We start from the raw sequence: 288,358 nt of genomic DNA, 5'->3' as shown, positions 1-288,358 counted from the left end.
ACCTTTTGTGGTTCAATAACTACTCACAAGTAGTTAAATATTACTTTGACCAAAGACAGGGACTACGGACATACTCTCAAGGTAACACACTTCTCTGAGAGTTGGTAGAGAGACTGTTACATCTCTGCTGGAATGAATATGTAGTTAACCCTTATGCGTAGGTAGCCATTAGTCAGCTTGTATGGATTAGACTGTGAGAGGTTCTGCCAGGGTGCCTTGTAGCTAAGGTGTTTGGAACCAACATTAGGAAATACCAGCACAGCACTAGGTTGTGCCTGCTGGCACTTTCCAGTTACACATTTTAGTTCATTTTAGTTAACTTTTTATTTTAGCAAACAAGATGAATTTCTATCAGTCTGATCAAAAGAAATTGGAGAGATGTGTACTTTCCTACAGTATCTGTATCAGAATTTATACAATAAAGCTTAGCTGAGACTGATTGTATTGACATTTTTTGATTATGGGTCAGTTTGCATGACACCTGCTTGCAACAAATGGGGTACACCTGTCTAAAAGGGGGAAATTATCTTTGCAAAGGAGTTAGCAGCACTCATTGAAAAAGATTTAAACTAGATTTGAAGGGGGAAAGAGATAAAACCAGGCTCCCTAGTGCTAAGCCTGGGGGTGGCACACCACTGTCAAAGGGATGGTATGATAGTGATAGCCTTCCATCTGCTGTCTCAGTGGAGTCAGAGAAAGGAGATCCATGTGACAGCAAAGATACAAAGGTTATTAATGTGTTAGAAACCATGGAAGCACCTGTGAACAGTCATGTAGGAATTAGGGCTTCTCCTCCATGAAAGCTGGTGGGATTAATAGCCCAATTGAGATGTATCTACACCAATACATGCAGCATGGGTAACAAGCTCAGGAGTAGTTGGAAGACACTGTACAGCTGGAAAACCATGATGTAATTGCAATCATGGAAATATGGTGGAATAACTCACATGACTGAAGTGCTGCAATGGATGGATATAAACTCTTCAGAAGGGATGGGCAAGGAAGGAGAGGTGATGGGGTAGCCCAGTGTGTTAGGGAGTGTTTTGACTGCCTGGAGCTTGATGATGTTGACAATAAGGTTGGCTGTTTATGGGTAAAAATCACAGAGAAGGCAAACAAGGCATTTGTCATCGTGGGATTCTGTTACAGACCACCCAACCAGGATGAAGAAGAAGACAGAGTATTCTACAAGCATCTGGGAATCTCACAACAGCTAACCCTTGCTCTCATGGGGGACTTCAGTTTTCCAAATGTTTACTGGAAATGCAACATAGCAGAGAAGCAACAGTGTAGGAGGTTCCTGGAGTATGTGGAGGCTAACTGCCTGACACAGTTGATGAGGGAGACAACTAGGGAAGGTGGCCTGCTGGACCTGTTTATAAACAGGGAAAAACTTGTGGGTGATGTAGTGTCTGGAGATCATCTTGAGCATAGCAGTCATGAGATGATGGTGGGTTTGATTCTTGGAGAAGTAGGGAGGGGGGTTAGCAGAGCTGCTATCTTGGACTCCCAGAGGGCAGACTTTGGCCTGTTTAGTGGCCTGGTTGACAGACTCCCTTGAGACTCTGGTCCTGAAGGGCAAAGAATCCAGGGAGGCTGGACATTCTTCAAGAAGGAAATCTTAAAGGCGCAGGAGCAGCCTGTCCCCATGTGCTGAAAGATGACCTGGTGAGGAAGAAGACTGGCCTGGCTGAGAAGAGAGCTTTGATTGGAACTCAGGAGAAAAAAGAGAGTTTATGACCTTTGGAAGAAAGGGCTGGGCAACTCAGGAGGACTACAAGGATGTCATGAGATTAGACAGGGAAAAAACTAGAAGGGCCAAAGCCCAGCCAGAACTTAATCTGGCTACTGAAGTAAAAGACTATGAAAAAAATGTTTCTATAAGTACATTAGCAACAAAAAAAGAGTTAAGGGGAATCTTCATCCTTCATCAGGTGTTGGGGGAGATATAATGACAAAGGTTGAGGAAAAGGCTGAGGTACTTAAAACCTTCTTTGCTTTGGTCTTTTATAGTAAGACAGTTGTTCTCAGGGTACACAGGCCGTACACAGGCCGCTGAGCTGGACAACAGGGGGAGCAGAATGAAGTCCCTATAATCCAAGAAGAAATTTTTATCAACCTACTAGCCCACTTAGACACACACAAGTCTATGAGGCTAGATGGGATCCATCTGAGGATACTGAGGGAGCAGGTGGAAGTACTCACCAAGCCACTCCATCATTTATCAACTGTCCTGGCTGACCAGGGAGGTTCCAGTAGACCCGGAGGTTAGCTAATGTGATGCCCATCCAAAGGAAGGGCGGGAAGGACAGGAAGGACGATCCTGGGAACTACAGGCCTGTCAGCCTAACCTTGGTGCCGGGGAAGATTATGGACCAGATCATCCTGAGTGCCATCACGTGATACACGCAGACAACCAAGGGATCAGGCCCAGATAGCATGGGATTATAAAAGGCAGGTTCTGCTTCACAAACCTGATCTCCTTCTGACAAGGTGAACTGCTTATTGAATGAGGGAAAGGCTGTGGATATTATCTACCTGGACTTTAGTAAAGCCTTTGACACCATCTCCCACAACATTCTCCTGGAAAAACTGGCTGCTCATGGGTGTACTCTTCTCTGGGTGAAAAAGCTGGATGGATGGCCAAGTCCAAAAAGTGGTGGGGAATTGGCTTACATCCAGCTGGTGAGGGGTCACCAGTGTTGTTCCCCATGGCTCAGTACTGGGGCCAATTCTGTTTAATACTTTTATGGACAACCTGTAAGAGGGGATTGAGTGCCCCTTCAGTAAGTTTGCAGCCAACACCAAACTGATCTGCTGGAGGGCAGAAAGACTCTGCAGAGATCTGGGCAGGCTGGAGCGATGGGCAGAGGCCAGCTGTATGAGGTTCAACAAGGAGAAGTGCCAGGTCCTGCACCTGGGCCACAACAATGGCATGCGACACTACGGCTTGGGGAAGAGCGGCTGGAAAGCTGCCTGGCAGAAAAAAAAAGTGTGTGTTTGTCAACAGCTGGCTGAACATGAGCCAACGATGTGTGCCCAGGTGGCCAAGAAGGCCAACAGCATCCTGGCTTGTATCAGAAACAGCGTGGCCAGCAGGACTAGGGAAGCAATTGTCCCCCTGTACTTGGTGCTGGTGAGGCCACATCTCGACTCCTGTGTTCAGCCTCGGGCCCTCACTGCAAGAAAGACATTGAGGTGCTGGAGCGTGTCCAGAGAAGGGCAGTGCAGCTGGTGAAGGGTCCAGAGCACAAGTCTTATGAGGAGCGGCTGAGGGAACGGGGGTTGTTTAGCCTGGAGAAAAGGAGGCTGAGGGGAGAAAGACCTTATCGCTCTCCACAGCTACCTGAAAGGAGGCAGCAGTGAGGAGAGTGTCTGTCTCTTCTCCCAAGTAACAAGAGACAGGATGAGAGGAAACGCCTCAAGTTGTGCCAGGGGAGGTTTAGTCTGGGGATTAGGAAACATTTCTTCACGGGAAGGCTTGTCAGGCAGTGGCACAGGCTGCCCAGGGAAATGGTGGAGTCACCATCCCCAGAGGTATTTCAAAAATGTGTAAGCGTGGTGCTTAGGGACATGATGTAGTGGTGGACTTGGCAGGGCTAGATTAACCGTTGGACTCAATGATCTTGTGTCTTTTCCAACCTGAACAGTTCTATGATTGTATGATAGTATGATTCTGTGATTCTAAGAGCTAATAACTCTGAAAGGAACCTCTAACTCCTACTCAAAGTGGAGATAATTCCAGAATCAGAGAAGCCTAGCTCTGAAAATCTCAAAAGTAGATTTGCATATTCTAGAATCAACCTGGGAAACCTGTTGCAGGGCTTAAAGAAACCCACAGTGAAAGTGTTTCTTCCATTGCAACTGAGTTATCTTCACTGTAGCTTGTGACCTCCCTGCCTGCTGCTTGCCCTTTCACTCTGTGCCCCTGAGATGAGTCTGCCTCTGCTTTCTCCATAATTTCCCACCAGATCATGGAAGGCTGCAATGAAGTTCCTTCTCCAGCTCCCCCTGCGTCACCTTGTGCATTACTTGGTGATGTCATTTTTGTAAATGCAGCCCCATATGCAGATAGCCTCTGTCACCACAAGAGCCCACTGCTGACTCGTGACAGAACAGGCACTCAGACGGATTACAGGAAGTTTTAAGAACTGACCTGAAAAATTAATAACAATGACATGACTTTACCATCTTCTAGAATTTAGCTGGAAAAGAATAGAGTAAAATCAGAGATACTCACCCGGTGACAGTGAGTATCTACATTATTTCTCTTGGAACTAAGACTTAATGATGCAACATCAAGTCCAATCTTCTTTCATGGTAGGCAGTTGTAATTTATAATTCAAGGAATACATTTATTCCGGATCCTTGTAAAAACTAGCTAGGGTTTGTGTTTCCAACGCTTACAGTAAAGAGTGGTTCCACTACACTGATTATTAGGAGAAACTACTCTAATTCTCAGAGTAGGCATATTCAGTTCAAGTTTATAACAATTTGTAATTGTGTCAGTATTGCCTTTTAACTTCAGTAGCTCTTTATCCTCCCCAGTAATAACAGTGCTGATGTATTTATGGTTGCATCCTATCTTAGGCTTTTGTTTCCTGGTTTCAAAAAGTGAAAATCACAGAGCAGAGCAGAACAAGACACCTTTTCTAAAATGCTGCAGAATTGCATTTACCAGTTTCATGGCTGTATATCACCTTAGTGTTTAATAGCTCCTCTAGTGTCTCTCACCGCCCGTACTGCTTCCAGCTACCTCACTCATTAAACACCTGACCTTAGCCCTTGCTCCTTTGAAATACTGAGAGATTTGATTTTGCTTCATGTATTCTGAATGAGAATGGTAACAATTTGGCCACTGATACTGTATATCATTTCACCGTCCTTTCCTCTGTCTCTCAGAAACTTCAAGTTACTTGAGTTCCTCCTCTCTTTTCTTTTTCTTTTGAGCTGTCAGCTGCATGTAAAATAGATTAAATAGATCTACGTGACAGATGAACAATCAAACAAAAGCGAGAAGATATAAATGTGTTTCTATTATTCCTATAAGGGAGATTATAGCTGGGAATCTTTCTGTTAGAGCTGTCATAAAGTATTTGAGTAAAATTCTCAGGAACACCTCTTGTATTGGAAGTTAATTGAGATGGAGGAGCAATTTCTTTCCCATAAAGTTATTGATCCAAATTTAAAGAGCAGTTTTTAACGTTTTAAACTCTTTGAACCATCACTATTTGTACAAAATCTAAAAGGGTGGCTATGAACATGAGAGCCAGAGCATCACTCAGTCTAAATATCACAGTATGGTGTAAAATCTGTGGAAGGTTGCACAGAGATGTTAAACATGGGTTACAGGAAACTCATGATGTGTGTACAGCATAGATGGATGAAAAAAATGCAACTTTCAAAAACTACGAAGATGAAGCAAATATCAGCAAAGGATTAAGTTAGGTATTCTTTACTAATAAATAATTATTAATCTTTCAAAAATATCCTTTTTTAAATGACCTGTACAAAAATCTATGAAAAAAGAGTAACCTCTAGGAAAACAGAAAAGAGTTTTCATTAAGATACAGAAAGCATACTTCTTATATTATTTTCTTTTGTTTTGCAGTGCCAAAAGGATATGTATTTTTTCCATTTTGCATAACATAAAAGAAAAATATATGCATGATCCTAATGAAGACAGTAGCAAGTTTAATGGGAGAATATCAGCATTACTACATAACAGAATCTTATGAATACATTTTTAAGTGACTTATCTATCACTTAATTCCAATATATAATCTATTTATACTGGTCTCAGAAATAGGCATTTTAAAGAAGTTTTATTTTAAATGATAGCAAAGTTATGTCTAAATATTAACAGACATCTGATGAAGTAACAAATGCAAAGGAGTGTTTTTTTAAAATTTGGTTTGTAGGTTTTAAAAATGTAGTTTGTAGAGGTTTTCTTAGTCATTTTTATGAAGTTTGGGTTTTCACAGTTTTAAAAATAGATTAGATCTACTAAGCATTACCAGGTAATTTGAGGACACATGTTAATTAATCTCATTCTACAATGTCTAGTCATGCTTGTTAGTAAGAGAAAAGAGGCTTTCTTTTTTTACATGCAAATTCCATGAGTCCTCTGAAATCCATTTGTAAATGAACATTTTTCATTCAGACAAAATGCTTAAGGCTAAATTAAATAATAGCAAGGATAAGGAGTATGACAAAGTCATGCACCCAATTAAAAATATAAATAGACCCAAACAGTGACCTATTGGATCTAAACATGTCTGTCATGTTTTCCTACATGTTTATTGCATCTTACTTATCTCAATGCACTTGCAGCAAACAAAACAACACTGATCAATTATGAAGAACAGAGACAACAGGTATTTTTGAAAAAGAGACTATAGCTTTTTTAACCAACTAAAGCACTGGACATTTAATCATGTATTTATATTTTCAAAATCCTGCAAAGTTTTACTAACAAACCTTCTCAACCTTCCATAAGTACATAAGTACATGGCTGGTGCTACATGTTTACAGAAGAAAGTCTCCTACCTCTGGAGGACTGCATCTCTCAAGCTGATGATTGGCTAGATGCAAACACCTTTAGGATTATATTTATTACATTTTTAATGTGAAGAAAACACATCCAACTAATATATGATACATAAGACACAGAGAATTACTATTCCGAAGACCACCCTATGCACCTTTTTTTAAAAAAAAGGTTGCCTGAGCTGCATTTTAATTTTTTTTCAGCAATTAAATCTCAATATTTGCTGAAGATACTCATCACTTGTTGGATTTTGTGATCAAGTCTTGCACCTTCTGCACAAGAAAGTCATGACATGAACATCAGTAGAGGTAGGACTAGACCTTTGTCTCTTCTACGAGATACTGCAAAAAAACCCACCCAAGCTCATAGTCCTACCACCGGGCAGCTTGTCTGGCTTCAAAGGTAGAAGCCAAAAATAAAACGTCAGTAAGTTTTAAAATTCAAAAGTAACAGATGTCTTTCCCCCACCCCACCATGTTTTCACTTCAAATTTCCTTCCTGCTCTTGAATCACACCTGCTTGTAGCAAGAAAACACAGACTGCTCATCCGCTTACTGATGTAAACCAATGAACGGTGGATTTTGTATAGTTTGTCTGATGCACAGAAATTGTAACCTACTAAAACCACCAGATGTACAAGAAGTGACTTCCGATCAAGCTGGTAAGATTTATAGCTTCCTTTCTCCAGATACTTGATTTACTCTATACTGATAGCTGATACAAAAATAATAGGTTCAGCTGATGCTGATTCGTGCCCTAATGTAGTGAAAAGGTAAGGTCTGAACCTAAACCCGTAACTGTCTAGGCTGTTTCTTTACCTTTTCATTGTATCACCTCAACTATTAGATCACATTATTTTTTTCTGAATCATAATGTAATCTAACCCCTCCTTCTCCTAAAATACATAATTTTAAGACCTAAAATTACATACAGAATTTTTAACATTGTAAAAATAAAACTGCTACTTTTGAAACAGTCTTCCTTTTTTTTTTTTTTTAATATGCTTTATGACCTTTCTGCTATATAGTATAATGTTCTATAGAAACTCAACACATGTCTTCCAGCTGAATGCACCAACCATCAAGATGCAGAGACTGAATGGTTTCTTGTGCTCTCCTTTTCTCTTCCTGTGAATTTCAAATTATCCTTTCTTCAGGATAGCATAATTTAAAGAGGAGTCAGTTGGTTAGTTGCAAGGCACACTTCCACCTGATCAAAGCTGTGGGTTTAGCCTCCCTCTGGTTGACACAGGTCTTTCCCTCTCCAGATAATTTCTCTATCCATTTGGTTATAGTGTTGAAAAGCAGGCAGTTTACTTTATTAGGATTTTAAAATAAAGCAGATTTTCTCTTTTCTTCAAATGAATGGTTCAAGGTTACAGGTTTAGCACACAGCAGTAGGCTGGGAGTCCCAGGCAGACAGAGGCACCTCCTAGTAGTTCTGGATCAAGTATCTCAGCTCCACTGAGATGAGGGATTTGAAAACACACGCTTTCTTCCATGTTTCCTGTTTCTCAGCATGGTGTCTTTTCCTGCTCAGTAGCTCCTTTCTGAAGTGCCTTACTTTCCTGGTCTCTGACATGAGAAACATCCCAAGGGCGAAGTAAGGAAGAAACTAAAAAGGAGGGTTTATTTTCAAAATTTCTCTTTAAGTTACAGCAATAATTTGTTACCTGTAGAAGTGCTTATGTCAAAGAGCATATGTCAAAACCTCTGTGTGATGAGCACAGTGGTGGAGCACTAATGGTGATGGAGGTGGAAACCTTTTTATTGGGGTTTATTATGACGAGTACATTGGTTGCAAACTTAATTAAAAACTGGATTAATCAGTTTATAGCCCCAGACCAATTTTGTGTAGTTTTACATTATGCTATCCATGCAATTTTCACAATTTTTAAGTGTAAGTAACATTTCTGTTTCCAGTTCCAGCTTGCAGGCTGACCTTGAAAAGTGTAAATTTATTTAGCTCTTTTTTTTAGATTTTTTCAAATTCAGATTTCAAATATTTTTAATTCTAGATTTAAATTAGATTTTAGCAGATATTTATAATAAATTCCATTGTAATAACATTCTTTTACATTGTCTTAAATTTTGTTACCTTCTGAAACATCATTGTTGCTTTTTGCCTAACCTTCAGTCACAGTGAGGACTTTAGTCCTAAGTTTCCATACGATCAACCAATTACAATTTTGTAAATTTTATGGAATATGTAGCAGGAGTCCTTAGGAGAAAATACCTAGAAATTTATCAGATGCTTCAGAACTCAAATGGCAACTAATATACTCATATTTTGAGAAGTATTTTTTTTTTTGAGACCGCTTTATAAAGGAAGACATTATTCACTGTTCATCACTGTATGTCTGGAGAAAAGGACATTGCAATCCATCACAGCTTGCCAAGAACGGAAAGTATATTTTAGACAGTAAAACAGCCACAATTCCAGCTAGAGAGGGACAGATAAGAAAAGCTTTTCACAGAAGTGATTTATACAGATTGTGTTCACCTTAGCTGAATGCTGAGGTCTGGGCAAAATTAGTCCTGCATTTGCTGCTGTGCATAATATTCTGCTTTGTCTACTTTGATTTTTCCATGAGTGCTTCTACATCCTTCAAGTGGATGATAGCCCCTAAAATACAACTGTTGCATGGGCATAAGTGATGGTGATCCAGGGGTTCCTGACTCCACAGTGGGAGACTGCATCTCAGGATAACATGCTTTCTTTTCTTCCTTAAGCATATATATTTTCAATAGCTAAAACTGAGAAGTTTCAGGGTAAGAGGTGTGGGCACTAGGAAGACTGGGGTCAGCCTTACCATATGGAAATTCATAAAGCAATGGTCATCTGTTTTCTAGGTTATTCACTACTTACTATTAACTTCTGCCAGCTCAGTTAATATATGCTGCTTGCAGAGGGTGATGATAGAGACAAAACATTTGTATTTGTGGCTCACAGTGATCTAAGTGGGTTACAACTCAAAGAAATTACATTAATTTTTCAGCTTTCTATGTCCAACCAACTGAAAAAAATGATGCTCTGGAACCCTTCAGTCCTAGTCTAGTCTGCAAACACCATATGCAGAGAGGAAGAAATAAATTCTAGTCCAAAGAATCCCTAGTCTGACTGTTTTCAATTTCCTGCTACTAGGATCTAAAGAAAAACAATTAACACTCATAGTAAATGAAAGGCATGCATACAATAACAAAGGAAATGGAAATTCCTAAAAAGTAAAACCACCTGTCACCCACATATCTTGCCTAACTATAAAAAACATGGAAAATAGGAATATTGTTATTTTCTTCTTTTGAGAAATAAATAATGCCGATCTTTTAGTAATTTTTTTTTTTAATCATTTCTAGGTAAAAAAAGGTTACCATTCCAGTGGTTATGGCAAATTGCACTACATAAGACTATAACCAACTAGTAGGCTTCTGCTTCTTTTGTTATGGCTTCAGGGAGCTGCAGAAGGACCAGTGTTGATCTTAGCATCATCCTTATTAAGTGTGCATTAAATGAGTTTAGCACACTTCATAATGTTGGGTGGAATATTTTTTGACAACATTTTTTCAGACCTGGCTACATGTTGTTCATATATTCTCTGTCAACTTTATTGTTGGGATATTTCCTAATTAACTTAAATATTCAACAAACAATAAGGAATTAAAATATACTGAATATATATCCATATAATAATATACACAGATGTATACATATATTAAAATATATAAATACTTCTCTTAATAGAGGACATAAATTCTGCTACTATTAAATTATGTATTAATAATGGTAATTAAATGAGTAAGGGAAAGGTGTTGGAAGAAGTTCTAATATATACATGTAGATTTTCTTGGCAAGCTTTGAGAAAATATTTTCATAAAGGGTTGTAATTATTTTGTGATATTTACATGCATAAGCCCTTCAGGAATTTGATCCTAGATTGCTTGACACCAACATGAGTATTATTATGGGCACAAACACTGAAATGAAGTTTTCTAAAAGAAACATCAGATAGGTGTGCATATCCACATTTCTCAACTTTCTTGACACTTCCTTGCAGTTTCTGTGAGCAGCAAAGTTACAGTAAATATTCATTATCACAGGCAAGTATACAGCAACTGATCACAAAAGATCAGAGGATATAAGAATAAAATACACTTTGTAGTAGCTTTATTCATGTTTTCTTTTTCTAGAACTAAAGAACAGCTGTTCCAATGAATGATCATCCTTTTTTTTTCCTTTTTGTTGTTACAGCTTTTGAATTTTTCTGGAATCAAAGACACAAATTATATAAAGTGGAATCAATAGCAAAGTTGAACTGGAGTTAGAAAACATTGTAAATATTTCAGTTCTGTGCATAAAAGAATTAACATTATGTACGTCCTCATCCCACTGAATGAAACTAATTGCATTATATTCTTCTTTTTCCTGCACTTCATGACCTTGAGTCTGCAAAATGAGGTGTCCCCTCTCTCCTTATTTCGCAAATGAATAAAAAAAGTCTTTTGTGCCTTCCAAGAAGTCTTCCAAGATCTTCACTTCCAGGTGGAGGGCGGGGTGGGGGTGGGGGTGGGGTGGGGATGGAAGATGTAAACCAAAATATGTTAAACAACTTTGGGGGGAAAAAAAAAAAGGCTGCCTCTGGATATACACACAAAATAGATGACTAGAGTTATGGATTTTGAAGCCAAAAGTACCATTAGAACCATTAGCCTGTCTTTCTGTAAATCACAGGCAATTAATATTTCACACACTTCTGTATTGATTCCAGTTAACTTGTATATTTATTTAAAGTAGAAGTTACTTTTGGTTGAAAAATTATTCATTTTCACACATTGCTTTAATGATTGTTCATCTGTTTTCTTAAAAGTGTGTGTCTAATTTTCTTTTTGTGCTGGGACCAAGTTTAGCTTACCTGAGACCTGCAGTTATGTAAGACTGACAAGGTTATTTTATCCTCTTGAAGGTAACTTCATTTTCTAATGCAGTATTTCTAAGGCAGAATTTAAACTATTTTTAGCTTTTTTTTTTTTTCTAAACCATGACAAAACTATTTTCTAGCACTTAGACTTCTTATCTCTGACAAACTGCATCTGAAATATTCCACTTTGTTTATTGGTTTTTATTGACAGTTCCATTCTAAGATCTGCAGGTTAACTGGCTCTTCATTAAATGTGCAGAATTTTAAGTTGTGCTATTATCACATACAGCCTTAAATATATTGTATCTACATAGTTATCTTTATTAACCTGAGCTCCTGTCTCTTTAGAGAATTGTTTCTTTGTCAAAAAAATAATGTTAATTGACATTAATTACATTCCTCACTTTTTTATTAGATGAATCCCCTACCAGCTTTGTCATTTATGTTGCCTATGATAATTTTCACTTAACTAGCCCTATGGCAAAACATCGTTCCAATCTTCTGGCATTTCCTCTACTTAAAAAAAAAAAAAAAAAAAGAAAAAAAAAAAAAGATCAACTCAGTGTTGTTTTCAATGCTACTAGAATGTATAACCTCATAACGTCAGGTTATCTGGGCCTAGTAATTTTGACATCTTAATCCCTATTAATGCAGTTTAGCATACTCCCTTATCACGGAAGGGTGGGAAGATACTTCTCCAGGAAACAGCTTCAATTTGATTAGTATTTTATTTTTTAATCATGAAACACAAATAATGACTTGAGAAATCAATGACAGCATCTTACCACAACAATGGAACAGCCTGCTCAATATTCTTGGCAACACACAGTATAATCCTAGTTGTCTAAAGCATGAAAAGACTTGATCTTTGCAAGCTCCCCCATTAGGAGTCTGAATGCTGCAAGTGTGGAGTGGTGACATTTATAGCTCTGCATAACTGGTCACTGATTAGTCCTGTATTTATGAATTCATACAGGAACAGGTGTTAGTAGATATAGTTTGTGTAACCTTATAAACATGCTGAAATAGTCTTCAGAGATTTGGGTAAATACGGAGAGACGCTATTATCACAAACTGAAGCCAAATAAAAACAAATGAAGATTTTTACTCTCAGAGAATCACAGAAGAATCTGGGGCAATACTCAGATGATTCTAAGCACATCACTTCAGAGGCCTGTAGGAGTTTTGTTCTATTGTGCAAGCCAGGGGCTTACCTAATTTGGGATCTCTTTACAGATCTAGTTCACATCAGGTAGCTCATGAAAAAAATTGTAAAAAACTAAGCTCTGTTTTTCAAACACATATACACTGAGAAAGATCATTTTAGAAGTATTCTCCATCTAGAAAAACTTTATACTGAGAATGTAAGCTTTTATACAGCTTTCACTATGTCCTCCACAGCCTCCCATCAACATGTGAACTCATACAAACCACATACTTTCAGACAATATCTGAGTTTTTTTACAATCATTTTTGCAAATACTGCATTTTTCTATGCCACTAATTGTACACAGCCTCTTTTAGTTACTGAATGATCCATGGACTGATTGGAAGAACCCATATATGCACATGTGCACACAGATATTTTCAACTCTATATAGTTGTTAAGCAAGTTTTTAGATATTCTTTAATCAGGAGTTTTAAATGTCTTATTCTGACTTCTAAGTTTTAGTGGTTTTCAAGGTACAGTCAAGGCTTGAGCGGGGTTTGAGATGAGGGCTGTGATCACCCAGTTGCAGAACTTAGAGCCATAACCTTTTGGTGGCAGCCTGAGTATGTATACTATCTGATTGCACTGTCTAATTATGAAATTGCAGGAGTTTGTGGATATTTAACTTGTGGTTAAGGGTGCTGGGGGAAAAGGCATATGGTTTCTAAGACCAGGATCTAGAGTTAAGTTTCTTCCTGAACATGTTCTGAGACAGAGAAATTTTAGGTCTCAAACAGAACTCTTGTTTTGAGTCTTTCTTGTATAGTCTATCTTGTATTGAGTCTCTGGGTGGCCGCTCATGCAAGCTTTTTCATTTAAAGTTTATAGCATCACTAGGCACCCTAGTGCTTACAAAATTCTCCCTATTTACTACCTGACTGCACAGTCTCAGAGCAACATGACCTTCATGTCTGCTTGATGACTGTACTGAAGTTTTTGGAAATGCTTTCAAAACTGTTCCTGAACATAGGTAATACACTTACATACACATCCTCAGCTTCTTACACTTTTTTGATGTTTATAGAACCATACATTTAGACATGATTTGTAGCTGCATGAAGTTGTGAGACAGTGACAAGCAAGGCTGTGTAGAGGAGTACATGCTTTCACCACAGATCACTTGAACTGAGAGAACAAAAATAGTGGGAAACAGTACACACACCACATATCGCACAATTTACTGACCGAGATCTATATTCACAGGACTGCCTGACAGGCAGATTCCATCTTGACATCAAGACAATCCCCATACAACTCTAGCTTAGTGGACCTGCAGCCTCTGAACTTGATTCATTATAGCACAGACCTTCAACATCAGGAAGCTCTGTGTAGTTACCTTATTTTACTCTGGAGAGGGCATAACATGCCTTGGAAGCCTTCTCCAACCACTTGGCCATGATGGACAATGCTCTTTACCCACTAAAGAGTCAGGCAGATGATGTATGGAAGGACTCATCCCCCAAAGACCATATCATGAATAACAGCCTGAAAAGTGAAAGGTATTACGAAATACACAGGGCTGAGATTCCTGACTATATTGTGTTTATGACAAGGTCATGTCTTATCTCAAGGAAAAGAACATTTGGACATCTCAAGCGAATTAAAAGAATACAAATCAAACAATTAAGACCTCAAATTCAAATGTTTTGAATGAGACATACACCAGTTTCAAAAGCATACAGTCTCTGGTACAAAAGGAGATGTACACTAATTTGGCTTCATCTACTATGATTTTCTGGTGTAAAGCTGCTATCTTTATTTTGAAAGTCCAGTCCTGAATTTTGTGACTGCTGTACGTGCATAGTTTACAGACAATGCTAGGACTGTGGCTGGAGTTGTCTTAATATCCAAGAGATGAGTTTTCAAAGCAAAACTCTCAGGCGCGGATTTTTGAAGCAGTTGAGGGATGAAAATGTTCCATCCTGCTGCTTGTGTGTTTACCTTTCTCCAAACAACTTCATATTCCTAGCTTGCTTTTTTTTTATTATTTTTTTTTAGTAAAAAACATTCACATGCTGTTCATAAGGTCTCTTGATGAACATTCTGACTGATTTTCCCATTTTCAGTGTATGTCACTGTGTAAGTTTACACATGAGCACAGTCTTCTGGCACAATGAAACTAATATTTGTATGTATTATCTACTAAACCAACAAAATCAGAAAAAAATAAAAAAAATAATACTGAATATCAGTAATTCCCTCTTAAGGAGACTGTGAGTAAAGAAACATTTCTACCTCAACATATCTCTGACTTCTTACTAAATAGAGCAGAGGGACTCAAAGAAAGTATTTTGTAGATGTGATCCTTGTACTCTGTAATGTTAAAGATTTCATTCTGGGTTTGGCCAAGTCATAGTTGTATTGTTTAAGGGAAACTTACTTTTTTTCATTCCACATTGTAAGTTTTGTACATTCCTTAAGTTGGAAGGAAAGGTGATAAGAGAAAACCCATTTTCACTTCTGTCTTAAAGAAGAAAAGCGGTACATAAATTCCAGTTCTTCTCTACCTAGTTGCCTTACTCTATTTTTTTCGTTTGGTTAGTTGATGGACAATTAATTCTCTAAGACAACAGACTTTTTAGAGCCAAATATCTGGCAACTTCAAGCAGTATTTTTACTGAAGTATTTAAACTCTTACTCAACTTGACAAGTTTGCCAGAATAAGGCCACAACCAACAGAAGCGAATCCATTAACAGTTAAAATTATTTATATCCATATTTCTGTGTGAAAGACAAATTGTGATTAACATGCTGAGCCTGGGAATACAGCCAATCAGCTAAGTGCATTTTTTTCAGATCTGAATGGGGATTAACTTTACTCACCAGGCAACACAGGGAAAAGTTTCTTTTTAGCAAGACAGCAAGACCCAAGGCCCATATTGGTTTTGACTGTGAAGGATTTCCAGGTCTCCTTCTTCCTTTGACTTCTCCAGGGAGAAATCTTGTTCATAACAGTTTAGAACCACAGAACGTTTAGAACCATTTACAGTGGTAGGTGCAAAGCTCGTTTTTAGTGTAGAAGTGGAGATTCTTATGTCAAATAAAACCTGTTCCTGGGCAAGGAACCTTAGATAATGCAGGCATGTATTCAGCTTTCTGGAAATAATGTTTTGGCTCCTGGCGCTAGGATGATTTTAAATTAAGTCAGATGGACAGGCAAATCTTCATCTCACTTAATTTCCTTGTCTTAAATCTGCCTGGGTTATCCAGAGTTTTCAAGACCCTGATGTGAAATTTGGATGGGAAAAATTTCAATGCCATGTGGCATTTGAGAAAAGTTTCTACTTGAATTAAAAAAAAATAAAAAAAAAAAAAAGGAAAAGAATAAAACATTCAACTAGCCAAGACTTTACTTTTAATTAGATAGAGAAAGCCCATCTATTGACCTGTATTTCAGGAAATAGAGATCATTTCAAAGGAGACAGCACAATGAAGGAACCTTCCTGAGAGATTGATACAAATGTTTGAGAGATGTGGACTGGGTCACAAAGATCATTCGTGAAATGAGTTCTCCACCACTACCTTATGAAAGTATCCTTAGCAATAAAAAGTCAAATTCAGGTCTTGCCTGTGCTTCATGCAGTCTGATCAGCTCCTGTCTGAATTGGAGATTGAACTGAGAGCTAGTGATGTTTCTGTGCTCCCTCATTGATACAAAGATAAATATGTAACCCTTTGCTCTCAGATTTCATTCTCTTACTGGACCCCTGGCTTCAACAGAGTTGAAGTTTTCTTTTGATTTCTGCACAATATCTCATATACCAACAGAACAGACTGTTAGGATAATGTTTTTCATCACCTTGTTACTCAAACCAACCATGAGATTAACTGCTATCCAATCACTATTTCTACATATTTAATGCAGTCTATTACAAATGAAAATGCTTTAAATATTAATACTAATTTAATTAATGGCACTGAAAGTAACAAATCCACATCTTTGCCATTGCTTCTTTCAACCCTGTGAAAGACAAAACTGTCGTGAAAAAAAGAGTGCTAGATTACTGTAGGACAGTGAAAACTAGTCTAAGTCAGAACTGTGCAATTTTTAAACGCAAAAAGTTACTGTAATGTCAATGAAAAACATGACCTTAGACCCATAGTAGAATCTGAGGTGTGTAGGGGTGTGATTTGTATTTCTTTTTTAATCTTTTGTGCTTTGTATTTGTCAAATAGTAAGATTAACATTAAATACTGAAATTAATTACTGTAGCTGTGCTGAAGACATTGGACTTTGGTTGATGTGCTCCAGGGAAGGATTTGACTTTTAAGTCCCAGTACCTTTCCACTCACGTTGAAAACAGAGATCCTTTATTCCTGTCATATGCTTTTGTGCATCATGCCACATCCAGAAAGATCTTTCCTTTCAGTAGCTGTCAGCACTTTCTGAAAGCTTGCCATTTTTTCTCTTAAAGGTTGCAAGGGAGAGAAAAAACCAACGCAATTTATAGGCTGCATCTTACTTTTTCTGACAAATTCCATATACTTACCCTACACTTAACGAGTGCCCACCCAAGCACTTCCAGTTTGCTAACACATGTTGGAAAGGTCAGATTTATCAATAAAAGATCCCATTTTATATTTCACAGAACAATCACATAATGTATCCCATTTCTCTTCTGGGAAGGCTAACTGAACATGGTAAATTTGGTGCTAGAAAAGTGATGACTTTGAAGATTTAAGTTTCTATTTATTTGGGACACAATATACTCGAGTGTTTATGCTCATGTACCCTGTCTGTACTTGGGGAGTAGTTCCAGGCAGGGAAAGATTTTGCCTGAGACAGGGTGGTGAACAGAAGCGAGATGGACTTTGTTTCCCTCCTAATCTGAAAGAACTGTGCTTGTTCAACTGTGTGATGGCTGCTAATTAGTACATCTACTGTAGTGTACCAAGACAGCATGGATTCTGGACTTAAAAGCACCATACTTTTGGACACATCATCTAATGAAAACTTCATTTAAAGATCTCGGTGCTTCACTGTGCATGTGTCTGATAAGATGGATATTTAGCTGATCTAGTTTTTCCATCATGAGCAATAAAGCTCATGGAATGCCTTTTTTTCAGGTACCTGACAAAGACATTAAGCATTCTTGCTTCATTGCTCACAAAGAAGTTACCAGCCACATTCAAATCCAAACAGTTTTCTTGAGATAGAATTTTTCAGAAAAGGCATTTATAATATGAAATGCTTTATGAGATATCTTTATGAAATGTTTTAAATACTCTTGCTCTACATCTTAATCTGCCTTTTGTTTAGTTAGGATTAAAATGCTAAAAGTAGATTTAAGTGGCTCTAACCCAGGCCCCTGAAGATTGTCAGTCCTTCTGGAGTCCTACATCAAATGTCTATACAATGCCTTTTCATATATGTAAGACAGTGTATAGTTGTATTGTCACATACTGTAGTTTTTAGGGGTGCCACAGGTTGCTTTTGCTGTGCAACCCTTCCTCATGTTCCTCACAGGCAGTTACTCATTGTCATACCACAAGGCCATGCTTTCACTTAAGTTTGCTGGGACTCACCTTTAGGTTCATAAGCCAAGTTCTGCTTAAATTCTAAAAGAGTCAATGAATATAATGAAATTAAATTCTAAGTAAAATTTTTCTCTTAAGATTGCACCTTAATACTTCTGTTTCTGACATAAAGAAGGTTTAAAGACTAGAAAGCTTGTCTGTTGTTGCGGCTTTGCTACTGACTCAACAGCTGGTACTAGCCCTCACAATGTAATTTCGATATATCAGGATCTAATTTAAATGTAAATAGTCAAATGAGAACTATCAATGAGGTCACTACTCAGGGTGATAAAAATGATAACTAAAATTAACATTTTGCTGATACAAGAAGAGAAAATCAGTGACATACATCAGATATCTGGAGATATGGCTAGGCATTTACATTAATTTTACTTTAATATTCTGTTTGAATTCAGACAACCTAAGCTATGAATGTGACTTTGGAATCTAAATGCCTCTGCCACCTAGCCTGTTATGTTGGATTCCTATATGTATAGAGTATAGCTACATTCTATATTTCTATCAGTGAGCACTGGAAAAGGAAGTGCAAGCACAGAGAAGTGTTTCTTGTCAAAACCCCAAAGCCAATATCTCAAACAGTTCCCTGGTAGCAGTACAGGTGTTAACTGGGGCACCTTTCCTCTGCTTCTCTGAGCAATTTTCTGTCTCTGTGTGATGCGTTGCATGAACATTTGTGCAGTTATAGAGTAAACAAGACTGAGGAGCTGATCCAGATGCAAAGTAACCATGAACATTCATCACTTAGCTTAAGCAGTACTGTTATTAAATACTGAACCACACTCAAAATAGTCCTCTTGCATAAGTCACATATTAGAAGGATGTGATCAAAACACATTATGTTATAGACATAAATTCCAGCAAGAGGAATACACATGCACATCCTTTGCAGGCCCAAATATTTAGCACTTTGTCCACTGACAAAGCTCATGCAGCAGAAGTAACATCCTGGCTCAAAGAGGCAGATGTTCCCTTTACTTTTTCCTTCAGATTTGATTTTTGATAACTTAAGCTTCTGAAGGAATGGGGATTCCCAGCTCTCACCCTGAGCTTTCCAGAGGCCTGGTTCACTTTCATATTACATGGATAATATTACATGGGGTAAGAAATACAAGGGCTAAGCCTGGATAAGAGCTTAATATTAATGGTTTGGACTTCAGTGTCTTCATGAAAGGATGTGTCTTGAAAAACTGTTCTGGAAACAGTAAGTATTCTTTGTTCTGAGAATATCTCATCATGCATTTGCAGCATCAGCTGGTTGAAGACTTGATCCAAGGACACAAGGACTTGCGGTTTCAGGGATATAATGATTTAAATGCTTGTGGGGAACAAAAGCACAATATGCTTTTCATTAAAGTCTTTGTAATGAGGATGGGCAAGCTGGTGGAACTAAGCAGACAGTTTCTAGTTGCCAAGTAAGTCACCCTGTGAGAGTGCCCTTGTGCTGCTTTGTATAGGTGGCTTACAAAGAGCATAACACAAAGGTGAGTGTCTGCAAACTTTTGTGGCATCTTTGGAGCATCAATCAGTCACATTTCCACTGCATAAGGAACTGCTGCCTTCTTACAGTATGTCTCCTATATCTAAATGTAACATCTGGGAAGGTTCTGCCAGTACCCATCCCAAGCAGGGGTTCTGGAGGATGGAGAGCATTTTTATCTCACTCTACCTCTTTAAACAAGGAGCCCCAAACTTGTCTCATGTCATTACTTGGAGCACAATGATAGAAGTGGGAAAAGCTGGTGAAGATACTTTGGGTAAGATGCTGTACCCTCAGCAAGTTGATGTTGCTTGGAAGCTAGGCAGAGGGGACCAGGGGACAGCTGCTTCTAGTCACATAAAACATAACTGATTTCTTGTTAGAAAAGTTTAGCATTGTTGTGATTCTTCTGACATCAGTGCCATGAAAGCTTCAAGCATTACCACACATAATTAATAGCAAACTTAGTATCTAAGATTACCATTCAGCTTCTTGAAGTGCTGTAACTGTTACCTAAGGGACTTAGAAAAGTAGACATTACTGAGTAAAACCAAATGATGAAAACTACCTACAAAAAGGACCAGATTTTCAGGATGACTCAACTACTCTTCTAGGATCAGTTTATGATACATACCTAAAGCACAAAGAAGATTTTATTCCTTAAGGGTGCATCACTTTTTTTCCTAATCTGCTATTGGCACCTTTGCAGTGTATTTTTATTTCATTTATATATATAATGCTAATTTTTCAAATTTTTTTCAAACTTACTGTGAAAATATCCTTTTACTTTTAAATTGCTTTCTTCATCCAATTGCTCACCTGTTACATCCAGAGGAGCAATTCAATGACTAGAAGACTGAAAAATTAGGAAGACTACAATAGAGAGCAGTCAGATTTTTAACTAAGCAAGTAACCTAACATTAGTGTTCCTGACACACTACTATAGTAACCATGCAGCCCTGGTAAACCAGAAATGCCCTTTTAAGGTATTCCTCAAATCCCAGGAAATCACTTGTAACTTATATAGCTCTCTCCCATGTCTTTTCCCTCACAGACTCCTGCCAGTAAGGAGCCATTGTGCTTTAGGCCCACTCAGATGGCTCCTATGGGACCAAAGTTAAGTTAATTATCAGTTCAGAGCAGACCTAGGTTGCTTTAATTTCCACTGAGGCAAGTGTAGATATTTAGAATCAGAGAACTGGGAGCTGCCTCACCAATCACTTATTTAGCTGAACAGAGCAGAGACCAGACGCTTCAGGCAAGTGCTGAAGTATATAGGGTAATTTTCTGAGCAAAAATCAAACAAACCCCTCCATTTTTATACATTCTGTTTATTATAGTTTGCTTTCTGCCAGCAGTGCCATACTTTCCAGTATTGTTCCAGCTGTCCTAGGAGAGTAAACTACTGACCAGGGGGCATGAAGAAAGCAAATCTCTTGTAAGAAAGAGACCAGATAATCTTAATATCTTCTCCCTCATGCTGCCAGATGCAGTTGTAAGTGACCATTTAACAACTATCTGACAAATAAGAAAAAAATACACTTCTAAAGGAGAAATGGTTTTGTTTATAAGCTGTAATAGACCTACATATTATACTGGCCAAGATGGTCTTGTTATGCTAACCAGCTGAAATAATTCATGGAATAATGTTAAAACAGAATTTAGGTGCAACTAGTCAATTACCTTTAAACATAATTGGCTTTATTGAAAAAATAAACAGCTATACCATCTGTAGTCATTTTTTAGATCACAGGAAATTTAGGGTGATGCTTTCATTGACAGGGAATAATAAAAATTAAATTATCCATCCTTAGTGTGTTTTTTACATATATATATATATATATATATATATATATATATATATATATCTACCATGTTTCTATGGTATTACAAAAATGCTATGATTTTTGTGTAATAATTGACTTTGATGTATTTTTGACATGCACACTGCATATACAGTATATGCGCAACAACACATCATACAAACAATATGATCAGAAAATAGATAATGCATCAAACTTGAGGTTTCTTTAGAATTCATGTGGCTTCTGTATTGCTGAAACACTTAGCAGCGTGACAATTCTAAGCTCCGATCCACAGGAAGGTTGGCCTAAGTGCTTGGAAATAAAAAGTATAGAAATGCACTCAGACCATAGCAGCACAATGTGGAGACTAAGATAAATGTTGAAAGCTTTCCCTTTTCAAATATCTTTTCTTTTTAAATTGCCATTACACTTTTGATAAAGCTAAAAGGGAATCAGAATTACTGGAAATAGTTATTTGAATGAACTTTAGCTATGAATGAATAGCACAAAGACTTCTTTTTTTCCCCTTTTGTAGGCCACAAAATGAAGGTGAGACTATGGCATTTTAAATTAACTTAAAATAATGATTCCAATTTTAATCTTGTTAGATGACATAATGATCCCAGTATAAGAAAACTGCAGCAAGGTTCTAAACCTAAATTTGGCATAAGGCTGTGTACCCATGGTCCCCAGAGGCTGTGCCACACTGAAACTACATGATACCCATTCTACAAAGGCTAAATACACCTCATTCTCACCACAATTGCACCGCTATTTGGATGTGTAAACATACTCTTAGTGCAGATAGGTTCTCTGTCAGAACGAGGGGAAAGCACTGCCATGGGCCTGAATATCTCACTGAACAGTCAAGGGACATAGTGGCTAGAGGGGGTACATGATGTCAGGATTGTGGGAGTAAGCCAGGGACTCTGAGCTATCACCACTCATGGCAAGGCATGAGCTGTAACAGAGCATAACAGAATGGAGATCAGGACATACTAACAGGGAACAACCTAATTCCCTGAGTGAGGTCACTTAGGCCACATAAGGATGGAGTTGTGCTTATTTTAATAGCAACCTTGAAAAAAAGGTTATACATCTTGATAACTGTGTTTGTATAAAGGCTACTTACATGTGTACACGTTTAACTCACATGTGCATAAACTCTAGAAAAGATACGTAAGGTAGAAAACTATTATTTTCAAGCCTTCCACAGGGTTTATGGGGCTGCTGTATGCATTAACAGTCATAAAAGCATGAAATGGTAAGTACCTAAAGCATTTCAAATAGAATATCCTTACCACTGTATGGAAAAAAAACCATGAAAAATCATCTAGTGACTTCACCGTCCCAAAAATGTCAGCTGACTGTCAAGAGACCAATGACTCAGATGACTCCCTAATATTGCTAAATGACCTGGCAAGGTTTTCTGAAATTCCAATTACCAGAAGTCATTCAAGCACTTTCTAGTACTAATCATATACTTTGCTACCTAGTAGATGGTACCTGAGCAGCAGGAAATTGGAGGAAACAGGTAACCCTATGCTAGATTCTAATAACTTAAAATCTGGTAAACAATCCAAGGAAAAAAGTGCTGTTTCCAGATGATTGCCCCTTAACCTCATGAATAAGGATAATTATCAAGCATCCTTATTGATACACAACAAATGAAAACACAGCTGGAAAACCATCACCTATTTGATGTCTGAATAACCCTGTGGTTTCAGATATTTCTCATCACCGTGATTTGAGCAGGTATAGCATTTTGCTTCCTCCTCAGTCATTAAAGCTTCATTCCAACATTTTAATGTTTAAATGGGTTTTTATCTTTCTGTCCATGAGACCCAGCCAGTTAATGGCTGAATAGTAATTCTATCACTGTGTAATAATGTAGCTTTAGAGTTTGTTTTGGCAAAGCTTGTGCTTCCAATCTGTTACTACCCTGGCCTCAAAGCAAAAGTCTCATTAAGAGAATTGTTTAAATGTTTTGTCTGACAGTTACTGTATGCAAGCTAGGAGCGGTCATCATTGACAAGTAACAAGTATGATAGCATAAATCTGATGAGACAGTGAGATTTATGGGGTGAATACACGTGGATAAAAGAGTGCAGGATGAGTCTAAATTCATTAGTTGCTGGGGGTCTGTGGGAAGAAGGAAGATCCTGGCTGGTAAATGGTGGAACCAGCCAGCAGCCAGCATCAACAATCCCTTTGGAGAGCTACAGACCTTTTCAGAACAGTTTATCAGTTTTTTAGCAGTGATCTCATGGCTGCTCAGTCATAATAGACACAAGGTAGATAATCTCACCAGGGAAGGTGGCCAGTCTAAGACTGAGCATCCTGGCACACCTTGTGCATCCCTGTATGGAGTAGCCTTGTCCTCATTGACTAATGAGAACAGTCCCTGACCTGTTCACCTTGTCTGCACTGACTAATGAAAACAGTCTCTGACCTGTTCACCTCACCAAGACTATTAAGCAAAATGGATAACTGGCGGCCAGAGCCTGAACCCTTTCCCTGGCTCTGTTCAGTCTGAAAACTGCTGCATCCTGCCTAATTATTTCACAAGTACACCTGTGCTGACACAACTAGGGTTTCAATGCACTCATCAGGAATTTACATCATCAGCTCTGGATGGAGTCTATGATCCCACAGTGCTACTTAAAGAGGTTATATAAAAGATAAGAGATATATCTGATATAAAAATACAAGAATGTCTTTAAGATGTTCTTAAAAAAAATGAGGACTTGAGTTCTGTGCTGTTCATGACCTCAGTGCCAAATAGCTCATACAAGAACTTCTCAAAGATGCCGTTTCCTTTATCAGGTTTTCCCAGCTTAGCAGAACTAAAAACATACTTAGCAAAGTACAGAATTTACAGTTGGATACCCATTGATAACTTCTCAAGTACAAGAGGTGGGACTACTTATTAAGAACCTATACTGTCCCACAGTGCAGCAAGGCTTTCTGAGGCAGTTGGCACATCATCTGTCCAGGAGCAGTTGGGCCATCAGCTCTGCTGATGGCATTACCTGAGGCTCAGCTGTTTCAAGCTGTGGAGCTGCTTCTGACTTCAACCTTGGCAAGCAAAACAGACAACTTGAGCCTTTCCCTGTTCTTCATCTATTATTGCACTAAGAGAAGATATTGCCCTTTTTTCCACTTGTCTCTATGTGGAAAGACTTTGGCTTTTGTCATCTCAGCGGGTTATGCCATTCTTTCCTATCACAGATGTACAGTGCCTTCTTTTAGGAAGCTCCAGGCAATAAATTAGAAGATTTGTTGGTTTTCTATCAGTCTCAGGACCTCAGTGGACCTCCTATTAGGTAGAAGCGGTGCTAGCAAGTCGTCTTATAAATTTCTGACAGAAAAGAGAAGACAAGAAAGTCAGGATACAGGGCCACACTCTGACACAGTAGCAGGGGCTACATTATTGTTTCCCACCAGGCTTTTGGATTACTTCGCATAGCTGGGACTTGCAATACGTGTTTACATCCAGCCTTACTATGAGCAGCTTAAAGTCATGCATATGGTTTGCTGTCCAATGTAAAAATTAAAGGGTTACCTTATGAAACTAGGTATAATAGCAACAATAAGATATTGAGTACTACCTAGTCAATGAAAATCAGGGAAATTATATAAAGGTCTTGAACAAATACTTTATTTTATTCCAATTGATCTAGTCTTGTGCATGAACTCATCACTGATTTTGTAGTAGGGTTAGGTTTTCTGAGGATTTCTTAACATCCCAGCATATTTAGGACCTGCATAAGCCATTTTCACAATCTTTCATATTTTTCTGCCCCCAAATAATCTTGGTGTGAGTTCATTAAACGTCTCCTTTTCACACTTTAGAAAGCACTGCACAGATGTGCAGATGTAAAATCCCAGGTAGGCCTGTCTCAAAGTGACAGTAAAGGCTATGATTACAGTGTCCAAATACTCTTAATTTTTGCTATGTTTTGTTCTTAATAGCAGATTGGGTGATCACAATCTGCTATCCAGGTTTAGTTTTTTCATTTTAAACTGATTGGCATGCTGTGATGGGATTCTGTGCAGACAGACCTGCCTTCATAATTTTTCCTAATGGAATACACCCCAAACCTCCCAAAACTTTTGAATCAATAAATCTAGAGATTTTTTCAGAACTCACTGTAGACTAAGTCCTTAAACAGAAAAGGTCAGGGTTAAATAGATCAAAATTAAAGGATTTGTTGCAAGGATGGCTCCCTACCTTCAACTGGTAGTTCAGAAAAATCAGTACAGTTCCCAATGGACCCCTTGAGATTTCTCCTTTCCATCTTGTCTGTCACTTGGTTATGCCACTGCTCTTTCTCTGGCTGGGAACTCCCCTAGCCTTTGACCAAATGTTGAGCTGTGTCCTGGGGGACTTCTTGCTCTCTGCCTGCCCTATCCAGCATTCAGAGAAAAAACTGAGAGCAAACGTAATCTTTTCCCCACCACACAAGCAAACCATTAGCTTTGTCTCACTTTGTCAGTGGCTCCAGAAAGTGCTTCAAGATCAAACAAATCTTTCCCAGGTTTGTACACAATCTGCAAATCATATCATAGCATCTGAAACAAATAAGCATTAAATTCATTGGAGGGTTTTCTTTCTTGGTTAAAGCTGTTTTAGGTGTGAAAATAGGTGTTTCTTGGTTAGCAAATATTGACCTTCTGTATGCAAACACATGAAAATTATTTATGCCAGTGTCCAAAGTCTAGTTCTCCATTTGAATATAGTGGGACTGTTTTAGCAAGTACTGTGGTAAATAAACCATTGTGCAGTAGTCCTTCTGGGCATCATTTTGTCTTGCATTTTACGCTACAGCGTGAACAACTCCTTGTACTGGTTTTGTCAATTTTGAGTTTGAACAGCACACAACTTTCTCCCCCAGGTCTCTTTTCTTTCTCATTTTATATTCTCTCTCATGTCCAAACTGAAGAAACAATATCTGTCCCTATAAACATCAGACTGGATGAAGCAAATTCCCTTGCTTGCCAGATTTAATTACTTTGTCAAAGGCAAAAGCTGGATCTTTCTGAATGCTCTGCCTCAAATCTTGGAGTAAAGTATTCCCTTGGTCAGGAACTCTCCTCAGTTTTCACATTCTTCTGGTACTCCTTCAAGAAGCATACATGTAGAATGGTTGGTTTGTTGGTTGGTTGGTTTCTTTTTCCCAGAGTAAGAAGGAAATGCAAGACTTGATTCATGTAGTTTTGTCAAAGTTCTGTATTCATATAACTGCTCAAAGGCCCATAAATTATAGCAGTTTATAAGGGGAGTTTTAGACTGATGATTGGAATCAAAGCTATCAGATTGCTCAACTATAGGGAAATTGGTTTGGGGAAACTTTCTTTTAACATTTTAGTCTGCTGTTATGTAACAGTCTCTGTGTTCCCTAAAGATGAATCAAGCTATAAAGATCCTTTTTGTGAGACAAAAGTTATGGTCAGTTTTAACTCCCTTAATTTATGATTGCCCCTTCGTTAAAGATTTCTGGGTACAAGGTCCAGAATTCATTACAGAAGTTATAAATGCTGACCTTGATCTACCCTTGCCTCTGGTGGTTCTCATATCTGTCTTCCTACCCAGGGGCATTAATGCTAATGTTGAAAAATGTATTAAAATATGCTTTCACAAAGTTTCTGGCTAATTGGCCAGATTTTTCTGAGATCAATAGCAAGCACACTGGGCTGAACTCTGAGTGCTTGACCTATGAATGATAAAAAAATCCCAGCAACCAAAATAGACAAGTTATTAAGATGTGATCCCAGAATCCTAGGGTATTTTTTGCAAGCAGTAATTTTCGCTGCCCAAAACTTGAAGCCACAAGCTTCAAGTCTCTCTTACTGTGTCCTGTGGCATCAGATTATTGTCTCCGGGATTACCTCATATTTTGTTCAAAGGTGGTTTTATTTGTTTATCAGGCTTTTTATGATGTCTCCTTCAACTCACAGAAGCCTCATACATGAAATGAATAAAGGCAAGTTGGATAGGAAATGTATCAATTTTGAATGTCTGCCAGTGCTTTCTCTCCTTTGTTCCACACTGTACACTTTCACACAGTTTTCTTTCTATTGGAAAAACATGGCTCTGAAAACAAAACAAAAAAAAAAAATTGATTTGTATATATTTTTTGCTTTGTGTTTATACTGAAAGTATCAGCTTTGGTGCAGTCTTTCAGCCCTCGATCTCAGACATCCTTACGTAAAGACTTACAGTAACATTCCACCCAGAAAAATCAAACCTGAAATTTTATCTTTGTTTGATGGGAATATCTAGAACAGGATTCATCTCAACTAACATGAAATATGAAAGATATAAAGACGCCTAAACGATGCAATTGGTTTAAGTTCCCTCCCTTATCAACATAGAAAAACACTCATGTCCAGGCAGTGATTCATCCTATCTATTTTAGGCACCTACTTTAATGAGACTCTGGAGATGCTTATTTTTCTTGGTTAAGAGTGATTTCTTAGTTCTGTTAAATAAAAGTTTGTTGAGCCGTCAGGAGTTACATTTATAATTGTCATGAAGTAGACTACATGAAGTTAGATAAACTTCTATGAAATTCTGCAAGATTTTAAAATGTATTTATTTGGATAACACTGGAATGAATGATGACTTGATCTGTTAAGAACAGGACACACAAAAACTTCCAGTGCTGAGGTTGTCTTCTGATTTCTAATTCCATACTTGATACTTGATGTCGTCCTTTATATGGAGCCTGAAACATTTCTTACACTTTATCATAATCATGTCATGGGAAATAATAATTCCTACATGTTGTGGTTTAATCCCAGTCAGCAACCAAGTATCATGCAGCCACTTGCTCACACCCTTCTCCCTCAATGCGGGATGGGGAGGATAATCAGAAAAAAGTTAAAACTCATGGGTTGAGATAGGAACAGTTTAATAACTGAAATAAAGTAAAATATGCTGCTGCTACTACTACTAGTAATAATAGCAACATACTAATTATAATATTAATTAACAATAATAATAACAGATAATAATAATAATGAAAAGGGAGACAACAAAAAGAGAAAGAAAACTCAAGCAAAAATGAAAAACAAAACACAGAACCCCCAAGTGATGCAAAATGCAAATGCTCACCAGCTGCTGACCAATGCCCAGCCAGTCCGCTAGCAGCAATGGCCCCTCAGTTTCATACCAATTCCTCCATTTTATATACTGAGCATGATGTCATACAGTATAGAATACCCCTTTGGCCAGCTGTGTCAGCTGTCCTGGCTGTGTCCCCTCCCAGCTTCTTCTGCCCCTCTGGTCTTCTTTCTGGCAAAGCATGAGAAGCAGAAAAGTCCTTAGTGTAAACACACTACTTAGAAACAACTAAAACCATCAATATGCTATCAGCATGGTTCTCACACCAAAGCCAAAACACAGCACTTCACCAGCTACTAGGAAGAAAATTAACTCTACCCCAGCTGAAACCAGGACATATGACAAGAAAATGACCCTTTAAAAAGATTTTTGTGATTTGAATGTATGTGTTTTTTTAAACTAGAAGTGCATTGAATCACAAAGCAGGCACTGAAAATACTTATTTGTTAACCTTTAAGAACCTGGGATGTTTGCAATATGAGAAGCCACATAAATGGGAATATAAATTACACTGCCTGGGTGGAAAAAAAACCAAACAAAACCCAAAACAATATAACAAGCTGATGTATCACTTCTGTTTCATTAGTTATTAGTATTAGCGGGGCACAAGACTGCCTATTCAACTGCTCCTGGGGATTGCATGCCAGGCAGGAGTGTAAAAACCTGTAGGAAGGGGTTTGGTGCTGGGAAAAGCTGAGCCGAACTTGACCCTGACTCAGCTGCAGTAACAGGTATACTTGCAAACTTATGGGGGGGTGGGGGGTGGGGGTGGGTGGTGGAACACCCACCAAACCAAACCAAACCAAACCAAACCAAACCAAACCAAACCAAACCAAACCAAACCAAGCCAAACCAAATCAAACCAAACCAAACCAAGCCAAACGAAACCAAACCAAACAAACCAAACCAAAACAGAACACAAAACATTCCAAATCCCACTTTCCCCTACTGATCCGGAGAGAACTGTGCAGTGTCAGGCGACCAAGGAACCCAAGGAGAGGTACTGACCTAGCATCAAGAGAAAAGGAACAGACAGCAGGCAGAGATTTGTTTTGATATAAAGCTTTTCAGCAGGAATACCCAGCTTTCTCCATTTAAAAAGTGGTCTTTCTTATAGTATAAATTTACTAGAAAAGTTTGACTTCAAGACACTCTAAGCAATTGGTGGTTTCGATGTGCTCATATAAAGGGAAAATTGTAGGCAAATAAATTAGGGACTCATCACAAAAAGCAAAACTTGCCCTAAAATCCTCAGCTATAGTCACATTAACTTAATTTGTTGTAACAAGATGCCTGATCCTTATATAAGAATTACTTTATAAATGGTAGTTCAAGATATTTTCAAGATATAGGTTCTGATCAGAGTGTTTGAGTCTTATCTGGGAAGAAACCCACTAAATATTCCTTAATGTTGTCATGGTGTGAGTATAACAAGCTATAGCCTGTTGTTACATTAAAAGGTCCTTCACAATATCCCAGGCATACACTTAATGCACATTTTCCAGTCCTGAAATCCTTACCAAGGGGCAGTCTTCTTCTTTTTTCTATATGTTCTTTCAGAAAAACCTAGGTTTGAGACAAAAATGGTGAAATCCCCTTAAATTATGTGTTACTTTGATCTCAGATAACCCTAAAGCTGCTGTGCACACAGCAATTCAGGTTTGTATACACGAATAAATTATCTTCTTTTTTTGCATATAAAAATAAACTCTCTTTGGTGCATTGAAGGCAGCAGTAATTTTTACTTCAGGTTATTTGCATGTACTTTCTGCTTTGGTATTAAGCCTGTGTTGAGCTAGAGTTCAGTTTGCTTTAATTGCTTTTTTTTATTCTGCTTAGTAATGTAGAAGAGACCTTGCTGGAAAAGGTAGAAGCAAAGGAAATGCCCTCTTTCTTTGGTGTTTTGCAAAGGATTATTATGTAGAAACTAGCTCTGCTCATATTATATGACGACTGGAAGACACCTTGGCAAAGGTTGCCTGTGCCAAAAATATACCCGGTAAAATTTGTAGTTGAAAACTGCTGGAACAAAATATCCTGACACTCCAAATTACCCATGAAGAAAAACAAACAAATGAACAATGGCATTTTATTTTAGTTTAGAAAGAAGAGTTTATACTGAGGAATAAAAGTCACTGGCTTTCCAAATGTATTCTCAGTGGCCAATTATAAAATCAAAGAAAAAAGGGGAAAAATGAACTGAGAAGGTCACCTGTTTTACCTCCAGGTTACATCAACTATACCTAACCAGTCCTGACAGATGTTCCTCTAGCTTGTCCTTAAAATCCTCCAGTGACAGAAATTCTACAGCCTTCCAAAACAGTCTCATACATATCAATTTATTATGATAAAATCTAAGTAGAAAACTGAAAAGTTTAATCAGTGATTACATTTAAGGCTCTAAAGGAAAACATGTATATAGTTTTGGAACTGCCTGGCTATCATCCAGGCTGGCTTGAGAGAATCACAAGGATGTATAAATCTAGTGCGCTCAAGGTCAAAGCCAGGACACAATGAGATACATCCATTTACTCAAAAGGATGATGAATCAAGTACTGAATGCAAATGCACTACAGAATTATAAATTACTGGCAAAGGTACAGCATTAAATCCATGCAGCACCTGGTTAAGCACATACACACACGCAGCTTCGTAAGTACAAGGTACCCTAGTTCTCATCTATTGAGTAGGACAAGACCTTCCATTTGACAAAGAAGGAAGAGACTGAACATAGCCCAGTAATGTGGAATAGCTGATAACAAAATCACACCACAGCTGACTTTGCAGTAATATTTGCATGATTCTATACCTGCACAAAGACAGTTTAACAGATTATATTCCTGATTATGCTTAAGATTTTGAGGAAAATACAGAAGAGGACCTTATTTTCTTTCTTTTTCTAATCAGGGTTTTCCCAGGGTCAACCCACAGACAATCACAAGGGAGTCTTACACTAAGAATCGTATAAAAAACCTAATGTTGAGCTTTTACAAAAATTAAAAAACAGCCAAACGATTAAGTGATATCAAAATTTCTCTGAACTAGATAACACATTAGCTATTGTATAACCGTACTGGAAATTCAATACATTACTGATAGTTTTCAGTTCCTCCAGATCTCCCAGTATAAGAAAGCTCTCTGATCTGTATATTGAATTGCATTGGAAATTAGAAGGTATTTTGTGTCATGAATGTCTACTCAGTCTTTTATATCATAAATTTCTGCATCTGACTGTACTAAATTCACTACAAACTATAGCCTCCAAAAAATATTGGCTAAAGGAAAAGATTGGCTCAAGGGCAAATAGAATAGCAATATTTGTCTTTCAGATATGCTATAAGTAAATATTGATGTGGGCATCAGATATTAACACAAAACTGTCTATTTACACTGACTATACGCAACACCCTGCCTGAGAAGGGAGTATAATTCTTGAAGAGTGAAAAAGTTTATAGAACATGACATACAAGACAAGATGGAAGATGCTGGAGTAGTTTGGGAAGAGAAGAAGTGATCAAACAAAGGTGAAAAAGAAACTAAAGGAATAAATATTCTACATTTCTTGGAAATAGAGCAGTATTTTTGAAATACGCCAAGGGAAGTTCAGGTTGGAAATTACAAAAGAGCAGGGAGAATTAGGTACTAAAGCATTGGAAATTGACTGCTTGGCAGACAGAGGATGGGGAAATGCCATCTCCAGATGTTTTTAAGATGGTGTTAAAATAAACCTCTTTGAGGACTGCTTTAGGAGCAGCTGATTCTGACTTGGAGTAGGGAAACAGACCAAGAAACCTGCAATTCTTTCCAGTGCTGTTTTACCAGCCCTGCAGCTCTTAGAAAATGGCAGGGGCTGAGCTGTGAGAAGGCATTGCTTTGTTAAATGATCCAAGAGGCCTTCCAGCTAGCACTCAGACAAAACTCTGCCTCTGCCTTCTTCCAGAGATACGTTTCTATTCCATTGCTTTGTGTTTTCTTGGATGCCTTTTTGTGATTTTTTTTCTGTGGTGATTTGCCACTTCTCCCTTCAGGCAACCAGACATACAATGGTGCGCAAATCAATCCCTTACTCTTTGTACTACTATTATTATTTTTTTTATCAGAGCTCTTAGGCTCAGAATGAAGGCTTGGGCATTCCTTACATTTGCATAGTCTGGTTTTTGATGTCTGCATATTCATAATTTCTTCAGTGGCTAGATACAGGGCAATTTATTCCTTTATTTAGTATGCAATGACTGTCACATCTTTCAAGAAGGTGATGAGATTGCTGACTTAACTTGTAACAACACTTACTCACATTGGGAGCTATTGCTCCAAAGAATGAGATGGAGGCAGGAGAGAGAAGGAGGGAAAAGATGTCTAAAACTCACTGAGGCAAATGAAAAAAAATATGAGACCATAAATACAAAGCCACATGATGGCAGCATTTTGCCCACACTTTTCTAACTACTACTGTGCACCAAGAAACTGGAGAAAATGCCAGAAACTGGACAGGAGTGATATTTTTGTTTAAATAAACCCCATTAAAATGTTCCTTTCATGTGTATTTTTTCATCCCTAGCTCCCCTAGAAAGAATGAGCACTCAGAAGAAAACAGATGCTGCCTTTGCTCAGGTATGTTTCAGAGGTATTAGCAAAAAGGAGAAAGAAGTGATAAATTACATAAATGAATTAATAAGGTGTGGTGAATTAAGCTGTATTTGAAGCTGAGCTTCTCAGTTTAGCTCAAAGACTGATTGTGGCTAAATATCTCCAAATAAATAAAAAAATGAACTCATTAAAATGACAAAGGCAAAATTCAACACAGGTTTTGAATCCACAGCATTACAAATTCCACTACAATTGCTCAAAAAAGATTTTTGCTACTCTTTCCAGAACTGAAATCAATGAGACATTATCCTGCTCTAAGTTATTATGATACTGCACGAGGCACTAGCATGGAAGTATGAGTAGATTGCTTCAGAAGTAGATAAAATCAACACAGTCAGTTCTTTTGTAATTGAGTGTCTACAGCAGACCAAAATCTGAATGAGAGCTTGAAGAATCACTGTTTCTAGAAGAAGCAGCAAGTTATTTCACACTCTTTTCAACAATGAGTAACCCTCTTTCGCCAGTCAGAAAGCTACAGTCTGTGCTCTCTGTTCAGCCCTGGAGATTGTGGTGGTAAAGAGGACATTTAACGAAGTACAGCATTCATGCTACAGTACATAATTTCCATGTTCAGTACAAACAGTATGGAATGTTTGCAAGAATATTTCTGCTTTAGGTGTGAAAAATAGAAATGGAAGTTTAATTTGGAAAATAATTTAAAGAAACAATTGTGTTCACATTCAGCATGTACATTTGACCCTGCTAGATATGTAAAAGCTAGGAGCAATACAGATTGAATAGTAATAAGATTCAGCATGTGGTTCTAGTTCACTGAAACTCCGTTTAGTATTCAAAGAGCTTAAAAGACTTCCAGAATACATAACACCAATGTTGCAATGACCTCTGCTCAAACAAAATGTAATGAATTTGGCTTTTCTGCCTACAGTTACTACAAATGTGTTTGGAGGGATGCCAGTAGCATAACCTTAAAGAGCATATTGCTACACAGAACAGATTTGTGGAAGTTCAAAATGTTTGTTTGCTCTAGTATAATTGACACAATTTATAATTTTTCAGTATAGGCAAATGAAACAGAAATAAAATTTTCTTCACTGCTTTAACCATCTAAAGCTAGTGGGCTTTTCCATTACCAATCTTTATTGTAGCTCCTCCATTTGTTGCTTTATAAACTTGTTTGTAGGCTTCCCTCAATGTAGGACCACAGTAAGTGTACCAATTAAGTTCTAGCTGAGTAAGAGAGAATGAAATTCTGAGCAAGACACTACAGGCAAGGCACTACTTCAACAAGTAAAAGAGGGATCTCTCAGAAAGTAGCTTATTATACAGGCTGCACAGGCTGTGTTAAACACAGTATAAATTCCTTCATAAAAAATGTATTTCGTGAAATGCATGAGCTAACATGCTTCAATGGATAATCTGTTTTGCGGTCTAGACGTAGTGTGGGGATGAGCCATTATATGTACTATGTGTTTGTAGTCCCAGTCAGTGAGAGTGATGTAGTTCATTCAATTCAAACTATCCACTTCAGTGCTTGTGCCCCTTCACAACAATGAGGAATTAGCTGAACTTCTCTGCAAGGGATTTCTTGTTTGCTTTTGTATTTTCAGTGCCGAGATTAACCCGGTGAATAGATTAGTCCATCTAACTGAGGTCAAGGCTAGTAAGTGTCAGACCAGGTGGAACAGTCCACTTTCAAAATACCAAGTACATGGAATACCCCAAGCACATTGGAGCACAACTAGCTAATCTTTCTTGAGAATTTACAGAACTGGTCATGGATAGAGGTATGGTATGAGGATAGAGATATGGGTAGAGGAGTTATTTACTTTTATAAACCTCTAATTATACCATTTCTTATTTTATGAGATCTGAGTGCTGGGTGCCTTTGCTTGTATATAATATGTTATTAGCAGCCTGCCAAAAATATTTCTGGAAATGGTCTTTTCCAAACTAAATGATTCTATGATTCTATGAAATTGAGTGGGGGTCAAGCATGCAGGTTCCCTACTCAGAGGGCAGAATGGTCCCACTGTAGTTACCAGAGAATAAGGTGAGGCAAAAACATACAATTATACTTTTAGGACTCTGAAATGACTGCAGGATAAACAAACTTGCTGCTGTTACTGCTGCTATAGTCTCAATGGTTACACTGAGCACTCTCCCAGAAAAGCAACTGTACAGCTGGTCATCTCTTGTCTCTGTGTAAGAGGGTTTCACTTCAAAGCAGAACACACCAGCTAGGGGACCCATATTCCCTGCATGGCACTTCAGGGAAGTGAAACACACCCATACTGCCTCCTTCCTGCAAGATACTTTGGACATTGACAGAGGAGGAGGGCACATTGTACTGTGACCTTCTAAAATTGAAGGTAATCACTAATCTGTATGCTTACTCAGTCTACGAATGTATTTGTGTTACCATGTGTTTAAGCAGTATGAATCTTTTGTTACATCTGTGCATTTAATTTCAATTAATTAGAAATAGTGCTAATGCTAGTGGGATTATGCATGGATTAAATATGTACTACAACCTCTAGTAAGAAGGCTTGATGTTTTTCAATGCCACGTTGCACCACCTAATGACTGAGCATTCCCTCTAGGGTGTATGTGACCAGCACAGGTTCATACATAAAAGGCCAAAGCACACAGCAGAATTTAAGAGAAATTATTTAGACTTAGAAATTAAAAAAAAAAAAAACCACAAAATTTTGTTTTTATATTTCCTAATAAGTACAATCTTCATTTTAGAGACAATATACCACAACTCATTCCCAGAAATGCTACTGAAAGATTAATGAATATACTTTAAAAAGCATAATAAACTAACAAATAAGTGCTCAGCAAGCAAAAAAGTAATGTTTCCCTACCTATGTAACTATTTTAGGGGAATTCTGCTGCTAATCATCTTAGCCTATTTCTAGTTCTGCAGTACTGCTGTTTGGGAGTCTCACAGCATTTGATACTTTATGCTGGTGTGTGCTGTCCCAGATGTGTCGTTCTATGTGCTAAAATATATTTGCAGTGTTGCAGTTTTTTCTGCTGACTCTAAGGACAATATCAAAAGCAGGTGCATGCAGAAGCTGGATTAAAAAATTATTAAGTACCCTATAACTTTTTTATCCTTTTTTTTTTTTTTTTTTGTAAATATACAAAAATTTTCAATACTTTCCAGGCTGCAGGGCTGAAAAATGCAAAGGCTCAAAATTGGAGTTGTTTTAATAAAATTCCATGGGGTCACTTGTTCAAACAATTTTTGTTAATCTCATGGATGAACCAGATGCTCAGGAAAAGACTATTTGGATGGCTGATTTAAGGGTTGGATTGTGTTGTGAAAGCTGCCACATGTTCTCTGGAGCTTTTTTATTAATGCCCATCACTGGAGGACATAGGGGAGGATGCATGTCTTGTAAATTCTTATAGAAAGATAGAAGTAATTACTAAGCCAAACCTAGTCCTCAATACTGTTACTATTTTAGTTCATCTGCTTTCCTGAGCCAGGTCATCTGATATGTAAAAAATTTGGTTTTAGCCCTAATCTCTTTAACGACTTGCACTGAAATTGTTCATGTTTCTGAGTGATTCCTGGATGAGAACATCAAGTTATTAACTTATTACATTTGTTTATATTTCAAGCACAAAAACCTGAGTGTGACTAAATCAGATGTTACAGGAACGCCTTCAGTGCTGCTGAGGATCAGCTGAACTGTTCATGTTTTTCATCACAGATAGTTTTTAAGACTAAAATGTATTTAGGAGCATGCAACCAAAAAGACACAAAGAACAGATTTATGATTTGCACAGGCTTTTAGACATCATTCTCTCACGAACTCCCTGGTTATTAAAAAATAGAAGGAATCTTTACTAGTTATAGCAGCCTGTGGTAACTTTCCCTTCCCCGCCCCTCCTCTTCCCCCGCAACATGCTTGGCTCATGTTCATCCTAATTCTCTTATATGATAAATTCCTAAAGCTTCTTGAAGCTGTTGGAAGGAAGAGATGTAATAAAAACAACAGAGGGGAGAGAAGGTCATTAAGACTTATAATAACAGTGCCACCAAATGGCTTCCACTACTGCTGAACAGTTGTAAACACATTCCCGATGAGGGGTTCATCAGGCTTCTTGCCTCTCCCCACGGCAAGGTGAAGATTAGCTTCACAGTAAGAAGCAGACTAATAGAGCAAATAGGGGAAAACACACAAATTTAGTCAACACAGTAGACAAACAGGGAAACAGTCATGATCCCATTAGCCTCCCCCCACATTGATTTACATAGTGAGCAAGATTTGTGTGCATACATTGGTCGTGCTTCCATGTAAAATCCCTCCTGTATCAATGTGCTCAGGATCTGTCTAGTATTGTGCTTTCTTTGAGACTTGTGTGTGCCTGGAGACAGCAGGTCCTGGGCACTGGCACACCGCACCCACTGCGCAGTGCTGTAGACGCCAGTTTCAGTCTGCATTGCCCTGCACTACAGGGTGCCTGTGCTTTGCAGTGGCAGCACACCAAACACAGAAAATACAAATTCTACTGCAATGAGCAGTTTTTCCCGTTCTGTGTTATTAAATCAAGGGATATGCACAAATGCTAAAACCTACCTCACTGGAACAGGTACAGAAGTAAACTACACTCAGTTAAGTGAAGATGCAACTTGAAGCCAAAAACATCATTATAAAAAGATGTATATTTTGAAATAGAGAACTTGGAAATAATTAGAAATATCGGGACAGATATAGGAAATTAAATTTTGTATAATTAAAGTATAAAAATAGGGGGTTTAAAATGTCTTTAAGGTTTGGAATCTGTTAACTGAATTCAACAGCTAAACTGACATAGGCAAAATATCACTAAAACCATGTAATAACTAAAAATAAATTATATTTTTAGACTCTGTTAAGACAAGAGCTTTCTTTTTATTATGTGTATTCCTAAAAAGGGGTAGATATTTCAGCAGGCAGAACATTCCTGCAGAAGAAATAAAATGTTTTGGTTATTTTAACTGCTTTGTACATGATTTGGTTTACAGACAAGGAGTTTGTTCATGAACAAAAAAAAGCCAGATCTTGCACATTGAATAAAACCTGTCTTATGATGGTTCTGTCAGAAACTGATAGATTGCAGTAGCCTACAGTTGTTTGTAAATAATACACCAAAAAATGCAGAACCTTTGAAATACATAGTTCATGCTTATTAAAGAACAGTCCTGAGAAGAAAAAAACTTACTAATGGCACAGATTCTCAAAAGCTGAACCGTAGGCATAGTTTCCCCATTTTCTGCTCTTTCTTAATTTCTTTCAGAAGAATGAGTTAACTATATGTAATACTGCACATTACCTCTACCACTAATCATTAATCCAAGTAACGAAAGATGAACTTTTCAGATCATTTTCAGGCATTTCACTTTTTATGGTGAAATTATGTTTTAAGGTACAATTGTATCTTGAGCCTCTTATCTGCTATGACAGTTGTGCAATTTTTACTGAGACAACTGTCACTGGATAACTAAATCCTGGTGAATATATTGAAATAAAGTTAAAAAAATAAGTTGTGGTGTTTTCTTGACTTGTAACTTTTCTGGAAACTACTGATTCTTTTGTTTTTTGGAGACTGTATATGAACCATCATGCGTTCAGCAATGGAATTAAAAACTAAGAGTCTTTTTTGTCTTCAAAATAAACATCCAAATTCTATTCTTAATCTTCATCTGACTCTAATGAACTGTAACTTGGTTTTATAAATGTACTTGAACCTACTGTTAGCCTGATGTTATAAAACAGTGAAAAATCTCTGTGTTCAGCCTGTGATGGTACTCTGGGAATCTAGATAGACAATATCTACTGTTCTCCTCATATCTACAAAGTCAGTCAGTTGATGAAAAAGTCAAATGATGAAATCATTGTAGCTTATCAGGTTGTTCACACATGACTTCCCCTTCATTAATCTCTGTTAATTACTTCTGGTAACTTTGTTGTCCGTCATGTGTTTGGCAACAGTTTCCAGATTATGGTGCTACATCACCCCTGCAGGTACCAAGGTGAGACCGAGGGGCCTGTAGTTCCCTGGATCCTCCTTTTTGCCCTTTTTGTGGGTAGGAGTGACATTTGTTTTCACTATTCCAATTAGTCTTGTTGTCATCATTAATTGTGAACAGGTTAATGACATGACTAGGGTGTTACTGTATAAGAAAATAAGGATAACTTTATTAATGTCCCAAGAACAACTCCCTCAATTAAAAGTAATTGGATGCTGTCCTGCTTCAGGTAGGTGTAGTTTTCACTTAATTAAAATTGTGTAAACAAAGGAATTATATTCCTAAAATTACATCTGAGGAAAGGAAATACAGACGTGTAGCTCCTTGACTTTCCATGTAGTCACTTCTTCAGTCAACTTAAAACTGTGTTAGGACCTACAGAAGTGTCTTAAGTTCATGTGAACTTAGAACAGACATCAACTGCTAGAGAGTTCAAGCTATGTAAGCTACCCTTGATCACATCAATTCTGCTGGTAGTAAATTACGAAAAATTCTGGAGAAAGAATTAAGGAAAGATCAAGGAAATTTGAAGGAAACTTCATTAAAAAAAAAAAAAGGGTGACTTTGTTGGTTACTTTTGTTTTCTGGTAAATACTTTCCAACTAAATTTGTTATTTTTTTTCTCTGATATAATGATTGAAGACTTTATAAGATGAGGAAATAGACATTTCAAGAAAATCTTGCAAAGCTTTATACATACACATTAGAAAGAATATATGCCCATTTTCTGTGGTTATGTCATGAAAAGCAGTTTTTATAAAGTAGATGTTTTTATCCAGGAAGAACTGGATAAAATGAGTCATAAATAGTATCAGTGAGAATGTGCCGTTTTATTCAAAGGACTTGTGTATATATACAACAATATGTTCTTTCTCTTACTGAACGAATTGTTCTATCAAGATGGTAGAAAAAATCTGAAGAAAAATAGCTTCAGATACCTGAAAGTAAAAAGTTGATATATGTTTATGCAGGAAGGGTAAGATTAGAACAAGTTTTTAAGAATCAACACCATTAAGCATTGTGTAAGCGCTAAGTTATACTCCAAACTTAGAAAATGTCCCTGAAAGATAAATATATACTGTTTGCATGCATAAGGGAACAAGATAAACAAAGTGTGTCAGATCACTATTTTGTCTTCAACAGAGCATGTCTGTAAAGAATGTAAGGTCTTGTTACTGACACTTAGCACAGCCCATGCACTACAGTCCCCAAAAACCCTGGGAAGTGGAGGCTGATAAACAGAGCACTGCAAGCTCATGAGATGGCCATACACTTGTTAGTTGCACTGTGCAAACGACCACCACTGGCTAACACACAGATTTCCCAGCCCCAAGTCATATACACTGTCAGTACAGGGGACATTCTTCCACTGCGTTCTGGATCCTGGCCAGCCCAGGATGCCAAGGCAGCATGGGTGCTTCTGCCTCCCCATGTGCTGATATCTATGCCTGCCCACAGGAAAGTCATTCGTTCAGATCTTCTGGGTGCTGGACTATTTTATGTAGCATCGCAGTCATCTCCTCACACCCCCAAAGCTGCCTCCAGCAAGGAAGGCCGCCCTTGCTCCAACCTCAGGTGTTTCACCACTGTTATGAAGCCCAAGCTAATAAGCCTAACTGAACTGTATGTTGGGACACATTATGAGTGAAATGTGTCTCACTGCTTGGGAATGCAGCATATTCTTAGATGCTCATCTGGAGCAAGCCTCCAAATCTGGTTCAGTAATGGGCATTGCCTATGTTTCAGCTAGAAATCTTGCTGTGTGAAGGGTCTTGCAGGAAGCACTGCTCTGTAGGTATGCTTTTATTTTAACAAACTTCAGCATTCCTTAATATAAAGAATCAGTTCACTGATTCAGCTTATGGCTTTTAATGGCTTAGCATCTGTCAGAAGATTGAAAAGCATGCTTTATATATGTTGGATTATGGTGAAAAGAAACGACCAAACCAGTCAAGGCAAGTAATTAAAGTTATGCTCCTTTGTCTCTCCTAGGGTTTACCTTAATTTGAGCAATAGTTAAGCAAGCATAATTGGAAGAAACACTTTCATCTACTAGTGTTTGACAAAATAACAACTAAAGAGAGACAAGCTATTTTTCTTTATATGAATTTGAAATATATACATGCTTTTATAGTTTCAGGGGTACAAAATATCAATAATGTGATAACATACAGCAGTCAACCTGTAACACTGGATATTTAATGCTATTAAAATCTGGAAAATTTTCCATGCAAAGTCCATTAATGCAGAACACACAAAACTTGACCAAAAAAAAAAAAAAAAGGCAGTGATGTAAAAATCCAGCAAATCATAAACAAGCAGCAAATTATCAGGAACTAGTAGAAAACAGAAGAAAACCCAGACAGTGAGGATTTAGCTTTTCCACCACTGAAATCTGTAAATTGTCTTGAATCAAAAGCAGCCAGCAATAGTTGGCTCAGATAATAAGAGTGCAGGTCTTATTCAAGCATGTAAGTTACATAGCCAAGGAGAACAACATCCTTGAATGCCTAATGAAGTAATAATTTACCTACAATGGAGTTAATTAAAGCCTTCAAATCAGAAAAATTGCCTAGTTTTTGACAACTGGCACTTTGGATCAAGTATTTGCATCATTGGGACATTAAAATGCATTTTTCCCACAGAAAATGGGACATGTGAAGTGGAAAACTAAGAAAGAAGCATTATTGAAGAGTTTGGCACCCACTAAGAGATAATGCTGCACATGTAGATGGACAATGGATGATTAGAGGCCATACAAAGAGTACAGGGATAAAATGTAATGAACTGGTAATGATTTATGCAGAAGAAAAAGAATGTGCTAAAATTAATTCTGACTTCTGAACTGTGTGACTGAATAAGATGCAGTTGGATTCCCTGGGAGACCATAAGTGCACAGGTCCCACACACAGAAACTGGGGGTATTCCCAGAAGCCCTGCTATTAAACCATGAGCCCATCAGCTTTTGAACCCTTTCTAGACTCTTCTTCGCCTACATACTTCCTCCATGAATGAATGAGTTCCTGGTGATAGGAAAGCCTGCACCTAATATGAATTGTGACTGAACAGCTAGGCTATGCATCTAATTCATACTAAAGCCCTGAGAGGTTTGAAGTGTGTTTGTGCACCCGGCATGCCAGAAAGCTCTGCACTTGCTTTGAACAGAAATTTTAATCCAGACAGTACACCTTCTTGGTGTACCTCGTTGGAAAACATCTTATCCAGCAGGCTGTGAGATATACTGGACCAGTTTCAACTGGAAGTTCAAGAAGATCTCTCCATGCAATACCCTGGTGATGGAGGTGCCCAGGCCATCTCTGTCACATCATTGCCCAGTTAGAGAGCGGGTATTTGAGTTGCAATCCTTTATATCTGAGATGATTTTTTTATTAATTTATCTGGAAAAAATCACCAGCTTTCAGCCAGAAATGAAGGACTGGCTTTGTTTAGGGACTAGATGAGTGTTCTCTACTCTGAATCCTGGATGGAGGAAAATGCTTCTCTTTGGCCTAGAAAGATGTGGTTCAGCATCGCTTCCTCTGAGGAGAGCTTTGGCACTCCTGCCTCACTTTTCTCCTTGAAATTTTGTTTCTGGGTCAGGCCTTCCACTGCTCAGTCACAACCCTCTTTGCAGGCACCTAACTTGTCACATGTATTGTACCATGGGGCTCCATCAAGGTGAATACTATGAAGGACAGCCTGAAAATTTGGTAGTCTACAGTGCTTGCTTCTTTCTCAGCTAATTAGCATCACTTTTTGAGCAACACTGACAAAACATGTCATCTACAGTGATTTACATTGCTGATGAAATGAATGCCAATGAATATCACATTTTCTCAGCCTGTCCAAGGCAAGGTATATAAGGATAACAGATATTAAAAAATGTTCATTAAATACTTCTAATAGGGACACAGAATCTGAATTTGACTAATTCAGCTACCGAAAATAGCTTTTCTTTACTTAAATTTTTATTTATTTGGGGTTTTAAATATGACTTCTAGACTGCTGGTAGGGGATAATTCCAAAAACATCAGAATCTTTTAAGTAGGAAACTATCTGGAGATCAGAAAAGACTACAAAGTTGTAGCTGTGTGTAACAATCACAAGCGACAGAAATCAAACATTTTTTCAAATGTCTGTAATTCTAACTGACATACAGAATGTTAATGGCTGAGTAAGGAAGAAAGGCAATGGAATTTTCAGCAGTTCCTCATGCAAAATTAATAGGCAACCTTGACGGGACATTAGAAATTAATGAAGAAAATTTTTACTTATACCTGTAGTTTCACATTTGCACATGACAAAGCTGCCCAATCTGTTTTCCTTGTTCAAGCTGGGTGAAATGGGGAAAAAAAGGCAGTAAATAAAAAGTCTCAATGCTGGGAATTAGGTTTATTATTCTCACTCTGACACTCAGAACTTTAAGCTGTTATTACTTCCCCAAAAAGAAACACTGAAAAATCATTTCAAATTTCTCACAAGCTATTTTTTCCCACATTCTGTCTTGCTGAAACCAAATTAGTTTTAAAGGGGTGAGACTCATACGATTTGTATATATGCCTAGAGATGACTATATATCACCAAACAAGCACAAAAGCTCCACTATTTACAGTAGGATGACACTGAAATTAGATGTCAGTTGCCCAAGCATTCATGTCATCAAAATGACAGCTGGAGTAAAGGAATTGCTGGTGCTGTTTAATTGCTTACCACACAAGAGGCTTGTAATAAAAAAAAATGAAGATCCTGTGCTCTTGGCAGTGCATGAAGGTATCACAAGAATATCCAGAATTTACATTTACCAATAGTTTGTTAGTTGTTGTTCTACTTTTGATTTAGCTGGTTGCATCTAATTTCATGGTTGAACTCCTGGTATAATTTATGAGCTTTATTAGTAGTGATCTGGTTATTAAGATCCATATGGTGAACTAAAAAAAAAACCAATAGCTTGTTGAAAGGGGACCGGATGCACAATCTGTTGAAACCAGTGGCAATTTGCCTTTGACTGTGAATCAAGCCCAAGGGAAGCAGCATCTCCGCTGCCAGGAATGCTGGTAACTCTACCTTCCTGCTGCCTCTGTCCAGTACTGTCCTGAAAGCAGTCCCTTGCCTGTTGCCTGCTACAGTTTTCCAATTTAGTATTAAAAATGGCTGTTCTATTTTATTGGTTGGTTTATAATTTCACCAACTTTGAAGAAACTACATTTTGTTTTACAATATTCATTAGCAATTCATTTTTGCACAAAAAACTCTCAGTGGGTCTCACAGGTCTACCTACTTCCAACACATTGGATTGTTTCTTGTCCTTCAATCAACATTCCTCCATTAAATCAATACTGCTCACAACAGCATTTTTTTTTTCTCATAAAACACATTGATATTGAAAAACAATGATATCAAACAGCCATTGTTACTGCAGTGAAAAATGAAACTCTACTGTAAAAAAAATGAGGTCTGAGTAATACATTATACAAACCAATATGTGTCAAAGTCACCACAGTCTCAATGAGAATCCCAGTGTAGACATATATACTTTATTGTTTTATCCTAAATACATAAATTCACCATACTGGAGTAAGATCATAAAGCCCACTTTACAGTAACGGTCAGATTTCAGTGTTCCTGGCTGGATTTTCAAAGAAATTTACTTAGCTACCCAAGAATGACATTTTTTCTTTCCTTGGGTTTTTTTTTTGTTTTGTTTTATTTTTTTTTTTAACAGACACCTCTGTTTTTGATGCACTTGATTACTTTTTTTTTTCTATCTTCATTAATTCAGAGCTCGTATGCTGGGCTTTTTAGAAAATGCTGCTAACAGGTACCAGTTCCATATCTACTCATTAATATGACAGTCATATACGATTAAATTTGATTCAGTAGTAATTACTTTGTAGCAGCACCATATATGTATTCAGATATGAATTACAGAAACAGAAACACTGATATGACTGCCTCCAATTCCTTTTCAGACACTTTCCTGGGACTCCAAACGTTACTGAGGCATGCTAATGGCAAAGACTTGGTTTAAGCTATCACAGAGTATTTTCATGTGAAGCTGTACGTAACCAAAATTAGAAAGTGCTTCTTTGGTTGAACTGGTGCATCATGTCCACATGCACACATACGAATGGACCAGATGATGGAAACAAGCAGGACTCTAGGCTGTGTGCCTCTGCAGTGCAAGCAGCAATATGGGAAAGAAACATGCAAATGTTGTCATCAGTGCACACTAGATGTGAACTGGTTCTGTCTCAGCAATGTCTTTGGGCTCATTTCTACTTGATGTTGAGAGATAATCTATTTTTCACAGAAGAGGATATTCCTTTGACTTCACCAAAGGGTGAGATTAAGTAAGCACAAGCTGCTGACACTGCAAATTTGCACCCTGACCCCACTGCAATGACCTGTAGCTGTGGCCATACCCATATTGCATTAATGTTATTGAGGTGGTCCTCCACCACAGGCTTGCACTGCTATGTGTGTGACAGAGCCTGAGGGCAGACTGGGTCCGTAAAACAGTGACTAATTTGCATCTGCAATGGCAACATGCGGTTTACTGACTCCTTTACCACAAGATTTCCATTAGCTGCACTTCTGGGAATGGTGTTCTGCTTTTCAAATGTGCCCTTGAGAACAGCTTCCAACTGAGACCTGAACATTGCTAGAAAAATGAAGAGTATGGCACTGCCTGAGGCACAGGAACAGACAAGAGAAACAGTCTGATCTTGGGTCATTTCCTAAAATGGGGGTATTTCTGAAGAAAAATCATGTGTTAACCATCTTTATCCTAGAAATTTCTGATAATAATGTAAATTAATTTTAGGAGCCCTCTACCAAGCCACAGTCACTCAGTGTCTCCAAATGTTAAGGGGGAATGGTGGCTGGAAGCTGTGTCTGGGTTTGGCTCCCTCAGGTGCCGGTCTGTCTTTCAAGGAATGGTGGAGCACCTTGCAGGCTCTCAAGTTGTCAGTACAGTCCTATAACCTATTTCCTACACTGCACCTTTAAAATCCATCAAGAAAAATGTATTACACTCTACAAAAAGGCATCAAAAGGGTCTGAACTCTGTAGCAGCCTGCGCTCCAGTATTAAGGCACTACCCCAACACAACCAGTTGCTTTTCAGATGGCCACAGTCTATCCTGTCTCTGTAGGAACAGCATCTCTCAGGTCTCCTTCCACCTTGGCAGCTGCCCAAACCCAGGGCAGCTCTCCCAGCACTCCCCTTCAGCTCCTCAGAAATGGATAAGCAGAAAAGCATTTTTAAGTCTCAACAGATCACAGGGAGAATGTAAACACACAGAGATGTAGTCCAAAGGTAAAAATGTTTCGCAGCTTGTAACTAAAAAGTGATGCTGTGAGTCAGAAAATGGCTGTTACTGGGACATTTTGCAATCAAAAATGGATAAAAAATACCCATTTAGTGAGGTACGGACAGAAATATTGTTTCTTCCATGGTTGCAATACTAAAGTGGCATCTGAAAGTGAAGACAAATTTAATATGTCTGCTTGAGATGAAATAGTCATTAAAGTATCAGCCCCCTTGAGCATAAAAGGATGGCATCGCAACTCCAGAGCCAGGAAAGTAAGCCTGAAGTACCTTTTCTGCACCAAGATCACAGACTGGCAGATTAGCTGAGGTTGGATGGCATCTCTGGAGATCTCCTAGTCCAACTTCCTTGCTCAGAGCAGGCTCATCTATGGCAGATAGCTCAGAGCTGTGGCCAGTCAGGTTTTGAATATCTCCAAGGATGGAAAGTCCGCACCCCTCTCTGGGCAACCAGATCCACTGTATGATCTGTCACAACAAAATAAATTCCTTCAATTTGTGTTTATCACCTCTTGTGTCCTGTCACTGGGCACCACTGAGAAGGGTGTGGCTTCTTCTTTACTTCCTCCCATCAACAGGCATTTACAAATTGATGATTTATCCTGAGCTTTCCCTTCCGCAGGATAAACAATCTAAGCTCTCGCAGTTTTTCCTGGTACCCCTGATACGCCAAGCCCTCAGTCACCTTAGTGGCTCTTTCCTGGACTCTGTGTCTACATGCTTCTTATACTAAGAACCCAGCACAAGACCCAGTACTCCAGATTTGTTTCACCAGTAGAGGGGATGGATCACCTCACTTGACCTGCTGGCAACAGTCCTAATGCAGCCCAGGATGTTATTGGCCTTCTTTGCCACAAAGGCCTGTTGATCATAGCCACGGAACTGTCTACCAGGACTCCCAGACCCTTCTCTGCAAAGCTGCTTTCTAGCTAGTTAGCCCCCAGAATTTATTCAGGCCAAGGGTTATTCCTTCTAGGTGCACCATTTTGCATATCCTCTTGTTGAACTTCATGAGTTTCCTGTTGGTCCATATCTCTAACCTGGTACAAGCCCTTTGAATAGTGGCACATTCAACTTGTATATCAGCCACTCCTTCCAATCTGGTATCTGCAAGCTTGCTGAGGGTGAAATCTGCCTCATCATCCACGTTGTTGATGAAGATGTAAAGCAGGATTAGTCCCACTATTGGAGGATGCTGTATCTCATGTTCAGGGAAGGGCAAAATATTAAATTAATAGAGCAAAATGGTAAACCTCTAGACTTTTATGAGGTCCTCTACTATGTAGACCTTCTTTATACACATCCATGCAGCTGGTTGGTGGGGACAAACAGAGTCTTTCAACACAAATGTTGATTTGTATGATCTGTTGTTCTCTGACTGACTTACTCTTTCAAGCCTTTGTACTTTTAGGTAGTATCCTAAACATTTATTAGACAGTCTAGAACTATTTAATTTCAAGACCAAAGAACAGGAACATTCATCCTAGTATGACTAAATGTAATATGTAACAGGATAAAAGACTGAAAAGGCTAAAGAGGCCACCCAATCCTTTTTCACCCCAAAGGTTGTATCTACACCAAGTAATTTGCTATGGTATGAGCAGATCCATAGGTTAAAACAGCTGGTGCTGAGTCCCAGAACTCAGTTTGCAAAGGCAACTGATCCCTTCTGCAACCAGAACTAACATGGGGGATGATGAGGGGATTTGCTTGAAAACCACGACTGCTATGAACCAAAATACTAATGTAGGCAGCAGCCTAAATGACAGACAGCAGAGACAGAAATGCTTGTACCCTTCCAGAGATGCAGTAAAAAATTAGTCTGACCAACCTATGAGGGAACAAATCTCTTTGTCCTTAACATCTTTACTTCATTTATCTTTAGGAATGAGAAGTAATTTCTGAGGGGTACCAGAGAAATGTGGATCTAGAAAAATAGGTAAAGAGTGGGTAATTGTATATATATGTGTACCTATATGTGTGTATATGTATGAATGCATAATTTTGGTCTTTTCTCCAAAGCTTATGAATTGCAGGTTGTGTAAATGCTTTTTCTTTCTGTACTGCAAAGAAACACATCTCGCTTTTTGTAGACTCAGATTAACATTCAGCGAATTAGTGGAGAGTTACCTTTGTCAGTTTAGTCAACACATGATAAGACCCATATTAAAACAGAGCACAGTGTTTGGAGGCCTGGCCTACCTCACCTGAATAACTTAGAACACAGCTATCAATATGTATTTAATATTGCTTTGTAAGTTATTGATTTTTTCTTAAAAATAGTCAAGAAAATATTGTCAAAGTAATAAATCATAAACTTTCATCATTTCATAATGTGTGCAATGTGTATACAACAATTCTGTAAACCAGGTTTCTATTAAAATCTCCTATTATTTATCCAGTGGTAATAAAGATCAAATTTACCTCATTGAAAAGTAAATACAAATCATATCAATGTATTGAATCTTTAAATCTTTAAAAGGCATTTTTACTTTTCACAAATTTTTCTTCCTTAGACTACTAAAATTATTTGAATTTAAAATATGATAGATACTTACAGCCTTATTAGCTGCAGATCTGCTACAGTAAGCAATTAAGGAATTTCTCTGTCATCTATCAATAATGTTGCATTTTCTTACACTGCAGCAATTCACATTTAAGTAAATTAGTGCCAAAGTAGCAACTGGTTGAATAAAGAGTCCCAGATAGTGTAAAAATACAACCAACCTTTTATCTGACCATAGATGGTGTATAACGAATAGCTAGCACTAGCACTCTCGAGTACTGCAAAATAGCCCACTGGCAATAATTCTCAGGATGTGCCGTGCTGGGGAGAGGCTGCAGCCCCGAAGGAAGTAGCCAGGTGGCAAGGTGAAAGCCAAAATGGCTTTTGGCTCTCCATCCATGCTTGCATGGGTTGCAGTGCAGCCAGGGAATGACTGGGCACTGGAGTCTCTGTCAGGCTTTGCCTTTATTACATTCAAATAAGAGTGACAGTGCCAAACTTAGGCTTTTAAAACTCATGCATCGGAGCTAAATAATAGTAAGATTCCGCCTGTAACACATTCCTTTTATTTGTTTACCTCGTATCCTGATCATATTTTCAGTTTGGCTATAGAGCAGTAACATTTAGATTGTTTTTCTTTTAGTAAAGATGACATACCAGTATGTTCATTAATATATCTTTGGGGTTGTTAAAAAAAAGTATGAAATATCAGAAGAGTCACAGGAATCTAGTGAGGCCTGGTTACATTGTCTCATAATAAGACAATGACAAAAAACACCACTGGGCGTTGTTGTTGTATAAAAATTTTCTAAGAACTTCCATTAACTATATGTTTCACACCCTTTTAGATTGTTTGAATCAAAAAGGGATCCATTTAGGTATAAAACCAAGGCATATTCAGTTGACACTAATTCTATAGGAAGATTCAAGACAGGAAAAGGTTTTGTCTGAGAATGGAAGTTTTTTGGGTTTTGGTGTGTTGTTTTGGGGTTTTTTTTGAGCAATTACTTAACAATTTTCTGAGCAGCTACTTATTCTCTTGTTGAAATAATACTTTTTACCTTGCTCTGCCAAAAAGTCTTGCAGAGTGTCACCTAAAATGGGAACTGTAAAACCAAGATTCCGAAGGGAACCAACATATGTCTGAATGCTAGTAATACTTTTGACATACCAGTTTAAAACTTTGAGTGATTCTTTTGTCTGCATGCTTGGTATGTAGCTAAAACTATGGCAGATGCACACAATGAACAGATGACACAGCAGAGCACTGGTGTGAAGCAACACAAGCAGCTGATAGGCAAGGAGATGTTTTCCCTGTGCTTTGCTCATGCACCTTCCTTTCATGTTGCTAGATCTCAAATATTGTTTATATATTCTCTGGTTAACAAGATATTCCCGTAAAAGGGCCCTGGGGTTTCAAGCAGCCAAGCTAATTTCATAGAAAATAAAATACTGCGTCCTAGTTCTTTTTGTCTATGTCTCTATGCTTTTTGCCTCAAGCTGATTTGAACTGGAGTCCAGTACCTAAATCTTGAGGGACACCTGGGCCCAAGGAGTTTGTTTTACTGTTTCAAGGAGGCCCATGTATTCTGAGAGAAACATTAAAACATATTCCTTCCAGTTAGCATTGCTCAATGAAATACAGGGCACGAGTTGTACCCAGCTGACATCAGACTGAATTTTCTAATATTAACTGTCTAGTTACATGAACCTCAGTTTGATTAGGGGTGTGCAGCCACATCCATGAAGATAATTCTGGCTGTGTTTAAGCAGATGAGCTCCAACAGGCACTAGAAATTTATTTCTTCACTGGTGTTCATAATGCACGCACATTCAGTGAGTTATTCTTCCTTGTAGTGAGTTATATTGGAGCCTGATAACTTCAAATTCAAGTGGTTCACAAAGTCTTTTATTTGCTCCTTGAATTAATTCTTTGTGAGAGACTCCAAATTTATTCTTATTTTGCATCTCTGGGGCTTATTATATCACCCTCACAATAGGTAGAACAATATTCAGAATTTACACCACTTAGACTAGACTTTGTTTTGCATAACAGCCTGAGTCCTGGGAAGGTATGTGATAGGGTTTAGAAAGAATTACAGTAAAAGCTGCATGTACTGTCTGAGGCAGAGTGAACTTGAGGCTCTTCTGAAAGCAAAGATACGGTTCGACTCCTGACTGGCAGTAATTTCTAGACCTGTTATTCTGTTCCCCATCTATAAACTGAGGATAACGGCAATTACTTGTCTCACAGATTATCCTGAGAACTGGTTAGAAATTGTTAATAGCTTTCTTATGTTTACAAGTTAGGAAAATACTAAATGTTAACTGGAGGTCAAAGAGGACATTTACAAAATGCAAACGAGTGGGGTTTTGATCATCAGATATGTGATGCTGTACAATGTCCTTTCAACAGGATGAATTAAAGAAAAAATTCCCCTAATTTGTAAAGAGATCCAGCAAAAAATAGATCTGATGGGTAAGGAAGATCCCTTTCAACTCCTTCTTAGTATGTAAAAAATGCAAGTATCTCATCAGCGCTCTTTCCCTCAAATTTCTACGGCTGTGTAATGCATACCTTACACTTCACTGTGCTATGCATTTTTTTTAAATTGTATTTCAAGACAGCTGACTGTATATCCCTGAAAAGAGCCCTGATTAATTTTAGTCTAATTAGCTAACAAAATACTTTCTCAATGTAAAGAAATTTCTTATAGAAACCACAGTGCACGGTGCATGGCTTTGGCACTGTTATAATCTCCCTAAAGCAGCAGTTACATATGTTGTGAAAAAGAAGTGACTTTAATTTGAATAAAAGAAAATTTCTACCATTTCCTGGAGTTTTCTTGGGTGAGGCAAACTGGAAATTATATCAGAATATATGTGTTTTAGTCATACAGTGTTCTTAATCAACTTCATTCTATTGTTTATTTTACAAAGAAAAGTAATTACTAAGGACTGAAAATAATTCAAGAGTTTCATTTTATCTCAGTCCTTTTTAGTTTTAGAAACGCCAAATCTAAATTCTGTCTGCCATATCACTAAAGGCAGTGCCCATACATGCTCCTGTAACAAGACTTCAACACTGAACTATTCTGTCACTGATATGCAATTAATTCATTACTTGACTTCTATTTTACCTAGAATGGAAACAACTATTATCAAAACCACTGTATTTTATATATCATTATTTTCCTTTCTTTACAAAGCTCTATACAAACATTACAACAAAGATTTCCAGGCCAAAGAAAAAATAAAGCTTGACTCTTTTTTAGAAACAGACTATGCAAACCTTCAGATCACAGATTAGCTCAGGAAATATTTTCTGCTGAAAAGTTAGTTAAGATAGTTGACTGTGAATTCAAATGAAGTCATTGAAGTTGCATATAACATTTATTTCTTGAGCTTGCACTACAGGACTCTGCTGACATAGCTGCATGGAGTCCCTAAGCTGCAGGATCCCTCCTGGACAAAAACTTCATCAGCAAAACTTTACTGTTAGGAGAGTTGCTCATTTCATTGATAGGATAAACACTTTGCAGACTCTATAGACTGAAACTGCATCTTTCCCACTTAAAGCACTTCTCTGGGGAACCACATTTATATTTCAGTCAACAGTCTTCGTCTCTACATCAGTATAATACACAGGACTTTCCTTCATCACATTGCATGTGATAGAAAATAGGGAAACAAATGTTGCAAGGCAGCTCTCACACTGCAGGACAAATTGTTTCCTGCACATCATCAGTTAATGCAATTGGCTTTTCTTGAACTTGGGTGCAGGCTTTGATTGTCTGCACATGGGCCAGCAGAGCTATTAAGATGTCTGTTTCAGCATCAGTGCCCTGGCAATGTATTTAAGGCTAAGCAGAATCAGTAAATCTGATGGCAATGAACAAAATTGTCAGATGGACTTTACAATTCAATTAATTACAAGGGCTTGCAAAATATCTTTACAGATGTAAAGTCTATCCTTAAATAAAGTAAATCATAATTAACTGTTATGAAAAAGAGAACTTAATAGCCAAAAGCACAGGTTTACAAAAAAATAAAGCAATTAAAAGCAATAAAAGAGGACATTATTACTAACTTATAAAATGGAGAAAGAAATTAATGTAAGAATGACTGGCCAAGGCAGCAAGGAAAAAGATATCTTAAATAAGACAGTGGCAAGTGGCAGACATATATCTGTTAGTGTTTTAATTTTCAGATTTTCTTAGATTTTTATTGCTCGGAATAAAGGAAGCTGACCACTGTAGATTATATGAAATGAAGAATTCCTACCTGGGGCCAGATAGTGTAGTGCAGCACTTTGCAATTTTTTATGTCCTGTGTTAAATATCGGTTCCACATGGTCCAAGATGTAACTAACCGGGGAAAATCATCATTCTGGGAAAAGTGGTTCCACTCTAAAAGTGTGACTATAAAAACTCAGCTGTTTAAGTCTTTACATTTTATGTGCCTCAATGGCTGTAAATCACATTTGTTCAAAGCACAAGTTGTATTTCTCTCTTCCAAAAACGTGGCCAGAAGGCTTCCCTTGGGATCAGAAACTTCTGCTGTGTTCCTTTTGGCTTATGCATCATCCTCAGAAAGACGATACATTTGAATCCATATTTCTGAGTAGGGTACGCGAGCCAAAAGGAAAGTATCAGAAGTTTCTTGTAATACTAGCTCCTTGTAGAAATCTTTAGATATGGTGAAATGACTCAGAGCTGACTCTGAATAGTAATGGAGCACCTCAACTGCCTATCTAGGTTTGCTGGAGGCTAGCGTTAAAATGGTCATATAGTTACCATGGTTATATGCTCAGTAACAGAGTATACAGCCTTGAATTTTGTGGCATGTACCTAAAAGTGATTAAAGCCTCCTTTGATGTAGAAAGTCTACCACCAAACCCGAGATAGATAACAAACTTGCAGCAGTATGAAGTATACCACTGCTTCATGTTAATATTTAATCTCCTAATTAAATAAGATACTACCAAGAGCAATCTGCAACTGCAGTGGGCAGCAGTTGCTTTCTGGGATTCTTCTTAGCTAGCTCAGATACTCTTAACTATCACATGCTTCTGGCTGCAGGCTCTGAGGACTGTAAGGAAATGTTTCAAAATGCCTTAAGTCTGTCCTCTGAAATGAGAAAACAATCTTAATTACTAAGACTACTTTGGCCTGTAGAAACCTTTACAATTCCACCCAGCCAGTAAAGACAGAGAGGCCTGTCTGCTGCTCAGATTTCAAACAGAAGGCACCTTTTATCCTCAGAAATGAAACAAATAGCCAGCTTTTTGAAACCTAATTGAAGTCACTGCCTAAATGAAGAGGCTGTAACCCAATCCAGGCATGTCCAGAAGAAGAAAAACACAACCAGCTGAAGACTTCTCTCCTCATATAACAGCATTTACAGGGATTGGGATTAGCTCTCCTTCTTAACTTTAATTTTTAAGTATTACTGGTCCATGAACAATCATTGCACACACATAAAATCCATTTGATTTGTAGTTGAACAAAATAGTTATTTCCCGTCAACAGAGTGAACATGTCACCAAAATCTCGGAATGAAGAACTTATCAACACCAATGTGATGTAGATAAAGCAGACACTTCTTTATTAACGGTCGGGTGCGTGAGTGAGTCCTCTCACAATCAACACACACCAAGTTTCAAAATCATGCACCTTATATAGGACTTGCTCACACATATTCATTAAATATTCATGCATAATCATAATATTTCTCAAAAATCATTAACATACCCTCCTCCCATATCCAATTCTGTGCAGTAAAGGTTGGAAAAGTCTAGAAATGGGTCTGGGGTATTATTCGGGTAGGTGGTACATGAGTCGGTGGTCGAGATACCCCTTGCCAGAATTACCTTTTACTAAAGTTCACGGTTTCTTGGCAGGTAACTACAAGTTGTTTCAGTCGACTCTCCCCAGTTCACATTAATTCTATATTCTCACACTTCAATACACTTTCTACATACAGAAGACTAGTCAAATACAAAGAAATCTGTAAAAACCCCACATTTTTTACCGAAGTTTTAAACAATGATTCTAGCCTATTCTTCTGGCCTTGGTACAGGACTGTACAAAGGATTTCATAGCAGCTTTTACTGTGCAACTACAAGTTTCATTAAAATATATTTCTTATCCCTCTATATTTCTATTAAAAATGATTTTATAAAATCAAATAAAGTCAATTAATTCTAACTAATTAGCAAATCTGTAACAAACATGCGCACCCTTGTTTCTGTATTACAGATGAGGAGGTTGGGTGATAATCCATGCAGAAGCATAAGAAAGATGCTTCTATCAGCTTTAATTTTGCCTGTTGCACTGTTGCCATAAATGAAGACTGAGTTTTGGCTGTATAACCACAAGTCTGCTGACAGTTTTTGTTCTGGTTTATAGCAGCAGACAGAAGGGAGTGTTTCAGCCTGCTGGCACCAAAGTGTTAAGTGTGAGAGATAGTAAAGATACTTGTCAACTGGGAGAACAGAAGAGGCTTGAGTGCATGCAGAAATAATAGTGCCTGAGGAAAGAACTGGCAATTTTACTTAAGCATTTTCCAGCAGGAAGGACACTGTATTACCTGAGGTATTTTATTGCCTTTTCCTTTTCTCCACTGCTTTGCATCCTTTTCTTTATCTTTTGTGCCAAGGGGGCAGGAGTGGTGGGCACAGATGGTGACATTGCAATAATACAATCATAGAATAATTTAGGTTGGAAGTGATCTCTGGGGTCTATTCAGTATAACACCCTGCTCATAAGAGGTCTAATTAGATCAGGTTGCTAAAGGCCATGCTCAACTGAGTCTTGAATACCTCCAAGGACGGAGATCCTAAAGCATCACTCAGCTCCTGTTCCAGTGTTTGTCTATGCTACCAGTAAAAAACATTTTTCCTTTCTATCTAACTGGAAATTCCTATGTTCCAACTTATGTTCATCACCTTTCAACCTATTGCTGTGCACCAGCAAGAAGAGTCTGACTTTACCTTATCTGTATCCTCCAAATGGACAGGTATTCACAGACAGCAATAAAACCTCCCCAAGCCCCTCCTCCCCTTCATCTTAAGGCTAAACAAGCCCAGGTTACTCAGCCTTTCCTTGTGCCTCACTTGCTCCAGTCCCCTGGGTATCTTGCTGATCCTTTGCTGGGCTTGCTCCAGCTGGTCAATGCTTTTCTTGCATTAGCAAGCCCAAGGCTGGATACAATACTCCTGACCCAGTCCTACAAGTGTTGAATTGAAGGGAAAGATCGTTTCCCTCAGCCTGCTGGATGATGCCTTGCTAATGCAGCCCAGCTTTCCAATTGCCGCCTTTGCTGCCACAGTGCAACCTTGGCTCAAATTCATCTTGTATTCCACAGGACCCCCAGGTGCCCCAGCTTTTCTGCAAAGTTGGTTCCTCTCATTACAGCCATTCCCCAGCTTCTAATACTGAATAGGGTTTTTCCACGCCCGATGCAAGACTTTGCACTTGCTTTTTTTGACCTACATGAGATCAATGTCAGCCCGTTTCTTCCAGCATATTAATTGCTCCCATCTGCCCCATCCTCCTCTGTCAATCGAGGGTGTTGGCAAGCTTGCTGAGAGTGCACTTTGTCCTACCATCGGTGTTAAGGAAGCCATTAAACAATATTGGCCTGAACAGTGATCCCAGAGGGATGTTGCTAGTTACTGCCAGCAGAACTGTGCACCAGCCTCACAACCCATGCAATGGGTATACACACCATTTAAACAGCCTTAAAAGGAACATAATCTCTGTAAATGTTTGTACTTCTCCTGGAGAAGAGAGTGAAAATTCAAGCTGGACTTTGGAAGACTAGAAAAAAGTCTGGTAGATGAACTACTAGATCAATAATCCTGTGCAGAACAGATGTACCAAAGCTGAAGGGCTGGTACTGCAGTGAGACTGTGGGAGAAGAACTGAAGAATTTTTGTTCATAGTACTTGGTAGAGTGTGAGATTTCTTAACTCTGGCCCTTAACGCTATTCACTAGCGCCCATGCCTAAACAGAATTTTAATCTTAGTTTATGATATAATCTAAATGGTTCTAGATCATATTTGCTGAAAAAATTATCTAAAATAAAATGTCTAAAGTATTATATTTAATATTTTCTTAACTGGTTAACAGTTTAAGATGGCTAAAACATTTATCTGCACCTAGAGTTTGAAATCAGTAGTTTTGACTCCCAGCATTCTTCTGTTGGCTGAAAAACTGTCCCACCAACCACTGAGAATGGTACTGTACCCACATAGCAATGGCTGGAGATCACAGGTGATTGCTGTAAGGCCCTGTCTTCAAAGTCCTAGTACCAATAAACTTTTAACCAATTCACATGATGTGTATTGGGATAACATGTTCCATCATAAAATGCAATTTTTATGAGTGTTCTTAGGTGTTAATGGTTAAATGACTCACACCTCTTTCCCTCCCAATGCTCATTTATTGTAGGCTGGTAATTACAGTCACCAAGTAGTATATTTATTTATCCTAGACTTGCTGTTACCATCTACAACGAGCTTGCCTTCCCCCAATTCTAGTGTTAAAATAAAACTTTATAATCAAACAGAATTGAGTCATATTCTGGATACTTTCTTCTAGGTGGATTTAAAAATAATGCATGCCTCTGTTTAGTATTTGCAGGACATGAAGCAAACAGATAACCTTTTCTGATTATAGTCTCTGGCTGCCAAAGACAGTTTTATCATAGTTTTGTGGGGTACTGTCATGATGTGTTGCCTTTCACCACCAGTGCAGTGATGTTATGGCTTCTAGGAGTGAACAAATGACTTACAGGATATTAAAAAAAAAAAAAAAAAAAAAAAAAAAAAGAAATGGGAGATAAGCCACAACAAATAAGGACAATAGGGGAATGTGTGGGAGGGTAAGATCTGGTCTAAGTTAGAACGAATCTTTGGAAGAAACATCTTTGGAAATCTTATATGCTAGTTATGCTGTGTTGTAGCCTTCAACAAGTCCTAATCAGTAGTAATTTTTGTGGTTTTCATCTAAGTTATTTGGACTGCCTCATAGTAAGTTTGCTTCAGCCTATTATGAAGTTTAATTATCAATGTTGACGAATCTTGTGCATACTTCCCAGTGTTCATAAAAGTAACTGTTAGACAGTGCAATGCTATTACAACAAGACAAAAAAAAATGCTACAGCATTTTTCAATATACAAAAAGTGCTAAAAGGGTGCACGGTATCAGTGACAAAAACTGCCCAGAATACCTACCAGTTTCGTGATTTTCCAGATGCTTTCTCTTAAACTCTTCTATCAGTCCCAGTTCTGATATTAACAGAAGCAATCAATAAAGTGGATCTATTGGCTTCCAGTTTGCAAAATAAATGAAATAAATAATCTGTAAGAAGTCCTGTATTTGTGACAGAAACAAGATAGATAGATTTATCTCCCAACTTGATTGCTATCCTCATGACAGATCTGCTTGGCAGCCTTAAATAGGACATGACATGTTGTCATCTTTCCTCTCCTCTCCCTCTCATGTCCTTCAGGAAATCCTAATACAAATGCCTTATTTCAAGGAAATTATTTTTTCCTGTCTGCCTCTGGCACTTCTCTTAGCCTTGCCTCTACTCGTTGTTACTTTTGCTCTTTTCTCTGCTTTTAGGCAATGACACCACCGTATTCCATTACTACTGAGAAGTGCCTTCAAACATCTGAGAAAAAAAGAAAAAAACCCAGAGAACACTCATAACTCAACACAATGTATTTTTATCACCTGTCACAGCTCAAATTACAAAAAAGCTGTTCTCAAAGAGAGAAAAATTTCTGCATGTTCCAGATATTCAGTATCTCTCTCTTGCACGGGACTATTATAGACATGATAAGAGAGCAAAAAGTGACCCAGAAGAGTACAGCAATAAACAATACGTGACCTCATTGACAATCGTGGACTTGAAATAGCCAGAGTAACTGGGGCCATGACATATGGTGCTCTACGCTCAGTGCTATCTTCTGTAATAGCACTGCCTACACCATGGAAGTTTGTCCCAGATACGTCAGGTTTTGCCAGCTATTAGCAATGCCAGCTCACTTTTTCTCAGTAAGCTATAATATAAATGGCAAAAGGCCAGTTAAAACCATGTCTTCTCTTTCACAGAACACTTGATCATCACAGACTCAAGCAAGAAAATAAAGCCTACAAAGTGTTCATTTTTTTCAGATGCCAAATCCGAGAGATGTCTTATTTCATTCAAATTAATTCGGCTCTCATAGAAACCAGAAACTCAGCTTTAATACTTACCTATAGAGGATCAAAACCTGAGGGACTTGTAAAGTCACAAATAGTTGTTTGGTTGGTTGTTTTTTGGTTTTTTTTTCTATTTGGATTTGTTATTCTGGGAGATTTAAATGTGTACAAATAAAACAGGAGATTGAAAGCTCAAAGACACAGTTTCTCACTTTCTGGCTCAGAGGTTATCTTTGATCTAATGCACACAGCAGATTACACAGTGTTTAGGGACACATACCGTCTTCAGTCACGTACACAGTGGTGAAGAATTCCACCATTTAAAAGCTTGTTTTCTGATGATGTCTGCCAGCTGACGTAAGATTATCATATGCTCTACAAAGGAAGTTTCTTTCTCTAAGTGCATTAGTTCAGGCAAGATTTTGACTAGGATTTCTGAATTGCGTCCATATCTTCTTTTCTTGGAAAGCAAACATGGACAAAAGCAAAAGCCTTGAGCTGTCCCATCTAGAATCTCATTTGTTTGGTGGGTCTAATGAACAACTTCTTGCTAGTAGAGAAACGAAAGGAGACCTCCAAACGATTCTCTTGAATTCACACAGCGTTCAATATTTCTGCCCACTTTATCTGTGATATAAAATCAAAGAGTTGAACAGTATAAAATTACTTGAGCTCTTCTGAGGGAGGCATTAGCATAATACCAGTTGGTAAAATGCACACAATGCACTTCAGTTTATAATTTTTTTTTTCACAAAAGGTATTTCTTAATATTTATTTTTATATCCACATGCAAGTATCAACTGAACAGAAATTAAGCTGAGATAGAGCACTGCCTCCAAATATTGGTACACACTTCTGTTGCCAAGATGACAGCACAGAATGAAGATAAATCATAGTGTATTGATTGGCAGATTAGAATAAAAGCAAAGTTTGCAATGACAATATAATCTACTTTATCACAGAACATTCAGATGTGAATTGATCTGTCCAGGTCATATTTAAGAATACTTACGGTTCTTTGTAAATCACTTCTAATATTGTTTTCAATCTTCTCTCCTTACCCAGATTTCCTGCTGCAGTGGACAATGACCTGGCATCAGTTATTGCTAACACTGCCTCTTGGCTGGACTAGAGGAACCAGTATAACTGGATGTAAATCCTCCAACACAGAAAAAACTAATTAATGTAAAACACTGCAGGCATCTCCTCAAAAATGTAGACTACACCTGTGGTGTAGCAAGCACAGTGAAGCAATTTTTTATGTTGACTTTGCAGAAAAATAAAAAATCTGATTCAAAAAGACCTGGTCTAGAACCCAAAGTGCCTAACTGTCCACAGTGAAGACTTACATCTGCAGTTATTGCTCTCTGGTACAAGAACTTTTCTTTCTTTTCAACCAGATCTCTCCATTTAAAACCTCTACACTGCAGTGACAAAACAGAACAGAGACTGCACACATCTTGCTCCCTGAAGGAAAGGTATAAATAAACCCATGAGCACTGGTCACTCAGTGTACCACCTTTCAGATTTTGTGATGTCAAGTGCAATAGAGAACCTATAAAGAGTAGAGTAGTCATTAAATAGAAGACAGATAAGATGCTTTGCTAATGCTGTAGGAACTGTTGCCTGTAAACCTTTCAGTAACTGGAGTCCAGGAGTAGCTGACATTGGAGATGCATTTTCAGGTTGGACCCTTCATGTGTTAAGACCCATGGTTCAGTATCAGAATCCCTGCAGATGCCTGCTCATGTGCCAGAGAAATGATTCAACTACCTGCTTCCCTTTCATGCACAGGCTAGTTTGGACTGGTTGTAGACACAACATTTGGTATCTTCTTTTTTGTTCTGCGGTTCTACTCGATCTAAATTTGTAAATGACCTTTCTGCAAGAACTAACTCAGCACTGTGTGCTGTGTTTAAAGCAGAGCATGCACGGAATCATACTGCGAATCTGATATGTAAAACTGGAAAGTGGTGAAAAATATGGTCTATTCTGCAAGCAACTGGAACAGTTTCAAGGATGGGGCAAAGTTTAGTTTCAATTCAAATATGTGCTTGAGTCTGTCAGTTCATAGGCCAAGGATCACCTGAGCCATGATGTACATCTTAAATAATATAAAGGAGTTGGTAAATGTGGTTTTCATTCTCACAAATATATCTTTTTCAACTGTGTGCACATACATGTACCAGTATTTTAAAATATATGTGGAAGTTACACAAGTATATTTAAAATCAATTAATTTAGTGGGATATTCTGCTTGTCTGCTATCATTGACTTTCTGTTGTTTCCATATCTTGACCTGAAAAATTCAGTGCTACCAAAAGTTAAGATACTGCATGTTAAGATATTGCGTATCTTCACAGAGGTGAGGGGAAGGTAACTACGGAGCAGAAATTACACCATCTGCCTGTATGACCCACTACACCAATCTAGAAGGTGATTCATATTGCTAAATATGCAAAGAAGCACCGGGTACTGACTTGGTAAAAATGTGTAGATTCAAGATTCACAATGTATGTCTCAGAGGGTATGTTCTAGGACAACTTTAATGCTCTTATTCTTCCCTGAAAAAAAAAAAACCAACCAAACAACAAACCCCAACCCCCCCAAAAAAAAACAAAACAGAGGGCAAAAGGCCAAATCCACTAAACAAATACATTTACACACCCAATTCTTACACCATATAGTGTTTGTAGCTCAAAGCCATGATTTCTAAAGAACCACTTTTCTGTTCCTATCTTATGACTTCTTTTGTGTGAACAAAGCACTTGGGAACAGCAGAAATTACTAACATTGTTGCATATTCCCAGAGCAGTTGAATTGCAGGTTTGTTTAAGAATTGAATATCTTATTTTAAAAAACCAACCAAACAAACATTTTTCTTCACTAAACAATGTCACCTATAGAGTAGTAAAGTACTCATATGGTTAGAAATACTGAAGTCAGTGTAAGAACTCATGAGTAAATTTTGAATATACAAAATATTAACCTTAACTACTAAAGACATGCATCAAGACATTAAAGTTTGCTGTTTAAAATAAAATTTACTTTGGTTCCAGTTCTGCTGCCACTTTTTAAATTAAAATTAAGTTAAGATAGGAAGTAAGATGAGGTAGATATAGATATTAGAAACTGGCAGATTTCAAAAAGATATACATTGGTGTGTAGGTATATATCAGTATCATATATAGTGATATATTGCTTAAAAATGACCCTTTTTTTCTTTTGGTTCTGTACACAAACATCTATGAAATAATAAGACTGGACCAAGCAGCAGAGTATAGTCTCTGCAGTGGTTGAATGTAGACAGAACTAAATTTTCCTGCTAAACAAAAATTTTCTAGTGCAATGCTGGTCGTTTTAAAAATCATTTCATTGACTAGAATTGGACTGGATCTATATCTTAGTAATGCAAAAAAAAAAAAGTTAAAAAATATTTAATAACGCGGAAAAGAATTCACAATACACTTCAGGGTACAATTTGTAAATACAACTACTCATGCTTGCTTAAAATCAGTTTATCAATCTAGGATTATAGTGATGCTACTGAAGTTAATAAAAAAAAAAGTGCTATTGGTTATTAGTTTGAATGGACTATGCTTTTTCATTTACAACAAGCTAAAGTGCAATTAATGAAAACTACATCCAAATGAATGTTCCCTTGAAATCTCATCTATTATACACAAATTCAGAGGTATGTCATCTAGGATTGGCACATATAGTAAAGAGAAAGTGAAAATATGATAGAATACAGTTTCCTTAAGTTACACTAACAACTGCTTGGGATTCTCTCCCAGGATACTTAAAATTTTATATATAAGTATACTTCAGTTTCAAATATTTGTACTCAAGAAATATTACAGGTTAGAGGTAATGGCTTAAATGAGAGTTTTGTGGGGAAAATGTTTTTAGGACAATTAATTCCTCTAATCTACAGAAGAAATACAGTTTAGCAATTGCTTGAGTAAATCAGTTAGTACCCTTGAATTTCTAAGCCCTCTTTTTCCTACAGTTCACTTAATTACTCAGGCAGTTTTTTCCCCACCTTCCCATACTTAGTGCATACCAATTCTGGGCTCAGAACAAAGAAAAGAGAAAATGAAACAGTTCTTTCATGTTAACGCAAAACTTGCTTAAAGATATTGAAACAAAAAAAAAATCATGGTTTTATTTTTTATATATTTTCTTCAATTTATTAATAATCTTTTATATATATTTATTTATGGCTTTGAGCAAAGACAAAAGAAAAAATCTAACTCATCCCTGATCATACAGTTATTGTAAGAATCAGATCTATAGTCTTCCCAGCAGCAGTAAGATCCAACCTTTTTCATTAATACATTTCGTCCTGTACAGATGCGAGATTTCATATTTATGGGCTTACTTATGTACAGAGAAAATAGGTCAGTTCTGAAACTAGCAATGGACCTTTATATTACAGGAATGTGAGTCATTTGTTTCTTAATCTAAGTATATATACATTCATACATACATATATATATACGTATATAATTTTATACCCTGTACCATATTTTTTAATTAACATACAAATCCTAGATATTGTCCACTCTATTACAAAGTCATTAAAAATTATTTATGGTTTCACTGAAAGACCACGTGAATTAATATTTCTTCATAGTGTTTAAAATAAAATAAAAATATATATAAAAATATTTTGCTACTAACCCCATTTCTCCTATTAAATGTAAACCTTAAGCAGTTTGAAAGATCAGTATATGATCTTAATTAACTGACAGAATTTGTTAGTATTAAAATAATGTAAGGGCTATTGTACTGATAAATAAATGGTCTTGCAGCGTATCCATAATGCAAACACTTTTGAACAATTACATCCCCATATATTACTCTGGGCCACTTAAATTAATGGCAGCAGCATGTTAATGGTTTAATTACATTGATTTTTACCGGTGAGTGGGAGTCAGCAAAAACTGGAATATTTTTAAAAATTTTTATTTGATGTACCACTTTAGTAAATGGCATAACAGGCAGCATGGGTTCAAGCTCTGTTAGCTTTAGAATATTTACTTGGCTCTCAAGTACATCTGGATTCACTGCATTATGTAGTTTGTGATGTTATTTAAATTTTCTATGCATCATTTAAACTCAGCATTAATGGGAAAAGAACTTCTTTGCACTCACTTCCTTAACGTGAGTCAGCTAGGTTTTAAGGAACAGAATATATGCTTGTATCATATCCATAATGCTGATTTTTCAATGAGTTAAATTATGACACATTTAATTTCCATCTCTATTTAATGTGACAAATCAGGCACAAATGATTATGAAAGAACATTTTTTTTTTTTTTGGTGAATAAGATAATGTGAAGGTTTGAGCAAACAAAACAAAACATTCACAAAACAGTATGCTTTAACCCTGCTTTCTGTCACCATTTCCTTTCTGTTTTGAAGACATAAAAATAATAAACCTCGTACCTATGGGCTATGTTTGACACTACATGCCTTAGGATATACTAACCATTTAATTACAATATACACAGAGCAAATCGTGCATTTCCAGACAGACTTGATGCTATATTATATTTATTTTTGTAAATTAACACCACAGTCAACTACAAAACTACAGTGAAGACACAGAAAGCACCTGAAAGCCTAAATCAAGCTGTGGTTTACAAATAATCCTTTAAATGAAAAACCTCACTTCTAGACTTAAACCAGAGATTCAAAGTCAGCATTATAGGAATTTTAAGGTAGACACAATTAATGAATGGTTATTATTTTCTAAGATACCATAAAGCCTTTTCCTACTGACTGAAACTATTTTTATTGTCTTTTTGTCTTTTTTTTCTTTTTTTTTTTTTCCCCAAAGCATGCATGGAATACTCTCAGATGCTATTGAGGGCAAGGAGAAGAAAAGTGATGGTATTGGTGAAGTACAAGCGGTTTGCAGGATCAAGCGTACAATTTTGCATAAAACATTGCATGTAAAAGTAACATTGTAGGTTTTAAGCCATTGCATTACAATTTAACAGTTGTGTTGCACTTAGCTTTAACAAATTTTAAAACTGTAAATTTTGAAGTGAAGAGCGGAACCTAAATTCCTAAACAAAGATCTTGCAATGGTACACCACACAGCAGCTATTTTTGTTTGGGTCTAAAAAGTTATTTACAATGGCAATATTTATAGTCTTTGTAAAAGTCTTTAGCAATGTAAAGATCAAAGTCCACCCAGATTTCTGAAATGACAGAAGGGCTGACATACCATGAGGTTACAACCTTATCCAGAGGAGTACTAGTGCCAGCCATTTGGCTGCAGGTGTTTCAATTTATTTCTTTTCCAATCTAATTCCCAACGCAAAGTGCGAACATATGAAATGCAATGGGAAATAACAACTGATTTCTTCACGAGAATTTAACGTGTATGCAGTAAATGAAATAGAAAAAAGTTTCAGAATATCACTAGATCAGTGCTATGTGTTAGACTGTTTGGTTTTTTTTAATGTACTTGTTTGAAGTTTGTTATTGTGTTGACAATTTCCCCATCAAAATAGCAAACCTTATAAACAGATAAAACTGTTAGACTGATTTTTAAGTCAACACGTTAAAAATAAGTATTACAGCTGAATTTAGACTTTAATGGTTGTGAGAAAGGAAGACATGAATTCAAACAAGTTTTTTAATTCCTTTATATATATATATATATATATACATATATATATATATATATATATAAATTTTACATTCTTTATGTAGGGCAAAGCTGTCTAGAGTGTTTTCTAATAGTAGACTGCTGGGGTACATTAGGAAACAGGCTAAAACAGTTCTGGGGGCGGTGCTCGGTTCGTTACAAGTCTGTTGCTCACAGTTACCAGGGATCATAAGTTTGACGCGAACCGCGGTTTGTCTCCCTCAGGCTCTGTGCTTAAGACTGTGGAAGAATCCCTTTGCAGGGGGGCTGGGGGTGGCGCAGCACCCCGGTTTGGGGGGATGGCTCCCGAGGACATTTGTCGGAAGAGCGAGACCCTCTGGGGGACAGTGGCCCGGCTAGCCGGCGGCACGCCTGGGGCAGGGGTGGGCTGTGGGAGGGAGGCGAGGGACTCCCCCACAGTGGGGTGAGGCCTGGCGATCAGTGTGGAGATCTCGTGGGGCAGGGAAGGCTGTGAGGCAGAGAGGGGCCGCACCTCTCGGGTCAGGTTGGTGTTGTGGAGGGCCTGGGTGCTCTTGTGGACCTCGTTCTTCTGCGCAGCCCCGGGGGGCTGCTGGGGTGCCTGCGGCTGCTGCTGCATGAGGGAGAGCTGTGAGGCAGTCGGTGAGGCGTACTGGAAAGTTCGGCCAGCCAGAGGGCTCTGTACAGGCGGGCTGCAGATGGCGGTGGTGTAGGAGCAGGGCGAGAGGATGACAGCCTGCTGGGGCGTCTGCGTGCTGGGCGAGGGGGAGTGCAGGTTTCCGTGGGACAGGCTGCTGGTGGTGTACACAGGAGGGGACTGCGTCCTGATGCGTGATGACGATGAGGCAGAGGTGCTGGAGTTCAGGGCGGGCATCTGCTGCAAGCTTACTGGGGCGATGGTCTGCACCATCTCCCTGTCATGCTTCACAATCTGCTTCAAAATCTCATTCTCCTGGTTGTTGAAAACCCCCGTGTTGAGGTCCTTCTGGAACTTCTGCAGGAGGATCGAGTTCTTCTTCCCTTCACAGAGAGGCAGAAGAGTTAGCGAGTCTGACATGCAGGGGCGGACACCCACTCTGACTTTGCATTTGAACACCCATCACCACGGACTATAGATCGTAAAAACCTCAGCAAACACCAGGCTGAGTGAGGGCTACGTCTTGGTGGCAAGCCCACTGCAGTAGGCTGTGCCAGGCCAGGCACCGCCACAGTGACTCATGCTGGCAGGCAGCTTCGATGGCTGACCTCCACGCACACCCAGGCTGCCCCTCCCACTGCACCAGCACAGTGGGCTTTCATAACACCAATGGCAAAAAAAAAAAAAAAAAAGAGAAAAAAAAAAAAAAAAAGACACCTGGATGTTCCGTGCCTCTTCACGTGTAATGTATTGCTATTACTACAATTATTTTGAAAATGTAACCATGGTAATACACGGAAGAACAGGGTAGAAAAAGCCATCAGTCTCTGCATGCATACTGTCTTTCTCCTTGCAAAACTATCCTATTTTCCACTAAACTGTGACATAAGTTATACATACACCTAGCATTTAGCATATCCCTGGGAACTAATTATTAGATACTAGTAACTAGTGACAACTAGCTTGCAAGAAATCATCATTTTAAACGTTTGTGAGCCAACACGAACTCGTGGGTAATGTGACACCTGCTTGCATAATAAAGACTGCTGTACACAGCGTCCTGGTGTCTGCTTGATGGCTCTTAGTGTCTGCAAGATGTAGACACTAGTTTGTGTCATCAGATGCACAGGAACATACTGCACTCAGTTGCTGCTTTTTTTGATAAAACACAGCACTTCAGACAGGATAGCTACTCCAAGAGCAGACTGGACTTTAACACTAATATGATTTAAGCACATATTACTTAGAGTCAGACTACATTTCCAGGGAGTCTTGAGAAACAAATTGTAAGTTTGAAAAATGTTGATATGATAAATCAATGCACTCAGTGCTTACAACCTGCAAAATACTAAAACAGGTCTGTAAAATATTAGAAACTTATATGCCTGTATTTCAGTTCTTTATTTTTGCTGTATTAAAGAAAACATGCTTTCTTCAAATCGTATCTTCAGCTTAGAATAGACAGCACAACGACACTGCCCTGCAATTTTTCCTGTATTCACTTTGAGGAAACTGCAGACATAACTGTATCGAGAAAGAGTGATGTGGGGAAATCCTCATACCAGAGTTTTCTTATGAAGTTGAGGAAACACCACCAAACAGGATAAATTATTTTTTATGCATAGCTGCATTTTAAAATTTGTGTCAATAATGATGATTACAGTGCAATTCTCCTCACCAAAGACCATATATTTTATTTAGTATGCCCTATCAGCAAAGTTCAGAATGTCTGGATGCACAACAGAAGACTTTGCACACCCTGTTTTGATAGTCTGCCATATCCTTCTGTTTTTCACTTTGATATCACTGGCCTGCTTTTCTGGCTGCAAGCAGATCTGAGTAATACCACTGTGCAGCCATCAATGCTAGCAGTTCCCATGTTGTGAGGAAAATGAGAGCCCTGCTGCAAAGGATTAATTCACTTCAACAAATACAGGTTTTGTGAGTGCTGAGAGGCTTCAGCTCTTCCCAGCATTATAGATGTCATCTGTAAACAATTTGTGTAAGAAAATGTCATCTACTGCTCATGTAAGAGCATAAACCCTATGAAGTGCTGATGGCAGCAAAAGAAATCCATAGTATTAATAAATAATACTAATGATAATGAAAGCATACAAAATAATCCTCAAAGGAGTATGAGAGCTTTCTAAAACTCAATGTTTTTTATTATTTAAAAGTGAGGTTGCAGAATTCCTTGTCTGGACACATCGTATTCACAGATCAACAGAACACTGTACTGTAACACAAACAATTTTAAGAAGGGTTTAATCTGGGCATTTTATCCTGAAACTCAAGGAAAAGGTAGAAAGGTTTTAAGAATTCCCAATATGGGAAAAAAAATAATACCTATCCTGTCAAGTCTATCAATTGCCACCGTTTCAAAGGCCCTTCTCATCATGGGGTACTCTTCCAGAACCTCATTGAAGTTGTCCACTGAGAGGGAATACAGGCGACAGTATGTATCTGCTCGTACACTGGCAGTTCGACGGCCCTTGGTCAAAAGACAAATCTCTGGAGAGAGAAAAATTCAGCACACACAGGAAAAAAAGGTTAGTGAACTATGTGAGACTTAAAAGCTAGGAAGTGACTCAGTGCTAACAAGGAATAATTTAGTACTCAGCAGCAATCTTTCTATGGCTGTTCACACAAGTTTGTAGGGACAATTCTGAGTGTGTTTAATTTTATTTCTGCTACTTTGAAAAAATAGCTAATGTCTTTTAAGAGCCTTGATTCTAGGTTTTCTCTATTCGGTCTGAACTCTGATTTTATCAAGCCTTATAAAAAAAATTATATCTTCAAGTTATAAGAAATGATCAAGCTGTCAAACACAGCTTGCTGACTCAATTAACCCAACTGATTCTACTGATTTTTTAAAATTATCCAGGTGACATAGAGGACTGATTCCTTTAAGCATTCAACAGATTTACTAAACTAATTTAATATGTGATACTATGATATTTGAATATAAATCTGTTCTAAGAAAAAAATGCTTCCAGCATGAAAATGCCTTCAGTTTCCCTGGGTTTTATGTCCTAAGTATTTTGGGAGAGTAAACTTACGATACTAGTAGAAAAAATACTAGTTATTTTTTCCTCATTGCGTTAAAAACTAGAACCCTTTTAACCACTGCTTACTCAATTTGATTAGTCTAGTAGCCTTTGTCTGCAAGTGCCTCCAACAGGAATTCATCACTTTGTCAGAGGAGACCAAATCCATATGCAGAGTTCCAAGAAACAGCCCCAAACTTGCAACTGTTGATTCCCAGACCCACAAGAAGAGCATTACTGGATAAAAGCCAAAGTCAATGTCTAAAGCTTGTAGCAACAAAACATATGGGGTACAATATTTATCTATTTTCATTAAAATGCAAAAATTAAAAAGTCAGTCACAAAAAGATGTGTCTCAGCAGTTGATCCCATTTTCAGGCTGGGGGAATAAGAACACACTTAGAAATACCAACAATGCTTGTGCTCAGGCAGGGTGAGAGTTTCCCTGCCTAGTTCTAGTAGTTAAGATCAGTGAGTTCATATTTGTTCATATTTAAATATTAGCTAGGAAACTGTCCCCTACCCCACTTGTGTGTCTATCACAAATGGTCAGTCTCAATCCCAATCAAACTATCATTCTCAAGTGTGGAAAACCAAATATGCTTCATTAACAATAATAAAGAATTCTGCAGGTTTTACTTCATTCAGATCTATCAAATTCTAGCATAGGGGGTTTGGGGTTTTTTTTGGTTTTTTGGAGGGTTTTTTTGTTTGTTTGTTTGTTTTTTTGTATGTCTTTAAGAAAAAATATTTTCTATTAATCTAGACTGTAAAGAAGCTTGATGGGTTTTTTTCCTCATACTTCTTGTTGAAGAATTTCTACAAGGCACCTAACCCTGAAGTCTTAGGAGCAAGATGCTTAAATAACAGTGGATAAATCAAAGTAAATTAATGTGGTACCAGTACTAGCACAAAATGTACTTAAACCTCAACAGCTTTGGGAAGAATTTATAAAAACTACTGGGTATTGTAAAAGTCTTGACTGAATGTACCTCACAAAACCTGATGCGCATGACATAATGACAGTTTACTGTAAAGAGCCAGCCAGGTCAAAAAGAAGTCAGTCCTTTCCTCTTCTACTCCTCATCTCACCCTGACCCCTTCTGCTTTGATTGAACCCACTGCATTTTAGTTACAAGAATGAGAAGGACATTTTGCCCAAAGGGAGCAGTTAAATGCAGTGAATGCCTGCTCCATTTCCTAAGATATTATTTAGGTCTCACATAGAGTAAAGTTTTACAACACACAGTTGAATTTAGAGATAACTTAACCAGCTGGGCAAACTGTGTGACTAATGGATACCTCTTGATTTTCATCTTTCTTCACTTAAAATTGCTGCAAACAATACTACAGATATAAGGAGGTGTCTTCAGCTACAGTCAACAAATAAAAGTACTTGGATTTAAAAAAAATATCACATGCTCAAAACAAAACAAACATTGATTATGGATCCCAAACATTCTGAAGAGTGTAAAAAAACCAGAGAAAGTACTGTTTTCATCATTATTAACCTAGACCAATGTATCTGAGATCACTTCAACAAGAATGATGGGAAGAAACCATAAGAGATGTTAGATTTTATCACAGAAAATGGGAATACGGAATTCACAGACATTGCTGCCATAAATATAATGATTTTTACCCTTCTTTCATCTTCTACTATTCTTGTCAAGTAAAGGGAATTGAAAGATCACTGAACATTATACATTTGATTCTGAAAACTCTGTCAGTCCACAACTTCTGGCTGAAGAACATCTGTTTGGATAGCTGTCAATAACCATAACAGTCCTCAAGTTATATAAGATAATACAGGATGGGCCAGAAAAGATATGGCAAATGTCTTAATGCCTAGAAACTGATCCACCATGGAGCCTGTCATGTAATGCATTTTCAGGAATGTTTCTTGAGTGGTTAGAGTTGTATTATAGTCACTGATAAATCATCTATATTGCTTTGTTATATGTATCAATAGCATCATTTGCACTCTGGCCACAAGGCTAATGTGCTCGTTAATTGTATGTGTTCTGCATTTAAGTTCATTTCACCTAATAGCTATTTGTTTGGAACAAACTCCCAAGCACAGTTAAGACATAATATATGAAATCTCATGTACTTGGACCAGAGAGGAAAAACACAGTATGACAAAATATGTTCCCATAAAAAACTTATATTCTTTTAAACAAATCTCTTTTTTTGGTGGTGGTGGTTTTTGGGGGTTTTTTTGTTTGTTTTTTTTTTTTTTTCCAAATAAACAACAGATTTTATGAAGAGAGCAAAGTAACAAAATATCTAGGATATATTTAAAATTAGTCTTACTGGCATCAAGTATACCAGGTGCCCTCAACAATTGTGCTTTCCTTGACATTCAGTTGATTTAAACAGACTGAAATACAAACAATAGCACAGGACTCTGCAGTAAAACACAAAGGGCAGAGACTATTTTCAAACAGCTTAGGCAAACAAAGTTCTGTGTTAGCATCAAAAGAAAGCAGCAGCAGCATATTACTCACTAATATTCCCATCTGCAGTTGGCATGGTGCATTGCCTTCATGCTAACACTTTCAGAGTATAAAATGCTTCTATTTTTCCTTTCCAAACAAAAGAATGTCTTCAATTCCAATTAATAATTATGTGTTAGCCCACAACAAACCTGTAATTCAACTCTTAAGGCAAGTTTTATTTTAATTTTTTAAACTTTTTGGACAAATGTTCCTTAGAACATTCTGAAACAAATGTCAATCACCGCACTAATGACAAATGACTCTTTGAAAGCACTAAAAAATGCTAAAAATATTGATTTGTTCTTACAGTCCATATTTAAGACAAATGTAGTTAATTTGTCTGTAAAAATCACAATATGTGTTCTGTTACCATCAGATCTTTCCCACAGAACCATGCAGCTCTCAAAAGAACACAGGAAAGGGCTCAAATACAACGCTTTTTGCTGTCAAGACATTGACTAAAAAAGCACAATAATAAACATTTAAAGCTATGCTTGTTCTGAAAGTTATGGTGATTTAAACTGATCAACAAAATGTCAGTTGCACACATACATGGGACATGGTTTAGCAGTAGACTTGGCAGTGTTAGGTTAACAGTTGGACTCAATGATCTCAAAGGTCTTTTCCAACCTAAAATATTCTGATTCTATGGCAGTATTCAGCAAGAGCATCAGGTTCAGTTTTTGGAACACCATGAATTTGTAATGAAACTTGCCTGTATCTGTGTCTTGTAAAACAAGGGACATGTAGATCATATTTTATTATTTCATTAGGAGATTCTACATACCTGAAAGACAGCACTAAGGAAGGCTGATTTGAGGAAAACCTGAATGAGTTAAGGTGAATGACACAACCCACAGGATGACCTTTGAAGAACTAGGATTAGTAGGCCTTTTGTAAGGCCACAGTTTTGTTTCCAACTGAAAATTATTTTTTTGTAGTAATGAATAAGTGAGTTAACTAGTATTATAACCATATAGTGCTCTCCGTATTAAAATCAAGTAAAAAATAATTATCAAGGTTTATGCATTTCTGAACTACAGCAGTACTGCTCTGTCCCCTTCCAAAGCTGTAACATGTTTCTCATCATCTGTGAGATTTAACATTATAGGATCTAACGAAGTGTCCTTCCAGCTGAGGATAGCTGACTATTGCTTCAGTTCCTCAGCAGGAAACTTGTTTAATCTCATAGCAGGCATATACATTGCTGTGCAAATGGGCAAGCAGCTTAGCAGACCATCTGGTTACTTTCAGCAGCAGAAAACAAATTGAAAAATCAAAGCAATTTGAAGGCTTGGGTGAGTCAGTCTGATGTATTTGAGAATGTATTTGGGAATGTTTTATGAGAATGGGACAGTTGATTAGAAGATTGTTTATTTTACAGAGAAAAATGACTTACTAAACTGTTATAGACAGAACTTGGATGTACAAAAGCTCTTTCCATCAACCCGTCTCGTAAGTCCTCAAAGCAAGTTTCCCAGAACGACCAGGTTGAAGTTATTCTTCTTTTCTAATGCAACTCTTCATAAACAGAAACTCTTTGGCATAGTGCAAAGATCAATAGTTCTTGATTTCCTTCAAGCTACTTCTCCACTGACCAGAAACTAGCTAATGGGCACTTCCTTGGTGTGTCAGTCACAGGAAGGGACCTTCAGTTTGGGGCACTCTGCTCCCAGTTTTACAGACACAGGTAATATGAGAGATGTTTTTTTCTTAAGGAAAGGACTATATAAACTTCAAGCAATGAGAAAAAAAAGAAAAAAAAAAGAAAAAAAAAAGAGCCAGCAAGCTTCTAGACATCCCATTCTTTCAGAAATGGAGCAATTTCCCAGCTCCACGTTAATTTAACCATCTCTGATAGGAAAACAGGGAGAAGCTGTTTCACATGATAAAAATGTGATTGCTTTAACACATACTTCTGCATTTCTGTATCCTTTTTCTTTATTAAAATCTGGAAAGCATCAAATACCTCTATCTATTTTTTATAACTTTTTAATGTATTCTTATTATCTTCTATGTTATCACTAGTGCACAAAATGGAAAACTCAAGGATATGCTCCTTTTTTGTTATAGATATTAAAATGATTAGCACCAAGTCTTATGATTAGTCAGAATGTAGCTTACACAAATTAAATGAGTTTCAGTAATCTATTTTCTAAAAAAAAGAATAAAAAAAAAATTAAATGCTTTGTCACATTGTCACATAGCCATGGAGATTTTATTTTGCAATTATTTTGCAAAACAGTACTTACATTCACTTTAGTCATGTCTGTGGAGGAAAAAATGAAAGGAAGTAATATGCCACGAATCCAGATCTACAGCGTGGATGGAAATGAAAAGGCTCAGGTAACATTTAGTTCTAAATTCAGTCCTATATTTAAGAAACCTTAAAATATAGTCACTGTTCAACAGGAACATTCCTGCAGCAAAGTAGAGAACTTCAAGTGGAAGGAAAATTAAGACCATTACTGCCTTTTACAGCCAGGTTCATAATCTGGAGTTTCCAAAAGAAAGCTGTGCAAAATCTACACCTTTTACCACTATTTACACTAAACATGGAATTGCAGACAGGATAGTTTTAGTTTGTCAGAGTGAGCAGTAGCAGACACTGTGTGATCTCTTCACTTTAAAAAATGCCAAAAATTGTCTGTAAAGTTGCTTTCAGATATCTGAGCTTAGCAATTGGAGAGAGGGTTCATCAAGGAGGCCTGGATACACTGTTGAGTAGTTACTATTTTGAAGAGGGACTGAAAATGACAAATAACAATTAAGTGTCCAAAACAATTTCCTTAATGCCTCAATTTCAGTCTCCTGTCACTTTTTAAACTATTTACCTAAACCTAACTTAAATTTATCTATCTGTGATAGCTGTTGCCTTTACATAGTCATCTTGGTTAAAAAAAAAACACAAAACCAAAACCAAAACAAAACATCAAAAAAACAAGTTAGGTTTTTTCACATTTTTATTGCCTGTTTGTAGTCATTTGAAAGTGCTGGCTCTGAAGATCCTGACACAGGAGCGTTCAGCATATTCATGGTTTAATTTATTTTATTTTGTTTAATTTAACAGAACAAATAAAAGAAAAAGAAAATGTGCCCTAACCAGCAAGGTTGAAATTGTCAATGTTTTAAACAGAAAAAAAGATTAGAAAAAGATGAATTACAGCTGTATTAATATAGAAATTAAAAATGCAAAAATGTTTGTCATTCAGTAAGCTAGAGACTTATGGACTTGTGGAATTATGTGGGAGAGGAGGGTAAAGAATGTCTGAAGAGAGATGTATGAGAGGAGGATGGAGAATGTCTGACCGTTATTGATGGGAGATAGAAGAGAAGAGGATAGAGAATGTTTGAAGAGAGGTGTATGAGAGGAAGATGGAGAATGTCTGATCTGACAGGAGATAAGAGAACAACTGGGTATTGTAAAGGAAAGTAAGAAAGATAAACATGGTTATCTAGTAGTCAAAAGGTGTTTGCATGCTTGTAGTGATATATAGTTATGTAACTGCATGAATGGTTTCTGCCCTGAGCCTGGTGGTACGTACAGCTGGAATTTGTGTCCAGGCTCAGAGATATAGATATGAGCTTCTCTGTACAATAAGGTGTCTCTGGTTGAACCACAGCTGGAGTCCGTGCCTTCATAGCCACAAAATTATGCTTATGGACTTGTAGAATTGTTCCCGCATTGCAAGTTAGGAGCACCGTTATTGTTTGCAAACATCTGTCCCTGCTTGCCAGCACTATTAACGGCTGAGACAATTTCTCTCTCATGAAGATGTCACTTAAGTATCATGTCATATATCTGAAGAGATTAAGAGAATGTAATGGGGACTGAAAACAATATTTGCTTCTATGTTTGAGGATAACATGATGCTATGGTGTAATAGCCAATAGAAATAACAGGGGTTTTAGTCTTCTTGAGGCACAAAATGCTTAGTAGGAAAAAGAAGTAGGTGATAAGGGATATTAGCACCCTCCACAAACAGTATTCTACTAGTCCTTTTCATCCAGAATGTTATCCCTGGGACACAGTCCTGACATTTGGAAAAAGGTTTGTCTCCAAAGCCACTCCAAGACAAGAAGGCACCTTCAAAATAGATGTTAGAAGCAGCTGGAGACAGGTATCCATGACAGGCATTTGATAAACATTTTCCTGATCTAAAACACAGGTGAAAGATGATTAGTTCTTTTGCTATATTCCTTTCCATTAATCTCTTCCCTAAAGCTCTCCCTCCCAAGCTTTCATTTGCTTAACCTTTGTATATAAACATCAGATGCTTGGTACAAGTGGTCTAATTAAAGAGCTTCTATACTAATTTTTTTTCCTAGCAGTATTTCTAATTAGTAGAAAGGTACATTTATTTCATTGGAGATAACACAAATTTCCTGGGTGAAAAAATATTATTTTGAAAATAATTGCCTAACTTTCACTGACCCAAATTTTGACAGGATTTATAGAGGAATACTTATTTTAAAAAATGTTTCCTATTTATTTTGGGTTTGTCAAGAAGTGTGAAAGTATCCTCCTTCCTTTACTTTTGCCCCAAATTTGTTTTTTATGCCACCTACCCATGAGAAACCTGCTGCTTGAAGCAACTCTTCTCAGTCCATTTCCTTGAATAAAGCTTGATATACTACTCCACAGCAGCTTGGAGAAAAGCAGTGTGATAGCATGCTACAGATTTGGATGTTTCGAGACACTCAGAACAGGCCTCATGATCTCCATGTGAAATTCATTAAAACAACTTGTCAGAGCCATTAAAAGATTATCTACTATGATACAAGTAAATGCTGATATAGAAAAAATATTTTCAGGCATATATTGATTTTCAAGGCATATTTGGATGCAATGGCTACTCCATTTTAGCCATTCCTTAATGACTATTGTAAGTTTTGACAGATACATAAATGTATGTTTTTAAGTCCTCATTGTCACAGTTTAACTCATATTTTCTGTAAAGTTATTGCCGATACACTGTTATGCATATTTCAATGTTATGTGCTTAATATAAGTTGACAGCATTTTATTTTTTTTTTTCAGAAAGGTTGTTAGTCATAATTACTTTTACAAAGACAGCCAAATATACATGGTTAGGATACAATGGCCTTTTTAAAAAGTGGCATGTTATCCGACCAAAGATATTTTATGTTCCAGCTTGACCTGTCTTTCCCCCCCCACCCCCCATCTGAAGATACTGAAAATAGCTGTGGCCAAGTTTTCATGACTACAGCAAACATAAGCCAGTAAAATTTCTTACATTATGCCTATTTTCTATTGTTAACTCAAATTCTTCTGAGGAAGTTCTGTTTGCTACACAGATGCTTAGGATCATTAAAATAGAAAGGCAAGTGCTTATTTTATGTTCAAAGCTATTTATATCAGAGCATCCATACTTTTTTATTCTACTTTAATGAAGTGTTCTTTGTACCAGGGAGACTAAGATATCTGTTTATTATCTTGTAAAATATCATAATTTGACTGATACAAATTTTATTTTCTTAAAATAAATAACAAATTAAAATTTTAAGATAACATGCCTAAGTACAGATTTAGCTTTCATACTGGTTGTGTTAAAGGCTAAAAATGATTTTGTGTAATTCATTTATGCCTTCTTTTGTTCAGATGGATGCCCATTCCCTGTTGAAAAAAGCCACTTAGTTCCTTATGTATTCAGTGTTAAGGTCTTGTCATCTTGACTTTGGCAAACAATAACAGTTACAAATTAAACTATCCAACTTAAATTTAAGTGTACTGTAAAAATATTGCACTTCATTTCTTTTCCATTAAATTATTAAACAAATGATCAGAAACTGACAGTTCTGAATTAAATATTTAAATTAAATATTTAATCTAAACTCAAATATTTAGTTTAAATTCTACTGTGTAAAATTGAAGGTACTGGCAAAATCACCTTCTGGTTTATCTTTGTGGGCCACCTCAGATTTCCAAGCTCTGCTGACATGATGTTTTTCTTGTGTCTAGTTATTTCATGTATAAAGCCTAAATTAAAAATTTATACTGTTCATGAATTCACAGAATTAGAATTCTAATTTAGTTTGAAGACTATTTTATTTGGATATTGAGAATTATCATTAACATTATAATTATTAATATTATTAAATGTATATTTACATTTGCTAATTAATAAAATTCCTGAAACTAAACCCACTTCTACCTTTTAGCATCACAGAGTAAGTTATTTTGCATTTTACCTTCTTAAAAATTCTCTTAGACTAATTTTAAAAATAATATTGTCTGAATAGCAAGAGCTCTTTATTGCATAGTGTTTTCTGTATCAAATATTGTCAAACAACACAATGCAGAACAAGAAATGATGCTGTATAATGGGAAATGTATCCTCAAAATGGCATACTAGTCTGTGTCAAAAGACATTTCATTTTTAGGACCTCTTGCAGACAATACTTTTACAAAAATGTTCTTTGAAAATACTGTTCACCTAAAAAGTATTTTACAAATGAGTTGGTATAGAGATCTGCTCCCTTAAAGCATTTAATTGTGTACTTGCCATTAAGAATGTGAATAATCACATTTCAGGGAGGCTACTTGTAATTAGTTTGTGAATTGGAGTATGAATCTGAGAGACTTAATTCACCACTACCTTGAATAAGGAGTAGCCATTTGCAGTATTTTTGCAAAATGCAAAACTGTGTGTCGTATCATATTGTCCAGCTGTAAAGCACTGAGCAGTCAGGCACTTTAACAGCATTTTCTCTATTTATAATTAGTGTTACACTGCAAATCTTTAAAAGTAGTTTATCAAAAGGAAGTACATAGAATGTACCCAGAAAAAAAAAAAAAGTGGCAAAATATAATCTAAAGTGACTCAACATTTCCCATGGTATTATTTTCCACTGCACTGGTCTAAAATATACTGACAGTCGGTGTTCTGAAAGGGGGAAAAGCTCCATAAATAATAGGTAGGTCAAAGAAGTTCTGTCTAATTGGCCTTCTACAGGCTGAAGCAAAAGACACAATTTATTAGAATTTCAAGTGTGGAAGCATAACTGTTAAAACAGTATTAAATAATTTAAGTGAAATAAATAATTTAAAAATCTAAAGTATTCCATGAACTATATGTTATAAAAAATAAACCAAAGAAAGAAAAGATGCCATAATATGTCTCTAAGATATATTCTAGGAAGATGGGGATGAGAATCTGATTTATATATGATTTTGCCAGATGAATTAAGGTATGCAGCACAGTGATATCTGCCTTTGAATAAGTAAAATAAACCAAGTAGTTGTCTCTTAGTACAAAGCGAGATGTAGACCATTACATTTTCATATTCATATTTACACACTACAACTCTCACATATGCATCATAAAAAGACTTAAAAAATCACATGCCCTTCTTTATGTTCAACATACCTGAAGCTCATAGAAAAATTATTTTTAAGCAATTTGAGTTTTAATTAGTCTACAAATTGGTATATTAAATGACTAAGGGGCATGATACTGTTGGGATTCTCAACAGGGGAAAAAAAGAGAAAAAAACTATAGATAGGGGGAACTGCAGTGGACACATCACAGATTAAGTACCATGAATTATTACACACTTACCTACTGGAACCAGGAAATTCTCTCCAACTGCAAACACAATGAAATGTCCATGGGGGGCCCAGACCTAATCCATAAAAATATACCTACACTTCCTAATCACTCAGTTTGGGTTTCCCTAGCAGTATCAGATTCCTTCAGCTTTAATACAGTATCTGTTCAAAACAGAAAAAAGGGGTTAAATTTCATGGAACATACGTCTAGGTTGCTGAGTGAAGGAAAGCCTGTGTAAACACAGGTGGGAAAACAGATGGAGAAAGGAAAAGATAGCACAGAGATAAGTCTTATCCTATGCCCTTTTAGATGGAGAGGAATTTTGCCAGAGACTATAGCACGAGTAGAATGAGACCACAGTGCACATGAAACTGCATATTCCTGAGGATATTCCCAGAAACCCTCATTTTAGTAAGTTTAGTAATATTGGTTGGGTAGTGCTGGATTTATTCCTTTCTTTTTCTCTTTGTAGGCACGTCAACCTCACTCTCTAACGCACCAGTTAAGCACAAACACAGTTCAGCACGTGCTTTGCTGGATCAGGACTAGATGCCCTCTGACTCCACAGGGCTGGCAGCTGGAGGGGAACAGGAGATCATGGAACCACTCCCACTCATTAACATGCTCTGCAGTAGCTTTGGGACAGCTTTAACTTTTATGTTTGTAGGGGTAACTATCTGAGGCAAGTTATAAAATGGCAAAAAGCTGCTTTTCTCCTTCATTCGCCAAGCAGGAGCTTGCAATCCGTCCTGAAGCGCATGTGAATGCCAGCAGACTGGGGCTGGGATTAGGGGTATGTGAGGAACTGGAGCATCACAAGGCATCAGGGAGGAAAAAGCCTTTCCAGAATGGAAGGAGAAATTGCAGAGCTTATTGTGATGAGGATAAAAAGGAGCCCTTAGAACCAGACCTGCAGCCAACTGAGTAAGAAGGAGGAACTTGTTGGAAAAGAAGTCTTTTACTAAATCAAACTTCTCTTTAATTTATTACAGTCCTGCATGTTTGTGTTGTAATTAATCATGAGACGTATTGAATCAACATATATAATATTATTATGGAGTGATTCTGATGACATTTACCCCAGCAAAAATCAGAATTCTCTCATAGCAGTGGTGTTATACCAGTTTACCTGAATATATATTGGTATAATATAAATTGGATTAGTATTAGACTCATTAGACATGTTATTTCTGCTCTCTAAAGCCTCAGTAAATGATGAACTATGCCTCTCTATAAGCAAAATACATGCTTGTGCTTCAGCTGTAAAGCCTTCAAAATCTTTGCATTTTACCAATTTTATGTGTCTAGTAAAGAATTAATACACAATCTGTTCAGTAACTCCTCCTATCACAAGAAGCCTTTGAGTAATTTCTAATACAATCACCTGGTACTCCAGATTTTGTACAATTGAAACGTGGCAATTTCCTCCCTACCATTTACTACTGGCAGTATAGCAACATATTAAAGAAAAGAAAGTGAAATATTCACTGAGACAGACAATAGAGCTGCAGAGCTTTCATTCTCCACTGCTGTGTACTTAACAAAGACTTTACATTTTCAGTATCGTAAACTGCAGATACTCAAAATCATGAACAAGATGACAAAAAATAAATAACTTAGCCTCCTTAACATCCTCAAAATACAATTGCTTACATTTTTCACCTGCCTCCTGATTCTTATTCTCCATCCCAAGAAGGCTGAATTGAAGTGTGTTCATCTCAAGCTTGCAGTTCACCTTAGCGGCAAACACACATGTAGTCAGGTTTTCCTTGGTGCTGTTCAAAAGGGATAGGTTTAAGTACCTTCTCACTCCTTTCCATCTTCTGAAGGCTTCTTCAGATGTTCTTTTGCCCCTTGCATTTACTTCCCTTTCCCATCAATCCCATGCCTGTGACATTCCCTTACACTTGCAGTTCCTCTGTCTTGTATTTCTTTGCACCACTCACAACCTGACTCCTACCCACACAGTCCTCTTTCTGTCAGCCTCCATCATGCTCCCCATATTCTTCTGCTCTCCCCTATGGTTTTGTCCTACGTGTTAACCTAGCCCTGACCATCCATTCTCTCCTGACTGTCTTCATTCACATTTTAGTCTCCCTACAGAAGCAGCTAGGGGGAGAAGGTTGTAATTTCCATCAAAAGCAACTTTGTTTCCTCTTATATGAAAACTGTGCAGTCTCAGTGGGAAAAGTCTCTCTTTTATTTGTAAACAGAAAAGACACATTTACTGCTTTGCTGAAAGTAGCAGCAATCCCATTCCTAATAATAGGGAACTGGGAGACATTTTAGAAAACAGAGGGAACAAGTGAAGGAAGACATAAAAAATTCCATAGGTGTTTAGGAAAAATGAGTATTTCTGTATTTCCTCAAAACCAGCAAGATACTGCTCTGGAGAATCCAATTAAAGCATGTATAGAGTATTAAAATCCTGAAATTCTCCACTAGTATCTGTGGCTTACATCATTTCACTGATGTAGAAATGACCATATAACTGCACAATATAGTGAAAATTAGCTTCATGTATTCTTCATTGCCCACTTCCTGTCCCTTTTATAAAACATCACAGAAGCACATCATGTGAGGACAGGTATTCTAAGGTTAGGCAACAAAAGGTTAACTGCTTTCTTTAAATACCAGTAATAAGCAAAGGAAAAGGGATTGTCCTGAATCTTTATGAAACCATGCTTCCCTAGTCCACATCTGTTCAAGACATAATTTATGGCACTATCATTAAAACATTTCCTCTGTGGTCATTACTGAAAGGTTTGAAAGAATTTAACCTCAAATCACACTTTTTTTCTGAACATATTTATCATCTGATAATTAGGGGATGGTGGGTTTTGGCATATTGACTGCAGATCTGAGGGAATGTTGACTAGACAGCATTTTTCACGCACTCCCTTACACATTTTATGTATTCCAAGTTGAAGGGGGTGTGTGGGCTAGGGTAGGGGGTACATGGCCTAGCGAAAAGGATAGTACCAGAAATTATTTTCAAACTCCTACTAGCATTTGGAATAAATACGTAGGATGATAACATTCTTCAATCAGCAGTCTGAAAAAAAAACTTATTGGGATGAAAATTAGCATTCTACACACTGCTGGGCTAAGTAATGCTCCTGCACAGTAAATTCAAGATTAGGTTTATGAGCATACATGAAGGTTAAGGGATAGGATGCTCTTCCCACAGCAGTACCAATGAACAAGCCACAAGACATCTGTGGTTACTGTTCTGTACTCATTCCTTCCCTTCAGAAAGGAGAAACCAGTGAGCACAGATGAGGAAAGAGGGAAACCGTAATCAAGCCCAGACCTATGGAGAGCTCTCTAAATTCACCACTATGCACCTCCTTCAAAAATCAACACAGAACATGAAGCAGAGGTGACGTGTGAGTCTGACTAATCTATTCTATTAATGGCTATCCATCCAGGCACATTCTTTTCGAAAAGTATTTGCAAGCAATTGCAAGGTTTATGTAGTTTAATGTGAGACTTACAACACCCAGATCCACAGGTAAGCCTGTTTTTTAATTAAGAACAAAATCAGATAAGAGAATTTAAATGCCCAACAGCATCTCAGTCTTCAAACCTTCAGATATTTCCTCTTTTTATTACTACAACTTTTGGTTTTCCAAGCTCTCACTCTCCCAACAGTCTTCATTCAAGACTCTCCCAACTGCTGGTGACTCTGGTTTTGTTCTTCTTAAATCTTGGGTTTCACATTAACCTCCAGTACCCCAACAGCTCCACAGTGTCCTAAGTTTTCTACTAATAAAATGTTGTCAATAACCAAATATTTTACATATTTTAAGTTTGATAAACATTTTCCAACTCTAAGGCAGGATGTTTGTGAAACCCTCCATGAATTCTGGAGGTGAGCCTGCCTTTCCAGGGACTCCTCCCAAATCTCACCAGAGCCAGAGACCCTGGGAAACTCATCTCAGGGACATACCTGACATCCAACAGTTAGGCTCTCTGAGCTGGGACTCGGAACTTCCAACTCATAAAACATTAAACAATTAAAAAAGGATCTGATTAGGTGTGGCACACCCCTCCCACTTGTGTGTCCTTCCCCTGCTTGTGAAAGCATGGTGTTGATACTGATTTACTGTGTCAGACCTGGGAGCTACACACTTGAAGTTATAAATTACAGCTTCTGAAATAGTATCTCCATCTCAGATTTTCCATGTTTCCATTAGGAAAAACAGAGGGGGTTTTAACCATTGGTTTTAGGATTTGAACACAGCTTTATTATTCCAGCTTGTTAGTTTATCACTGTGCAACATTTCTTGTGTCTGCTTTGGTCAGGAAGCTTTACTCAGATCCTGATACACATTTCAGGGAAAAAGTGTCTCTCCAGACAGATGAGAATATTAAATATTTTTTTTTCTCCTTTGACAAACCAAACCTTTCAATTCACAGTTACCTGATGTGCAGCTTGTTTACTCTCTTCTCAGCTGCGCTAAAATAAGTCTTTCTTCTCCAGGGTCTGAAACCCACTTCTGGGAATTCACAATGTTAAATTGTATTTTGTTAAAACAGATCTCAATCACACCACTTTGTATCTTAGGGCACTTCGTTTCTCAGGTTCCCTCTCCCTGTGCACTTGTCCTTTCTCCCCTCTCCCTCTCCCTCTCCCTCTCTCCTCCCCTCCCCGCCCCTCTCCTCTCCTCTCCTCTCCTCTCCTCTCCTCTCCTCTCCTCTCCTCTCCTCTCCTCTCCTCTCCTCTCCTCTCCTCTCCTCTCCTCTCCTCTCCTCTCCTCTCCTCTCCTCTCCTCTCCTCTCCTCTCCTCTCCTCTCCTCTCCTCTCCTCTCCTCTCCTCTCCTCTCCTCTCCTCTCCTCTCCTCTCCTCTCCTCTCCTCTCCTCTCCTCTCCTCTCCTCTCCTCTCCTCTCCTCTCCTCTCCTCTCCCCTCCCCTCCCCTCCCCTCCCCTCCCCTCCCCTCCCCTCCCCTCCCCTCCCCTCCCCTCCCCTCCCCTCCTCTCCTCTCCTCTCCCAGGCCACATCCCCAGCAGCTGTCAGGCCTTGGATGCATTTGTCCCCACTTTTGCACACCTTGTCTCATCCCAGCTGCAGTTTGGATGAGCAAAACTGCTTTGGTATGCAGTGTAATAAGTTCTTGTGGTGTCTGGTTATTGCAAATAGCTTATTTTTTCTCTGCATTCCCACTAAGAAGGGTAGTGGAGACACAGGATGAGCTAAGTAGTCATTTGCACCGCAACAGGCTGACAGTTATGTAAAATACTTTCATGCACAATCTCCTCTGATCCTCTGCTGGTTCAGAGGAGTATTATGGTCAGATTCTGCACGCAGACTCTTGCAAACTCATTTTCATAAACTGGGGCATTGCTAAGCATAGAGAAGACCAAGACCAAGGTTGCTCTGTTTCTTCAGCCTCAGCATTTATCTTTTCTTTCTTCTTAATCTCCTGTCTTCAGCATCTATGGTTTTAAGCCCATGGGATAAGCACAAGACCTCTTTACTGAAGTGTTTCTACAAATACTGGTACAAATCACCTTGCAGAGGCTACTGCAGAGCGACAAGGTCTGCTGACCAGATTAGTAGGAGTTACTTTGGTGTAGTATTCCACAATGGGATTAGTTAAATTACTCTATAGCCCAGACCAAACAGTGAGACCAATTCACTTTTCTGAGTTTCCCACTTCTGTATACCAGCTAAACGGCACTGATTAGGCTTTCAATTGAACGTTTTCTGAAAGGCTTTTGACCCAGTTCTGGGATGATTCATGGGATTCAACAGAATATGAATACAATGACCAACTAACTGTAACTGTCATGGACAGCAGTGGTACACACAAATGTTCAGTCAGCTTCTGGAAACCAGCCTTGCTACTACTCACAGAAGCAGACACTGATTCTATTGCACAGAGACAATTTACAGTCACAAGGAACAACGTTTTCATACCGATCAATTATTATATGCAAAACAAAGAGACGGCTTTCACCCGAACATAAATATGCAGATGCCTGCATCTAAATGGAAACCTATATTTCATTAGGATTACTGGATGAATTTAAGTTGGATCAAAATTAATGTCTGGTTTTTATTAATGTACATCTCTTAGAGAGGTATCTAGTCAGATAGGGAGTCAGTTTCTCATAGTATATACTGGAAGGATAAACATGTTTTCTGCTAAAATTCAGTGAAAAAGCACTAACAAGAGATTGAAATATTCATGAATACCAAAATATCCTATATAAATAATGGTCTTTCATCCATTGCCTAATTTTGTAATTCTTACAGTGATTTTTACCTTTTGAGAACTACTTTACATTTATAGCTCAAAAATTGTATCCCTTTTCAAAGAACATGAATCCTGTTTATTTCACCTTTAAAGAAGTATAAAATGACTATGTAAATTGTTATATTTTTATTTAAACATCCTCTGTTAAATAGCAGTGCCTTTAATTCAAAATAACTTCAAAATCCAGGAAGGTCATTCTGCATCTTTAATAGCTATCATCAGAATAGTAAGCAGACGCTGAATGTCTCACTCAGAAAGATTTTATGCATTCTTCACTGCAGTTGGAACTGTCTAGACTTTCAGTAGACTTAATCTGATGCCTCTATGTGTCTGATACCTGAACATACTTTGTTCTAGTGCATTCACTCCATGTTATCATTCATTTTTCCTACTCACCTCCAAAGTAAGAGCCATCTGTCAGCTTCAGCTCCTTGTTGGATTTGGTGATGACACCAGCAACACCATGCTGAATGAAATACATCTTTTTACCCACAGCCCCTTCTCGGATAATATAATCTCCAGGCTGGAACACCTCAAATCGCAATTTGCTTAGCATGGCAGTCACAAAATTTGGGTCTGCATTAGCAAAAAGAGGCATTGTAGCAACCAGCTTCCGACAGTTGAAGTTGACAATCTCCTAAATGGGAAGGAAACATAATGGTAAGAATGGTCAGCAAATATACAATATGACAGGCATTGGAAAAAAGACTTTCTACTTTCTTCACAAAGATCTTTATGCTCATATTGGACTTTTTTTGTGTTTCTGTCTGTGATTAATCTTTTAATTACATTTTCCTCTGTTTCTAGTGAAGTGATTGAAACAACAGTGCCATCTGATTTGTATTTCTGACATGAAAGGATGTCCTATTCTGGCAATTTTTCACACATTATTTGTTATTTCCCTAGGATTTTAAGGGGGAAAATATGACAGAAAGAAAAAAAATTAAATAGGAATTACACTTCCTGACAACAAGATTAGCTGTTGCAGCAACTGTATTAAGTGATAAAGTAAACAAGCACTGTGTTACACCAGTAACAACTTTTTGACCAGAGCAACTCCAGTGGTAATATAAATGCACATCACAGTTAGCTGCAGGGCTAGCTGAAACCAACAAGAAAATTTCCTTCCCAGAATTTAATTCATTTTATAAAAACAGAGGCATAAATTCCTGCCCTTCAAATAAATGCATATATAGTAGACCCTTATATACAGAAATCACTGCTATTTTCCTAAGACTGCTACAGACTTAAGGGTGTGTCCCACCAAGAATATTTCTATTTACAAAGCCAATCATTAGCACATCTACATGAAAGTATTAGTACCAAAAAACTATAAATGTCCTACTTGCTTTAAATAAAAAAAAAAAGAAGGAATTCTGAAAGAGTTTCAAGCTCAATCTTGCAAACCTTACCTTGTTTTAGGAAAATTAACATGGTCAGTTGTCATACAGTTTTAACAGTGTATTAAAGAGCTGAGACTAAATAGTATTACACATGGAGAGGGGCTCAGGCAGATAGTAAATATCTATTGAGTTACCAACCTGAACATGACACGAAGAGCATATATAATCATCTGTATATAAATGCACAAAGAGCAAATAAAAAGAAAAATACAATCAGCAGTCACCTAACTGCTTTGTAAAACTAAATATAATTTGTCAGTGGAGTATCCCTAGCATTTCTTACACTAATCCAAGGCTTTGTGATCGATGTAAAGGAGACATCCCACCTACCAGTGCTCTCACCCCCTTGACTGAGGCCCATTCAAGGGTCTTCCCGCTGGAAGATGCTTTTTCAACCTCCCATGCATCTGCTGTCTCATACATCTCATATATCCCATGCATCCAGATCTCTGAGTAGCAAGCTCAGATATACTTGTCCACAGTTCAGACAAATTCCTTCCTTCTCCCACCCTCACCATGTATTCTGCTTGCAGACATGATGGGGAAGTTCAGCTAATTCCATGGTATAAAAAACAAAATCATAGTGAGTTCTTCAAATCAGTCTCCTTGCTTCTGTGAAGGAGGAGGGAATTTCCCTTTTAAGAGAAGCCATTGGCTATGGAGGCAATTAAGAAACATGGGCAAGGTCAAAGAGCAAAGAAACAACTGCCCTTCCCCAAGAAATTATACTCTTTCAAAACAAAGACAGTAGAACTTGGAAAAATAATGTGAAACAAAATGTCTCACCAGGCACCTGGGAAGATGAAACCTCTCCAGCAATATCTTATTTTCCAATAAAGAAAGAAAAAACAGGTCAAAATTACTTCTAGTGTTACTCCTAGGATGGACTTACGATACCTTCTGACAATATTGCAGGAAAGTGTCATTATAGAATGGCCAGGTGAAAATAGAATAATGTCCCTAAGCAATAATGAACACTGATTCTTAACAAAGGGCAGTACAGTGATTCTCTTTAATCCTGGTCTCAATAGCATCACATCTATATACTTATAAAAACACTATATAAGCCTTTTTACCCTTTGGAAAGGGCCAATGAGATACCAATATATATATATAATTTTATATAATTATAATTTAATGAAGATTTAATACCAGAATTATTGGGTTAAAGATAAGAATGAATGAATAGTAAGATGCTACATCTTTGAAGTCAATCACTGAACTCAGTTGAATTCAGTGGGGATATGATTCCACCAAGAACAACTTATCTGAGAACTGTTTTAAGTAATGGAAGCAGAACAACAATCCTCTTTCAGCACAGCACTTTTCACTGCACTGCCTCACCCTCTCTGATTGCCATAACTTCCTCTTCTTATGAGTGTTTTGGTATGCCTCAAACACTGCATTATGTATGGACTACATGGCTAAGCATGAATGGGCCAGATTAACACAGGAAGAGACAGATCTGAGATCAAGAGCAGACTTCTTAATGGTTGTATGAAACTGGAAAGGTACAGGAATGCATGGCAGGAATGGAACCAAAAAAGATGTGAGGAAAAGAGCACCAAGATTTGTAATGACTAGGAAATTCCTACTTACAGAAAGGACGAGCAGTCTGCTGACTGCTATGACTCCCACCCAGTGCAGGCAAAGACATGGATGCTACCAGTGTGACACTATGGGATGATACTATCTACACACATGACATCAGAATCAGAGCTTTAAAAAAAACCCACAAACTAGTCTTGCTTGTAAAAAGCACATTAAAAAAATGATGCAAGATGTGTGCTGTTTGCCTGAAGCCAAAAATTATCTCAAGCAATATCACTGCAAGGTGTGAACTACCTGGTAGGTGTCATTGGGACTCAAGATCAGTGAATGCTGCTGAGTCATTAAATCAAGAGGAGTAATCCCAGGGTACCCCTTCAAGTATATTTTGTATGAAGGAATAAATATCATAAAGAGATTTCAGTTGACTGTCTTTCTGAAGGATGAGGAAAAGTCTGTTTTCTTCTTGTCTAAACACTCCATTTCTCAGTAAAGTTTCAGCCTCCACCTGCCTCCCAAGGGAAAGTTACTCTCTGCTCACAGTGCTCATAGTACGGTGACACTATGTGAGCAGTTCCAGACTGCATCCTGTATGAAACCACTTTACTGTGGTCTCGGCTAATGTGGGAAAGATGGCAATAACTGTTACTTGTCTTGCCTTGCTCAGGGACTTTTCACTAGACTAGCTGCTTGTTTTCCATTTCTGAAAGTGAATAGCTTGTCTTGCATGCCTAGGAGGCAGAGAAGGAAAATTAGTAAAGAAAGCAAAAATTGACTGGAAATTATATAGAAGCTGGTGGGGAAGCACAAAAAAGGCTGTGAGAGTGGGAAGTTCAACTCCAGTCATGATGAGGAAGAAAGTAAAACAGACTTAGGTGGAATACTATTAAGAAAGAGAGAATGGGAGGAAAACAAAAAGAAGGAACACAAAGACCTAGAAGAGAGGGGGAAAAGGCAGGAAGATTGACTTTAAAAAACAGATTGAGAAACTGAAGTTCCTGAAAAAGTGAGAGCACAGGAGCACAAAACCTGGAGAAAAGGTGTCTCAAGTGAAAGCTGAGAAGTAGAGCAGATGAAGTAAACAAAAGGGAAGCTAGATAAAAAACAGAGAAGTGATCAGTAATGTATCTTAATAGCATCATAGGACAGCATGTTATAGACAGAAGGGAGAACTCGGACCTGCATGACCCCTCTGTGCAGAGCCAGTCCAGCCCAACAAGAAAGGAATTCACATTCTCTTGGGAATCCCAAGAAACCATACCCTTGTCACAGGATTTTCACCCTTGGAACCTCATGTCCTCTTACAGCTCCATCTTCTGCCCACCTTTCTACATCAATATGTAATCTATATCTGGATATACCTGTGTAAACGCACATTACCTGCTCAGCCTAAGTTGCCTACTGAAGGTACCAACATAGCTACAAAACCACACTGCTGTGGAAATTTCAGCCATTATATCCTAATAATGGATTAATTTTGCTGATTATTTTCTGTGAAAGTTTATGATAAAGTACAAACCTTTCTTATTTAAGACGTTAAAAGGTTGAAAATTAATGAGGGAGAAAGAAATGTGTCATTTTTAAGGGCTTTTTCTTTAAAGTGTTCTTTTATATAAACATGAGATCATTCAGAGCAAGTAAAACACATTTCCCTAAGTCTTTATCACAGGCAGTGCTGAAATTTCATTCTTGTATATTACTTCAAATATCATCTTGGAGAGAAAGAAACAGTAAACATTATGAACCTGTTTTATGTAACTCAGAAAGCTCTAGAGGAAATAGTTCCATTTTTAAAAAGAAAGGTAACAAACAAACTGCCAAATTAAAAGTTGACATTTTTTGCAGATAAAAAAGAGTTAATTCTTTAGAGCCAGACTGGAGCCAGATTATGCTGCCCAATATGATATCTTAATTAAATGAAATAATAATTATTTTGTCTCACCTCTAAATGAAGAGAATACCAGTGAAGCCTGAGGAAAGGATTCTATAGGAGTCTATTGTATAGCTGAAATGGTTAAAAGCAAGAGTGATTCAGACCTATACAGAGCAAGCACTGATCTAGTTCAAATATTGGTCTCTGTTACACAAGTACTAAGTCAGAGGTGCAATGGTCTGCTTTATATGAGATTGGTTAGGTAATTACACTGGCTTATGGTCATTTATAGTGTACTGGTTTTATTACTCATCTTGGCGTTCCTGGCTTTTTTTCAAACTGATGTTAAAGCATCAGATATCATTTTGCGGAGGTTCAATATTTCTGGATGACTGCTCCAATGCATCTCAAGATGTCACAATTACAGAGGCAGCTGCAAGGCTGTCCTAGCTGTGCCCAGGGCATGGTGGTGGCCAACTTCTCTGATGGCATCTGTAAGAGTTTTCAGGACCTTTTCTCAAGGAGATTTTTAGATAGAAGCAGTGGTATTAGACTGATAGGAAAAAAGCTGGTGCTACAAAAAAAAGCAGACAAAATTCTTGAAATATCTGTATGCCTGAAAGGTTCTTTTCTTTTTCTCACTAAACTGACTGAGCTAATAAAAGGTATTACTTCCACCTGCAGACTATGTCCTTCTTACATGTAGGCCACCCGAGTCTGTTTATGACTACATCAAAAAGCAGCTTAGTTTCATTAGATCACTTCTACTTTCTACTGTAAAAATCTAGTGCATCACTTTGACAATGTGCATTGTTTTTAAATGAGTGTCCCTCCTTTACACTCTGCTTTCAAGCATGAGAAACTTAATCAGCCTTAATTTCCTGGCCACTGAAAGGAATAAAGCTCTTTATTGAGAAAGCTATTTTTCCTCTTAGAAATAACTCATAGAAGAAGAAGTACGGAGCAAGTGATTAAGACAGAACTGTAGGGAAAAGCAGCATATTTAGGGACTTGGGGCTGTATGAGCAGTCTAAATATATTTAAACCAGGTTTTAAGGAGAATATTATGTATGTGTTCATGATTTCCTGTAATTTTTTAAACAACTGGTCAATTACAGTCAACTTTGGCAGGACGGAGACATCTCACTGATATTAAGTTCTCACAGGTTTTATGACAGCAGGCAATCAGGAGGACTAGGATTAGTACCCTACTGAGAGAATGACTACATCATTAGCTCACAACTTGTTAAAAGCCAGAAAATCTACATGTGGCAACAGGATGCATTATTCTTCATTTCTGGTGCACCTGAAATTGTTCAAATTGCTTTGACACAATCTGTTTAGTCATCTATACAGAGTGTATGCCTAAAAAAAAAAAAAAAGCCAAACAACAAAACTGCTCAGAGGTTTTCATGTAAGTAATAACAATTATGCACATTTTTCTACTTGAATGGGATGTCTATGATTTCCCATATTTCAATTGCATTGATCAAATTTAGCATAGACACTCTGCTTAAGTTTTATTTACAAACAGGGTAATTCTTGGACACCATCATTTCTGTCTAGAGCTGCATTGAGAAACAATTCTTCTTTTCTTCAGGACTCTGATATTTTGCCATTCTCTTAACATAGCTAGATATTGCATATGTGTGTGTTTTACAAAACCTCACTGCCTAGCCCCTTCAGCTATGTATTTTAAAGCCCAAGAATGCTCTGTCTGAGGTAGCTTATGTGTTTGACTACAGACAAAGCACAGAACATGAAAAAACCTCTGATCTCTAAGGCAAAGATAATCTACATGCTTTCAGTTGCCTTGAAAACCAGTGGCCAGCCTGTGTATTTACATTTTCAAAGCCCTCTGGTCCCCAAGACCTCCAGCATACCAGGTTGCCCAGATGCACAAATTTTTCCAACCAGCTACGAGATAAGCTTAAGCAAGCAAAAGGAAGGCAGGCATAAAAAAGTTTTCCAGCCAAATGATGGATGAAATCCCCTGGTTGGATTCTATCAGGACTGAGTTGAAGCAGGTTTGGGTTTTATTTTTATTTTCCTGCCTAGCTCTGTTCAACTCAGTTCAAGGCAAGTCAGCCTTAAAGAGAGCTTATGGTAGCTAATATTGCTGTGTCCTAAGAGAAAGAAATCTTTTATGCATCTGAAAGCTAAAGGGATATAGATTTGACCAATTATATTTTCTTGGCTTCATTGATTAAGTGTTGGCTGGCCTTCTGCATACTTTTCTATCATTCTCTACTTGATTAGAATTTTCTATTCAACTCCTTATATGCATTTTTTATGCTTCAGAATTATTATTGCGTTAAATTCAAATGCAGACAGGATAATCCTTTTGAGGATAGATGGTTCAACCAAACTTCCAATAAAGTCAGTCTGATGAAGGAGATCCATCTTTTTCCCAGCTTGTTAATTGATTTAATGGAGCTTAAGGGAGAGCAGTTCTGTGCATCTCATGCTTCTCTTCTCTTCTCTTCTCTGGATATTCCATTATATTTAGAAGATTATAAAAGAGCAAAAGAATACAGAAAAGAAAGAAAAAAGACATTAACTATCCACCCTTTCATTCACCCAACTGTCCATTCATTCCTTAACTGGGCAATTTTAAAAAGGAATTTAGCTTTTATCTTCTTTAATGTTCTGAATATTCTGCGCCTCTTAAGTTTCGTTTCCAGCTGGGAAGAGGATGAGAGGCATCGAAATGAGAACAGCGATACAGGCAATGTTTTTAGGCAGTCTCTGATTGTGAGATACACACTATAATTTCAAAATCCTGAGAAGTCCTAATAATCCAGATAAGTACATAAAGTTTGGGCCAGTTGACCAATCTCCACTTCCTGCAGGTTTTACCTTCTGAACAGCGCTGCTGAACAATATTCCTGAATGCTTTTAGAAAACACACCAAGTTTATTATAGAAGGTGATATGGAATTAGTGCTGCACAAAACAGCAACTGCTGTAGCGACTGTTCACTTCCATGAACTGAATAAAAAACCTGCAATTTGAAAATGTATTTAAGAATCACTGTTTCAATTTTCTGTCCCTGAATAACCAAATATCTTCATTCCCATTTGTGTGTGTGCATCTGTTTGTGTGTTACATTCACTAATACTGTAGTATTTACTAAAATATCTTGGGTAGGAGACACTTAAGGCTGAAATCTTCATTTAGAAAGACATTTTAAATATTGAAGTTATCCCATTATGCCAATAAGACTACAGATTTAACACATGTATTGTCAAATTGTGGCAGAAAGGTGAATCCTGGGACATGTGAAGTTTATAAAATCCTACTGGTATCCATACCTTAACCTTTTGCTAATACATGGAAGCATGGCATGAATTTGTCATCAGGTTTGTTACACAAATAAATGAAGCACAATTCATGTTTTTCTAAAGTAGTGATTAAGAAACAGAAAAAAAGTTGGTTTTTGCTAATAATTACAAAACTGCCTAGTCTGCTTGCTCACAGGTTAGTATGTACTGCAGCATTGCTTTTCCACTGTCTTTGGAGCTTCCAGTCACCTCCTTTATCTGGTAATCTGATGATTCTGGAAACTGTATTCATTCTTGTGCATTTGTACTGAAACACTGGTGATACCACTTGCTAACACCAATCAGTCTGTGGTTGACCTTGTATGTGATCTGTATGGCAGCTACTATTTTTTTCTACTATATTATTAAAAATAAAAAAAGCTCAAATGCTACTTACAGCTTTTCTGAATGAAGTGTGTTTCTTACATTCACCAAAGTCAGTGAGATTGCATCTCACTGCCAGAAAAAAAAAAATGTTTTTGTTTCAGGGCGGTGCTGAAATGAGCGCTCCTGTTCTCAGAACAGTGCTTAATTCACCTGATTGCAAGGAAGAGTACTTGTGCATGACAGAAAGAAAAAAAGGAAGAGACAGTGGAGTTTCACAAAGGCAGCCTGAGTTATACTTACATTTGTGTGACTTATTAGGTAAAATTAATTGATTTGGGTCCTTTTTTGAGTAAAATATGTCAGCCAGAATGCAGAACAGCATGTGATGCCTGAACAATAGTTTCTCTCACTGAAGAAAGGGAAGGCCATGAAAAGAATATCATGTGGATGAAAGCAGAGAGGAAAAAATCTGTGTTTGAAGCTAGTAGGGGGATGTCTGGGGGTTAAAAAATGTACTGAAGCAAAGAACTAGCTGGCAGGGGGGAAAAAAAAACCCAAACACACCTTAGGAGAAATAAGCTAAGGCTTGGATAAAAATTTTTGTGTTGACTTACTTCTGACTTGTAGTTTGATCAAGATCAGAAACTCAAGCTAGGAATGGTTCCATGGAGATTTTATTGTGAGCTCTGCAACAGGCAATAAATTTCTTCTGCCATCCCACCCCACCCTCTTTGTTGCCTCCTTCCCACTCCCGTTCCCTGTGGGCTTCAACCCAAATGGCCAAAACAACTGAGTCAGTGAGGAGGTAGTTCTCAAGAGAATGTGCTTTACCTACACCCTGTGTGTACGTTTAGCTGACACAGTCACAACAACCAGGAAAACAGCTATTTACAAATCAGTGGTGATTTGTTCAGAGTTATTTTAAAGCTCTCCAAGAGCTCTGTATCAGAAATACTTTTATCTTGTTAACTGCTAGGTCAACACTTACTTCCTATTATGAATTACAAGCCTTCTGGTTCAAAGCCTCTCTCTATAAAATTATTAAGTAGCTTAAATTAAATCTTACTGATTATACTGGATAAATCCCAGTTAGCTAAGCTTGAAATATCCACACTGAAATTATATTTACAGTTTTTAAGTACATTTTAGTTTGCATCTAATTTGACTTGTAACTATTCAATGAAGGCCTACTCTATATTATGGTACGGGAGAAACAGTAAATTCCTAACTACCTAACACACAAAATCTAAACAATGCTGCACTATGTATAATATGCATCTTAGAGTGGAAAAAAAGATTTTTTGTAAACAATTACAAGTTTTATCTCTTATAAAAATGACTAGATTTCTTAGAAGAATGTGCAACAGGACCCTAAATGCCTCTGTATGTATGTACTAAAATATTTACAATGTCAGCTATAGATCTACACATCTATATATAGCAGAAGTATATAAAAGGATAGATAAGGAGGATGCACAATCCCTTTCTAATTCTGAATCAGCCTGTGTCACTGCTTTACTGTGTGAACTGGGACAAGCTAATTATGAGAGCATTTGAATTTGCCTTCTAAAGGAGGCTACTGAAAAGGGTGCTGCAGTGGGATCAGGTGCAAGGGCTCAATGATGTTATGTTGTGAGTAGCTACTTGCAACATGAGTGCAGGGAGCTTGTGACCCACATTCAGGCCGCTGTGCCAGAGTGCAAGCATGCAGAAGTAGAAAAATACTGAAAGTGCTGATTCTAGAGCCCAGTTTTACAGTGAAACATGAGGATAATGTTTTAAGGATGAGAAATGGAGAGCTGGCTCCAGAACAGATATCATCTGGTGGTGAAAACAAAGATGAAGTCTCTGGAAATAACTTTGTAGAGCAACAGCCAGACAGACCTGAAAATAGCATTTACTTGAGAATGCCATTTTGGCTAATATTGGTAGCTGCAGGGGAAAGACATGCATAAATGGCATGGAGGTGTAGAGTGGAAGAAATTCTGATTAGTGCAAGTAGGCATGGTGACAGCAAGAACAGCCCCGACAGCAGATCATGTGGAGGATGAAGAGAAGGCAAACTGGCAAACTGGCAGGTATAGACTAGTGAACATGGATTAGCAATAACAGCTAGAGTAAATGTATCAGGCAGACACACTTAACAATGGCATGGTATCAGAGTAACAAAGAGTCACATAACAACTAGGAACTAGATAATGCTCAAAGCTTGACAGATCAAGGATGCATAGGCCACCCACAGCATCTGTACTTTCTGAAAATCTTTTGTTCTAGGGAGCATGGAGTGGAAATGGCTGTGTAAATAATACATAAGAGGCCAGGGAAGATACCTGTAGCCTTCCATCATCTACATTTAGTAATTATGCTGTGCTTGCCCAATGCATTCAGTCACTAAGTAAGGCCTTAAATATTTGTGCTTATGCTTTCCCTCCAGGAACAGATATGCACTAAAAGCAAGGGGACCTGACGACACAAGGCACACAGGAACTGCCATTAGCATCTGTGCATGAGACCTGGCAGCCACAGGATGCAGGTGCATAGGCAGTGCCACGTTGCTTACATCAGTTAAATATTCCTTTTCACAACAATTTCAGTTCATCTGCTTGTCCAAAGTTTTAAATTTATTTAGCCATTAATAGGATTTAAGTATAATTATATTAATCCCTTCTGGAATTAAATATAGACTGAGATTCTTTTCCGTAAGAAATATGTTCCTATAATTTATTCAAAAAGATTTTCAAATTATCTTAATCTCTACGTTTACGAATAAATATATCTATATTGATTTTATATCATAGGAGAGCCCTTAAAACCCTTCTCATTATAGTTAATTTTAAGGTAATATATTGTAAACATAGACTGGTGGCATAGGAAGTATGTGTTGAGATATACAGTGAGAAACATAAAGTCCATACTGGAGTACATAATGGAATGCATGTACTTAGTATTGTGCAAAGATATCAACAGAGTATTCTCACACGTATATCCTGGATACATGTCGTTGCATGTGTATGCCTGAAAGCTTGTGTATATATGCATATATATGCTCTCCCACACATATATTGACATGTTTACATGGACATATCTATACATTCCCAAATGTACATATTTGTATACATAATGTAAAAAAATCAAAGTTTAACTAATTAATGTGTCCCATTAAGAGCATGTGCTTGTGAAGTTATAATCTACAAGCAAAAAGGTGAGAGGTAAGAAGATTCTGCTCCCAGTCCCAATTATATTCTTTGGAAATGAAATGTCCTCATGTTCTATATTTTGCAAGGACACATGATCTGTATCTATTTCCAGTGAACATCTCACATGGGGGCCTAAAAACAGGCCAGTCATGAACTTCAAATAATGTCTCAGGCAGGGTATTAACCTTTTTCTCACATTCTAAGTTTGTCCCATTGCTGTATCAACATTATGAAGAATATATATGGTGTTAAGAGAATGACAGAGCAAGCTACAGACACCTCCAGTTCTGCTTCTCTACATATGTCATTGCCTCTTATTTCCTTTCAAGGTACGTTATATATTACGCTGCCCACATATAACATTGACAGCATCTGTCTTCCTCTCAGTAGTAAATCTATTTTGTGCCAGATGCTAAAAAGCATGAACTGTTTAATTTTCAACCTCAACTGATGGGAGACTTTCTACACTTGGTGTAATGTGGATGATTACAAGATCTCTTATACTCATTAATACATAAGTGCTTATACAATGTGTGGCAATAAGTGGTACAATGATTGGCTAGATTTTTGTTTTGGGGACCGTGGATGTCTGTACTAGCCACTGTATTTCCCAGATAACCTGTCATGACTCCCATAGCATAATGGTTTCATGAGGTATATTTTTTCAAATTATTCTCAGTAGTTCTATTACTTTCTTACATTTTTAAAAGACACAGACCCATCTTCATTTCCTGATTTTCAATTTAGTAGAAGAAAAAATGCCTCAGTATGAAATAAACTTATTTTTAATACATGTAAGTGACTTTTATGAAATCACAGAGATAAAATATAGTTTTCAGTTGCACAGTTAACTAATGACTGTAATCCAGGCTAAAATGAAAACTGTTAATTACAAAGAATGTGGCTTTTCTTTAAAATATATATAAGCACACAGGTATTTATTTTATCCACAAAAATATTTAGCCTTCTAGTAAGGCACCATAAAACTTACAGCTGTATGTGCTTTAGGGCACATTGTTAGTATTCTCTTAACCAGCTACAGAGTTTTCACTTTTCACAAATGAAGGGAAAGAAAAATTCATTTATTCAGAAGGAAATTAACAAACAAAGACTCCACAGATCAAGCTGGGAGATTAAAATCCTCTTAGGGGAACTCCTTGCCAGTCAGTGCTCAATTCCTACCAAGGCTGGCTTAGTTAGGATCCAGTGCTACCGCTGAGTGGGACTGTGTAAGGTATCATGAAAGAGATGGAAACAACAGATAAAAACCATTGCCTTGAACTCATCCCAGGCACTACCAGGAAGTCTGCACCTGTACCCACAGTGTCAAACTCCACATTTTGCACCAGCTTTTAAATCCACTCATGTCTAACAATCTTGTATGGCAGTAATTTAGGCCCAAGGGGAGGAAGACTTTTTGTTAAGCACTAAAAATATCAGACACTAAGTTCCTTCAGTGTTAAACAGTTACCTTTAAATTAAACAAGTGTAATTCAACACCACCTGCATCTGCATCTATGCTAAATTTCATTATCTGTCCATTTATAAATAGTCTCAATTATTTTTTTTTTTCAGTTCTCCTTTCCATTTAATCTCTTACATACAGACTCTTCATCAAAAGAGATTACACTTTCAAAAGATTATTTTGCAACTAAGGAGCACAGCTCTTATTTTTCAGGTACTAAGACTTTAGAAAAACAGTATTTCACCTTTGGCTTACCTGCAAGACAATTTTTGGGGAAAAGATTGTAAGTATTTCCTTACTGTGTTTGCTAGGTAACAGCAGTCTAAAACTACAGATTAGACAGAATTTTGTGCAGTTTTCAAAATTATGTACAATTTTTTTGTAGAAGTGGCAGTAGGGAAAAAGCAAAACAATGATATAGCATTGCCATGATGTGCAGAGCTTAACTGTGATATCTCCAACAGCTTTAACAATATTTACCTTCTTAAATCACCAGTGTAACAACTGGAAATTGAGTTCATAAATGGGCATTCATAACAGATTTTGTGCTTTGTTGTTTTTGTTCTCATAGAGTCATAGAAAGGCTGGAAAAGACCTTTGAGATTAAGTCCAACCGTTAACACAGGATTGCCAAGTTCATCACTAAACCATGTCCCTAAGTGCCACATCTATGTGTTTTTTATACAACTCCAGGGATGCTGATTCCAACACCTCCCTGGGCAGCCTGTTTCAATGCTTGACCACACTTTCAGGGATAAAATTTTTCCTAATATCCAATCTAAACCACCTCTGGTGTAACTTGAGACCGTTTCCTCTTGTCCTGTTTCTAGCTACCTTGGAGAAAAGACCAAACCCCACCTGCCTAAAACCTCCTGTCACGTAGCTGTAGAGAGGAAGAAGATTCCCCCTGAGTCTCCGCTTCTCCAAACACCCCAGTTCCCGGAGCTGCTCATCAGAAGACTTGTGCTCCAGACCTTTCACCACCTTTGTTGCCCGTCTCTGGACATGCTCCAGCACCTCAATGTCCCCCTTTCAGTGAGGGGCCCAACCCGAACAAAGGATTCGAGGGGCGGCCTCACCAGTGTCCAGTGCAGGGGGACAGCACTGCCCTGGCCCTGCTGGCCACGCTGTTCCTGGTACAAGCCAGGGTGCTGTTGACCTTCTTGGCCACCTGGGCACACAGGGGGCTCATGCCCAGCCGGCTGCCGACCAGCCCCCCCAGGCCCTTTCCCCCCAGGCAGTTCCCAGCCCCCTGCCCCCAGCCCGCAGCGCTGCGGGGGCTGGTGTGACCCACGGGCAGGACTCGGTATTTCTCCTTGTTGAACCTCATACAACTGGCCTTGGCCCATCAGTCCAGCCTGTCTCCTTGTCTTTGGCTTTGAGATCACATCCTTTTAAAAGGCTGGAGTTGCCTTAATTTTTGTGTTGGAAATTCTCTGTACCCTTCTGTATGCTGTTACTACCATAATCATAACAGGCAACAGTGCATAAAAATAGGCACATGCATTTGCTTCTGCTTCAGGCAGGTCATGGGATATTTATCTCGTCTTGGTGGTTGTGGGTCACAAATCTAATATATTATTTGTGTTGACTTTCATGGACACTGGCATGTTTAAATGCTGCCCACTCAACACAGAAACTTTTGTATCACATGACTCCCACAGCAGTTTTAAGATTCCAGAAAAATATGCTTCAAAAGACCTTAGCTGGCTTCTGAATCTAGACTTTAAATTCAACAGTGAAAACTGAAGGAAAAGATGTTCCCTTTCACTAGCTCTAAGAATGAAATTTACATGAAAGGGACATGGGCATGCCCATACTGTGCATCCCTGTCTTGTTTGTACCACGTTTTCTACTAGGATCAGGGCTGTATCCTGTCTTCTGCTTTCCTCCTTCCCTTTCCCACACTTCTCTTCTTCAAGTGCCATGACTTTTTACTGCAGAAGCCCATGAGGGGAAAACGGAGAACTTTGGTAGGTACCAGATTTCTTTCCTGTAGCCATGACCTGAATCTCCTAATTTTGAATAAAATGAGTCATGCAATTTCCAATCCTGCATCATAAATTTTCATTTATTTATTTTTTCATTTATCTTGAATTATTCTTTAAAGGGTTCAAAGGAACATGTGTGAACTGCTATTTTAGCATAATGGATTTGCAGTCACAATTCAGGGATTAGGGCAAAAGATCATTTGGTTTTAGCTAAATAACCCAAAACTTTCCAAATCCTACTAGAGAGGACACTAACCAAGCCAAAGTAAGCACAGTGTCAAAAGAACAGGTTTACAGAAGGGGAACTAACTAATAAGTCATCTGAAATACTTTATTATTTTTAACCTCCTTAAAATCAGCAATGCCATCTATAATTGCAATAACATATTCAGACCTAGTAGGAATGAACATGCTGTGGTAAGCATTGTCTAATATGTAATAACCTTTCCTGGCTTTCAGCAGAAACTGCATAAAGGAAAAAAGAAAAAAAGTGCTTGACTCTTTCCATCCACTGCCCCTAGCACCACCTGGGTTTCAACTAGCTGAACAAATTCTTCAGTTCATTAAGAACTGAGACATGAAAGACACATGGAAGCATGATCTTGGACTGAATAAGGCAATGGTGTGAAATTCTCCTCTGCGGGAAAGCATTCATTGCATTGGCTGCTGTTCTCTCAGTGCACTGGACCTGGCCCTCATAAACCTTTCTGATTCTGCTCTTCAGATGCCTGAATAGCAGTTCAGACTGGAACTGCAGTTCCTGTGATAGCAGGCACAGAGTGGATTTACTTTTCTGTAAGGGAATTTGACATCTCTCACAGCATCTAGTTTCCATCTAAATAGTCTGGTACTTTTCTCAAACAACTTATCTTTCTATGAAAGACAACTTCTGCACGAAGATATGGGAATTTGATTTGGATGAGTATATTTGAAGAGCTCATGAAAGAACTGTCATGCCTGAAATATTTATTGAACAATTATGACAAAGGAATCTCGTAGGTGCAGTAACAAAACTTCGAAACCGTAACTACTGAGAACTGTTGGTGTATTATTATCTGTAATATTGAAAGCTGTTAGAACTTGGACTTGCCAAAGCATGTCTCAGCTGAGGATGGATTTGCTAACAAAGCATGTGAAACAGAAGGGACTGCGATCAAAGTTTCTTGAATATGTGTAACAGCAACAAAAGTTGTTGACAATTCAAAAGCTGTGCCTCAGCGGCAGCATGTACACTTGTGTATATGCATACATCCAGGAGCAACACACTCCCCACAGTTCAGGAAATCAACCTACATTGTCTTAGGTCCCCAGAAAACGGATCTGAGGATGCACACAGCTTGTTACCATGTCATACCAGCCAGAGAAAAACATCTTGAAACATAATAATCCAATCACCTGGTGATTGATCATTTCCAACATGTAGTATTGGTTACTATTTTTAATTTTAAAAACTTAACTATAATCCTTTCTAAGAGGTTTTCAGGGTTGTTTTTTTTTTTAAGCCTTGTATGCTTAGATTTAGGCACATCCTACACAGATCACTGAAAAATACAAATACTTCTGTTTTTCAGCATTTGTCAAATAAATAATGCTGTGGTATATAAGGATTTATTCTGCAACACCAACATGCTGCATAATTCATTTATGACTTCAGTACTCCAAAGTATGAACTAAAGTTACATCAAATCTGTGTCTATCTGAAAAAACTAATGCACTAAAGAGGCATTCACTCTCTCCATACAGCTGTATAATGACATACTTAAATGAGTTCCAGTATGACTACATTTATAACTCTGCCACATTTTTCCTAGTTTTCTTCTTTAAGCTTCATACCAAGGTTCACTGCATATAAAAATTAATAAAAATACAGTGGTTTATGATGGAAAAATTACCTCTCTGTCTATGAGCTACAGATATAAGTTGCTATGGAAGCAAAATATTTGGAATCTCCAATAATTAAATATTGACTCTGATACTTTATTTTTTTAATAAGCTCATTTGATTTTCTACCATTATTTTAATATTTGGTGGCCTGAATCCAAAAAACATAATGACTACACTATCAAAGAGGACTGAAGCATACTATGATCTAATCACACCATATTTTGGGCTCATACAATTAACTCTGGAGACGTATCATCCTTTGTGCATAGGATTATATTACAGTCTAAATGAGAATATAATGTTTTGTGATTTATGAAGATAAATAGAAGGGAAGAAATTACAAAAGTAAGTAAATTTTAATGGAGAAAAAGAGCAGGTTAACAACTGGGGGGAAAAATGGTGACGTTACCAAATCGATGATTTGAAAATTGATTTTGAAAAGACCAAATACTTTCTCTAAAAATATAATTAATTTTCTATATGTATCAAATTAATCTGGTTTTAGTCCTGTTTTGACATAGTTACAATTACTATTATCAATTATAAATCCATGGAAGCTTGGAGAGTACCTTTCTTACAAGAACTCTCACAAAATGCCACCCTGGATGTTACACTGAGCAGTGTGCAGGATCTTTTCCAGAATCTTACACCTGACTCATTAGGCTGTAATAGGTACCATAACTTACTTACATTTGCTGTCCTTATGGGAACAACAAAAGCCAAGCACTTCACACAGTTATGTTCAATTTTGGAAATAGCACCATGTAAAGATGAAGAAGCTTGTTAAAAAGAAACTAAAAGCAGCTTATTACAGGCTGATTGAAAATTATGAAAGGAAAGCAATGTTAAGTGATACACCTAGAGAAAAACATATAATAATGTATCCATTACCTCTTAAGAATTAGCTCCTACAGTTATGATTTTAAAACTCAGTAATTGACAGTGATTAAAAAAGCAAATTAATATTAGAAATTATTAGGAAAGGAATTATTCACATTATTATAACATCAGTATGCTGGCTGCAGAACTGGTGCTCTCATCTCTATAGTAGAGAAGGGAAAAATTGAGAATGGCGAAAAGGATTACCATGGGGATGAGCTATCTTCCATGCAAGGAAGAAGTAGAATAGGTCTCTTTACCTTCAAAAAAATACAGTTTACAGATATCATATAAGTCTAAAAAATCATAACTGGCATGCAAAGGGTGGGTAGGACTGACTGTGCTATCACTTTTTCTACAAGAATTAATGGCCACCAAACCCAAAAAAAGAGTGGGAGCTAGGTTCAATCCCAAACCGAGGTTGTTTCTCATGCAACAGGGTACAAGTCTGTGCTCCTTGCCAAGGGATGGTGTGGGTGCAGAGTACATGGATTCAAGAGGAGTGTAAATAAGTAATTGGAAGAGATATGTATTAAAGATTACCCAGTATACAAGTCATATCAGTCTCAGAGAATCCCTTGAACTAAAATATTGGTAGTCTAGGAAGGTCATTAAGGGAAATACCATACTTGCCCTGTTCTTATAGGTAGGCTTCCACCTACAGCCACTGCTGGCGAAGCTGGTAGCTTAGATAAATACCAGAGCTGAGTCACTTAAACATTTCTTACACTCTTTTCTTAGATGAAACTGCTTATGTACGTCTTTAAACTTTTGAAGTTCAGGTGTCCTTCTGGAATAGCTTTCCCTCAGTCGTGGGGTTTTTTGAGTTGCTTTTTTTTTTTTTTCTTTCTTGTTGTCTGTACCATCACCATTTCATGTCATGACAGCCATAAAGACAACTTTTAGGATTAGGGGCTTTCTGATGCCAAATGATGTTCAAGGATGTAGGTGACAAGAACTCCAAGTTAAAAGATAGGAACCTTAGAAACTTCACAAGTATCTATGTCTGCTGAAGAACCAGAGATGATATTTATATAAGGCAAACATGCTAATTGCTACCAATTGCTAATTACTACCTCAAGAAATGAGGTAGGTAGGTAGTTAATTGCAAATATTATTAAAGGTAGCATTTATTTCATACATCAACTGCTATTTGAAGATGTAGCCTGTTTTCTAAGCTAGTCAGCTAGATTTTTACCACTAGAGTGTATGGGGAGAGGTATGTGCAGAGAAAGCCTGACGATTAGCTCAGACTTTTTGCAGAGCTTGTATGGAGCTACAGATAGGTTTGACAAATCCAACCTTGCATGGCCTGGCAGAAGCAATTTAAAATCTTCTATATCTACTGAAATTTTAACTGCTAGAAGACCTCTGACTAACTGATTCTCAACAAGGCTGGACAGTTATTATCAGAGAAATGTAACTGTGAAAAAGGGGATATGCTTTCAAGTAAGAGTGAAATTTCTGAATTTAATGAAAAGAAACCTTTAATTCTTTATTTTCATCAGAGAGCACCTTCCCTTAAGAGCAGGGTGCAGCACACCGCATATGGCAATGCATAGTTATTACCGTTTGAGTGCGTAGAGCTGAGGATATCCAATTAACTACATTACCATGGGACTAATATACCCAAACTGTGCAACCAATTTAACTGGGGAGAAGATAAAGTTTTTAAGCCCCATTTTCTAATAAGTGTCTACCTTAGTTCCCAGTCATTGAAGGGAATCTCTTCATTAATGCAAGTTTACCCTTGAATGATACAGGTCAACTACCAGCTTAACACAGCTATGAAGCACCTAAAGAAAGCCTTGTAAAATTTGAAAATGTTCAGTATTCTTTTCTTCGTATTTTATGAAGCTGTAGTTAATTCCCCACAATAAACATGACTCTGTTGCTGTTACCCAATGTTAGCCACTCACACATGTGCACCAGACCTTTTCTTAGCTTTTCCTTATTTTCATCATACAATCAAGTATGAATGTTTCATACATAATTTTCAGAAGCTCAGTAAAATGAACATCCATCCTTTTTTACCAGAAGATCTTTTACCTCTACTATAAGCATATACAGCTTTATTAGGAGTATTGATCACATAAGAATTAATTTTACACCAGATTTTTATTGCTAATTCTATGTCCTTTAGGTATTTTTAATGATTGAATGATCGTATTTATAGCATGCATAATTACTTCTCTGCTAAAAAAGAGTGAGACAACTTTTTTTCCAACATGGGCCAAAAAAGGGTCATAATCAGTAAAGAGAGCCTAGCCATGGAAAATTTCAGTCCATACAATAAACTTGAACGGTTGAGAACAAGGAGAACTAGAAGACACTGCAACCTTTTTTATAACATTTTATAATATCCATGTTATAATTATGCAGTAGTTTGTGTGGTTTCTTTTGTTCTACTTACTGTGAGGAAATAATGATTTCCGTGCAAAGTCTTAACCAGAAGATACTTTGATCAAGGTAAGTATACCCTGTGGAGACTGAATGTTTAATTCTTACCCAATGCTAAACTCAAAGTACCACAAAATGCAGGATTCATTAAAAACTTAAGAAATGCAGTAAATACTTATTCTTGAATGATGCAGCTACACTACCTGTGTTGTCACCTCAACATTATAGCCTTGTGCAGATACTGGTACAGAAGATGGTATATCCTGTCCAATATGTGAACAATTGTGTTCTGCCTTTAAAAGGCTCTAGTTTATTATTCATTAGTAACATCAAAAAACCTCTACCTGCACTACCAAACCGCACATACTGAATTGGTAGCTAAAACAGAATTTCAAACTGTTAATTTCAGCAAGTAAAGAAGTGGTGTTTTTAAAGCACTGTGCGTAAGCTGCTGCCACAATTTGGACAGATTCATCGGCAAAAGTCTTCTGGCATTGCCACTGTCCAGTTCTTACTTCTTTTTTTTTCTTTATTTTTTTTTTATCTTCTTCTGAACAACTACTATGTTGCCATCAGAGCAGTGTGCAACCTGATTGTAGATGAGTAAATGTATTTTTCGTATATAATACAGGGAACAAAGAAGACATCCCAAGTGCAGCACGACCACAGCAAAAACAGAAGCCACCTTTTCTGTGAAATTCTATTCTTACTCCATGTTTTTAGTGGCTCATTAATTTTTGAAAGTTTCCATACTTCATCTCTCCTCAGAAGTGCTTTTTGGGTTTTATGCTTGACCAAATTTTCCATGCTGCTCTTAGGCGATAAGAAAAAAGGAAGGTAAGGTGACAGGACTAAGGCAGGGAGGAATGAAGGGAGGAAAAGACAGGTAATTAGAGTGCCATAACAGCAAACTGTTTGTTAATAAAAGAAGATTTTGCAATGGAAGTGTATTAGACTTGATTTATGGAGAAAAACTTTCCGTAAAAGTGGAAACAGATGAAACTGTTTCTGATGTCAGTGATTGATGCATCTGTACATGCTTCTGTTCTTTTAACAAAAAAAAGGTTCCATACTGGCCAAGATTCATGTTTTGACTGTCACTGTACTCTAGGGATAATTCCCATATTTTCCTGTCTTACATGATAGATTTTTACAGTACATTCTCATCCTAACATTTCAAAAGCTACCAAGGGAAGCCAAAGGGTAAACTGGCACAGGCAGTGCAAAAGCCAGAGATCTCCCTTTGCCCACCAAAACACTTAGAAATTCACAATATAACAAAAGGACTCAGGCTACATCTGTCTTAGGGAATCTAATGGGCCCAGGCACTGGAATTCTGTCATCTATAGTGTTAATTTTTTAGAACAATCACGGTTTGGCCTGATTTTGACTTGAACCATCTAGCAATGACCCAGCAATTTTGGGCAGCATTCACCATTCCCAGTCGGCACTTTGTGAGGAGGGAGGCCACTACTGGAGTTTCATAACATGGATGTGGCAAAACTGTGCCAGCTGCCCTCAGAGCCCATGAACAGGCAGGGCAGTTAGTTTCTTATAACTATTTTAACTATAGAACTTGATTGATCTTGGCAATGGATTGCCATGTTTCCCCTTCATAACAAAGAGAAATATTCAATGGTACAGACAATCCATCACAGACCTATCCTCTTCTTATGCCACAGAACTTATTAAAAAAAAATCCAAACAACCTTCATGTATATTTCTAAAACTACAGGTGTCATCCTGCGCTCTGTTTGGTAATATGTATACGTTATTTTTATATATATATATACACATGCAAATATACATTCAGCACCTCTCACCCCATGGCAGAAGATACTAAAAAGCTTTACTTGCTATCACTGAAAAAATGTACAGGTTTCATCACATATCAGATTGCTCCTCCTTTATTCTCGCTTTTTCTTGCTTCTTTTCTCTTTTCCCTGTTTATGCTTTCTTCTCCCTGAATTTTTCAACTTCGTTATTCTCTGAGGTTTTTTTCCTCCTTTCAGTAGAGGGTATCAGCCAACTGGTAACACAAACATCCTTGAGTAGGTCAGACATGAGCACTACCCAACAAAAGACAGTCAGATTTATATTCCCATTAAGCAGCTATTTCTGTTACAGCAAGATGAATGCTGCTTTCCCCCCACACAAGCACCTTGCCAAAGAATATTCCAGCTGTTTCCACACAACAAATGTAACATAGCGTTACATAACAACACAACACAGCACAGCACAGCACAGCACAACACAATATTATAAACCCCCTGAAATGGGAATACAGACTGGAGTTTTAAGAAAAGAGATTTTGTAGTGGCTTGTGTATCATACTCCAGCTTCCTCATCTCCAGTAGAGACCACCCTAACCAAGGATGCTACTTCACACAGTGAAAAACAGCAACTCTCTCTTCACTGGTGACTTCCAGTGGTTTCATCAGCACGGGTGCATGGTCAGCAGTCAGGGAGAGCAGAAAAAACCTTTCACCCAGGACCATTCTAGTACAGCCCCTCTCTTTTAAAGAATTGCAGAAACCCATGAGTTTCACTCAACAATTAAGAACAGGATTTTACTCTTTGACATCCTTGTGTGGCCATGATTCTGACAGACTGGTTCAGACTAGATGTAAATCTGCTTATGTCTTTGTGTCAAACTAATATTAAATTCATTATCCTGGTCATTCATTGACAAGGTCAAATGAGATGAAATGTTACAGAATAGAATCAGAAAGAGCATTTCAACACAGAAACAGCAAAGGCATGAAAAATTTCCATAGCATGAAAAACTCCTCAAATGCTTTAATCTTACCTCCCTGAGGGGATCGTTGAGCTCATTCAAAATGTTTTCTTCATCAAAGATCTTGCCTTGGTAGCGGTGCTCATAGTAATCATGGATTTTCTGGCGCATTTCAGCAGGTAACTTGTGGAATGACATGTACTGTTCCACTTGTTTGTACTGTCAAGACAATTAAAGGAAGAATCAGAAAAAACCCACTTTTTTACTACCTAAAGAAGGCACCAGCAAAATGAAAATTCATTCACGTAGCAAATTAAGCTTTACATATGTTATAAAGATCACATTTTATTTATGTCAGAGAACCTTCACAGAAATATTAATTTAGTATTACTTACGTGACATCACAACTATCAATTGCAGAAACTGCCTTTAGTCGTGATACATGCTGATATCCACATGAATATATAAGTTTTAGAAGCCAAACCTTCACACATGTCACGTGTTCCCTAAATTCCCAGCTATACATAAGTTGCGAAAGTACACCAACACCATTTTTAGCTCATTCCATGCAACAGACAGGGAAACTGTACACAGTGTTTCTCTATGTCTCTAGTGCTACATCCACAGAGAGTTTAAGGTCTGAAATTTCAGAAACTGGATATGTTGTATCAATATGTAACATTAATGTTGTGTATGCTTACAAAGTAGTTGAAGAACAAAGGTAAAAGCTGTGGAGATAATGAACTAGAAAGAATTCCTCAGGAGCAATGATGAAAAGAGAGAAGTGAACTGGGAAAATAGGTATGGTATCAGGAAATAGAAAGTGGGAGAAGAGAAATTCCATGACCCAGGAGACTCAGAGGACCTCACTTCATTTACCATGTGCATTTGGTTTCCTTGTTTCTACTAATCCTCTGTCATGTCTTCTGCTTTGTTTGCTTCTCTTCTTCAGAAGCCTTTTTGGGTAGGGTTTTCAGAAAAGAAAGTCTAGAACTAACATACTCGGAGTTCTACTGTACTACACTGCATGATATATCTGAGATCCACAAAATGGAGAAGATGCCCAAACTGCAAATGGACAACTAGTGCCTGAGCAAGACTTTTGCCCCTCAGACCCTCCATCCTTGTCTCTAAGGCAAGGATAAGGCACTAAGACACAGAGGATAAAACTCATCCCAGGCTTATAGGTGAGTTAAAACTTGGCAGAAATTTGGTTTACATATGTACAACATCTTAATTTAAATTTTTTTCATTAATTTTTTCATGCTTAATTAGGCGCTTTTAACTCTTTTCCACGAAAAAGCCAATGAAGTCTTAATTAGGATCAGAATTTCTGTAAAGCAATTAAATGAATTTATAATACACATTACACTCCCTACAAAATGCAGCACATATTCTTTAACTTATATAATTGAAGACTGCTCCATCCTCTGGAATTGAAATTAGGTTCTGCTTTGCAAAGTGGCAAAATATTAGATGAGACCACATGTACAATACACATTCCACAAATATGAGGTAATTTTGCACAGGACTATTCAAAAATGTACCATGAATATGTAGGCGTGATTTAACCTTTGTATAGCTATTTTGCATCTCCAAAGCAAGACCTCTTCACTCCCATCCTTCAGAAGTAAGATTTATATTTGCATGCTCATCATTTGTTTCTGATATGGAGAAATTTATCCATATATTGTAGGATTGAATCAGAGTTCTAGGTCACCAGAAGACAGATATGCTCTAGCATAAACAAAGTGTTGCTTCTAAAATTAGCCTACTAATCAGTTACAGCTAATCTAGGCACCCATTTACTTAGAGGGAAGGGACGCGAGACTACCCAGTGCTCTATATATCTCACCAAGGTGGTCACATAGTCCCAGCTGCTGTGCAGTGCTTCAGCTTCCCTGCAGCAAAGCCAAGGAGAAGATGCTGCACTGTGCAATGTCCTCTTCATGTCTGTGTCCAGCCCTTCACTGCTGTGGCTTCATGTAAAGATGTGTAGCAGGTGTGTGTCATAGCACACATAGGCAGGGAAAAGACTTTACTATGCTCCCTAGCGTAGGGGCTGCACCACTTTGCTCGATCTTACTTGCATACAAATATGCTTGAGCAACACAAATATAGAGTAATCCTTGGTAATAAAAAATATACTACATTCATTGAGATAGATAATGCTAGTGAGCTGCAAAGCACTTGTACACCAGAATGACCATGAAGAAGTGTATTCATGCTAAAAGCAATTTGCTTTGCCAGCAGTTTACACTGCTCCCTTTCATTAGTGCTATTACTAGGTGCTTTCTCCCACACAAGTGAGTTCTCTTATCTACCAGGGTTTATGCTTACACATAAGAAATTTTAGGGAAACAGAAAAAATAAAACTAGTAGGAATGTAGTGCTTATTACTGGTTTGTCTCAAAATGTTTCCAAATTAATAACACATAGAATAATAGGGACAGCTGCATATCAGCAACATTTTGTAAAAAAATTCAGCAAGGAAGTTAAAGTCTCCCACAATTCCCAGAAATATTTAACCATCTGAAATGTTGTCAAGGTCTCTTTCCATTTCATAATATCTGACTCTGTGAGTGGTCGCTATCCCGTTAATATACCCTGTAACAAAGCTTCTCCTAACCTTTCTCAGTGTGATTTTGACTCATATTCTGTATCATTTATGTTACTGCTCCCTTCTTGACATTCTGTCAGAACATTCATGTGAAGTACTTCCTCAAAACTTCTTATTATTGTTTCACCAGCTAATGTGTTTCACTAACTCAGTCAAAGTAATAATTGGGTTTTTTGTTTCTCAGAAAAGTGACTTCATTTTTCAACCTGCTATGTGTTACTGGGAATTTTGAGGGTTTCCCAGATTAGTTGTCACTGTGGTGTGTCACATGCCAGTGAAGAATATGAAGTATTCTTCATGTCACGTAAAGAATATTTTCTCTGTGGGTACCACAGATATCAATAAAGGCTGGAAACTGATAAATTTTTCACTTTTAAATAACCATACTGATTTTTGTTATTGGTTGTTGGTTGGTTTTGTTTTCTTTACTCATAAAAAAGAAGGCTAATAAAAAGAACTGAAATATTTTCTGGGAAAAGATTACATGTCAAAAAGGTTTAAAGATTCTCATTAGCACTGTGAATCCCTTGAATAAAAATGAAAATTGAATGGCTTCTTCCTCTGATTTTTCTAAGTGTCATTTTACATATGAAGTTGATCAAACTGTCAGTGAAGTTTTCTCAAAACTGTATTTTAACAATATTTAAAAGAGCTGTAACTGATCCTAAGTTATTCATCAGACCTGACACTTGAACCTGCATTTTCGTATGTGAGTGGAATAATTTATTTCTAATGACTGTTCTCGCCACACTGTATCCTGTGTCTTTTCCATTCTAGACTGAAAATTTTGGTTTGCTTTAGAGGTTTTATGTGGTTTTGTTTGGTTTGTTTGTCTTTTGTATTGGTTATTCAGAAAAGAGATGTCTTAATTCCACATTCACAAAAGCTCCTCTGGTGCTTTTCTTACATCTGTGTGAAATAACTTTCAGAGATAGCAAGTTCCCTCAAACCTGACTTTTCTTTTTTTTTTTTTTTAGCTTTCTTATGCCACATGAGTAGCATCAGACTACATTCAAAATATAAATTACTGTATTAAAACTTTCTTTTTTGGTTTCAAATTGCCTTTCCATCCTTGCTTCTGAATGACACCAAGGAGCACTTGATTTTCCAGGGAGGACTACTTAATAAAGGACTCCATGTGTGCACATCTAAAGGGATGTCAGAAGCCTCTAAAGGCAACAGCAAACTAAATCAAATTCCAGGGTTCTGAGGAGAGAAATAAGAGGAATACAGGCTATTCAGCAAAGCCTGCAATGGATGAAGACACAGCAAGACAAAGGAAAGCTAAGATAAACTTTTTAAAATGAGAACATCATTGTTTTGTCTAATGTTATTACTCCCAAGTATGAGTTTGTTTCCATAAAACCCTAAATACGTACCAATTAACCTCAATATGTTTTCTGGTAATCAAATGGTTTCAGACTGCTTAAAAAAAAAACTTCTTAATGCATAATGATGTAACTGACTGCAAATAATTAAAAAGATTGTCATCTTTTCCTGGATCAGCTGGCTTATACTCTGAAATATGGGCATCACAAGCCTTCTGATCCTACTTGATGGTATTTTAAATGCTTTTATTATCCATACAAATAGCTATTTTTGTGTCCCACTGTGCTTCTATATAATCTACACTGGTTTTGGCCTGTACAAAGATTATTTTATTTTTCCACTTTAATTTTTCTGTCTCTCAAAATCATCATAAGTTGTGTTATGTTTTCATAGAAGTAAACAGTATTTTTGAATGCTGATGCTGTTTTTCAAACCTGTTACAACTGTGTGTTCCTGGCCTTTTCAGAATCTCCCTGAATGGAAGAAATACTGTGCTGCTGACAATTCCTCACCTCTTTTTTAAGGTAAATATTGAATTGTTTATCCTAAAATGAGTATGTATACTAATGTGATTTATATATGGCATTACCATAATGTCAGTAATTTCTATCCTAGTGTGTTATATTCATTACTGATATGAAAATGCCTGTAAATGCTACACAAATAAAAAAAATTGCTGAAATAGGCAAGAGCTAAGTGAATTTCAAAGTAATATTTCACAGATTTTTACTGCAAAGCACCATCAAGTAATGACTTTTTCCTATTGTTTCAACCATAATCTTATTCATGGGCTCCTTATATGTAGCAAAATTTTCCTACTGTGCCCCTCCAGCAAAAGGTGAGTAGTATGACATGGATCATATGAGGTCCTTAGTAGAGTTGGTTAGGAAAACTGCAGTCATCCTTTGAAAAATAAGTATGGCAAAAGGCAAAGGAGAGGAGTCAGGTCTTTCTCATAATGATTTGTATCTGAATCAGGGAACTTATTTTAAAGTATCCCAATACAGGCAATATCCCAACGAAACCAGCTATATGGAAACCTGAACAGTGAACAAGATATTTTGGTACATGTGTTGAGCCTACCAGGTCCTTTCCTTATAGTGTTTCATAACTAGTAAGTTGCCCCTTTTAACTTAAAATTTTCTGATAGTCCTAATAATCTTTACAGGTCAACATTTAATCCTTGACCCAATAAAACATGCAAACATATGAAATACATTAATAATATCAGTTAAAAAACACGAAACCAATGACATTAACATACAGTACCTGAACCTGGTCACACCCAAATTACCTGAACACCTTTCAGCAAAAAATGCCAGTCAGATTTTTCCAAATTACCAACACTCAAGAACTTCAATAACTGACTAGTTTTTCAAAGAACCCTGGTCCCTGAACCTTCTTTTGAAATTCCATTTCAAATGATATGCCTTTTGCACTTTGGACAATGATTTTGTCCTTGGCAGTAGAGCCTCACTTCTAGGAAATTTCCTCCCAAAACCCTATAATAAATAGCAAATATTTTTATGTTCAGGTTCTCTTTTGTTTTATCACAAATGTAATCCTGACCCTTAAAGTACATTAATAAAGTATTTTATGTTAGAATCACATATAGATAGGCTAGGGAAAAAAAACCAAAAAAAAAAAAAAAAGAGGAAAGAGCACTTTACTGGATGTTTATATCCAGTCAAGAGCACAGCCTCACAAATACAAACTTTTCAATGAGGTGTGTCAAAAAAAAAAATATCCTATATACTAATGACAAACGTAAAAAGAAAACAGAGATCATTTGTAAAATTCTTCTGTAAATTGTGTCCCAGAATTTAGATACAATAAACTCCTCAGTATTCTTAAAATGGTTTGAAAATGCTTGCCTGCCATGTATAAAAGAAGAATCTGAGCAGTATTATAATTTGTAGGACATTTAACTCACTGAGAAGGAGCAGAAAGGTGAGAGGAAGCAATCTGATCAAGGTGAAGCCTTTCTAAGTAATGAAGAAATTTAAAAACTTTGGTTATCAGAATAAGAAAATGAATGCTACAGGGAGGCACTGACAACTCTTAGTTATCAAATGCCAGGTAAGGATTTTATAATTGTGTTTCAGATTCCTTATGGAAAAAAGTAGATGGGAACTCTGCATTGGAAGGGCAATACATGATGCTCTCGTTGAATCAAGGTAAGGGAAAGTAGTTAGTATGCCAACACATCATAGAATACCAACTGGAAAAATGCACTATAAAGTAACAGAACTGTCTGACGTATAAAATTCTAATAAGGCAATATAATTAGAAAATTTCTCCTCTGTCTAACTTTTTAATATTGACTAGACCCATGATTGAGGTGACTGTCAGTTATCTTACCTGGAAGAGCATATGACATTTCAAAAACCAGCTCATCTTAGGTTTTCAAGTAAGTGTTGAATAAAAAGGCACATCCCAAATATTTTCATATTACTCAAATAGCTTTTTCTTGGTAGAATGTTTCTATAAACACACAGTTTACAACGTAACAAAACAATTTTCCAGTATTTTCTAATCCCTGTGAAAGTTCAGTGGTTTTACACGTCCAAAGTTCAAATGTAATTCCTGCACTTTCCACAAAATATAAGCAGGCAGCATTGATTTCAAAATCCCTTTTCTCTGTGCTATTGTGCTGTAAAGCCTTCAAATGAGCTGAAGGAATCAAGTAGCTTTGCCTCTTCTCTTGTCCTTTACCTTGCTGGGAACATGATTTTATTTACTGTTTACAGATTATTTTTTTTTCTTTCCAGTGAAGAAAAGGGTGAAAAACCTTCTGAAGTGGTTTGTGGTGAGAGCGGGGTGGAGAGGGTGAGGGTGGGGATGGTGAGGGGAGAGGGAAACGTTTCAAACCTTCTGAACACTTAACGTTGTCTCAGTCTGACATGAATTTTCTTATTCATGGAATTTTAGGCACCTCACCTCTCCACAGGTGGTACCAGGCAGACCACCTTTCAGGAAAAGAGGGAAGATTCAACAGAGATCACAAGATAAAGAACAGGAGGGGTGGCATTTGCAATTTTTTTTTTAAAGCAAACACAGTTTAATACAGAAGTTATCCAAAACAAAATGTAAAATATTTTAAGCTAAAGCAAAATTATGCATTTTGGTTGTTTGGGTGGGGTTTTTTTTGTGGAAAATGGATATAATTTTCTTGGATTGTGGAAAGGTTAATGGCTTTGGTGGAAAATTTTGCTTTGTGGAAAGTGTGTTTTGTATTAAAAATATCCACATCCCGCTCAAGCAGCACTAACACATAGCTCTGGAGATAATGAGAGCTGTATGGACACAGACAGAACTGAACAATGAGCATGCATTTGGAAAGAATCGCAGCTGGGGAGGGGCTTTGCCATATTAACTACCTGAGTGGTTTTATTGCCTCTTTCTCAAAATTACTCAAATGCATAAGTGGACTTGGAAAACCGATAATAATGGAATTACACAAATTATTAAATATGCCAGAAACTTCAATTCCTAGTTAAAAATGAAACATATCAAAATAACATTCTGGTTTACAATTCACGAAATATCTGTAATGTCTACTATGCTTAAATGTGGTATTCAACAGAATGTTCACTTGTAACTCATATTACATTGACAAAGGAATTTAAAAAATGCAAACTGAAGTTTCATCTGAGCAAAAATTCACAGGCATTTCATTTTTAAGCAATATATTTCATTTGTTCAGATTCCATTCTGCAGCATCTGCAGGGTAACCCCATGTGCAATGAATAAGTGCTGAAAGAATATAAAGGGGAACAGTTTTTCTTCTTATGAAAAAAGAATAACATCACTTTTTAAAAATACTCTTTCAGCAAAATAAACTGTTGAAGTTAAAGAGATAAGATTTGCAAAATTCTGTGCAAAGACCACATAATGAAAATTCCTAACTTCCATTTAAAGATACTATTTTGAATGAAAACATTGTGTATTTTAAAGAAGCCACTTTTCTAAAACACTTTACTAGCTGTTTCAATTAAATTCCATATAATCTATTATGCAATGCTATGAAAATGGTATGTACAAATGGCATGTTGTGTCCACCCCCCAAAAAAAGAATGTGTAATTTTGTATGGCACATTTACTCCTTTTTTGTGATATCTATTTTTCTCTCATAGGAAATAAATTATTCAGCTTTTTTCACTCAATCACTTGAGAAATTGGATAATAGATTCTTTACAAGTTTTTAAAATTATCTCTTAAGCCAGTATTCCATAGTTCTAACTCACTAGCTGAGCTGAATGGTTGTATGTCTAAACACAACATTATATTTCTTCTGCTTGTGGAATGAATAATCTAATCTGTATAAATAAAAATCATGCCTGAAAAAAATCCCTGAGGCTTGATCCTCCCAGGAAGAATTTTAATAACATGAGACACAGAAAGCAACAGCAGGCTATACTTTTTTCCCTTGGCAAGAACTTCCAGCCTAACTTTGTCAGTGGGTTATTTGTTAAAATAATAATAAAAGACATTAAGTTACAGATTAATGGGAAAGGAATGAGAAGAATTGTATAGCTTATATTTATTAATGGCTATTTAACAGATTTTCGATTCAATTTTCTCTTGTCACATTTATTCTGAGAACCTGGTATTTTTCTCTTCTTTAACTCCTTAACATGTCACCAGCTGCAAGCATTACTCCTGACACACAGTGGTTTAAATGAGGTAAAACCAGAATTTCTGCTCACAATAGATGGGGAACCCCTATTTTTGGCCCAGTCATTGTTTGACTGTGAGAGTCTGGACAGGGCACATAGATTTGCAGGATGCTGTTACACATATCTTTCCCATCTCAGACTACAAATGGTGCTACAGAATGAATCTGTCAGCTGGGTGATAAAAGGTCTCCCAAGTTATTATCTCTTCTCTGCAGTCGTTGTCAGTCATAAAATCCATTCACCAACTGTTTCTTTGCCTTGATTCACAGTTAGAGAACCCAACAATAATATACTGGGTTTGCTGCTCTGTATGAGCCATGCTGATACCTCTAGCCTGGAGCTGCAGCTACCAGCTGCCAGAATACAGAGGAGAACATGATCGCTGGCCAGCTGTCTTCCACAGGAAGGCAACCCTACCTCCCTAACAAGGATTCCTCATTAATGCAAAGCCCTCATATTATGCAAAGACAGCACAGGCCTAAGCTCTTGCCTACTACCCTTGGCTAAACACCTGAATGGTTCTTAGATTACTGAAGGACAGAAAGGAAAGAAAGGTCAAAACCACCCTCCCAAGCTATAAAGAATTTGGGATAAATATTCCTAATGTGTTTAAGCTCAAGTTCTATTCAGTTTCACTGAACATTTAAAAGGATTATCTTCAGTAGCTGCCACTGCTATTTGCAGTGCTTGTTCTCTTCCATATGAAAACAGCTTTTTCTTCTATGTAAGAGTGGACTCACTGATTCTGTCCTAATATTAAAAATAATCTCTCTAGGCTCCTGCTTTATACTCAGTAGAGGGATGCAGCTGGTTTCCATGCACTTGGCCAAAGGCGACTCTCGTTCTTCACTGGGAATTCAGCCAGGGATCAAGAAACATTGCTGTATCCCTTGTAAGAGTTACTGTACATCTGGTATTTGTACAGTTCATCCTTTTAAAATCCTTCTCATCCTAGCCTTAACTGGGACTATTAGGAAAAGAAAGGTTTTGCATGTTGAAATACTTCCATCTTTCAAATGGGGACAAGACTCAAATCCCTGTCACCCTCTTTTATGTATTCCCTCAACCACACTGAAGAAAGGAACAACTTCCATTCCAAAAAACACCTCTTTTTTATGTGCAGTCCTCTGGCCTACGTCGGCAGGTTATTTCATGAGCCAGCTGAACTTTTGATATGACTGTTGAGGCACCGAAGGACAGTCTTTAACCGAGTATTTGGTCAAACTTGAAGTTAGCACTAACGTTAACATTTACTCATAGGATGATTATCCATAGCTGTATATACCAAAACTGAGTAAGCACAGGTGGTTCTGAAATGACCAGAGATCTGATTGTATTCCAAATAGACACCAAACAGTGAACTTGCAATCAACCATCTGGCTATCTTATTTCAGTAGTGGCAAAGTAATAAGCTCACCTGTTCATCCCACAGTCACTGAATGGCTGAATACACTATGAATCCAGAGACATTTCTACAATCTGCTTTCTACACTGCTACTCTGCTTAGCATACAGGTATTTTCACAGAAAGAAAAAAAGTCTATAATCAAACACAGATCAAAGTAAAAAGTAAGGTTCATGCTGAATGTTATAATATGTTCACTTTTATAGGTCTTTATCATCAGATGGACTTGAAGTGATTTGTTTAGCCTAAAAGCTATCATCTGTTTATCTATTTTTCACTAATTACCCCCCAAAGAGTATTGTTGCATGCAAGAATGCTTTAAGCTGTCATTTTACTTACATGCAGTAATTAAACATTTCCTTTCAATTGCCACATTATTGTTCTTTTCAATTAGTGTAATTAAGAAATTAATTAAGTTATAGTGAATTTTCTGAATAGGATTTGTTTTCTTAGTCTGTTATTCATCTTGCACAAATTTACTTTTTATTGTGTTAAAAGGGGAAGGAGAGAGAACGATCATGAAAACCATGCTCAGTTCTTCTCTTCATAGAGGTTATGACAGAATTCTGATTTAATTAAATGACTATCAAAGCCCCAAGGCTTGAAAAGTGTATCTTCATGCTACTATAGGTGAAACTGTATTGAGTCTATGGCAGGTTGATTTTTTTCTCTTAATGAGAAAAATACTGTATAGATGACAGTTTATTTAAAAATATCAGATATGCTGTAATGGTCTACTTAAAGTTTCCAGTTTCAAGGTGAAATTTAGTACCTATCCAATCATTTTGTACAATTTTCCTTATCGTTTGAATGCTTTGGATTCCATTTTTTTCCTTTCAATTTACCTGTGCCAGTAAAAGAGAATATACCTTAAAAGTGCCTGGAGTGAAGAGAAAGGAGGCAGAAGGAGTTATTCCCCACATGCACTCTGGGGGAAGCGGAGAGTGAGGAAGATCAGCTCATCTGTGCTCAGACACTTCTGCAGTTCATTTCTGAGCAGGAGCAGCAGTCTGCACAGCTCAAGGCCCTGTGGCAGGGACGATTGTCCCTAGGCATTGAATACATGCTGCAGCTACATTTGATACTGACTCTGAACACAGGGTGACAATTGTCAATTCCTTGTTTTCATTTGAATGAATATTTTTGAGAGATGCATTTTGGGAGTGCCTATCAGAAGCAGTGGTTTCCTGTGGCACGAGCTTCACCTCTCCCCATTGATCCTGCAATACAGAAACACAGCATAATGCTAATTTTGGTATGTGCTACAGTGCCTTTAGCTAAATGGGTATGCTTAGTTGTTAGCGTCTCACCCACAGGAAATCCAGTTATTTCAAGAAGCAATTTGAAGTAACAATTTAGAAACAATATTTAGAAAAGGAATATAGAAAAAGGTATAATTAGGTTGAATTCATGTAACTTTGTATCTATTGCTTAATAGCTGTAATGAAAATAAGTAATGTTATTAGCAGCATAGTTGTTACATCAGCTTGGTGTTGTGCCAACAGCTACGCTACTAGCAGCATCAGCACAAGCAAGACAGAAACACTGGCACAATACAACTGCTGATCCTGGAAAGTCTGGCTCTAATAAGACCTAATAAGACCAAAAATCTGTCTTGAGTTCAAAAAACAGTTCTTTTTGTATTAACTAGTTGAAATTGCCAATTCATCAAAAATAATTTCCTTTTAAATGGACTTGCATGTAATTAAGTTTATTGTGCATAGGAAGGTCTGTCCAAAACTACAGGGAGAGACAGAGTTTCTTCAGTAAACAAAGATGGTCCAGTTGCTCAGTTATAGGATGTATTACTTTTCTTGACCTCTGATCAGAGAACTGGCCTGCCCTCATTTCACAGCAGTGTCCTAATGATGAAGAAATGGTTCTTCTAGGCTGGGCATATCTCAGCGTCTTTTTTTGCTTTGCCTAATAAGCATGTATCAAGACAGAAAGTTCTCTTATTCTTCATAGGGGTAGAAACAGCAATGCAGATGATCACATTTCACCTTGTTTTTCCAATAAAGAATAACCTCTTACACAGAAGCAAGGTGGTGGGAAACACTGACAAAGTCTCATCCCACGCAGATGCTATCGTGGGGAATAAAAGTCAATTAATCAGCCTCCTTGCAGGCATTTCATGTGAAAACACCTGAGTCAGTGTCAGACAGCTGCAGTACAAAGACTTTTTTAAAGAACCATGGAAGCTTAGAGGAGACCAGAAAACCTCTGCTTTGAGCAGTTAACCTCATAAATACTATTATTACTTTATGATTTCTTGTTTAACATATACAGTCTGAAACCTTCTTTCATATTTTATTTGAGCATACACCTTGTTACTGCATGATGATCTCAAGGAGATCTAGATATTATAATTTATTTTTTAGATAATGTATAATTGTTTGTCAGACTGTTAAATCTGCAGCTTCACCTGAATCACTGAGGTTAACACACAACATCACACAATATTCACGAGCCTCAACCTTCTGCCACAAACTGCTCTTCTTCTTCATGTTCCCAGGTGCTGTGTTTCATTCATTCTTAGAAAATATCTGTAATCTTCTTATCTTCTCCTTACCTAATCTTTACCTAGTCTTGAAGTGTAAACACTTCAGAGACATCCTCAGGGAACTGAATTTATGGCAGCTGGAGGCTTCTCTGATAAATGACAGCCATGGCAGTAAAGAATACTCCAACCAGCCTTTTGTACTACCTTGAAAAGCATTATAGACCTGATGGTTTTGGAGGAATACCTTTGAGTGACAGGATCTATCCTCTTCTATTCCAGAATTGTGGAACTTACTAGGTACAGAAAAAAATTACTAAGTTTTAACAAGACTTGAAGTTAATCCTTTAATTACAATAAAAATGAGGAATAAGAGAGCTAGAAAGCCTGTCAAGGATAGAAAAGCTAATGAAGCACATTCTGCAAAGAACAAATTTTAAGACAATTTCTGACTTTCTTAAAACAGACTAACAATTTTTGTGATATTACTGGTTGTGAAGGAATAGTTTAATTCATCAACCATTCAATCATCCAAATGCACCAAATCTTACATAAAGGGTAAGTCTTATTTATTATTCTCCAATAAGACAGACAAAAAGATGTTAGTAATAGTGGATTACTTCCCACATCTCTATGGAGATTTAACTCTCAAGCAAATGATGATACTGTATTTCCTTGCTGATCACTTCTGCAGAAACACTCAGGGAAAGTGTTTTATTCAATATAGCCAGGTTCATCTAAAGGTGAAGTCATAAAGCTTTAAATGCTACAGTAATAATGGAAGTTCTGTCAAATAATGCCCTTACTTTCTTTTTTTCCTTCTTCCATAATGAGAAGGAGAAATATAGAAAACAGAGAGAGCTTTGGAGAAGCAGACAAAACATCTAAAAAAGGTTATGAAAAAATATGAAAGTAGTAAAAGGCAAGCAAATAAAAAATTCTACAAACAATCCTAAATGAGAGACCTAAGGCTTACTTATACTTCCTTTGACTTAACAGAAATCAGATGTACAAAATACATATCTATTTCTTCCCATCTTAAGTATTTTTAGGAGCAATCTGCTCAGCATCTGAAATCTTAGCAAAATTTACCTTCGTTTTAGAGGACAATAAAGAGCCTTTGTTTCCACTGCAAGAGAAGCAATTTGCACTAGTACCACTGGCTGTGGGTTTGATAGACTCCAACAGCTATTGTTTCACATGTGCAACTGATAATCTAAGTCCACTTTTATTCTGAACTAGTACTGCAAACATCATTACAGGCACTGACAGTGGCATCCCATTGAAAGGCTTCAGTGCAGGACCCCTGGTGAAGCCAACCTGACACCTGTGCAGCCCTGTTGAGAAGGGTCTTTCCAGGTGGGCAATGCAAAGTGTTCAGTTTTGTTTAAAAGAGATTTTGTTTTGTTTTGAGAAGGGCTTTTTTTTTTTTTTTTTTTTAATAAGCATGCAATAAATACATAAAAGTTCACCAGGGCCCTTTTCAGTCTCCTAGAGACATCAAAAGGCAAATTTTGTGCAATGACCATGAAACTGTATGGCAACCTTCCCAAGAAGACAGTAGTGCATGCCCTATAGAGAAAGCAACACAGGCTATGTGAAAAACACAGATAACAAGCTGCTAAGGCAAGGAAATGCTTTTTGTTTGTATTTTGTTTCTCAACTGACTGTGAAAACAGAGCTAGAAAAATTTTTAATTGTCTTCACAACAAATATATTTTAAAGCTGCATAGACAGCGAAATACCATTTTGAGTAGTCGTAATCAAATCTAGCACATGAGCATTATGATGCCAAATGCTTCAGTTAAAGCTTCAGTATTATGTAATAACCTTGCTATAAATGCTGCCTGTGGTAACCTAATGATCTTAAGGGCTAAAGCAGCAGCCGTGTCAAGTATAAGGTGGCATTTCCTTCTGGTTTTCACATCTGATACTGTCATTTTCTCAAACTGATAGTCAACACAGAAGCCCTCTCTGCCACCCAGGGAAAGTATAAGTTACATGCTATGTAAGTTATGAAGTTAAACTCTGTTTTGAGCAATTCTGTGCCTTTAGCCCTGGTATGACATAGAAACCCAGGCCAACCCACTGAGGAACTGTCTTCAGCCACTGCAGATAAGAGACAGCTCATTTTCTTTGCCTGCCACGGGATTGTTCCTTACTCTGTTCACAACTGTACTGCAGATTTAAATGTCATATGCAATGGGGCATACACCTAATATTAATGGATATGCCACAGTACAATGCTTTCATTATCCACTTTTTTCTCCTTTTCCCTGCTTTGTCACATTGTTCTATGTAATTACACTGCTGCACCCTCCCTCAGGAAGCTCTCACTTCATTGGCATAAGTGGCACAGCATCCTTCAGAAAATGAAAGCTTTCTTTTCCTGCCATGGCAAGAGTGGTGGAAGGTTTAGATGGTCTTCTCTAAATCCAACAAAACAGATGGTTTCTGAGAAGGGTTTTGAGGAAAAAGAGAACAAATATTCTCTGTCAGACGCAGATACTGCCTTGGACACAGGCATAGGGATAGGGGGGAAGACTGGTAGACTGAGAAGCTGTGAAAGAAAATAAAGCTGAGGTAAAAACAAGAGAGTTAAGTTTTATAGCAGTCCCAAATAATTTCTGGGGTTGGCACTGTTTGGCAAGGTTACGTTGTTGTTTGCTACCTTCCCCAAATCACGCACTCCTACAGAGTAAGAGCCAGCTTCTAAAGTATTTTGCAAACAGGAATTTAAAACACAATCTTTCAGCAGCAAAGACTTATGTTTTAATTTACTGAGTTACATATACCAGTGGTTTTATCGTGCCATTGCTTTTTAGTCACTCACTGATTTTTACAGTTTTGCTTTAAAATCAATGGCCCAATATAGTCCACTAGCATTTTTAATCTCTTTTCCCCTTTCTATAGTAGTTCATTTACTTCCTTTCAGTATTTTTTAATAGAGAAACTGTTTGAACACTAAATACTGTTTGACTTGCAGGTGCACCTGATAGAGCAGGGATTATTAACTGATCTGGTCTCTGCCCATGAAACCCAAAGTCATGCAACCAGCTGACCAGGTGATGTGAGATTGTGTCCAGGTAATTATTACCACTGATTATTTTCACTTTGAGTCTCTTCTGTTACTTTATTTGCACTGTCCACTTACAAAAGCTACTCATGCTCCAAGTAAGTGGGGGAAATGCATGTGGAAATAAAAGGCTCGACTGTATCCCTTTGGCCCAAAATCAGAGGGCATGATAAATTGCTTCCAAATTTCTTCCAGACAAGGTCATGTACTGTGCAATGGCAGGCTCTTCTCAGCAGATTAATTCAAGGGCCATCAACAAATCCCTCATTATGAGGTCTTATGCCGATCCCAGTTCTTCTATAAAATAAGACAACAGTCTCTCCACCTGATGCAGCCCCAGTTCTTTCCTCTCCTTCATGCCTCCCTGCTTCAAACTTCACATATCCTTTGGCTCCTGCTACTTCCAGCTGCTTTTTTCCTCATAGGCACTGCATAGGAAAAAGTCACAGATGCCTTTCCACTACCTCTGTTACCCTGATCAGTCATCTTTTGGGGGTCTCCATCTCAATTTTCTCTTATGTTAGCCTTTTGAGCTGCCTCTGATGGTGTTCCAGGCCATGTCCATCCTCTGATGCTGCCTGATGCTGCCCAAACAAGGACTGAAAAACTTCTGAGGCTGTGCAGCAGTGAAGCAGCAACAAAGAGATCTAAACTCTTCTGCCAGGTGATTGCCTGCTCCTTTCACTTGCTTACCTTCTCAGCAATGTCAGGGAAAACAGAAAGTCCTATGCCAAAAAAAAAAAATAATAAACAAATATAGGCAGGTGTCTTAATCAGGGGAATTAACTCATTAACTCCATTAAACTCTGGTTATCAGCTCCTATCAAATGTCTAATAATAAACATCCAAAGACTTGCCTTCACTTATCTTTTTAAAATCGCTCAGTGTTTTCTTAAAAACTTCATAAAATTATTTTTACGTTTACATTACATTCTGCAGTGAAAAAATATGTTCGGCCAGCTCTGCCTGAATATAAAGAGGCATCAAGCACTACCCATAATAAAAGACAACTGATGAGCAAATAATTTTTCTGGAAGGAGATCATATGAAAATGACATTTCCCTAAACTCAAACTGTACAATGTGAACCTATAGCATTGTGCATTTTCATGAAAAGATCTGCTTTCATTATACTTTTAGCAAATATTTAGTGTTTAGAAACATGTTCTAAAGGTTTTGAATATTTTTTTGAGTTTATTGCAGAAATCTTCTGGAAAAGGCAAATCTAGTGCATTTTATAAAAACACGTGGAGATTAAAATATTTTACTTCTATATTCATTACTGAGTCTTTACCAGAGTTTTCTTGAATTAGTGTTACAATATATTTGTGAGGTTAGTAACCACCTGTACAAAACGGTTAATTTAGCATACAATAGAATACGAAGGACTGTTTAAAACATTTTTTCCAGAGAAAAGGTTTCAGTTCTACTGTTATCCTCTGCATTCCAAAGCATTTATAAATATTGCATGTCTTAGCTATTGAAATTATTATGTTTTCAAAGCAGACATGCTTTAATTACTCACGCTTCAAGAAACAGGGTGAGGTCAGGAGATAATTATTATTTAAAAGTCAAGATAAAAATAATTAATCCTTCTTTCTTCCCTTCCTCCCTAACAAGGCAAAGGAAAAAAAAGAATTTGCACAGCAATGATTACTTTCTCACTTACAATATTATATTAGATAATATTGAGTGCCATTTCCTTCTACACATACAGGACACAAGCATAGTCATTCTAGTGTAGCTGGGATAATTACTACCAGTTATATCTATGGGGTGTGAATCACACAGTTTTCTCTTGTTAAACAAGATTTTTTCTTGTTTAACTCTCTTTAAACAAGAGTTTTCTCTTGCTAAAAAGTAACTTGTGTTCTATTTGAACAAAGACTTTGAAAAACAAAAATTAATTATTTGTTGTTTCCCTTTTTTTTTTTTAAATATCTATTTAACGTGTAACCCTTTGATAATTATGTGAAAAGACAGCAGATTGTGTGAAAAAAATTGGCTTTGGTATAACTTCATGCCTTCACAGCTAATTTTAAAAAGACATCATGAACATGGCTGAAATTGTAATGAGCTTGCTCTACAATTTCATATAGAAAACTGTTAGAAACCTAATCCATAATGCAAGACAGCAGCACATTTTGTAAGTAAATTACCCACAACACAGCAATAAATCAAAGTATCTGTCATTTTAGAAGCAGTGGGAGTCTATTACAGTTTGGCACAGGTATGATGCAGCTGGGTGGATAGCAGCTGTCTTGCACAGTACCTGCTACTGGGAGAAACCAATTGCCTTTTTAGAAATGCAAGGCAAAAATAACGAGCCCAAGTACCCCAGTAAGACTGACCATAATGAGAAGCTGCAGTACAGTAACGAAGTAGCAGGACAAAAGAGGACAGCAGTCAAGTGAGAATGTTCTGACTGATTCATATTCCTCTCCTAAAGTCTTACCCTAAACCCCAGTGTACTATTCAGTTTCACTTGAAAAGAAACATGTTTATTTTGTTATTGCTGTATTATTAAAAGTGAATAACTTCTGATTTTTGATTAAGAGGAGAGGGGGAACAGTAACTGTATTTACTTGTTGCAGTAGCATCTGTTCTTTCCCATTTCAAAACTTGGGAAGATGAAGGTCAAATTAAACATCACAATTATGTGCAGCAAAAAATCAGGTAATTATAATAAATTCAAACTGATAAAGATGACCCTACATAAAGAGAAAGCAAGTAATGCCAGTAAAGGCCCTAACCTGACAAAAAATTATTTTCTTGTTCAATGGATAAATCTGTCTGTGCAAACCATACTGGCTCTTGTGGCTGTATTTACATACTAATTTATATGTCAGAGGGTTGAGTTCATGATAGTCTTAATTACACATCAAAATATTTTTTTTAAATGCACACAAACAACAGAATTAATACATCTACAAGTTCTTTGATGTGCATTTTCTTTTAAATCACAGTATGCACCCTTTTAAACAGAGTATTGGAAAGTTTTTTTCTAAGTGCAGCCATGTGCTTTTTCTGTTTCAGAATGTTTTATAATTCTGCTATACCAAATATCTTTTAATAACTTGCACTATTCTAAGAAATCTCGGTGCTTTCTACAAAGATCAATGTGGCTTACAGAAGACAGGAATAGCACATCTACCCATTTAGCAGCTTGTCACCTGATATTTGCCAAAACAGCATAAAATGATGATTCAGAAATAATCCGAAAGCCAAGCCTTACAGATTTACAGAGAAACTATAAGACACTCTGGACTTCCAAATAAAATCACAAAACCAAGAATTAAACCTACCAAAAACAATCTACAGATACCGTCTAAGGGCAAAGACTTTCAGTTATGCCTAAATATTTAGAGAATAATGAATTTTCTACTTTGCAATGCTACAATGACTATAATGCTTTTGGCACAGTCAATACCCAGTCTTGAAGGTCCAAGACCATACAAAACTTTTAGCAGCTCTTATACCTGATCATTTGTAATACACTTCAATTTTTTTTTTTATTATTTGAAATACTGAGCTGTGGCAAAGCTAAATAGGATATATACCTCTGCAGGCTGATGAAATTTTTATAAAATCTTGCAAAACTACAGACTGATAGTCAGTGACAAGATTTTGCTTTATTTTCCTTTTCTTTTTCCCTTGCAAGTGGATATAGCTACAGAATAAGGCAAACCATCCCTCATTCTCCAAAAGAAGTCATTCCTTTGGTGTGTCATGTATAAGGCAGCACAACTGCACAGAAAAGAAAAGATTTATCTGCCAAGTGGCTCACCTTCTCCAGCAATCTGAACATGACATGACCTATTGCTAAAATTATGCCGTATAAATGAAAGTGGACTATTAAGTAAAGAGAAGGAGTTGAGATCAGTCACAGAAAAGCTTTGTGTTACTCTGTCTTCAGGCTTTTCAACACCCACTAGCAGCATCAGAAAAGCAGGAGATCCATTTAAAAAAAAAATGTGAACACCATGAAAAGATACTGAATTTAGAAATCAGCATTTCATGAGAAACTTTGCTGCTCAGATCAGACCAGATCCAGAAATTACATGCTATTCCAGTATTCCAAGTTCAGCTGGGTGTGTAAAATACAAGTTCTGCAATTTGTATTTTTAATATCTGTCCAGTTTAAGAATAAAAGCCAGAATAAATAAGATTTTCAAAGATTCTTGTGAATGTTACATGTAATATGTAGTCAATGGAAAATGTTTCATTTTCTTTCATCTGACTGTATTCCAGCAAGGGCTAGCTGACAAAAAATTGTATTTATATTTACATGTATATGGATATTTATATTTAGTTTAATACAAAAAATACCAAAAGCTGGCACAAGCCTAGTTAAACAGTGATGTGGTCCTGAGTTTGCCGTAGCTCTTCCTTTCCTACACATTTGCATCATGACCAGAATAGCTATTTCCTAGAATCCTGCAGAAATATGCAAATCCCTAAATACTGATGAGATACTTACAAATATTTACTACTTTCCAGAAAAGTCCCCTAGGCATCAAAGCAGTACTAACAAGCATGCCGATAACTTTGTATCCACCTTCAGTTTAACCATGAAGTGCTTGAAACCTAGGCAAACTTAGGAGAGCTCTCTCCTATTCTTCTTAAGAAAAATGCAGAGGTTGAATTAAATATATTTTATGACTCTCTACTACTTGCGATGGGTAAAATCACTTTGATATTTTTTTCTATTTTTGAAACCTTGTGTAGTTGGTTGAGTTGCTTACCAACAGAGAAAAAGCAAAGTATCCAAATGATAACATAATGAAGACGTATCTAATAGGTGTCATTTTAACAAACCGATTCAAAAATCTTTATGCTATGAGACAACCTGTATGCTGCTACAAATCTTGCCTCTATTAGCTTGTTGTGACTTTGTTTCTGGATATTTTATGCCCACAACAGATGGGAACAGAAAAAATACTAACCTGTCTTCAATTGAGATGAATCAATGACATCCACAGCATTAGGTGAACATCTTCCTATTACAAACTGCCAGCATATAAAGGAATAAATATTTAACTAATGGTCTTTACCTCCTTGTCAAGTGACTGTTCATTTGGTTGCTTTGTTTCACACTAGTTTGTTAACAAGTTCTGCATAGACATTTCTGGTTCTTTCAAATAAATATTGCCTTTGCAAAAGCAAATGTCTTTGCAATGTCGTGACTTCCTAAATATTAGAAAATGTCGAAGGCGTTATTACTTAAAATATTACTTTAATTTACTACTTTATTCATCTTTGACTTATACCAAAGATGGGAAGGAGAGTGCCAAGATGCTATTGATCTGTTGATTTTTTCTGTCCTTTCGTAAGGGGGAGTGTCTGTCAAGTTTTTTTACTGAAAAGGGAATATTGATCGAGTTTACCTGGCTTGGACACATCTTTCTCCTTTTTCAGGTATTGGCCCTTCAGTCTTTGCTACCAAGATCTGATATATGTATGTTCAATCTGTATGTATTCAATCTGAGAGCTATTATTTCTCTGAGAACAATTCAGTCACTGCAGCAGAAAAACATCTGAACTTCCTCAAAGTGACCAGAATGTAGCAATATGTCCTTTTTCTGTACCATTTCTTGATGTGTGATTTTATTGTCTACCGTCTACATTTTATATCTTATAATTGCTGTTAATTTCCTCTGATAAGTTATGTCTTTGGCCCGTAACAGTAAACACACGAGGCTATATTTGCTTTCTTACCATACTTTGATTTCTCTCAGCATGCAATGCTTTGCACAGGTCAAACTTTTAGCTGGTGCATTAGATAGTGTTTGACATATTTGGCTTAATGAAAGCTCTCTCTTGTCTTCCTGTGTTTATTTCCTCCATTTTGAATTATGCCTGTTCCAGTTTTGTATATACTGAGCTTTGGGAGGATCTGAATGAGGAAGATACTGTGACTTCAGCAAATATGTCATTTCTAGCTGCTTTCAATGTAAGAAGGACCAGAACTCTTTCCATTAGTTGCATTCCACAGATATATGCATGAAATACCGTTGTAACTACAGCAGGAAAAAAAACCAGTTGAAAGTAAAAGAGGGATAAGATTTTTGCATGGTGCTAATCAGAGGAGAACCAAAAAACAACCACTTTCTTCATGTCCATTATCATTCTATGTTGCCTAGCAATTCATGTTAATTACACTATTTTCTGTACTCTTACAAAGAAAACAACGGAGCCAAAAAATGCATAATCCTATATATATAAGACTAAAAATGTAGTTGAGCCTAGCATTTAAGCCCAACAAATCAAAACAAGTCACAATCTCCTGATTTTTCAATTTTTTTTAATTCCAGGAGAACAAACAAAAAGCAATGCACTAGGCAAAAATAGATATTGCAGTATATACATTAAAACGCTGAAACCTGTGGTTTGAGATTCAATTTTCCTTTTTCTCAAGTCTCAGTTAAGTGAAATATAAGCTATTTTTATCTGCAATAATCTAGAAAATATGCTGACAAAATGTGTAGCACAAACTAGTCTTTGAAATATCCATTTATCTAATTTGCAGAGTAATGAAAAATATACAGTATTCATTAGCATTATATAGAATGGCTTATAATTATTAGGCTATAATCAAATACTTATTTCAAATTATATGATTAAACTATGATAAAGCAATGAGCAAGACTATACAAAAAATTCAGTACAGTTTTTATAGCTAATGATATACATAAGATTTCGGGGTCTCAGAAACCAGAAGAAAAAAAATATTTAATTAAGACATACTTTAGCTCTAGTTCATAATAACGGGCACACAAATGGCTGCCAGAAAAAGAGAAACATTTTTCTAAAGCATAGAAACATGCAATTTCTAGCTTATTTCTTTCATTCCTGATTGTCTCTGATGTCGGGAAACAGATAAGAACCAAAACCAAAAAGAAGAATGAAAATGTTGAGCACTGCAGGAACTGAAAAATGCCAGACATTTCTATGCTAATGTTTAATAAAGTGTGTGCATAAAAAACAGAGGGGAAAACAAACAAACAAACAAAAAAAAAAACCCAACACTTTGCTGTTATGTGAAAACATGAGAAATGCAATACCACTTGACTGCTGCTGGGTATTACTTTACACCAAAATCACCATGAAACTGGCTTTACTCAACACAGTTTAAAATATATTAATATCTTTACACATGTATTATATTTCTGATGCTCAAAACATTCTAATATGCTGCAGCCAGCAAGGTTTGAGGATAATGATTAAGATGATTCAGGTGGATGGTGACTTTTCTGCTGATTTCATACACCTGTGTATGTTGAGCCTAACCTCTAATGAAACTGCAGTTACACTAGTTTTAGGGTATCCTTCTCCATGGTTAAAGATGTTTCTGCCCCACAGCTCCCTACTAATGTCCCATTTTGATACAATTATTTCCCTTTCAGGTGGCAGAACGGACCCAGCAAGCCAGTTAGTCTGGGTTACACAACCTACCAGGATTAGCCCCATGACTTTATACAGAGATGGATTAGGGGGTTTCACATAGTCACTGTCAGAGCTCAGATTTTTAGAGGTTTTAATGCTCACTCATCCTCTCCTTCTAAACCTCTCATTCTCACTTATGTTTCTTGATAACACTGTGTGGGCTTTCTTGATTGCAAATTTCTGTTTTAAACAACTGTGAGATTAATGCGTCAGCCACTGGCTAATTTTTGTGTTATTGGATTTATAGCTCATCCCTTACTGCTCCCTGTCTCTGATATATTGACCCCATGGTCTTGTTGCAACTCAGGCTTAACAAAACTGAATGTAAACTCTTTTTCTCCCACACACTCTCATTTCCTCCCTCATTGTCTACTTGTAAAGGAAAAGCTCCAATCCTTCCTACTCAAATCTTTTCTGGACTTTTTTCTTGCTCAACAAACTCAGGCCAGTCCTCTTCATCTACAGTAGATGCCAGGGTCATCCTCTCCTCTGCTTACTCTCTGCCAGGTTTCTCCCCCAGGGCTTGTGTTACCTCATACTAGGATTTCTGCCCAGTTTGCCTTCCTGGACTTTCTTATGGACATATGCCAAATACTGTTGCTCTGGCTGTTTCTGTTTTGCTGACATGAACTGATTTCACTACTTTGCTCAGCCGACCTGTCTCCTGGCATGTCCCCTCTGGTTGCCCATTTACTATAATAACCTATTTTGGCTTCTTTTAAGCACCTCAGTAACTCTGCACATCCTTACTGTCCCTTGCTGGTGTTCATTCTGATCCTTTTTCCTTATGCCACCATACATAACCTCATCTCTTGGTTTTGTGGCTTCACCCAAAATTGCCTCCAACTTGTATTACACAACTGACAGTGTTAATTAGCACTCATTCCAGAAAGTTATCACCCTGTACACATGTATTTCTTTTTAATTCAAATAATACCTACAAGGGATCCAACAGCCTTTTTCTTTCTGTTTTATAAAGGACTCTTTCTTCCACAAAACTCTTTTCTTCTACCCTTTGGTCACCATTCTTTTTGTCCTTTGAAAGGACCTAACAAGTCATGGATCAGCATGTAAACAGTTCCATTATAAAGCAAACAAAGACTTCTTCTGAGCACTTCTCTGAGGTAGTTAAGAAAAAAAAAAAAAAAACCAAACAAAAAACCCCAAAACAGCCCAAACTAATTGATTTGGTCTGGTCCTCATTTAAAGGCCATTCTTTTGACACGTTTCAGGTTATCTCTAAACTGCAATCCAAAGGAATGATGGGAAATTGTACAGACATGCCTAGGCTACTGAGATCAAGGCCCTTGTTGAAGCTACCTAGATCAAGTACCTACAGAATGTAGCACAGGGGTACAAAGCACGGTCTGAATGAGGGGATGAAGTTTTCATAGAAGAGTTTAAAGTATATTTCACAACCAAGATTTCATTCAATGCATGTGACATGAAGAACCATCAGCTCCTTAAGGAAAGTGGGTTCATGCAGGAATACGTTGAGCTCATGGAGCATGATTCAGATGCTGCTAGCTTATATCATGTAAGCTCATACAGCCTTTTGCACGGTTAAAACATCTGTTTTAAAAGTTAAGGAGTTACATTAAAATGAGTTACCTTCTCTTGATATTGTCGCCGTGATGAATCCAGAGACTGAATGAGGGCAGTGGCATGACCAACAAACATCGCATAACAAGTTGCCCCCACAATCATACTCAACATGGTTATCCAGAGGTCAGACATGCTGACGGGGGCGCGGGCTCCATAACCAATGCAGAGCATATGGCTCATGGCTTTGAAGAGTGCGTATGAGTACTGCTTTCCCCAGGAATCGTTCTGCAAGAAAAAAGACAAGTGACTGAGCCAGCAAGCAACTGAAGGGAAAAAATGTATTCGTACCTGTGTAATGGGATCATTACTGGCTCTGACAGAGCACTCTGGTAACTCTGTGCATAAGGAGATATTCCTTCTAAATTGATTGTTAGATAAAGCATCGGAGATTCTGCCCGATAATACTTAGCACAGTGAGATGAAATAAAATTGACTATTTTTAATACATGATTGTATTCTTAAACATGAGTGTTAACCTAATTACAAGGAGACTAAAGGTCAATTTTATTTCACAGTCCATGGCAGATGGATTAGAAAGAGCTGACCAAGCAGACTTATCAAGAGCAAGAAAGTAATATTTTAACAGGCATGAACATACTTCTATGGCCTGATTTCTTTCTTTTCAGCATTGTCCATAGTGATACACAACCACATTTCATTTTATCAGCTGTTTCACTTTCTAAGGACAGGGGGGAAGAGTGTTCTTTTTAATGTCTGCTTATCCTGTTTTTTTCTTGTAATATATGGTTCATACCAGAAGCATCTCAACTCAAAAGTCTGTTATGGCCACGGTCTATGAAACACAGCTCAAAAGAAAAGGTGAATACCATGGTCCTGCATTTCTAACTTGTAGCTATCCCTTCACATTCTCTCTAGGAGATTAGAAGGACCGGACAGCTCACTAACAAGCTTTTAGAATTGCAAAGGTGGTGTCAGCATCCTCCCTTTAGCTTTACATAGTGACAGTCAAAGGGGCTGTTCCCAGAGAAAAGCAGACATTTTAAGACATTCCAACAAGCTCTGGGACTCCTTGTCAGATTTTTCTATTTTCCTTGCCAAAGGAATGAGACCAGAACAGGAAAACAAATTGTGCTTGGAGGCACACAGCATACATGGGAAAACACAGTATTTACCACAAAGAACTGAGAACAATTTCAGAAATGAGGGAATGAAGACAGAACTGGGATGACATTAGTAAGATTAGGCAGCTATCCAGTATAGTGTCTAATAAACAGGATCAAAAATAATAAACGTTAACATAAACAAATCTTGAAACCAGCAGTAGCATTTATATATAAAATTTACATATGAAATATCAATATTTTTGTCTCTTTTCCACCCATATAAGGATTGCTCAAATGCTCTTTTTTCTCAAATAGCTTCAGGCTTGCTTTGTTGCCATTTAAATACCAAGGTTACTAACTACTCTTGTGCTTTTCATCTATTAAAATGCTTTTTCCAGAACCCTTATTAGCTAAAGTAACTGGTAATTCATCCAATTCTTGGATTGCAGATGACAAAGTTACTATTTATTCATTAATATAATAATTTAGACATTGATTTTTCCTCTATATTTAAACTTGTTTCATTTTATAAGTTAAAGCTTTTCAGATTTGTGTGCTGTTTCTGTCTTCACAAGTGAAAATTTTGTGTTGTAAATACTGCTAAGGAACAAGTTTTCAATGTTTTTACTTAAAAAGATAATTAGACTGCTGGGAATTAGGTTGGTTTCACTGTTGTAATGAGGAAATACACTTCCTTTTGTTTTGGGGCTTTAAAATAACTCAAAAACTGAAAGAACTAAAGAAGTTTCCCTGAAAAATCTCTGGTTCAGAATTCAAATACTCAGCCCCAGTACAGAAACTCCTCGATGATTGGGTCAGTGCAGTTATTTTAATGCAAGTTCCCTGTCTCTCAGGAAAGCAACTTACAGCAATCAGTTTTGAAAGACATTCCTTCCAACTAGTATCAATCTCCTTTGGGTAGAAATAATTTATAAGGGAATTTTTAGAAACCCACACTAAATTCTTTAGCAGTTGCAGCTTTATATAGGCTGTATTAGGCAAACAGTAAATCGCTTGCTTAAAAAATATATCTGTTTTTTACAGCTACAAGTAGCACTATTAAAGCCACAGTATTCAAGGGATTGCAATATCAAAACATCAGTTCTTGCAGGGCTCCATACCATGGATCTTACTCCTAAACTGTATTTTTTAGCACAACTATTAAAAATATTAAAGAAAAATATATTGCCTATGGATTATTTTTTTTTATCATAGCCTTGGTATGATGAATCTCAATTAAAATTCTTTCAGTAAAATGGTATTTTTACATCAAAGTCTTTGAGTCAATCCAAATGCTGGTTGATTTTATTTCCTGACTGAGATAATTTCCAAGTCTGTGAATTACAGTGTTAAGTAAAATACCATTGTCTATAAGAAAGAACAAGAAAATGGAAGTGAGGAGAAGCAAGAAGAAAGATACAGGGAGGTCTTTCTACTAAGTATGTAATAGGGTGAGTGAAAAATAAATTAAATACTGCTTGAGAAGTAGTACCATGATGGAATAAGTGAGCTGTAATGACAATAAAGAAATAACTCAAAATGTACAACAAAGTAAACAAATGTATGTTTAACCACGTATCTACATTTATATGTAAGCCAAAGTAGGATTCAACACCTCAGTCAGAACTGCATCTGAATCCAAACTGGAGGTCAAGGCCATCTCAAATGGCCTTTTTGTTACACAAATTGCATAAGATACTACCACATAGCTTGTGGCAGACCTTGTTACAGGCTAGACACATTTCAGACATTTGTGAAGGGATGGTCCTGAGCAGCAGCACCTCAGATGGGTAGAAGGGGTTTAGCAGAATGAGAAAAAGACCTGGTGAAGAAGCCTGACAAAACATTTTAATTCAAATTGGATTTGCCTGAGAATTTTGTTGCTGAAAATACTTGCCAATGCTTTTTGATTTGTTTCTTCTCCTTAATAATCAACCAGGTTTCATACCATCAGTTGCAAACATTGGTCTTTGCAGTTTCTATGGGGATTTTTTGTAAGATGATACTGAGCAAATACCATTATGAAGGGTACAAATTTCAGTACAGTTACTGGTTTTGTTCAATGATATATCCCATATATAAACACCTTAGAAATAACATTGGTTCTAATGTCAAATCCTTTAAATCATATATGCTACTACCAATGTTGCTATATAAAAGAATAATAATTATTATTATTTAATGATTTTTCTACTTGTGTTGTATAACCTAAGGTTTGACAGAAGCAACTCTAACTTTGTTTCAATGTGACAGATAGAAAATTTCCACAACTCCATTCCGACGTGCTGCTCTTCACTGTACAAGTGAGGAGTGGCCATTGTCCTGCTAGTAGCCTACAGAGATTTTTCTTTAATGTGAAGCTTTATTGCACTTGCATCATAAAAAGATTTTTATATAACACATTCACAGATAATATCCCTGAGATAAAAAGCCTTATTCTATGAAGTAAAGAATCCTGTGTTTACATAGTCAGCTTTTCTTTTAACACAATTTTAAAATATTAATACTTCTATAAATACATTTTGAATTTTTCACTAAACAGTCATATCCTGTTTTTAATATATAGATTTTTAAAAAACTTAAAAACACAAACCAATATGAGCTGCAAAAATCTCCTACCAATCAGTAAAAAAGGGCATTTAATTTCTTATTTGACAGTGGGTTGACCAATGTTTCCAGATTAGCAGTAATCGGTTTAAAACATTTTAAATGAATTTGGAAACACTATTAAAGACTGTAATTGTGAGAAATACTGAAGCTGTTTATCCAAGGATTGATTACATAATCCATCTTGATGACATTAGGAAATCCTCACATTTGTGGAAGGAATGATACACTGATCACTTGCAGTTAGTTCTGTAAGTATATACATTAACTTAGTAGTTATTCTAAAGAATACATTAATCACAAAGCACTTCTGATTTTTAAAAGTCTCTTTCCAAGCCTCTAACTACACCACAGGATGGTCTCATCATTTCACAAACCTGCTACAAATATCTTTTTGTAATATTAGCTTTTCAGCTCATAAGAAATAAATCACAGAAAAGTCACAGGGCACCTTCTAAGAGACCACAATAAAAGGCAAATTATTTTTCTCAGTGGATTAAGAAAGGGTTTCTATTGAACTATGGATTTACTATGGAATCTATGGAGGTTTTCACCAGGAGTTTTTGTAGTCATCAGACAAATCAATTCCACCCCCATATTCCACTCATTTCCTCAGGCACAGCTTATCTTCCCTCAGCCATACCCTTGCATTGAGATATAAATTGATTTAGAAATCTCTAACAAGCAGACCATTGCACAGACAGTAGTGGTTTCCACATTTTTGACTCAGTTCCTTTTTCCTTTCACATCAGTCGCTGTATGTGTCACATAAATGGTCCTCTCCGTTTATAAGGGCATGCTTTACAATCACAGAGCTTGACTTAGGAATTGAGATGATTTCTACAAGGATCTTCAACTCACTCTCATGATTCTCCATTTCAAAGAAAAGAGTGGGAAAGTAGCCTGTCCCTACCCCAAACAGCTTGCCTTGTAATCACTCACACACATCCATTCATGCTCACCACTGCCTATGGGTTCTTCTGAAAGTTGTCAATATCTGAAGGAGGTAAGATGGATGCAAACCTTGACAGGATATAGATGGTTTGTGTCTATCCTAGCAAATTAAAAAGTATCAGAAAGCCTTCCCAAGTTCTGGAACTTGGTTCACATGGGTATACTGTTACAAACGCCCCTGGTGTGGCACTGGCTGCGTAGCACTCTCCCAAGTAATAGCAGGTCTGCTTTGGAGCAGGTGTGGGTGAGGAACCATTACTTCTAGGCAGCTGGCATGAGCTTGTCCTGTGCTGAAACCCAAACAAGATTAATACTATGGATACAGTAGGCAGCTCCCATCTTACTCCTAACTAGGTGCCCATTAAAAGTGGGCACCTTTAATTTATGAGCATGGAGGAAGCTAGACAGTCCATAAGTAAGCCCTCTGGTTTTAGCATTGTCACAGGAAGTTATTGCATTAAAAAAATGTAAAGTTCAGGATGGGGCTTCAAAGGCTGAAGAAAGCACAAAGAAGCATCCTTGCTCGCATGGCAGCACATACTGTAATGCAGTAGTGGCCCCAAGGAAACATCTGGCTAAAATCTGGAGGACATGCTGGCCAAAGGTACTGTAAAAAATACAGTCTTTTCCAATGGAATTCAATTAAACTGCATTTGTGTCTTATATAGCCATACTATGAGTTATTTGCATATAATTGCAAGCCATTATTTCCAATAGTTTCTTAAAGACTTCTTAAATTTAAGAATTATTTAAAATACTATTTAAGAAATGAGAAAGGCATGCTAAGAAAAGTCTATACCTGTGTGTTAATGACATTTCTAACTGGTATGTCTCTCAGAACTAGAAAAAAAAATGTGTTTCTTATCAAATATTGCACCGAGTTGTGACTATTTTTTTATACATCTGTTTTTAAACTTAATAGGTGGCATCATCTTTAGTAACAACTACTACCACTGGAGAGCATTTCTTCTCTTCTTTGAAATCAATTTCATTATAGAAATATATATATAAAAATATTTTTTAAAAAAATTATATCACTGAAAGTGCAGATGTTACCATGCCATTCCTTACTGAACTTTGTTCTTTGAGATCCTTTTACTGAAATTTATCAAATAATATAAGTCTGATGAAGACATTCAGCTTTTTGTTCTCCTCTCTCACAGCACACACAGTTTCATGAAGTTCAAATCACACTGGTTTTTGATCCTAAAATAAACTTAAGTACCATTGTTTACAAGGGACTGACTGGAACAGATACACATTGCCTGCCAAAGGGAAAGCACGTTGTAATCACAATAAGTATCGTGTGGTCACAATAACTGTGTACAACAAGTTCATCTACAGGTTTTTAGTAAACGTAATTTCACTGGACAAACAATGCATTCCAGAGAAAACCACTTTCTTACAAAAGAAGAAAAAAAAAATTAAAACAATGCCCTGTGTAATAAAAAATTACATAAACCCTGCAAGAAAGCATTTTTAATGAAAAACTGAAGGTCATGAAATAGCACTGCTCAGGAGAGGTAAAAAATCAGAGTGCATTAAAGATACCCTATCTTTTTTCTTCTCTTTTCAGTTGGTGAAATGAGCTGGGTATGATGCAAAACAGTGTAACAAGCCTCAAGCATTGAAACAAACCATTTATGAAATGCTTTTATAATGCAATCACTAAGAAAAGCTTTGAATTTTCAACAGTAGCTATCCGATAGTCAAGAACAGGCAGATGATAATATGGGCTTAATATAGTACAGTTCTGGGAGGTGGCTGAAGGAGTGAAGTGACATAAACCTGATTCTTGACTCCAGAGCGTACTGCTTTACTGCAAACTGTTATGACAAATCTCCACCATCATAGACAATATTTGCAACCAATTTAGAAAAGGGAACTCAACAGAAGGAACTGCATCTCTCTATTCTGTGAACAATTCAGTCTAGACAGCAAATTACATGAAGCATCTGACATAAAATCCCACATAAAATGACAAACGGAAAGTATATGGTTTTGGCACTGGACGTTTAGCTTTCTGAGTGCTATCAACATTCTCTTTGAATCAAAGTGATTTTGAAGCTATATAAAAAAACAGAAGGGGAAAAACTAACTTAGCAAGTGGCAGAAAAGGCTATTATTAGGAAAAGGCTAGGGAAACAATACATAACTTGAAAGGTACATAGACACGCACTAAATCATAGTATCGCAATAGTTTCTCACTAAGAACATCTCAAAACGTTCAAAGCCTGATTTTCCAAGACATATTTTCATCCTTGTTCTATATACTTACACACTCTACCAAAATATTTTTTAAGTATTTGTTTCAATATGTACTTAGGAAAAACAAAATAAATTATGGATCACAGTAGATTATAGCATTTTAATATAATCCACTCATGAAGACAAATGCGTGTACATAGGGTCTGAGTATGTTTTAATCTGCTTTAAAATGAATAAAGGGGAAACAATGCTACTTTCACACAGATAATAATTGTAAGAATTGGGACTAGGATTCAGGAGTTCCAGTGCTTTAAAAAAGAGCATCCTGGTAAGGTGATGCTTAGTGCTACACAGGCAAATTCAAATATATTTCTTATTAGTCTAAAGATATTATTTTTACTGTGTTTTATTTTCTCTTCAAGTAGTGTAGTTTTAAAGGCAGAGGTTCAGTGCTGGTGTTAAGCATTCTTCACTTAGCTGGTAATGAAGGCAAGTTTTTTGATCTAATTCCTAACCTGATGCCTTTGAGACTTCAGGCTACATCTGGTTTGTTTACAGTTCTTCAAGAAATTAACTTACTAAATACTTAAGCCCTCAGGAGGCTGGTCTGCTTTTTTGGTAAATCCCAGTCCTTCACCAAATACTATACCCTACAAAAAGTTGTGCATTATTTTATTAGGCAGTGACAGCAGGTAAAAAAAAAAGTTTTGCAGGTGAAATTCTGTTCTGGTTGTACAAACAGAACAAACCTCTGTGTCAAAGCAAGTAGGCTGGATCTAGGTCAGAGGCTTTTCTTTTTCTGATAACTCATCTGAATTTTGCTGATGACTTTTTCTTAAATCCAGATGGCCTAAAACTGCAGGTACTTACCAGAATCTGCAAGACTTTCAAGGTAATAAAATAACATTAAGAAAAAAAAAGATTCAGCAGCCTAAATGCTGCCCACAAAATGATGTCTAGGCATTAAGAAAAAATAAATAATCATTTCCTTCCTCTACCAGAGGAACATTAACCTAAATCATAGAAGAATACCCTAACTTTTGGGGTACCAAGTTCATGTTTTGAGGGGAAAGAAGGGGAACATGGGGCTTTTCTCTTTGAGCACCCTTGAGGGAGCTGGCAGACCACCCAAGCGACCCTGTAGCATTCAGCTAAGAGGCGAGGAGCACCCAGGTCCCAGTCCCAGCTCTAAACACAGGGACAACCCTGTACAACCAGCAGCCCATGCCCACTCAGTCACTCTGGGCCCTCTCTGGTAAAGTCACCCCAGCATGGGGTGCAGCGCCAAGGACAGCCTGCAAGGCCAGCTCGAGACCATGACAGTACAGCAAAGTTACAACACTGTGACACCGTGCCCATGCCTCTGGCCCAATAGCAAAATTCACATGCACTCAAAAAGTGATTGGACAAACTACTGGAAGAAACACACAGCGATGGTTATTAAGCACATGGATACCAGCTCTGGATCCAGAAGTCCCTCAGCTGCAAATTTCTGAAAGTTTATAAGATATGCTAAAGCAACCCTTACTCCATGCTTGCTGTGGTTTGATCTGCCCTGGGCACCTGCTCTTCGCCACCCTTGGAAAAGGCTAGACACAGAATGGGGCAGGCCTCACACAGCCACTTCATCACTTCTGTGGTCCCACCTGAATGAACTCCCAACAGCCAAGACACTAACCTGGATGTGGCCGTACACTCAATTTGTCTTTAGTTTATTCTTCTCTTTTCTCTACCCGCTTTTCTATCAGTCCAAAAAATCTCTTGTATTCCTCACCTGAAAGTGACATGCACTAAAGCCATTGACACATAATTCACATTTCATTTTCAGTCTTCCATATAGACTGTTTTATTGCATTATTTTTACCTGATTAGTGATCATGTGGGATATAACCTCTCTTACTGTCATGTGTACTTTTAAAATAGATTATTTTTTGCTTACTAGAGAAAAAGCAGTTCAAAGATATTCATTCCTTGTTCTAAACTATCTACCTCCACTCAGATTTGTATTATCTAAAGAAGAGATGGAAAATCATACTTTGGATAAAGAAATTTGGAAACAGCTGTGACCAAGTCATAAATAGGCTTCATTGTTATATACTTTGTCCCCACAGATCAGTGAATACAGAAAAGGATTAAGTCACAAATTATCTACTTTTCATGGGTCTAACTTTTCTTGAACCACCTTGCCTTCTCACAGCTTCACAGTAAGTATTTATGAGACACAAATTCCATCGACACAGCAATGATAATACCATTTAACTGTACAGAAATGCTTGGAAAACATATGGGATACCTTCATAGCTGCAACATAAAACATAAGAAAGCCTCTCGCTGCAATTAAAAATTAAACTGCATGCTTTGATCCACAAAATTATCCTGCAGAGCAACTATAACATCCACCTGCTGAGTAGTTTAAAGGAATTCTGGTTTCTGGTTCTAGATACCAAGGATGAAAATGCTCTTACTGAAATAGGTAAGCCTGAAGCAGATGGCCCAGACAAGAGGACAAACCCTGGGGAAGAGGCCAGTCATGGGAGGTCTAGGATGGGCATCTGAGGGAGAGAGGAACAGGAAGAAGACCACGATCCTGAACAAGAGAGGATGGGAATAGTAACTGCACATTGCATTTTGTATTGTTTGCACATGAGTGTCTACGATGACCAGTGGTCCAAATTTTCCTAGGTTTTGTTTGCAAGAATGGGCGATAAGGGAGGAAGGCATAATAAAATTTCACATCATCTGACTTCAGGTACTTCATTTTGATGGCTAAGTAAGTTGGTGTGTCTCCTTAGGCTCCCTACAAGGAAGATTAGTGCAGGTGCTGTGTATCACCTCCAGGGGAGAGTTTCTCTCTTCATCAGATGCAGCAGGATCCTATTTAGCTACAGCTGCCTCCATTAGCTTCCTGAGGTCCCCTGCTGATGGTGTCTCTGTTTTCATGGATGGACACTCCTCCCCATTTCTTCCTTGCTCCAATGCAGTGGAGAAAACGAATTTCTAAGAACAGTCTCTTTTCTTAAGCTATAGTTTTATTTTATGAGCCATGGGTTTACTCTTGCAATTGAATTTGACCTTCAGATCAGGAAATGGGTTTGCCGTTGCAAAGGTTGAGAGAAGTCAGTGGGGCTCTGTAAGAGATGCTGAACTAGGTGCTGGCTAGGTAAATAGAGTTCCACTACAGTGGCTTTTATGTAAGCATACTACAGTGAGATGGTATCATAAACCACAGGTAGGAGAATAGAGACACGGAAAAAGATACCTAATGAGAACAGAGAAATGCTTAGAATGCAAACTTCGTAATTACTGACTTATATGGATGATGTTATACAGCAGAGAGCACGCAATGACAGTAAGAGTTCTTGGATTCAGGGCATATATTTGAATAGAAGGATGCTAAATTGCAAGCATCTTAAAGGACACAGATTCTAATGAAAATAGCATATAGTTACCCCAAAAACTTGTTATCTATCTTGCAAATGGTTGGAAATCTTCCTCAACTGGAAGCTTCGTATTTACTGGACACTTGCTAAATGACAAAACTGATCTTAAAAATCTGATAATCCACTGCATATCTATTATATGTTAAGTACAATCAAAAGAATAGTCTTTTTTTACTATTAGCTGGTCCATTGAAACAAAGTCATCAAACCCAGTCAAGGCAAACTAGTACCATGTCAGCGTTTGATTATGTGAATAAATATAGCCACCCACAGCATTACGTAAAGCATAAAGTAAGTACGAATAGTGATAAACAACAATCGTTTATTTTTATTGCAACCATGTTTTGCATCCTCCAAGCACACAGGAACAGATAAGTTTTAGCTGTCTTACAAACAAAAAAATTATCATAATTCCCACCAAAAAGTTAGAGACCAAAGTTCCCACCACTGAAATTAGGTTTAAAGTGGTCTTGAATCAAATCTAATTTCATGGGTATTTTGTCCTTCTGATGTTTTCATTCAAAATCCCACAATTCTTGCTTATATTTATATATATATAAGCATTTTTTAGAATCAAACCTGTGAAAAGGAACAAAATGGGCAAAAATTCATCAGAGGACATATCAAAGCAGCTTTCATTCTTCAAAACAGAAAAATGACATATTTTTCATAATGAAATTGAGAGTCATTACTGGCTAGAAACACAGGTTATATTTAGGCATTTAGGTGATTTTTTAATTAATACCATATATATATAGTTGTTAACTCAGATTATGCCTTCAGTGTCACCACCGTAAGTGAATAATTTAAGAGTTATTTTTTCTGTCTTAAAAATTATTATTCATGAGTAGATTTTGAAGAATATCTTCTGGATAGTCTGTGTATAAAGATCTATATATTATTGGTATAACCAAGCAGTGAGCACTTTCTTATATCAAGTCCGAATGATTTTAAAAGCAAAACAATAAAACCAACAAGTTTTGTTAACCCTAAAAAACCTTTATCTTTTATTCATTTGTAGACATGCCAACTTCATGTTTCCTCAGATCATGTTGAGATGGATGACTGCACTGGCTCATACTGTTTTTTGAAAAAAGAGACATCTGCTCCAGATGTTACAGATGTTACATTTCTATGTAAACTACCTCATTCCTTCTTTCTCTTCCCTGCCTTGGTTTTGGGTTTTTTTTGTGCATGTATTTTGCCTTCACAATTCACCTCAGCTGGTTTAGAGTTAATACATTTATCAACCTGCAAAACACACTTGGTTAGGAGCCGTGCAGTTATACCATTATTTCTGAGGGCGTGTGGCATTTCTTGGTTGCACTTCCTGTCAGCATTTATACGTTATGCTTTCTATAAACAGCTGCTTTGTAAAGATACTGCAGAAGCCTAAGGGAACATCATCCTTGCATATTCATACAACTCACAAATAAACACATTTATTTTAGCATGTTTTTTATAATGCATGAGTTTTATAATTTTTTAATATTTTTATATATAATATATAAATATAAAAATAATTTTTATTTATACTTATATATATATTTATAATACTCTGTTTAGGCACAAGAGTATGTAACAGCAGGAAGGTCTTGCTGCAAGAGTAAAGCCATGAGAAACAGTGTTAGAGAATAAGGAAGTAAAGGCACATTTTAGATACTCTATATTGTATTTGCATTTAACATACAGAGATGAAGGTAAAGGACAGGCAGCCTTTAGGTGAGTTATGGGTTATGACAGCTTATAAAGAGACATCTACATAGGTCAAAAAATTCCAGAGCCAAATCTGCCCTCATCTACTGGAAACACAGCATGCCTACCCACTGCCCTTCAGTGTAACTTTCCAGGTCGAGCTCTTGCATTTAAAAAAAAACCCTGAGTTAAATTTGTATTTGCTCCCACCAAAGTTTTTTTCTATGCTTCATAAACTATTTCTGAACATCTGAAAGTTATTCAAAATAAATAGAAAACTCCCTCAAATATTTTTCTGTCAGTGTTGTTTCAACAACATTTAACTTAGTTTAGGTTTGGCATAACTTTTCTAGTGGTATTTACCATAATTTTCAAAGTTTTTTTTACTATTAGAGATTAGCGTAGGAATATTGCATATTATTGCAAAGAGTGACAAATGATTGTTGCTATACCTTTATCCCTGACCACCGTTTAGTTACTCTCTGTAAAACTGAACTAACAGTCTAGGTAGATTCTGCTTGAAAATATCACTTCTAAGCAGAATGATGTTCAAAAAGTCATGTAAATCCCTCCCTATCTGTATCAATGCAGATAATCTGCTTTTTGATTATATGAACTATTGCCAAAGTGCTAGGCTACCCTCAGATGCAAGCTAGCTCCATCCTCTTCCAAACATAAAAGCTCAAATACAGTGACTACATTCTAATGAACTGTTGACTGAAAAAAAAAAAAAAAAAAAAAAAAAAAAGAAAAGGACAAAAATATTTTATGGAAATCCAAAAGAAACTACATTATCATATTTTATTACAGATTAAGCCACCTTGGGAGGACTAAAATGATACATGAGATGGACTGGGAAAAGTACAAGTCATCTGGGAACTATTTTCTTGTTTCATTCAAAATGCCAATTGGTGATTTTCAAAGAGATTGTTTCAAAGCAGACCTCTCATTGTATTAGCAGTAGTGCAAAATACAGGTAAAATTGTGTTATTGAACTAGACCTGAGAGTGTACATCTCTCTCTGATCCAATCCTATTCATATGCGATTGTCATGAACCCCAGCCATTCAAAACAAAGAGGAAAAAATATATTAAGGTAATGTCAATAATGTTTTTTTGACATTTAGGGAAAACTATTTTTGTTTTTACAGGTATATTAAATTGATTAGTAAATGATTTATAGCAGGTTTCTTTCTGCTAAGATTGTGATTCTTCCCACACGGGGGGAAAAAAAAAAAAATAAACCAAACCAAAACAAAACCCCACCACAAATTAGTAACAGTGATGTATGGATCAGAGTCTCACCACAGGCCTTTCTTCTTGTATTATCAATAGAATCTTCTAAACAGTAAATGAAACAGACACAGAAATACAGATAGCAGAAAGAAAACAAAATTTAAGAGGCATTTAATATTTAAAGTAATTGATACAAGAAAGTGCTCACTGCTTGCTCATACAAGTAATATGCAAGCATCGGTATACAGACCATCTAGAAGATATTCTTCAAAGTTTACTCATGAATAATAATATTAAATAAGATGCTGCACATTTTAGATATTGTAAAATTTGTGGAATATTACCCTATTTCTCCTACATCCTTTCCATCATTTCTATTAAATCACATTATTTTCTGGAAGTTTTATACCTCTATTTGAATTATTTCAGTTTGAGTCTGCTTAAATGAGTGTATGTGCAGAAAGTAGTGACAGCAGAAAAGAGAAGGGAGTAATGTTAAAGAAATTTATCTTGGTTTTTTAAAACAGGGAAAATATATGTAGCATAAATCTGAATATGTTGTGAATATCCCTGGCTTATATGTAAAACCAGTTCAGACATTAGGGAAAATCAGTAGAATAAAACAAATGAAAGAAAATGATAATGCCAAATATTTCCTGCTTTTCTTGTATTTTGGTAACCAGAACTTGATGCAAACCAAGACTTCCAGTTCAACAGGGACTTACTCTTGTTTAGCTTTAGCTTCACTCTGAATTAAAGTGAAAATATGAACTATTAAGATTTTCATGGATTGAGAAGTTCATAAATAATCACATTTAAAAACACTGTTGCAATACCCTCTTGCCTCCCTATGGGATTTTGGGAATCCATATTATGGATCCTGTAGACTACTGTTGCAGGTCTGGTGGACACAGGTCAGTGGAAACAAAAATATCTCGAGTATCTATGAAAGTGCCTCGGTTCAGAATTACATAGCTCACAACGAAGTATCTTTCTTTGATTTTTTCTACTGTGAAATGTAAGCATTCTAAATGCACAATTTCAGGTGGATATTTTTTACATCTAACTGCACTGCAACAGAGACTTCTCTCCAGACATGGTTTGGGATGAGTCAGGTGCTGAATAGCCACGTGTATAAATATCAAATTTGATATGTCAGAACCCCTCAGCTAAAAGCAGTAAAATCAGTGTTCTTGAGAAAACCTGATTGTGATACAACTGATAATGATCCCTTAGCAATAATATGCAGTTTGTGCAAAGCAACTTTATATAGTCTTAGAGCAAACACAACATGAATTAGACTGTGCATATTAATACAGGTTTGCAATTATAAAGAGAAAGATTTGCTGAAGAACAGCTGTATATGAATGGTATTCTTCTGGATCTATTTACATCTGGATTCATTCTGGGAAACCTGTCCTCACATAAAATTTCCAAGGGTTCTGTTTTTGGATATTCCAGTCACAGCAGAAAAGGTCACCCATGCAGAGCTGCTTCAGAATAACTGTTCCACGTTGATATCCCAGTTCAACCTGGAATACCAACACATGCAGATAAACCTTACTGTCAGATTTATAGAGGCAGAGCAAAGTAGACTGATCCAGCTCCCCCGGAACAAAGGGAACACCCTCTTCTACAACAGAGAAGCTGCGTTTGGCCATGAGGTGCTTACAGCTCCTCCTGAATATTCATTTTCAGGCAAATGAAGGATACAAACTTCTAAAATATGACAGTTCCAACTTACATTTGTGCTTTAGTTCACATTTTTTAATTAAAGAAATGCTTGAAGGCATGCTTTGTGATGTCTATTATTTTTCCCCAGAATGTCTATCAAACACGACATTAGACTTAACCATATTATGTTTAGTTTCTTGTATTCTTTCAAGTTTAAGGCTTACAAAAAATACTTAGTACAATTCCCAGAAATCCTTTCAAAATACTGCAGTATAAGCATTTATGAGTTGGGTTGGTTTTTGAGGGGGAAACATGGAAATTAAATTTTGGTGATAATCAGGCAATTCCCACCTTGCATCCACATTTTGGTAACTTCCTACTAGCTCTTATGATAACAAAGAAAAAGTGTGGCAATGTTAGTATTTACTAAGTACATCAATTTGCTTTTGCATGCTTCCTTTAATTGTTTCATTACTCTTACCCCATATAAGGAAGACCAGCTTTCTATCTGAAAGAGACAGAAGCATGCAAGGCAGCCAACTAATTCATTACAGAAGTCATCCTCTTTACCACCTATTATCACACCAGTAACAAAGCGCTACAATCAACACTTACAGACACGTGTCCTAATTTAGATCCTTTCTCTGTAGACCTGAGCACCAATATCTGCTAAAACAACTATCACCATCAGCATTAAATAATTGTATCAATACTACAACACTGAGTTTAAAGTATTTTAGTGAGTGTAAAGGCAGCAGGGCTTATGATAATAGTTAAGTTCATAACACTAAACAATTTCCAGAGTTGGTGCAGTTGTGGGATTACAACTGGGAATAGCTTCTTTGAAACGTTGTTTTCACCTTTGTCTCAGTTGTCATCCAGATATTCATGGATAATGTATTTATACTAATGTTAAACTTTTTTGAAGTTCTAAACCTCCCTGTAAATGATTTTGCACCTTTATTTTTCAGCTTTGAAGGTTCTAATACTCAATTAGTTCATGGTATTAGCACAATGAGCTCAAAATCATAACCCAGGAACACATCAATGGTGGTAAGTCAAGAAGAAGAATGCATTTGTCATAATTCTAGGTTAGGTAACCAGTGAGGTCTGCCTTTCACAGGATCTAAAACTGTTTATGCTGTATGTCAGATTTTTAAAAAGAAGACAAAAACCACTACTTTGCACCAGTGTTTCATGGCTTGAAAAAGAAAAATACAATCTCAACCAGAAAACAAAAAAACAGTAAGAAAATAGTATGGAACAAATGGATACACTTTCTAGGACAAGAGCAAGCAGCCATGATGGACATAACTTTTAAAGCACACTGTATAGATGCTGGGCTTGATCAGAGGAACTTCCTTAGTATTTAGAATCAGTTTCCTGTTGGCAGAAATCAATACACAGAAAAAAATATAAATAATGACATTTTCAAAAAATATGAGGCACAGGAAATCTAATAACTGTTTTTACTTAGGAACATTAGAAATCTACTGTGAAATACACATTTCAAAAGTACAGGAGACATCAGCAAAATTATATAAAATACTATATCAAAGACAAGAAAGTAGGAAGGCAAAGTTATCGTTACTTCCTTTTTTATCCTTGCAAAAGCAGATGACCTGCTAACCTGTCAGAGAACAGAAAAAAGTGTGAGCCAAAATCTATGGGGTCTTCCTAAAGCCTCAGCAATTGTTGTAGAAATGAGAACTTGACTTGTTTTCTTTTTCATTGACCATGACAAGCTAAGTTAAATCAACAGTGTCCTCAGCTACCCCATTTCTCTGCTCCTTGCTAGCTTGGCATAAAACTTCGGTATTGCAGTTAACACATGCCCTCAGTCTGCATTAAACTACCTTGTCATTTAGCACTGCACATCTACAAAAATTTCCTCTACAGTTTCCTACAGTGTCAAATCACATGAACTAATGTATTCGCCTGAACTAATATACTTTTAGGCTTAACACTTGATCCCAACCCAGTGAAACAGGTCATTCCTTCATCATCTTGATGCAGGGAGAAATGGACAGACGCAGTGACCAGGTCAGTGAATTGTGCAATACAGAGCAATAACTGAATTCAGAACAGCTGCACACACTAGAATGGATATTATTATTTGCTGTAGATTCCCAAAATATGGGTACCTTAGTCCTAAGGATGTTAGTTACATATTCTTGTTATTAGTATGATCATATTTTCAAATCGTGTTGTAAATACAGCACATCTTAGTTGGGCAATTCCCCTGATTTTGGTCATAGTCCATCTCTGACAGCTCATTTCAATCTTTTATCTCTTCATAGAAGCATTCTATAACTACATAGACATACATAAATATAAATACATGAGTATAAAATACATTACAGTAGTAGAATACCTCATGAGATCCTCAGTGTCTCTAGTAATCAGATGATTCCCGTATGTTCCATATTTTCTAAGCACCCAATTTAAGACTGTGGGATTTGATTTCCATAAGCATTTATTGCTCAGCACTGCAAATGAAGTCAGAGGAATCTAATGCTTTAAATGTGGCTCTACAGTATCTTGCCATATAATAAGAAGGTACTCAAAAACACTTGTGAAGCTCTAAATGATGATTATCACATAATGATTAAATGCAAATGATCCCTAATGGCCGGCTCTAGGGAAGAAGGTGCTAAGCAGATGCATTATCAAAAAGCAGAAAATCCAATGCTAAATGATACATCAAATGACTAAAATGTATTCTTTGAGCTCCTTTAAGTAAAGCAGAGATCTTATTAAAAAAAAAAAAGTGATTGTGTAATTGAAAATGGTGTTCATTACTAAGAAATGTTGAGAATTAAAGTTCTGTGTGATATTACTAAATAGGTTTTGTGCATATTATACATATGTTAGCATAGTTCTTAGACCGTTAAAAATCCTCCCATCTTCTGCATTTCTAAATTTCTAAATATCAGGTATTCATTGAAGTCATTTGTTTTACAAGGAGAGAACTTTCAGGCTCTACAGCAGAACTTCCCAAATTCTTTTCCTAGCAATGCTGATGCTGCCAGACATGAAGATCTGAAGTCTAACATCTGATTTCCTTTGCCACTGAGGAAACGATACAACATGACAGGGAGTTAATATAATGCAAAATTCCACTTCACCAAATCCAAACCATAAAATCCCCCAAGAACTGCAAACAATCCATCCACAAGGGCAGTAAGGAAAAGCCAAAACAAAGAAACCAGAGTACCTGAAGGGCTCTTGCTGAGCAAATGTCGGTTGACTGCCATGAGAAATACCAGCAAAGCAAGCCCTCTCCAAAAGCTTTAAATTCCCTTTTGACTTCTAAAACGCTCACCCTTCTAGTTAAATTCTGTACTCCTCTGCTACATTTTGATCCCACTAATGGAACATTATATGAGAATAATCTGGAAATACCAAGCATATATGCTCCTTAAAGGACTATATGTTTTCTTAAACATACATCAATTATTGCAAATATAGACAGGAAAATATAGGTTGGAGAGCCTCAGATACTGTTACTTCAAGGACTAACATGCCTTTGAGTCTTCGCCATAGGTGATACAAAAAGCTAGAGCAAACTTCCAATACAACAAAAACTAATCATCTACTGCAAAGGGTATTTCATTGCAGGCAGTCGTGCTTAGATGGCCATATGGCATCAGTGGCAAAAATGTCATCTCTCATCATTACTTGACTCAAAACTCTGTCCCATATAAGACCTGGCTATAACTGTTCATCAGCTGGGACTTACATGCTGTGTTTTTGTAATTCACTGCACGTGAAAGCAAATGCAAAATGCAGAATCTCAGTTTGCACAGACTGACTGTAGGAGAGGAGCACTGTGCTTTTCTGTTCTTGTGCCTCCCCTGGTTTCAGCTGCAAGTTTTGCTCCTAATTTTTATAAGAACTATTGGCTCAAACACTGAGGTATGATAAAGATGTTTGGTCTATGAGTCATTATGGAAGCACAGTCTGAAGCAATATAGATCAGAAAGCTGAGGATAAATCATCAAGGAGCTGTGGATAACAGCCTTTCTGAGCCAAGGAGTAATTAGGCAGACTCATTAGGAAAGTCTGTGAAACTTGTTCATAAAAGACTTTTTTGAGGAATGAAACTCAGAATCCTAGTGTTAAAAAGAACCACCCTAGGAATGGCATCAGAGAGCCATATACCCTTGCAGAAGTAATTGACTGAACTTTGTAATGGATTGCTTGGAACATGACTAAAAGTGAGCAGGGAAAAAACTGCTGCTTACTTTTATATTGTATTTACTGGTTTTCTTATTTTTAAAGAGAAGTGCCTCAATATTCTGGAACAGCACAAGATCTTGCCTGTCAACAGAAACTCAGCATTAATAAAGTTGGTTCAATCAAATGGCAGTAAAGATACTGGGCAAGTGTGATCACATTTAGAAAACTTAAAGGAAGATGCCATCTCTGGTTTTCATTTCATGGGAATATGAAGGCCAATGTTCAGAACCGGTCAAGAAGGCCGGTCTGAGATTACAGACACAATATGGGTTCATCATCATTATTAGTATTATTATTGAAGATAGGCTCCAAATGTCATCTGAACACTTCTGTTGAACTACTTAGGCTGTAGGTTGGTGCAGTATTAACCAGTGGTGTTCTCACTCCTTTCCACAGAGAAGGCTTTCTATTTCATTTCATAGTCTACTTCATGATGCACTATGACATTTTAATCATCCTTTCAAAGATGAAGATCCAACCAATTTGTTTTGCTTTAATTGCATTCAGTTGCATTGTTTAGAGAGACAGTAAGCAAAAATGCAGCTTGGTTTAATTATCCTATTCCTTTGTGACATTAAATTTAAGCTGTTACTTTTCTTAACTGTATTTATAATTTAAAATTATGATCATGCCTGTGGAATTTGATTACTTTCACATATCAGCTTGACAGAAGAAACAGCTTTCACTAGAAAGCTTTTAGAAGTTCTTGTACTCTGCAACCTGACGCAACTAATGTACAAGGCAGAAGGGAACTATGGGCTGCAAGGGTACGCTGGGCTGTCAGTTGAGGAGACAGCATGTCATCCTCATGGCATCCTAATTCCTTTAGCATCAGGTTATCTGCAAATGCTTTGGCTTGCAACTGCCTTGCATATTGGAAAACTAACTTTTTGTCGTTGAGCATACATTGGCTTAAGTAAGTCTTCAAGCAAATGATCACAATGAATAAGTGTTAAAATTCTGCTTCAGAGAAAAATTGGTGTATTAGCCTGAGGTTAGTCCTTGTAACAATGTCATTTTGAGGTTTGTACATTAGAGCCACCATCCGCAACACGGGAAATGCTCATACAACACGCACACACACACACACCCCTTACTCAAAAAAAGACTGAAATTCAGGAGGGACAATTTTGCCTTTGGGTAGATGTATTTCAGAATTATTTGACTCAAATCTGAACAAAACTCCAAATGTATGGAGGTGCAAGGACTTATCTTTACCTACTAATTTACTAAAGTCACTAACTAAAATCTGAGTAGAAGGGAATACTTTGACGGAGAGGTGCATGAGCTGGGGCTAGGGCAAGATCTCTTCCTGACAATACTGGCCTTTGGCTATGGCCATCACTATCAGTTCACAGACAAAGAACTCAAGGGCAGAAGAAATAAGATTCTTATCTGACCTTCTGTCTCAACAGCATTTGAGTCCAAATCCTAGTATTAGGTACAGTCATTTCAGTAACAAATGTTTTAAAATTCAGAGTAGATTAAATTGTTGCATGGTACAGTATACCAGGGGAGTAAGGCACCCCTCTTCCCAAAGCTCTTGCAATATCATGAACATGAAGCCCCCACAGATTCCAAAGTCAGCTGTTGGTTAGACTTTGAATACACCAGCAAAGTATATAACCATCATCACCATCATGCTTCTATTCCTTCCATCATTTCAGAGGACTGATACTCCATGACAGCTTCTCTGTCTGTATTCAGTGCTAAAGAATTAAAATTCAATTTCAGAGCCTGAAAAGCAATCAGGAAATGTCTTGTAACATCAGGATGGGGGCAGAAAATGATCTAGCTGTTTCCCCCAGCAGTAGCCTGAGATACCCTCCTGATTCCAGGCTGGCAGTCCACAAACCTTTCTCTTGCCATAGGACTAAAATACTGCCTATCTGCCGATGCTGTGAACATAATCTTGCTCAGTTTTGATATCTCCCTACAGTCTTGATTAAACAGTAACAGATTCAGTTGCTAGAAAAAAGAAAAAAAGAAAAAAAAAATGGTGCAACTTTTGGAAAGGATCTTTCCAAGCCTATGTGGCCATTAAGGATAAAGTACTGTTTCCATAAGAAAACCTCACTGTGGGCAGGCAGAAAGAAAAGAAGGGTGTCCCTGAGCATGTTCACAGCCTTCTAGATTAGATGTAGCTCTTCTTATGAAAGAGAGAATTTCCTAGTTCAGTGCTCTTTAAAAGTGAAATACTTCAATTAAGTGTAATCCAAGGTTTCCTTTCACTTGTTAGCATGGTTTTCATTCAGATCTTTAACATGGTGGTAGCAAAATACCCTTTGTAAATGTAAATGGAAGATGTTACAAAGCAGAACCCAGAATGCAGCAGAATGCAAAGATGTGCCAGTCAGCATCCTGGTGACCTACTTTTTATTGTAGCAATCCCATTTTTGAAGAGATGTCACTATTTTTTTAGGAAAGCTGCACAATGAGGTGTCAGCAAACATGCTGCTTGTCATTAAAGTTGTTGCTTGATGACTGCAAATACTTGTCTGTATGACTGACAACCTCAGTCAATGAGCTTCCACAGTAATGTGTATTATCATGTTCTTAAAGGAATAAATAGTTATGTTTCTACAATAGAAATATGTGGGACTTAGCAAGATGCTAATCTGCAGTAAAGGTGCTGTCTTATGGATACTAAAATGGCAAAAACTGGAGAGACACATGTTTTCAGATGCCCAATGACAGGGTTACCTTAAAACTGAAAGTATTTTCTGGCTCGTTTACTGCCAATGAGTCAATATCACTGTATCAGTGATGAGGCTACAAAACAAACTAAGTCATTAGCAAGCCGGCCAACAAAACATAAAAGTAACCTTGAATAAATTGCAGGGCAGTGTATTAATTTGCATGTATTTTTACTCTTAATTCTGAAGCTAACTGTTTAGAAAAATAATGTTTAGAAAGCACAATGAAAAATGAACAATACTTACAACCATACCGTTTAGGGACACCCAGCAATCTGGTGGGAAATCCTGGAGTAATGGTACTAAAAACTGCAGGCAGCCATCCCAGTGGCACAGCAGCAGCATCATTCCAATCAGATTAAAGATTCTCACCACAGCACTGGCCAGATCGTACGTCATGTGGAAAATCTGTGGGAACAAATTACAGGTGATGTACAAGATGCAAATAATTTAATTCTCATTCGGCAGTTTAAAGGGGAAGAAGTATCATCCTGAACTTCTAAAAAAGCTGAGATTTCTCAGCAAGGACCATTAATTTGGGCACATTAATTTGGGCTGTGCTGACACACCTGACACTTTGCTGCATACCAGTGCTATATAAGCTACTGAAAAAAAGCATATTTTGGATACAAATTCACCAACTGAAAAGTTTTCTTAAAGCCTAAAACTCCTTTCAGTTGAAGAAATTCTCAGAAATTAAAAAAGCTTATAAAGGTAGTGATAACTTTACTTGTCTGTGATCTTAGTGTCTAAACACTCAGAAAGCTGTGGGAGATGCAAATTCAATGACCTGTTCAGAAAAGATTTACCTTTGCATTTCTTACCTCCTTAAAAGCACAAAAATCTGCATGAAGAAGCAATATAAGTAGATTTACATATTTCTGGACTGCTACACTATCCAATTTGCATGTACCAGTTCACCAAGCAAAATGACAAAAAAGTAGTTCATCACTCTTAATCATTACCAGTTTTCTTAAAATACTGAGAATCCTGTGGCTACTACACATGTAGTAGTTAAGGTTATATCAAATTAATATAATCATTTGGATTTCAATATATTCCCCTTTTGTTAGACGAATAATCATAGAATCATGGAATCATTTAGGTTGGAAATGACCTTTGAGATCATCGAGTCCAACTGTTAAGCCAGGAGCACCAAGTCCAATACTTAAACCCATGTCCCTATGCACTGCATCAATGCATTTTTTAAACACCTCCAGGGATGCTGACTCCACCACCTCCCTGGGCAGCCTCTTCTAATGTTTGACAACCCTTTCAGTGAATAAATTTTTCCTAATATCTAATCTAAATCTCCCCTGGCACAACTTGAGGCCATTTCCTCTTGTCCTGCTGCTTGTTATGTGGAAGAAGAGCCCTGCCCCCAAATTCTTGTCCGGCAGTTGTAGAGAGCGGTAAGATCCCCCTGAGCCTCCTCCTCTCCAGGCCAAACACCCCTGGTTCCCTCAGCCGCTCCTCATAAGACCTGTGCTCCAGACCCTTCACCAGCTGCACTGCCCTTCTCTGGACACGCTCCAGCACCTCTGCGTCCCTCTTAAAGTGAGTGGCCCAAAACTGTATCTGAAAAGTGTCTTACAGCAGATTATACAGATATGCTTAGAAACAGCACAGACATTTTCAGGTTTGTCGTGGGCTAATTTGTAGCATGGACAGCAGCAGTCAGCTTCCAAATAGTCTGGGGTAAAACACTGTATTTAGCATTTTTCTCCTATAGTGGTTTTAAAGAACTTCCAAACTACTAATACAGGCATATCCTTTAGTTACTACTCAACTCCGTGAACTCAAGACAAATATGTTATGTTCTAATATGCATAATTATCTCTCAGCAGGAGTTCCATTTAGAAAATTAAGAATGTCCAGTTGGTATTTCATGGAATTTTAAGTAGAAAATATTTAATTTTACAGACAGACATAGAAATCAGAGGCTTTAGCGCTGAAACCATCAGATTGCTAGAGGTATACAGGCATATTGGCACATCACATTTTGCATTTGTAAATATAAGAATTCATGTATGACAGAGACAATGTTTGTATCCTAATGTTTAAACACCTAAACTAAAAGCAAAGATTAAGTACCCATACTGTAAATGAGTGCAAGTGCAAATATAGAGAGCATGTTATAGTACCTTTCAACATCATTTTCTGTTAGTGGGAGTTCATCCTTGTTTGAAAATGATGGTGTATGTTTTGAGTTCCAAAATGCAAAGCCTGCACAGTGGTAACATACCTTAGACATTAACTTCATGTTCAAAAATTTTTTTCAGTCTAGGGCATTTTAAGAGAATATATTCCAAATCCCAGTTTGAGAAGACATTGGAAACAGATGTTTGTAACATTATTCAAAATGTCATGTCTTATACAAATATCATATAGCTCCTGTCAAAATTGAAAACATGACATTGATATTTAGGAGATACTGTAAATGGAAACAAACAGAAAAGTGTTACCATTACACATTTGTCTTGTTAAGAAATGTATTTACACTCAGCTATTTCAATAGCTACAGTTTTAGCAGCATGATATGAACTGAGACAATAGATGTCTGAACTGAAATCTGGAAAAAATAGTAAGGACAACTACTCTTTTGGAACACTATCACTTATTCAGATTACACCTTCTCTACATGGTTATTATACCACAACTGCAAAGTGCAGATATATTCCTGATCACATGAAAAGTTGCAGAAGTTCTGTCAGAGAAAGCAGGATTTGCCCCAGAATATTTGTTTGAAAAAGTGCAGCATGTCAGACAGAAACAACACATATTTTACACAGAGATCACAACTTCCCCAGGAATCTTCTATTGCTCCAGAAAAGCAAGTTATCATACCTCTACACTATGGCTGGACAAAAATCAAAGTTCCCACCCACATTGTTTTCATACTGCCTCCAGCTTCCCATTAGGCTTTACCATAAGACCAGATGTGAAGAATAATTAATGTATTGGATCCTGTGTGTTTTTTAAAAAATGGGTCGCAAACATCAGAGCCAAACCGAGCACAAACGTCTTCATTTCTACAGGGAATGTTTCTGAAATCATGCACCTAGGTGTATGTGATAAACAGGGGAAGATCTGGTTCTCTAAAACCCGCCAGAGTTCAAAAAGCAGCACTTGCGCATACCCAAGGCTCCTGAATCTTTATCTTGCCTCTGTAATTACAGGCTTAGGCACCACAACAGACTGTGCATCTATCCTGTGATCGCAGCTGCATAAAAGTGATGATCTACAGTTTTTTCACTTGCATGGAGCCCACTTTTGGGCATCAGTTCACACTGCAGAGATAGTCTGCAAAGCTTGTATCTTGATATAGAGTTTCCAAGATTTATTTTTTTTGTGCTGGTACATTTTAATTTAACATTTTAAAGTTGTACAGTAGGGTAATGTGCACTGGGGGAAAAAAAAAAGAGGGGAGGGAGGGAAAGAAAAAGAAAAAGCAGGTGGATAGATTTGCCAAGGTATTTACTTCAGGATTTCCAAGCTCTGCCTGGCTTTTACGGATGTATCACTCCCTGCCTACCCCATAAGACTGCAATAGCTCAGTAAGCCTTCCCAAATGAGCCAGTAGAACCAGGACACAGAAAGAGATATTACAAAGGGAGACTAAAATTCAAACCAAATATCTGGAGCAATGAGTTCAGACTAAAGGGCCTTGCTGAACTGAAGAGGTCTGCCACTGGGTTTGGGCTCTGCAAGAACTATTCTATCTTGCCACAGTGGCATGACTGTGTAATGTATGTTTTTATTCAAAGCCTTTTCATTAGTAGTGTACCTCTGCAGAAACATTCATTTGCTGCAAGAACAATAACATACTAAAAATTTTATGTGAAACCAAATCCAGCAAAGGAAATTACTGCAACAGTCTTTATACAACACTGGAACCTTCCATCATTTCTGAAACTTTTCACTCTAGAAATAGCTCCTGTGAAGCTTAGCGTTCAGGGTCAGTATTATTAAATGCATGAACATACTCTGGATATTATCTGGATTGCTTAACATGGGAATATTCTATCAGCATTTCAACTATAATATATTTTTATTGCTCATCTTTTGTTTATATAGTCTATTTGTGTAGCCTGTTCTAATAAATGTGATCACTCTGTATTAAATAAAATAACTTCATAAGAAAAATCTTAAGCAAAAGTTTAAAAAACCTTTAAAACATCTCTGCATATTCTCTCTCCAGCAGAGAAAAACTGAGTTACTTTTTCCTAAAAGTAACGTCTTATGGAAATGTGTGCTTGGTTGAAAAAAAATATTTAAATACCCAAAGCATGCATTGTAAGTGAACAGTAATATTGAGTCATGGTAATGTATTGACATAATTTCATTTGGATGGGGGTGCATGTGTTGTTTTTTAAAACAATAATAGCCACACTATTTTGTGGATTTAAGTCATATATTGCATGTTTAATATTTCATCTTATTCAGAAACTGATTGTGATTCATTTAAATAAGAGTAGTGAGAGAAGTCCTATTTTTATGACATTTTCTTTTTGTAATCACAAAGCACAGTTCCTGTATTAATGAAATAAACCTTATTAAAACTCCTGGGAGATGTTTGAAGTGTAGTTTGTTAAGGAGGAACCAGAGGACAGAAAGCTAATGCTACTCATTTTAGCAGATGGTGGCTGGCTCATCAGCTGGTCCTCTAGTGGGATAGAAAGAAATCTAGGAAGACCACAAATTGATTTACCCTGATTTTGCAGTACAGATGTGTGGTTAAATCTCTCTGTTTGAATAGATGTCCTATCAAGATAATATTCATAACAAAAAAAACCTCAAACACATGCAACTAAAGTTAGGCTCCTAAACCCCATTACTCAGGTAGTTAAATATAAATAGCCTGATTATCATTGAACACTCACCACTCACAAATGCCATTCAAATAAGCAGGAATTGCAGCTATAAAACACTTCTGAAAATCTGGCCACTTTATATAATATAGACTTCTAATTTCATACCTAAATATTCAGCTTAACCAGCACTAGGTGCAAATTTTCGACAACACATTTCAAAAAAATACTGGAGTGACATGAGATTACTGCAACTCAGAAAAAGTTAAAGTTCCCTTGAGAACTAGTTCTTTCCATATTTTTATTTCACATAATAGGAAAGATTTAATAGATAGCTCTCCTTTTTGCTTACTACTTAGTTTCATTCCAATTATGCATGATACTTTTTATTATTATCATGTTTGGTGGGGTGGGGTTGCTATAATACTGTAATTTTTCATAGTTTCCCTAAACTACAAAATCATGATTAATAATAAATTTAATTTATGAACTTCTGAGAACTCATTTCTTCCCATATTATTTTCGTATTTTTTCTCAATACCCTGGAAACCTTAAACATTTGCCTAGAGTTGGCAATGCCTCTGACAGTGGCTGAAACATAACCACAGATTAACAGTTCTAATATTTTGGCAAAACATTGGTCACAGAGGAGTGAGAAATTGTTCAAGAAATCCAGAGTTCACATGTTTTATTTCAGTTTTTATTCACACTTTATTGATGACTTTTTATTCCCACATGTGAAACAGGAAGCAGACTATTCCTTCCTCACATTTACAGTGGAGCATATACTTTGAATTGGTCCTCCTAACTCTGATTTCTGAGCCTGAGACAGAAAAACTGACTCTTATCAACCCACTTGCTTAAAAGTGTTTAAGGGCTGTCATATTAAGTTAATGGTACACATTTAGTTTAACTAAAGGAACACAAAATATGTTGAACTGCTGTCATGGAACGCACAGGTTACCTCTTCTGCCTTCTGATAATTGGCATGTAATATTTTTAGTGTGGTTTTTAGTTCAGTTTGATTTTTAGGTTCAGTTTATTATCAAAATTGATGCATTTAAATTATCCGAATTCTGATTAAAAAAAAGAAAGACAAAGTAAGTCTTAGGACTTCCTAGAAAATTTATTCAAATCTCACAATACTGAGTTCATCCAGACACCTCTTCCACCCCTCAGAAATACTAAAGTCTAGCTTGGGTTTAATCTTCAAATTAGGATTTACCTCATGCCTTGAGCAATAGGAAATGACACTCATATTAAGTGAGCTGTGTGGAGCCTGGAATATTAAATAGCCACAGCAGAGAGACAGAAAGAGCTGCACACATGCATGGAGGCTCTGGAAAGAATGCTGAAAGCTGTATGTACCAAGGGCAGTGCTGGAACCTCAGGATAGACTGCAGGGCAAAATAAGAGTTAGAAAAATGATGGGGTTTTTGGTTTGATCTCTGGGTTAGTCCAGTATTATTAGGTTTATCCCTCAGAGCACCAACTAGACTGAGATTATAAACCACAGGATCCAAATTTTCCTACCTGAGCTAAATGATCACTTCTAAGCTACTGGTTGTAACAAAGCTCACCAGGAAATAAAAGAATACAAGGGAGAGTACAACGCCTCTTTTTAAGTATCCATCTCTCAATCCGCTTTAAACAATGAAAGGCAATCATCACTTTTTATTTAGCCATTTCATATTCCACCAATTGATTTCAAAAGACGTTCTTTGTAAATACCACTTGGCATACTACGGGTCTGATCCAACTCCTATCAAAGCCAGTTTCTTTGGGAGTTGCAGGTTGCTACATTCCACACTGGAAACACATTTGTGTAAGCAGATGTAAACATGCACTGATTGAAATGCCTGGCCATGCCCTCAGAGTAACATTTCATACTCAGTGACTCCTGATGTGTGTGTGCCTAATTTTATGACATATAATTCATAATTGATAATTCAGTAGTAGAAAATATATACAACACTATTTAATCTATATTTATTTGTGACCTTAAGCTGATGACAAACACAAAGATCTGCTTCTGCTTTAGTTCACCCTGAAGGGAAAACACCAGTGATTTAATAAACAGAACAAACTATTTTTAATCAAACATATCTGGAAAAAAGCCTATTTTATGTGACCTTTAAAAATTGTTATTTTCTAGATGGAGCCAATCTGACATTGGATTTTATAACAGAAGTTCCATTTATTCCAATTCAAGGCATGTACAAATGGAAGCCAGTTTCTGTACAGGGAGCAAAAAGTACAGCACAACAACATATAAATGTGACAGTGTGCCATATCCAGGTTAAACCTGAAAGCATTAATAAAACTGCTTTGCTGAAGAAAGACTTAGGCAAGTCTTGGAAAGGTCACATATAACCAGGAAGCAAAATCTATTTATAAATACAAATTCTGCAATATATATTTTCTACTGTGAATTGGCCAATGCCATACTATTATATTACCTCTCAGACAGAGGGCATGACTTCACTGCTAAAACGTGTGGGTTTATTATCCTGTTATATGTGTGTGACCTGTCTTTACATCCAAATAGAGAGGAACAGTCACTTTAGTTCTACAACGAAGAAAACAGGCCAGGAATGACAAAACTCAGGATCCTGAAATAAAAGATACAGTGCTAATTTTTGCTGTGTTTTTACAGAGTGGAGTTCTCTCTCATTCATCACTTATATTGATGACAGAAAGAATTTATGTCCATTAACTGAAGCAAAGTAAAAATAAACAAAACCCAGTTCACAGCTATCAGAAAGACACAAACATGCAATATTAACAGCCTGCCTCTGGGACAAAATTTAGTTGAAGCTCTTCTCAAGTCATAGTACTAAACTGAGAGTGATCATATGGCAAAAAATACTTGAACTACACACATAAGCACAGAGATTGAGAGTTTTGTCATCCGGAAGTATAGCTCTGTTCCTTTTTCAGCATTATTTCAAGCAACATCACCTGACCTTCAGCTCAAGCTTCTTGACGGGCCAAGTATCTCAAGTGATAGCATCACTGAACTCAAGCTGGAGACCTCTGTGAACGGAGCTGAGCTAGAGAGAGCATTTCATTTATTATAATTTATATTTTTTTTATATCCTACAAAGGAGGCAGCTTGGAGATACAGTTAGTACCTAAATGGCCTGAAATATTATTTATGATTTTATTATTTTTTTTACTAGCTGAGCAAGAGTTTCTCATATTCATGTGCTGATGTACTTTGGCAGCAACAAGAGAAAAAAAACAAGTTATTCATCATCACTCATCTGCCCACAGAAAGGCCAAGGCAGGGATTCCCACAGTGCTGAAAGGGGCAGCAGGGCAAGCAATGTGAATCCTAAAAAATTATCACTGACTACAACATATAAAATATAAGGGCATGAAGTTAACAGCTGGATTTGATGATCTCAAAGGCCTTTTTCAATCTAGATGATTCTATGGTTCTGTCATTCTATATGTTTCTAAGTCAGGTACCTAATAGCAGCTTTAGGAATCAGTATCAGCTTCTGAAGCCTATGTTCCCCAGTTGTAATTACTTACACAAGCAGTTTTCATCCTTAATGAATGTGAAATAAAATGATAAATACCATATATGTGTTTATAAAGCAATCTACTATAAATTGTGCCAAAAATGCTGAGACAATTTAGGGAGAACCTTAGGAATTACCAAAGTTTTCAGAAAAAGTGCCATGACTAATAAAATTGGTTTACGACATTATTGATCACTCAGGTCTCACAAACCCTGTGAACCCTTTTGATTTCCATTTTTAAAGCACAACTCTGGAGATAATTACAGTCTACCCCCAGCAGGCTAGGTCTTTTCCTCTGAGCCACACATTTTAAAGAGAGGAACAGGGCACTGCCCTGCCTGAACCTGCCATCAAAACCAGCAGGACACAATTCAGATTCCCATACTCCCAAATCCAACAGTAAGATTCAATAAAAATGGATAAACACAAAGTGAATACACTGCAGGCAGTATTTATAAATACATAGAAAGACACGGCATTTCCCAGAACAACATATCTTTATAAACAACATTGTAAAAATGGCACACAGGTAACCAACCTCTTTCAACCTCAGTATTTTCCTAAGCTTCATTCGTTGTTGTTTATTTTTTTAAAAGGTAGTTGTGTTTTAACTTCCTAACTCTGAATATGAAATGAAATCAGATACTTTCTGATAGTAGGAAAAGCACCAGAAGATTAGATGTACACAGAAACTTCAAAGTTTGCGTGTTTAAAAAAATTGTATCTGAAACTATTGTTTCTATAAAACAATTCTCTCTATGTTTTTTCTTTTCACTAAATCTGTATGTCATGACACGCTGCAAGTACTTCAAGGAGCTTCCCTTGTCTCAGCCAGAACCAGGCTTGGGAAGGCAATGAAAGTGTGTGAATAAAAGGAAAATAAAGTTTTCTTTTACATCATCCTAACCCCGCCCCGCCCCCCCCAAAAAGTAAAACCCAAACAGCTTGAGATTTAAGGGGATGGTTCATTAACATTATTCAATTACCAGTTCTTTTTACAGGATGCCTACCCCCAAAGTCATGCTGCCACATATCTGAACTTCAAAATAATTATAATTTTGAATTTCAAAATATAATTTTGAATTATATATAATAATAAGTCCTAATTATAATACAGTGACATAATGGTCTAATAGCAAAGCACTGAAATAATGCGGAATATTTCACCTGAGGAGTTTAAGTTGGTGTCTTACTGAAGCTGTTGAGGATATTCTTCCAAACATGGAAATAATGGGCAAGGAATTTAAAATTAAAGTTGCTATGTTAAATTTCCTGTGGACTGGGAGATGTGAATCAATGTGGTCCTGAGACCACATTGATTCACAAGGCTTTCTTTTAATAGCAAGTAATAACTTCATTTTAAAAAGCCCCAAAATGCTGGGTTTTGAGGCAATTGTTACACTTTAATGCTTATATATTTGAGTTAAGATTAAATAAGTGGTGAATAAAATATGTAAAATTCCATAGTATATTAGAATCTAAATTTGCTTTCTATAGTAATCAAAAAGAAGAGTTCATAGGCCAATCCTTATCAAAAAAAAAAAAAAAAAAAGAGACTATCAATAGAAGTCAAGGTGGTTGATTAGTGCATAGTACTATGCAAAAGTCAGAAGTCTTTATCAGCTGGATCCTTAAAGCCCAAAATGCACAAAATCCACTTATTCCTTTGAAAATCTTGGTATAGCAAATATGATCACATCACTCATATATCATAATCACACACACACATAAAAATCAAATAATTTCTAGAAGTATATATGTAAATAAATTATTGTGCTAATTGCTTATCAATCATTTGAGGCCTAAGTGAATGCTTCACAATATGGACATATTATTTTAAAAATTACAAGGCTAATTGAACTGCATTATAGAAAACCTTTTTTCTGAGAAGTGCAAACAAAGCTTACAGTTAAAAATCTTACTGTCACTCAAAATTACATAGGGGATCTTTTTTGGGGTTTTAAAAGTTAAATACCAAAAAAGAACTGATACCTGTCTAGGTAGGAAGAACACACCAGAATCATAGTCTTAATAATTTGCCTCAAAATTGCGAGCAGAAATTAAAAATTCAGTTGCCTGATAAAAACTTCATGTAGTCTGAAAAATATTACCAGTTTAAAGAAATTATTACGGAAATTTGCACATAGCACTCTCTTTTATAAAATATTGTGTTTACTTGGTTTAGTACAAAAAACTGTCTTGAGCAGACATTTCATATGCTGAATTATTCTATTTTTGCAACCAAGTTCAACATTTGGTAAATACATGGCTATCATTATTATGAAAAGCGAGTTCATGCATGCACACAGTTCTGAATACTCAAAAGCTCTCATAAGGATAGCCTATGAAAAAGTGAGAGATTGAAAACAAAAAACCTACAGAAAAGACATACAAGTTGTATCAGAAAAGAGGAACTACAGGAAGAAGCATTCTTTTACAGTCCTATTTGGGTTCTTGGATTTTTGCCTATTTCCAAAATATTATTTAAAATAACACTTGCTTCTGATGAGTAAAATTTTTCCGGAATAAATGCATGATCAACTTAGATTTTGTGTTTTAGTGCTATAACGATGACATGCTGATAAGGGGATATTGTGCCTGGACTGATTTTTTCACTTTTTTTTTTTTTAAATAAATTATCTAATTAATTAATTCTGTTTTTTTAACATAGTTAATTCTGTTTTAGCATTTTATTCACTACATTAAATCACTCCCACAGTGCTGAAAGGGGCAGCAGAGCAAGCAATGTGAATCCTAAAAAAATATCACAAAATAAAATACACAAAATATCAAAGGTATTTTGAAAAAGAAAACTGTTAGTACACAGCAAGCCTAATATGTAAAACCATTGTACCTCTCATGGTACTTACTATTACATAGTCTCTCCAGGAAGAGTTTACATTTAGTAATTTTTTAATATTTTTTTTTAGTATCTCGATAAACACAATGTCTAGCTGTAGTTCACCATATGAATAATGCAACAAGACTGTTTACTTTATAAATGACACAACATGTCAGCCTATGAATTTGAAACGTGCACAAAAATGTCATACATTATTATTTACTAAATTATTATTTACTAAAACTAATCAACAACAAATCATGAACTACACAAAGAAGTGATAAGTCTAGTCAGAAGGCTCCACTGAAAAATAACAATACCATGTAATTTCTTTTTACTCTAAATTAAGGTTCCTATACCCCCACCCCCTATTTCTTGACTTTCTTTTCTATCATTCTTGCACTGTTTCTGGGACTCCAGTAGAACTGCAGGATATGCACCAAGACCCTGGCCACCCCAACATGACTCCCTTTCCCTCGCCTTGCACCCTCCTGCACGTTCATTTTGTCACCGCTTTCTGCGCTGCTTAACGGCTGAGCACAGTGGTGCCCCTGCGTGCTCTTCTCCCAGCCCATTTGCAGGGCAAGCTGCCCCACACCAGCCTTGCCCAGTGCCTCTGCTGTCACAGCACGCTGTCTCCCTGGGAAGGCTGCCCCTAGCTCAGCAGTCACCACGTCAGATTTATTCCTGTTGAGGGCGTAATGCGAGGACTCAGCCTTTCCAGACACAGATATGTGTTATCTCCCTTTACTTCCTTGTCTGTCTTAGCAGTGGCTTTCTATTGTTTTCTAGTGGATATGCTCAACATGCCTTGTTTTCAAATTGTCCTTTGGCTATAAATCGTTTAAACTTTGCTGCAGAATATTTTTCCCCATTTTCCAAGTACAAAATACTCACTAGGTTGCACTTTGCAAAGGCTGGCTCTGTTTCCCTATTGCAGCTCTTGCCGAAGCAATACCATGTAAATTTTTTAACAAAAAGAGTATCCATACTTTCTCTTTGTGTATTATAAGCAATACCAAATTGGTGTTGAGATTTTGACACACTTGCATTTTTAAAGGCAAGCTTTTCTGTTACCAAACATCTGGAGGACAAGGATTTACTTTCAGTAAGTAGACCAGAATTTCCCTCTGGTTTCTGTGCTTTCTCTTATTCTTGCTCCCCAGAGCATCCCTGCAGTCCATTTTCAGTCCATCCATTCCAAATGTTCTAATTTGTCTATACCGTGTGCCTGTGCAGTATTTTCTTTTGATTTCCTTCTTTTTTTCATACACTCCCACAGAGAAGATGAACATTACATCCAAAAAACATCCAGAAAAGGTTCTCCAATTTAGAGCAAGTAACTCTATCCATCCTTTCTCAGAGTGTTTGTATCCAATGGTGGCCATCAAAAGACTAACATTTCAACTACTGCACTGAGACAATATTTCCAAATCCAAGCCAATATTACTGTGATTTAGGTGACCCACAAAGCTTGAGATTAATTTTACAGTATGCTTTGGCAGCAACAGCCAAGCACTAGGTGCTTCAGGTGTCTCAGAAGGCCTGGTCTGCACATGGTAGAGCTAATAACTCAGGAAGAGAACGATAAAAAATGCAGAGGTGGCAGGAGAGAGGAGGTCAATTGTAACCAGTATATGCAAAAAACAACTCAGTATGTGTGAAATGGGCTCAGTAAGACTGCACAGTGTTCAGGTAGTACCACCAGGAGCACTGAGTGACAGTGTCTCATACATGGTCAGCAAGATCCATGCTGAAGCGCGTTCCTGAACAACAAAGGTGGTGAGTGCTGGGAGGAGCACTGGACCACCACCATTGGGACTGCAGGCTGGCCCTTCCCCACTAACCTCTTATGACGTCGTCTACTATGGTAACAGTGCCAGGACATTAGGGTTTTGTCATTTTTTCCATTTGACAGCTTTGCCCGTGTGTCATGATTGGGGCAGGTAAACTGAGCCCTTTACACAGAGCTGAGGTGTCTTGAAACATTTCTGTGGGGAAGGTGATGGGCCCTCTTATTTCTAATGAGGTGGTGAAAATATGAACGTAAAATACAAGGAGCTCCCAGGCAAACTCATCCTGCAAGCCAGATACTGTTTTATCTCTGAATACTTTTCCAGCTGCATGTGTTCCAGCTGTTGTGTGCCTGTGGGGTGTGTGTGGCGGGGTGTGTGTGTGTGTGGCAACACTCAAGGAAGGGAAAAGGGCAGGAGAGAAGGAAGGAGAAGCCATGGTTTTACAGAGCTGTGAAAACTATTTGTCTGCCCCAGTCCTTGCCCTGCAGTCCGGCTGTAAGCAATGAAAACAGGCTGCGGGCAGTTTTCTAAAAGACTGCTGAATGTGGAGCAGCACTTACTCAATTCTCTACGAGGCAGTATTCCCTGAAGTACAATTTTGAAATTACTCTGGACAATTTATCACCTGCCCAAATGACCCTGTGACTTGGCTAGTCCATCTGCCTCGAACGTGCTCTAATATTCCCAGCCCCAGAAGCAGCAATAAACAACTGCCATTTTTTATAAATCAACCTGCCAAATATAGTTTTTTCTTCCCTGTCTGATAGCCAGAACAAATAATAGTAATTCCTGGGTCACCCACATGTTTTCCAGACATTAAAATGCCATGATTTTCATCATTAAATAGAAGAAGAGAAAAAAAAAAACAAACACAACCCACAAGCACGATCATTCTGCGAAATCCTTTACAGTTTGACCGGCAACCATCTGACTTCTATTTCTGGAATAAACACATTAAAAATAAATAAAGTGGTTGTCTTACTGTTTCAACATGCCTCGTGTTACATATTCAGACTGTGCTTTCTGCACAAGACCACACTTACTCTGTGCACTTATGCGTCTTTACAATACTAACTGCAGGATGGCTTATTGTTGAGAAGCAGCAGACACAGACACCACAGCTCGTCCCTGGCTCCCCACCAGCTGTCTGGACAAAGAGCGTCTGCACAGCAGACAGAGGATGCCTCTGGGGTTGCTACACCCTTTCTTGTGCACCCAGCACAAGGAGGTCACATATATTTCCCACATACAGTTTTCCACATGCAATGCTCATTCCCTTTACTCCCCTAAGATTATGAAGTAAGGATGCTCAGTGTCTTTACATGAGGAGAAACAGTGATAAATATTATTTATATTGTAAAAATCTAAATAATCTAAAATAAAAATCTAAAATAATTAATTACGCTCTTTTTTTCAAGAACCAAGTTCATTGCATCATGGCAACAATGAAGTGAATGTTAGCTCTGAAAGTGAAAACAAAACAACTAATCAAGTTTATCATTATTTTTTAAAAATGGAAAAGATTTTGTAATCACAGACTAAATCGTCTTTAAATCACAGTCAGGTATCTCCAACATCTTCCTTTCAAACTTTTCAGTTTTCCTCTCAATTGATTTGTCTTCCCTTTGCACTTCAGTAATTACTGATTCTTCCTTTCTGAAGGAGCACAATTATAAAACAATTATCTGCTTTCTCAGTATTTCCCTTTCAGCAACAAGCAGAACATTATTCTATTAGTGTACTGTTAGATCTTTCCTCTTCATTCAAGTACAACTGTTAAAATGGAAAAAGCATGAACAATTTGTTTTGTGATGCTGGATATAATGTACTAACATATATGTGATAACATCTGTGTAAGCGTGTGTATATTTATGCATACATAAATATATGTACAGATGACATATGACACTGTTGTATGTGTAAGTATCACCGGGGTTTTGTTATGTGCCTGGAGCTCTTATGCAGTCAAACCCCGTCTTCTAACCTTAGGCACACACTCCTCAACAGTGTTTCACCACCAAATGCACTGTTTCTGGTTATAAACACAGCACCAAACAACACCACTCTCAACACACAATTCTTTTCCACCTGGCCCGTTTCTTCTTTACTTTCATAAAGCTCTTTACTTAGAGAATATACAGAGCTCCTTTGGAGGATACCTACAGGTATCCTAGGGAAATCCTTGTCTTGCAGAAGTAGGAGTTTGGTATTGCCTTCTCTGGTTTGAGAACTTCACTTAATTTTCCCTGTCCTTTTGTGGCTGAATTAAATTCAATGGCAGTTACTGTGTCCCAGCTGTAAGAAGAGAAAAGATTTGGGAGGCCTGAATCCAACAGACAGCCAAGAGGGAGAGATAACTGTGTGGTAAAGATAGCAGAAACAGGAAAGCCTTGGTTCATATGGAATTTAGTTAATTTCAAATATTATTCCCTGGTTTATTGCACACTTTGGTTTTATGTCTGAAACAGCAAAAGGATCCATTAACAGTTCCTTACATATCTTATACATCAAAATAAATGTTAGTTCAAGTTTTATTTGTGTGTCTGTACTCCTGGCATTGAGAACATACATGTCTCTGCTACCAGCAAACAGCAACATTATGCCAGTCTGTATTTCATGTTCTGGCATTTATCTGTAGCAGTAAAATTAATCATGATGATGAACATACCCTTTTCTGAAAAGAGAGCTAGAGACAAATTAGTAGATTTTGCATCTTTTGTAGTTTACACAGGATTCACATGGAGATTGGATCTATCTAACCAACTGAAAACTACTGTCATGTGGCTATTTACTACTTTTCTATCTTTGCCTGATGACCTAAGAGAAAATACATGGATACACTTTTATATGGGCTGTGAACTTGAACACTATTTAGTAGGAAACTGAGAGGAAAAGGACATCACTGTCTGTTAAATTTGTGTATAGAAATACAGTTAAACAACAGCCCAAATCACCAAGCACTGAAAACCAGCATAAAGAGCATGCACAACCCCATTACAAGGTTTCCTTGCTATTCCTGTTAATTTTATTCTTACTTATTGAACACCAACTTTAAAAAAAGTACAAAAAATTCCCTACTAAGCAACTTGCAACATCACCTAGACCTGGCTAATTAAGGATTCAGAAAAATAACCTTGCAGATTAATGCATAAAATGAACACCCAGGATGTCTGAATATTTTGCTCTTGTCCAACACATAGCCTATTTCATTTTAATCCAGTAGGCTTTTGGGTGCCTCCCCCCAACCCCCATCACTTCAGCTTTCAGCCTTATTTTTCCATTACAGCATTTGGTGTGACAAAGGTGCCACAAACACCATTTTGAAACACTGCATTAATAGTAGAAGTGTCTTCTGATGATTATTAACCATTTTAGAACACAGTTAAAGATTTTTGTGGTTTTCATCTTTGCTTACTTCAGTTCTTCTGCACCACCAGATGTCGCAGAAACAATTATGCCCAAGCCAACAGGACTGAAGCCACCTTCCCCAGTGCTACTCCAGCAATGGTCCAGGTGTCACCACTAGCAATGACTACTAAGAAATGCTATCACAGATTCCTCTTGGATATCACTAGCAGCTCAGCTGTCATCCTTTACCTTTTGAAACTGAAGCTTATTAACACTGTTGATACTTGTGATCACACTGAAATGCCTACACATAAATATACATAGACTTATACCTGGATATATAGCATACCAACTGGAGCACAACAGTAACAGTAATTCATATGGCAGACGCTTCTGTATAAAAAGCCAACAAAAAGAACCAGAGAAGACTTCTCTCACCTGTTTCTTCTCTAATAGCACAAACACAGACCAGCCCTAAGACTTCTGCCTTTCTCACTAAATGAGTCAGCTGGGCACCCTCAATGGAAAAATCCTCCTGCTGGAGCAGGAAACCTGCGTGATGGATACTGCCCTCTGCAAGAATCTTTTTGTTCCACTGAATTTAAAAGACACCTGGGAAGACTCACATTCTTGTTTTAGCACCTAAAAACCCTTACAGAGGTTTTTCTCTGTTATGTTACTGCAATAGTTGGGTTTACTGCCCTCTCTAAGGGCCAGCAAGATCTTTGTTCCTTCCAGAAAGAAACCTGAGAGAGTGCTGCACAGATGTGCAAGGGCATTTTTCCCTGGTTTGGGGGGATGGAGAGGGTAGGAAACAAAAAACGTAGCTCCTCTGCTCTCTTGACAGACTCTTTTGGCACCTAGACCCCATGGAGCAAGGATGTGAACGATGAGCCAGCCTGGGTACTCACACAGAGATGCCCTGGTGCTGCACTGCCCTGTGTTTGCACTGCGTGAAAAGCTGATGCAGGCTCGTGGAGGTCATCTATCCCCACACAAACCTATGGGGTAGTCTTGCCCAGATTTTGTATTCTAGGGTAGTTCCTCAACAAAAGTAATCAACAGGTGAAAAAGAAGAACATAATAACATACTGCAAACCTAACTGGTCACCAGGAAGGATTAATCCACACATGGAAAGAAATATATAAGCAAATAAAACCCAAACTAGGATAATTTATTCTAGGTTAATAGTCTATTGGTTTGCCAGTTTCCTATTAATTTCAATATAGTATGATTAACCTTGTCTTACGTAATGCCTGTTACCTACCTTTAAAAAGTCTACTCTTTAAATTCTGCTGAATGTGTTAACTCACTATCTTAAGAAGCATGGCTGTCACCTGATGTAGGAGAAACCCCATTATTTCTTCATAATGGTTTTGATTCATTATACCTAAATTTTATTGTAAAAGCCTTTACTGTTAACAAGTCAACCACTCAGACCCAGTCCACTCCTGTTTGTCCCTTCTCTCACTGTTGGCATGGCTTTACTAGGGAAGTTTTAAAACATGTTACAATCTAAATAAAAAATGCAAACATATTTTAGTGAAATATTTATACTTTTTAAAAGAAAAATTGTATTCAAGTACTTCCTTGTATAAATTTTTCACAACAAAATTCAAAAAAAACTCTGGTATAATATCAGACAATCCTCACACAAGAATGTTATAAAAAAACTCGTTAGACACCTTTATTAGAGAAAATATGGAATCTATTATATAACTGACATTTTAGAGACCATCATTAGATGTTATGATATTGTTTTTATTTACATATATAGTATTTGTTTATTTTTGAACAAATAAAGCATGTAGTGCCATCTAGGGGTATTCATAAACTTATGAATTTGAATTTTTGACAGCTCAAATATTCTGAATTATGGTGGGTTTTTTTTCATAACTGCATTCCTAGGAATAAAAATATGTATTTAAGGAGGTCTATGTGATTTAGGTTTGCTACCCTGACAGTAGAGCATATGCTAATTTCAGAAACACTGTGAAACTAAGTTTTTTCTCTCTTTCAGCCAGTATCTCTAAATTAACTGGCTCTCACAGAAAATTACAAAATAAGTAATCTGTATAGTAGAAGGAAATAAATAATTGGGGAAAAAAACCCTTCTTCTCCTGCCACAAAACTCCAACCTTACCAAAACAGTGGAAAACTAAGAATCACATTAACTGGCTATATTGGATGTGTGAAATTCCATTTCACATGCCTGAGTTTGCATTTTATTTCCTCCAGTGCATCAAAAGATGGACCAGATGGGAGGATTCCTCAGCAGTGGCGTGAAGCTGAAGGGGAAGTCAGGCACAGCATCTACTTACTCACTTCAGTTTTTATTTCTTGGAACATTTTGGTTTTCCCCTTGCTTGTTAGCTTTTTTTAATGAGGGATATACTGTTATTATTCTAGAAAGACTGTAGATAGAAAAGTGGATTAACCTACTATAGACCAGTTTCAGACATACTTAATTGATCAAAAATGCACTACTAGCAAAAGGAGCCTTGAATGTACCATACTTATTACAGATAAGGATTGCTTCATCTTTTCAAGCAGATTTTGTACAGAAAATTCTACAGCAAATATAATATATGCACAAGACTAATCCTTGCTATTGTTTTTCACAGAAAAGTCAGAATGACCAAACTGACCACACTCATGAAAACTCTTAACTTGGTCTGCCTTAGCAATGGAAATGCCTCGCCACCTTCTGTGAATACCCAGTCCACAACAGTACCCTAGCTCTCCACCAAGCCAGAACTTTGTAAATTAACTTGTTCAGTAACAAAATAGGCATTTGCAGCGTGAGCTTTTTCTGCCTAACCCAGTAGAGCACTTAGCAAGTAACATTTTAAGCACATAACCAGGTGTCTTGAATCAGTGGGGAAAAAAAAAAAACAAACAACCAAGCAAACAGGTCTGTCCACCTTTTTAATGTATTAATTAATAACAATGCAGTTATTGGTGTCTCTTGACCCTGCCTCTTACGTCAGACACCAAACAGAGCAGTGCCACTGCTGGTCCAATCTGGCACTGCCCCTATGAAATACTCTATCACTTTCATAGATACCACAGGAGCCAGAAAGTCTAGTTTTAATATTCTGAATTAATTTATCATCGACTTTCAGTCTGCCTGATTTTTCCATCATATCGGATCATCGTGTCATAGTAAGCATTCAGTTTTACTGGATATAGCCTAAAAAAACCCCCACACTTAAGTGCAGAAGTGAGAGAGCCTATTCAGTACAAATTAAAACAAACAAAAAAAAAAAACACAAAAAAAACCAAAGCCAGACAAATTTAACACACAATCTCTGTTTCACATAGCATGGTTATTTTCATGGTTTCCTCCTCTCTATCGAGTACACCCACTCATCTCCACACTCGAGTAATTCAAAGATGTTACCAGAACGTCTGCGAGGTTTGAAGAATCTGTGAAATTGTATAGATTATTTAGAAAGCACTGTTCAGAAACACTGTATTGTAAAGGATTTTTCAAAAAAAGTTGTTCCACATTTCCCTTAGAAATCTACAAGAACTAGAAACATAAGCACAACAGAGAGGATTTATTTCTTAAAGAACCGATGTCAGTGCAAATGTGGACTGTGGAATCTTCATATTGTCTTATTAAGCATTCAGATCATACAACAACATTAGCACAATAAAATTCTATTAATTATGACAGTTTTTAAAAGGTTAAAAAAAAAAAAAAGGGGGGGGGGGGGTCTACTCAACTGATAGTCCCTGGCCATATCGGGTTTTTCATAGGCTATGGGAGATGAATCCTGAAAAATGCTGGGTGCATTCCCTGGTCCCAATCCAGGAAAGCACTTAGCAAGTAGTTTATTCTAAACATATTAGCAGTTGTCTTGACTCAACAGGAAAAAACCCAAAGCCAACCAAATAGGGGTCTGTCAGTCATTTTAGCTTTGTGTAGTTGGGTTGGCATCACTGGAAAGTTATCTTGTCACCTGTCAAAGCATAGATCCATTCTGATTTTAGCTCACTCTGTTACATTCTAGTGGAGGACACCCTGCTTCAAATCATCTACCAGACCCAAGAGCCTCCTCAATTACATTATTTCTTTTCCCTGAAGTTGGTACTTCTGCATCTAGATTTTGCAAACCTTATTACACCCTTCTGTAAGGGTCGTTGCATATAACTCACCAAAGTAATAGCATTTCCATAGCTGCAATTCATTCCAGTCTAATGTAATTTTCTAGTGGAATGGTTTAATCGTCTGTTTGGAAATAACCCCTCCCTACTGCATTGTCTTAGGCTACTTTTGCCCTGCATGGAAAGAGAACAGTTATGGACAATTAAAAATAGTCTAAGTGATAAAGGAAAAACTACACCTGAAATTATGCTCAATAACTAAAAGTCTGTTGAGCTGACCCTCTGAGTAACAGAAAGGCCTAAAAATACAAAACAAGTGCCTCTGATACACTCCTTACTGACTCTCTTGTTCTTACAAAAAGTGTTTAGAGGTTGTTGGGTGTTTTCCCTTACTAGACCATCTAGGCTAGTCTATCTCCACCACATTCCCAACCTGTCAAATTTTTGTTTTCCCAGAAAGTTATACAACGGTCCCAGTTAAATCCCATGTTCTGTGGTAGTGGTAGTGTGGTAGTAGACTGTTTGCCCCTTCTGCTCTGTACAGGCAACATGCATGCAGAATAATGGTTTCTGAAGGGGTGCTTTTAGCCACCTCTCCTTCCCTTTTGACTATTATTTTTACTATTATTTGAGACATTTTATGCACTGATATGTTTAGTAAGACCATATGGCACTGTTCACACCAGAAATTCAAACTGGAATTTCTCTTTCTGCATAAAAACAGAAAGCAAGGAAAAACAAACCACCCAACCCTTGCTATATGCTTTGTGGGCTTTCTTATATATGAACACTTATCTCTCTCAAGTGGATCCATACTCAGACCAAACTGAGAACTAACAGAAGGAAATGCAAATTAGCACATGAATCTTATAAATCATCAGGAACTAAACAACAAATGCCTATAAATAACTGTGGGGAGCCTAGTAAAAACATCAGTAAACATCAGTACAGTAAGACAGGATGGGTTAATACATGTGAGGAGTCAAAATAAGACCCTCCAAATAAGATTTTGAAGGATTTTTGGTAGTAGTTAGGGGTATTTAGCAATATCAGTCCACTTTCTGATTGGGAAAGGGAGTATTGGAGGACAGAAATAAACACAGGTTTTCTGAGTTCTTCCTGCAGAGCACATGAGAGTTAGTGAGCGAGTTGTCCTGCCTGAGCACCAGCCAGCATCCCAGATCTGGATTCACTGCTTTGGAGGTACCTAGTAATCTGCTGAGACATAACGGCAGAACAAGACCCTTGATGTTTCATATGTGACTAAAGGCCTATTTTGCTATTTCATGAAGCCAGCTTTAACAATTTTAGGAATGTCTGTCCAAGATGACAGCTCTAGCACCAAGTTTCAGCCAAATGTTGCTTTTCTACATCTCATCTAGAGATCCAGGCTGTCCTTGACCAGCCACAACACAGAATAAGGACTTTGTACACTCTTGGCAAGGTACAAAGATTCCCATCCTTTTGCACAGTCCCAGGCTCCTGAAGCCAGCTCCCCTTTTCCCACCACCGGTTCATCCATGAGCAGATGGAGAGGACTGCACACCAGCACTTCACCTCCATGCTACTGTGCAGAAGACCCTTGCACATCTGAAATACACAGTGAACTGCAATTCTTGGTTTCATTTTCAAAGCCGGGGCAAATGCATTAGCATCAGTTATAGTTCAAATAAAGTATTTAACACAGCTTTGACACTTGAACTTGGACACAAAGGTCACCTGAGGGTTTTAATGGACCAGTCTTGCACACACTTAAGTGAACATGCAGAGATGAACTTACCTTGTGCAGACTTTGGCAGGTTTTCACATGAAAGTACAAAACAGCTAAATGCATATAGAATTTATATAGTGGAAGATGGTATCGAATCCATCCTCCTATCAAGGTCTAAGAAAATTAACAAAGTACAAATCTCAGAATAAATGGGAAAGGAAAAATAATTTACTTCTTTTGGTTTTGAGCTCATTACTGCCACTGTTAAATTGGCCTGTCAATGCTTATGAAACGTTCCTCACTGATTCATACTGCCTATGTCCAAAAATTACTCAGAAATCTAATCCGTACGTTTCCTGTGCTTCGCCTGGATGACTGCAATGCTTTCTCAGCAGGTCTACCAGTAAAGCCGATTAGTAGACTCCAAGCAATTCAAAACCCAGCTGCAAGACACATAGCTAAAAAGAAAAGGGTATTTCTCAACTGTGACCCCAGCATAAATCTTTCAAACAGACTTTTAGTTTGCACTTGGAAACGTATCAGTTTTACACAGAATGCAATAAGACTCTAAATTACCTTACTAAGTTGGTTGTCACATACTTCATTCACCCCTCAATTTCCCTTTGGTAATATGGAAAAAAAAAGATATCAGCAGCCTGTTTCACTGAAACACGATGCTATTGAAATATGTATTCTCACAGAACCCCACGGTGGTACACTAATCAGAATAAATTCCTGATCCAGAAGGTTTACCCTCTGACAGGACAAATAATATCTTTAGAGCGGAGAACAGAGACAAATATAGGACTTTTCTTATCATGCAAGGAAATAGGCAACAGCAAGAGAATCCTTCAAATTATCCTCAGCCAACTCATGCAGGCAGTAGTGCTGTTCACTGCTCTCTTGCGAGCAAACAAAACCAAGGGGAGGAGAGAAGAGCAAGCTGGGGGAGGCAGCAGAGAGACCTACAGGAAATGTTAGGTCACTCCTGCTCACAGTGTATGCTCAGCTACAGGAGCACAACACACACCCTGAAAGACTGCAGAGCTCATAACGGAGGGTGTGCATGCCTGTGTCTTCCCACACAATGTACTACAACTGCGAGACACTAGCAAATGGTTTTCAGGCAGGGAAAAGCACAAAATGACCTTTAGACCTATTTCTTACCTTTCCTAACTGTGGTGCTATAAAATAGCTTAATGGCTTTTAAGCAAATTCATGTCTGACAGCACAGCAAACTGATTTGAGACGGGATTGGAATAAAACATGCCTTCACATCTGCTGATACTTCTTAGACTTTTTATATTTTTCACATTAGAAGTTGTAGTTACAGGGTAAAGCTCATTCTAGGATAGGAGAAGATGCCTTCCAATCTACAGCAATTAAGACTGCAGGAAAATGGAATCTAGATTTTTAAAAGATTTGTAAAATATACTAAATTTTGCTAATGTTTATATGGCATTCAAAACCAATATACCATTAATTTCACTTGAACAACCATTGCCTGACATTTTATGTTCTGCTGTTCTCTAAATCTCCTCCAGAACTTGAAAATGACACTTTTTATGATGTCTCATTATTCTGAACTCACAGTCAGCTCAAGGTACTGAAATGGTTACATCACTATCATCTTTCTGTGATAGAGAGATAATTTTTCTTGACTGAAGAAAAAAGACTAAAACTTGACTGTAAGTTATTCATGCCTGATGTTAAGGTATTAACTAATGGAGTCCAATTTCTCAGGAACAACCATATGAATAATATTGCAATCATTCATCTTAAGTATTATTTACTAAAATCCAGTTTTGAATATATTTACATTATCATTAATTAAGTATTCCAAGGTGTTTTTTTTCCATGTGGCTATTTGGCATTTTTCAGTTCAATAACACAACCTCCTGCTTCCTCTGTTCAGTCATCAGAGCAGAGGATAAGAGGATTCCTCTTGACACCCCATTCATTGCCATCCTTGGGAAAGCTGCAGAGGACACAATGACAATGAGGACACATGCAGGCACATTTCATTTGGATTTGAGTATTTGTAGAAAACTTAACTGTGAGAGTAAAGTGAGAGAAAGGAAGCAGCATCCTCACAGCTTAGTGACTGTTAGGGTAAGTGAACAGGGTAAGGAAAGCCGCTTCACTCTTGCAATTTCCCAGTGTCTTCTCTTCCCAACAGACCAACACAGAAAGCAGGTAAAGATTCTCCCACTACCGTTGGGAATGCCAAATAATTTTTTAGAGAGCAGTGGCAGTGTTATGAAAGAATAAATCTTCCACTATAGCTAACTAGCTACTAATTTCTTTAAACTACACGTCTAACATTTTGTGCCTTCAGAGACGCGTGCCTGTGTCTGCATGCAGGTCTAACTGCCAGGAACTGGAGTGGGAGCACAGGTACACGGTACTGGCAATAGGAGAACCAGCGTGTATGTATAGCACATGAGTGTGTAAGTCAGTGTAAAATTGCTAGCAAACACCAAGGTGGAACAGCTGGTAAGCAGAATAAGAGGCCAGGGAGCCAAGTATCGTCAAATCATAGAATCATTCAGGTTGGAAAAGACCCTTAAGAATGGGGCTGTAAGTCTAGGCTGGATACTGGGGAGACCAAAGGGTCTGTGAGTTGGGTCCTGGAGGTGCCAGGGGTCCAAGCCTGGACAGCATATGAGGTCTGGGTTTTGGCTAGTGCTAAGGTGGATCAGGTACTGGGCAAACGTATGCCTGTGTATGTGTGTTTGTGTACAAGGTAACCAGAAGACAGAAATCGAAGGGCAGCTACTGGGCAGACTGAGTTTCTAAACCCAGTTCTTGGAGGGAACCATTGTGGGTGCATGCATGTGTTTTGTCTGTGTGTGGGTGTGTAGGGCTGTGGGACCCAGGGTTTGCATGTCTAGGTGTCAGTGAGTGGGGAGACCAAGGACCCAGGGGCAGCTACTGGGCATACTGAGTGTCTGAGCCCAGCTGCTGGTGGGATCCACATTGTGTATGTGTATACTTTTGCAATGTATGTTTTGTAAGAGATGGGAATGGGCTGTTTGCGTGAATACAATGGTTTTGCCTGTTTGGCTGGCTGTATGTGTATGTATCTGTATATCTACTGTGTGCATGTGTAACCTACTGGGAATACATATTCAGTCTTGCTACTGGCTGGACCTGGGCATATGGAGCTGCAATAGCCTTGACTTTTTTGGGCTACCAGATTTGGCATCTTCTAAGAAACACCACTGACAGAAATACAGACTCTCAAAACAGTATTCGGCACTACTCCAATTGAGCTTATTTTGTCTGTTGCTGTAGCTGTGCAAGAATATATGATGATACAAGCTGATGCAGCTGGGAAGGTGACAACCTTTTGGACACGCAGTTCTGTCATTATGTATTTTTGTAATTCCTAAAAGAACAATATTATCTGTGCAAAGAAACTTATTCTCCAGGTAATACATACCATAAATGTGTAAAGCTGACAATGTGACACAGAAACTAATTGCGTTTGGAGGCCACTATCACAGCTGAAGACAACAGCAGCAATAAAGAGGCTTAGGAAGGCTTAGGAAGGCTAAGAACAGAGAACAGATTTTCTGAAAGCCAGAGGAACAAAGTATCTGTGTGGTCTGGAAGGATTTTATGGAATGACAATAAATCCCCATTAAATATCTCTAAATCTAAAAATGGTTACCCATGTCCTAAGATTAATCTACACTGCTAAGGCCTCTCAACTGTGCAGATACTCCCCTTTCAGTTAACCACACAAAAAAAGGATTTGGGATGCCAGTACTTTAACTTTGCTTTTACATGACTAACATCCCAAGGTGTATCACAGCAGATAAGTGAGATTAAAGTACCGATGTCTCTATCCCGATTCCAGTTTTTGTTATGCCAGTGGGTCTCCTGCTTGACCTTAGTGCATAAAAGATAAATCCGAACAGATAAGTAAAATCACCAACCAAAGGATCTTATTATGGAAGCGGTGCGGCTGACAGTTCTTGAATCAATTGCATTTCTAAGCTCCACCTGGCCTCTCCAAAGGCAATTGCTCCATTTTCCAGGCTGCCTGCTGTCACCTTCCCGAGGTAGCATCCCCCAGGCTGCTCCCTCCAAGTGGAGCTTAAGCAGCAACATCCTGCCACCCACCCAGATCTGCTTAGTGGGTCTGTACCGAGATCAGCACCTCTTGTCACAGAAGGGACAAGGTTACTTACTGCTCTGGATAAGCAAGGGAGCATTTGCTCCGAACAAGATCTGGGGAGGAGGACGGGAATATATGTCTCACACCAGTTTAGATACCTACTCCGTTTATTGCATAACGACACATCACCTTACAGGAAGGGGCCTCAGGTAGTGGGAATAACAAAGTCTTCAGAGATGCTGAGGTCTTTGAATACAGTCTAGGTAGGTTATGTGAAATTTATTGCCTAATTTTTTCATTATTCATAATTTAAATTAAGTATCCCTTTTGGCTTTACTTTCTCCAGAAAGTATTCTGTATTTTACCCATTAAAACATGCAACCCATTAAAAATATCTAAAATAGTGTCTGAATATTCCCAGTCCCCTAAGTATACTGAAGGACAACAAACCATGTCTCTACTTCTAAACTATAGAATTTCATTTACTTCATTAATACATATAATTCATAAATACATACCAGTCAAAGAAGAGATGCCATAGTTAAAATGCATTTACTTTATTGAACATGACACAACTGCTGACAACATATTTGTCATCTTAAACCATGGTGATCCTCATTGCTGTCTTTTAGACCCTACTGCAAAGGGCTGCTTAAATTGAGAAGAAGTTTTGTTTCAAATCTGAGTGCACTTCAGAGGAAATAATTAAATGATCCAACAAGTTACAATTAAGCCCATAGTAACCTCACCTACAGATAGGGTCAGCTTTAAATAAGTAGTACTGATTCTACCCAGAAAGAATTTGCTATTCAGTTTCAAAATTGGCTTCATGCCAAAAAGGGGCAAAGAAAAATTACTTCTGCCTTTGAAGGAACATTCTCTGTCCTTGTTCAAAACTTCATCCACTTGTAACATTTTTTCTCAAAACATCAACTCTAGAACTGTGTGATAATCAAATTACACTTTAGCTTGGTCTCTTAAGGGAAAAAAAAGAAGCATTTTTTTCTGTGAATCTCATAGTGCCCCTTTGTCACTGCACTTTTAAACGAAATCCAGCAGGAGGGAACAAAAGGGCAGGCTTTAGTACACCCCTTTTCTACAACTTTCAGGAAAACAGCTAGCTGGAAAGAGAAAAGCATTCACCTTTTCTCTCCTGTTTCTCTTCCTTATCCAAGAGGAAGGCCACAAGTCAGCTTAAACATTATTAGATCCTAGCAAATCCATAAAGGCGAAGTCCTCGCCCCAAAAGACATTCAGAGGTTACACCTTATTACATGTAGGAGGATCCACATGGAACAAAGCCAGAGGAAAAGCGGTTGATAAATACTACCATTTCCCAATCTACAACCTGAAAAATACAAGTCAGTCACTCTCATGATTGGCCTGAAAAGCTCAGAAATGAAGCTTCTGGGAGCTCATAAAACTGAAGAAAAAAAAAAAAAAAACAACACACAGTTGGTTTCTTTTTGTAATCTTATGACCACAACATGAAAAATAATTGTTTCTAATGCTTATGCTTGTACTCAGTTTCTTGAATCAGTTATACACGCCTTCATCCAGTTGTGTAACCATGAGTAAAATCTATCCTGAAGGCTCTGAATGCTTTCCTTGGGAGGATGCTAATGGCATGGCAGAAATTAGTTCCTCAGAATTCTGTGAGCATTACTAAAGCCTCTAACCATATTATCTGGCAAAGCTTTAGTTGTGATAACAGATCATAATTCTTTTCTCTTTTGCAGCATATTAAATGAAAAATGTAAGAATGTTATACATTCTGTAAAAAATGGTGGAAAATTGAACTATTTTTAAATAAAATAGTTGCTTTTAATAAAAGTTGCTTTTATGACATTATGGGAAGTGGGTGGGTCAGCAAGTGAGTGAGTGTACACCAATGCATTTCACCATTTTTTTTTTAGTTTGGAAATAAGAAAGATAAAAAAATAGATCTGTACAGAGGGATTGTTCTGGCATCAGGGTTTTTTTTTGTGGCTGTATCTTCCATCTAAGATTTATTTTCTTACAAACATAATAAACATAAATTATGCTCAGAAGTAGCCATTCACTTTGCTTTGTCTTCTCAATACAAAACAGAAGAAATATATGAGAGGAAATTTTACCCCAGTGGAAACTTGCTTTTAGTGATTTTAAAAAAATATTTTTATAGTCACAGGGTATCAACTACACGGGAATATTCCTGGGTGCTCTGGCAAGTCTCTTCATTACAGTTGTTTCTTCATTACCCTTCTTACCCTTTCTTGCAGCAGGGACCCAGATATCAAAAGCAGGAAGATGGTATATGATCTTAAAGCCAAGCTCTTCAAAATTGGGTGCCATATTTAGGCAACTATATATAAATGGCCTGGTTTTCAAAAGAATTGAGCACTCATCAGTTCCCATTGATTTCAATAGGACCTAGAACTGATCACACCTCTGCAAATCAGGCCATTTCTATTTAGGCACGGGCTTGTGAATATACCAGAACCACTTTGAGCACTTGTGTTTAAAAGCAATAGCCAAAAGTTCTGCTACAGAGTTTTTAGATAAAGATTGTAATCTGCAAATGAACTCATAGCAGCATGAGTTTAAACAGAGACACCTGAGCTGTGACATGTGACACCTATTGCCCAAAGGGAGCTGGTGAGACTTTTGCTGCCAAGAAAAACTTCTCCAGAGCTCTTTAAAATATGGAATTTTTCTATTTGTAAATAAAGCGGATCTGAATAATCTCATATATTCATGTTCTTCCTAACTAAAATAACCCAGTTCTCAGTTGCATTTCACTAGCTGCCTGCTGTGACACTAAAAATTTTATTAGTTATGTAACAACATGTTCTTTGTAGCTGCAAAATAAGAGAAGAGTGACAGGGACCAGGACAACAAAGTCCCCATCATGATTCAGCTTTAGCTGTTTAATAACAGCAGGTTGCAAATGCACTTTGCTGAACTGCAAGGAATTTGCCCCTTTATTCAACAAAACTAGACAGTTTCAAGAAAAAAAATAAAAGTATAAGTTGCATGGACAAGAGGCATGAAATTCATTTTTAAACATCGTAATCGTTGGGAATTAAGAGACCACACAAAAATTTTATGTGCATGGGACAGAGGAAGAACATCATTGTTTCACAGAAAATGACAAGTTTTTCTTTAGAAACCACAAAGATTATATACTGTGATGCAAACTGCTCTCCTTAAAGTTTCTGTTTCTTAAAGGGTACCGGTTTACAGACCTTAATAAATGCACAATGGCAAAGATTTCCACAGTAGCATTGACTCAAGCCAGTGAATTCATACAGTGCTGAGCTGTGTTATGCAAATACAGACGTTTGCATTTGGAAGTAACACAGGTTGGTGGGATGCTGCACCCAACCTCATACCATACATTCCTGTAAGGATTATTTGTTAAGTTACATAAAAGCTGCACAACTTCAAGGAGCACAGCCACTTAAGGACTTAAGGGTAGGGAGAGGCGGGGTGGGGGTGGCGGGGAGTGGGGAAGTCCAGATAATAGTTTGCCAGGCTGCTCCCAAGGACTGCAGGCATGAAACCCATCAAGCCAAGTCAACTCTACCACAGCTTTTGACTGAGGGAGGTGGCTGCCTAGGGGACATGGGATACTTGATGGAATGCAGGGGAAAAGCTAGCTCAGGCACCTCTGTGTCACTGTTCTCAGCAAATCTAATTCTAGCATGGCTCTGTGCTATTTGATAGCCTTGCAATCAGGATAGGTAAGACAGGTATGAAAATAGCTGCCCAGCAAGGAGCTCACAGCAAGAACTTTCATGTTTAAGTTTGTACATGCAAACTTTCTCAGCACAGAAATTACCGACTCCCTTTAGTTCCTAAAGAACCGCTCCTAAACCACAGCAACAGGGGCACTGCAGCACTCTGCATATGCCTTTGCTCTTCAGGAGCTTTGATGAGTATCCCTCATCACTCCTCTCCCTCCTTCAGGGAGATGCTGGTACCAAAATTGTTTCTTTCTCCCTGACCATAAGTCATGAATATTGTGGGGCCTTCTTTTTTTCACAGTATATATTTATATGTTGAAGCAAGTTTGTTGTAACATTTGTTTTCCCTATCACAAGCTCACTCAATGCCTTTGCAATAAACAAGACTTGTAAACTAAGAAAAAGGAAAAGGTTCAGGAGTGAAGCCATTTTGTTTTAAGCTGGTAACTAGCATGGACACTGCTGCTCTTGTATGGAGGTGTTTTGGGATGAATGTCACTTAGGTGACAGTGACAGAAACAGCAGCAGAAAAAAGCTGTGTTGTGACCTTGTAACCCTGATTTGGCGGTTTGCATTAAGAACTCAGAAAAGTATTATACCTCAAAGACACATTAAAGGAATGGTTAAAAGTTGGATGCAACTGCATTGTGAATGAATGAATGGGGGAGAAAACCAGGCATCTGTGGCAGCAAATAAATCTGCTCCTCTTCACTGGATTCATGCTGTAATGGTCAGCTCCATAAAGGGCAAGGGACCTTCTGCAACCTCAGATCCTACTGCTCCTTGAAACACTCTGATTTCTTATTCTGAGTTCAAGTGTGCCAGGGATACTTTCCCCCTGCTGTAAGGAAAGAAGTATTACTGAGATGCAGGACATGCTTTATGTAAGCACAAAAAGCTGAAGTGTAAAAAATTTAAACAGCAAGAGTGTGGGGAAGCTGTAGCCTGGTTCCACTTTGAGGCTAGACTGAAATACAAACTGCTGAGACAGCTTGCTGACTTGCACTCAAGCAGAACTAAGTGTCCACGCACATACAGAAATCTCTCCAGAAGAATACAAAACATATATAGCCTTCCATTATGCCAGGAAAAAAAGTGCATTAACAGACGGGGGGGGGGGGGGGGGGGGGGGGCGGGGGGGGGGGGCAGTTGTGCTTTTTCCCTTTTTGTGCACAATGTATAACTTGTGTAAATTTCATTCATAATTTTTCCATACTGATAATTACAAATATTCCCTTGTTAGACTAATTGGCAGCAGTTTCACATACTACTAGAAAACGGCTGTGGCATCATGTTTCTATTCTGAGGTTTGCTTGTACTTTTGACTCACACAAATTGCTTCCATTGTGATTGTTCTACTTATAAATAATTTCTGTGTTATTGTATACATATACACAAAGAAACTCATGATCACACTGTACTAAACTCCCAAATGTGAGGCAAAATAATAATAATAAAATGAGAAACTGATCCTAGAGTCCTGAAATAAATGTGGTTCATAAATAATGGGATAAGACAAAAATTACAGATGATTCAACTATCTACAAATAAGGTTGATATCACAAAAATACCCATCTACAATATCTAACTTGATTTCTTTAGACCTTCTTATCAGTTCCCAGCTATTTGACTTGACATTTCTTATCATTAATATACATGTATCACTGATTTCATATCTCCTTTTGACTCAGCTGTTTTCTGCCCAGGGTCAGAAAAAAATATGGCAGAAAGACATACTAGAGACCCATGTACTTTTTTATTCACTTTTTATTTAAGTAAAAACACTATCAACCAAAGACTTCCCAACAGCTCAAGGAGTCTTCCCATACTTTCCTGTCCTGGGTTGTACTTACTGTTCACAGTAAGTGGTGTTCTTTTTAAAGAACTCAGATGTTGCTGTTGTTTTGGGGTTTTTTTTCAAGAGAACTGGTAGGCATTGCCATAAAATGAGTTGGGGAAAAGATTGGTTTAGAAAGAATAATAAAAAGTCTATTTTGGTTTTGAGCTTAGATCTTTTCCCTGATCTGCTTTACACAGTGACCTGACAAACGCCCACACTCATGCAACCAAAGGGGTAAATTCAGGTAAAAGAGGTCAAGGCAGGCACTTCAAACTAGATTTTCTAACAAAGCATATTCTCTGATCTACACTGTCAGCTACAACTTTTGAGAAAGAGCTCTTCCATAATGCAGAGGTGTAGCCTGTGCTCTTTGTCCCCGGGTCTGTTGTGTTTCTTACTGCTGGATTAAAATGACTGATCAGTATTGTTTCAAGATCAAGTTTTATTAAGTAAAAGTTTTACATTTTTATTCATGTTGCTAATCAACATGCACTGGACAATGAGCAGATTCTTGTAATAGCCTGATAATTTTCTGAGTTATATTGGTTTTTTCAGTGTGTTTTCAATACATTTAACTCTATAACCCTTGGTTTCTTTAGCCCTTCTTATCAGTTGTCAGCTACCTGCCTTGACATATTTATTCAATGCCTTCTCGTTTTCCTTTTATTTTCATACCTATTAGAAATATACATGTATCACTGATTTCATATCTCCTTTTGACCTGGATAGTTTCTGACCAATCCAGATATGAATAAATGTGGATCCATGGTTTTCTAGGCATTCAAGAGGATGTCCTTCAACAGTTTTTTGGTGTTTTCTTAAGAGCCTAACTTAAACACATAGTTCTGCTCAGTAGAGTGACTGATTGTTTTTGAAGACTATTCTCATACAGGCCTAAATTCTGATCATCTCATTTGAATATGGAAAATACAGCTAAATGATAACCACTGCAATCTGCACAGTGACTGTTTTTCAGCTTCCATAATTCACTGTTCAAAACAATGTCCAGTATTGGGTTTGGCCTGGTTTTTTTACACAGGACTTTGTGGTCTGAGACAGTTATTCTGACTTCTGAGAAGCTTTTCTTGGGTTATGTATTAATCAGAGAATCACTGAGGTGGGATGGCACTTCTGGAGATCACCTAGTTCAACCCCTGGCTTGAAGTAGGGTCACCTACAGCAGGTTGCTCAGGACTGTGTCCAGTCGGGTTTTTAATATCTTCAATGACGAGATGTCATTGCCTCTCTGGGCAACCTGTATAGTGATTACAGATTAACATCATTGACTAATTACAGACTAATATATTCTATTTACTCTGGAGTAACATGCTCTATTTGGATTATTTAGTTACTGCAGTATGAATCTCTGCAGCACTCACCTGTGCATGGAGCCTTCCTTTTCTATTGCTAAGACTGAGATAGAAGAAATTTATTTTCTGATAGATTTTAATTTGGTATCTTGAAGAGAGTAGTGTAAGGCAGATCTTTAGGAACAAAAATCCAACCAAAAAAAATTTAACAGTTTGAAGCCTAAGAGGATGTGGAACTTCAGTCCAGCCAACACCAACCCACATGAGGTGGGTCTGATAAATCCAAATGAAAATTTGGCTGAGAACACAAAGTCAAGCTGCTTTTCCTCTGAGTTTATAAACGGCTATCAGAACCACAGTTCTGAAAAATAACTCAACCCTACCTACTCAGTTTAACGATAATGCTTGGTACGTAAACTGGAATTGCAATTGCCTGTAAAAATCAAGTTCTAGACTTCGGTGTTGAAATTGTTTCATCAGGGTGTTCAAGTTTAAGGCTTTGTACCCTCAACCATCCAGAACAGGCAGTAGTGAAGTATGTCTTTCCTACAAGGCTTCAGAAACCACTGTTGGTTTTTTTTCCATTAGAACAAGAAACTAAAACCTCCTTCCTTAAAAGTGTAACTAGGCCTCCTAACTCTTCTTCGTTAAAAGAATATTAATATTATTTGTATTCTCAAAATGAGGAAACATTAGGTCTGATTGCTAAAGAACAGTCCTATTTCTCTGATGACATATTTCTCTCCCATAATATACACTATTGACAATTATATTTTCTTTTGGTACCATTCAGTAACTCAAAGACGATTAGGAAAGCTGGCTACTACAGATTTAAGCTGTAACAAAAGTCTCTTCAGGCTTTCTCTGAAAAGCTTGTGAACAGATGTTTGTCTTTCAGATTTCAAATGGAAAACAAATCATAAAGCAGCCAATATTTAATGTGGAGACTTGCTAAATTTATCTTTTCCCCAAGCTTTTTCCCAAATTTGACACTATTAAAAGGACAGCATTTAAAACCATAAAGCAGGTGACGTTGCTAGAAGGGAAAACCAATTACCAAATCAAATAAGAAGACACTCATTATGAGTTTAATTCCCTTTCTTTGACATTTTTCCTAAATGTAGTTTGTCTTTCTTGAGGCTCACAGTCTTAGCAGTCTTCCTATGCAAAAGAAAACTTGCTTGCTGAGGAAAATATGTTTGCAACTCTCCCAACTCTGCATCAGTGACACTGGATTCTATAAATAACCTCCACAAATCTATCACATTCTCAGCCTGAAAAGTCAAATTATTAAACCTGACACCACCATTATATCCAGCTGTGGCACAATACCTCTCTTCTGTCTGAGATCTGCTACTTTACCTTGCAGGCAACACAATGCTGCAGCTGTGGATGGCTGGTGTTCCCTATGAGATACTTAAAGGAATACTCTTAAGCTAGATTCAACAGCTATAACAGATTGTATATGAGTATCCTGGGCTTCACAAACCCTAGATCTCCAGCACAATAGGCTTTGTTTTAAGAAAAGGATGATTTTTTTTTCAAATAAAGTTTAAATTTGATTATATTATTAATGCTAACATGCTACTTCATCAGTTTACTGCTCTTCAGTAGATGAAGATGCATTGTAAAACAAGAGAAGACTCGTGAAGCTTATAAAGCTTGTCTAGGGCCTGCTTCTGCAGACCTTCTCCTGAGGAACCTTCGCATTGCAATGAGTCACAAAGTCATTGTGAGTTGACTGGTTCCTGACCTTTTAAACCTCATATCCTAACCGCAAATCCTGGAAGTGTCTTATTTTTAGTGTCTAAATTTCTATAGAGATCAGGAAAACCTTGGAAAAGACTGGTCCCAGAGGCTCAAAATCTAAACAGAACCATTTTTTCTCCAGTACAATATCATGATCTCTGAGGGACATAACTTCTGAATTTTGAACTCCTGGCAATACTTCTGTATGTTAAGCCGTGCAGTCATTCTGGCTTCCATGAGGTATTTTCATGGGATATAGATGGATTTGTAAACTAAGCCCCCCATGACAAGTATATAAGACAGAAAAAGTGAAATATAGACCAGTTATTACTGCCCCAAATATTCTCCGTTTCAGGCAAGGTAACCAGCTGTAAAATTTTGTTGCTGTTTCTAAAATCAGAATGCTGCTTTGCTCACATTAAGGTAGCCAGCTGTCCTGTGTGCTTTAGGGCCAGTTTATCTGCAGTAATTTTTTAAATATATATTTTACTTCTGTTCACCAGTTTATAAATTTAGCTATGTTACCAGTCTTTATTGTCCTACATTCTTCTGTGCTGCACACTTCAAATATGGTGTTGCTTACTTTATTTCTTACTTTCCCTCCATGAAGAATGTATAACAGTGCTAAGCAGAAGCAGAAATTAATAAGGACTTCTTCTAAAATGGAATATTATTTTCTCTTTAAGTCTACTTCAAAGAAATGGAAAAGGAATACTCTATTTTTATTTTATGTCTGCAAAAGAACAGACTACTATACATGACATCAAACCAGTAATAAAAATAGTCTGCATCAGTAAATTATCTTTCCACTTTACTTCCACATACGGCTATGTCCTGAGCATCAGAAAGCATCAGAAAGTACTTTGTACCAAGTGCTCCATTGAACACTGTTAGTTTTTCAAGCAGCCAAAAAAAATCAGCAAATTCTCCCCTGTTCCAGTCTTTCCAAAGTGCACAAAATACTTGCAGTTACAATTACTCAGCCCTCTCAAATTTGTCTTCCATGGATCCTAAAGCTGTAGGCATTACTACAGTTTACCAAGAAGATGGCCCATCACTTCAGGCATTGCCCTAAAAGTCCATTATATTATGACTCAGTTACCGATTCCTCTCTGTATCGGCTCTTAAATTTTTCACAGAACTTTCCTTTTTCCTTGAGCCCTCACTCATCAAGCTCATTTGTGTCTCTGCAGATGTCTATTAGCTCTAGTAAGAATAATGAACACGGCCTCATGTTTCACAACAGAGCTATATATTTAGAGACCACTTGCAACATTACCATAAACAGGGGTCTCCAAATCACAACCCATGCTGCATTATTTGGATTCATGACAGATTTCAGAAGAGGAATGCTGCCCACAGGATTTCCCTTCTCCAGTCTCAAGGCAGAAGTTATTTAGCGGTATGGGAGGAAATCTGTATTCTCACCCCACAAACACCATGCTCTTCAGGAAAGGAACAGAGGATCAAGGTGGTTTTTTTCACTGCTCTTATGCTACCCAGACAGAAGCAGAAGCAGAAAGCATCCATCTTGTCACATGCCTCTGTTCATAACTATGATGTGCAATCTTTATATTTTGAGACCAGAATTCAATGCTAACAGCTCTCCATAGCATTGCTCTTATTGATTTGCATTTTAACAGTCTACAACTGTCAGCAGAAAGGACAAAGCACAGGTATAGAAAACCCATCTACTTTCTTGGCATCATCATTAAAGTAGCTAAGCTGGTCCAAGTATTTGTAAACAAACATATTTCTCTATATACACAAGATATATAAAGCACAGTTCCATTATTTACCACTTCAGAGTCTGATTTTAGGAGGGATTTATTCATCAGCATGTACTGACAAATTCCTCTGCATTTCCATATTATTCAGCAAAATACATATTCATATATATATATATATATTTAGCCATATTGTTACCAATATGTACAGAAAAAATAGTGGTTTCAAATACATAGGCCTGCACTGAAGGAACAGTGATTTGCTTTCTAAACTGACCTTGACTTACTGCCTGTCTTTCTGTGAACAAAGCAGAGAAAAAAAGATGTTTATATAATTATGCTGGCATTACACACACAGAAGTAATTGTTTGTCCTGTTCTGTAGCATAAAAAAAGAAACTACAGACTTCTTAAGTAGTCAGATCCTCTTGCAGTGAACAGATGCTTTGGACTGAAATTAAAGTTTAAAACTTCCATCCTCCTTTAATCTTTCATGGTTTTATTATCTGTGTTGGTCAGTTTCTCCAGGAGACTTGGGCTGACCTAGAATCCCAAGTTGATAAAGCTTTACTACAATGTATAGATCAGCACACAGCTTAGCCAGAGATAGAACCTGACATTTGGCCCCTGTGTCAGCAAAAAGGTTTGGGTTTTTTTTTTCAGTTTTACTGACTGCATCTCTTCTGTTACTCACTGTTGTACAGACACTGGGCTAAAATTATAATCTTCACTTCTTTTCTTCTCTGTGCTTTATCCCTTCCTACAGAAGTTGCCTACGGTATCTCACATTGGCAAGGAGCAGCACAGTCAGGCCACATATCCTTTAGGCGACAAAATCTAGTTAACAGCCAATTGTCTGAATTTTTATTTTATGAGTAGTGCTTTCAGCAACATTTAAGATGCTGCTTAGTGTACAGAAACATTTTAGTCTCTCTCCTCTATTTTTCATTTTTAATTTGTAGACTGCAAAGTCAGTAGTGTTAGACAGTCTTCCCCACTATTTGTCAACCAGTGGCATATCTCTTAGACTGGCATGGTTATGCACTGCTGTTATGATGACAAAATTTATCAACAGTAATACAAAACACTGGAAAAGTTGTCATTGATACGCAAGTTCACAATCTCAGAAACTCAAGATATTAACATAGAACAGAGCCCAGAGATGTGATCTTACGTTGCTCTTACTACCCTTTTTAATACTTCTTTTTAATAACCATTTTGTACATTCAGTTTTGGCACAAACTTGTTTCATTCTCACTTTTCAACTTCTGTCAGTGACAGTCCCATTTGGCTAACTTCTCTGTACTATACTTCGTTTGTTTCAAAGTTACCCAAATTTACTCTTGGAGTGATGCAGAGTACTTTGCATGTTTTAAACTTTTGGTTTGAAACATTCTACATTTTTGTACAATGTTTCAAACCAAGGAGTGGTACATTTTTGGAGATTCTACCTTTCAAAAAAAGGAGTGGTACATTTTTGGAGATTTAACCAGTGTGGTTCAGTCCAGAGTAAAGTGGTGAGAAAATTCCTAGTCTCGAGGTATTTGTATTTGAAAAACACAAAAAAGTTTAAACCACTGAAAAATTGTTTGTTTGAGGCTGGCTAAAGACAGCATACAAGAAATCAGAATTCAATAGCTGGGGATATACATATTAAACAATATGCAACTTAAAAAAACCCAAACAAATAAGCAAACAAAAATAAACAAACAAGAAGACAAACACAAACCCCTTCCCCTAAATTCTCAGCCAAAAGATACCTATCATGATAGCTCATCAGCACAGCTACAGCATTTTCTAAAAGATTTTGAATCTGTATTGGAATGCATTCCAACAATAATTGAAATTATGTATAATTCTGTCGTGGAACATTTTTTATCATTGAAATACTGAATCATTTTATCTTCACCACTATACTCAAGTCATGACAATGGCACACTAGTAATTATTGACACCTACAAATCCTCTTTAAACGTTATTAATTCCATATCAATTACATTTTGGAAATGCTCCTCAGCTACCTTCCTGTAAATCATGAAACCAATAGCTTATTGCCACATATACACTGCACTCAGAACAAATTCTAGCTATGACAATCTCAAAGCTTGAGAAACTTGAATGCTAACTTCAGACTTGATTTAAATTGGTCAGCTGGGTGAAAAAAATCCACCTTAACTCCTGTTGTTCCAAATCTTCATGTTTTTAGGGAGTCTAAAGTAAGGATTTGAAGCTGACTAACAAGGATTATTCCATTTTCTTTCTTCAAGGCATACATAATTTCTAATTCTTGCATAATTCATCTTTGGATAAGCAAACCATGAAAGAATGAGAATGACAAGAACTGCATGACACCATGCCACTGCTCTTCTAATGCAGAGCAGGACAAAGCGCTGGTTTTGCTTTTCCTCTTCTGATATGAATCACAAGATGGCTCCTACACTTTTCTACTGTCTAGTAGAGACAGTACTCTAGAAGAGAAAGTTAGTGACTATAGATGATTCATGCACGAAAAAAATGAGCAGATATGTAAGGTGATGACACCGTTTCTCAGTCTGAAAATATTTTAGATACTTCAGCATTTTTTGTATGCTGACTTCTTATCTTTGAGCTTCTGAGGAATATAGGCTATAAACTTTCCTTACTCTCGCTTAAGCACGTTTTCACTCTGCAAATCTGTTGTCAAATGGTGCTTATTTCACTTGCATTTTCAATCTTGAATTATATTCTGACCTCACTGAAATCATTAGCAAAGTTGCTAGCAACATCTGTAGAGCTGTGATTTTATTCTTCATGTTTAGTTGTCAGTGCTAAATTGTTAAGTTTGTTTGCATGTTAAGCTCCATTAAATCCACTAGGAGACATACGTTTCATTTGTGGAAGAGTTTGGGACAATTTCTTACCTTCAGCACTAAGCTGCCGCTCTTATTTTCTCTATTAGAAATGAAAAGCATGGACCTGAAAGAAGACAAATGCATACTCAAGCGGTACCTGTCCCAGTCTGACAGGATCAATGGGCCTTAGACCTGGCAGTTGTAACTATGCAACATATTCCCCTGTCAAAATTTCTTTGTATTAACTAATTTTGACAGCTATCATAAAGTAAATCCAAACAAATACTTGGCATTAGGAAGGAGTGTAAATATATTTTTAAAGATCATTAACAGAATTGCTAGACTACAGTGTTTGATGTCAAACTAGCATTTGATGCAAGCACTGACTGTTGAAGATATTTCCATAAATATTCCTTAAAATGAAAATGCATATGTCAGTTGAGAATTGTTTTTTTCAACTAATAATTAGTTATAAAAATCTTTATACAGTTGCATGCTTAGAAACTGGATTTATGTTGACATTGTGTAAGGGAATGTAAAAGTAATTAACGCTAGGTCACTTTATAGCTTCAGGGGCTTGAGAGGGGATGGAATACTGGTCCAGGAGAAAACACGCTCTATCATGGCTCTATCAAAGCCATTAGCAGAAAACCTACTGAGTCCAGCAGGACCAGAATTTCACCACAAGAACACAGATTTAAAACTGAGGTGAGAAGTGTAACAAGGGCATTCAAGTGAGGAGGAAAACAGTGGCATTCTTTGGTTTAGGATGTAAATATCTCACACTAAAAAAAAAACCCAACAAATAAGCCAAGTGATTCACACAGCTTGAACTTCAGGTACCTGATGATATTCTGTCAGCACAGGGTAAGAAATGGTCAGGAATTCATTAATCCCACTACGAAGCCTTTATAAAGTAGAGCTTTTTAAACAGAATGAGTTTCAAACAAACAGTTGTTACTAGAAAATGTTATTTTTACTTTATGTGCATGCGTATGCCTAAATCCAGAACTACTGGACAAAAAAAGCCCAAATCTAAAACAATCACCGCAATTTACACAAAGACAAATAAATATTTTAAATTAAAAGAAAACCCAAAAATTTATTATCAGATTACAGTGATATGCTTTGTATGTGTCATAAAACGACAGTCTGCAAGACTGAGTGACCATCTCAAAATGAATCAAAATCGATTGATCTTTTTTTGTTCTCATAAAATCAGTATATGTATGGTACGCTGCACAAAGAATAAGGAAAACTGATGTGCATTCTCAAAATCCTGAAAAGTACTAAGGGCACAAAAGCCAGCCTGCTTTTAAAATGAGACACATGGGACATGTTATTTAATCTAAGGCAAGAAACACAAGAGAAGAAATAAAGGATGATCTGGTGTTGAATAAACTTGGGACAGATGGAAGGTTCACTTAAAGCTGCTATTAGGCTGTCTTGAAAAATCAAAGGACAATGGAGAAACTTGTATGGGTTTGGGAGGACTAGAGGACTTTTAAAACTACCTTTATAACTACTTTTGTTTTTTCTCCTACGTAAAAGAAACTGTTAAATACCTCCTACAATACGGCCCTGAGTAATTTTTCTGTCAGTATGCTTTCCTGCCTGGCCCAGATATTGATCAAAAAGCAGTCCAGTTTGTCCCTTGAAGACACTACTGACATTACAAGGGATGGAAATAGCATATCAAAAGGCAGCTGAATATTAGATAGTGGAGTTCCCTGTGCAGATGGAGTGACCACATCAAGTAAGATATAATGCATAGTAAAAACTTCCTTCTTTTAGGGGTGATCCTATCACAAAATTAGCTTATGTAGTATCAGACTCTGTCCTAGTTGTGAAGTCTCATTTTCCAGCAATACCTGAGGGTCAGTCTAAATGCAGGCTGGGGATGAGTTGCATTTTTTCCGATCAGGATTCTCATACAAAGCTAAATTTCATTAAAGCTTATATCAGTTCAATTTCCAATCCAAGTTATATTACATTTTCTTTCATCTCAACTAATTATGAAATACTATCACTGCTGCAATACTGTTCATTTCCACTGACACTTTTGAATGATCTCTGGTTTATGCTAGACTGCTTGCTAAAATATCTTCAGTTATGTCTTCCAGATTTGCATCTTTGGCGTTGAAAGAGTTTTGAATTACAAAGCAGTCATTTGAACCCTTTCCATCATACTATTAAAATAAAAAATCTAAACCCCCAAAAAACCCAACAACTTATTTTTGTTTTAAGAATATGGAAGAACTGTAGAATTTCTTCAAAGAGCTGAAAGCTGCAGGGGGATTTGTATCATTTCATCTGCAAACTGCTCTCCTCAGTCTTCCGGTAGAACTACATTTCAATACAATTATGTATAATACTTTGTCCAATGTATACATACAATACCATAACTATCCTAATTCTTGTGATTTTGAACAAGTATTCTGTTGTAACTGAGACCAGTGGGGACTTTCTGAGACCATTTTCTGTTTTGGGTTCAGCAAGTCATTTATTCTGTCTGCTCCTGCTTTCACTCTCTCAGATGCAGTGATTGACACTTTAATGTTATATGCAATAGTAGTCATCTTCAAGTTTAATCTTCATTGCAAGGCAGTATATAAAAACAAATACATTAACTGACTGCAACAAGTCTAAAGGAGTTATGTTCTATTGCAATCTTACCTCCATTCTATTGCATTTAGATAAGCAGTACAGGTTAAAAAGTAATAACCTTGAATATTTTCTTCTCATTTTGAAATGATTTTGTATGCGATGGCAGAAAGGAGGAAAATTACCTTTGGTTTTAAGACATTAGTTTCTAAAACCAAAATATATTTAGTGATTTCTATTTTAAACAGCATGTTACAATCCAGCTAGAAAAACTGACCGAAAATAAAAGAAAACTCTGTTAGGCAAGTAATTAGGTGAAGGGGTTTCACCTCTTCTGTGCCATGCACATGCATATGCATACTCTGTCAAATTATTGAGAAATGACATTATATTAAAAAAAAGCTCTTGTATCACCATTGTAAATATGAATATATGAAAAAAAATAATTTCTCAACACATTTAAAAATTGTCACTGATGAGGTCAACCCTATCAGATCACCTAGCACATAAAGTTTTCACAAATCAGAGGACGGTTGTGGGTTTTTTTTAATGGACTTCTACAAAACAGTAACCAGACCTCAAGTTCAGGTGGGGGGAAGCATTCCCAGTATTCAAGGACATTTTGTAGTTGCGGAATTTTTAAGTTTTTATATTTTTCCCTTGACAGCTGAAAAAAATGAAGACATAACTACAGGATGCTTCTATTTAAAAGAAGGCTCTACTAGTGGAAAAAGTAGCATTTAAACTACAAAGAACCAGGCATTGGCATATGGCTGATATGCATTTAAGAGCACAGCTGTGCTTGCTGATCAAAGAAACTGAAGTTGTGTGCTCCTTTATATGATCGAAGTCTGTTGCACCAGTCAGAGGGAACAGTACCAGAAAGAATGACTGAGGACAAGGTTTTCCAGGTTGCTAGGGAGAAGCTGTCTCTGTGCAGACAAGGGTGGCAGTTCAGATGCTGAATAGCAAAAAAACATCTATCTTGCAACAAGATCAACTGCAGAAAAATTAATACCAATGACAAATTACTATTTTTAGCAGCTCCTGTGAATATTTGTGCCAAGGAAGCTCTAACAGTGCAGAGCAGAAGATAAAAATGGAAGAAAGATTACAGAGGGCAGCCTAGCAAGGATGCAACTAACAAATTAGTTCACATTTTATAACAAATAGTGTTTTAAGTCAGCTCTACTTTCACGTATTTCAGCATCTGTATCGGATCAGCAAGGATCAGCTACTCTTTCAATCCCATCTTATTTATGATGTATTTTCAAAAGAGGATGCTTTTTAAAGCTTTTTATAAGAAGAGCTTAAAATAATACTGTACACCGGAAAAAAGTAAGTAATTACCAATGGGCTTTGAGGTATCTGGGGGCAATATGGGAACGGAAGCTGGTAAAAGGTATTATCCCGACCAGAATCATCTCTACTTTACAAAGATATTTGATCTGCCAATTAGCACAAATGTTAGATCCTGTGGAAATACCAAGGCAGAGATAAAAAGGCACTTTAACAGTTATTCTACTGTTTGCTAATTATTTCCTAATAACTTTTCCTATCCCTAGTTCAGAACCATTTTGCTTATCACTTTTACCCTTCATTTCAAATCATGTTTATATACTGCATCTAGAAGTTTTTAAGTACTCAAATATCCTAAATACGTACCTTTTTATACTGCCTAACCAAAGAACTGAGCAATCAAAGGATAAATTTTGCAGCACCACTGAGGATTTCAATAGCACAATATGTTGCTGTTACTCATGGCTGGAAAACAGTGTACAAGCAGCAAGAAAATTGAAATTTTAGTGCTTTGCAATTCTGGATCAGCTCCAACTGCAAGAGTGATACTCAGAGGATGGAGAACTTCTTCATAGCATTTTGACATACGCTCACTCCTAATATAAGTGTTCACAAAATGAAAAGTTAATTAACTTGAATTACTTTATTTAAAAGAGAAATAGTGATGGAAGGGATTAATTGATTCTTGGGGAGGAAAAAGACCAACCCAAATCAGCCCCATCTATGTATATGAAGACACAGCTCTTAAATACTTTGGTAATGAGGATGATATAAAAATCCAGATGCAGTCTCAGACAACTTAACAAATTTTTTGTAATTAAAACTTACAGTTTTCCTGTACTATCCAGCAGAGAGCGACAGGCACAGAAATTGTGATGGTCATTATTTTCAGATTTGAATTGCAAAAGCTAACCACCTAACAAAAAATAAATCAAATGTAGCATTAGGCAGAATTGATACCTCCTCCATACTTCATGCCCAAGTCATCAATAGGTCATGAGAATACTGTTTGGAGAAGTGATACCCATAAACATTAATCTCTTCAGACCTCAAGTTACATCTTCTTGATCCCAGGTGAGATCTCCAACCACCAGGCGATTGCTCAAAAATACTGGCACTGCAGTCTCCTCTGGCCTCAGATTAAAAGAACATAGTGAGTCCTATTCTTATTTTGAAGGAAACAGCTTCCATCCTGAACTCTGGAAGAATACTAAAATCCTTTTACTACATTCATTAGGAAATTTCAAACCAACAGCATTCATTGTTAAAATACAGTATTAACAAAAATACAATTTCTTTTAACATTTTACATTCACAATACAGGCACTTACTATTTACAGTACACAGATTTTGGACACACATTGTCTGCTAATTGTTGCTGTATGGAAATATAGCTTGCTTTCTAATTTACATCTATTTTTCATCAGAATATGCCATTCAGTCCACTAATTTGATTCATGTCTTATGTCTTCTCTGTGGTTTCACATACCAAGGAGGGATTATTCCATACCCCAATTAGTCTAATTTATTCAAATTTGTTTATTCTGTAACTGATCTAGACAGAAAATGTTTAAGTACAAACAAAGCAGCAGGTGCCCTACTGTCAGACTAACCAATAATCTTCTGCTCTGACTAACCTTCACTCAACAATACAGTTTGCTTCTGGGTCCATTAAAATCAACCATCCAGCTTTTGTTAACTTCAATGTGCACTGCAGTTAAGAGGTATTTTACACACAATTTTACTTGAAATGCAAATTTAGAAGTCATAAAATCATAATAAAAATAAGAAAAATGCTTAATATTCTTTATACTGTATGTGTGCTATTTTCTTTCTTGAATAAATTACTTTGGTTATTTTGTTTTGAGAGTTCAGGTAAAGAACATAGTCTAGTGAAGTTCATCAGCAGTAAGTCTGAATCATGGAATCATAGCACGGTTTGGGTTGGCAGGGACCTTAAAGATCATCTACTTCCAACCCCCTGCCATGGGCCCCTAGGGACACCTTCCACCAGCCCAGGTTGCTCAAAGCCCCATCCAGCCTGGCCTTGAACACTGCCAGGGATGGGGCATCCACAGCTTCTCTGGGCAGCTTGTGCCAGTGTCTCACCACCTTCACTGCATAGAATTTTTTCCTAATATATAATTTAAATCTACCCTTTATTTATGCAAATCTTTAATTAATTACTTTTTTTAAATGCACCAATACATAGATTAATATTTTAAGATAAGTATTTGAAATTTAAATGGTGATTAGGCATTACTAAGATTGTGAAACTATGCTTTGGCATCTTAATGGCAGTATCATAACACAGCCAGGAGCTTCAGGCATTAGTTCACATGCACAGCATCCCTCCTTCCCTTAAGCAACATTTTACATTGAAGAAAGCTGAATGTGTAAAAATGGTGTGTAGAAAAGTGAAATGCAAGTTACAAGAGTCATGAAGGACAAAAAATGCCCCTAATTCATTGATGTTTTCTTCAAGCTTAATAAAATCTGAAAGGACATATAGATCCATGACTGTTATGACAATATGAGAGCCCATCTGGGAACACCCCTGAAAATTCAAAGGGAAATTTTGAGCTCATATAAATTAATTTCTAAGCTGTACAAGCTGGCTCTTCGTGGATGACTTCCTGTCTCTGCTACCGCTCAAATGCAGAGGGAAGTAATGGGGAGAAAGGCATCCTGAATTAGAAATCTCTGAAGTAACTACTCATAAGAGGCAAGGGAACTACTTGCGGATTGCCTTGCCATTCCCTCTGCTCTTTCTTTCCTAGAACAGCAGATGAGGGAAGAGGAATTTTATAGGTCTGAAAAATCCTGCTGAAGGCAGATATTTCTATTTGATACTTCGTTTGGCACTGGTCCTCCACCAAACATACAATGCCTGTACCTAAGTAAGGCTGGGCACTCTTGTTTAACAACAGCATGGATTTTACGAGAAGTGCTATCTCATCCTGATACTCAAAGCTAAAGTTCACATGTTGAGAAGGCAGTTGTTCTTCTTTCCAGAAGCAAATACAACATTCTGCTCACCTGTTTTTTACGTCAGTTACTTGTGGCAGCAACATAGAAAAGCCCTAAAATTATTCTCCAAGCTTAGCTCAGGTAGGCTAACACATTGTCTTTTCTCATAGCATCAAAACTGAATGAATAACTGTCAAGTAATTATTCTTCATGAACACTGAGACCATCATCATCCTCCATTTCCCAGCACATTTGTTCTATATATTTATGTGTTTTTTATGACATAGACAGAGCTTTTCAGACTCAGGAAACCTTCTTATTAGGGAGGAAAATACTGAATTGATTTTAGTGATTCTACTATATGCAGTCATCTATTACAGTATGAAAAGCTGATTCTATAATTGCAGTCCCATCTCAAAACTCCAGTGCTTAGATGTTTCCCTCCACTGTCAACTTAAAGTGTTATTTCAGATTTTGAAATATATTTAAATATATTTAATTTAAAATGGTCAAAGTAGTGTCAGAAGACTTCATGAACTTTTTATATGATAACTGAAAAAAAGGGAATCCATTTTAGAAAAACGTGCAATGGCTGTTTTTCTAAAGAAACTAAAACTCTGAAATGGTGAAATAAAATAAAAAATAAAAATCATGAAAGAATGCAGCTGAACATTAACAGAGAGAAAGTAAACATAGTGTCTCTGAAACAAATAATGCTTATATGCACTCAAAACATTACACTGTGAAGAACTGCAATGAAATAACACTCAAAAACATTTTTTTAAATCATAGTATTTGTATCAATCCATTATTAGAACAATATTATCTTGACTGCAGTTTATTTTCCATTCTTATATTCTCCAGTTTACATCTGGACCCAGTAATTTATATTTGTTATCATAATTAAGTTAAAATTCTATCTTGTTTAGTTAAAGTGGTGGAAAATGGCCTTAAAGAACAAACGCTGTTTAGAGTGTAATGAAATAGCTTTAACAGGTCTGTATTTTGCTGTAGAAAACCTAAATTCAGCAGATTGTTACTTTGCTGAAGCCCTGTGTCACCATACTTAAGAAATGCAGAGCCACAGGCTGATCAAATGAGGCATTGAAGGCATTGATGGCATAAGGGTCCCTTACAGTATCTTGCTATAGAAAGGACATGGAGTGGATGGGCACTTAGACGTACTCGATGAATGCAAGGTAATTCTTAACTGCTATGACTTGAGTAAGGTAACACAGTGGAGAAATATAGAACAGGGAATGAGACAAAAGGCAGAAAAACTGTTAATATGGGTGAAAACTGCACATCTATTTCAACAGTGGAAATTAACAACAAACATGCAATATGGAATTATTTTAGAAAAGCATCAGTTCAAAATGCACTGAATGAGCACAAATTAAAAAGCAAAGAAAAACACAGACTGGTTTCTTTTTTTGTGCCACCAACCTTTATAAAGAACTTGTCACATCAAATATCAAGATTTGTGGCAGCTGAAATTCAAGAAATACATTGCTCAGTGGTCATAAAATATGAATAGGTAATATAATGCAGTCTAACCAGTTCTGCTTTTAGTCAAAAACAATGCTGTGGCATCACTACAGTAACAAAGTCCCACTTGTATGAAAGGTTGAATTCAGGGAGTTCATACCAGTGCTAAATTACTGTTGTGGAAATATCTTAGGTATCACTTTACAATGGTTCTCTTTTGCCACAACTTAAAATGAAACATAATGAAGGTATCCAAACACTGGAAATGTGCAAAAGTGACATATCATCTACCATACACTCTTTTCTTTGCTACACATGTTCTCGTCTCAAGTTACTAGTTATTTATAGTTGTATATCCTTTATCGCAACATGAATCTGACATATATAAATTTTTTATCATTGAAAGGGGGAAAAAATCTTATCTTTAATTCACTTTACTGCATATTAATAACTTTCATCCAAGTTTCAAGCTTCCTTTCTGTCATGATGTTAACACCTTCAAATAGAAGCATGAAGTCTGGAAAGAGAAAATGCACCCAGGTGCTAAAGACCTTTTGTTTCCCAATGGATGTTTATTGACTTGATGTATTTTGAGAAGGTTTTGTAGCCTACTGTGAAATAAAATCAACAATGTCACAACTATCATTTCTATGAATGGACACTACTCCATAACATAACAGAACTGAACTTAACAGAACTAAAATTTGTAAGCTATGTCAGACTACTGAACTCAACGTTTCTACAATGAACTCTCTACAAGAAGTGGGAAAAGCATGCAAAAAAAAGTTTATTATTCACTGGACATGAACCTGTACATGAACTCAGACCTTGTATGATCCTCTCAGAAATAGGAAGTCTGAAGAAAATGTATTATTGTTAAAGTGATTCATTTTTGAATACAAGGAATACAATGGGACTAGTAAAGGTCTGGTCTGGCCAGAAACAATGACCAAGAATATTAGATTTAATGAAATATATTAAGATTTGAAAAAATACTTTCATTTAATATTGAAAGAAAAATTATACCCTGTGTAGAAAAAAAAATGAAACCAAAATGAACATGGAATGGAAAATAAAACCAGAGAGAGTAGCTGAGGCTGGAATATTAACAGCCCAGTATCAGGCTACTCAATTGGCATATGAAAGATCGGTTTTGAACTGAAGCTTGCAAACCAAAATAAGTTTTCATCATCTTTCTTTTACAGTTATATTTAAGTATACTTTACTTTTACTATACTGTTCTTCATTGTCTCATGTTTCTGCATATTGAGGAAATGTTTAATTACCCTAGTATTGCCCTTCTTGTATCTGTTGTGTGATGACAAATAATTGAGTCCACACAGCTCAAGAAACCTACACGCAAGTAGATACTGTGATGTGAGTTAGCCATTTCGAGCTGCATCCATCTTCAATACTGACTTCAGCAAATTATTTAAATAATTTTTCTTTAAAAGTACAGCTAACCACGACAGATACCAGAAGAAGGTAACACATGCTTAAACGTATTTCTCAGAAGCCATTTCTGAGTATGATAATGCTTTTTAAGTTAACTCAGGAAGAAAAGACCAATACAAAGCTGTACAGGAGACATTTCAGATACGCTGCACTCAGCTTAAAAATGAAATGTGATCTATATACTTCTTTAAAAGAGAATGCAAAAAAAGAATGTGAACATAAAGGAGTTTATGAATGGTTAATTCCTGAAGAAGTCCAGCATATTTTTGAAGGAGTGGGGGAGAAGAGATTTATGATGTGTGGGCAGTGTTGTGACATAAATAGGTATTTTAAAGAATCCAAAAATATAAGAGAAAGTCCTCTGGAATCCAGAATGGAAACCTACACAAAACAACACAGTTGTGGCAACCAATGCAGTATGAAAACATGATGCTTATCTTCACAGGAAAAGAGGCAAGAAACAGAATAAATAATATTGCTTGGTGAATTTGCAAGCAGGGACAAGAAGTCCAAATTACATCATCTGCTATAATGTCTCCTGTTGCATTAGTGAAGATAAATTGCTATCAGCCTGACAGCACAAAACATTTTTTTTCTTTTAAATGGGACAAAGATGCATAAGCAAATACCTTGCCGCGACAGATTTAACTGGATATTAAGAGAGTAAATAAGTGAAACTGTGGGAATGTATTAATGGCATATAAATGAAAAATAAAATAGAAAAATAAAACAGAAAAATAAAACAACTAAAATCACACCAGTTGGAAGGTATCTTTAGAAGCCATTTGGTCCAAGTCGTTGCTCAAAGAAGGTCACCTTCCATCAAGTTGCTCAGGTCCATGTCCAGTGAATTTCTGAATGCCTCCAGGGATGGAGATGTCACAAGTTCCCTGGGCCCCTGTTCCGGTATTTCACCAGTCTTATGGTAATAAATCAGATACATCAAGCATGTCACCTCTGAGAAGTACCTCCATTCTGTTGTGGATCTTCTTGCTATGAGTCTCTCTACAGTGTAAATATTAGTATTTTGTTACCTTGGGAATCAGATACAGGAGATCAAAGCACCTAGATATCCTTCTTTGTTTTAATGTCAGGATATCATGCTTTGTGTAAGCATCTGTTTTGTACCTTTGAAAGCAATGTCTTTTTCCTCCATGGAGGAATCTGTAAGGTTTATGTAATCCTGCACTTAAAGCAATGTTTATGGTTTGTGGCTGGACTTGATGATCTTAAGGGTCTCTTCCAACCTAAATGACTCAATCCAAGTTTGTTATCATAATATGTGTCCACTAAATCTCCTCTTATTTGACACCTCTGAGAAAGGTCTAGCTCCATCCTACCAAAGACCACCTAAAGTCAGGCAGTTGTATACAGTAATAAGTTCCCTCAAATGCTTAAATAAGCCCTGGTCTTGTCAACTGCTTCTTTTACATCTTGTGTTCCAGATCCTCAAGCACCTTGACGGCCATCCTCTGCCGTTGCTCCAGCTATGTCAATGTCTGTCTGGGACTGGGGAGCCTAAAACTGGATGCAGCACCCCAGATTCATTTTTACAGCTGTCAAAGAGAGGAGAAGGACTGCTTCCCTCCATGTTCTAGTTGTGCCCCTGCTCCTAGAGTGCCAGATGCTGCTGGCTTTCACTACTGCCACCCCCAGGGTGGCTCCTGGGCAGCTTGCAGTCCCTCAAGGTCATTTCTGCAGAACTGCTACCCAGGCAGGCAGTGCCCAGCATCAACTTTTCCTAGCAATACCAGAGAAAAATTAGATACCATTGCACTAACCTGTGTCTTGTAAATGGCAAGACTGAACAGCTGAGGGAGACATTTAAGTACATCTCAAAATGCATAAAGACTCTGCCAACAGAGAAGCACCACATTTCAAAATTAACAGATTCAGCAGTTGAAAGATAAGAACTGTATCAACACTGGCAACTAAAAAGATTAGAGGTGAAACCATAGCTTATGAACAGACCCAACTGAAAAGGAAGGTATTTTTGGAAAGAAGTGAAGCAAAGTTCAATAAATGGGAAGAGCAAATATTTACTCTTACAAGCTGACAAAGCAAGAGCCAAGAGTAAAACAGAGCAAACATTTGTGCTCAATTAACCCCCTTTGTAGAGAACACTCTTCTTGAAGCTATGATTGCCAGTGGAGGTCCTCAGCTGTGAGTTGGGAGAAAAACCTGACCAGCAAGAGACTCAGCAGAATGGCTGAGGGCTTATAGCTTTCCAGGTTTGTTTGGTGCAATGAACACTTCGAGGGAGTACATCCTTTATTCCTGGCATTCTTTACTTTTACATTTGTAAAACACTTGCATGTTAACTATTCAGAATGTACCAGCTGTTATGAGACCCAGCAGGCAAATGACCCTCTGGAGCTTGCTGTGTGTCTCCAAGATCATGTTCAGAGGCAAACTGCCAGACAGCTAGAGAGGAATGGTTTGCCATACATTTACAGTGACTCCTTGAATTGGACTGGGGACAAAATTTGTCTTAATTTTAAGTTTGAACTAGAAGTAGAAAAGCCTTCCTCTTGCCCATGCCCAAGAAACACTCCAGTCACATCCTCCCTTTACTCAGATAAAAAGTTCTAGAAATATTTTTGAGCCAAAGGATGGCAAAATGACTTCCAAATATGCCTGAAGTAATGTTTACTTTTTGCATTTCATTTCTCCATGGTAATGTAGACAGAACAGAGTCTACTACATGTAAGGTCAAAAGCCTTAAATATTTTCCTGTCAAGCCTGAGTCTAATATCAATTCATTGCCAAAAAGGAATCAGCTGTAATCACCATCTGGAATGTGCTTTAAGTTTAACTGTGACATCCTTAGCACATTGCTGAGAAACATATGAGCTCATATGTAGGATCTTTCTCATGTTTGTTATTACTGTATTTTAAGTCATGTAGCCAAAACTGAAATAATTTCAATTAAATTCTTGCATCATTTCCATTTGAATTAAATTCTTGAAGTCATTTGCAAATGAAGGCATTCATTTGACAGATTCAGAGTAAGGATGATTAAAATCTTCATTCATCTTTTTCAATATATTTGCATATGAAAAATAAAATATGAAAAAAGTCTCTAGCCATATGATTTAGGAAGGAAGAGTTACCATTTTTTATTTATCTATTCCTTTTGAGTCTATTTTCCACTTAAATCTGAGGTAAGGAAAGAGACTGTGTATACCCTGGGTGACTTTCAGTTTCATGATGACACGTTTTATCAGGTGCTTCCAAGACCAAAAACCCCCAGAATATCACACTAAGTATTAGCAATTTTAGCAATTAATATTCATGCATTTCAAAAAGTACCTAGCTGCCTTGCTGTGCTGACAGCTTATTAAAAGTTCTTTTAGCTTATCAATATTATATTTCAAATATATCAAAATTATATTTCACCTCTATAAAATCTACAGCAGCTCCTCAAGCTTAGAATGTCATATTATTCTTCATCTTAAAAAAATCACCAAACAACCCTCCAAAACTGAATTAATAAACATGAATTTAATATATTCTTTTTTCTTTTGAAAAAATGCCTATCATTCCATCATATGCAACCTCATGCTGAGCTCTTCTTTTACTTTTCACTGGGTTATTTCCCACTCAGCTCGGTTTTGCAGGCACTGTTTCAACAGAAGAGTGGCACTCACACTCAGACAAGCAGCAGTGTGGTCACATTAGCAAGTTTCAACTTCAGTTTTCATCAGAAGTTCACTTAGCCTTGATGTAGATGCACATTAATGAGACGCTAAAGCTGGAAAATCTCTGCAGCCACTAAGCAACTTTCTAAGGAACTGGAGAGTTTGCTGAGCATACTTTAACCTCTCTCTGACTAGTACCTCTGCATTAAAATACAGTAGGGTCAAAAAATCACAGGAAAATGCTTCAGTCTAGTTATTGAAATACTTGTTACAGAGCCACATTCCAAATAAAACACATTTGTATGCAGAAGAATATTTATTCTTTTGATGTGCATCTAGAACATTGCTTCAAATCATTTGCTTTGGGGAAAGGTGACACTGGAACAATTATAAAAGCAGCAAGAGAGCTTTAAGTATTTTCAATCTTAGAAAAAGGGGAAATGAATGAAGGGATAGAGTAAATGGGTAGAGAAAAGCAAGTAATTTTAAATATTTTGCAGTTGTATGTCAACATACTAAAACAAGACTTCAGCTAGTTTGTCAGTATGATGATGTCGAAAAAGTTTTGACCAGGAAGCCATTTGAAAACGTCAATATATGTCATGGTATTTTTGAGTCAGAAAAGCTGTACAGAGCTATACTATTATGTTAAATAACAAAGCAGAAATGTCACATGTGCAATATCACAACTTAAACAACTGCACAATGTTCTCCTTTTGCTAATTGGTCTGAGACTGAATTCTGATGCTTAGGTATATGCACCTTATTGTTTCATAATGGAAGCCAATAAAAAGTACAGGAAAAAATGTTCCAAATTCAGTCCTGGTGTAAACAGACTGACGCAGATTCCTTGATTTCATTTTATTTCAATTCACTTGCCTCCAAATGAAATCAGTCCAACATTCTTAAAAGAAATGATAATGAGATCATTAGTCTTTACCCAGCAGATGTTGATAATTCAACAGTGACTATTTTTCAGAACAGTATGTTTAAGTTTCAGAAGCTCCCTCTTTCCAGGAAGGTTAATTACTCTAATGTGTTTATCTAGTTCTCTTAACAGTAATACCCCATGTCACATGGCAATATCACTTTAAAAATAGGGCAGATTAAACAAATCTCTTTACTTGGCCTGTAAAAATACTGGTTATGGTTTAAAGTGCACATTTGTAAGTATGCCATTAATGGTTTGTCTCCTAAAACATTAAGACATATGTAACTACAGTATTATGTTCTTCATAAATCCTGAGGCAATGTTAAAAGATAAACAAGGACTTAATCTAACTGCTATTGGCTAAATCTAAATGTGCACTGAACAGATAAGATCAAAATTAAGCAACACTGAAGATCTGCTTATGCAAAGCAATATGTACTTGCTAAATTCTAGTGCAGATTATTTCTGCAGTTTATGTGTTTAACGTCTTTCAATAGGAAAAAAGCATACTGGTATGAAAACCAAGATGACGATTTACACCATGCTTTTAACATTTAGCTCTGTTCTGCAAAGTGCTATATAGTCAACAATACACAAGTTTTTGCATGATCAAACTCAAACCTAAGTAACCCAATACTTAACATGCATGCCCAGCTTTTGCTTCAGTGCCTTGAAGATGAATGGAACTAATACATGTACTTAATTTTAAATACAGTCCTGAGTCAGGAGGGGGCTGCCCACCCCACCAACCCCTTCTAGTGAGAAATGCTCAGTCCTCAAGAAAGGCCACTGCCTCTGCTGGGATTGAGCTCATCCCCATACTCATGAACAGCCTGGGAAAGGGGTTAGGAATGCTTGCTGGTAATAATTAGTTAGAGTAATGAGGGAAAGGACCAGTTGAGAAGAACTGCAGAAAGACATTATAGAAATGAGCAGTAATATGACATAAAATTTTCTATTTCACCATAAAGTCACACACACACAGAGTTAAAAAAAAAAACCAAACCTTTAACTTCATATCCAAGTATCCAAGATGAGAAGCACTGAGCTAACTATTATATCAGGAGCAAGGTCTTGGGTGATGATAGTCTCCTTAAAAAGACAGCTTAATGCTCAGTTCAGGTCAAAAATGTAATTCATACATTGGAAGTTACTGAGAAAGAAATAGAGACCAAAATAAAGATTACCGTGCTGTGGCATAACCTACCGTTTTCTTGCATCTCTAACTGGTATTTTTGCCTAAATTGGAGACAGAGTACCCAGCACTCAGCAAGAGTTACTTTCTAACATCTGTTGTCTGCTATTATTCATAATCAGAAGTCAGACTTGCTAAACAAAACACTGCATTACTAATAAAAAAATAGTATCTCAATGAAAAATTGCTTTGAAACAGAGTATCTTTACCTTGAAAATTCAGTGATTACACTACTCACATTTCCATTTCAAATAGCAACTGCATTAGTTTTCTTACAGAAATAACTAAATTAAAGCAAATGATCTTGTGAAAACCAGACAGCAGTTACACTTTAAAACAAACAAAAAAAAAAAAGACCTGTAGATGAACAGTATGAAAAGGGTCAAATGGCAAATTCTCAATCATTTTACTATGATAATTTTGTAGAAGGCTGAAGGTTTCTCAGTAGCCATCCACATTTCATCAGATGAGTTTTATCCCATGTGTCCATACAGCTTTGATCTTGGCTTGAATCTCTAAGCGCTAAGAGGTACAGGAAAAAAACAATAACAATTATTAACCTTGGAGGTTACAGTGGTATCTCAGTGAGTGAGCTATTGGAATGCAGATCAAGTTTTTAATAGCAGTTATTAATTACATTGAGGTAGTCCCTGCAAATCTGAGCTGAAAACCAGTACACAGCTATGCTGTTTTTTTACAGACAGCACAAGAAAACAGTCTCTGCTCCATAGAATGCAAGATCCAAAACTTAGATAAGGCAGGATAAATAGCCAAACTAGACTTGCTGGATCAAAGGTGAGCCAGAATGGTAAGTCAGCAATAAAACACAAAGTTTAGAAGAGCCGAGAACTTGGGTTTCCACTTGCATAAGCTAATTAGAAATAAAAGAAAAACTGTCAGGGAAATGGAGTCAAAAAAGGACAAAAGACAGGAATTACCCTGTTCCTTAAAATCTGGGCACCCACCAGTAGTGCCAGTAGTCTTTGATGCACTTTTTTTTTTTCCCCAACTGCCTCATGACATCCTTGCAATATCCTTCTCAGCACCACAGCCTGCATGCTTTCAGGGTATGATGCTTCAGCAAGAGCATAGCATCCCTCTAAGTATCCTCCTAAAAGAATGCCTTGGGAAGGAGGCATCAGAGTAGGAATATTGGAAGCAGTTTTTAAGGGTTTTTTATTCATGATTTCAAAAACTGAAGTGGTTCTGAAAAGGATAGTGAAGTGACTACATCAACGTGGTGTCAAAGGGATTAAAAAGTACAAATGAATGGCTGTAGGAATAACATTATGTCTATAAGTAGGTGAATATTAACGAATAATTTCAGGGAACATTAACATTGCTTTTCCATCAAATACATTTCACTTCTATTCACAGCCATCTCTTTACATTCCTGTATTGATTTGCCAAAGCAGGGCATTTTATACTCGTACTAGAGAACACCAGAAAACAGAATTGTTATTTATAGCTGGGAATACTTGTACCAGAAATATGACTGATTTTTCTTCTGGCCAGGGAACACAAGAGCACGTGACCCATTTGTTCAGTCAAAATCAGCTGAAATTTGAAGACCAGATTCACTTTCCATTCCAGCAGATGAATAATTGCTTTCAGAAATAATCCAGCAAACAGTTTCTACTCAATAAATCTGGAAAAATGCCACATAAATACTGAACAGGGGAAATTAGTTCTGACTGCTTAATATTAATCTAGAGGAAAAATTGACTAATCTCTGTGTCACAATCATTAAGCAGATATGCTTACACTGTAACAAGACTGTTCTTCAAATAGCAGCAGGTCCTATCTTGTCTACTAGATGTGATTTTCTGTAATTCCAAATTTGCACTGTAGTGTAACTAAGCACAGTCAGGCATTAAATAAGGAAACTAGCACTTCTGGAATCATTTATAGATGAGAAAATTAGCATTTCTAGAATTGGCTACATTTACTTGAGGAGCAAGTAAACGTAGCAATAAAGCAATAATGAACTGATAAATTATTCCCTATGACAAAAGAGTTTTTAATAAAATGTATCTGAGGTAGCAACAGACTATGATATAACAAGACAACGGTAGGGATGAAAAGGAATTTATAGGTCTGTAACCTGGAAGCCTACACTGCTGCTACTAAGGTACTGTGAAAGCCGCAGGTATGGCTGGAAGACAAGTTCTGGCTTGTCTCAGGCAGAAGAAAGCAGATGGACACCCCACAAGCCTCATTCTACATCTTGCACAGCTTTTTTCTATGAGACATATAAGCATATTCCTTTTCTTTTTTAATTATAAACTCGGCATTGCTTAGGAAATTAACTATGGCTGCTTTCAAAATCATAAAAATTTCTTTCTCAGAACAAAATAGTGGACATTTTAGAGTCAAGTATTTTGTTCATAAACTTTGCAAGTAATAAGTATAAAAGAAACATCAATAGTATAAGTTCACATGTGATTTGAAATATTAATAAAAGCAAAGTCAGCACACACACTAAAAAGAATGGGAGAGTTCAGCAAAAATCTGAGATAAAATTTATGCATTTATGCATTCCAAATTGAGCCTATATTATCTGAATAGTTACAAAAATAAAAGCAGCTCAATTTTGTAAATTCCAATGTGCCATAGAATACGTATGTGTTAGAAAGACCAATCTAACAAAATTCTTTTGCCTACAGAATGATACCCCCCTCTCTCCTAAGAAAACCTCAATAGTTCCTGGCTTGAAAATAAGTGAACAGTTGTAGTCATTCTCCTTATGTTTCTTTTGTTGTTAGCCTAGAAAAACAAGTCTACAATTTTGTGACATGCTGGTGGAGCAGAATATTAGTGGAAAAAAATAGCTGACACAGAGTAAATTACTGGCACTGTTCCTTCATAGCTGTTGCCGGAACCTGACCTTGTGTTTCTTATTCCTTATTAAATATGTGCATGCCATTAGTACATAATTTCTCTATTTCCACTGAGGCAGTAAGCCTTATCTGTGCCATTCCAATGGCTCTACAAGTAAAATTACCAGGAAGCATATATTTCAGCTGCTGGCACACTGGGATATGTTTTCTGTTAATTGTTCTGTACTGCTTTATAATTATACTTGGTTTATTTAGTTTTGCTTGTAATTAGTAATTTTTATTAGACCCAATACATTCAGTCTAGCTTGCAATACTGTATATAAATAGAAATATCATAAGTATCTTAGAGGAAGCATTTGGATGTATTGAAAAACTCCTTTACAGTGACCTAAATAGGCCAATAGGATACCCTCCATCTGCCTCTCTAGAAGCTAACAACCTTGGGCAGACTCCTGCTGCACCTGAAACAATGTGACTTAGAACATCAAATACAGTATTTCAGGTAGCACTATAGTGCAATTAATGAACAAATATAGAACACCATTTGATGCAAGATTTCTTAACAACTTGTCAATGGATTGTATAAGATGCGAATGTCATTGTCCTACTTAGCTGAGACAAGGGCATAATTGCATTATCTGTTATAATACTGAACTGAAGCAAGGCTTTGTTCCCTGCTCTTGCAGTTTAACTGTACTGCTTGTGATATTAGCTTTTTTTCATCTTGCAGTCTTGTGATACTGTATTTAAATCCATTATTAGACTAGAATATCACCATTTGGGGGCTTAGAATTTGTTTAACAATTTGAATCAGACATTACGAAAATTATATACTATTCTCTCCAATGTCTCTTAATGAGCTAATGTAACTTTTTTAGCTACTTCTATGAAAATACTGATGAGTATGTTCAGTTTATTCCTCACCATTTCACTTGCTCCTCCACAAGATCAAAACACCAGATTTTATGTCATTTATTGGAAAACTGATGAATGATGAAACTCCCAACTTGAGTAATGGATGAGAGAGAAATTGGCCTTATACGTTAAATATCTAACAATACCAAATTGCTTACTGTGGAGAAATCAGGACATTTTCCCCCAAAGCTTTCATGTTGCTATCTTCATGATCAGCTTCCATTTTAATAATTAGAAAATATCAATTTTTAATACTGCATTTCAAGATTAGTTTAGCAGCTTAATAAGGAACACAATGTTAAATAAATATTGAACTACTAAAAAAATATATCTTACAGCCAGTAACTGGTACATTTTGGAAAAACTCTTTACAGATGCAGTCAAATAGGCTTACCCTCTCTCACTGCCTCTTGTCTGTTGTAAGCCAAAGTTCATATGCTTCCACCCCGTCCCAAAGCCTCACAGCAAAGAGAGATGTCACATTAGTGGAACTTGTGCAAAATGTAGCCAAAAGGTGAGCCAACGGTAGCTTCTACCTTCCACTGCAATGGACATCCCAGTGAACATGAATGAGGGAGTAAAGAAAGAAAAATGGGGGGAAAAAACAGCATGGCATAACAACATAAAATACTTATTCCTGCTATAATAATGAAACAATAAAATACAAAACAGTAAAAGCACGATGATTCAAAACCGATCTCATATTAACAGCAAAAAGAGAATAAGAGAGAACATGAAAGCACAGGCTGAGGTCACCATTTTCGTTATGCCCCTGGAAGCATGGGCTGGAAGTATTCCAAGAGGTCACACTGTCTGCAGGTAGGATTACCTCCACCTACAGCATTTACCTGACCTGGATAGACCCAGGACAGGATCCTGTGGAATCCTCTGGTTATGTATGTACATCTCTGAAGTACTATTTGTTTCCTGAGGGGTTTTTTTTTCCAAGCAATGTATGTTTTTCCAATGCAACCACACTGCTCACACAATAGTGTGACCTCCTGTTCCATGCAGATTATGTGTATGCAAATGCAATTAAATGCAATTTAAAGGACGATCTAAAAGAATACCTAAATTATAATATGTAATGCCAAACAGAATACAGGGAAGTAGAAACTGACTGAATTTAAAGCACGGTGAGATAGTAAGTCCATCATTTAACCTTAACTAAACATATAATTTTCCAACTTTACACCATTTTCAGTATTATTTGCAATCAAGTCAAAATGAACAACAGGGCAGAGAACACGATCTAGCATGCTTCAGAAATACCACACAATCATGTGATGGCAGGGTTGTTGTCACTTTACATGAAGTAAAATTCAATGTGGTTATGGACATCATATAAAACCTAAACTGCTGTATAAATCTATGACGGATAGTCCCCCTGAAGCTGCTGCCTATTTCTTTAGGTTCTTTGAAGGTGATAATAAAATGTCAAGATATGTAAGGTTTTGCGATACTACATACAGCTTAATGCTGACTTTCAACACGAAACAGTTTGAGTATCTTAAATAAAAGCTATCTATTTCTTCTAATTCTTTGAAAGCCACATTGGTAGATCTTCTCAAAGAAGCTTAATACAAACCATCAAGAGTTGGCATCTCACCAAATTAATAAGGGACTATTAGTGGAACTAGTTTTTATAACAACATGATTAGCTTTTATATCAAAGTTTAGTAAATTGACTGCTTCATGATGATAGAACGGGACCCGTTTTCAGGCTGAAAGAGCTGCCTCTGACCCATGGATGCCTGAACCACCACGGTACAGACTGTATTGAATGGCAGAATCCTACACTACTCTGGCCTCTGTGTTTTATATTATTTACCCAGCCACATCTGGGTCAAGGTCAATGCAGGCATTTGAACACACAGCTTTTAGGATGGTTTTCAATCCTCTTCTGAACAAACTCTTTGGCCCAGTTAATGGCAAAATACCAGGTATTACGATTTCTCCCTAAATATAATTTCCATGGTAATTTTTGTTCTTTCTGTATTATTAGCTTTTTACTGTTGCAAAGAGAAGTTATATGGACCTTAAGATGAGAAAAGTATTAAATAATGTATGCTGTAATTGAAAAGTAAATCCAGTCAAGCATCAAAAGTGTTCCAGGCAGTGTAATGGTTTTATATGTTCCTGAAAATGAGTTGTATTTCAGCAGACACATGGTCACCAATATTAGTCTGAATAAAAATCCGTTATAGGTTTATGTGACTCAGTAGTAGATCTGATAAAAAAATTTAAAACTATTTCATACTGGGAAACACATTTCTTTGGAAATAAGAAAATACCATTTCTTCCAATATTTTCAGGAGAAGAATCAAGGAGGAAGTTAAGGAGTTGACCATGTTGAAATACCCTGTCTCTCAATTAAAACTAAAATTGTAACAACTGTATATGTAATGACGCTAATGAAAAATAAAGGTGAAATCAAATGTTTTGATTTTGTCAAGCTAAAATATTCTAGCTTAAGTGAAGAATATTCTTGATTTTTCCTATTAGTAAACTTGACAATACCATATTTTGTTCTTTAGTGAAGGAAAGATGTCAAAATCATAAACTCCTTCACAAAACAGAATTGCTGAACAAGAGATCGTCATGCAACTGTAGCTGCTCTCTCTTAAAGTCACATCCTGAAATAAAAAATTGTGGTCCTACATTCACTGATGTTTCTTTATCATTACCCTCTAAATAAAAAAACCAAACATGGCTTTGAAAAGTGGAAGTAAGTAACTTCATTCAGAGTGTACTGAACTAAAAAATAATCACAAATCCACATTGGGAAATCAATCAATATTAAAGAGTCATAATTAAATTGTTCCTATATTGTCTTTCCTTATGGTTAAATTGCACTCTAGTTCTACATGAACACACACACACAACATATGTGTAAGCCTCTTACCTGTAGATAAATAAAGACAAAAAAAATTCCACTATTTTTTTTCCAAGTTAACAACATTACCTTTGAGCTCATAAATTATACAAATGAGCACTGAGATAGCAAAATAACATTTCCTCCTATTCGGGGCTGCGGGTCGGGGGGGAAGTAGGGAGGAAGGCAATAAATGGGAAGTTGAGCAGTGGGGAGATGAAGTGAAACAGAACAGTCAAAGCTGCTGAGCTGCTGTAAAGGTAGTGGTTCTGTGTCCTGTTATTTTTATGACAAAAGACATATTTCCCAGTAACAGCAGTTCAAGCAAGTCTATTCTTTTTTTCTAGCTGAAGGCTTAAGAAAGCAGATGGACTCTTTCCTGACTTTGTTCAAAGTTACAAATATACTTATACTCTATTTCTTTTTTTTTTACCAGCAATCAAACAGTATCAAGCTTAACGGGACTGAGAACATTACTGAAAATACAATGACTAAATTTATCTGGACATCAATTTGTTTAGATATGAAGGGTTAAAATAAGCAAACATTCCATTACAACATATACCAAAAAGCCTGGTAACTTTACAGAATTCACTAATAGAGAGGAACAGAATTATTACAGTGCATTGGCACCGACCATTTTCTCAGCAATGAGCAGCTGGTTTTTAGCACTGCTAACATTATCTTTTCATGAGCTGCCATCACTGACACTTTAAAAGCAACTGCATCTACCCCTCCTGTCACAGGTGGTTATAAACACTCTACAGTAACGTGACAACTGGCAAGGCTTAGGAAGGAAAATGGAGAAAAGTTAATTGTCGATGTAAATAAGATGGAAACACTACTGCAGAAAAATTATTAAACATACTAGTTTCAATCTGATACTGAAATTTTGGAATAAGATGCAGACATAACATCTGCTTATCTTTGGGAATGAGCAAGAAAGGATCTCCTCATCTCAGAAGCCTCTACAACTTCAAACAAAACACAGTCTATGTGCGCTGTAACAGGTCCAAGACATTTTTACAATGTAAAAAAAAACAAACAGGAAGGCATTTCTCACTGCTCAGGCTGGAGGCCAGAGTGCTTATCTGAGATAAGGAATAGATGAGTTATTTCCTAAGTAGTAACAGATCAAAAAGGGAGTAGATAGTGATCTGATAATTGGGACCACTCACTAGGGAGTACATAAGCATAGCCAGGCAGGGACTTTATCTGATTCTCCTGCACTATAAATGACTTATCTCATTTACTGAACATTACTCTTTTGGGCTTCTCTCTCTCTCTTCCCTCTTCCTGCTTGGATGAAAAATATTTAGATCTAAGGTTTTATCCTCGCTAAAGAGCTGTCATCAGTAGCATCACACTTTCTTTTTTTTTTTTTTTTTTTTTTTGGCAAACATGAATTGCCATCCTCTGTTGAAAGCTCATATTTGCAGAAAATGGCAGCTCTAATTACCCTAGAGCCTTAACTCATCACTACCAAAATTAAGTCAAGACTGGCATACCACTTGGGTATGTTACAACACCAGGTCAGACATTGCTACTGCTGTTACTGGAATTTTCTGCAGTATGTAAAAATAGCAAAACAAGAAAAGAAAATCCTTACTAATGGATAAGGAATATTTAATAGTCTAACATTGGAATTTTCCTTTCATTGATTACAGTAACCTCGCTACTGCCTTCTCCCAAAGGATATAAAAAAGGTAGACAAAATAACGTCCAGGCCTAAACTATATACTTGTTACATAATTCCAAGTTATATACTTGGAATATGTCATTCATAACAAACTAAAAATATTATTAATTTAACTACTTTCCAAGAATCAGAAGCTCACTGGCCTTACAGCTACCCAACACAATTGCATTTTTCATTATTTTTGTATCACTCATGGAATTGAAAATAAAAATTCCTATCATGAAGCATCTTCAAGGAAGTCCTAGAGTTCAGCCACTTTAGTAGGAGTTGTTACAGCAGATAGACCCCCTGGGAGTTTTCCAGTATCCTCTCCCGCCCTATGCATTATTCACGGGATTCTTTCATAATTGTGTCTTGAGCATAGAGAATCACTGAATTTAAGACATTATGAAGAAAAAAAGAACTCAGACTCAACAAAACTTTACTTTTGCTGGAAAACTCTCAAACAGCTCTTTTTTAAATAGTACATGGCAGGTGATATGTTCCTCAGAGATACAGGTTATTAAAAGCACATGAAGCCTACCTTCTCTTTAGACTATGCTATATTCAAATTCAAGCCTTCAAAGTGTCTTCAAAGTTTAAGCCCTGAAAAGCTGTCTGTCAAATGCTCCAAAATGCAAACTGTAGAACAACAATGCTCCCCAGCAGAACTGAATATTTCACAACATCAATAAAATTGCATTTCTTTCAAAGGTCTTTAACAAATAATAAGAAACCATACTAAAATAAGATAATTAATGGTACATACTAGTTCTGGAGAAAAAAAAAAAACAATCAATGAAATCAGTTCTGCATAGCTTGGGAAATAAGAAACAATATTGAATTGACTGGCATTAGACAGTGCTCACAGAAATAATAGAAAGGAATAAGTGATCTGCAAGGCATAGAGCAGTTCCCTATCACCTACACTCAAATGCAACAGGGTATAAATATACTTGCCTAAGAACTGCAGCAGCTTTAAATACATAGTAGATGCAGGGTACATTTAACACGGGGCTTCGCATGGGCACAAGGGAGAAAGACCAGCAAAGCATCAAAAAGGGCTTGTTTCCAGAAGCCTATTGAAGTTATTAAAGACCTGCTCCCTGTTAGGTATAGAGATTGTTTAACCCCATTGATCTTACAGGAATAAACATCATAAAAGTATACAGCTGTGTGAATACTGATGGATCAAGGATCTGTGATAGTTAATTTGCACTACAAAGAACATTTTAGTGATCCTTTTTGGCAACTGCTGAGTCTCACAACCTCTTATCGATGGCATACCTAAAAGACATAGAACAAAGTGAATTTGCAATAATTGGTTGAAGGATTGGTGCTATAGCACCAGGGAAATCACTGACAACAATTAAAAGTAAGCATTAGTATATATTAAATATCATTATGGATTGTTGTCAACTATGTCAAGGTTATAAGCCAATTTGCATTCCACAAGAATTCCAGACTCCACTGGTTCCCAATTTTAAAAGTGCTGACTGTCTAGGAATTGGCTAAGACAAGACGATATAACCTTGTACCTTACAATGCCTTTTATATGACAAGGACACCATAGTAAACAAGCAACTGTGAAGGAAGGGGAACCTTCAGTTGCATACTGATTTTAGGAATCTCAGATTTGGAAGATAACTTCAAGATAATTCATACTTTACTCCTTCAAGGAATGAAGGAAAGATGTGGCAAATCAGGAAGCCTTAACAGATGTCATCTTTGGGAAAAGAAAAACCTTAAAAGTTGCTGACAGTGTATGGTACAGGCAAAATCACCCAAGGTCACAGAAGTGCAAAATCACAATGCAATAGAAACTGCATTTGAAACTGAAAGAAACTGTAAAGAGTGAAAGAAACTATCCCAACAGATAGAAGAGCAGCCTTTACTGTTGCTGGTGCACTTAGCGTGATGAAAAAAGGCAGAGTACAATATTTTTACATGCTAGCAAAAACACTACTATGTATTACTAAGCTGTTATTTAGGGTAGAAATATATACTGAATAATGGTATAAAATAAAAGACACCATGTCAGGCATTGCTCTGAAGGTATGCAGATTTTTACCTTAAGCCTTTTTAATATAATACTCCATTTTTCTGAGCCATTGTGGCTTACTGTTTCATCTTATACTGAATAGTTATCAGGGCAGCAGATCTATGTCAATGTTAGACCACTTTTTATCATTTTTCAATTACCAACAGTTTCTCTCATCACACTTTCAACCAGGAGGTAGATTAAGTCACCAAGCTCCTACAGAGACATGCTTTTTTGTATTGTCATAAAACTTCACACTGAGCCCTTAAGAATAAAAGGCTTATTAAAATGTTTTTCACTAGGAGAAAAAAAATCTTTTTTCTAAAATAGACACAGTAAGCAGAAAACTGATTGGGCCAAATAATTTTGGAATGTCTCTATCCATTTAAGAGTTATTATAATTGATTTTATTCTACCTACATAGTAGTGTTCATCAACTAACATGAGTGAGCTGATGAACTCTTCTCCCCACAGCCAAGAAACCTATGATAATTCTTTCAAAGTGCATAACACAGAATACATAACTCTGTTTTTCAAGTACAAATACTTGATCTGCCATGGAACACATTGTGAAAAGGTAGAATCTTATTTAATCACTCTTTGCCTGATACTTTAGAAATAATCTGAGAACATCATCTAAAGTAACTGAATGCTAGCAATATCCCTGCATAGTTCTGGCGGTCTTGAGAACTGAAAGAGACTATGCCAATTACAGGCTTTAATCTTAAACTGAAGAGCAATTTAAAAAGAAAAATTCAAAAATCATAGGATCATAACATCATTTAGGTTTGGAGAAGACATTTAAGCTCATCAAGTCCAACCGTTAACCCAGGACAGCCAAGACCAATACTAAACCATGCCTCTAAGTACCACATCTATACATTTTTTAAACACTTCCAGGGATGGTGATCTAACAAACATTAGATTTTTTCCTCTTTTTTTTATGTTCCACATTTAAAAGAGCTTTTCAGCAGACGTGATAGAGTCATAGAATCATTTTGGTTTCCCTTCAGATCTAGTGCAAAGTTCTCTCTAACTCCTGACCTAGAGTCTATTTTCCCTCTTGCAAACGAATGAGACAGGTCAGCAAGGTAAGTCTTGAGGATGCTCCAGTTTCTACACAGTAAAATGGAAAATTCTCCAGTGTTCACCAGTTCCACTAAATTCAGTTGATGAACAGACTGGATCACTGTATTCAAAACATTACATGGTAAAATTAAACAAGCTTCACCTTTTCATTCTCTCCAGTCATACATCTTATTTCTTCTGTACACATGTAAATTCTTGATGCTGTCACTGGGTAGGAGCTTGAGAGTAGTGCTAATAACCAAGGCTAAGACGACCTCTATTTTGAAGTGTTTGCTCTCCAATGCTTAATGTGTGTCTGGGCTCACTGCCCAATTTTTTGAGAGAGATGGACACTTCTGATGGTGCTGCTAAGAGTCATAACAAGGAGCACAGATCTGCTGACAGCTAGTCGATGGGAAATGTCAGGGCTGAGACGTTGCCCTTTCTGTGTGTGTGTTGTGAGACAGTCATTCCACAAAACCTGCATATACCCCTGCTGCCTGTTGGTATGAGTGCTCTCACAGCCACGTGCTCCATTAGGCACTCAGTCCAGCACAAGGAATCGTGTCAGGTCAGGTAGGGCAGTGTACCAGTGCAGACATTGTCCCATGCCAAGCGTGCCTGAAACCCTTTCAGACCAAGGAGGGAAGCAATTCCTGATCTCCTGCTTCCTTTCTTCAAAACATTTGTGGACAGACAATATGGGTTTGTTTCCTTTTATAAAATAAAGCACTGCTACTACAGGGCAAAATTTTTAACACAGAATAAACCTGTATATTTTAACAGAGAATATTCTGTAGCTATCATCTGGGATGGCTTACAAAAATACTCTGTTTAACCCAGCAAATATGACAAGTTTAGAAAACTGGTTTTCTCTCTTTTGTTTCCAACTGCAAGAAAAGAAACTGAAGCATATGTCTTCTTGGTATGCTTATTTGCACTCCTCTAAGAAAAAACTGGCACTAAAACCTCTCATGTTTTGCATCTTCAGCTATGGAAACAGACCAGGGACTCAGAGCTACAAATTCAGTAACAAGCTCTGACCTGCCACTGCCACTGCCACTGCCTGTGGGCACCAAGCACAGAGCACCTGCTTTCTGTCTTACTTAGATACTTACATGACATAAAGAAAGAGGTGGGGGACTGAAAAGATGTTGGAGGACAAATGTCTGGGGGCGTATTTCTCAGTGTGAAAAAACAGCTGGAAGTCACTCGAGTACATTTGTAGGTCAACTTAAAAATAAACTAGTTTGATAAACTATCCGTGTAAAACATCAGAAATTTGAAAATACTATGAAATATTTAACAGATTTATATCTCTGTATTCCTAAATCAGATTTCCAAGCATTAACCATTCAGTGAAAAGAACATCAGGCCCCAAAATAGTATCTACCTACTCTGCCAGCCAACTGGAATACTGAACATGCAAAATATTACATGCATGCAAAGAGAGGGGGGGAATCGTGCAAATACTGCATTTGCAACACTTCAGTCCCAACTATAGCAATCACAACAGTCCAGCTCCGCTGCTGCCTACCCCAACAGGGTCTGTGTGTATCTGACCCTACTTAAGTCCTCTAGGTAGCTAGAAACCTGCTTCTATACCTTCCCCAAGCTGTCTGAAGCATCCCAGACAAAGAAAGATTCATAGACACCCAAGAATTAGAACAGAGCAATTGACCTCACTTGACAACCAACAAGAATTTTCCTTTCTAATCTACTAACGAATTCAATTATTACATGATCATTATTTAACTGCAAACCTGGTGATGCCAGTCAAAACTGGAGTCCCAAAACATAAAGACAGATTAAAGGATGATGGCTGTTAAGGAAAGTGGAATAAAAACAAAACTATGGGTAGCTTAAGTCTAGTGAGTCTTCAACAAGTCTTGACAGAAAATACCAGATACCATAATTTCCAGTGTAAGTTCCCTCAGTGTTCTAAACTGACCATAGTTAAGTTTTCAGTGAAGATCAGCCATTTCTTCCATAATAACAAATATGAAAATATTATTATATTATATAAACACAAAAAATTAATAAAAGCACGAATTAGCAGATTAAGTAAAAGTTATAACAAATATACCTTCTCTCTTATGAATTCAGAGAAACATTTTCTTGTGAGGTGCCACCAGACTTGTTTCTTTTTCATTGGAGTGATTCTGCTGAGTATTTGCAATGACAAGAACACAGTGAGGAGAGAAACAAACTGAGTTTTCAGCTTCCAGCCACAAACTGGACTTCAGAGTAGTGGGTGCGATTCAAACCGGACTGTGTTACCAACAGCCATACGGCTTGTATAATTTTCACATAGCTTAAAGTAAAAGATGGAAGTCAAGGAAAATATCACAGACAAATTTTTTGATACTGGTTTTCTAGACAGCCACAGCTAAGAAGAAGCACCAGTTATAAAGAAAAAAGTAATTATTTGGTAATATATGGGCATGAGGTTGCTTGCCCCTTCTATTGCCAGATTTTTTTTTCCCTCCTCTCCTCTTCCATAGGTTTATTATGCTTAATAATTAACATAGTATCACAATTTTTTAGTATATTTAGCACTAGAACATAGAGCTAGAGGTGCACTGCTGCTCCAAAAAGCTTACTGTCAAAAAATAAAAAAAAAAAGAGAACTAAAGGAAAATGAGGCTCCTCAAGCATGTATAATAATCCTTAAATCCAAGCTTTAAATATCCCAAGCTATACCTCTTTCCTGACCTAGCAAAAACGTACAGTTTTTTATTGGTGGGGAATTATTTTGCCCTGCTCAGATGGCAGTCCCCTATTGGGCTAAATTTTGTAATCCTGAATGAGGTAGTCATTGCTTCTAAAGAGCATCATTATATTCTTCACCTCAGAGAAAAACTTTTAAAGAAGGTAGAAGGAAACCCATGGGAGCATGGTCATGATTCATGTGAGACTAAATTTCAAAATTGTTTAAATGAGGGAAGAAACAATATTCTGTACTCATAACTAACAAAGAACTAAATAATTTAAATTTACACTCTTCCTTTTGCATTTCAGTGCACAATTCATAAACCAAAGATTTAACTGACGAATTTTTTTTCATTGTTTGTTCAAAGATACAAGAAATAAACTGATTCCCTAGATGAAGCATCTTAAAATAGCTGAGGTGTCAAACAAATAGACAAGTTCACCTAATTCTATAACAAATAATGCCCAAAATTTATGCTAGTGTAATGTAATGATTTTCAATTCTTAGCTTTAAGTTGTTCAACACAGACACATGTGGTTTTAAAATTATGATGTAGGTGAAGAATCATGTCTTCAGCTAGTTTACAGAACATGTTCACTTTACACAAAGGCTCTATATACATCTAAAAAGGAGGAGAAGGAGTTTCCCAAAGGCAAAATCCAGTTGTCAAAATTACTTTTTGATTCTAAAGAGTACTAGTAATTGGCTGAAGCAGACACCATAGGAACTGCTGTGTCACAAGGACAGCATCCAGCATAGCTGCTGTCAGATGCTACCACTTCTAAACACCCTACTGAGGTAAAAAAAAAAAAAAAAAAAAAATGCTTCTACCTCAAATATAAACTAACTTAACTGTTAAGCAAGAGTTGACAATAGCTAGTGAGTCAATCAATGATGTCAAAAACCAGATAAACAGTATACGTAAAAATTTTGGTGTTGATTAATTTTATTTTCTCTAGCTTCCATGGGAATAACAGTAAGTAGGTTAAATGAAAAAGATGATAGCATGTAAAGTTCTACTGGTATTTGTTTTATAATTTTTTTAACATAAGCTACCTTTATGGATTTGCTTTGACAAAAATGTTACAGTGTTGACAGCAGTTCTATACAATTGACACTCATTTCCAATGCCTGGCAGTTACTATGCCAATTAAGAGTCCCAATAAACAGACTGATTTTTTTTAAAATTATTTTTAGAAGATCAATAAACATAAATATTTGTGATATGCAAACTTTAACAAAAATATAAATAAAAATCCACATAGAACTAAGCTGTGTATTGTTACCAAAATTGTCACATAATAAAAAGGACAAAGAGAAAAACACATTTATGGTAAGGTTGGTTTTGCCATGGCAAACTAAATAAGTGATGGGAAAAAAGAGGTTCATATGAATGATGCTGAAGAAAAAACAGTGTTTCACCTAGTTCATCAGAAAATCTCTGCAAGAAAAAGGCAAGTAACTTGTTTGGATTTAATATCTTAAAGCTTCTTGGAAATTAAAACAATGCGGCAGTTCCAGAATTACGCCTTGCCTACTAAAATTACATTTTAGTTGGTTGTTGGGTTGGTTGTTGTTTTTTTTTTTTTTCATTTCCTTGTTAAAACTTATCTGACATTAAATCTTCCCAGCTGGAACACAGTTCTCATGTGGGATGCCCGGTCATTTTTGTGACAGATGAAGACGTAATTCATGTCTTTCGTTGAGGGATGAATTGATCATCCTGAAGAGAACTACCACACCTTTTTCAATCATGTGCTTTGGAAATCCCACAGGAAGGTACTCTTAAAAAACAGGTTCATTTTAAGTTACACACAGCAAGTTCATTCTCTAGGTTCAGGTTTTGGCCGTAAATCTTGTATGCCATTATCTTAAAAGTATGAACAGAAGCATCAACTCAGCAGCAAAACTTACAGTTTTTAGTGGAGATAAAAGATAGTTTGTCATGAGCCTTTGAATATTGCCAGTCACTTAAGGTAAACTGAGCATACAATGCAAGGAGAATTAATCTGGAGAGATAAAAATTGTATATAGGACCATTTCCTTTGGTTTCTATTCAGTGGTATAGAGATGTTGTTAGGAACCTTCACACTTGGAGATATATTCGCATAAATATGTGCGTGTATATTTCTTTGAATTAGCATTATTTTCTCACTTTTTTTTTTTTTTTTATGTCAATCACATCTTTCCTCTCCTCTACAGGCAGCCCAGCTTTACAAGGTGCATGGCTCTGACAAAGATTATGGCAGTTGCATCATAAAAAGCCATGCAGCCACTTTGTTTTCTTACAGGTGGCTTCTCCCATGCATATTTTGGGACAATATACATGTCCTATAGAAGTCTCTACTGTCACAGCTCCTCACCTACGAATGCCCACTTGGATGCAAAGCAGATCTCCAATGTTGCATAGCATTTTGTCAACAAAACCATGACAACAAATACATTGAATGGCAGCAGTTCCTGCCAGATCAATAAATGGCAACATTTACTGGAAAGGTGGTGCAACTACAAGGCACCCTAACAAGGTAAGCAGATAAATGGTTAAGCTTATTGCTATTGGTTCTGGAAGCAGAGAGGATGGGAAAAAAGAGCAGTTTTAAGAAGATGGTAAGTAACTAAAAGGAAGATACTGTGAGCCTAGACACATGGAAAGGCTATAGCAAAGTCTTTGTTGAGAGAGTCTGTGTTGAGAGAGGTGAAAATAGTGAGAAATAAAAGCATGTTCCAGTGCAATACGGCGAGGAGAGCCTAATAGTTCAATCACAGCCTTCATTTCTGCTTGGAGTCAAGGAGCACAGCTCTGACAGTCTCTGAATTAGGTTATTTTCCTGTTCTTTCCAGGTCACAACTATATTTAAATCACACATTACACATGTGGGATAATGTCATGGTTATTTGGAATAAACTCATATAATAATAAAATAAATTACATTCAGGTTAGAAATAACTCATTAAATATAAATTGCAGCTGAAAAAGCCATTTCCACACTGCATCTCAGTTCCTCAGCCCTCTCTAAAAAGGTATATACAATTGCATCTTTTTCCCTAAGTGGTTAATTCAGACCATTTTATCCTTACAAAGCACAACCTTGTTCCTAATTAACTATTAAACCACTATTCCATTGTCTTCAATGGGAGCCATAACAGAAACCTACTTAAACAAGCAGTGTCCCAGGTATTTTATTGTATTAGAAGGTAGTCAAATTTTATCAAAATCAGAACATGATCCTCAACCCTTTGACATGCAGTGAATTCTGTATCATTTCAGTCCTGGTCTTGTTCAATGAAATGCCCAGGTAAGCTAAGGAACATGGCAGACTGAGAGAATGAATAAAGGCAAAAAACAATACACAGATGGTCTACCTAGCACAGCTCAGCACAAGTTCTTCAGATATCTCCCTTTTCTACCTCTCTGACCTTTCTGACACAACCAAGGCAATACTCTCCCACAAAATCCTATAAAATTAACCATTACACTGGTCTCCAAATAAAAGAATGAGAGAATAGAGTGCTGGCATTGTTTGGGTTTTTTTTTTATTTATTTAAAAAGCTGTTCAGAGCAACCGACAACTTTCTCTTTAAAGTAGAACAGAATTACCTCAACTTGAAATCTAATTAATCATCTTTCCGCCCTTTAATACCTGATTACTTAATTAAAAAAACTAAATGTCCATTGTAGCCAAATGTTAAGAAAAGGTTAAAAACGTTCATACCTAGCTTCTACTCATACAATTTTCTGATTTATTTTTCCTGTGTAACTTGCTCCTCAGCTCTCAATTAGTAATGACGCCGGTTAAGAAAATCTTGCTGCTTTCTTTAATAAATAAATTAATTAATTAACAATGTGTTAAATATTATTACAATGAATTATAAGTCTTCCATTTCAACTGATAACTGGGCATATTTTACCATGTAGGCTGGCAAACCACCTTCAAATCTGTCTTCTAAAAATTTATTTTAGAAGTCTACTTGAGACATCATAAAATGGCAAGAATGTAAACCTAACAATCGCTAAAGATTGCTTACCCTAGCAGCTACACAAAAAGAATACCAAGACAAATTAAAATCTGTGCACAAATCTAAGGTATTTATTCTAATTATTTCTTTACACACAAAGATCCATCAGTATTATGAAAACAAACACAGAGGGGAAGGATCTTACAAGGCATTAGTGACAAGCTGAGAATACCTTTTGGCTATATTACTCTTGCTGAGTAATTTGGAAGTGTAAACAGCCATTCTGAACTGGTCACTATTAATACAAAGCTGAAAATGCTGAGATACAAGAATGGATTGTTTAGCCTGTAAAGAACAAACCCTAAGTTTGTCATTCCTGTTAAAATACATTGGGGAAAAAGTGAAAATCCAAATCCTATTCACAGCTTCCCTGTTTCATCACTGCAAGAACCAAAGACAGCTCGTAACACGTGTGCTCACCATGGGAAAGACTGTGCAGTACCGCAGTGCCCAAATGGTGAACCACAATCCAAACCAGGGGCTGCTCAAACAGCTCTTTGGCTGTCACCACATTCTCTGATGGCTCTGCAGCCCCAGGGAGGGAGCAGGGTGACATGCTGAGCTGATCAGGCAGCAGCTCTGTCTAACAAGGGGACTGAACATCACCACCCTCACTGCTTGCCTGCATGGGGTGTATCCATCAGGCTATTACCCTGTGAAAGCTAAGCAGGCTTTCTGCTTGTGTTAAAAGCTTAGGATGGAAGAACAAGAGGCTTTTTTCCAAATCTGCAGCCAGAAGTAATGCGTGCAAGCTCTAGCAAGTGCAAAGCAATGAATTATCTCCAGAATAGCTCAAAAAATAATGAACAGCAAATAAAACTTTTTAAAAAATCTTCTAATGAAACTGTGTTACATTTCAGTGTTGAAGTCAGGCTGAAGCCGTTCTGATCATTTTCAAAACTGACTGACTGGCATCACCTAGGCATGCAACTGCAGGGATGAACCCACCTTTTCTTGGGTCTACTGCCAAGACCCCCAGCAAGAGGCCCATTACACAGAAGCCAGATTAAACTCCTATGAAGAATAAAACATTATCTTCCAATATTTGAGTTCAGGAAAATTTATCTCAAGGTATGTTTTATGTGGTTTATCTCCCAGGGAAAAAATCATTGCTACACAATCACTCTTTTGGTGTAGGCACACAAGAAAGGCAGCTCAGTTTAAACAGTCTTAAAAAGGGGGTAAAAAGATGAAGCAAGAAACTTTACACTTGTAACACTTCCTATTTACTCTGTAGGTGGATGGATTATTCTTTCCGTGAAAGTGATTACATGCAGCCCATAAAGTGGGAAATTAGAAAACTGAATACTTGCTTTTTTTTTTAATAATAAGAATGTCTTGCTTCTACTTAATAACTGCCTGCTCTACAAATGTGCTGTTCTTTTTCAGCAGTTAGTGTTCTCTTATTAGGAGACCATGGATCATAATGTCTTCTAATTGTTTCTATCAGTTATGTGCATTTTCCTACTGTTGTACAGAATTTAAAAGAACGAAGATTAAAAACTTGAGGGTATGCTCCATTATCTATGTCAGTGATATTTCATGGATGTATGCTTTAGCTGCAATGAAAGATACCTTTCTCAAATAAATCATTTGCATTGAAATAAATGAAAAAGCACTGGCACAAGCAAGCACAATTTACCCATCTAATGTTAAAACATGGATGGTTCCATGTAAACAAGAAGGTTTACGTGAAATTAGATAAATTATAATTCCTCATTTGGAACACTACAGTTTGGTAAAGATTGTGTCAGGTTCTCTGTTTAGCAAAACACAGACAATAGGCTTGTAAGTTACCTGACAGAGAAGAAAAAATTAACAGCACTGCAGTTTACCTATCTATATATTATGAGACTGATTTTTGCTATTATAAAAACGTTTTGATTCACATGTTCTTTCATATTCTATAATGCTTTATTTTGGAATTTAGGTATTATTTAGGTACTTTATCTATTGTTTCAGTTCTAGCCATGTAAGCAAATTATATTAATAAACTAGAACTACACTATCAAGACAGAATACTGACAGCCTCAACAGTACCAAAGAAACCGTCTCTACACTTTGGGTCCTAGCTCTACAGGATCAGAGCCTGCAGATAAAATACATTGCACTCAACTGCTGTCATAGAGACATACTATCCGTTAGCCAACATCCCAACTGAATTAGGGAGGAATACCAGCACTCCAAGTCCTACCCAGTAAAGAACTGACAGCCAGCACAACTCCCAGGTGCAAAAGGAACACATCTCTGGGGAACTGGGCTGAGCATCTCTCTGCTTTGCTGAAACTAGAGAGTTCACCTCCTACTATAGCTATGTTGAGCAAAGAGCACTCTTAGCTTCTGTAATTCAAACCGCAAGCAGACAGCATGGGGGTTTTTCCCTTTAGATTACATAAGAGGTGGAGCTGGTCAGCAAATGTCAAGCACACCTGACAACAGCTTCATCTGGTAGGGGAGACTGCAGAACAAGGAGGAAGCCACAGATACTCACAGGTATCTGAGATACAGCCCAGCACAAAATGGAAGTCAGCTGTGTAAGATGTACATATGCCAACAAGTATCTGCACACTAAACAACAATGAATAATTCATCACTGTTTGCGTATTTACTTAGTCCTGTTAGGGAACATTGGGGGTGGGGGGTGGGGGGGTGGGGGGGGCGGGCATGGAAGAGACAAACAGCTTGGTCTTTTGATATTTTTCGTTGATCCACAACCCGACCGCAGGCACAGGCTTTATATGGGAGGACACAAGTTCACTAATTTATACATACAAGGCATTTCCCAAGCATGACTTTCCAAAAGAATGCAAAACTTGCTTTTCTTTTTCCCTCCTATAAAAATTGGCAGGAAATCGGGATTTTTTCTGCCTCCATCCTCTTAATGGTAGAAAGGTAGAAGACATCAATACAGAGGTTTTGTTGCAGCATTCAAAGATTCTGTGGCAGTAACAGAAGGTACACTCTCCTACATCTTCTTTCCCCCAAAGTTATTTAACAAATTTCCTCCACTCACTCTCTATGAGCTCGACAACTCGTATTTGATTGATGTACCTGTAATAGGCAATAAAAAAGTGTGTCCTAGTTAAAGCTAATTTACTTCAAAATTGCCATGCAACCTGTACTGATATGGTCATTTGCAGTACCTCGCTAATGGATACAACTTTATAGGGCCGAGAAAATATATTTGAAATTATCTCCTTGGAGGACAGGAATTAAAACTGGATGATAAGAAAGAAAAAAATATTAAGCCACCTCCCATTTCCATGAGACCATTAATTAAAAAGTAAGTTAAACCATGTAACACCCTCATTAACTGGAAAACCCTATGCCTTGTAGACATAGTCCTGTTAAAATAAAATAAAATTATTAATCCAATCAGTATGGATATGTGTTTTCATCCAACACTACCAAGTACCCACCTAACTCATCATCTCCCCCTTCTCACACAATTCCCCATTCAGTGATCAAAAGGAGACAACTTCTCACCTGGCTGTAGAGGAAAGAAAAAGTGGTTTGGTTTTCTGTAGGGGACAAAAGTCACCTCTATGCTTACCATAGAAACAGCAGGCTACTGATGTAAGAGTTGTCTTCTGTTGTCTGGATAACACATGCTCTTTTACAACTTTTTTATTGAGTCAACAATAATGACTCAACATCACATAGACATAATATGTATTCCTGTACTGTCGGCAGCAAGCAGCACAAGGAGAGGACACCTAGTGGCGATCTGTGATAATTAGGGTTGGTAGCGTGAAAGCAACATGAACTTGCTAATGCAGGACATGATTTGGCAAAGCTTAGACACTTTAATTTTTCAGCACTTCAGTAAGACTTAGCTTTCAAGCAAGCTTGTATTTATGAGCTTTTATCGATCGGCATTACTGTGATTGTTAGAAATGACACAGTAAAAAGTAGAATGTCTGTGTGGTATGCTCAGAAATATGTTTCATTAAATGCCTGAGCTTTAGCAACAGCTAAAATGGGTATCAACACTTACGTAGGTGCCTGAACCTTGAAAAGGCTTGGCAAGTTGAAAACTACATTTCAGTACAAGTCAAACCAAAATAAGACATGGCTACAATTCAAAATTAGCACATATTTTACTAGATGATTTTTTGCAAACATAGCCTTTATTGCACAACTTGCAATAAGCATTCAGTCACTTTATAAATTGGTTCTAATTCCACATATTCAGGCATCTCAGAACAAGTAAGACTTAGGGTACAGTTTCAGAAGTACCACTTCTGTTTCCTTATACATCTACTAGGTCCTTTCTTGTGATTAGAACAGCTGTAAGCAAAGTTATTAGTCTGGTTTTTAAGCAGCTTTTGAAAAATACTGTTATTTGAAAGAATCAGTAAATTTATATCAGAGAAAAATGTAGAGCAAAGTGGCATATCATTTGACACATAACAATGTATCTTTCCCTAATTGTTCATAGCTTTCCATTTTAATTGTAGTTATCTATGAGCCCATTTAACTAAGAATAACTTATTAGTTACTTACTAGTTGCACGCAAACCTATGTAAAACATTCAGGGGTCAGCAGCTTAGGCAGTCCCATAAAATAAGCTTAAGCAAATAAGTTAGGTCCAGTATGTCCTGTTTGGTATTTTTAGGAACCTAAGCTAAAAAAAATTAAAATAAAATCCAAAACAAACCCACTGTCAGAAATTACCGTGAAAGTATAATTTCTACAATCATCAATTTAAATAAAAAAACTATTTGTCAACATCTGATTTGTAAATGACTGTAATATTTGATAGTATAAATAAAAAGCAGTTTTACAAAAGTGTAAATTTGAAAATTCAGTAGATTAACTCCTGCCCCTTTGTTTCCTCCCATTTCCACTGTGTCATTCATTTGGATAAGCTATTAATATCAGACTGATATATGAAATTATCAACCAAATTTCATCTATATTGCACCACAGGCTATAGCACTGTTCTGCCATACCAGTTAAGCAGAAAGTGTCTGCAATGCATGTATTTATTTCACTCTGTATTACTCTTTGTGGCTGTTAGCAGCTTGATCTTGATGTAAATTATTTAAATGTTGTGGAAATAAAGAACTGTGTTTCACCAGTATGATACAAAAATATTTTAAATTTTTGCCTACTCATCTTAAAGTTCAGGATACTGAGCAACTGCAATCCAGGTATGTGATAGGAAAAAAGGAAAAGCTCAAACAATTTCAACCTGTCTTTTCTGTTAAAGGACGTATAAATACTGCAATGGGGTAACAACAGTATTATACAACCTGGTTTGTTCATCAATCAGTTTTCCATGAAGTATCCTCTTAACAGGTTATGAAGAATGAATTTTCTGTCTGTCCTATCAATATGTTTGACATAGTGCTCATTATTCTAGACTCAAATACACAGTATTTCAGATTTGTCAGCACCACATTTAAAACCAACATGTCAGCCAATAGGCAAAAATTATTAAATTATTTTAAGCACACACAAACAGGCTCCAGTTCTGTGTCGTAAAAATTATTTAACAGTTACTCCCTGCTGTCCATGTACAAACACACACAATACAGAAAAGATTAGTATCAGCAGCAAAGGTCTCACTGACTACCCCTATGGGGTCATCCCACTATTGTTTCCTAGTTCAGCAAAGTTAAACCTTACCCAGTTGGGGGGGTTTTGTTTGTTTGTTTAAAACATTACAGTGCTATAACACACAATTTCTCCAAAGTAGTGTTGGATCACTGTGTAGCACAGTTTCACAAGCTACATCCAAAGTGGTAATCAACTACTGTGATAACACAAGCCAAATAAAAAAATCCATGACCACCTTCATTTCTCAAATCTGTAAAATTCTAAACAAATAAAAAAGAACATTTTTTTTCTTGCAAATATTTCATTTTGGGACTTATCAGAACCTGATTTAGTCTACATATTTATCACTGTTCCTGCATGTTCTCACAGTCATCAGAAATCTTTAAAAAGCTGCCAATGAACTTCTTGCTGCTTTATGGCAGGCTAAAAAATCGCAACAACAAAAAAAACCCACCTTCAGACCCACTTTCACCTTACCAAGAACATGCAGGGAGCACTACAATGTGTTATCAAACACATAGATTCCATTTATTTTCCAATACTTGTCAAATAAAGTATTATACAAAAAATATTTCACAAATGTTACTAGTGGAATCAATGGTGAAGTTGCAATCAGCCAGCCATTAGCTAAAAATTAAATGGACCAAACACCAGCTATTGCTGGTTTGGACCACATCCTCAGGTCACTTCTAGTCCCATTTAGTGGACTACTCAACTATTTCTGATTTAGAATACCTGATTTATCTTTGACAACAGATGGAAAGGGCAGGGGGGCAAAAAGGTATTAATTTCTCTGCTTAGTAGGCCTTTATAGTGGCAAGCTATTAACTCAGGCTGCCAGAAAATAATGTCATTGAACACATTTCAGAAGGTTGTCTGTATAAAACACAGAGGAGACAAAAGCACAGCTTTATGGTAGAACTGCAAAATAGCTTAATCATTTGCCTTAGTTAAATTGCATATAAAATCACAGTGCTCTATTTCTGTGTCAAAAACATAGTTACACTGCATTAGAGGGAGGTAAACAGAAGTACAATCTACAACATACAATAATAAAATTAATGTCCTATTTCAGGAGCTTTTTTGAGAAACAACTATAAATTTATTAGACTTTTGATACTTACTATCATGCAACATCATGCCACTTTTAAATACAACCTGACTTTACTTGTGAGATGGCTTTGCATTTAGGTTTCTGTTAAACCAGAAAGTGAATATAATACTGGAGATAACCAGCAGAAAAAGCATAAGAAATGGTACCAAATCATCCTTTAATATTCATTTAGTTAAATAAATCTTTATTAAAATAGCTAAATAAATATATGCAAATCTATTTTAATAGTGCTTCTACAAAAATGTTTTACAAAATAATTATCATTATACTTGCTGCAAGAAAGGTTTAGAAAGCAGCAATTATTTTTCTCACATTTTTAGTATCTCCTTTTAAAATACATTATCATATTTAGAACTACAGGAATGGGGACAGGCAAGAAATGAAATGACTGAATCATGGTGCTACGTGCCAAAGTATTAAACACTTCCTAACCATGAGCATGCCAAACTATGGAAAGTTGTAATTTCCTGGAAATGCCATCATGCCAAATTGACGTCTGGAAATAGTGGAGTTGACAGTTTAGATGGAAATGACTCAAAATTTGAACTACCCATTTTTTATAAAGATCAGTATTTGATATATTCAGCCCACATACAGTCTTCAAACAATGAGCATTCTAAGAAATCTACTGAATTACAAAGAGTTTCAATTTCTCCTGAAATAGAAAAATATGAACATGTATTTCAAGTTCTTTGTGATGACAAGAGTATTAACTTCATAAATTTAAGTGCTAGTCACTAAAGTGATATGTAGATTTAGGTTGTTGCTAAAATTTCTAATATTCTCAACAGGAGCCCATCCATGCTTATTGTACTGATAGCCCCAAACAAATTTCTGGTCTTTGTTGTTAGTAGAGAGAAGATGGTTATTTTGTGCCTTTTTTTTTTCCCTAAAAAAAAAAAAAAAAAAAAAAAAAAGTCTCTTCTACTACCACGTGTATCTAATTATACTAATTAGTGAGTAAAAACTCTTTATTGCTTTCTGGTTCTTGTGTAGCTCTTCAGAGAGACCTGTCTAGCTCTTTGTAGGAATAAGTTCTCAGCCAATTATGTTATAACCACGTAAATCTTACCTCTTCCCACTGGTGTATGTATCTAATCAGTCTTGAAAGGCGTAATAAACGTAACAGGCTGAGGATTTTTGTAAATCTCACAATACGAAGTGCTCTTGCTGTCTTGTAAACCTCTGAATCCATTCCTTTTTCTACAATGAGAAAGATATAATCCACTGGTATTGACGAGATGAAGTCAACTACAAACCAGCTTTTTAAGTAATTCATCTTAATGATTTTAGGGTCCAGTATTATTTCAGAGCTGTCTTCATTTACAGTCCCCGTTCTAAAATTCATGATCAAGTCCAATAGAAAAACAGTGTCTGATGCCACATTGAAAATAATCCATGGTGTTGTTGTTTGCTCTGTGAAGAATGTGATTCCAACTGGTATAATGACAAGATTTCCAACCATCATTATGAGCATGATTAAGTCCCAGTAAAACCTAAAAAGAAAGGAAGAAACAAAATGGTTGATGTATATGGTAAAACACACTTAGAAAAATGGCCTCTATCATGCCATCAACTTCACCTCAAGATACTGAAAACATTTTGTTAATGCTACAAAAACTCTCATTGCTTTAAGTCATTCAATATATTCATGGTCAGTAGAGCAGACAAGGTAATTAATACATTTTATTATGTACCTTCCTTCTCAAGAATGCATATCTAGGATAAAGACAGTACTATGGCTTATCACTCCATGGCATACCTGAAAGGTGTGCGTGTGCAGCACTGAGTATACTTACTCAGACTCCTGTCAAAACCTGTTAGTGAGTTTAGATAATGAAAAGGGGTGTCTGGTGCCAGTCAGGAGTGCTTTAGCAATGCGGTATTTTTTAAGGCTTATACCTAAATGAAAACCCAAATAACTAAACAGATAACATATCAAATATAAGTACCTCTTTGCAAAGGTACTCATACCATTACAGTGCTGGAATAAAATTACAGGAAAAGAAAAAAAAGTACTAAAGCAACCAATAGAAACAAAAGCTAGGTAACACCAAAACCTTCACCCACTTTTACAACCTGAATTGAACTTTCATGCATTTTTACAACCTCTTAGTCTATCTTTCTTCAGAGCTAGCTAAGAAGTCTGGACAATAATAGCTGCAACTTGCATAGTATAAAATGAGTATTGCGTTTCACCATTTTGCTCTGGAAGTATCTAAAGGCTCCTCTCTAACACTGTTAGAATGCTGCTAAGAGTGCTTGATACAGATGGTAGAGAGACAGACTCATAACTTTAGTATCAATTACAGAAATGGTGAGTAAATCCACCTGTTACATAGACTATACATCTATCCTGATGGAAGATTTCCAGGAGATGGGAGTATATACCTTGCAGATTTTAAGAAAACTATGATAACACCTAAATGTTAAATCATCAAAGAAAGTTATTCTTGGTCAATAGAAGAACAGAAACTGAATTTGAGAAAGCCTGAATCCAACACCTGACCTCTAGTTCTGCTTGAGAACATGATCTGTTCAACTACACTTGATTTAGAGAGGCACAGAAACAAGTCACAAACAGTTCCCCCACAGACTCTTTAGACTGCCTTGAAGACTAGAAACAGCAATAGCTCCACAACTCTCTCCCTGCTCCAGCCCTCCATTGCAGTGGGGCCCTGCACGGTAGACACATGATGGATGTGCCACCAGTACATCACTCCAGCACTGACCTCCAGGCCACTTCCATCATACTAGCACCGGCCTCCTGGCAAGTAACAAACACCTTCATCTTGGTAAAGGTACATGGCCATCAACAATAACAATAGTTTAACTGACCACAAAACATTTCAGAACCACGAGTTCAGTTTTTGCTAGACTTGCATAGAGCATATGGATTACAATAGATTTCAGAGATTGCTTCTTGTATTCGCCAAATGATCCAGGTTTATGAATTCCCTTTGTTTCAGGTTTATCCATGAAAATACTTCTGAGACTACAAATTGCTGAACTGAGAATATAAATAATTAACTGTAACTAAAACACACTAAAGAAAGAATAGCATAGGATTGAATGGCACGAGAATTCCCCTTTAAAATTCTTTATTCCAAGATAAACCTGCAGAGATGAGGTTTGACTATAATTTGAGAGATTACATGGCAAAGCACCTTTAACTGGTACTCAGAAATTACATGAAATAGACTTTACAAGTAATTCCCTGTGTACTACAATATGATTTGTCTTACACATTTTCAATCTTACAATAAATGTGAATACCAAGTGCTATAAATATACAGATTTATCCAGGCTGTATGTATTTTTGCTCAGCACATGATGGGTTTCACCATTTCTGTACCATATCTAGAAAAAATTTCCTGATTTCTCTTATCTTTTAAATTTCATGTAATTGGTGTCTTGCTGTGCTATTCTTTTCAATAATCTACAAATCCCATACAGAAGGAACAGTGATTCATATATCACTGCTACTATGATCTACAGGTACAATTACCACAAACACTTCTACAGTGCCATCAACCAAAATATTTCACAAAACTGTTCTGGGAAAATAAATGTCTCCAAGGAATCCTGAAAATGAGTGGAAAAAACCTAGAAAGTAACCCGTAACCCTGAGAGGCATACTTGCATCTGTGGCTCACTCCTAAGCAAAGCATTGCTGGATTTCAGATTGACCTTTTCATTTCACCAGCACAGGGAGCAGTTATGCAACGAAGGCTAACCAAAGTCACACAACCAGCCACCCAGCCAACATAAAATGTAATACAGAAACATGTGTTTTTATCCCACAGTAATCTGCGGTTTAAAAGATTGTTACGTACTGTGATTATGCAAAACACACTGGAGTTCCTAATGTTGAATGTCAGTAAAAGTGGTAGTATTAGGGCTTCAGCAATAAAATAAGATTGAACGCAAATGACTATGAGATTGTACCAGTTTTGTATTTTGATTTTAGCCCACAACATAGTAAGCTGATCAGTTAGTAAGAAAAACTCCTATAATTATGATCTATTTTTAATTTAGAAATTAATCAAACATTTATTTTAGGAAAACGTTTGCAAATGCCAATATGTTGGCCATGTTACACGATATTTTTCTTTCAGGTGAGAAAAACTAGATGCAACTCCCTGTATTGCCCTTCTGTGACCTCTGCAGAGAAAGTAATACAATGCGTTCCTTGCCTACTGGTTCAGAACATCCTACTATTCATGTAACCAAGAGTGAGCTGAAAAGCTTCACAAGACGGTGCAAGGACCTGCTATTGAGACACAGAGCTAGCCCTTTATTTCAGAGTATTTCTAGCTTTTCTTTTTTTTTTTCTTTTTTTTTTTTTTGTGCTACTCTCCCCAACAGCGATGATGGTTATAAATTTAAAACTTACAATCTCAGAGTTCCAGATCTAGGTAAGGTATTATAAAATGTTGACAAAAGGCAAGAAAGAGATAGGCCTATGACACAATTTTTGAGAATAAAGGAAAAGAAATAAGAGCCTGGGGCTAATGAGATCTTTCAGAGCTCGTAATAAGAAACAAAAACTGACCTTAGCCCCATAGCAAACATCTGTAGAGCTTACTGTTCCCCTGAAGCTAACTCAGTACAGCTACTACTAGTTGCCATTAACTAAAGGTACAGAGGTCAGCACTGCGCTGCACTGAACTATTCCTGAAACTTTTGAAATGCTTCTAAATCACTCAGAGGTTTAATATCTCTAGGTGAAAAAAGTCTTCAAGTATTAAAAAAAATATTAAAAAACAGGTTTAAGGCATATTTTTCTAAATTGAAAAGAAATATTTTATAAAGAAATAAAAAAAAAATCATTCTGATTATTACTTTTATATTCCTAAATAAAACTAACTGGATTCATAGCCCTCTTTCAGTGATACAACTTATCTATATAACTCATAACTTATCTACTATACTTTCAAAACTTATGATAATAACACGCTGTTTTTTACAGCTCTGGAACATGGTGCTGAAGCTTTGCTGGTTTATTTATTGCCGCACGCTAACCTGGATAGGATGAATAGTCTGTTCAAAATGAGTGCCTACCCAAGCAGAGATAAAGAACTACTTAGTATTAATTACTCAATGTTTGTACTAAGCTTAATAATGTAAGGCACTATGAATTCTAACAGGCATTCTATTTTCCACTTTATATATCCACCCAGAAAAAACCTGAGTCTTGAAGAAGGAAATTTCAGCTCTAAATTAGTTAATTTGCTGTATATACAACGGTGTAGAAAGTCATTCGGATTTTCTTGCTTTATTATTTCCTCATTGCTGTCCATTGATTCAAGTCTCAATGTCCTTGAATCGGTCCAGTCTTATATGATTGTCCTTATGATACACCCAAACTGACCCAGTAGAAGTTGACAGTGGTCTCACAAACCATACAGCAGACTGAACAGCATCTCTAAGGCACTGAGCATTGAGCAGTCAGATGCTACGGAGCAGACAGAGCTTGGTTTAAGATTAAGTTTTCCAAGTTGCCAGAAAAATCATAAAAGTGTGATTATCTAATTAAAAAAAAGCAAAATGTATCAGTAAAACTTCATAAAATTCAGTCACAAATACTTAACCACATATAAAGTGGAAAGTCTTTAAAAAAGAAACTCATTCAAATTGCTTGTAAAATAACATTCAAACTAAACCTGATCCATATGAGACATGATTTCACTCTACACATTCAGAGAATGAAGAACTGTAAAAAATTTTCACAAGCTTTCCATGGAAAACTTGCCTCCTCTTTAGTTAAATATTTTGATTGACTAGCAGATGCTCAGTGAAATGAGCACCAACTTTTTTTCATCTCACCTTCAAACACAGATTTGTTTCTTTTGCTTTTGTGGATCATCAGTTCACCTAGCAGAAAAATCAATGTCCTATACAGAAAAAAAACAATCTTAGTAGAAGTAACAGTAATTTAAAACTTTATGTACTGTAACAAGCAATAAACATGGTATTATCCATCAGAATTCGATTCTCATAGGACATGCCATCTTTCTCCTGCTGTGCAACTATATTATTCTTTTAGTAACAGAAAGCAATGGCAGAAATGCCTGAAAACATCTGCAACTTGCAGATAATTAATTACTAGGATGTGTTGGAACGGACAGGAGAATAAAAAAGGAAGAGTTTTCTTGAGGGAACCCAAATTCTTTTCATGATTGCACAGGTGACTGTGCTTGAATATTTTCTGAAAAATCATCACCTTTTTTTTTTTCCCCACAACCTGAAAGTGAGGATATCCCCTTCTGCCCAGCTATCGATTTTCATACTGCCCATCTGTGTGTCTTTTACACATACACACACCTAGAGGAAAACATGCTACTTCTGGGAAAAAACACATAAAATTAGATATGAAATTTCTTATATTTTAACAAGAAATATTGCATTCAACATCCTCCATGGAACAGATTCTGTTTAAATATTGCAAACCTCTTGTGGAGTTCTTCTGTTATGGCTCAGCAGCAATTTTCTTATTTTAAAATTTCCAAACTTAGAATTTACTGTAACCTATCTGTGATTACATAAATACAAATGCATTAAAATGACTAGTGATATGGCACTTCTTTACATTGGCTAGTCTTGCACTAGCGAACAGGTTATGATCATAGAATCATAAAATCATTTAGGTTGGAAAAGACCTTTGAGATTATCAAGTCCAACCATTAACCCAGGACTGCCAAGTCCACCACTAAACCCTGTCCGTAAGTACCACATCTATTTGGTTTTTATAGACCTCCAGGGACGGTGACTCCACTACTTCCCTGGGCAGCCTGTTCCACTGCTTGACAAGCCTTTCCATGAAAAAATGTTTCCTAATATCCAATCTAAACCTCCCCTGGTGTAACTTGAGGCCATTTCCAATTGTCCTGTTGCCAGTTTTCTGGGAGAAGAGACCTACCGCCACTTGCCTACAACCTCCTGTCAGACAGTTGTAAGCAATAATGTGCCCCCTGAGCCTCCTTTTCTCCAGGCTAAAGAACCCCCGTTCCCTCGGCCGCTCCTCATAAGACTTGTGCTCTGGACCCTTCACCAGCTGCACTGCCCTTCTCTGGACACGCTCCAGCACCTCAATGTCTTTCTTGCAGTGAGGGCCCGAGGCTGAACACAGGAGTCGAGGTGCGGCCTCACCAGCGCCCAGTGCAGGGGGACAATCGCTTCCCTAGTCCTGCTGGCCACACTGTTTTGGATACAAGCCAGGATGCTGTCACCTTTCTTCTGCAATTTTGTTGTCCTGTATGGATAAAACACTCCTCATCTGAATGTACTTAATTTTGCAAAGGAAGACAAAAGGTTGGTTTGGGATTTTTGCTTTGTTTTTAAAAGATAAACTATTCTCCTGAAATTTATTTCTTTTATATTTCTTTTTTGAAATTGAAATTGAAAAAAAAAATTATATTCTTTATTGTCCTCTATTTCCACTCTGAAAAATTTTAGCTTATGTTAAGTAAATACAAAGTGAGGAATCTTGCAAGGCTGAAATGGAGTCCCTTTCACACATGCTATAGTAGAGTACTAATAGCATCTCCTACACCTCAAGCACTAAGATTGAAGGGCAGAAATATTAAGTAGAAGCCTGTGACACTTTCTCAGGTGAATATTTCATCAATATTTGCTATTCTTTTTCAATTTAAAACATACTAAGCTTGAAGAACTTTCATTGATTTAGCTAGGTAACCTGCTGAAGCAGCAGAAAGGTTTTCTCTACCTGCCTAAGACTGGTCTGTGGGATGAGGCAGAGCCTGATGTTCTGAAAACTCATTTTCCCTGCCTGAATTATGAGCAGTGCCGCACCTGTGGATTTTCTGTGTTAATGGTTTCATTCTGATTCAGACTAAAAGCTTTTAAAAAAATAAAATATTAATGAATTTTTAAGACCACCAGAAATCTTCATTTGATTTCAAACAAATAGTGAGGTTCTTCAAGTTTAGCCATTTATACTTAGACATACAATTTATGTGCCCTGCTGTTATTTTTTAGATACTGATGCAGCTTCCTATCGGGTAGCAGAAAAGGAATTCAAAGAGAGATTCACAAAATTCAGCAATATTGAGTCTTTTATATAGCCACAGAACATATCTAAAAATTACAAACTTGCACAATTTCAAGCAGATTTCATGAGTTTTATCTGACAACTAAACACACTTAGCAATGGAGATTTGCAATTTGTTGCTCAGTTGTGATTCTATGCACAAGGCAGATGATTAGATAAATGCAGCTCTCAGGGGACCTGAGCAGAGCCCAGTGAAGCCAATAAACAGCAAAACTACTTTCAAAAGGCTTTGGTTACAGCATTTGGTTAGGTTTTAAGCTGGAATGCTTCAAACACTCAATTACTAGAAAAGAAAATCACACTACTGATCATGGAAAGTGACTATAAAATTAATTAATTGACAAAATACTAATATATATGTATATTTTCAGTAAATCCAACTAATATTTAAGCAGTGGACATTTCATCAAAACATTTTTAATTCTTGGTATGCATGCAATAGCCTCTGTCTACATTTTTTATAGTATTTTACATGCATTGACAAATAAGTTTCAGATTTCTGAGGAATAAAGGTACAGGACCAATGTCACCCTCATTGTATATGGAAAAGAGGAGGGAGAGGACAAAGAGAAATTTATGTAATATGGCAATATTATTTAATAATGAGTCTTTTTGGTTTTAGCCAATAAACCCCTATCACAAAGTGCTTGAATGCATCTGATATTTGCAGTTGTTTTTCCTCCAGATAAATTTATTAGACTACAGTGGAAAGAATTAAAGCCTGACTTCCACTTAACCTTGGGCAGGAACAGTGCACCACTGTCAGTGGAGCACTGATACTGCTTTTGCACTCCCCCGTCTTTACCCAGTTTCTCCTTTATTCAGCCCCATTCCTCAATGAAAAAGCACAGTAGTGCTCCTGTCCAGATAGCTTCCAGCTAGCAAAAAGTGCTGATTAAGAGTCAGGACTCACAAATTAGTTTTCTCCTGGAAAAAGTTGAATCTGTCTGTGCTAACCTGTACACTGATCAAAACAAATGTATTTCAGATCATCAAGATTGCTTCTGCATCAACACATGTCACAGTACCAAATCTTCCTCAGATTTACCCTCCTTGTTCGAACAGTTAGACCATAGCCTTTTGGTACCAGGCAACATTTTGTGTAGGGACTCCAACTGACTTGATTCACTTTCATATTATGAACCCTGAAACCAATTGCAAATTGCCAAATACTGGTTCTTTTAAGTGTCAGCAAATTTCTATAGAGAATCACTGTAAAATACATGTTCACATTCTCAAATTAGAAATGACCACTTTACAGGTGTGAAAAAAGCTTAGAGACAGATCTAAAAATATTTCAGCTGCAAAATAATCTCATATTTCATGTTGGAACACTTGCATTGATTAGAAATTTTTTAGTGACAGTAATTTTAAAAGTGTCATTTAGAGATGTGACATTTAGGATGCCTCCATCCTAAGTAAAAATTCAGAGGCTTAAATTGGGAAAAGCTTTCTGTAATTCTTAAAATCATAGAACCATAGAATCATTTAAGTTGGAAAAGACCTTTAAGTTCAAGTCCAACCATTAACCCAGGACTGCCAAGTCCAACACTAAACCATGCCTCTTTACAAATCATCATGTGAAAAGGAAGGTAACAACCTATACCGCCACACAGAACCAAGAAAGCCTGACAGTATCACCTAATAGTCTTCTTTAACAGATTCCTTTTTAACCAAATAAATCTCTCAATTATGTGTAATCTTTTACATTTCTGCTAATGTGAAAAAGTCTATTTTCTCTACTTATCTTCAGAGAAGGCGATGATGGGGAAGACATTACTCGGTAGCTATTGATACACCTCCGTCATGAGATTTTGGGAGGAGACCAGCCCGTGACCACTGAGTTAGGACAATTAATTTTTGAGGTGAATACCTCTGACAAAAAAAAAATTCAACAAAACAAAACCAGGACCATCAACTTGGTTCATGTAAGACACCAACATTTATGGTATTTGACATACATACTACTGCTACTGATTTCATTCTGATAAAGGTAAAACTGACTTTATGCATATAACTGTACACACGGTACATTCAGACAAGCAGCTTCAAACACAAATTTCCATTTATGAGGAACTGGTGGATCATTTCTTGAAAAAGTTCACTGAAGACAAGACTAGGCACTATGTTAAAATTAGAAAAAAAGGAGATTAGTCTTCAAATTCATTAAGCAAAAAATCAGAGATGTGAAAAAGCATAGAACTATAGGTAGGTATGAAACCGGTTGATTGATTATACATGCAGACTTTGTACTCCTACACCATCATGAAAACAAATACACATGACTGAATATTTATACACCTCATATCTACACAGATGTATGAAATTCTAATGCAAGAACAAGTAATCAAGATAGCATAAATATATCAAGCTGAATTAATATTCCTTTTTACAACTATTTATGGCTGATCTTTAGCTCCAAAACCAATTTTTCTTCAAAAATAAAGTACTGATATTTCAATGCTTTAAAGTAAATATAAGTACCTTTTTAAGAATCAGTAAGTAGTTTTATTTTAATCTATGAAAATCACTTGTTGCAATAAATCATTTGCTTCACAAGGTAATTAAAATACATATGCATTTTAAAAATATATTATTAACTTGTGTTTGTTCCAAAAGTAAAATGAGAAACTGAGGAATAGGAGGAATAGGTTTTCAAATCAAAATTATAATTGTCTTCATTTTTACTTATACTTTGATGTAAAAGGATTAAAATGTATTTCAGGCACTTTTTAGAAAAGCAAAAAAAAAAGGAAGATCAAATTCACAACTGAGCAACATGACAAGTAGTTAGGGTCATGTAACACACAAACCCCTTTTGCAAAACAGCTACACCCAGAGCTCTCACCAACACCTAGGAAAATCCATTCGTTTTCCCCCATCTATCTGTGGGCAGCTGAGACCAGGATCTCATACGTCTCAGGAAGATTCATCACTTCCAAGCCATACTGCGTTTCCTGAAGCGAGGTGCCCTGCTGACATGTTCTCTTTCTCTAAACAAATGTAAACTAAACCAGGAACAAAAACCTTCTTCCCACAGAAGGCAACCATTAGTGTGGAGAGACATCCTCACTGTTTTGCTCTGTGAAAGCACAATTCTGAGAGGCGATACTGTTATTGAAAGTATCCATGCCAGAGGTGCTATACAAAGTAAATGTACAGATTCCAATCCTCTCCAGCAGAGGGTGGAAATTACTCTGCACTTTCAACATAAGGGCTGAACCAGTTTGACTGGCGAGGAGATACAGAAGACATTCAAGTATGCATTCAAATATACACAATTTTCAGTGTATTATCATGGTTATTGAATTGTTTTGAATTGTTATTCAATGAAGTTAATTTTATTAACTGAATTCATCATCTCAATTTACCTAAAATATCAACTCGTTGAAAACAAAATGCACACAACACAAAATATTGTAAGAAATGAAAGAAGTAACCTTCCACAAGCTTGCTTATACCTTTCCCAATGTGTAGTTAATATAAGCCCCTTTTTACAGAGTGATAGACCTTAGAAGCTCTGCACTAATGAGCTGGTAAGAAAAAGAATGCTTAGCTAGGAAGTTCAATATTCAGTTTTACCATTATCTTTCAAAACATAATTTTATACTTCATAAACTAAAACACCTGTCCCTACCAGAAATAAAACGCAGCTCTTGTGGGTTTCTTGCTCCACCAACTACATTCAGAAATCTACATTTTTTTCGTTATTCAACTTCTATCCAAATCTCTCTGCTAGCCATTTGACTTCCAGAGTACTTAAGCAGATGCAAAGTAATTTAAACATTTCTTTAAAATTTCCCAATTTACATACTGCACATTCCAGTCTTACCATCCTTCTAACAGCATAGCACTCTGCCTGCGCTGCCAAAACAAATCAGCTAATTATGCCACCAGACAGAGCAGTGATCAGCTAGACCTGATATTCACTTGTTTAAAACAAAAAGGAAAACCCAGAAAAGCAAACAAAGCAAACAAGAAAGACAGTATATGATGTTAAAAGATGTTCTAGTTACTGGCCCAAGGAACCATGATCTTGTTAGTTTCACCTCTGCTCCTCTCACTGTCTTTTTATGCTATTTACCCTTTAATGCTCCAGCAAGCCCCACACAAGCAGGCCGGAGCGAAACCTCATGTACTGCCGTCATGAGCAGCTCAGCGAAGCATGGTGGTTTGGAATACAAAAAATTTTCTGGGGATGTAAAATCTGCCTTTTTTTTTTAATGAAAGTTGGTCAGTGTAATGGAATGTGATTGCTGAATGGCCCTTCTGCAAATTAATTCAATACAAGGAAACAAGTTTTTTTCAGTGAAATGGTTTTGATTATTCTTAAAAAAGTAAACAATCAAATGCCTTACAAAAAAAGAAAAGAAAAAAAAAACCACCACCACAAAACAACCTATGTATACTTCTTTATTAAATGGGTTTTTGATCTCAAAAACAGGAGATAACCTGCAATATCAAGCACTCCAAGAAATTGCCCTTACATGCAATGAGATCTTTTCTCCTTCCAGTACACCTCTGCCAGAAGCAGTACCACAGGTCATATCCATAGCCTGGGTGTAATTAAAAAATGAGGTTCCATTACATTTTGTCACACATATATACAACATTAAAATAGATGGTCAAGATCCATTTCTAAAACCAGTATGTATTCAGTTTACAAACTATGTGTTGTAAGTATTTATTAATTGTAACAGATTATGGGCTTGAAATACATTTCTTAATTTGGTTTAATGTAGTCATATGCAATGGTCGTTGAGCCACTGGAAGATTATTTCTTACCATTACAGATCAATTTTAAATTCTATTCTATCTGCATTGAGACAGGACCATCTAAAGCAGAGGAGTTATGCGAAATATGTAGATTACATTAACTTTTTTTTTCTCCACAGTTGGTTTTTTGGTTGGTTGTTTTTTTGTTGGGTTTTTTTTTTTTTTGGGGGGGGGGGGGGTGGTGCAGTGAAGGGGAAGAAAGGAAGTCATTTTAAGTTTCAGAAAAACATGTCACTTTTCAGCCTGAAAAAAAAAATAAAGACACTAAGATCTGAAAATTTATTCCAACTTAACCACAGGCTTTGTTACATGCTTTACTTATAAAAATTTATCAGAAAAAATATAAAAGGGAATTATTTAATAATCTACTTCACTTTATATTTTGGTAGAGTGTTCTGGTTGTCACAGTTGACTTTGAAGTCTCTTGGTACAAAAATTCTCTGATCTTTGGGCATTCAAATGAAGTAGTCCATATTCCTTAGCGACAGCACAGCCCCTGTGCTGCTCTCGAGATTAGCCACACTGTACAGGTTAAGGGTGACAGAGGGAAGTGTTTGCTTGCAAGTAAAGTCGCCTATAATAGCCACTGATAAGCAGCTCTAAAATAAGCACTCAAAAAAATTTTGATCAGGGACCTATGACCTGAACTATAAACAACAGCAAAAGTTACAAGAAAGCCATTTACTCCCATACAGACAGATAGATGACTTTTGCTTTGATACAGCAAAACAAAAAAGCTTCCCCTTACCATGGTGAATAAAACATCAGATACCCATCTTTGCCTTCCATCCAAATTCACTCAAAATGAAGTTGTCTAAATATAACAAAGAGGTTTCTGGTTTTCAGCAAATGAAAACATTTTACTTTGGAGATCTCAGAAGAGCTTTTAGCCACAAGCCAATAATCTTCAGAAAGAAAAAAATTAATTTAGCCAAATATTTGTTTCATTTTTGGAGGACTATGAGTTATGAACTATTCAAACATGTTTAAGCTAACGATGTGTAATAATTAGAACAGCCAAATAGATGGTAATAATTCATAGGTAGAGAACAGCAAGAAATTGAGGGTGAAAAATGATTATAGAACTTTTCATTATAATCTTAGGAAAGAGATTGATGTGTAAACTACAAATCAAAATATATAGTATGACAGAAATGGAACGTGAAGCATATTCAAATTATTCTGATATACTTATTTTGCAAATGCACAGCACACACGGGTAACATTTTTTTCAAAATTTAAGTTTTACCATTTATGGCTCCTTATAGCCAGAATTCTGAAAGATGTTCAGGCACAGAGTCCAGATGCTTACAAGTATCTAGGTCCCTAACTTGTTCTGAAATCCAAAGATAGATAGGCTCCTGACTTCATCTCGGATCTTCATCTAACATCCAATAGACTTGCACACTCTGTGCAGAACACTGGGTAAAACTGACATTTTCAAACCCATTCCAGAAATGGAAAAGTTTGTACTGGAAACATGAAGCCAAGTTAAATATCATATTCCATTTGCTCATTTTGCCAATGGCATAAAAGCAGTATGTACATTCAATGTTAAGATGAGCTGCTATTCACTGACACTTCACGGAATTACAAGCCAGTAGCCCCAGCAGAAACATCTGCTACCATTTTATGCAGATTCATGGTACCTGCCTTCCTGGGCTATAAAGCTAGCTCTTCTTCCCCGAAGCAAGTCTGAATTCTTATCGCACTGTGAGGAACAAGTGTAGGAGTGGAAGTTCACTGCAGCTCTCCCATCCCTTCCACAGAAGGATATATTTGGTCTAGGCTGTAGAGAATGTAAAAGCTGGATGCAGGTTAGGAATCATAGAAACAACCATGGTCACATCAAGCAATGTTCATAACAGTCCTGGGGAATGAGGAGGGGGGGAGGGGGTGGAAATGAATAACACTGACAGGTTGCGTAATACTGAAGGACTATTCCTGAGATCTGTCTTCAAAAGAATCATCTCTAGCACACATGTGAATAACAGAGCTCAGCATACAGGAAAATCTACCTTTAGGAAACAAGAACACAGGACAGTTTAAAGCGAAGCAAGATATTTTAAACTCATAACTAATATCTTTAAATAGCAAACTAAAACCAAACACATTTAATTGGATTCAGTCATCATTTGTGTTGTATTTAGTTCACATCTAGCTAAGTAATATGCATATGAAATAATACATTTATTAGCATTTAATTTTCAACATCAAAAACCTTGAAATTGTTTTAAAGACTTTTTCTTCCATTTCAGAGAGATCAGCCACCACAATAAATTCACTACTTCAATAAATAAACAATAAGAACATGTACAAGTCCTACTTAACATTTCAACACCCAGCAGTATATCACTGTATTTAATATTCTGTTCAAAATTTCAAAGAAACACCTTTAAGTTAGTAAAAACATGTATTTCAGATATTTACTGACAGAATGCATGTAATTAAAAGTCAATTTTGGTCATGGGAGCACCTAAACTAGGTTACTGACATCTCATTTCTCCCACACACACCATGTCTATTGCTTAATAACCCATCAGACTTCAGACGTCTTTTATTTTGACCCATTTTAAAATGCTCTGTTAGATTGCCTAACATCTGACAGTGCTTACTTTTGATACCACACTCCCTTTGCATTACAGAAGTGTGTTTCTTATCATTTTATTTTTAATGTACTAGATGTATGCAACACTAGAATTCCCAAGCTGGCAATAAATGGGCTGAGGGGACAATTTGGGCAAAGTATCCTGTTACTAAGTCTATGGTAACAGCATGTTCAGTTGCATCAGGTTGCAATTGTCAACAGAAAGCTGCCAACCTGCCCAAGTCATGGGAAATAGAAAATGTGCATACAACTACATTTTTTTAAAATTATTAAGAGGGTTTTATTAACAAACTCCAAGACACTATGAAGACTAACTAGGGTAATTTCTCCTTGCTGTTTTGAACAAAAATCTCAGTATCCCCTAGCTAAGAGACTCAGTAACAATGGAAAACTATGTAGCAGAGCTAAGAAATTAAAAGAAAAAAAATCCGTTCATCATTTCCATTTATACAAAGTAAACCATTATATTTTCAGGAAGAGATGTAGGAGAGAGAAAGAAAAACAGCGTGAGGGAAAAGGAAGTTTAAAAAAAAAATAAATCTGTTGGGGACTACATCACCATGCTTTTAGTAACTTTCAAAGGAGAACTACAAGTTGCCTATAGCAGGATTTCACTATCAGAAAATTAGACCATAAGAAATGCTATAAATAAAAGACAGAAAAAGGTTTCAGTATTTAGGGAGTCACCTAGATAACAGTTTCCATGAACGTTGGACACACAGCTCTGAAAAACAGAACATCTCTGAAGTATTTCAACTTGGTAAACTGAGGGACAAAAGCAAGGTACCCAATTATTAACTGAAGCTTGAGGTATACGCTTGATTTATTTTACTACTTATGTTTTGTTTCCAAGTTTGTGTCTAACAGACTAATCCCCAGTTGGAAAAGGAAATCTCTGTGTTAGTACTGAGCTTGTCTGCCACTAAAGACAAGGTGAACCAGAGCGACAGACAAGCTTGGCTCTTACCTTCACTGAGAAATCAAGTGGAAACAAGTCCATGTGCAGCCACCCCAAGAAAATTGTAGCCTAAAGATGTGTTTGGGGAACCCAGAGCCTTGCAAGTGTGCACTGTTCAACAGTAATAAAATGTTTTTGGGGGTAATATTATCTACTAGTAGTTTTACAGTAATTTCTCTACCAGACACAAATCATAAGTCCTCCTGGAATTAACAGATAGATGGAATCCAGTCAAAAGCCTGCTGGAAAACCTCTCCGTTGTCACATGAAAACTTGACTGCATTCCCATCATTTTCCAGCCATACATTTATCCCATCTCCCGGGTAGAGTTGTATAGATCTTACTCTGTGTAGCTTAATAGAATTCTGTACATTTTCCATAGCTTTGACCTAGAGCAAGTTAGAATAATCATCATTAGGATCCTATGATATATCACCCTAAATTTACTGCAATCTACAGATTTACATAATGTCAGATCAGATCAGAACCACACTGTCTGCATCATGCAGTCATGCCACAGAGGTGCTTCTGGGAGGATCTGGTAAGTTATTGTAAGATACAACAGGACCCACCAAGGAAACATCAATACTTCCATAGTTTGCTGACAGGAAAGAAAAAAACTGGAGGCAACCAAACTACGCTACTTATAGAATTGGAAGATTTGATATCATGAGGGCACATTTTATTTCTGTGGGTCTCTATATACTGGAGCTTTAGCACAAGTGTAAGCTTCATTGAATTTCAGACTGAGAATTGGATGACAAAGAGTAACACTACCTAAAAAAAAAAACCCTACAGTCAAAACATTTTTATGGTTTTATTATTTATTTTACATTTCTTTTATATTATTATCTTATTATATTTTAAATAACATCATTTATAAAATAAAAAAAACAAACCAAACCTAGCTTTGACTGTGAGCATAAAGCAACCTGTGCTTTTCCAGTTGAAAATAAAATATCTTAATAAGAATTTTTAATAAATATGACATATTTAGGGGTAGAAAACTTATTAATATCAGCAGCATGCTAAATTCCAGTAGTTTATCAAATTATTTGTAAATAACATGCTTCAGTAGATAAGATATCCTCATAAAAAACACAGAAGTTAATAAAATAGGAACAAAATCCTATTCTTAGCTACATGATGCAAATTCACTTCTGGAAACTTCACTGGCATAAATAAAAAAGGGGCTTCTCTGGGTTTATATATATATATATTGGAAAAAGACTGCATTTCCTTTGTAATCAAATGAACATTTTCCGAACACAAGTTTACTCCAGACTTACTCCAGTCACACTGCAACCCAAGGCAATAAGATTATTGCAAAATATCATGCAGTTTCCCTGAATCTGACTATCACCAGATTAAAAGATATTAGCAGAGATTTTATGAAAGCTAAATGACAGTGTCCTTGAGGTAGTACTGACATTGACTCGAGCTGATACAGTTTTTGGTCATTAACATACCTTGCTATGTGTCTAGAACGAGCCCTCCAATAATTAGAGCTGAATACACTACGATTTTTAAAATTAAATCATGCCTCTGGGAAAGAATCAGGGAATAGACAGCTAAAGGACTTTCAAGCAATTAACAAGAACTGTACTGTCAGGTTAAAAATTAAACATTGCAAAGTAGGTTAAAAGTTTCCTCTCTCTCAAAAATTGTATTTTGACATAGAAGACAGTTCTCCGGCATGCTGCTGAGTGAGGACAGAGGTGAGAATGGATACTTCCTATTTACAACCAATTGAAGTAAATTTCTCTATTAATTTTCATATTCTACCCTTCTAAAAACAGAATTTTGCTTTCTAGTACCTTCAAACCGAGCCTATCAAAAAAGCTGACAAAGATTAATTAAATGTCACAATGTCACTGAACTTAGACAGGTGGGCAGAAATGCAGAAGCAAAGATTCATACTTTTTCAGTGACCTCTGATTTCATATGTCCGTATTTCTGCTACTCCAGGCTGAGTGATCAGAAACTAAGCCACTTAAATTTTAACTTGATTATATAACCATAAAAAAGCCTAAGCAACTTAACAAACATTACACATTTTTTATTTAGCTTTGTAGCCACCAGAACCCCCAAACCAAATCCTAAATCTAGACCTTTATTTACTATTACATGCTTTTACATAGTATTTCAATTCACAGTTCCATCAATATACTCAAGCACAAGAAACCTAATATCAAGAAAAATCTTTTATGGACTCAATTACAAGCACTGGCTATTTTGATGAGCTAGCAAATAAATTGCCAGTAAACATTCAAAAATGTGTAGTCTTGCTAAAAATAATCAATGGGAATAACAGAATCAGAACTTTTCCCAATGGGCCTAAGCATGATGCTGATCTTATGAGTTCTAAGTTTTGGTAAGTATATATGTAGATAATATTAATCAAGTGCTTTTTTCTCACTGCAGTCAAAACAAAAAAATCAGAAAACTGAAGAGGAAGCCTCATGATATTGAGCATCCCAGGTCAACATTTAAAAGACTCACATACAGCTTTTCTAAAACATCATCTTTTGGATTACTCACAGAAATTCTGTAACATTTTGGTCTGGTTTTTTTTTTTGCTTTTTCTTTAAACATCTCAAAGTTGTGATGAACGTATTTGTCTTTATTTAGATTATGAAGAAGGTGAATATTCTAAAATTAAGCATCTTGTGGGGAAAAAAAAAATAATGTACTTGTGTACTTCTTCACACATGCTGCCAGCGATCTTCAAAACATCCCAAGCTAAATGAAATGTACCTCAGAGAACTGAAAATCATTTCAGTTACCCTTACTGAGCTCTTTCTCTGCTGAAAACTGTATTCCATGTCCAAGTATGTAACGTCATTAAGTGTGAAAGAAAATGCAATGAATAGACTGTTATGGCAGGACTAGAATGGACATAATGAAAACTGGGAAATTTTCAAAATATACGTGAGCTCAAACTATCCATTAATATTCTACATTATGTAAAGACAGAAGGATGTCTTGTCAATAAAATGAACTGCTTTCCTTGAACAAACAAAAGCATAATCCTTCGCACAGGTTCTAGAAGTCCAGAAGGTGAGTGGCTGCTGCACTAACCTCAGGTGGACTCGGCTCAATTGCTTTTGTGGTTCTTGAAGTAAACCTCAAGGAGGACAAGAGCACATGCCCTCAAGAGCCCAAAAGCACAATGTACACCTTCACATATCCATTTTAACTCATGCATGCTTACAACTGGTATAAAAAGAAATGCCAGTAGCAAGCTTTAATCAACTAGATTTCATAGCAAATCAATCAGTGACAGGCAATGATGAGACATTATTCAATATTAAAAATACTAGGAACTGAAGATGAAAAACAACCTAATGCATTCCTGCCTCATATTCCACATCAAAGCACTTTCAATAGAATATTTTGTGGCTTATTTTTGGTCCTGCTTCCTAAAAGTTTAATTTAGATATTTGTTGCTTAAATTTCACCCTATTACTTCTATGTAATTTCTTTCCTCCTTGTGGCATCCATTTATGCATTTGAGGAGCATTATCGTTATTTCTCTTCAGCTTACGTTTATGGGAGTTGCATTTTACCCGGGGAACTATGATAAAGCTTAATATACAACTTACTGTCCAAAAGAATTTTCAGACATTATAAATGCATAATTTAGAGTAACGTTAAAAATTTGTCATTTTATCCTTTGGGGCATCTACAGAAGTGCAAAAATTGTGGGAATGCAGCAAATAAAAAGCCAAGCAATACTAATTGTCTTTTTAATACCAAATGTTTCTCTATGCTTAGTCACATACAAAGAGTGAATGTTCAAGAAATAGGAACAGTTTAACTGTACAAAGTTTTTCTTTAATAGAAATAAAAATTATCGTTGCCACAACAGTATTTGAAAACCGTACATGAAAGCTAGTCCTAGCTAAAACTATCCTTCTCACAAAAATATAAATATTCTTTTAAAAAAAGCAGAGGGAAAAAAGAATCTGTTTGTGCAAGGATTGTATGAGGTATAATTATAAATCCCTGATTATCAGTTTATCAGGAAGTAATTCAAAAATCTCAATACTGTAAGAGAACCTTATGACAAATCCTGAGCAACAAGACTGAAATTACTACCTTTAGAATCCAAAACTAGACATTTCATACTCCTACCCTATCAGTGACATAATGTATCCACTGAAACCCACACTCATTTGAATCTGATACTAAGTATGCTATAACGCATTTTGTCTTCATCGCATATAGCAATACTTTCCAACTCTACTGCTCTATATTAACCTAAGTATGTAACAGCTAACAAAAAGGTAAATCTCATTAGCTTCCACTGAGACATTACAGACATGTGACAAAAAACAGGGACAAAGTACTCAACCTAAGCTTCCTACAATATAAATGATAGGTAGAACATGTAAAGACCAACCCAAAGACAAACAGGTTTCAAACCAATGCATGCACAAATTTTAGAAATATCTATGTGAGCTGCACATATAACGTGCACAGTCTACTGTGCTGGGGTGACTGCTGGTGGTCAAAGATAGGTCCGAAGAATAGGTGCAAATTAAAAAGAAAATTGATTAATAAGGCAAATAAAGGTTCAAAATGGAGGGAAGTATAATAAAAAACATGAGGCACACTAACATGTTGCAATTATGACTTAAAGTTTCGCACATACCTGATCGAAAAATTAAGCTGCACGTGTGCACAACAACATGGATGAGTTCCATGAAACTGCACGAAATAACAAATGTTGTTTTAATAGCAACAGACACAAAAATATTGTGGCTTAAGTTCCCAGATGTATACAAGCAAATGTTATCATCTTTCATACTGAATAAAATGCATCAAAACCTATATACACAGTAGCATCAATAGAGCTTTCTATGATTTATGAAGATTTAGACAGGCTGCATATGTTTACATGATAACCCTCAAATATGTATACAAAAAGGCTTTGAAACCGGAATGCCACATGTTAAAAAAAAATCTGGTATACCTTTACTATTTACTATGCTCTGAAATTTCTGTTCAAGTTTTAGAATTAACTCTGCTTTTCCTTTTCCGTTATCACTAAAATAAGGCTTTATGTTCCTTGAATAGTTGAGATTACCCAGAGAGATACTCTGGACATAAAATGTCAATAGTTTTTGCTATTGTTGCAAAGCAGTTCATACTTTGTATCATCTACACAGGAAAAAGACCTTCAGCACTGCCTGCACTGCTCCTCCTTACCCAGTACTCTGTCAGACAACTCCACATCAGTCTTACTTCACTTCATCTTGAAGCCAATTCAAATTTTTGTCCCCCACTTCCAGTCAAAGACTGCTCCCAAATATCAAACTGAGAAATTTAACCATTAGAGTGCGAAGGTTACATTTACTTATACGTGTATTATTCCTGCTCACTCTTTCTCATACATTGCTATTTGTGGTCAAAAGATGCCTCTCTGTGTGACTCTGGAGGTAGTAGCTGTTTTCTTTTTAGATTGCTGACTACTGATGCCCTAGCTGATGTGGTAAAACCAAGATTTCCACAACAGTGTGAGTTTCTCTGTGTGCCCATAGACAGGGAGAGGGGGAGATGCTACAGGGCCAGACCAACGGCCTGGGCACGTGCAAGCAAGACCTCTGAGCATTAAAGAAACTCTTGACATGCCAAAGGGCACTGAGTGATTAGTTGCCTGAAAAATCACCCACGTACATTTCCACTAACAGCAGAAGGCCATAACATGTAAGTCACCCAAAGCCCATGTCCACCACAGCTCTCCTATGAAATGAGCGAAACACGTATGGCAGCAGCCGAACCATGTGCAGTTGCTCTCATCTCCCATTGGCTTCATGCTGCTCTCATCTGGCAGCTGCAAAGCCATGGGGCCAGACTGGTGATGCTCTCCTGCAGGCTCATTCTTCCATACATGAGCAGGGACAGCCAGAGGTGCTCAGTATTTCACAGAAATCATGCTGGACTTCAATAAACTCTAACCAAAACACTCACGATAAATTCACTTCTGTGAGTCATGCAGCTACACAGAATCATCATCCAAGTTTAGAGATGCAGTAATCATAGCTGCAAAGAGATAAACAGAGGTCTTGTGCTGGCTTTGACGTGCATTAGGTGCTCAGTTTACATAACTTCCAAATTAGAAATTAACCTCAGAAGACTGGGAAAAGACAACCACGAACAAAATGGTCCCCTTGTGGAAAAATTATGTAATACTCATTGAATTTAATTCTCCAAGGGTGTATAAGCCTGACGAAAAGTCAGTTTTTCCCTGAAACACAGGCAAGACAGCAAGCCATAAAACTAGAGACCAAGGCCCACAAGGATGCAAGTAACAGATTCAGAGACCACTGAGTTTACAGACAAAGCTTCCACACTCTGTTCATATCAAAATAGGGGGGCAGAAGGCCACAGGAACACTGCCCACCCCCAAAACAACACAGCAAAATATTGTTCACTATAGATAAACATACAATGTTGTATGAAAATCATGAGAATGTGGTCAAGAAATGTAATCAAATGCATCAAAGTATCTAAGCAAATGCATACAAGCATCCAGAGCTAGAAAAACAAAAATAAATCACAGTCCACAGGAACATGTACTAGAAATTTCCCATGTTTTACATGATTAACCCAATATTCTTCTAAATTTTAAAATTTCTTCTAAATTTTAAAAATTACTGTAATGTCCATCTTTATATTAATAATAGCTACATTTATAAATTTACTCTAAAACTTCCCACTTGGATACTGCAAAATATTCAGCCTTTTATCTTTTTCTTGCTATTTTGGTAAAAAATTTAATTCTTTCCCTTGGTGGTATCAACATTAACACAGTGAAATTAGAATACCCCTGTATCTTTGGATGCTTTAAGGCTTGTCTATGTATAAGCGCTACATTGTTACAAAATCACATGCAAAAATAAATCAAAACAACTCCATCCTTACAAACACATTTATTCTGGAACAGAGACACTGCTAGGAGGCACTTACTAGCATTGTTATGATTCCCATATAGGAAGATGAATTTACTATATAGTACAACTTCTTCACCCATTTACGTGAACACCGCCACCCAAGAAGAGTAGTACCATTACACAGTCACAATTATTTCAGGAGAAACAACACAAACATCCCATATTGCTCACCCAAACAGTCCTACTGGCTAAAAAATTGCATCCAGATCAGGCCACATCATCCCAAAACTAATGAAAGGCTATGGACTTTATTTAGAAAACAAACACCTCCATTCCAATAAAATAAAAACATAATAAAAGCCCCAGAAAAATACAGTTAATTTAAGAATAATCAGGCAACTGGTCCGGAAAGGATGCAGTGTTGTTTACTCCAAGCTTACAACAAAACAAGGGAATTTACTTGCAAGAATAATCTCATTCATTTTAATGGAATCCTCACGTGAATAAAGTTACTCATGCACACACACGGGTAAGTAAGAGACTATCAGAGCCCCCTATGCAGGGTACCACAGCACCACATGTGACCTGCTACATCCCTCTCCAGCTGGCAGAGAGGCAGTGCGTGGACTCTTGGCTCTTTCCCCCCTTAATGCACCTGCTAGTGCAGCTCAGCTGGCATGTGAGGGGGAAAAGGTACTCCAGGAAAAGAATCAGTGCAGCTTATTCCCTCCAGGGAGCCAAGAAAAAAGCAGGGATTGGAAGCCTGATTTTGAGTCCTAACTGAGTGCTGCCCTGTTCCACCACTCCTGTAGCTGTACCGCTCTTGGGCTCAACTGCAAGGTACTAGCACAGCTCACTGCGTAACACCTCACTCTGAGTAGTCCCACAGAAACTTGGACATAGGAAGTATCTCCTCTTGTTCCCACTGGAAGTATGTTCTATGTAACCTACTTTTCCTTAGGAGATCATGTAACTATTGAACGTTCTGGATTTTCCTTTTTTAAACATGGTCTCAGGTGCAATCCATTTACTGTATAGATGCAGGCTGTTCAATTCAAGGCATTGATTAAATACGCTTAATGACACCGATAGTTCTTTGGCAAATATCATAGACAGCGTTAAATTTACAAAGGAATACAGCCAGCTGGCATGAGAATACAATGAAATAATCCTGCACTTAAAATGTAATTTTAAAGAGAAGTATCTCTTCCTGGCAATGTATTTGCACCGGGTTTTATAGGAATATTCCAGTTCGGCATACATTCAACTTACTGTGTAAGCGACACTAATTTAACATCACATTTCCCCGTCTACCTAGGAAAACCGTTCGCCACACGGCGTTAGCCTGGGTAAAGTTATTTTGCTGTAGCTCGGACCGCGACGTGCTCCCTTCTCGCCACCCCTTGAACAAGTGCTTACGCCGGGTGCTGAGGCAGGGGCCGGCGTGCGCCCAGCGCGGACCCCCGGGTTCTATTTGTGCTGCTGCCGCTGCCGGCGCCCCGCCGCGCTCTCCCACCCCGGCGCTGTGCCGTGCCGTGCCATGCCGTGCCGTGCCCCGCTCCGGAGGCGCATCCCGCCCGCGGCCAGTACGGCGGCCCCAGCGGCGCGGCCAGCCCGGGACGGCCCCGCAGGCCCCGCGTCGGCCGGGCCGACGCGGGGCCTGCGGGGCCCGCCCGGGTGCAGCACGCTGGAGAGCGCCGGGCCGGGCCGAGCCCCGCGGCCGCACCAGCGGCGGCGCACGGACGGCGGACACAGGCAGAGCAGCCGCCCCGCGCCGGCTTTCCAGCCCCCTCCCCGCCGCCCGGGCGGGGGACGCGGAGGCTGAGCTTTAGGGGCCGAGCGGGGCGGTGAGGCTGCCCGCGGGAGGGAAGGGGCGCGCCCGTGCGCGCCCGCCGGGGGAGACCCGCATCTCCGCGGAGCGCGTCCGCCGGCCCGGGGCCGCAGCCCGCCGAAGTTGGCGCCGGGCGAGGTGCGAGGCGGCGGGAGCGCCACCCTGCCCCCCGCGGCGGAGCCACCCCCGTGCGGCGGCGGGAGCCCCGCGCTCACCTGAAGTCGCTGTAGGGGTGGATGATCCAGAACCCCGCAGTTTTAACCCTTTCCTGCTCCTTCTCCACCGCCTTCTGGCTGCCGAACATGCGGAGGGAGAATTTGTTGACCCCCGGCTGCAGCATGGAGGTGAACTGCCGCTGCATGAAGCCGTACTGCCGCCGGGGCCCCTCGGCATCCTCGAAGCCCACCACGGGCTCCTCGCCCCCGCCACCGTCCACTTTGAAGCACACCGAGTTGCCATGCTCCTTCACGCCGCCACCGCTGCCCCCGCCGCCGGGGCTGCTCTGGGCTTTCTCCACCGGAGCCGCCGGCTTGGCTGGGAAGGAGTTAGCGCTGCCATCGTCCCGGCTGCCGGCAGAGGAGCTGCGCTTCCCAGCCTCCATGCTGCGGGGCGGGCGCGCCCCAGCCGCGGGAGAGCGCGGGGAAGCCTCGCCGCCGCCGCCGGTGCCCTTCAGCGGCGCGGCTGGGCTCGGCCGCCCGGGGCGGGGCTGGGCTGGGCTGGGCTGGGCAGGGCTGGGCTCAGCTCCGCGCCGCCGCGCCGCCCGGCACAGCCAGCGCTGCCGACTCTGAGCCGCGCTCCGCGCAGGGCTGGCGCCGCTTCCCCTCGCCCGCCCCCTGCCGGCGGCCGCGCCGCCCGCCTGACATTGAGAGCCCCGGAGTCCTTGAGGGGCTGAGCGCCCGGGCCGAGGGGAGGGAGGGAGGGGAGGAGCGGGGGTGGGCTCGGCTGCCCTCGGGGCGGAGACGCGCGTGGGCCCGACTGCGGCTCGACGCGTGGGCGCGAGTGCGGTGCCCCGGGGGCGGGGGGGCGGGGAGCCCGGCCCGGCCGCCACATGGCGGTGGCGGGTGTTGCGCGGGGCGGCCTGAGGCGGCCGCCGCGGTGCGAAGAGGAGAAGAGGGGCTCCCCAGCCGCCCTGCCGGCGCTTTCCACAAAAATACTGTAACACGAGTGGGTTCGCGTGACCCCTTGGCGAAGCGACGGGCGAGGCGTGGGGTGGGTAGGGTGGCTCCACACCCGGAGCGGGAAATGGTGGCTGCGGAGGAAGCTGTGGAGAGGGCCCGCAGGCCTGCCTGTCACCTGGGAACCTCTGTGGTGCTCCTCGGGGAGGAGGCTGACTGGAATCCAGACGGCGGGAGGCGGGGGTCTGCCAGGTGGTGGAGCCAAGTGATGGCACTGGGGGTAGTAGAGGCGTTTGGGGTTCATACTGCTGAAAATGAGGTCAGAACCTGCGCTTTGCTGGCATGGGGCAAGTGTGACAGCAAGGAAGGAGGAGGGTGTTGAGCAAGGAGGAAAGGCTGGGTTTTGGCTTTTCAGGGATGAGTTTTGTGGAAGGGGCAGCGGACAAGATGATCTTGGAAGGTCCCTTCCAACCCAAACCATTCTGTGATTCAGTGACATTCATTTTCACACACAAAACAGTTCACTCCGGTTAGATGGCACCTCACTGTCTCTGAGCAGCTGTTTCCTCGTTCCTGCACCTTATGCTGACCGAAAACAGGGGCTGAGGTGCATGACATGGGCTGCCGTGCGCGTGCAGCTGTAGCATGCCGGGGCGCAATTCCCAGTAGAGGGCTGTGCCACCACAGGCGCCCGCCTGTCCCACTGTAAGGCATAAAATGGCAGGTGTGCCCAAGTGCAGAGACAAGCTTTTCACATATGCCAAGAGGTAGTTTTGTTTTTGTTTGTGTGTTAACAGGGGTCTGCAGCTCGCTCCACCTGGCACTGAAGTGCATCATTTATAGGTAAGAAGCCTCCACGAGACAGAGAAAAGGCAGTTGGACAGAAAGGAAGCAGGAGGTATTTCTAGCTCCCGATACTCATAAATACAGTCAAAGGAAATAGGATATGTATTGCCTTGGGGTATCTGTACACCCATTGCCCTAACAATTGTATATAGTGTTTGGGGAGGTGTGGGGTGAGATAGGATCTGAGAGAGCAGTTCTGCCAATGGTAAGCAGCTGTTTACAAGCCATGAGCAAGGAGAAGGGCCTCAGTCTCTGCTCTGAAAACTGAAGGATGCTGATGTTTCCCCTAAAGGGGGTGAGTTGGTTGGGTTACAGAATGATGGAGAATCAATACCTGCAGATTATATCACAGAACCTGTAGTATTATGCATACCTGCAAAAGCATAAAAGCACATTACAGCACATATGCATAGGTCCATTTGGCTTGACATAGGTTTGTTTCTCACACACTCTCAACACAGTTTTCATTTTGCGCATTTAAAATATAGTAAGAAAGAATTAGTAAGGTCTCCCCAGCTTGGCTTCAGTATTTTCAATGGTATTTGTCACTTCATTGTTACCCACTTTGTCCTTTACAAAACAGATGCTTAAAAAAAAAACTGATGAGAAACAGATGCGCAAATCTGCACAGCACAGTTTGCACAGTGCAGATCAGGTGCATTGGGAAGCTGTGTTTCGAAGCTGTATCTGAGGGCATTTTTCAGCAATTCCAGCCCTAATAGAACTTCTATGCCTATTGCAATCAAACACACAAGGTTCGGATGACGTTAGTATGTTAAGTGTGGAAGATGTTAGCATTAACATGCTATTAGTGTGGAAGAGGATGCTAAGTGTAGATGCACTGGGATGGATTGCTGGAGGCTGGGCCGTGACCGGCATAGGAAGGAATATGCTCACAGTGTGATTGGTTGAGGGCTGACATACATAAACCTTCCCCATCTGGAGTGATACTTTTCCGTATGATTTTATCCTAAACCAATGAAGAGTGTGTGCCCAGCTGCACAGCTCATACACAGCTGCTGACAGACAAAACCCTATTACTGGTTTATCCCCAGATGATGTCCTCCTCCTTCCCTCAGCCAATGTCTGTCACCAAATAATAATTAAAAAGTAAGAAATTATTATTGTTTTTCAGCTTTGTAAAAGAATTAGCTCACATCATATTTGACAGAAACCCACGAAGGCAAGGGATGAAAAGGCTGTCATGCTGTGCTGTTCCATGTACTCACACAGTTTACCACATCAGCATCAGTGGAACTAACAGTTTTCACACTTCAGTTGTGTATACATTGCAACCTTAACTTTCCTTTCTGAGGGCAAGCAATTTTCCTGCCTCTTCACTCCTTAATTCAGAGGACTTTTCCATGCAGCCCTTGACCTGAATGGTGCCGTCCAGCATAAGCTAAACAACTAGTTATGTACAGGAGAAAATAGGCTTGTAATGGAGTAAATCAGAACAGTGAAATGGAGACATTTACAACTGCAGTAAGCAGATTCTTATGTACACTGTTTAATCGGAGAACCAGTGAAACATTGTATTAATGGTAACGATTCTTCATTTCTGGATGATTAGAAGTGTGGGCACACAAGAACATCCTATTTCTTATTTTATTAAACTGCTTTTGCTTGTATTTAACATCTCATTTGCCAATGTTTATCTATCCTTATCACTTAGCATGGACTACAGAACTACCAGAATGACTAGCCCTGCCTAGCTTCCCCCTTTTTCTCAAGTGCAAAAATCTAGAAATATTCAATTTCCTTTGGTGGCATTATATAGATCCAAAACTGGTTTATTACATCAAAATGTAATACGATATAAGAGAGCTTGTTAATGAGAGAAAATAACCTGCATTATATGTAATACATACTCAGCATGATTTTCAAACACAGTGTATGTATAAACTACACAGGTACAAATCTCCTTGTAAAATTGATATTTTGTGCTTCCTGTGATGAAATATTAGACATTTGTAATTTTTGTTTTGTGTAGAAGGGTATACTTATTTGTGCATGTGTGAGCACTGTTTGTCTTAAGTATTTGCACAGCCTAAATGGCCTTAACATCTCAGCATCTTGCCATTTTTAATAGTGATCCTGAGACTGTAAGGATGAGAAAGGATTTTCATGATCTGTAGTTTTTGTGTGGGAGAATGTATTCCTCTCCAGGTCAGAATAACTTAGGTTGTTTTCTGCCAGGAAATTGAACTCTCCTAAGGCCCAGACCAACATGTTAGTTTAGACAAAAGAGTTCTGGTTTCAACAAAAGGAAAAGTAATGGGGCGTGATGTGTGTGAATAGTTCTGCAGACCGCACCAGAGCTACATAGGATAGAAAGGTCACAGATGCGGTCTTGGTAAATTTATAGCTTATTTCCTGTCTAGTTTAATTTGGATTTTATGACTATGTCAGCAGAGACACTGGAAAAAGTAAAATGGATAAAGGAAATTTCCAAGAAATCAGTGTTAGTAGAACAAGGAGAAAAGAAAATATTTTCTTGTGATTCTGTTTGCTGTGTCCTAGGATAATGGATGACTACTAAGAATTTAGTAGTCTTTTTTATTTGTTTGTATTGAATTATTTTCATTAGTTACTGGACTCCATCAAACTATTACAACATCATTAATTCCAGTGCTTTATATGACTCTATAACTGTAATACTAATGTATACCTCAAAATTAAATTGCTTCTATTCTGCCAAACATAGTAGATTTTTATGCCGCTGGTAAATACAGTCCCATTTCTCTTTATTTTCTCGTATTTTCTCCTTTTGATAGAACCTGAACATATCCAGAACAGCTCAGCTGTAGAAAAGAAAAAAAAAAAAACGCAAACAAAAAACCCAACAACAAAAAAGCCACCACAAAACCAACAGTCTATATATTTAAGCAATATGTAGTTTGTTCAGTGAAGAAACTGGGGCATAGTGAAGTAACAGGACTTCTATGAGATGACCCAGTAAGATGTGCCTGGCTGCAGAACAAAGTTTTTGTCTCTCAACGGTTTTTTTCATGCCTTGTGAGGTTTTTGAAGATTACATCTCAACAGAAGATCACCATCAAGCCAAATGCTACGGACAATTAGCAAAGAATGAGTATAATATTTATAATTATAGGCCTATCTGTGCAAGTTAAATTGAGGATTAATCCAAATTCATAATGTGTCCTGTTTTCTGTGCCTGGTCACTTGAAGTTACAATAAAATAATTTTGATTTGGTCTCACCCTACTTACATTACTTTCCATGATTATTCAGTCATATATATTTACTGGTAACAAATATTTGCTGATAAATTTATATTAATATTGCATAGTGTTTATGAAGAGAGAAGGATCTTGCTTTTACAATCATTAATATCCCTTGAAGAAAACTATCACAAAGCAAGTCCACCTTCAAATTTGAATGTTAGGTGGTAACTGTCTGTGTATTTATGTGATTTTTACTATGTTGTACAGTTTGAATATCCACAGTGAACACTGATGTAAATATAATCTTGGTGATTTCTGTGAAGATCAACAAAAGCATATGTGCTCAGTCTGTGGAAGGTTTAAGTCCTAAATTTGCCTGAGCAGGTAATTGATAGCTAAATCTGCTGCAAACTGAAAAGCACCTTCTTCCCTGTTGCTTGTTCTCAAAAGCAATGATGTGATGTTTTCCAGAAACATGTTTTGTGGGGAATATATTTCTTGGAGAGAGAGTTAAAAGCATGATATAGAAGAAATCCTAGACAGTGGTATATGTTCTGTAGAACAAAAACTAGGATAAACACTACTGAGAACAGGAAATGGCTCTGAGGCATGACCTAGGGTGCAAGACATGCTCATGTGTACAGATAGGAACCCACCATGGTATGTGTGAACAGAAGCATAGTCTTCCTATGGATAATCTGCTGGGTCATAATGAAGTGCTGGTAGCTAAGGATAATTACAATGCACTGAGATCTGCTAAACTGTCTACTCAGTTATACTCACTCTACAGAAATATATGTTTGTTTGTTTATTTTTGACATGCCATAGCCATCTTTTACCTCTTGGAAAACCTTGTTGAGCTCTGGCCTGGTACTGAATACTGGGAGCCCTACTACAGTATCTGAGTATGGTGCTTCAGAACAACAACTGAAAGGTGGAACAGGAAGGTTTTATTGTTGCCTTTGTCCCAGGATGAAATTGAAGCACAGAAAATTCCAAATATGGCTGTGATATGCATGTATTATGCCAGATGCTACACTACCTTTTAAATTATTTTATTTCCATAGTCCTGATTTTCCAGAAATCAACAATCTTGCTCATGTTCTTAACCTAACTTTGCTCAGATTATCAGAACTTGTAGGGCGCTTTTAGGGATAGCTAGAAAGTGCCATCTTGTTGAATTTTAGGTTCATTAGTTCAGGTTTTAATAGTTGTCAACTTTAATCCTGCAAGCTACTCTTGTGTGTTGATTGACTTAGTTGAAGTACTTAAGATCCATCACTTCACCATCATATTTTAATGCATGTAGACATTAGAGGCAAGCAATATGCATAAGTTTTATCTTGTATCCATTTCCTCATAATAGAGCAATGTCTTGCAGGACTAATACCTGTCTTCAGTGTAATATTCAGTAAATTAAATATACTGCTTTTAAAAAGATTCTTGGAATATTTCTTAAAGGAGTAATCTTTAAAGCTGATGGTTGCTAAGTGCTTATAAAAAAGAAGGCCTCCTCCAGTTGTTTCTAAGTTGTAGGTAGATCTTCAAGTTACTAAAATCAAGGAATTTCAGCTATTAATCCAACAACGGCAAAAAAACTGCAAAACTGAAGACTTTCAAAACAATTCCTTAAACCTACACTGCTTTTTACAACTTTACAGAATTTTTTTCACAGTCAAAATGTGGAAAAGTGTTTGATTTTTAATGAGTACTTTGGGGAAAACAGTATGAATGCATAAATCTTTTCAACGTTGATTTAAAACTTCAGTTTTACCAGCAACTAAAAAGGAGTCCAGAAGAGTCCAGAGATGGTCCCAGCACTAATCCAGACCTGAATCTCACTTGTTTTCTTTGAGATATTTATGTAAGCATTTTTCAGTGGTACTTCGTTATCACTCCAAACTAGTTGTGCTGGTGGTAGATGCATTTCATTACTAGCATGTGTGATTAGAAGAACACACAGCACTATTCCCTGTTGATTGCACTGCCTCAGAGATGCAGTATAAATGGTGACATTGAACACAAAACTCCAGAAGGGTTGTCCCAGTTTTTGCTGTCAGACTTTCTATTCCCCAGTTCACAGCAACAACTTCCTTGCAGCTAAAGGCATCTGTGCCTCTGGGGAGGGGAATAAGCTATTGCAACTGGTAGAAGCAAACAGTACAATGAGCAGAGCTGAAGAAATTAACATCCTGAATTGCCATGAGTACTTGGAGGTAAGTACTGCTGCTAAACACACTGGCTGTTTATGTTTGAAAGCAGATTCCCATACTCTGACTTCTCCTACTTGGAAAGTAGATGAGTTAGTGAATGTAAAGAAGTTCCACTTCTAAGATGATTTTTCCGCTTTCCAGCTATGGTATCAATATATGAGTAAATGTTAACTACCATAATGGAGACTTGCCTGTTACAGGCATAGTGCCCATTCATTAAAGAGAAACATGAATAAAATAAGAATCTAAACATTAGCAGCAAGAACAAAAAATAAGAAGTAGTTGCTCTTTTCTTTCCCTAGGCCAGTGCTGGGAGAAAACAGGTATGACCTTAGATAATGCACTCTAAGATGATTTGATAGCTGACGGGAAGTTGACAAAAGTGGAACTACGACAGTTGGTAACAGATGGCTGTATAGACAGTAAATGTGAAGAGGGAACATGGGCAGCCTTTGTGCTGCTCTGTAAATGAACTATTGGATGTGAATTCCATGCCTGTGTGACTCTTACACGCAAGACAGAACTATAAGGGGCTATGTGTGTCTGTAGCAGGTTCAGATCTTCTGAAAAAGTAAGACTTGATAGAAAACCCAAACATTATGAACCAAATGATCTAAGTTAGTTGCTTCCTCAGGGCTGTCACAGTGAAAGGCTTAGGAACATGAAGTGTGAGGAGACTCTTAACCACTATAACATCCAAGCCAGTTCAGAGGAATTAAAAGTTTAATGCTAGCAATAATTATCAATGTACTTGAAACCAAACTATTGCTGAACTAGTGGTGGCAACTGTGGAAAATTAAGGGTAAGAGTATTACAAACATTCCCTCTAAGTGAAATATCAGAATATCAGAAAAAGGTATGAATAGTTTGCCATTTTCAAGGGAAAGTAAGTGGGAAACGTAGGTTCTATGAAAGGATATATGCAGTAGGTAACCTCAACAGTAAAGATAAGTATTCATAAAGCTTCAGTAAATGAAGGCATTTTCAATATTTATTTCCTCTAGCCTTGTCTATATATTTATTCTTTAATTTTAGAATTAATTTTTTTTAATTACTGTATTCTCCCAAGTGACTTTCAGTCCAGTAAAAATTACTGCTAAAGACTGCTTTGCACAGAAGTTAGGGAGACACAAACACTTAAGGATGGAATTGCCAGACAACCATTCATGTTTGTGCCTGTGCATACATGGAAATATGAAAATGTGTTTATTTGATGCACAGAACAGTGGAGAACACTGTGCATGTACAAGTGTCTTTGTTCATCTGTGTGAGTGATAGAAGAACTGGACTCAGAGGTTAAGCAGGGGAAAAACAAAAACACTACATAGGCAATCTTTCTACAGTATTTAATTTATTTTAGCAAAACTCAGAGGACATTGTAATATAATTATTATTTTTTTTTGGTGGTGACATTGTTTAAGCCTGGCTGGCAACCAAGCACCATACTGCTGCTCACTCAGTCCCCCCACAGGGGGATGGGGGAGAGGATTGGAAGAGTAAACGAGAAAACTCATAGGGTGAGATAAAGACAGTAAAGTAAAGCAAAAGCTGCGTGTGTAAGCAAGCAAAACAAGGAATTCATTCGCTGCTTCCCATAGGCAGGCTGGTGTTCAGCCATCTCCAGGAAAGCAGGGCTCTGTCACGCGTAGCAGTTATTTGGGAACAAAAAAGCTATAATGCCAAATGCCGCCCCCCCCTCCTTCTTCTTCCTCCAGCTTACTCCAGCTTACGTATACTCAGCATGATACCCCATGGTATGGAATAACCCTCCAGCTAGTTCAGATCAGCTGTCCTGGCTGTGTCCCCTCCCAGTTTCTTGTGCCCCTTCAGCCCTCTCACTGGCAGGGCCCGAGAAAATAAAAAGTCGTTGACTTAGTACAAAACTACCCAGCAACAACTAAAAACATCTGCACCTTATCAATATGGTTCTCACACCAAATACAAAACACAGCACTGCAGCAGCTACTAAGAAGAAAATCAACTCTATCCCAGCTGAAAACAGGACAGGTGGGCTGCGTTGATTTCTAGGGAAAGGAGAGGGCACATCTTCAACAATGAGCAATCTTGATTTGAAAATCAGATGAAGTAGCAGACAGAAAAGGGGAAGATAGGAAAGGATGTGTATTTGCCTTCAAACCTTAGCTGCAAAACTGTGGATCTTACTTAGAAACTGAAAATAACTTTTTCAGATCTATCAGCTAAAGTTAAGCATCAGGGGAAACAAGATATTGTAGAACGGATACAAATAATGAAAATGTCTTCAGAGAAATTGGGATAGCAGTCTATGCAAGATGTGATCTTTCAAAGTAGTTGCAACAAGATACTACTCGACATAGAAGGAGCATAAACTGAAGGTGAAGAATAGCCTCAAAAACTTTCAAAGCTTGTGAGAAAATACATGCCATGTGCAGCAACCACAAACACAGGAAACAGGTTTCTGGCACTTTATTAATAGAGAGAGAGTTCTCCTATCTTTCTTGTTTGCAATGGCATTCAAAAGCACAACAGCCTTCTCTGACAGTAATGTACCACAGATGGTAGATGATGTAATCTTTGATGATACAATGTTATCTAAATTCCTTTTGTAAGAAACACGTCAAATTTCAGAGTATAATATTGCAAGCTGGAAAGTCATATCTGATAAGTAGAAGACTGTAATACAACCTGAAACTAGGTAGTGGTAGCAATAGAAAAAAGGTCTGGAAAGCTCTGTATCGAAAACTTGCTTCTGAAATGCTTTAGTAGCTGTCTTTATACATGAGGTGGCAAGCTGCAAAGGATATGAATGATTTTGCTGATGAGCTGTTCTGTCCTAAACTTGGGTTTGGTTTTTTGGTTCACCTTTTCTCTTGTCTTTAAAAAGTATAGCTTCCCTGGGCAGGGACTGTAATAGACTCTTCTTGTGCTCTTCTCATTTTGTGTCCACAAAAGAGCAAGGCTTTTACTCTAGTATGATTCAAAACCTAATGACGTTGAATATTTCTAATCAAATGAGAATCCTTGCACTTTTTATCATCTTGTAGGTGATCTAGTAGTACATTCTCTGAATGTTACTAGTGTGAACATTCACCTTCCTGTTGAAGTTCTCTTAGTATCTTTGTAGATTTTATTCTTGGATTCTATATTTTGAGCAACCTGGATAGATTTGTAATCTATATCTTCATTCATATTGGCTATTCACTAACCATGCTTTTACTTCACTGCTGCTGTTCAGTACTACTTTATCTGAGCACTTTCTTTTTAACGTGAATAAGAAAGTCCCAGAAGTGCCACACATGTCTGTCTGTCTTCATCCAAAAATTATTAGACCTTTTTGATGGATCCCTTCTATGCATTGAAACACTGCAGTGAAAACTTTATTGTGATTTATATTTTACATTCACAGTTTCATTCTTCTAAGTATTATAAGCTAAATCGATTTTTTTAAATCCATGTATCATTGATATGCTTATCTATGCTTGCATGAGAGAAGCCTCGTAGAGCATCATGCAGTTTGCAAGAACTATGGCTTCTGAAAATCATAGTAAGCAGTCTGAATTCTTTAAAATGTCATCATTATAAGCAAAATCTAGGATTTTATCTAGGCTTTGTATGTTGCACATTGTGAGAGGTGTGTTTAGTGTAGACATGAGTTTATTCATATATATACAATTCAAAAATTGCCTGTGATCCAAGTACGCGAGTTAACATCTTAAAACAATATAAATTTACTACTAAAAATTAGTCAGCGAGGATTTCTTTGAGAATGATGGACTTGGGTACTCTGTACTCCTTTGTACTTTGAAAACTGTGGCAAACATCCCCCTAACAAAAACACAGGAGGATGAGAGACATTACTTTAGGCGCTCCCTCATTTTGAAAGATCACAATTGGCAATGCAAGCTCTTTTGCATTAGTATGTATTCCTTAGTTTTGGGGTTTTTTTTACCCCAGTCAAATACTTCACAGTTATGTTCATCTGTAACTCTGGGTCCATCACCAAACCTCTCCAGCTGAGAGAGGGCAGGTAACTCCTACATAGAGTTAGAATCATAGAATAATAGAATCATTTAGGTTGGAAAAGACCTTTAAGATCATCAAGTCCAACTGTTAAGCCAACACGGCCAAGTCCATCACTAAACCACGTCCCTAAGTGCCACATCTACACATGTTTTAAATACCTCCGGGGATGGTGACTCCACCATTTCCCTGGGCAGCCTGTTCCACTGCCTGACAAGACTTTCCATGACCTAATCCCCAGTCTAAACCTCCCCTGACACAACCTGAGGCCGTTTCCTCTCGTCCTTTCTCTTGTTCCTTGGGAGAAGAGACAGACACTCTCCTCACTGCTGCATCCTTTCAGGTAGCTGTGGAGAGCGATAAGGTCTTTCTCCCCTCAGCCTCCTTTTCTCCAGGCTAAACAACCCTCGTTCCCTCAGCCGCTCCTCATAAGACTTGTGCTCTGGACCCTTCACCAGCTGCACTGCCCTTCTCTGGACACGCTCCAGCACCTCAATGTCTTTCTTGCAGTGAGGGCCCGAGGCTGAACACAGGAGTCGAGGGGCGGCCTCGCCAGTGCCCAGTGCAGGGGGACAGCACTGCCCTGGCCCTGCTGGCCACGCTGTTCCCGGCACCAGCCAGGATGCTGGTGGCCTCCTTGGCCACCTGGGCACACGGGGGGCTCATGCCCAGCCGGCTGCCGACCAGCCCCCCCAGGCCCTTTCCCCCCAGGCAGTTCCCAGCCCCCTGCCCCCAGCCCGCAGCGCTGCAGGGGCTGGTGTGACCCACGGGCAGGACCCGGCACTGAGCCTGGTTGACCCTCACACAACTGGCCTGGGCCCATCGCTCCAGCCTGCCCAGACCCCTCTGCAGAGCCTTCCTGTCCACGAGCAGATAAACACTCCTACCCAGCTTGCTGTCATCTGTGGAGCTGGTGCTAGACAGGGAGGAGACATATTCTGCTGATGGATTTAATATATATTTGCTGGCAACAGGAGAACAGTAGCTTCAGTGGGTTCCATTCCTGACTCTGGACTCCAACTGGAAAAACCTGAATCCTATTTGGAAAAAAGACCAGGGCCTATTACCTGTACAAGAGACACTTCAGCAAATGTGTGATTTTTCTTAAAAACTTGGATATTCTGGAAATTCTGAAAAAAAGGTTACCACAACTGGATATAAGAGAAATATACTTTGTTTTGTCTAACCCTTTTTGGAAAAAAATATCTGAGCTGTTTTGTCCATCTGCTAAAATTCAGCCTAAGGCAAATTCCTGGCACAGGAAAAATACAAAATTTAGAATCTGTGAGTTTGTGCACTGGCAAAATTTCTGCCCCCTTTTTTTCAGTGATTCAAATGGATTTCACTGTTGGACGATCTTAGTAAAAGGAGGTATTAGCTCTGTCTACAGTGTGATTACCTTGTCACAATTGTTGTCTAATAAAATGTCTGCAGCAAGTTTGTGGTGAGAGAAAAAGTAAGAAAGAACATGGTAACACTGCTGAATTGGACCTTCACTTTTATTTGCTCAGCCACCTGCCGTTTCAATTCTATATAAGGAGTATGCCTGCCCTGCAGCCAACAGAAAAGTACAGAGATAGTCAAGCTATCTGCACAGTTGAGCTTGTTTATATGAAGCAATCTGGTAGCAGCAGCATGGAGTCCTATGTGAGTCAACATATTCAGGTGAGAAATGAGAGCTGATTAGCTTACGTGCTAACACTTTTAGACCTATTCATTGCCTCTGCTATCTTTTTTAAAGCTGTTTTGTGCATCCTTGCACTGAAACACAGGCGTATTTTAAAAGGAGATGTTATTATACTTAAAAGGAAATTAAATAAGTTATAACTTGCTAAATTTTCCAGATGTATTTATTTTAAAATAGCGTATATTTCTTGCATTCTGTCTTCAGGTATTCAAGTACTACAAGCTTTACTGTATTTGGGTTTCATATACTATAAATATCTGAGCTGCTCAAGCAGAATAGGTAATATTTTTTTTACAGTGATCATGCCTTTTTTTCATGTTGCTTAGTCACTGAACAGTTTACCCTTATACAAATCAACTCTACTTTATCGAGATACTTTTTCATTAACAGAGAGACAGATTGTCTTTTCCTCAGCACTGCTGCCCACTCCAAGCAGATGACTAAGGAACCATGGAGAGCATATGCTCAGCTATGCCAGCGAATGCTACACAAGCACTTTTTCTACTGTTGTGAAATGTGGCTGTTGCCATCCCTTCATTTTTCTCAGTACACTCAAAGGCTTATTCAGTTGCTAATGCTGTTTGAGTCATGGAATATCTTTGCCTACTAGATGGAAACAGGAGGAGGAAAAACATGGAACATACACTTTTAGAAGGAGACTGTAAGAGAAAATACAAATAGCAATGGTGGGATTCTAGCAATACCCATAGGGCTGTGGAGAAAATCTATCACAGGGAAAAAACATTAATTAAAATTCTCTTCTGACTTTTAGAGTTCAGATGTTAAATACACAGCCTGAATTTTAATCTAGAGAAGCAATCTAACAGGTCAGAACTTCTACTGTTAATCATACTAAAGGATTTTATATAATGCTGTCTTTAAAATAGTAGGACTTTAAACATGTGCATGAAGAGATTTGGATACTTGTGCTTACAGTGAATCATCTATGCTGCTTTTATTTTGAAATATGATACTGGTTTGAGACTACATATATAGAAATGCTGAGTGAATAGCTAGTATCTCAGAAAACAGTAGAAATTCATTATTTTAACTTGGATATATGGATAAATGGACTACTGATGATCCTTAAGGATGAATGTTATTAATACAGAAGTCATGCAGGCTCTGTTGTGTAAGCACTGAGTGCTGATACTGGACTGTATTACCTGTGGGATCCAGTTATCACTGGAAACTGGTTGACTGTAAAAGTTAGAGCTGGTCTGGCTGTCATCTTATGAAGGAAAACAACCTGGCAACACTTTCAACCATCTTTAAGAATTATCATAGCCATTCATATATATCTCTGTTGTTTAAGCGAGATTCCACTAGTTTCAGTTCTGTAGGACAGGCCGTGTCTAAATCCTACATGCATGCCACATGTGCTAATATTTCCTAAGCAAATCTGTGTGGTTCCCTGATGCTGAGGGTCCAACAGGACAAACACATCAGAAAGTAAATCACCTTTGTGAGGTGAGATGGGCATCAAATCAACTGTTTGACCACTGACCTGTTTAGTAGTGCTTTCTACACTGTAAACGTTCTTCAGCTTTTATCATATGATGCCTTGATCTGTGGTCATTGAGATAAGAAGTAGGGGGGAGGGGGGGCTTGCAAAACTCTGAAAGAGAATGCAGCCCTGCAGGTCACCTCGCTTTCAGTCATAAATCAAATAAAGCATTCTATGGCAAAAATAAAAAAAAAAATCTCATACTGCACAAGATTATTTATCTTGCTTATACAGGATAATCAATTCAAACTTCAGAGGGAGGTCACTGTGGTCATACTTTTAAGGATATTATACTGACGTCTAGCAGGAACATGTAACACTGCAGAGCTTGCAGGATTATTTCAGTAACTTTTAGAAATAAGCAATAAAGCCCTTTTTAGCCGTGCTATTTCAAAATATATTTTTACAACCTAATAAATAATTAAAGCATAATCTATGTGCACTGGTAAGCAGTTCCCTGAAAATTTTAGGTGACTATCACGTACTTAATTTTGCCTACCTATAGTAATTTACAAATGATTAAGCAAATTGAGCAAAATGATAAAGCTTATGTATCTTGTTGATTTCATGGAGAGCATCCACTTCCTTGGGTTTCTATATACACCTCAATAACTTGGGAAACTGAGATCCAAATATTAATCTTCTAGTATTGCATCTATCCAGATATATCTTGGGTTTGGGTTAGGCTTCTGAGTACAGACACTTTGGCATGTTTTTACCCACAGAACTAATCTTAGAAAGATTATACAAAAAGGTGACAGTTTAAGAATTTTTGTTCAAGAAAGGAAGGAAAACCAAACCAAAACTTTTTTTCAGGAACCCTTTTTCAGTAAATCAGAGACACATCAGGACATGGTGAAATCTAAGCAGGTTATCCAATACCCGTCAGTCCTTTCCGATTGTTCAGAAGATTCATCAAGTCATCCCAGTTCCTCAGACTGTTTTTTCTAAAGACTCAGAGGTAGGATGATGAGCGGAAAAACATCCCACTCTCTGTAGAACTAATTTCCAGTATAAGCGAGCTATAGTTTTCTGAGTTTAATTTCAGTGTTATTTCAGATCAACATCTCAGTGTTATTTCAGATCAGCATCTCAGTGTTAATTCAGATCAACATACAGTCCTTTGCCTTTTCATCATAGTGACCATCTTTGTAGACCCTGATGCCCATTGTATGGACATCTCTTCAGTCTTCTAATTTTATATTCGCTCCAAACTTTTCTTTGAACTGTGCTAAGTTACACTTTAACATAAATGAAAATTCCACCCGTCTTTTAAGAGGACTGATAGAAATATTTGAAAATCGGAATTGCATATTCCCTTTGCTGATTGGAGTTACCTATGTCACTTACATATCCTGTCTCATGTAACCTTATCAAAGGCAGCTAATAAGCTGCCAAAGCTGCTGATAACAATCAAATAATCAATTCAGTGTTCAGATTTAAAAATTTCACTTTCTCAGATAATCACAACATCCCACTGGCTAATCTGAAAGTTGCATACAATTATGTACTGTAAAGTGCAATTTTATGATTGTGCTAAATATTTAAAGTGCAAATACAGAGGTTTCTCCTTCACTAACTGTAATATAAAAACTGAAATTTTTTGTCTTAAATGTAAATATATGTATTAGAAATGACTGTACTGAAATCAATGGAATTAATGGCCTCATTTCTGTACAAGTGGCAGGATAATCTAATTCTGATACACATTTTCATTGTGTCTCTGAGGCATGCGTCTTAAATTTTACAAAGTAGAGAATCAAATTCAAACAGATAGTAAATTCTATGTGCTAAATTCTATAGATAAACTATGAGGATGAAAATCTGAGCTAATACTCTTGGATGCAGATTGAATTCTATCTAGGCAGAACAGTATTGCCAAAAGTTATCTACAGAAATATTACAGTCTTTGAGTTTCAGTCTTTACTAATAAGATTCAAAGCTTTCCCCTCCCCCACTCCCTGCCCCGGGGAAATAATTTAAATGTCACTGAATTTTTTGAGTTAAGGGTAATGATAACATTGATAGGTCTTCATTTTAGGGTTGCCACATGGAAGTTTCCTGCTATAACAAAAAAGAGTATAACTTTCACTCCTACTCAAGTAAGACTATGCCAAAAGATGAAGAAATGCTCCTAAAATATTTCTTCTGTCCTATTTGGTAAACCTCCAATCACAGCTCTGTTTGTGTCTTGTCCTCACATTGGTGATAGCAGAATATGCATCATTGCTACAGGAACAGTAAATGGCTCATGGTACGGAGTTCATAGCCTTAAAGTACTTTTTGTATGTTCCACAAACTTTCTCTTTCTCATGCTAATAAAAATGGATGTAGCTGAGGACTTTGGCTTAAGAAGGAACTCTGAAAAGGACTGACACTCTCACAGACTGAATAAATCATTCAGTTTTTCCTGGGCCTCTTTTGCAAAGCATTTTCTTCAGTATAAATGAAAGTTGATGTGCCAGTTGGCACTGAGTTTCTGAAATAAATAAAACACTACCTGGTATTTGTTACATCTTCAAGTCTGTTTTATCAACTGCTAGCAAATATTTCAAATTAGTGTGTCACATTCTATAAACAACCAAGACAAAAATTCTTTCAAATACTGCATATTAGGCTAAATAATGTAACATACCATTTGAAAAATCAATCGATCAAAGTGAGTGGTTTTGGTGTCTCATAGATCCAAACAAAAATACATTACCAATCAAATTCAGCACTAGAACTTTGTAAGAAAAGTCCACCATTTAACGGTAATTATTCAATTACTTGCTTTGTTGTCTCTTGCTAGTATTTCCTATTTGAAGTTTATACTAATAAGAAATAATGCTGATGTTTGTTTTCAAAGCCTTTTTGCCATAACTACTTTCTAAATCTTAAGCAAATCATAACATTGAGAGGAAGTGAATGTCAGCACCCTTATAAAATCTAAGTACAGAAAAAAAGTTATTTATAGACATACTATTTTCCGGTACAACATGCCCTCTCCTTATGGCACGAGGTTTTTAATATTGATCACATAATTACTAAAAATGTTTTTGAAACATAGTAAAATTGCAATGTCATATGCATTCCACCACAAATTCCTTTGCAGAAGGGGCTAAATTCACCATCATAGCCCTTCACTAGAAAAAGTAAGACTTACTTTTTCCCAAATCAAATAGTCTTTTCCTCTATCATTCCCCTAATTACGATTTTATCCTTAGAAGAACCTCACTGAAGGCAACTCCAACCTGTGATGAGATCTTCAACGATGAAGTGATTTCTGTGCAGATCTGGCACTGATGTCATGAAGGCTTTTTGGATTTCCTAGATATGAAATTAATTGAGTTGCAAAAATCAACAGGCAAGCTAGTAATAAAACAGTTGACAATATGGATACTAAATGAAAAAAGAGAGGCTTGAGCTTCCACCCTTTACCTTCACTTCAACGGAAAATTGGCCAGGTTTTCTTGGAAGTATAATACTAGAAGGTCAATGAATGAAACAAAGCGGTAATTCTGTGAATGATAATAAAACACAACATTTTTTTTTTCTCTCTTAGGAATGACAGTCCTAATCACTGACTCCAGATTCCTTCTTTGTGGCTTGATCCATCTTAAATAATTTTTTAAAAATTTATTTATTTATTTTTAAATACATGTTGCTATCCTACTTTCCAGGCAGGTAGCAGAGCTTAAGGGGTTACAAACCTCATCATGCTGAAAAAATAATTTGACTCAGATCTCATTTTGTTATAAACATTCCAATGCAGCCATACTTAGAAAAAAAAAAAGGTTGATGAAAATTTGTTGTTTTTCAAGAATGAATATAGTCTGTTGAAGCTCTTGATTTGGAGTAAATTCTAAAAAAATTATTTGACATTTCTGGACTTTTAGAATTTGACAGTATTGAGCAGTGTTCCCATTGACATTTCCACAGCCCTAAAATAAATAAATAAATAGGTAAAAATTTAGAAATATTATTAAAATAAATAAAGGGGTTTACTGTATTGCGTAGCTGTGTGTTTTGGCTGATATAATAGCAGGACTGATTTTCACCAGGAATAGTGCACATCTTTGAGGTTTTACTTAGGTTCAAAACTTTAAAATAGAACATCAAGGGAAAATAATAGGTAAGGGAGAGCCAAATTACAGAAGTAGAAAGATTTTCCAGATCATTACCCAATGCTGGAATCCATTAAACAGCAAGACTTTGAATTTTTAATCTGATTAAACTAGAATTATGAGACTAAAAATAATGACCAAGCTTCTAAGCTAAAGCTCTTAAAGATTTTTCGTTTATTTGTGTCCCAGTTTCACCTAGAATTGAAAATGGAATTTGGAAGATTAAATCCATAAACTAATTTGGATCTATATTATGTTTTATTTCTCTGTGAACTCAGGAAGTTCTGAAATTATTCTGTAATTCTAGTTCTAGCTCATCACTAAAACATTTTAGATAAATTTAAATAAATTGTGCATAAGCATCTAGCTGATAAAAGTAATATTGTTCTAAAAACATTTGTTTATGTTGAACAATAATTTTATACCTTTTTGAGCAATAATAAAACAAAATTTGTAAGCAGTAGTATCAGAAATCAAATTAAACTAGTCTAAAATGCAGACTAGGTATTTGGCTTTTTTTGCAGTCTTTATTACTGAATATGAGCATAAATGAAGGAAATTTTAACTTAAAATCATTAGTTTGTAGATAGGCAAAATTGCATACAATAAAAACATAGTTTCATAATAATGATAATACTTAAACCACTGACAGTGTGTAGTATCTCAAAGCGCAACATGAAGCACACCAAAGCCTTGGTAGAAGGAGGAAAACAATGTCAAAGTATTTTTTTGAAGAAAACTCCAGTTTGTTTTAAACTCAGTTTGATATTAAAGAATATATATTAAACAGAGTGGGAAGGAATGTCCTAAAATTTTTCTGTGAGCTTTCACTTTACTCAGCTGTTTTCCAGACTTGTTTTGAATAGGAAGCAATATGTATTGTGGACAAGTTAGGGATAGTAACATATGCCATATTATTAACTGTAGATTTATTTAATAAATACATTGATTAGGGAAAATAATTACAGGTTTTCTTAAGGTAAAGGGGAAATATGAAGACAGGCTATGTTGCTGTTATAAGTTGATAAAAATTTGCATGTTGAAAGAGAATTGCACATTCTTATTTGTAATTTCCCCTTACTCCCATACATTATTATGTAATTCAAGTCTTGGGCATCACCAGCTCAGGGTGTAACCCTAAATTACTGTCTAGTTTTAGAATCTCGTCCATCTTGCCTTCCTTACTGAACAGAGTAAATTAAGTCAGTGAAGTTGCTCACATGACCTTATTCAAAGGATAACAAAATCCAGCTACATTTTTAGTATGATACATTTTTTCCATTCTCATCCATAATTCATGTGTGCAAGTGGGCTTTTTAACATTTTAATAAACAATATGAAAGAAAGAGCTATTCTCATGATATTTGCAGAACAAAGAAGTGTTTAAATGTTTACAGTAGGCCTTTATTGTGATATGTTTAGATGAATTTCTCTGATTAAGGTGTTTAGTCACCCAGTAAACACTGATTATTTAATGTTACAGCAGTATTGAGGTTTTTATTCTCTAGAAAACTTAAATAGAAAGAAAAATATTTTAACAGGATAGAGTTTGATTTGGTGATTTTTTTTCTATTATTGTTTGTGTACATTTCATTAAGTAAAATGGCAAGATCTCTAGTGCCTAAAAAATTCTCTGTGATCTGAAGTGATATTCATACAAAACAAGAGAAAGAAAAGAGAACATCTACCATATTGTAGAGATAAGCCTATGTGGAATCCAAACCATTGAATTATTTTCCCAACAGATGTTGCAAATTTCAAAAAGCATTTTATTTGCTAACATTTTCAGTAGTACATGTTCAAAGCTTTCTTGCAGAAATGTTGGCTACCATATCTAAGGTTTTATATATGTAATATCTGAGGGTCTTTTTTAATTGTACTGCATCTAATCGACCTTTTTCAACACAATTAGGTAAACCCAAAGAAAACAGAAACATTCTTACGCAGCATGGATACCAGGGTCATATATTGGGTGATGTACGAAGCACAATTCTAGAGCTCTAAATAATGAATGCAAAGTACATCTGCTACCTCCCAGTGGTTAGGGATGGGAATTGTCCCACTTATGAGCATTGACATTAAGCTATACTTGAAAACAAAGGCTAACAAATTATTTGAACTTGATAATATTAAAAAAACACTGGTTTTATGTTTGCTGTAATAGACCAGACAAAGATATGGGGGTGGGAATTCTTCTTTATAACAAGATATTTCAGTACAAATTCAACATTTCTGTCTGTTAAAAAAGACCAGAAAGGCAACTAACTAAAGGCAACTTCTCTACTGCCATTTGGTTAATGAAGATTGCCTGAAAATTAAACACTAACATTTTGCAGTCTGGCTTAGATATTTGCATGCTTTTCAACCTCTGCTGAAATCACTGGGATTTCAATGCCTGAATGAGTCTGGGATCATTAAAGCATCTGGAAGTATTGAAACATGGCTCTTGTAATTGCTGGAAGGTACTTGAAGGTCCGTCTCTTCTAGGTTTCTCATAAATTATAGGAAGGTATTCAGAGTCATGGGTAGGATTGAGATGTTTACCAAGGTGTGTTTGCCATTTACGTTGCCACAGTGGAAACTGCGTATCCAGATGCAGCAAGCAACAGTTGTAGTGATTTATAAATAAACAGAAATGCCCATGTTCAATGTGAATATGCTGTTGAAACTTAGATGTTCAGTAATATTGAAATGCAATTGCTAGATACCCAGAAAGATTTCCCAGCATCAAGTAAATTCCTAGTGATAGCATATAATATTGCATAAACAAGCCTGTCTCACATAGCTGATTATTTTAGCACAGGAATAATGCATCTATTGTTACTGTGGATAAACAAAATTCCACTTTGCTTTTGCTATCAACTTCCTGAATACTAAACATGCCGGATTTAGCTTAGTTGAAATGATTCTTTGAGATACAGTGACAAATTGCTTCTGTTGTGCAATACTTCAGATGCCATACTTCCTTCTTAATGTCCCTTTATTTTCCACCTTTGGTTTGAGAAAGTTATTGCCCGACAAGGTTCAATGTGGCTTTGGGTTAAGGTTTGGGCCCCACTGCTTTTTTAATTTATTTTTGTCCTTTTTTTTGTCCAGGAGGCTACAAAACCATTTCAGATTAAGAGATACAATTTAGAACTGCCACAGACAACCTCAGTTTGGTACCATTATTACAGTAAGATAACAGCTTAGTTCTTCAGGTGAAATGAACTGCAAGACTACTTAATAATAACAATAATTAATAAAAATAACTTAATAATAAAAAGAAGTTATTCCTGCTTGTTCTGACCATTTTCTTCACAATACTTACACTAAATATTTCATGGTGCGTCTCTGCCTGATGTTCAAAAGGCTAAAAATAAGAAGTACAACATTACATAAATAAGCATAAAATAGCGTGTCCTGATTTTTTCAGGCCCATGCTGCAGTCCTGAAAACACCAGAGGGTGAATGTAGGTATGCTCACCTTCTATCACCTTTCTCTGTACTAAAGCTGCATGTGAGATATGTAAATTACATATGTAAATGTCTCCTTTAATTTAATGGTTATTCATCAAATACAACAGAATATTGTGAATTGTGATTGTATATTTCTGTTGTAATACTTCCTCCCTGTCTACCACCCAGACTTTTACAATTTCTGAACTTGTTTATCCAAATTTCCAGAGGGAAAGCCTAGTCAGCCTTCTGCGCTTCGAAAGTATTATGCATGACAATAGTATTCCTAACACATCATTAATAAATAGCAAATAATAGCACCTGACAAGTCAGCATTTCATAACTTGAGGATAAAACCATTCTCAAATCATAAAAACTATTAAGGTAGGCTACAATAATAAGCAAATTAAAGTATAGAGCATTGAACCTTAGAACTGATGCAAGTGTTTAATTGTTTATGTAACAGCTGTCCAGAACTTCATTGATGCAAGCAAATCCTGTTAGTGAAATAACTCACAAAAAAAATCCAAATTAACTTAAGGGAAAACAAACCAACAGACATTTTTACTGCTTAAGCATAGAATGGTAATTTCACAGAAATGAATATTAATTAATTTATTAATGAGAAAGTGTTAGTAGGACGGTAACACCTCTACCAATTATTTGCTTTGATATCCTACTCTGCTAATATAGGCTTCATCCAGTCTTGCTATTCTTATCACTTGAATGCCCTCAAGTAATGCATTAAGCAAATTGATTACCATCTCTTACATTCTGTTTCTTTCATTTTTTGTCCCCTGAGAGGGAAGCACATGCAGTTAGAAAGTCTTCTGTATTTTTATGTACTGTTGATATGCACAAATAGATATATCAGTCTGACTGATGTGTATGTCAGTCTATCTGATATAAAGCCCGAGTGCGGAAACACATCTTGCAGTTAGAGCTGGAAATGGTGAGGTCTTTGACAGTCCATAGTTCCTATGGTTCTCTCCTCCATCATCATGGGCCAGTCTGTTGGGAGCACATTATCTTCGGAAAAAGCAAGCTTGGTCTTTATCTCTAGCACGCCACTGTGAAAGTTGTTGAACATGGTCCTAATGAGGACCCAAAGATTAGTGTAAGTTGGTGAAATACTACAAAATCCAAAGTTGCAAATATGACTTAGAGGTGAATTTCGAAATGAGGACATCTGATAAATCTTAAGATTTATTTTTGGAATCTAGATTTTAAGGTTTAAAATTTCTATAAGTTGGTTTTTAAATCTGTAATTCTAAATCAGAGTAGAGACGTGCAGCTGGCATTAATGCATTTAAATATGGGATTAATTAATTTACCCTTAGTACTATATTTTGTCACTTATTTGGATTCTTAATTATGTAAAATCATTGTAAAATGTAAGGTTTTTTTATTTTCTAAAACTATAGATTCTCTTACTTTGGTAGAGGAAGGTATTTGGATCTTCAGCATTTCTTTATCTTTGAAGTAACTTTTATTTCTCCAAGTACATCTCCCCATTTTTATTCTGCCTTGACACAAAGCTAGATATTCTTCTCTCATCCTCCAGTGTAATTGTCCCTGTCGTTATCCCTTAATGGAACAAGTTAAAATAAGTAAATTTAAAATACAATTCTTTTCTACTTTTTTTTTTTTTTGTTTGTGGGTTTTTTTTGCGGGGGGGGTGGAGCGGAGGTGAATACAGAGGAAACAGCTGCAAGTGATTGTCATCACTCTGCTCTTGCACTGGTAATGACATACAAATATTTATTTTATCCTTATTAGATCCTCCTCTCTATTTCAGTGTAGCTACAGAGCTGACTGTCACAACAATTTAAATGAAACAACATGAAACCATGAGTCATGCAAATGAACACAAATCACTTGAAGTAACTTGTTGTTTTAATTTTTGAGTTTTAAATCAGTGTTCACATTGCATTTGATGATAATGTTTTTAAAGAATTAGAATATTTTTTAGTTTGAGACTGATAGATATTGAAATGCTAAAAAGTGGAAGTAGTATCAAATAGCATACATCTGTTAAGAAATGCATTAACTTGTAGTTGGAAATAACCTTTCCCTGAAATACATCATACTAATAAAGAGGAAAGGTGTTAAGACTGATGGGATTCTTTTCTGCTGAGGCACAAATTGGAGAAAGGTGTAAATCATTTATAGCATGCCTTAGAAATACAGCCTGCAGGCAGTTTAGAACCCCAATACTAACCATCTTTTGTACCGTATTTCCTTTCCTTTGCTGACATGTTGATTTTCTACACTTAGATGACCACTCATTGGGATTCTTGTTCAAAGTCTCCAGTCAAGCACTGAGACAATGGTTGCGACATGAGATGACTGTCTATGCAGTGTCCCTGCTGAGTCAAGATTAATTCGCCTCCTCTTTTGCCAGTCATTATTTTATAGACTTCTCATGACATCTTCCTTCCCCTTCCCAATCTAGGCCGTGAAGACCTATTTTGTTTAGTCATTTCATTTATAGAAGATTGTCTTCAATCATCCTTTTTGCCTGTCTCTCTTCTTTTTTCCAGTTCTGCTGTAATCTTGAGACAGAACCACCAAATCCCAGGTGCTGTTTGCACTATGGAGATTTATATGGCACCCTAATGGTGCTCTCTACTCTATTTTCTATTCCTTCCCCAATTATTCCTAACATTTTATTTGCTTTTCAGTGTTGCACACTAAGCTGACATCTTTATCAACTTTTTCTTAAAATTACTTTCTCATGAACCTTTTATAGTTTAAAATTTCTGAGTGGTAGCAGCTAGCTTATAAATCAACTGAAGTGTCATACCCTAGCTTCCCAATCAATGCTATGGCTCACATTACTTTTTAGAAACTCTGTCACTGGCAGTGATACACTTATTTACTAGACTGACCATCTTAGCATGCTGCTAATAGGGAGACTGTTAGAACTCATCCCTGCAAAAGAGGGCTGGCAAGGGAAATGATAGAGTCAGAGTTGGATATCAATGGGGCAGTGAAGCTCAGGGCACTCCAACAGTACAGAGCACTTACAGCCAGTAAGCCCTTTCCTTAATCAGCGCTGCCCTTTGGTGAGACCTTTGCAAGTAACTGTCAGTCACAATTAAAGACAGCTAATTCCCTCACACCTCAGCTGAAAGCCCCACCTTGTATGTAACATATAATTTCAACAATCTGCAACTACAAATTTCAATGGGGAATACGTCATTCCAAATGTGAACACAAAACACAGGTACTGCAAGAAAGAGATTTACAAGCAGATGAACTAGAAATAATGAATCCTTCTTTTCAGAGAATAGCTCCCCCGAATCCTCTCCTATTGACTGCTATGTCCTATTTTTGAGGCCAAACTGTTCTTTGTTTATGCTGAAATGAAATCATTTGATAAATGACAGACATACTGTGTACTAGAAAAGCAGCTGTTTGCAATATCACAAAAAAATATGGAAAAAACAAGGATATTGAAAACAGCTGCTAGACAATTTCCAAAGTAATGTCATTATATTTCTATACTGATTCTTGAGAGCACAATTCTATTTCTTAATAGTAAGCCTTTGCTTTTATTTCATAGCAGCTGAATTAGGCTCCTACTTCTTAGCTGACTTGTAAAAGAATCTTCATTTTTCTGTGAATTTAGAAAATTGTACCAAGTCCTGAAAATTTATTGTGTCTCAAATATAATTTCCCAATGCTTTAAAAAAAAATAGCGTGAACTTTTGGGCTAATTTACTACTTTAGTGTCTGTTTGCTTGTTGCATGTGTTTCTCATTAATAGCTAAATGACTAGATTATTATTTTGAGTACTTACTTCCTTGAGATTCCTGTGTGATTCGCAGCAAAACATCTTTCCTGCTTTGTTAGAAAAGTAATTACATCCTCAAAACCTCACTAAAAGATTTGAACCAAAATTTAATGAACAGATTGGAAATGCTCCAAAAGGAAAAATCCTTTAAATATCGCATGTGCATGATAGCTATGTATCACTAGAAGGATAAATACAAATGGGAAGCATAATTTGACAGATGTAGAATTCTCTTTGCACCTTTCTAGAAAAGTAAAAGCAGATGCTGAAATGCACCTCATCCAGGTCCCACAGCCAAGGAGTCATTCAGAAAATCTAGGATGATTACCTCTAGACAATAACGGAGTTAATTCCTTGTGGCTGAAATTAATTTTTTTATTCATATTTTGTATGCCAGGGTCGGGTTAAGGCTTTTGCCTTTTAGTAAACATTACCCAACACGTAATGTCTCCAGTCTTCTAATGCTGCCAATAAGGTTACAAATTAGTACCACTGAAAATGATGATTTGTGTGTCCATTGAGAATGTCAGTGGTGCCATTCAGCTCAATTTACATATGTCACAGAGTACTGCTAAGTTCCTGACAACTTGTGATCATTTGCTGGAGGATGAATATTACATTTTCTAACATGGCAGAAAACCTGAGAAGACTTCTGCAGTGAGATTTCTTCCAAAGTTTCCTTCTGGACTCCTAACATGTATAATTCTGCAACAGCTGTTATTTGTGTAGATTTACTTATAAATAAAAATGTCAGAAATATGCTTGCAACTTTTGGCTTCTACCAAACTAATTTTATAGATGTAGTTTACATATCCATTGCTGGGGTATTAAACAATTTCATGTTTATTAAAATGTTTTAGGTGCGTGTATCCCCTGCCATATAAAAAGGCGCATTACATAGTAAGCAACATAGTGAGCACACTCTAGATTGTCCCATAGACACTCAGCACTTATTGCTTAGCACCCTCTGCCCTGAGAACAATTCAGTTTTTCCCCTCAAAGGTTGCTCTGTAATGCAGACAGCAGGCAGGATGACTGGCAGATTGCTTCATTATACCTGACCTGAAATAAAATGCTAATGTATTTCATACACAGTCAGCTCCTTAAATCAACTTTCCCTCTGTCCTTTCCTTGAGAGGACAAGCAGAGTCCCAATCGCTCCCAAGGCTACCATCAGGGAGCACCAAGGGCTGCTCGCTCCAGAAGGGACAGGGACCACCCCCAGCAATTCATCTGGCAGAGCCTCACCAGGCAGGGCCCAGTCCCCCAGTACCCAAACACAGCGAGCAGGACCTGTCTGGGAGCATCTGAGAGCCCAGACTGCTGGGCAAGTGATGGCGGATGTCCAAGGTCAGGTCACTGACTCACATGTTCAGTCAGGCTCTGTTCAGACCAATGCACACCAGGGGACAGCCCAGGCAAGGACTGAGGGGACATGCCTTAGCTTAAATGCAGCCCCTGAGCAAAGAGGCGTGTGGTGTGGGCAGTTTCTGACATGTCTCGCAGCAGTGTTATCCGCCGTTACACAGGTGCGTGGTACCACTGGCCCTGAGCACAAGCAGCAAAGCACCTGACAGCCTCTCCAATTTCCAGGGACTTCTGTGGCTCAGGTGCAAGTAGAAGCGTGCTCAGGCACTACATATGTTTTGGGAACACTCAGACTGTTTGTGACCTTTCTTTTGGAAACAACAACATGTAGTGAATCTCTCTGTGCTGAGAGGAACAGAGAGGCTGACACACCAGCCAGACCCAACCCACGGGGAAGCCTGCTGGCTCCCTTGGACCAGGTAAGGGATGTTACTAGAATATTCCCTTGTTTGGTACGGCCCTCTGATAGCTGCCCATTACTGGGCTTCCAAGTGGGCAATGATGAAGTCCAAACGACAAGAAGTCTGAGGGCAATCAAGAGAGATCTCAGAAACTGTGGTGTGACTGGTTGGGGCATCTGGTTTGTGAGTTGCC

The 288,358-nt window shown here is 37.3% G+C and overlaps 1 protein-coding gene across 1 annotated transcript; it reads right to left on the bottom strand.

The window, feature by feature from the left end:
* Nucleotides 1-66,016: 66,016 nt before the first annotated feature.
* HCN1 (hyperpolarization activated cyclic nucleotide gated potassium channel 1) lies at nt 66,017-261,210 on the bottom strand. The gene is made up of 8 exons (XM_055791664.1): nt 260,715-261,210; nt 236,426-236,849; nt 155,729-155,890; nt 133,674-133,892; nt 109,082-109,228; nt 86,380-86,620; nt 68,943-69,107; nt 66,017-66,979 (listed from the first exon to the last, which is right to left on the bottom strand). Exons 1-8 carry the CDS (start codon nt 261,098-261,100, stop codon nt 66,168-66,170), a joined length of 2,556 nt encoding a protein of 851 aa, XP_055647639.1. The 5' UTR covers nt 261,101-261,210; the 3' UTR covers nt 66,017-66,167.
* Between the last annotated feature and the right edge of the window lie 27,148 nt (nt 261,211-288,358).

This window comes from Falco peregrinus, chromosome Z, assembly GCF_023634155.1.
Source record: "Falco peregrinus isolate bFalPer1 chromosome Z, bFalPer1.pri, whole genome shotgun sequence".
Taxonomy (NCBI): domain Eukaryota; kingdom Metazoa; phylum Chordata; class Aves; order Falconiformes; family Falconidae; genus Falco; species Falco peregrinus.
Note: the sequence above shows the minus strand (reverse complement) of the source record. Positions and strands in the feature narration are given on the sequence as shown.

Excerpts from the sequence above, each read along its gene's own strand:
- HCN1 (XM_055791664.1), bottom strand. The coding sequence starts at position 261,100 with ATGGAGGCTGGGAAGCGCAGCTCCTCTGCCGGCAGCCGGGACGATGGC. Across the intron at positions 236,850-260,714 it reads CACCCCTACAGCGACTTCAG|GTTTTACTGGGACTTAATCA; the intron begins GTGAGCGCGGGG and ends CTTTCTTTTTAG. Across the intron at positions 86,621-109,081 it reads TCAACGATCCCCTCAGGGAG|GAGATTGTCAACTTCAACTG; the intron begins GTAAGATTAAAG and ends CTTCCCATTTAG.